This window comes from Pagrus pagrus, assembly GCF_965226575.1.
Source record: "Pagrus pagrus genome assembly, chromosome: 21".
Classification (NCBI taxonomy): Eukaryota; Metazoa; Chordata; class Actinopteri; order Spariformes; family Sparidae; genus Pagrus; species Pagrus pagrus.
The window spans coordinates 12,957,205-13,193,996 of record NC_140208.1 but is presented as its reverse complement, the minus strand read 5'-3'; the positions used below and the strand labels follow the sequence as shown (position 1 = coordinate 13,193,996).

The window sequence follows — 236,792 nt, the reverse complement described above, 5'->3', positions numbered from 1 at the left end:
CCTGGTCGCTCTCTAGTCATCTTTTCAGTCACATTTATTCTGTCCTGTACCTAATTGAATTAACTAAATGCAGTTCCCTCAGCTTCACCTTTTTGAACCCACCCACTCCTGTCAAACTTAACAACATCCATATGTGGCGAGCCATACCTTATCTTTCATTTGTCAACTGCTGTCATACAATCACTTTATCATGTTCACCTTGAGGTAGAGAGCTCCTGTAACTGCCTTAGAAGAAGAGAAGAAGGAAGTTTCAGTTGTGAACGCTGGCTGTTGAAAAAGCGGACACCAAACTGTATTGTCTGTTTGGGTGGGAGATAAACTACATTGCCGGTTTGGATTTTAATGCCGAAATTCGTAAACTGTAAATTAAAGTTAATTAAACTAAAGTGGATGCTCTTCTTAAGGTTTTCTGTGTCTTCTTCTTCATCACCCATTTCCAGCTCTGAGCCATCTTGAATCATCATCCCTCCACTTCTGACCTGAACTGTTTATAGAGGCAGTCCTGTGCTGTGACAAGGGAGGTTGTAGCCTCAGAGGGAGGTGGACAGACGGGCATAATAAAGGGGAAGATGGTGAGAGTGAAGCAAATGGTAGTGGATAGGGAAGAGAGGGAAATATGAGTGACAGCTTGTTGACTTTTACAAGATGCTGAGGGCTTAGCGGGCTAAATTGGATTCGCTCGTGAAGTCCCCGGTGTGGTGTGTTGGAGGGGTCAGGGAAGGTCCCATCTGACATTTGACCTCTCCTATTCCCCTCTTACTGCCCCTTGTGTCAGCACCACTGACCACAATGCACAGCAGCATAATTACATCTGAACTTGAGTCCAGTTATGCCAAAGTCTTAGCGCATACTGCCACAAAGGCCCACCAGGGCCCTTTAATTCAATTCAGCCTGATCCAATATCAAACTCGACTTGACTCATAGATACCAGCCACTGAAAGACACAGACCCTGAGAAATGTTGAAAAAAGCCCTATCTCGCAATCTTAAGACTGTAAGAAAAAAAAATCCTGGATCCGTCCCTTTATCTAAAAACCAATGGGGTCTAATCTGAGCCGAGACACATCCTCCATCCAAGTTTCAAGGAAATCTGTTCAGTATTTTTTGTGTAATCCTGCTGACGAACCAACAAAAAAACGGACGTGGGTGAAAACATAACCTCTTTGGCGGGAGAAAATATGACTTATGGATGTTGTTTCTGATATTCTTCAAATTAAAGGTATTTAAAAAAAAGTGTTCTTGATTGGGCTTGAATGTGAGGATTTAAGTTGGACTAATTTAAGAGTATAATAGTATTCATTAGTAACAGTGAGCTATTACTGGTTACTGTTCATAGTTTAAGTACTGTTTTCTTTTCCCTGATGATTAAATGTAAATCTTACTTCAATCTCTACATTATCATTTAAATAGTATTTTGATTATATAATAAAGTTCTGACACTGACTAATGCATTAAGTTCCTGAACGCTCTGTCCAAATGTTAATGAAGAGAAATCCACAAGATGAGATTTCCCTTTTTTGTAGCTTGGGTTTCTTGTTGTTCATAGGGCAATTCCTTTTGATTGGATCCTCCTTGATATAGACATATCCGGCCCATCTACTGTTTCCGTCGAGAGTAATTAGATTTCCCTGGTGAACTCTATACTCCTGAGAAGGCCGGACAGTCATGGGACTGTAGCTGCAATCCTAGAAGTCATGAAATTGACTCAGCAAATCATGTGTGAAAAATCAGCACTTCGTAAAGTGAAATATACGTACCGTGACTTTCATCCATGCTGTGTTCTTTATGGATTTACAGTGACATCTTTATTGTCCTGAAAATTACATCTCACCAGAGTGAAACACATGTATAGTCTTAATGTATCTCTCTATTTTCACACTATTATGCTCCAATAAAATGGAAATAAAACCAAAAATATGATCTCGTCAGTCCCTCTTCCCTGATACGGGTACAACAACTATTACACTGTATGTGGTCATGCTTATTTATCAATTAATTCCCTTAAAATCCATTATGATAAAGATGCCATAATGACATAATGTTTCCATCAGCCTTTTGATGCCATTTGAAATATTAGATCAGAGGTTTACCAGAGGGCTTCCTCTTGCCATCTGGTTCTGCTGTCACCCCATGACTGCTTCCTTTAGTCCCCGGACCTACAGTACAGTCGACAGTAGCTTCAGATTTGTAACATCTAAACAAGGGTTTTGGTGTCTCTCCTCGTCATATACAGTATAATATCACCAAGTAGTAGAAAGTGGTAACATTTACGTCTCTTCCTCCGAGAACCCCCGTGGATGCTCTCACATGTTTCAGTTTTTCCAGTTCGTGCTTCATTGTGCAACTTCAGGTTTTGCCTTCTGATCACATTTAAGATTCAGGCCTCACTTTTATTTTAAGATGAGAAGATCCAATACATTAAAATGACTGTAATCTAGCGCCATGCTGCTAGTTAGCCTAGCTAAGCACAAAGACCAGAAACAAGAGAAAACAGCTCTGTCCAACCTACAGGCACTTCTTAAGCTCACCAATTATCATGTTACATCTTGTTTGTTTAATCCAAACAACAACCAGTTAAGAGTGATATTGAGTCAGGCTAGCTGTCCCCCATGTTTCCAGCTTTTGTGCTCAACTAAGCTAAGTGTCTGCTCGCAGTTGCTCCATATTTGCCATGGTTTGGGGTTTTTGGTTTCGTCATTTCCTGTTTTATTTTGTAGGTTATGTCCTTGTCTGTCATGTTTCACTTTCCACTTCCTGTCTTTCTCTTTTTCCTGCCTGTTTTCTGTGTACGCCTGTGTTTCATTAGTTAATCAGCCCCTGTGTATTTAAGTCTGTGGGGTTTTTTTCATTTCCTGTGTTCTCCTCATCCTACCTGCCTCTCCTGAATCTCCTGTGTCTGTTCCTCAGTCCTCTTTTGTCCCCTCTGTTCCTTTTTTTTGGTCCCTGTGGCTTTCGGGTTTGCTCTTAGTTTTTGTACTTCTCTTTAGTTTTTCTTGGACTCTCTTTAACCTGGTATTGTGCGCTGCCCTTTTGCTGCCTGTTCTTTGTTGCCTGCATTTAGATTTTTTTGGATCCCAGCTTTGTCAATAACGCTTGTCTTTTGTCTTTTCCCCTGCCTGCCTCTGTGACATAAGGTATTATTGATAACATTCAGCTGGGTGCATACAGTAGCCTTGATCCAGCCTTTTCCACAAACTTGCAACTACCAAGACTGATGGTTGATGCTGACGAAACACAGATACCACGGGATACAAACGCTGTTATACTATTGGCTGACGAACGTTGTTAAAAGCTGGAAACAACTGTCAGAATTCTTGAACAGACATGAACAACGTTTTGGACCTGACAAACATTTTAAAATGATTGATTCACAATCAATTAAAAGGAAAATAAATACTACTATTCTGCATCTTTCTTCAAGCTCTGTTGACATATTCTTGAATTCATGAATAAACAAGTTTAAATGCTGGTCACACCAGATTACATGCAGTTTTCAGAGTATTTTCAATTGATGTGAAATGCTTTCAGCTAATTTGCCTACACACTCTTATCAAGTTTAACCCAGGAGGTTGATGGAGTGAGTGATGGACTGGACAAAAGATAACAACAGCTGTCCTGCTTTCCGTTTCCACTGTGTCACCATATTCTCTCTCCTCCGCCCTGCCCTGCCCTGCCCAACCCCGCCATCACGACTTCACTCACTCAAAAGTGACCATGGGCTGTTTATCGACTGGCTTCTTCTTCCTGTTTGCGGTACTAAGAGGCTGAAATTAGATCTGCATCGCCGAGGATTTGAGATAAATTGGGCAGCGGATCGGTCCTAACTCAATTTTCTCTTGTTTTCTAAGGGGGAGGTGGAGGAGGGTTCGTCATGATGCAGCAGACAGGATAACACCAGACTGACACGCACTAGGATTGCATGGATTGTGTGAATTGAGTGTGGGGTGTGCTGCAATGAATGAGCTTTACAAATAACAGGATATGTATTTTAAAGAGCCAGTTGTGCAGGCAAATCTTCAGAAAGCATTTGGCATTACTGACAGTCATATATGTGATCTGAACCGCTCTTTGGCAAAACAATATTGCCGGTGTTAGGGGTTGTCTACCTTTGGTCCGTGCTATGAAGGGCCTCATCTCCGGCTGCATGCTATCCTCCTGCTGTTGCTCCATCAGGTTGGCCCAAATGGCTGTGATACACAGGGGTAATCGGCCGCTCCCATTACAACTCCCGGGGGAGGGGGGGGGGGGGTTTGCTCCTTAGCTTCTTTGTATGGTTGGGAGTCGGGGTGTGGAGCTCAGTCTTTTCACTATCCTACTTTGATCTGACTCCAATCCCTGACAGCTGATACTGTAGCTGAACCTGACACTCGGCGCTGCCTCTGTACAAATCTGGACTGGGAAGAGGAGAATGGGATTGAGGCTGAATGCCAGACTATCTGTTGTTTTGTGTGCCAGACAGACATGATGACCCTCTTGGTTAAACTCAGCCCAAGAGGTCACGGCCCGAGCTGAAGAGGAGGAATGCCCTGAGGGTAAACAAGTGCCTCTTGATGTTTTTGTCACTTCCATCTCTTGATGATGCATAAAATATAGCTTGGACCTGATGTTGATGTGGGATTGTGTATCAAGATTCTCTCTTCGAGGTTTGTAGATACTCTGGATTTTATTCAGAGATTTCAGATACACTCTGTTATAAGATGTACTTTGAATCAAATTATGCAAGAAAGAGATGTAATACAGTCTTTATCAGAGAGTAAAAGAACACTGTTGTACCCTAATTACATTATAACATAACTAGTTGAACTTTCTATCAAATTAGGCAAAAACTAGACGTAATATGTTCTTTATGAGAGAGTAAACAAACAGTTTAGGACATAACAAGCCAAAGTTTATCGACAAAAACTTGAAATAATGTTCTTGACAATAAATAATCATAGTTTGACCCAATTACAAGCCATTTAATTAAATCATGCTGTCCGTACCAAAATATAGATATACTTAGACAATATTATGTCCACTTATACTCTAATTGGAAACCAAACAGAAGATCCTAATTCACTATAAGACATTTTACAAAATCTGTAAGGTTTTATATTAACACTGTGATTAACTGCTGACAAATAAACAAATGAAATATGTATTTATCTTAATAAACAACAAAAAAGCTTAGTAAAGTTTTAACAATAACGTAATAGTGAAGTTAAACTCAACAAATGTATTTGTAGTGCCGATAAACACGAGTAACTAATAAAATTTGTATTAACATGCTATCATCTATACACCGTTTATTTCTTATAAGTGCCTATAAATGTCTTATAATATAACAATTAACACATTTCCAATGCTATTATCGACACTGAAAATCATAATAGTAATAATGATGGCCACTAGAGGTCGCCTAACAAAAAACCTCAACATATATGTGGTAATAACTTTCACATATGATTTATTTTTGTTTTTCTGGTAATACAGTCAAAAGTTGACAGTATAATGGGGCCTTCAGTTCACCAGGGGTTAAGTCTACCATATTTGTTGTTTTAAACGAACATGTAAGTTCAGAAGATGTCAGAAGACATTTGAACAACAAGAGAGAGCTTAACTTTCTCATAACTTTGTCCCTGATCTCAACTCTACAGTTCTGACGGCTGTATTTTTCCTGAAGCGACATTTGAGAGTGAGTCTGAAGGCTGTGTCCAGCCCTTCACAGGTGCCACACATGGGCTTCACCAGTATTAGCTGCAAAGCTCTGCTATTGGCTGAATGAACGGTACAGAGCCATTAGCAATCTGAGCCTTCCCGAATTAAATTGAGAGAAAAGCCAGCGGTTATCCAAAGATCCCCGGGGACACAAGGCTACGTTCACAGACATTTGTTCTGTATTTTTGTGTTGTCCGTCAACCACTGGCACAACAAGGCGTGCGCTTGTCTCACTGTGTTTGCTTAACCGAGCTTATCAAGTGTCACTGAAGTGTTTTGAATTCGACTTATGTTTTCCTGGAAATACTGTAAGGCAGGCCTCCCTGCTCCATTCACATGATCCCTAATGCAGTCTGCATTCGCATAAACAGACAAGTTGCGACATATTCTGCCTCAGGTGAGCACTGAAACTGATGTTGATCGATTGTGCCTCTGTCTGTCACCACAGACCGTGAACATACCTGAACAAAACTGTGGAAAGAACAGAAATGTACATTTAAAACCAATTGGGCAACAAAACTACCTTATCATGGGCTCATCACCTTATCATCAGCTCTAGCACAATACTGTCGTTATTCCCAGGATGGTACTTGAAAAAACTCTTGCTTAACACAGTATCAGTATCTTTACAACATAAAAAAACACATAGGGATGAAGAACCAGAACCCACAGGCTCTTTCTCTTTCTGGGATGTCTAGTGGGAAACGTCCGTGTCACACTACAGAGCTGTATTATTTTCTGGAGTACAATAATCTGCTGCCGTGTCCTCTTCCACGTCCACAGTGCAACATTACATCACTCCTTTATATAAAGGCCATATCAATGTGACATCATGATCATCACTCTATACCTGCATTCACCACGGAGACGGGCGGCTGGGATGAAACTCAAGCCTGTATATTATATGAGATGCAGAACATCAATGCTTGTCCTTGGCTATTCTGAAGGCTAATCAGATTTCATGGGGCTGAATATGGGGACAGAGTTCCAGTTTCCTGTGCGCTCTGTGCAGAAAACAACGTCCAGATACCAGATATTATAGTTGGACATCGCTCAAATAACACGTTTTAAAGAGATCTTGCTGTTGGTTAGCATGTTTTGGATGAGACTGGTTCACCACCAGGGCCTAAAAGACAACGCTATACAAGGTCCGTGAACATTTGAGCTTGAGTCAGGTCAGATAGATTGTCAGTGACGGTGGTTGATTAATTGTGTGTTCTTCACCAAGAGCAAAGCCAGTTTGGCAGCAGGATCATTTGTGTTTATAAAGCCAGATACCGTGACCCCGGGTGTTTACTCCTCCAGAAGCTCTGGCCACGGATCGCTGCTGCATTCAGTTTGATAAACAGGAGTGAAGATGAATCTACTTTTTAATCCCCAAATTTTAAAAGAAATCTCTGAGCTCCCCTCCTGTCCTGGCCACCAATCAGAGCAGAATATGAATCTGGATCTAGGTGTTTATTCCTCCAGAAGGTCCGGCTCTGCACCACACAAGACTTGACATGCCTTTTGTTGTTGTTGCAGTATATATAGTTAGTTTTGGGAAATGCTGCTTTGTTGCTGAGATATGAACCTACTGCCAGCTGATTAGCTTAGCTTAGCTTATCTTAGCACAAAGGCTGAAAAGAAGTGGAAACAGCTAGCCCGGCTGTAAAAGTAAAAGTTTTATGGAACGGCAGCCGCTGCGGCTACAAGTGGCAATAACACGATAATGGCAAGATTTACTTGAGTCAGTTGTTTTAAAGACGTTGTCATTAGGCAGCCTCATTAAGAGCAAGTAGAATAACACCACAAGCAGTAAAAAACAAACACATTTGCTGGTCGCCACCTTTAGTTTTCCCTAGGATGGTGAACGAATGACCCACTCTGCTCCGCCTCTGATTGGTTGTTGGGTTGGTCAGGTTTCCGCATGTGGAGGTAACATTTGCGCACAGGGAATGATGATTGGTTCGGGTTAGAGTAAGGATCTCAGGGTAAGCCAATCAGAGGCAGAGTAGGGTGGGTCATCCCTTCGTCATCCTAGGAAATCCTATTCCTATTCTTAATGATGAGTGACACCGTGTTTCCTTCTTGCTTTACATTTTTGATAGAAACTATAAAATATTTATCTTTAAAGAGGTCAAAGGTACTTTATCATCAAAAGACAAGGCAGACGTAAACTTTTTGTTTTGTTCCTTCATCACCTCAGACCCAAATATTCCCATTAAATCACTTTTACGAGACAGATTTCGATACTGCTTTTACACTTTCTTGTTGAGGCCGTGTGGATTTGATTTAGGTCTGCAGGACTTATATGACCCCTCCATGATATAATCTGATTTTCTGATGACATCCCTGGAACATAAACAATGTTGAAACACACAGCATTTCATGTTAAGTGGTTACAAGGTTTCAAAGCCGGTCTCTGACAGGCGTTTGAAATGTACAGCTGGCTCAGAGTATCAGTGTCATTCAAGCAGCGCGTTCGTACCTCTAGGTGCAGATCAGGCTTTAGGTATCTCGGTTGTCTCGGTACAATTGTTACTGTGCTGCAGATCTTTTCTCTGTTATGACACGACGGCTCTGTTGGTTCAGTGACTCACTTGTCAGGACGGGCGAACAAAAGAATCAAAGGGAGGCAAAATATTTACATGAGTCCACATTTTGAACAGTATGTTTTGCCTAACTGTAGTGATGGATGGATGGATTATCGCTTATGAATTCTTTTTCTAAATATAGCATTAAGGAAACATGTGCAGTCTATTCTGGATATTGGCTGATTACTTTATAATGGCACGGCTGATGTGTATCTGCTCGACACCTGGTAAGCAGACAGGATATATATAAATAGAAACAGGGAACATTTGAGGTTTGGAATCAAGCGCGATTGAAACAGTACTTAATGGAATTTCCCGCTGATCCCTGATCCCTCTGACAAACAAATAAACGCTTTGCTGTTCACCACACAGCCACAGGCAGGAATGCCTCACGAATTACGAGCTCCTGAAAGACGCTGTGTGAATTGTGTCAATGTTCCTTATTTTGTCACTTCCAGCTAAACACATTAAAGTGCATCATCGCTTAAAATGGAGCGATTGTGGACAATAACAGCCTTGACTCGGCAAACCACATTCCTGTCGTTAAAGCTTTAATCGTCTGATTTAAGGCCGCAGACATTTTATAACCGTTGAGTTAGCAAAGATGTTGATTCAAAGGAATGCCTTAATTGTTGGATCAGTGATTTGAATGTTCATGACATGTACTGACATCAGTCGGTGGAGGAGAGGCTATGCTCCTTAATACAACAGTGTTAGCTTCTCCCACAGGCTAACATCAGGGTTAGCATCACAAGGCTTACATCGATGTTGACTTCTCCGACAGGCTAACGTTGATGTTGGCTTTTCTAACAGGCTAACATTAGTGTTAGCTTTTCCAACAGGCTTACATCAGTGTTAGCTTCTTCAGCAGGTGAACACCAGTGTTAGCTTCTCTAACAGGCTTACATTGGTGTTAGCTTCTTCAACAGTTACTGTTTGAGTAGCCTTTCAACACTGTTCATGTTATTTCCCATCATTCTCATTGCCTAACAGACCTAACAATAGTAAGCAGCAGTTATTTCTGCACTGAGCCCCCTTGGAGTTCAGGGAAAAGTGAAGTTTTCCTGTGATGAATATGAAATAGACTCTCATTATACTGCACCCTCTTTAAAGAGGAGAGAGAAAGGGACAGGAGTAGGATTTGTATAACAGGCTGATGTGGACGGAGGTGAAAAATGGCTCTATTATAAGCCTAATAGAATTTCCCTTGGCCCCAGAGGAAAGCCGAATGGACTCTCCCTCCCTCCCACTTTGCCTCTCCATCAGCTTCATCCCGCCATTTGCCCTGGCCAGAGATATAATTTCATCACCCTTCACTTAATTGTGTGCGCTGCTGGCAGAGCTTCGGTCTGTGTTCCAGCAAACAGAGGCAGGTGGGCGAGGAGGACGGAGAGGAGGAATAATAGAGCAGAGTGGGAAACCACATCACTTCATTTTTATAGATGGACAGCTTGTAAAAAGCAACGTGGTCCCCTCTGAGCAGCCGAGTGTAAACACAGCAGAAAACACTGAGTGGGTCACGCAGGATATCGTACAGGAAAGATTTACAGTGAATTTAAATATTTGTATTTGGCTCGAGTGAACATAAAATACATTTAACTATATCTACAAGACAATAACACAGAACGTGTACGTGTAATCATTGGCTTTGTTTATGATTGAGGAGAAATAAAAAGAAGTTTCCACTGACGGAGGTAAAGTGAGGTCAAAATCATTATGCTTCATTTTCAGAATGAAATGCATCAAGAAATGTAAAAAGATACAAAAATACATAAGTTTATGTAAATAAAGAAGGGGAGAAAAACAAATAAATACAGAAATGAAATACATTTAAAATGAAAAAATGAATAAATAAAACGGAATGGGTTAGTAAATAAACAATTAACATAAATTAAAACAATTATTTCTGAAGTGGAATATCAATTTATATCACATTTTATAAATTAATTGCCTACATTTATTTATGTATTTATTTTTGATACTGGCAGTTTTGGTCCTCCAGACTTCATGGCACTGCATGCATTTTTTATTTTTTTTACAAAGAATTGAATGGCATGTCTGGTAAAGCACATTTAAGACAGCTCAATGTGATCAATCAGAGGTGCATAAAGAAAAAAAAAAACATCTTAAGTTTACTATACATTTTGACCAGGCAAGAGGCTGAATAAATGGTGGGGGACTAGTTTCCATACTGCCTTGTTAAAGCTCCAGTGATTTAGTATTTGTTGTCCGCAGATCTGTGGGAGAAAATGCAACGGTCAAAAGTCAAAATACCGAAGTCGTTAATTGTGCTCAGGCTTTGACAGAAGATAGAATATTACTAACCATGACTACTAAATTGACTTTGACATGTAAAATGAGTGGACTGTGTTAGCAGGACGGTTTGTTTGAGACTCAGAAAGACAAGTTAATGGTTTCTCAGATGACCTGTATTTGACTGTGTCAACAGCTTTAACTCTAACAGTGATTATCACAATCCTCACTTTGGTTTATCTGAATTATAAACTGTTTCTGAGTTAATTGTTGTGTTAGGAGGTCTTTTCAAACCCAACTGGTTCAGCCTTTTATGAACTGTAAACTAAACAACATACAAATGGAAGAGAGAAACAAACCTGCTCCACCGCTATCACCTCGTCAGACTCTGACCTCTGGCTTTAAACATCCGTCACGTCTCCTCTACTGTCCGACCCCTGAACATTTTGCTACTTTCAAAGGTCGCACCTTGTGTTTGATCTCCTGTTAAAGTCCTCCGTGACCAAAGAGAACACGTGCGCCTTCATCCGCAGCGATCTGCAGACTTGCTACAGTCAGACATACATCATCATCAGCGTCAGAGCAGGAGACGCTCCTCTACCTGGTCGTAAGATGAAGATGCTTCTGACCTTTGACCTCATCTCAATAACTGCCTTTTTTTTAAAAGAACACTGCGCTAACTTGTACGGTACGAAACAGAAAAGGAATTTCGAGTATTTTGACGGCATCAACACAGTTTAACAAAACATATTGGTCAGAGTAAACGCAATAACATCCTTATTACTTACGAGAGCTTGAACGTGCTTCAAGCTTCAGCATTTCTTGCCATTCCTGGATCAGAAATGCAGAAATACTCATGACTTAACATCTCAGAGAGGTTGAATGGTCGGCCCTTGTAGGAAAAGATCAACATTTTGGGAAAATACGCCTTGAAGATCATCACCGCTTTCATCTCTGTCTGAAGGGATTATTGACGCGACATATAATAACATTGGTCATATCAGGAGCTTTAGAGATGCTGGAAGACAGATTTTATTGCCTTCGGACGGAGCCACGCTCGCTGTGTCCACCTGTTTATAGCTTTTGTTGGAAGCTAAGCCAACCAGCTGCTGACTGTAGTTATTCTCTCTCAAAAATTCAAACTATTTCTTTAAAGCTAGACCCAAATATTTAATCCCTGTGTTCCCCAAAGGATCTAGCCTGTGAGAACCAGGGCTTAGCATTGAAGGAGTCTTGGTTTCATGATCGTCCCGCTCAGATGTGGGACGAAAGGACGAACCTTTGCAGCTCATTATGTGCTGTGTGGAAAGGTCCTTTCATGGCAAAGGTTTCACAACCTCACATTTCAGGACGGTCCTGCGGGAGCCCTGTTTCCACATTCTCACTTTATCCCAGCGGTGATTTGTAGAGTAAATACGCATGTTATGACAAGGCTGAGTCATAAAAGTGACCATAACATGTTGTAAATTAGCCAAGTTAACTGCAGGGAGGAATATTAAATGAATATCATCACCTACGTTTAAACCCAGTCCCATAATTGAATCTTCAGATCCATCTTCTCAGCGTGACCCACATGAGGAAGTAATCACTTGAGAAGAACTACTGTAAGTTTCCATCATTACAGGAGGTCTTCTAGATGATTTAAACTTTCTTTTAAAACACTGATTAAAAGTGGCTCCACAGAGGCAGACCACTTCTCCTCACTTCTGCTTAACGTGAAGTCAAAAACTCAGCCGGTCACCCAAACCGATCCTCTTTCAGCGCCACATGTCACTCCTGCACACATGGTTCCCTTCACACATCAAGCATTCCTCACTAACGACTCACTGGAGGTTAGCAGCAGCAGTTAGCTGGGGAATGTGTTTCCCATTTGAGCCGCGGTTCACTGAGAAACTGATCTGGGGCACTGGGACCGGGTCAGAACCTGCTGATGCCATTTCTGATCTGAATAAAGCAGAAACAGATCAAACTGGAGCAAGCAAAGGACGCATGTTAAAGGTTTTTGCTACTGCATGTTTTCACCTCAGGCCTTCATTTGTATCTGCATTACTTTCTATTATATAGTTTCCATTGTTAATAGCAGGGTGTGCCGCTACCTGCTGCATGTCAACCTGCGGTACCGTTTGTACTAAGTTACTGCAAATCCAACATTTTCTTCGGCTGCTGCTTTACGTTAAATCATTTGATTGGTGAAACATGCGTTGGCTTTTATTGTGAAGTAATTACAGGAAATACAGTGTGTTTGTCAGGACGTGAGCACGGATCGTTCAGGTAATGCTGCATTTTTCATCAGCAGATCAGGTTAGGTTAAATGTTGTCAAAGTGTGACATATGCTATATTTCCTAAATATTTAAGAAAAATACATTATATGTTTATATGTTGATGCCGTCACTATCCTCACCTATCATTTAGCATAATGTATTTGACTTTGGTATCTGATTACTCTTAATAAATAACAATTGTGCTTCAAAAAGGCCTGCGGGGTTGCAATATTCGACTCTCAGTATCAAAGTATATACTGTAACATGCACCAAATGTATGTATATCTATTATAATGTCATTGTCTTAACTTATTTTGTTATATTTATTATTAAAAAAAAACTTTCAAACCTCTTTAAACAGTCACTTGTTGTACTGTAATGTGAATTTCCCCTCTAGTGGTCAGTACGGTCTTATCGTGGGTTAATATCTGTCATCTGTCATCACATATATGAATTCAATCCAAGAAAAAATTACTTTTGGACCCTAACGTATAATCTATCACAATATTTTCACACTGACTTGAGCCCACAGTGACATAAAAACATGAAACCAGTGGGAACCAAAGTGCCGGCATGTGTCATTTCATGCACCATTACTTTACCATATCACTCACCAGACTAAGTCTAATTGCGTTGACAGGCTGCTCGTATCTATTATTATAGTATTGTGTTGCGACACCGACCACACTCAGTGCCATAATTCATGCAGTCAAGTCTGATGAAGCTAACGAAGGACTAGTCCGACCTACTGCAGCCCCTCGTCAGTCCCCCCTCGTCCTCTTCAGTCCCTCCTCGTGCTTCAACGCTCGCAGTCATCAGTCTGTCTCATTTGGCTTGGATTACATGTCAGAAGGACTTTAGTGGCTCTTGAGGAAATAGCACAGGCCCTCTCCATCCTGAGGGTAAAATACAGAATAATCCAGGGCGAGACCGAACCACACAGTGTTTGAGACGGAGCATGCAAATATATGAAGCCCCCAAAGTGTACAATATGAAATAATAATAATAATAATAATGAATTAACATTTAAGAAAGTATGAAAACATTTTATTTCGCTTGTCACTTTTCGTGATGTCTCTTTTATTTCCTGTTTCGCTCGATCAACAAAGTGAAAGTATTTCTGATGAGGATGAAGAAAGTGTGATGTCACATGATGACATGTCGGCCCTCAGGCCTTCTTCACAATCACAATGTACAGTATTGTTGATTGATTGATTGATTGATTGATTGTTGTTCTTGAAGAGGGCCTGAGGGCCGTCATGTCATCATCTGAATAAAAGAGGACTAAGTGGAGCCAAGTCAACCTCACTCAAAGACTGGTGTGCGTGTCTTTTCTATAATATAAAGTCATTTTGAATCCACGCTGCTGCTGTAAATAAGGCAACATGTCCACACTACACAGCCTCCTTGTGTTTAGCTTAACATGGCTAACTATGCTACAGCAGGCTTGTTAGCTGGACAATATCAATGTTAAAATATTAGTGGCTTTTTCTTTCAAACAAAGATGCAGCTACAACTCTATGAAGATAAAAAAAAAAAAGACAGACTGACAAGACAAAGACAAAATATGTCTAGCTAGATAGAGTTTCTAGCTAACAGGAGCTAGCTAAAACTGCTAACAGGCCCACTTGTTCTTACCTTTTATGCTAGGCAATTGTCCAAACTCATAATATAGCCTAGCTTTGTTAAGGTCAATAAAAGGAGAGGTTGGTATTTACTGCGTCTTGTTGGTTGAGTCAGATAACACTGGCTTGGTTGTAGCTCTAGCTAACAGGATGCTAACTGGTTAAATTAGGTAGCAGCTGTTAAGCGTGCTAGTTTAACAGAGGCAGAGGGCACTGGCTGAAGAGTGGGGGGGTGGTGTAAAATAAAGTAAAGTAAGATGATAAGGTAAAAAGACACATCATATAAAGTGACATGAAATAAAGACTTTTGGGCTTCCAGACTATTATGCAGGTGTGTGTGTGTGTGTGTGTCTGTGTGTGAGAAGATAAAGCTGTTGAAGCAATACAGAAGATCGGACTGGAGCTTTATTATTGGTTTTTACTGCTTGTCTGCTGTAGGAATTTAGCAAATTCACATTAAGTATAGTACAGTATATGTATTAGTATACAAGGAACATTCAGTATTTCTCAGATCTGTACATTTCAGTCCTGGTGCACTGTGAGACACTATTACCAGGGCCTTTTTCTTCTTGTCCCTCCTCCTCCACCCTCAAAACCTCCATCTGCATGATTACTTTGTTACTCTCGAGTGCAATATCATGACAAGTTCACCTTCCATTGGGATTACTAGTACAAGCAATTCAATGTCTGGCTGCTGTCTCTCAATTAAATCTCTCAAATCTATCAAACTAAACAAATACTGTCAAAGGAAAGGCCTCCATCTTCAGTCATAGTTTCTGACGGGAGGGCAAACTCTGAAGAAAGTGTTCACACAGTTATATTACAAAGAGCTGAGGGCTTTCAGGGAAGAACGTTTTGTGGTAAGTCAAATTTAGACAATTTTGAGTTGTGAAAACAGTTAAGGCCAAAAGCTAAGCTAATTAAATAAATAACTTGGTTTACGTGAGCATTCAAAACAACTCGACTTGACCACAGCATTGAGAAAGTTGAGCCCGGTTCTATCCAAAGGGAACGAAATCTGCCCAACTAGCACCGGACTATCTGTGCTATTAGACAGAACCAGGCTAGCATGAATAGTCCAGTACGTAACCCCTTGAAACACCAGAACTTTTTGTTCTTACATTTACAGATTAAACAAACAAGCTATAACTTAGCTAACTTAGCTAGTAAATTAGCTTTAGCGGTGCTGTTATGTTGATTTTGTTACTTTGGACAGAGTCAGGCTCGCTGTTTCCTGATGTTTCCAGTCTTTACGCTAATCTAAACTAAACTAAAATAATCTGCTGCTCATTTATAACACTGCAGAATGATTGACTTACTGTACAGGGCACTTAAATCATAGTATATTATAATGTAATGTCTTTCTGGTGGCAGATGGGGTTTATTAAAATTTCTGATTATAACATTTCCAGTTCTGATTAGTCTAAAAATATTTTGAGTTTGTGTTCATGTCCAGTCTAAGTGACTCGCTACATTAATACACCTGATGGTCAGTCATTTAATCGTACCTCACAATCCCTTTGCCCTCCTTACTCTTTTAAACAGCACTGATATCGTAGCAATGTCCCGTTCACATATATATATTGTACAGTAGAGCCTTCTGGGCTGTTGACTAAAATAAAAACTAGAAAAAGACAAATTATTTACAAGTAAAAAAACAACAACTAAAGGAGAAAATACTTACAAAAACAGCTAAAAACAAAAATGTACAACATCAGCGGACACCTGAAATAGTTCCCAGGCACTTGTGATGCAAAACAGACATAATTACACATTTAAGTGCTACAATCTAGGACAACAAGAGAAACATAATACCATTTACAGTTGTTATTTCGAATTAAAACACAACGACCCTTAGTGAGTAATGTGAGAATACCTTCATTTAAAGTAACACGACAGCATGAAGCTCAGTATACTAGTGGTTAGTAACGATGTACAGTCTGTACCCGAGAGTGACAGGTGAAGTTTGTGATATAGGTAATAAGGTAAACTATTTGCTCCTTCAATTGTCTTTCCCCCTGAACAGACAGTGAACAAAGAGAAAGGAAACAAACAGGCGCTAGGGGTCTTCAGGTGGCAGCGTAATAGAGAGGTGAAGTCCCGCCCCCTTCAGGTGAGCCCCAAGTTTGCACAGCAGTCAATGGAGAGAGACAAATACATTTTTGATCCTATTTTAACTGTGCCATGAACCACACGTGATGTTCGTTGATTTAAAAGACAACTTTGTGAGTCAAGAAAGTCGCGGTTTGTCGTAAAGATATTAAAATACCATTTAGTTTTGTGTAAAACTGCTCGATATACGTCACCGACACCAACATGGCCGCTACCTCGGCACAGAAAAAGAATTTAAAAGGTGAAAATGACAATAAATGCAGTTCTGTGAGAGGAGAGCAAGTTAGTTTTGTGAGCTAGCTCATATTTACAGGCGCTACAATGTTTAATTTGTGGGTTTTGATGAACGTTAAAGGTGCAAAATGTGAGAATTTTAGTTAAAAAATGAACTAAAATAATCAAGAAATACTGTACTAGCGTTAATGTTATGTTAAAGACGCTTACGTATTGTGTCACAGAGATATACAGTATCTACTGACGTTAGCATGCTAACTGGACACTGCCGGACACTCCCCTGGTGCTTGTAGCTCAGTCTGGACGGCTTACCGAGCTAACTAGCTAACAGCAGCTGGACTGAGGCTAGTTAGGTTAACCTGCTGATGTATTGGCCGGTTTGTATGAGTATGAATACAACAGGTGGCTAATTATTACTTGTGTATAGTCTCTCTAATTACATATTTTCACAGTTTTATATTTTATTCCTTTTATGAAAAAGTGCTACTTTCTTGAGTTGAATAATGATGTTTTTAATTGACAAACATCATATGTGTGATTCATGGCACAATTCAAACAGGATCACAAAAATGATGCATCTCTTATGTATGTTTTTCTGACATAAGGTCACTTGTTGGTCCAAAGGACAGGGTCTGACTTCGCCTCTTTATAATATTAACATTATAAAATACTTGAAGGATTATTTTTGACAAACCGACAGGATGTAACAGCTCACACTACCATGAGCAGAGGAATGCACGATGAACCTTTAACAAGCTGGTTAATGCAGATGCAGATTCCTGGGTTTCACCTTTACGTTGAAGTAATCCAAAACTTCTCCGCTCTCCCTTGGCTCTGAATTCATCCCACATCCTTTGACTTATGTGTCCACTGACTCGCCTTTTTATCCAAAGGTCATTGTTGCAAACAATAAAGGAAACCGGACACCCTTTTTCTTTTTTTTCTCTCTGGCCCCTCTCCCTCTTTTACGCACCTGTTTGAAGGATTGTCAGTCGCAAGAATCACCGCTAGTGTCTCATGAACGGCTACAGATTTGTTCGGTTAATTCTACAGGGTGCAATATTGATGTAGCACTAACACAATCATTCAAGATACCCTGAGAAATGAAGCAAAACGGATAGAAAACCCTGGATTTTTGTTGCTACTGTAGTTTCTGCATGCTGTTTACTGTTATTTCACCATCTATAGCACACATTTCAAATTATATTGATCGTAACTGTACTTTATATCGGCTACAAATAATGAGATTAAACAATATGGTCCCCTCGTGAGAGCGTTCCACGCAATATATGGCAGAATCTGAAGTCGTCATGTATACGTGATCTGTGTGTGTGTTTGTTTGTACAGTACATGCATGCATGGTTACATACTGTAGGTCTATGTGTGTGTGTATGTACAGGATGTGTATGCGTCTATGTGGTGTCTGCCTATGTACATACAGTATGCACTGTCGTTACTGTGTTGACTTGAGTCCTTCCCTCCTCGGCTCAGTCTGTGTGGGAGCTCCTGTGTTATGCAGATGGGCCCTGACCACATAGAATAGTGTCTCATGTTGCCTCGCTCGTTGACCTTCCCCCAACAGAGTCCAGCCAGCAGTTTCTTATAGCACTTGTCGGATAAAGGAGGAATCTGCAGAAATCAGTATTTACAAGATGAGTAAATAGCTGGACTTTAGCCTTCATTAGCGAAAAACAGGTTAGTTTGAAACACGTCCAAGCATCCTTCCTCAGGTCGTCAGAGCTCCAGATACTCTGTGGTATGCAGGCCTCATCCGGTAGTAGCAACAGACACAAGCCATTGAGCCGTTTGACAACTTACATTCAAAAAAAAAATCTAACATGGCATGTAAATAATGTCGCTCGTCAGGTGCGGCCTCGAGACACTTGTTCCTCTTTGGTAGCTTAGACTTGTAAAGTAACATTTACAGATACAACACTGGCTTATAAGTAAGGGGACACGCTGACTACGTGTTTAAGAATGAAGAAGAAAGGATCGAGTCGTAGGAATGAAGGAGCCAGGTATCCACGATGAGTCGAGTCATTGTTGCTCCATGGCTAAGAAAGTCAGAAGACGGTAAGCTGGATGTCAGATAGTGTGGAAAGGCAGCTGGATATCCAGACTTAACATGGAATGATTACAGACTATTTCTCTCCACATTGGCTTTACATTGGGCGGTTTTTATAACGTGAGACTGAATGAGCCCGTCCTGATGATTAAGTAGAGGCTTCCTTTGATACTCATTCAGTTTTTGTCTAATAATTCTTCAGGACTCATGATATCTGATCATCACTGTGACTGCTGGCTTCACGAGGGAGTAGCTTATGTTTCGAGCGTGAATTATGTGGGATGAACGAAGCCACGGAAGAATATCAAGGTTGGGGTGTTTTGCTCGCTTTTAAGCTTAAATCACACTACAGAAGTGGCGGTCGGCTTTGTGGCGTTCGGGCTCAGCACCAGACTCTGGGCGATGTCGTCGCGGTTGATCTTGCGCAGCGCCGTGCACAGCGTGTCGAGGCTGGCGCAGTCCTTGCTCGCCCAGTCGGACAGGAGCGCGCGGACGGGATGCTCTTCCTGCCGGAAGGTCGCGATCCGCTCCTCCTCGTATCCCAGGAGGCCCGCCAGGTTGCACCAGTCGCTGTCGTCCATGTGGTTGCAGTCGTCTCCTTCGCCGCTCCTGAACAGCAGCTTCTCCACTTTCTCTCTGGCGTGGAGAGGAAGGAGCAAACAAGGCTCTTCATCCATGGAGACAACTGCAGAGGAAGAAGAAGATCGTGTCATTTTGTTATCTGAGTTGTCAATGAAGATCTTTCTCTTACGATTACAAATTTCTTCCAAAAACTACACAGTGAACCTTTAAGATACTGTTTAAACTCCTTCCTGTACAACTCTGTTTTCTTCCTTTGCCATTATCTGTCCAAACATGTGGTTTTAAAAGTCCTAAAGTCTCTCAAACTGGTTTGTCGAGGCCGGATTAGAAACGCCCAGGAGCACGTGCCGCCAAAAAAAACAAACGCTGTGGCGCTGTCGGTGTTGTAATCCTTGTTTGCTGATTTGCTACAGTAAGTCTGAAAGGTCGTATTCAAGTCGGAGCTTACGAAGGGAGAGACGGCTCATTCCTGAGGGGGAATTCCTTTCTTTTGACTGACGTGGTCGGACACAGTCTGTGTGTACGTTCATCCCATCAGACTTAATTGTGGATTAGAAGAAAACTCATTACCGGACGACTTCAGCGGCAGATAAAAACGCTGCCTTCTGTACTAAAACGGTGCTGACGTCCACTTTAAGAGTAATAGTTTGATAAATGAGGGCTACTGTGTTTCTTGGAGTGTGTTTCAGGGAGTGGCCTCAGGTATTAGTGTGTTACCTGTGTGTGCCTGAGTCTGGGCCTGCTGCTCCTGCAGACTTTGGCTGTCCACAGAAATGCCGCTGTCGCTGTGCAGCTTGTCTCCGCCAGGTGACGGCGTCTGGTTCTGGTTGGCTGTGCAGTTGTTGGCTCCTTGCTTGTTCTGCTTACAGTTGTTCCAACTGAATGAAAACGAGTCAGAAGATGAGAAAACACTGGACACTGTATATTTGTTTGTGGAAACTAACAGCAGGGGTGAGGAACGGGTAGAAAAGAGTAGTGAGGAGTGTTTGTTAACAAGAAAAAGTCACAGTACGCTGAAATCGTAAGATGTAGTACTTGCCCACTTTAAGCACTGTCTTCAGGATTATCTGACATCATAATAAATATTTAGTAGGTGTGCCACATCATAAAATATTAAGGTGCGGCACCTTGAGTAACCTACAATGTGTTGCTCTGATGCTGACTCTAAAAGACCATTAACCAAGTGTTGCCATCAATAAAAACAAGGTAATACATTACATGCAATAACTTCGATAATGCCTTTAGAGCTTCGAGATATTAACATTGAAATGAGAGCAGTGGCCGGTAGGTGAAACATCCTCTATTATTCAATAAGGCAGCTGCAGCTAATTGTTTAAAATGCTGCTTTCAGTGTTTACCCACCTCGGCTCTGATCTGTCTTGATGTTTATGTGCGTGAATGTACAGACACTTGCCGTACAACATAGTTCAATCAACATATTGTACATTCAACATTTAACAGTGGGCTCTCTGTGCATTAAGAGAGGAGCATGGGTTTCACATATGTGAGTAAACGGACCATATTGTGGCCCACAGGACAACAGTGCGCTCTCACCCAGAAAAGCAGCAGATGATTTCATTAATTATGAAACTGCGGAAATTCAAAATTTGGTTTTGTCGCCCCTGTGCATTTGTGATGAGTTTCAGATCCTTCTTCTCTTTCCTCCGGCTGTTGAATTTCCCATTTGTTGTTATTAATAGAAATAGACTACAAATAATTTAATAAGCCTTTCAACCAGCAGCGTGTATTTAAAAAACACTGTCATGCTTGCGTTTCTGGTTTGTGTCCTCACCTCTTGAAGATGATAAAGGCCACGAAGCCGACCACGACCGCTGCCAGGATGGAGCAGTAGATGGGTATGAGTTTGTCGTTCAGGCCGTCGGGGAGCCGCTGCTGGGAATTTCCGTTAGTGGTAGTGGTGGTTGTAGTGGTGGTGGTGGTGATGCCATCGTCTGGTATGATGATATCTGATGGTGTGGTTTCGTCGAAGGGCTCCTCGAAGGGCGTGGAAAACACTGAGGGGTCGGTGGTAACTGTGAAGGAGGAATAGGCATTTTATGAGCTTTGTGAATATGTGGAAACAAAGCAACAATAACAGGCATTTATTCTACATTTAAGATATCGAAGGGTTGGTTGAAATAGATTTTTTGGCCACTTGGGGGCAGTGGAAACGAGCTGTAAACACGTCACCGACATATTTTCATCGTTTAAAGTCGATATGGTGTTATTAGCAAATAGTATTCATACCTCCTGCAGTTATGGAGTAATCTGACTCACCAGATGTGGACTGGGGGTATACATTTTAATATGACACAGAACACCTATCTTCAAGCTCCTATTGTTTTTTTGGCTCCTACCCCCCCAGCCCGTAAAACCGTAAATGTCTCCCATGCTGCACAAGCACACCCACACTCACATTACATCCCACAATGCTTGGTCATTTCTCCTCCTCCCCAGGGAGCCATTAACAAGGAAAAGAGCATGTTTGTCCATCCAGTCCTGCCCACTTTCCTCCGACCATTAACGCTAAGCAGACATATTCGCTCCTCACCGCGGATGTGGAAACCTATCCTCGCCTGTCACTTACTTACAGTTATTCACATCATCAACAGGAAATCATCCCGTTGGCTTCCAAGGGCTCTAAATACCTCAGGAGGGCCGCTGAGTGCGAGGCAGCCATTTTTCACTAATGAGGCGAAAACATTTAGTGGGGGCTTATTTAGATGGATTCATGAGCGGCTGTGGGGCTTTTAGCTGGAGGAATTTTGAGGATGTGATAAGTACTTTACAGAAACGTCAATATACTGAACATCAAATTGATGAACTTATTACGCTGGATGTCCATCATTGTTAATCCTTGCCCTGTAAAGCCATTATTTTTATCTGACACGAGACACATGGAAGGTAAATGTATTTCGTGTGCTGTATTTTTAAGGGTAAAGTAATTACATTTGTCATAACCGCCTGTTTGTCTTGCTGATTTGTTAGCATCTGTTCTTAACCAACTAGAGAGGAATCTTTCTGTCAAAACAAATCAAAAGACACGTGCTGAGTGTTGTGTGGGTAAGGCCAAGCTGCTCAGCTGCTCAGAACCAGCCATGTTTAGAGGAGACAGTTGGGTGCAGAGCTGGACCTTCTGGAGGAATAAACACCCAGAGTCACATCAGGACGTTAGCTTACCAGACCTCTCTAGCTTGCTCATCTTCTCTGCTTGACACTAGCTGCATGAGGCAATATTAGCCGCTACTAGCTTAGCAAACCTGAATCTCCAACTGAACAGGTTTTATCACGGAAGAGGAATGCATGGAATAAAAGAGACAGCGTCTCCGCCTCTACTGCGTCAACTTTGATCCCTCTTCTTCAAGTATCACCAGTTCACATGGTTGATATCAATATTTTGGGCTAATATCTGTTAAATAAAATGCCCTAGAAACACTAAATAGACACAAACAGGCTTCTGATGATGCACTGCAGCATATCAAATTGCTTTCCGTCCTCTTCAGACTCATACATACACACCGGCATCACCACCATGGCTTGTCTGTCTTCCTCACACGACTGTTTTTGCCCCCCCCCCCCCCCATCAACACACACACACACACACACACACACACACAGGAAACCAGACACCATTCATTGACAGAAATCTTCTTTGTCCAGAACAAATGCCCCCTCCCCATCTCTTTATCCTTCAATCCTCTCTCTATCCATTTCACCGCTGGCTACACTTTGGCTCGCTCCTATCAGACAGTTCCTCCGTCAGCCGGTCGTATGGTAACTTGGACGCCACTTTTTTTCCCCTCATTACCTGTTTTTCATCAGAGCCCTGAGCCCCTCCACTGATGGTAAACACAACGTCATTGTTGTCCAACCTTCCTGGTTATATCTTTTATTCATTTTGTACATTAACCATTTATCTCATCCATCCATCCATCCATCCATCCATCGTTCTGTTTACTCTCTACATCTCTGCATCATTACTGTGCGCTCACTCCCTTCATGATTAACAGTTGAGACAGGGCCCTAAGTGCCTTTACTGAAGCACTAGCTCAACCTCTCACATTGAATGATCTGGCCTCAGAGTGGAGAACGACCTTCTGCTGAGCTCAGCTTGTTTCCACTCTGCTCGGAGCTCAGTGGTTAAAGGACCGCTGCTCTCGGTCAGAGAATAATCATGTTGAGACATTTTAGTGATCGTTACATTGTCCCCTGAAGTCATGTGCTACTCCTATAATCTTGTATTTAGATCTTGTATTTACATCAACGTATCAGAAATTTAAAAAAATGTATTAAATTTCAGAAAATAGTGCACAGAACCTTCACTTTGTGTTGAAATGGCTGGTTTGTGCATTTGTTTCAGAAGGTTTTAAACAGCTGTTTGCAGGATGAATGATGATGTAATGTATCTATTTGTGGCTGTGTACGATTGTTAACTGTAACACGATGATGTCGAAACATGTTTGTTTAAGTGCTACTTTGTTTTATAGCTTCTTCCCTCAGGCTGTTAAGACTCCTTAACTCATCCTCAGCACTCCAGCATATCACCAGAATAACTGCTAACTGCTGCTGACTGTCGCTAGAGTCCGTTAGTTAGCTCAGTTAGCTGTGCAGCTAGTGGTGGTCTCAGAGCACTGGGCAAGTGTTGGTGTTGCTGCTAGCACAGGAGCTTTGGACAGAGACGGGCCGGGGCTAGCTGGTTAGTATGCTAACGTCAGTAGATATCTCTGCAACGCAGTAAATAGACGTTATAATGTCATAAGTGTAATTTCTTCACTTTCTGTTGATTATTTTAGCTATATTTTTTAATGTTATCTTTTCACAAACATTCTTACATATTGCCCCTTTAAGATAAACAGATGTAATGCTATTTTGTAGGCAAAAAAATAAAAATAAAAAACCTAACTGACTTAAAATGTGTGTTCTTCCTCCTTCCTTAATTTGTATTATAATGCATATGCTGTATCTCATGTGCCTCATTAAACATAAATACATGTTGAAGTCCTGAAATGTTTTTCTACAACACTCCTTGATCCCACCACCCAAACAGGAACACTTAAACCCCACAGCGTCTTCACATGTGGCATTTCCATTAAAGAACAAAAATGTTGCCGGCTCACAATGTGGCAACAGCTGGTTATCAAGGTCATAAAAACTGAGAGACGGGGAGCTGTCAAAATTACAGGTTTAGTCAACTGTAACTCCTGTCAACAGCTTTCATTATATTTATTGTTCGGCATTCTTTGGTTGTTTGTGGAATTACTGGAATTTCCTCCCGTCTTTGTCTGTTAATGATTAACTTGTGACAGGAAATCCGGGCAGATGTGTACTTACAGCATTAGATGAATAATTATAAAGAGAGCGCTCTTGTTGAAGGTATATGAAAACAGTGGAGCATGTGTGTGTGTGTGTGTCATTTGTGTTCAAAGTGAGTGTATGTGTGGGGCAGCAGCCACGCAGGTTCATTCCAAGCAGGTGTTGCTGTAGTTTCAACACCTCATACTTCAGATGCTGACTCTAGAGTTCATCAGAAAGGGAAGGAGGAGTTTCCGACACAAGCCAAGTTGTTTTCTTTTATTATATGTGATGACACATGAGTACAGCCTCGACCGCTGCCAAGACCTGCCCTGCAAAACCTGATTTTTATCCAGCCATGACGGACACTTTTATGATATTCTTTTTGTTACAACAAGCACAAGTGAAGGGATGTGATGACATCGATGAATGCTGCTGCCCCAGTTCTGCTGATCCACATTCAACACATGGGATTTCTTCTGATTCACCACCTCTTCGCTCCTTCTCACACTTTCTCTTTTTCTCCTTGAGGCCTCTGGCTCGGGTCCTACCTTACATGACCCATCTCATTTTTCTACCCACGTGCTCCGCGACTGAACACACCCCTGAAACGTGTACGCATGTTTGTCGATTTCTTCAGGCCGCATGTGTGTGCCCGCCTCCGTCTGTGCATGTGTGTGTATCTGTGTGTGTGTGTGTGTGTGCCTGTTCTGCGGCAGAATGTGATCAGCACTCGTAGAGGTCAACCAGAGAAACCCGAGAGTGCAGAGGAGTAACTCCATCACTTTTATCGACCGGGCCACATTCTCAGCATCTGTTCCCTCTCTCCACTCTCTCCATCTCTGCCTTTTCCTGCAGCTCCTGTGTACAGTTCAGCTGTGGATGTGTGTGTCATTGTGGTCTGTTGTAGTTAAAACATTTGGTGCTACTTTGTAAAAATGCCTTTAAGAGAGTTGTAACTAAAGTATTTATGAATCATAAATACTGTACATCTTGTGTGAACTCGTTCAAACAGAGTAGCCTATTGGTACATAGAGGGGAAGTCTCGCTCCTTTCGGTGGACCACCATGGGACTTTATTTTGTGTCTCATGTAACATTCACCAAAAACCATAACGGAAACCTTGTAGAGCCGGTCCTGTATATTCGCCAACTGAAAGAGCTGACTAACTCTCCTTTCATGAACTGCAGTTGTCAGTGTTGGCAGATTTTTTGTGATTTTCACCTTTGTTAGTACTTTTTCTTGGCCGAGGTGACGGCCCTGTTGGTGTTGGTGGCGGTGCAGTTCACTGATTGGTGTTACACAAAACTAAATGGTATTTTACTATCTTTACGGCTTTCATGACGAGCAAAATGAACTTTTAATTTGCCAAACATCATACAGTATGTGTGATTTACGCCAAAGTTAATACAGGATCAAAAATATATTTGTCTCTTATCATTGACTGCTGTATAAATTCCTTACGAAAAAAGATCAACACAACACTGTATGCTAGCATCTTTATATATGTTTGAAATAACAATACAGTCCTAATTTCTGGAATTTCAGCGCCTGTAGAAAAACTACAAAACCAGCTTTCAGTATCGGAGAAATAATGCAACAAATGAGCCAACAACACACACAATTCCCTCCTAATGCCACTTCTTTGGCAGACAAAGAGATAAATAACACTGAAACACTGAGAAAAAGACTTTTCTTGGCAGAGACACAATCCTCCAATACATACTGCAGACCCTCACAAGGACAAAACCTCGACTCCCAGAGCAGAATTTCTGGCGCTGAATGAACGGCACGAGCGAGAGCGCAAGTGTTGTGATCACCCTTGGACCAGAGCGGCCCGCTGGTGCCAAATCACCTCCAAATACTTTCCCTGGAATGACGAGGGGGTAAATTCCTGAGGGGTGGCAGGCGACTTCAGGAGACTGAGTCACGGCCACAAGGAGTCGACTATTGTTTGGAGCGGAGAAAGAGACACAGTCGACTTTAAAACTTCCTTCGTCGGTACAATGCCCATACTGTGTGGAGGAGGGAGCGAGAGGGGTTTGTGAGAAGGTCAACTGTGGCCATAGAGCCTGAGTCAGTAGAGATATAAGTCAAGAGATGTGTGGAGAGCGAGCTATAGTCGCACAATGAGTGACTGTGCGATACAAAGACGGTGAATTGTTTAGTCAGACTGGGATTGGGGGCTCTTCACAGCTATTGAAGTGGAAATGCTTTAGATGCAGGAAATCAGAAATGTGGATGGCATTTTGCCCTTTATCATTTTCCCATTTGTCTCCTTCTCTTTATCTGCCTGTCAAGATGCTTAATGGAATCGATCATTCATTGAACCCTTTTTACGGACATACTCGCCGATTTTCCCGAGAGACTCCCAATTTTCACTGCCGTCTTCCAGTTTCCTCCTGGCGTCACAGTTGCGCATGCATCACTCGTGAAAAGAAAGCCTCTCCTTCCCATTCATTTCCATCTTCCCTTCCCCTCCTCGTCTCCATCTACCACTCCACGTTTTCCCGTCCTTCTGTCTTGATTTAGTTGAACCGCTCCCGCCCTGAGTGCTGTGCATGCATGGGGCTAGTTAGCAGATTACGATTTGATTTCAGGAGGGCAGCCTGTCGATCGTTAAGGTCAACCAAGCTCAGGAAGGAAACAGCTCCCTCCTCCTCCTCACCTATCACTTCAATAACCAAATGCACTTGGCCCCCTCCCCCCCTATTTTCTTCCTCTTAACCGCACCCACTCGACCTTCATCCTTCCATATGCTGTCTCAGATCTGAAATGTTCAATAAGTCATCTTATTGATTTCAATCTGCGCTCTGGAGCGGGAGTATCACGCTGCTTGTCTGCATGCATAAGGCTCTGCGTGAGCTTTTTTTGTGACTCATATTTGAGTAACCCTGTCAACTTCCTTTCAGTGCATGTGTGTGCATGAATAATATAATTGCCTGCGTGCTGCAAAAACCTCAACCTGTTGCCTGAGCTGCCACAGGAGCAGAAACTCAATCTTTGGGTGATAGGTCAGCCAGCATGTGCGCAGCCAATCTCAAAGAGTAACAGGGTTTAAGATCGAAAGCCTCTGTTTTCCACTAGCGTCGAGGGCTCGTAGCCAAAAGCTCAAACTGATAAGAACAGGCAGCGACCACTCTCTGGAGCACCACGCAGTCAACTGTAACTCTGAAAGGAGCTTGTTAAAGTTCAGCGAGGTCGGCCACTCCTAGTGATAATGCCTTTTCAGATAAACTGGCCTTGACAAACAGTAACCAGTCCTGTTATTACCTCTATTACTAATACAGTACTGAAAATAAAGTGCTATATAGAGTTAATAGAGGTATAAATAGAGTTCCCTTACTATGATTAGCAACTTGCGAGTGCCTAAAGTTGATTAATGCTGTAGTTGCTGTGAGGGATGTTGTATTTCATATATTATGGTGGGAAGCTGTTGGTTGTAGCCTAGCTAACTTCCAAGTACATCTTTTTGGATTAAAAGGACTTCTGTCTGAGTTAACAGAGTAAAGCTTCTGCACTCCCGATAGAATATTGTAGGAAAAACAAATTAAATAGCGGAGAGTCAGGCTTTTGAGGGTTAATAGAAAACATGATCAGCAGCATTACAGACAAGGCTGGTTCACACAGTTTTGGTTTGTCTTTGCTGGTGTGATAACGCAGTAGATGTCACTTCGAAGGGCGGTTAATAAGAGCGCTAATCAACTTCACTTGTCTCGTGTTGTTGTGACCCCTGGAAGGACTGCGGGGATTATGCCATGTTGTTCGCTGCACATCCCCAGAGGAAACTCACACTGCCTGATCTTCCCACAGAGACTCCCTCCACGTACAAGCCTCCCATGACCTTCAACCTCTGACCTCGCTCGGCGGCCTGCAGTAGAGTGGAAGTCATATCGCGCTTCTTAAGATAAGCATCTTGCCTCCAGACCCTCAACTCTGTGGGTCCAGCCACACAAAGTCTGGTCGGTACGAGCATTGTTTTACCATCAGTGAAGAGACGAAGGAGGGGAGGTTTTTTTCGAAGACTCAAAACAAAACACTAATCCCTTTGGAAGTGTGGGAGGAAATTGGATTTTCACCTCACATAACAGCTGAGCACGTATCCACATAAAGGAGTGCTGAATCATCACAAGGGGAAATCCAGCTGAGGCCTTAACTCATATATAATCCTCATTATAACAGCAGTAAATCCAGCTTTCTCCCCAAAGATAACCTACAGTACAGTCAAGGTGATGTTCTGGTCCTTCCACCCCGAGTCAAACTACGTCTCCAGCGTCTCAAGTTACGACTTGTCTTTTCACGGGCAGTGGCCTTCTGCATGTTCCCCTCTCTCCCTCCTCCCTCTTGACTGTGTTTAGCCTTCAGGCCTGTGTCGCCTGACTCCACAGTACTAATGGATGCGGACGTCTGGCAGCTCCACCGATCTTTAAGCGCTGATAACGCTTGTGCTTCGGTAAAAAGATTACATTAGAAATAAAGAGCACATGATTGGGTTAGAGCGTGGAGTAACAAATGATTATGAAGGCCATATACGGTGGGCTGTGAGCCGTACGTCATGCCTGAAATCACAGCAAATTCACATTCATCAGGAAATATGGTGTTATCTAAAGGATCTTGTAGTGTGGGAGTTCTGGCTCCTTATATCTTGATCTAAGATGAATCATCTCTCGGACCATCACACTTCTCTAGAAAAACAAAAGATGAATCAAGCTCCATTATCATCCTCAACTGGAGATGTTGTTACAGCAGTGGGGCACTTGGTAGACAAACATCCGCGTGTTGTGTCCACTTCTGCTTATCAAATTACATTTTCTGTCTGAGATATTTTCCCTGGTTTTTGTTAAGCTTGACAGACACACAATTTATTAATTTTGTTTGTGTTGCAGCGACTCACACTACATGCTTTATTCACTGTATATCTACAGCCAGTACACACTAATGGTCACACAATCCAGGACTCATGACATATTCATCCAGGGCCGGCCAATATATTATTGTGATTGTGATATGAGACTGTAAATCGTCTTAAATTTTGGATATAGCGATGTTGTGATATGGCTTTACAGGCTGCATTACGGTAAAATGACGTAAGTTTCTGAACTCACCGGACTATTACTTGTTTTAATATTGGCCTTTACCCACATCTTCTTCAACCCAATCGCCAGAATATATTTTACATTTCTTCATGTTGCAACCTAACATTACATTTGGTTCAAGTTTCTATTTCATGTCCTGACAGCGCCGTGCTTATGACCTGGTTAGGTTTAGGCATAAAAACTACCTGGTTATGGTACGAAAAGTTGTGTTTTTGCTCAAAATATCTGCTTTTGTCTCCATAAACAGGCTGGAGAAAGGCAGAGGTCTTGTAAAAAAAAAAAACACAGCATGAGATGTTCTGATTTCGTCACCACCAACATGGCTGGAAATTGTCCTGAGGTCTCCTTAAACCATGACAGTCCGGTCATAAACATGTAATGTGAATGTAATATGACACATTTTCTAGAAATGTCTATATGGTATGTAGTCAAGTGGGAACGTATCAGTGGTTTGCAGAAACGTAAACTGCCAACATGCCTTCCTGGGTAATAGAGCGTCACTGGGATTAGTAACTACAGTTTAATTGTAATCTTTCACAATATTAAGTGATGCTTCACTGCCAATATGACCTTAACCTCAAACGTGTTGACAGAGAGGAGGAAGGCAGCATTACTTTGTGCAATTCTACTTTGAATGGAAAGATACATACGAATATAAACCCGAAGCTTTGGACAATATCGCTAATACAGCTCAGTCTCAATACTACCCCTCATGTCAGAGCAAGTTATAAGGGATCTTTTGACGGCAGCAATGTGAGAAATCAGATTGTGCAACAGCTTAAACTTGATTAGTCAAGCCATTAACTTTCATAACTCTTCTTCAAATGAAGCAGCTGGATTGTACGGTCTGGTAGCAGGTGACATGTTTGGGGTTTAAATCATCTTAAATCAGTTCAGTGTCCTTCCTGCTCAAGCTTGCTGATATCCATGAGATTAGAAAGGCACTCAGTAGAGAGTTATACCTCCATCAAGGCTCAACAGTCCCATTTAATTCAATCAAGCTTAATCTTCTAGTTTCGTTTCATCCAGATTCACGCATCATTTCCTGACACATTTCTGGAAATGTTGAACAACTCTCTACTTTGCAACATTAGCAAAAATCCTGATCCACACCAAAAGTTAATGGGGTCTATTCTGCCAGACCCATTCCTCCTCTAAGTTTGGTGGAAATCCAAATCCAAACCTTTTGTGCACTCCTGCTGATAAACCAACCAACCAACCAACCAACCAACAAATGGACAAGAGCAAAATCATAACTTCCTTGGTGGAGGTAATAAAGCCTTTAAATAACACACATCCTACATAATGCTTAAGTTTAAAACACAAGGCAAAACATAAAACTACTCAAACACGACAAAAACAGAAGATATAGTCAAATAAAAAAAAATTCCAAGTCTGTTTTACTCATTACTATCTCCTTCAAGTAGCCCCATGGGCTAAACTGAAAGACCTCAGAGGCCAAATGGGATCATGGGAGAGGCACAAAAGACTCCCTTTAGCCTGAGACTCACTCTGTCCTCATCGCTGTGATAACAAGATCCTTCAAACCGTTGCCCCAACAGACTGCATGGCTGGTCAACAGACTCCTTTTATTGTCATTTCACAAAAGCGTTGATTTAATCTGTGAGGCATCAGGTCATTGGAATGAGCTGTGACTGCAGTCATAAGGAATTCCTGATTTGAAGTGTGATACCCACAGGGTCCGATGATATAAAAGAAATTCAGAACCCCGTTCAGAGATATGACCTCCTGCTAAACCCTCAACAGAGAGAGAGTGTGCTCTTTGTATCTGCGGAAGGGATGAGCCCGTGAAGACAATGAGACAAGCTTCGGCGTGGCATTTAGGTCCATGCGCCAACAATGTCTACAATGTCGCGCTGAGATGAGCTGATTATGTGGCTGGCAATATGGACGTCCAATACGTTGTTCTGTCCGTACAGTGCCGGACAGCGAGTATGCGCCCGCATGGACTCTATTCAGGCCACCGTGACCTCTGGTCGCTCAGCCCATCATTCAACTTGACTCGCTCTGCACAGAAGTTCATGATAAACTTGGCCAGTGTTTAGTTAGGATCATCCGAAAGCCATATTTCTGAGAAGCTGAAAAACAAATCTCTGAATGAGTGAATTAGTTGTCTCATTAAAAAGAAGAGCTCAGTCCTTTACCCTTCTCGGAGTGAAGAAAATCTCATGAATGCCTTATTTATCTCTCTGTAAGAAGGTTAGTGTTTTAAAGGGTTTTCGAACATTGCATCCAAAACTGCAAAAAAGGACATCTTTGTTTTTATCTGCTGATAAAACAGAAATATCCAACAGTAATATCATTCTTCAGAAACAGTGTCCCAGTTACTCTAGAAAACCTACAAACAACCATGTGAGACAATTTTGTCAGTTACATTACATAAGGGCTGGGCGTTGTTGTCCACAGTAAAACACCATGATGGACAATGATGTTGTTGTTGTCCATAAGCTTGATAAAAGTTCAATCAATCTTTGAACTGATCGTCTTACCTAGACAAACTGTATCTGTGAGGGAGGTGCAGGATTGTAACGTCTCGCCTTCATCACAGGTGGTGCAGGGGATGCAGGGCTCCATAGAACTCTCCTGGTCCGAGTAGGTGTCCCCGTTGCACTCCTCGCACACCGTGTCGTGGTCGTGCTCACAGCTGTACAGCATGCCCTGGCCTTCAGGACACCTGGTGCAGCGTTCACAACGCTGTGAGATGTCGTTCATATAGTAGCCGTAGTTGCACACACAGTAGGCGTCGTTGGAGTCCGTGCAGGGCGCCTGCATGCGGAGCAGACCCGCGCACGCCGTGCAGGGCTCACATCGCTCCGTGTGACTATAGTTTTCGGAGAAGGTTTCACCTGGAAGGAGAGGAGAGGAGAAAGACTTTATCTCTTCTGTTTCTTTCCTGCAATTGTTTTAGAAGCATTTACAGTTCATGCACAACACCGGTTGGTTCCACTGCGACGCCTCTTCTTGAAACGAAAAAAAAACAAGGCAAGAAATCACTTTTTTCAGTTTTAAATGTGATAACGGCTTCTTTAGAAGTACTCTCATGACCTTTTTTTTTCTTTTAGAGAGAGAAATAGACAATCTCAGTGGGAATAATTGCATCATTGTTTGCCAGTGGCTTTTTAAATTACATTTTAAATTAGATCCGAAGACAATGTTTTAATCTCTTCCTCTTGATTTTCATTAGTCTCTTTCTCCCTCCCCTAATTTATCCCCGCTTCTCTCAACTGTCCACTTCAAGCAAAACAAACATATCTTTAGTTTTGCTTTACAGAAATGTCTAAACATCTGTTTACATACTAAATATTAATATGCACAATATATTATATCATATATGTCCTTATTTAGTTTTAAGTCACACTAATATGCTTATTCATTTTTCGATCATTACCTGGTGTGCATGTCACCACACAGAGGTCACGTTGGACAAGAAAAGATTTTAAAATCATACGCACAAGTAGCAACAATATCTTTTTAAAGGAGTTTACAGTTAATGAACCAACATCACACAAGTTTCAGATGTGTTCTGTATGACTGAAAGATTCCCTGGGACAGATATCTGGCAAAGGACAAAATCAATATTGCATGTTTTATGGAATTGTATTTCGGCTGGATAGAGAACTGGGAAACACACTAAATTATGCAACAGACCTATTTGTAAGAGCAGTTTGTGTGTGTGTGTGTGTGTGTGTGTGTGTGTGTGTGCGAGAGAGAGAGAGGAGATAGGGAGGTGGGTGACTATCATACAGTATGTCTAAACTGTTGATAAGCATATTCTGTAAGACACCTTTTTATTTATTTTGAGTTGACGTCAAGTAAGTTAAGTAGAGTTAAGAAGATCAGTCGATACATCGCAGACGTGCATAAATGCCAAATATTCTGTTGTTTCAACTTCTGATTTCTTTGTCTTATGTGATAATAAACTTAAAATCTTTAGTTGTGAACCGCTGGTCGGAAAAAACGAGCAGTCTGATCTCGAGAAATAGCGTATTTCTATTTTATTTTCTATTTAGTCGGCAGGTTCATCGGCAAACTATCATCGTCAACTAAACTATCTGAAGCAGTGGCAAACTCAGGATGGTTATAGGGCGCACAGAAAGTCGTGATACATTTATAGTGAAGCGCGGGCACTTCACCACATTTTGAACATTAGAAGGGCACCCACGAGGGCTCTTCATCACGGTTTATCTATCACAGGGGCATCCAAGAGGGCCCTCCCCACCCCCGAGCCCACCAGTGCTCTGAAGACTTGCTTTATGTCAAAATATCAAACGCTCGCACTATAACTGTGTGCTCCAAAACTTCCTAGATCCTGCCTCAGTCTATATATATATTATATTATTTTTCCTAGTATTGTCATCATTCATTCACATACTGATTATTTTCTCAGCTCACTGTTTTGTCTGTAAAATGTACTGAAACATGTCCGTCAAAATTTTCCAAAAAACCCAAAGAAATGTTTTCAATTTAATTTTATTTGGCCCCAAAAGGTAAACATGTTCAATATATTATCACAGAAGACAAAGAAAATATTCACATTTCAAACGCTGGCACCGGAGTGTGTTGCTGCAGATTAATATCTATTTCAACGCTAAACTAAACTACACTGTGTGTGGCAGAAGACCCTTTGTAGCTCGGTGTCTCAAAGCGTATCGAGTTTTCAGCCTGCGTCACCGGCCCACCAACCACGGCGAACGCTCTGATGATGCTGAGATTAAAACAGAGATGAGGAGAGATAGACAAAGAGACAAATGGAGGGCAGAGACGGTGACATCTGAGATGATTTCTGTCCTAAATTGGTGGTGTCAAATTCACATTTTTGTTTAATTATTTCTTTAGGAAGTGGACGATCTATCGTCCGTCCCTCGTATGTGGGCCTGTTAGTGTCCAGTCATACACTGTTACACCCCCCCCCCTCTTCAAACAGACACACACACTCAGACTACCCTCCACCCCCTCCTCCCCACGAGTGCTCTCAGAGCCATTATCATAATGCCATGCATCAATAATGCAAGTCAATACATTAATAACGCTAGCCTGCAGCATGGATGGGGGGGAGGTGATGGCGGCGGAGGGAGGAGGGGGGGTACAGACGGTCCTTTCCTGGCTCAGCATATCATATCATAACAGTGCTTTCACCTCCAGCCTAACATCCAATCCTTCGCTTTGTTTTCGACACCCATAAAAGGACTCCTGACTTTATCCGCTCAGAGTGATTTGTGTGTGTTGGGTGCATGTGTGGGAGTTTTTTGTGTCTGCTTCTGTGTGTGTGTGGTTAGAAATGTGTCTTCCTGGACATGTTTGTACGTGTGCGTGCATGTATGTGTGCGCGTGTGTGTCTATGAACCATTAGCTGCTGGCTGAGAAGTTGTCTCCATTCCAGCTGTACAGCTGTACTTGCTCTGTTTCATCTCCGCTCCTCTGTTCATTCACCCAAACTCCTCCATGTGCTTCAGCTGGCCGTTCCTCTTTAGCACATCAGCCAGGCCCCTGTGAACTATCGGGACTAAATGAAGCCCCATTGCTGGTTGGAAACCACAGTCTGTTTCTCAGAAATGGATGCTTGTGCACATTTTATGCAATTAACTGTGGGCGACGTGCCCGAAACAACACATATGGTGAGTGGGAGTTGATGTTGCAAGTAAAATTAGGAGGAAAGAATATCAGAGATAAAATGTGAATGTTAACTTGATGGGAAAAAAATTATGTAGGCCAAAGTTGCAAAGAAATATAAATCTTCTTCGATCACGTTGATTTTGTTGACTGAATTGAAGACTGTCAGACGATTTTAGCTGCTGCTAGCTAGCATCTGAATCAAAACTGTCTCCAGCTAACTTTTTATATTTTTACTATAGTATTTTATTTATTTTCATATTAATTCTTCTAGATAATTCATATTATGGCCAGAATAAAAGCATATGTAATTTGCACCAATTAGCTACAAAGGTCTACATGATTATACAGTATGCTAAAAGAGTGAGACCAAAGCTGCTCCTAGCAAAAAGTAAAGTCTTCGCCACGGTCTTATATCCACAGAGAAGACATCTCTCTCTAGTCTCTGATGTAGCACCAGGACAACTGTTACAGGGTGGGGTTTAGCACATGGTCAACAGGTAGGAGACTATGTTGCACTGATGGCTGGTACTTCAAAACAAGTTGTTGTTAAAATGTGTCCAGCTCGATCAACGTGCATTAGTGATCGAATCAATAAATGTATTCTTAGAATATCGTTGCAATGTTATCTGATGGAGAGCTATCTGCTTTGCATTTGTCTTTTTCCATGAGTCAGTGCAGATCCTGTCTGGCCTCATGACAGTTTGTCGAGCCTTTCACTGCCTGTGTTTGTTCATGTCTGAGCAGCTCGAGTACACGAGACTGAAAATTATCACTCTTGTGCAACAGAAAGCAGCAAACCTCAGAGACACAGCTGGTGTCATTGCCTTAAATCATTTTTAAAATATGGGGTTTATCTACACGTTGAACGGGAGATAATTCATCACGAGCTTAATGTTTTTACACGAGCCAACATCTTTTTTATCACGACACTCATCAAATCCAAGAAACCGCACAAACGTAAATCATTCCTTCCATGTCCACATTCTCTGTGACTTCTCTCATGACCTTCAGTCTGAATTATTTGCTGACTGTGGGGCTCCTTGGCTTGCCATCCTTCCCTGACCCAGAGAGGTTTTTACAACTACTTCCTAGCCTGGACGCAGGATAACGCAGGGAAGTTATCCAAGGAAAACTCTGGGAACAGCATAGAAACTGGCTGTGGACCAACCCTGGCCTCTGCAGGCTCAACTTGACCGTTGACCTCACACAATAGAGTTACAAAAAAAACACGAACATGTTTAATGTGTTATTCTCAACACTCACTCACATCTGCCTCCCACAGACGACCTTATCTATCCTTTTGAGCCCTTCAGTCGCCAAGTCAAAATCTACACTGCTTACCATCTTAATCACGGTGACATAACAAGTCGTCTGATGCCACAAAATCTCCCACTGCTGTTTTCTTTGGGCAAAAACATTTGGAGATGATCTCCCACTCTTGCCTCCTCTTAACATCACTGTCCTCATAAAGTCTTCCAGTCAAACACAGCTCCTCTCCCTACATGGTCAGGGCTGCGAGGAGGGCAGTAATGCAGGAAGACAATTCAGTCTGGCATCTAGTTTACCCCCTGACATGCAGCTGAATCAGTCCAAGGTTCTTACATTTAGGCTTCAATCTACAAAGTATTTCTTTATGCTTATCAACAGATGTCTCATAATGATGATAATGTTGCTTTAAATTGCTCCAAACGCACTATGGTACCTTCAGGTTTTCTTGTAAATGAAACTCTCCTCAGATTCAAACTCATGTTGAGGTCTATTTTTAGATATAGTATTGTCAGTCAGTCAGTCGGTCCACAACTTTGGTCCAAGCTGACACATCTCGACAAATATTACATCGACTGGCATTGAATCTGGCACTGATGTCCACGGCCCCCTGAGGACCAGTCCTGATGACTTTGGTAATCCTCTGACTTAACCGGGCACCACCAGCAGATCAAAATTATTAATATTAACTTATCCAGTATTAAAATCTCAAAGTCTTCAGGATGGATTCCTATGAACATTAATTGTCAGTGTATGCTTTTTGAATTCAGTGATTCCTGACTTTACGTCTTATCACTGTACGGGAGATGCAAGATTTGTGTCTCCAGACAAAATTTAATAACTTTGGTGAGCCCCTTGCCAGTTAGGGGTGTCACAATATTAAGGTAGTCACGATATAATCTGAACAGTCCAGCAAAGATGGATGATTTGGCCATGTGCTTCTTTTGTTCATCTGATTGCCTTTTCACTAGTCACTAAGTAGTTGGTAGTAAACTGATAAACTCTCTCCATCTCCCTCCTCTCTTATTTTGAGGGTAATCTATTTGCCAAAAAATGACACAACACAGTAAACAAAGTTAAAGATGGATTCGATTGATCAAATTTCTAAAGTTATTGCGTGAAAATGTAAAATTCTAATTAGTTCTTTGGTTTACGACCAAATTCCTGAAAAAACTGATGACATTACAGCAGCCTAATTAGCAACTGTTAGCATGCTAACACGCCTAAAGTCAGACCAGGGTAAATGTCCTACCTGCTAAACATCAGCATGTTAGCGTTGTCATTGTGAGCATGTTATCCTGCTGCCTTTAGCCTTATGCATCACATCATTAAATCTAAGTGCAGGCTAAGAGCAGGGCTGACTGTAGGCTTGTTTAGTCTGGTTTGTGTTCTCGATTCAAAAAGTTGGATTTCATCATTTATCATTCAGTTGTGTTCTCAAAGAGTCGCAATCAGTTAAGTGGAGTTAATGTCAGTAAATGCAACTGTGCTTCCGCTGCTGGCCAAAAAAAACAGCAACTTAACAAAACTGTTTGTGTCATACTAAAACAAGACGTTTGCCAAGAACAACAGGAATCATCATACTCCAGATTTATTCGCTGCTTTATAGGCCAGCAACACAATGTTACATCCTATTCAAACTTCACAGGAACATTACTGTGATTAATGATCCTGCAAAATTTCTGTGGCTCAAAAAGTCAAAAAAATACAAAAACAGCTGTTTGAACCTTGTTTCTTCTCCAGAGACATAACTTACAGAAGGTCACAGTGGCAGCCATTCAATGTTTTTAGCGTCCGTTGAAACACTAAATCACAACCACTGGTCAACACATCACAACTGTGCACATGACACGATGTATGTTCGTGTGTCAGTGTCTCTGCATCAAGGCAAGTGACCCACACAGCTCGTTCATCAGTGTTTAAATACACATGTGCCTCTGCAGGATCAGGTCTTTGCACAGTTTTTAATTGTGTGTGTGCATCATACAGCTGTTTTCTGTGTTACTCACTGTCAACGCAGGGGGTGCAGACCGTCTGTGTGACTCCACATGGTCTGGTGACGCCTTCGCCGGGCTGGCACTGCAGACAGCATTCTCCGCTGGTTGTATACTGTCCCGACAGACAATCCTCCTTATTGGCCAGAGCCCCAACCTGCCAATCACAAGCAGAGCAACAATTACGTCCATCTGCAATCATAAGATTAACAGTACATCGGTCTAGCATTGCGCAAGAGTGTTTTTTCTTTGTTTTCATTATTTCCAGAGGACTGAGAAAGCTAAAAAAAAAAAAAGAGAAAAAGACAAAATAAATAGTCTGTGAACCAGAATTATTTCTCTCTCCTTTAATTATACTGCATCCCCTTTGATTTGTTTTGGAACCACTAAACTGATGGTTCCCAGCGTAGGACCCTGCAACAGGCTGCAAGATAAATCTATGTGGGATGTGGGATGGGAAAAAAAGAAAAAGCAGGATTTAACTACACAAAATTATCCATTGTTGCGTGTTCTCGCTCCATTTTTTGATGTTCTTGTGAAATGTCAAACAGCTTTTCCCTCACAGGCTTCTAAAAATATACAAATGAAGCCAAAAAAACGCTCTTTGGCTGAACTACTGAGGTTGCACAGATACACTAGATTGTTTTAAATGGTCACGAAGTAAAAAAAGTTTGGAAACCACTGACCTCGACCACAACTCTCATCTGACCCCGTGAGACCTTTATTCTAGTCCTACATCAACTATGTGCATTTTAAAGGTGCAGTGTGTAGTTTTTGGGAAGACATTTTAATCAGAAGAGAAAGATCTTCATTGACTGGCCTAAACAAACTAAATTAACAAACTCTCTTCATTTTCATGCCTGAATATATATTTCTGAGTTTGTATTATTACCTCATGAGTTTGAATTTCTTCTCCAGAACTACACAGTACCACTTTAAAAGTGCCGACCACATTTACAAACCCATTTCCAAAACAGTTGTGATGCTGTGGTCCTTGGAGTTGTGATAAAAGTAAACACAATCACCCACTCAGACCAGCTGCAGCTGTATTATGATGTATCGGTATTCTTCAAACAGTAACATGTTGAGAGTTTTTTCTTTCAGTGTTGACAGGTGAAGATGTTTGTGCATGAGAGTTCGTACACACTTGCGCTCACACGCCCGGGCCTGGATTTTTCCCAGAGTCTGTGTTTGTGTGAATTCGTGTGACCGTTTTCCGTCACATCACACTAAATCTTTCCCTTCTCACACCGGCTCTTTATTATCTTCCGCTCACCTTGATCCCCCAAAACAAACCCTGATAAAAGCAGCGGCTGCCCTCTGACACCGAGCGGAGGAGAGGTCTGTCTTTCATTCTCTCCAGATACATGAAGAGTGATTGTTTCGTGTCATCATTTATGACTAAAAACAATCTTCTGTTAGCGAACAAACCACAGGAAGCAAAAAAATGTCTTACACTTGTTAAGTTACAGCTTCCTCTTGCAGAACATCGAGCAACGTGTGAGTCATTTTCCTCTTAACTGACATTGATACTTTGCATGTTTGCCTGCTGAATGTTAAGAGTAAGAATGAGCAACACGTAACACAATTAACTCAGTTCAGGCGTGTGTGTGTGTGTGTGTGTGTGTGTGTGTGTCTTGCGAGGGGTGCACTAGTGTGAAGGAGGTACACTCGACATAAATCGTTGGGGTTCAGGTGTGTGAGGAATGCTGCTGACAAGAGAGAAGAGCTCTAAAATACACTGAGTGTCCCCTCAGGCACCTCTGAGTCAGCTGGCAGATAATCACACACACACACACACACACACACACACACACACACACACACACACACACACACGCACACGCACACACACACACACACACACATCCTCTTGCCCTTGATGGTGTCACGGCCCGTTCACCTTCCAGTCTCTGGTATTCAGTTATCCATGTTATCTATGTTCAAGAATGTAATATTGGGTGCATGGAAAAACTTTTGATGTTTCATGAAACATGCCTGATGTTATCTCATCATTTAGCACTTTCTTGAAACTTTTTCACAACAGGAAGACTTTCTGGAAACAAAGAATTCCCCAAGCTGATCGTTCAGAAACATTCAAAACCAATTATCAGAATAAATGTTGGCAATGCATGTTTCCTGGGAAACCACCGACATGTTGAAACTTTGACAATGCTGTGCTTATGGTCTGATTAGGTTTAGGCACAGAAACCACTTGATCATGGTTGGAAAAGATCATGTTTTGGCTCCGTCAACACTAATACAACACTTTTTTCTGGTGGAACTTACCTTAACCTGAATCTGTAACTCTCATTTTGGCGCTTTTTCTGTTTTAACTCTAATGAAACTGAATGTATCCTCCCACTGACTATGCACAAAAAGGTTTTAATATTAATATTTTTTTCCTAAAAAGTTTACAGTCAAACATTTCACTATCTGTCAGCAGAACGTCACTGACTCTTTTTCACTCTTTACCTCACACACACACACACACCTTACGCAACAAGCGTCCAATTAGAGATGAATCAAGTCTCTCACCACACACGCTCTTCCCTTCCCTTTGCACTGCCCCCCGCAGATACTGCACACACACCCAATTGGCACGCATGCATTTGCACACGAGCATAAACAACCTCACATGTGAACAAACCTGCTCCAAAATGTCTGACTGACACTTTTGAAATGTCTCCGAGCGTTTCGCAGAGTTTGGCTTGAACCTTCTTCTCTGACCCCTCTCTAGCTCCGGGTGTGGGTGCAACGCCGAGACGTCTCAGAGGCTGAAAACCGAGAGTCTGCGAGTGCATCGCTAATGACTGCTGAGCTGTGCATACAGATAAATTAATGGGTAATGTCATTTGAGCAAATAGCCTTGTGGAATAAAGGAGGGAAAAAAGGGATGTGTTGTGGCTCGGTTTTCACATTTCCTGTAATTGGTTCTTTAGATGGGACTTTGAGGTTTGCGCTCTTCAACTCGTGTCAGCCGATCTCCACGAAGCTGAAGCGAGACGCGAGCTGATCACACACACTCACAAATGCATGCGCAGAAACACAACTTCAGAGCCCCGACCAATCTTACTAATGCTCCAGTCAATTTTCAGTTGGAGGCACTTAACCTCTGGACCTCGGCTGTCAGCGCTTGTTAGGCCATTAGGGGTCCACCATACCAGCCTTCACATAGGCTGGGCCTAATTTAAATCCAGGCATGGATCCTGAACCGCTGTGGGAACACAGGGTGGCAAAGAACAACTACTAATGCCCTCAAAACCAACTCTGAATCATCATCTGAGGAGAGAGACAGAGAAGAAGAAGTGGAGAGTGTGAGGTGGATGGAGGAAAGGGTGATGGTGGTTGTGGTGGTGGTGGTGGTTCAGGCTGTATCAATATTGCATGCGGCTGAGCCTGCAGAGGATGCATACCCATCAGAGGGAGCAGCTGTCATGTATCAGCGATGCAGGTCTGTGTTTCTAAACCAGGACCTCGCGCAGCCCTCACTGACCATGTCCTGTCAAATATATTTCCTTCCTGCCTGCGGAGGCCTCGAGGGAAAACGAGAGATAAATCAGGGAGATTGTGAGCTGTGGCTCCTCAGTGTTTGCATGGATCCTCTTTTAAGATTTCCGCTCTTGATTTCAGCTAATGGAGGAAGGAAAAGTCAGTGAATTCACCAAAGCCCTCGCTGCGACATTGTGCTCCACATGTAACTGAGATGGGTGGAACTACACATCCAGCAAGTGGAGCTATAAAGTGTCAACCTGAATGGCTGCTGCATACACCCGCTCTGCCTCACATTGTGAGGCAGGTCAGGTGCAAGGACACGGATTCCTACTTCCCAGACATCTATCCCATGCATTTAAACAAGTGGCATCAGAAATAGATCACACTGCTGACATGTGAGCTGTTAAAAAGCAAGTTAAATGCGTTAACTGTCAGTTTCCTGACGTCCTGAAGGAGGAAAGTCTGTGGAAAGTTTCTCACAAACTCCCAACAACTTCATATCTACACACCTTTATTTGGCTGTGTGCGCATTTACGCAGGTGACAAACATTTTAACGCACACTGTGATCGCGTAAGAGGCCACTCACCACTCCAAGTAACACTGCTATGAGAGCGGGATTCATCCTGTATCTCCTCTGTGTGTCTTCCCACAAGGGGTCGGTCGGATCGGATGCAGCGGGATGCGGGAGGTCTCAGTGACTTCGAGGTGAAATCGACTCGGCTGTCATCGCTGCGTCCCGTGCGCCTCTTCTGAGTTCACTTCTAGAAAAATGGCACTCTCCAAGTCTCAGGTTGAAAAGAAAAGGGGGGAAAAAGTGTATACGTCAGTCCAGAAGCTGTGGCTGCAGACAGGATCCAGTCAGAGAGTGAATCTGCTGAGATTGACCCATTGGATGTTCGGCTCTGTGCGCTTTCTCTCCTACTGGGCTCATGTGTCAGACGCGCTCAGCTCAACAGCTTCAGGGAAGGAGACATCTCCCTCTCCACGCCCACTACGCACGCACACACACACACACACACACACACCCTCTCTCTCTCTCTCTCACACACACACACACACACCGACCTGCTCTCTCTCTATGCTCCGGGATGTTCCTGCTGAGTCGGACAAACCGACCACCTTACATTTTTTATCACCTGACAAATTAAGTCTTGTTTAAATGTGTGGTTTCCCGACCCGTGCCAACTTAATGTCATTTTTTCTTCAACTTTCTCTCCCTTCAACAGCTCCTGAGAATGAGATCCGGCAGATTGTTTATTGTGTAATTCTCCCTGAAGCACTGGACTGACCTTGTTTTACTTCATCAGCGCCTGAAGACACGCAGCCACATCCACACACTCCTGCGTAATGCACCTTTAACCCAGAAAGCTGAGATGCACACAGGTTCATATCCAGAGCTGCGAGATTAGTCGACTAATCAATCAGCCAATCCACAGAAAAATAATTAAAGTGATTATTCAGGCAGAAAATGCTGCTTTCAGTCTCTCGAACACAGAGATTTCCCACTTTTCTCAGTTTTGTATCACATGAAAACATGTTAAGTAAACAAACAAGCTAACAAACTAGCATGGACAAAGTTTTGCCCACTCACCAATAAAGTGGTTTCCTCTCTTATTCCCAAATGTCCACTAGATCCATTTCAGTAACATATTTAGTCCAAATCACAGTATTAAATAAATTAAAAAAATAAAACAATAGTGGATACTTTCTCATATTTTTATCTGTTTGATTGACAGCTCATTTGACCAGATATGAGCTTCTATGCCCGCCCTAGAGCCCACAACAGCTAATGAGTGATCTTGTAGACAAATAACCCACTCCCTCTTCTTTCTCCTCTCTCCTGAGCCACTTACACACCAGCCTCCGGATGATTGATTCATCGTGTTGCCAGTGAGATTTTAAATCCAGTAATATATAGTTTGAATCGGTTTTTAAAGACCTAAACTTGGAAATTATGCAAGCATATGTAGTTTAATGCATTTTGCTCATTGATCAGGCTGTTTTTCCACTGAAAAGAGATGAAAACCGTGCCTGTACACCAAATGGAGTTGGGCTAGACTGGGATAGGTTTTTTAGGACAATTTTAGAGAAAGCCCCAGAGATGCAAACATGTTAAACTGAATATCTTTGGTTTTGGGCAGACAAAACAAGACATTTAAACGCATCACCTAGCAATTTGAACACTGGGATGGACATTTTTCACTTTTTCTGACATTTTACGGACCAAACGATTAATTGATTGTCTAGAACAGAATAGCTAGTTGCAGCATTACTGACATCTACTTAATATCTGCAGCATCAAACATGCGAGAACTAAACAAAAAACAAACTCTTAATTAAAGTGTGATGATGTTACTGCCCCCTGAATCCCTCATCCAGTCACTCTACAGTCTACGGTCTAAATAAGACACATAAAAACTGCATCATTGTGATACTACAGTCCTGTTTCCTTACTATGACACTGCTCCTTTCCCATCCTGTTTTAATATAACTTATTTGTGGGAGTAAAGTGGAGTCACAGGATAACACTGCTGCCTTTATGCATAACAAGAGGCAACCTACTGTTGGATGATACCTGAGGCCAAATGTTTGCCCGATCTAAACCAAGCAGCACGACGTGTTCTGCTTCAGATCATGACTATACATGTCATCCTGTTGTACACAGAGGAGCAGCAGGTTGATTTAAAAGGTTTCTGAATGTGTTTGACAGTCTGTCATGTTTGTGCACAGCCTTCACAAGCTGAATTTCCCCGCAGCAAAATAAATGGTCTTCTCTCTTTGTATCACTTTCTTTAAATGGAGTTGACTATAATTGTTTTGGTCCAGCTCAAACACGTGACACAGTATGTTCAAGTGCACTTAACTAGTTGGCGCTCATACAGAATCATTTCTGGAATGATAATGAAGCCCATTATTGAGATATGACCTTGTTTAAAGAACATTTAATTCATTTTTGCTTGTTATCTTGGTAAGGTTTCAGCAGATCGGACCACTGTAGGGTATAGTTGAGTACAATTTTGTTGTCAGAAGTTGGAAAATCTTTCTGTCCCCAATCTCCCACGGCTGAAGATCTCTGTTTTTACATTATTTTATTATAAAACGTTTCATAATCGGTCAGGTTAAAGGTCATATTGATAAAATGTTTATGTAGACAAATCATTTTTTTTAAATAATGCAACTACAGAGCTCGTAAGAAAGGTGCAGAATAAAAGTGACTCTTTTCCTTCAAAACATTATTATGTTGAATCAATATAATTAAAAATGATTGTCGGGTCCAAAATGCTTTGGACCTCTGACGGCTGGTTCCAACTTCTAACAACCAATAAAATGACAACATTGGTATCACACGGTATCTGTGTTTCGTCAGTGATCAACAGTCTTGGTACACTAGTTGCCAGTTTGTGGGAAAATACTTAAGAATGGCTGAGTTCTTAGCAATGTTAACAAGCTAATGCTAGCTATGTTAGCTTAATCATCTAGCGTCGTTAGCTAGTGTGCAAACTGGCGACTACTTGAGGGGGCAGATGATTCAAACAACAGCTGTGTTTTGACATGAATGCAAAGGAAGGGGAGAGTTGGGATGTCACATTTAGAGGCTGAATGTTATCAATGACACCTTTCATTTAATTTTTTCCTTAAAATAAATAAATGAAAGACTTGCTACACTTGTTGTCTTGGTAATGTTTCTGCAGTGGGAGCACAGTAGGGTTAAGTTGAGTAATCTAAAAAAATGTGAAAGTGTAAAAGGAAACATACAGTTAGGAAACTCTCTCAGTCCCCACCCTCCTGCAGCTGCAGTTCTCATGTCTTTACATTGTTTTATTATAGTTTCATAATTGGTCTCCATCTTAAGGTTAAGGTTGAGGTCACTTTATTGTCTCCTGTTGGAGATTTTTTTCTTGGGGACAAGTTGGCAAGCTGATCAAAAAGTTATTCACACTGTTAAAACTTACAAAACTGGCATATTTCCCAGAACATACATGAGTTTGTACATCATTTACAAGCAGCGACACAACTCAATTGCTTACAAGCAAACAGCAATGGGTTGAACCTGCACTTATCTTAGAGCTGAGTTCTGCCTTATGTCTGCCCTCCAGGAGCTGCACATTAATACGTTTAACTGACGACTGAATGTTTATAATGGTTGTGTTTACGCAGAGACTCTGTACCTCTTTCCAGAACTAGGAAAGTGTCCTGGTAAGGTCTCAAGATAAAGGTCAAAGCCTGATTTTAATTCCCTCAAGAAAAAGTTGATTTTACTTTCATAAAATCTTTACAGTCTTTAATGTTATGCAATGATGACTGGATGGAGTGTAAATCTAAGTGAGATATAGATCATACAAATCTTCTCAAACATGACAGGTTTATATTTCTCTCTTTCTCAGACTTAAAACACGTCTAGCCGCTACATGTTTTTTTTTTTTAAAGAATTAAAGAATGCCATTTCTACCTGTATCATCTAGAGGAGACAGTGATTTATATAGCCCATGTGAGGACTGAGGGCAGTGGGGGACGTGGGGGCAGGAGAGAGAGGAAGCTGTGCTGCTATGGATGGATAAATAATACATGAATGCAAAGAGAGAGAGAAAGAAACCCCATCTCAGAGTCACTTATATGAGCCTAAATACATTAATGTAATTGCCAGTGTGGCCTCTGTGAATCATTTAAAAGCATCACTGCTTATTGAATCTGAAATCACTCTTTAAAAATGCTGCTTTTTTGCGAACTCTGAATGCAACCGGTGATTGAGTGATTGTTAATGCCCCTTGTGTAAAAAACACGGGCACCATGTATTATAGGAAGTCATAGGGAAGTGAAACAGCAAACCAAGCTAAAAATCTGCAACTTCATTTCTCGACAATCACCACTCTGTGATCAGTGGAAGACTGAAAAAAGAGAAGAAACGTGGATCTGAAAACAAAACTGCATCTATTTTGTCACATGCACACACACACACACACACACACACACACACACACTGGCCATCTGTCACCAGTGAGTGGACAGAGGATGGGTGGTCCAGGAGACGTTCACTGTCCCCTCTCAGGTTCCGAGAAAAGGATTCAGTTCCAGGTGGGCGGCCCTGCGGAAAAACGTGTGCGGTTGTTTGTGTGTGTGTGTGTTTTGGGCTTATATCTACATCTGTCTGTGCTTGTTTATGTCCCATGTTTATATTTTTAACGATTATATCTCTCGTGTACTCACATAATCTTCCGCGTGTTGTTATTCCCTTTTTGTTTTATACCTGAAGAAGAAGAAGCAGCAGAGGAGACCACCTGAGTGACACAACAGCAGCACCAGAGCAGCACAAACAGCCCCGGCAACGTGATCCACAGTCTCCTTGCAAGCTTTTCTTCTAATGTACTGTAATAGACGGAGAGGCATCGTATGACGAGCCAACGAAGCCCTTAAATTACTCTGAGAGCACTCACACCAATAACTGAGATGCATGGGAGTGATATCATGTTGTGTTTAGAGGGAACCTTTAGAGTGCTGCAGCAGAGGCGGTGCAGTCCTGTTATGTATTTGGTAAACAACAAGTTCAACAAGGCGGCATCGTTATGTGCAATAAAGGTTTGGGCTGGTGAGTTGGTGCAGATATCCTGAACGTTGTTGTGCGGCTGCTGTGGCGAAGATTAAAAAGACTGGGTTCATTTTGCACGGTGCCAGGGTGAACCCGGACAGGCCAGATGGCTTCAACCCCTGTTTCTTCCCGTGGGACTCCCTCATCTGCGCTTCATTGATCTGATCTGTCTATCCCCCTTTTTTCTCTCTTTTTACTGTACATCCTTCCCTCCATCCTCTGCTCAGCTGCAGCTTCTCATAAGCAAAACCGTAGAGATATTTTGCCACAAAGTATTTATTCATTCATCATTAGAATCAGATGAATAATGATCCGTCTGTTTGCTGTTTTATCTAATCAGATGAAATGTTTAAACCATTGACTACAAAAATGGGTGGTGCTGTTGGTTGTGAAAAGTGAAGCAAACCCTCCGCTCCACTGGTTTCAAAAAGAAGTCTGATTGTATGTAAGCTTATGAGAAAATGACCCCACTTCTCACTTGATTTATGACCTCAGTGAACAGTTTCCTAATGAGTTTATGGTCTCAATCTCGCGTACAGAATTATGTTCATTTAATAGTTTAAAATAATAAATTGAATAGTCACCTCCACGGTGATCATTATTCAGGATAGAGGCGTCGCAAAATATATGCTCTGCAGCTCCGCTCTCTCGTGATGGCGACGGCCATTACGCCAAAGTCAAGGCTTCAAAATGGCAGTCCACAAACCAATGGGTGACGTCACGGTAGGTTTACACTTTGTTTAAATGCACAATATCTCATTTCTGCCACTAGGGAGTCTCTCAGCCAATATAATAACATACAACATTGTGTGATGATGTGGTGAAGTAGCATAGGATCATGAGTGTTGTTGTCTTCATTGTGAAATAACCACCATTGCCGCTCAGTCACGTAAGTCTTCCCTCCTCACTATCTGAAATATTGTCTGGCATTTCGGCCACTCCTCACCAGAAACACGGCCTTATGGGTCGTCTGTGCAAGCAGCGTAGTACAACCCATATTTATGTTTATGTTGGTGGGCGACCTCTAGTGGTCGTAGTGATTATGAGCGGAGCAAAGGAGGAAATCAGATGACCACATAAGGAGGAGGACAAACAAGGACTTTCTTTCAGGAGATGTCTGTTCGTGTCACAAAACCAAAAGTCATCAGTGAGTTATTTTAACTTATATAACGTATGATGCACAAATACAGGTGTAATAACTAACTCTAACTTTCCATTATCATGAGCTCTACTCACTTCGCTCCAAAATTCAGAATGAATGAATGAATGAATGAATGTGTCTCCCCAGTTGAAGAACTTGTGGCATGACCCTTGAACTGTGACCTGACCTGAACCCGGAGACAACTCCAGCTACGAAATGTCCACGTCATAGTTAAGGCGTGAGTGCTTATTGATATTCTCGGTGTATATCCAGTCATGTCTGCGCTTTCATTCAACATGATGTTTGTGCAGAACATGTTTGCTTGTCCCAGCTGGATCAATAGTGAACGTATTGATTTCAAAGTTTTTCATTTCTCTGCTGACATACTGACGTCCAGCAGACTTTGAAGGGACCACTTTTTGGTGGGGGGTGAACAGGCCTTTGTATTGATCAGATGTGAGCAGACGGTTGACCACACAGGGGTAGAAATGAGCCTCAGGCTGTTGACTGTCAATGCAGCCCATTATGCATTCAGAGACACACAGATCTGGCTGACATGAAGCAAGTACATTTACTCAATGACACAATATTAACCTGCTGAATTAGACATACACATCACAGAGGAACAGGATGTTTGTTGCTGTTAAAGCTGACCCACTGAACCTAACGATCTATTCAGTAGATTCAGTTTTTACTTTTTAAAGGATTTATAGACCTTTTATGGTAGAAACCACATATTAAAGCATAGACTGCATGTTACATGCATGTGTAAAAAAGTTATGGTAACAAATTGGTAACAGTTGTTGTTTTTAGTAAAAGTGACTCTTTTCTTTTTGTTAACCTGGTTGAAAATGTTTGTTAATAAAACATTTGCTCTCCTTAATTTGTTAAAAGTTTGTCTTTTTGGACTAAATTGTATTCTTTTCTCATGTTGGACTATCTGAACTAATCACAGGTGACGAAGGTTGAAGTATAGTGCAGTAAATATATATTCTGACTTTGGATGCAGGTGTATTTCACTTCTGTTTTCAGGGATAGACTCAAAGTTGTGTCTTTTCTTGTTTGAGGATGATGTCCAGACAGAGATAGAGGAAGTATTCAGATCCTTTACTTAAGAATAGACTCAGGTTTGTCCAGGTGACCACATTGTCTTCAGTCTAGGCAGGAAAATGGTTCAAAGGCTTCAAACTGGATGTTGGTTTAATTTTTTGTAGGTTGTAATGATTAAAAATCTCAGCATAATCAGTCAAAAATGAATTAGTCAATGACATGTTTGCCTTGGAAGAAAATATGAATTCCCTCCTTTTTTATTAGACCTCATCCAAGTCTAATTATATCAGCAGTGTTTTTATCCTTTTATAATACTAGTTCTGTACATGATCAAGAAATTATGCAGCCTGGAAAATCACTTTTTTTTCCGAACATGCAACTCTCTCTCTCGCTCTGATGATGCTGCAGACTGAAACAATGCTGCCCCCTGCTGAGCCGAACACCATCATCACACAGAGATCACATCTGATCAGAGACGACAATTTATGTCAAAGAACACATCAAAGTCTGCTTCTTATTACAAACTCTGGTCTGTATCTGCATCACATTTATATAAAATGCAAAACAAATGAATAAAACACAATAATAGAATAAGAATGATACATTAAAAATGTATAAACTACAGCTTTGGTCCAAGGAGTGATTAGTTTAACGGTCCATTTGAGGGGTTTTACTGATTAATTAAAATATGTTTATAAGAAAAAAAACAAGTAAAGCATAACCAGCCAACAACCTGGCAACCTAAAAACTGACCCCAAAGTCAGTTGATAAGGCAAAGTGTGGACTAATCTACAAAGTATGAATAAATGTAAATGACAACAGGTTTATCTAACTATTATTAAAGCCAGTGGTTACATAGCATTTACTAAGTATGCTTAAAAAGCTATATCAATCATTATTATCCCACATTGATCTAATAGTTCATTGATGGAGGTCTGAGAGGTGAGAATATGTGCAAGCAACTGTAAAAAAAAAATTAAAAGCAGAAAAATGTGATAAAAATGATCCTTTTCCTCAGCCTGTGATGTCCTGATACACAATACAGCACAGTATCCAGTCCCATCATCCAGTCATGCCTCATCTGCCCACCAGGCACCCTCAGAGAGTTCCTCTCCTCAGTTCATCACCTGATGTCTCTCCTGTCTGATATCTCACCAGCCTCCTGCCTGCAAAACTGCTTCTCAGTAGATGACAGCTGTTTTGCAGATGTTTTTGCCAGATTGCTGCCTGCCTCCTACCTATTTCCTCCTCTGACCTCCTGCTGCTGATGTCCTGCCTGTCTGTGACCAACAGTTAGCCTGATCCTAACCTCATAAGCTTCCTCTTAACCCTAACGGGTCAAGTGTCTGCGTTTTGGTTTACTTTTGTGATGCCCTCTTCTAAAGGGCTGCTTGAACATGCTGTCACATCTACAGAAACACCCTCATCAGCTCTCTATTTTGTTAAGACAAAGATAAACGTGGGTAGGGAGCATATGTGGATATTCTTTGACCACTCTCTCTCCATTTCCTGTGAAAGTACAATATTTAAAGTAAAAACATCTGTCTGCATTTTAAAGAATGCAGTCATGTGAAACACTCTGAATGTACTGTACAGATAAAGGATACTAAAAATATTGTTTAAAAAAATGTAATGTGCTTTGTAATGTAAAAGAATTCCTCAGATATTTAAAATGATACGTGTTTTAATGTAACAACTTCAGGTGTTGCATGATCTCCGGCTGCAGCAGTTTGTTATAAGTAATATCTGCTTTTGTTCTGCTCAGCATACTCAGAAGATAGAGCCTCTCCCTCTGTAGGGTTGTCAATATATTCTCAAAATAACCCCCTGAGTCGTCATATCAGCATCATGCACACAACAACAACGATGACTCTGCCAGTTTTTGCTCCTCTGACTCAAATCTCAGTGTTTCAGATCTCTTCCACGAGGCTTGAAATGCTGAATTATTAAATAGTTGATTTGGTCAACATCACTAATTGTGTTTGCCTTCATTCCACGAAAGGTTAGAAAGGTTATCCTGGCAAAACTTTTTTTCGCCACCAGATAATTAACACAGGAGAGAAAATAATTTAGATCGGACTTGGAAAATTGATCATCAGAAGAAAAAAAACATTCTCCCCTGCCCCTGAGGGCTTCCATAGTAATTACTTGCACATCTGACTGATAAAGATAAATAATGATAATCAAATATTGAATATGTTACTGAGAGTCTGTGTATTTTTGCTCTAAAGACTCATTAATATCATTTAAATAAAGGCACACGTTTTATTGATAGTTTCATCTTTGATATTACCTCCAGAGATACTTGATACATCTGATATCAAGTGACCTGATTGATCACTGTTTCTTTATGTCCGAGCTTGGTGGTCTTTTTCTATTCATAACTCTATTTTGCTTTGCGAAAACATCTACCTGTGGCCCCTGGCCGGGTGTGGTGGGGGTCGGGGAGGGGTCATTTTCTGCAGGATAGCCCCTTGTGTGAGCCAGATGTGTATGGCTGATAGCATCCGTGTGCCTCTGGACAGCTGTTATCTGGGTCCTGTCTGAGCGAGGGCGGGGTGTGTTACTGATGTTGGACCCTCTGAGTGTCACAGCTCTGGCTGACCACTAATGAGTGGGTCATGTTAAGTTTGAAGAGGGGTGACTTGACTTGTGTTGTCTGAACTGTGAGCAGCACAATCTGAACTGAACGTCATTTGGAAAAACTCTCGAAAGGTAAAATTTGATTTAAATTTTTCTCAGGAGAAATTATTTGTCAAATAGGACCTTTAATATTAACAGCACCAGAAATGTATTATTATTATTATTATTATTATTATTATTATTATTAGTTAAATATATATTTTTTTAACTTTATGGTTAAACATGACAATAACCATATAATATGCTTTCCGATCGAATCAATTTTGCTACAACTCATATAGAACTAATGATGCATCACGGCTGATAAGCTGCTGCTGGTGTCCTCTATTTACAGTTCATACAGCTTCAATACACGTATACTAAACACTTACATTGCATACTGCATATGGGCTCGTAAATACTTCTAATTTTTCCTGTTTTATGAGACTGTGCTGGGGTTAATTAAATTCAGAGGAAAAATTTTGTATTTTTTACTCAAAGTCAAACAAATTAATTACAAATTGAGATTTTACATACTAAACATAATGCACTTATAAATAATAATAATAATAATGCACTCATAAATATGATGCATTGCTACAAGTTAAACTAACAGCATAGTAAGGAAGTAGCTAAAATTAACTTAATCTCAACTATCAAAATGCTCCATATAACAATATAATATGTAGTAACATGGACCATTTTCTTTTTTATATATATATATTGAAATTTTGCGAATAATAGGCCTAATTATGTACTTTTACGTAAACATACCACAAGGGACTTTTGATTGGTTATGATGATGGAGCTGTCAGAATCAATAAAAACATTTAAGAAGAGAATTTTGATATTGTAATACTTTTACATATAAGTAAAGGAGCTAAACACATCGTCCAACACTGAATACAGGCAATTTTCACAAACTCCTGGTAAGAGAAGAAACATTCATTTTTATTTTTTCCTAATTAAATTGACATTGTAGCACTTCCTCAAAGACTCAAGGTTTTCAACTAATTTGGTTTAACTCACACCCACTGCTGAAAGATCAATAATATCTTTCTGATGTAAAGACTAATTTATAACAAACATTGTTACCTTTTTACAAAAATATAATTTAATGTCCATGCAGAGAAAATAAGATATCTATCGTCTCTTATGTAACTTTCAATCAGAATGCACATGGGCTGTATGTGTGCAGCCATGCATCAGAGGCAACAAATACTGCGAGCGTTACAGTAGTAACACATGGATATGAAAATGTTAAAGAAGTCCAACACAGTAAAACATTGTCATCCATATCTTGAGATTTGTTGACTGTTTTTAATGATCAATGACATGCTGCTATGTGTTACAGCCATTACTACTGAGTTCACAACAGGACATACACTGAAGAATTTGGTATACAATGGCCTCTAACCCGTGGCTCAGGAGTGTAAGTGAAACACATACACATGTACACACACAGTGGATTAAGGACATCTGAGACACAAGATTATTTTATGTGTTAAAATATAGTGTACGTTATCTGATGGCAATAGTTACTCCCTTGTTCTCCATAATCTTGTTTTTTTCTTCTGTACCTAGATTTTTAGACGTACTATGCAGGATTTCAAGGTTGCTGTTTGTAAACACACCAAATACGCACTACTAAATACGCCCACGCCGGCGTATATATTTTATGACTGCAGCCGTAGTGCAGGCTTCATCCTGTCTGAGAGGCTGTTTGCCTCTCTGCTCTGCCTGTGTGAGTGTATAGCTCAGCCCCGCCCTCAGTCAAACAGACACATGGACCTGTAGCTCTTTATAACAGACCAAGATCAGAAAAGAGAGATGGAGACAGCAATGTAACCCTGCTGCTATGTTTTAACAGAGTCCTGACCACACACCCTGCGTGCTGGTTTTGACTGGGGGCTATTTACCACTGCCCAGGAACATGTGCTGACGCACAAGAACGTCCAGAACATGGCAAAATATAAAGAAAATACAGGCAGAGGCAGGTAGACCTTGACTGTATATAAAGATGGATGACACGGCTCACCAAAAGTAAAACCAAAACTTATTGATCGCCCCCTGGTGGCTGGCTGCAGTATAGGTCATAAACCCCTTATCTTCTATGATTTTGGCTTAAATTTTGTACAGTGGGAGGAAGTGGAGATGTGTCGTCCTTCTTTATTTATACAGTTGATGATACAGACACTGGCACACACTTCACTTGGATCAAGTGTGGTTGGGTTTTTTTTTTTGGAAAATCCTGCATAGTACACCTTCTTATAGGCCCAGGTACCTGATTCATACGACACAGTAAATCACATATTCAAAATGTTTCCGTATTCATTAAATTTTTTTCCTGTTGTTTCCATTTATTTATTTTCTCACTCTAATTATTTTTTATGCTCTGGCTGTATCATTGATATGATAATTTTTTGTTTGCAGATATACATATTGCTCTGTTATTCAAATAAAGAAAAAGGAGCTTGTGTGAAGTTCAGCACTATAGATATCCTGACTTTGAAACCATTAAGGTTAAGCTCTGAAACCATCCTACCTTACCATTAATTAAGTTGGATTTCTTTATTTTATAGATATGTTTTCATGACTCACCTGGCTTAAATCTATCCCCTGTAGGTCCTTATTAGAGTACACAACACATTGTTGCTGGAAACATCCTTGAATGAATGGAACATCCAAATTTCACCATGGTTTGGTAAAATGTCTTTTTTTTTTTCATTTTAAAAGAGCAAAAATGAGAAGAAGCGGCCCCTTCACATACCTTTCAGATGGTAAGTCACATTAACCTAGCTAATGTGCTGGTATGTTCAGTGCCAAACTCTTCTGTTTAGGTCAAGGCAACTAATTATCATGTCTCAGGTCTCAGTTTCAGATGGACAGCTACAAGATGAATTACAAGGAAGAGGAGAAAATGAAAGCCGACCTCATTCAAAGCTCCACTCTCTCCCCAGGAGATGTTGAAGGTGAGCAGGCCCAGCAGTGTAAGCCAAGCCTTTGTTGTCATCCAAACACAGACATTAAATGTGATAAGATGCTGGTTGGATAATGACACAGTGTGACTGGTTTTCTGCACATACCAAGCCACTGTATTTACTATCAATATTATGGGTGAGACCAGAACACGGAATTAGAGTGTGCGTGTCCACTTGTGTGTGTGTCCATGCGTGTATTAGTCCCACCCATTACCTGGCCACATGCACCACACATACACATGGAGGCACCTTTTAAGAGGTGGTGTTTATAAAGTCACGCTTTTTTGCCATTCTGGGGTCAGACGCTTGTCACTGCTGTCGGCTTGCTGAGTGCCTGCAGGAGGTAAGTGTCACCTTTTCTGCTACACTAATGAATGGCATCCATGAAATGATACAAGCAAACTGGTCATAACACTGCACATATGCTGTCATTGTCATTGATTTTGTAAAGATAATGTGCAGGATGCTCTGTTTAGTCTAAACTGCAAAGCTTAACCAACAATTTACAAGAAAAAAAGTCCCAGAATGCATTGAGGATTGGAGATGTCATGCTTTTAAAACTAAGAGGGAAATTTAAAAAGGTATTAAGGAGGCTCTCAGCACTTCCCCTCACGGGGTGACAGTCAATTAACCAATTAACTGAACCAGCCTAAGAGTCATCATCAGGACACATACAGCAGGTCCAGTTTGATTTACAGTGATTGTACGTGCAAGTAATTAAGTCGAAGAATGTGATGCTGAAACTTATAGAAGGCCTGACTCGTGTTTTAGTGATCACACACAAATTATGCAATGTGAAAAGGAAAAATGTGCAAATAAAATGCTGTGTGCACAGTCTAGTTTCATCAAGGAACGAAAATGTACAGTTATCTTCCCACGTGCACATTGACGGTAACAGAAAAATCAGCTTTCTTATTTGCAAACTAGACGCACGTGTTGCTCGTAAATGTGTATTTTTCTTTTAGTGTGCACGTGTGTTTAATGCATGAAACCAATAAAGTTACAGATTTCATCTTGATGCAAATTTGAATGCTTTGCAGAAATTTTGCAGAAGAACATTTGCAGACAGATGCACCTACTCATAACATAATGTTTCTTTTTCTTAAATTATTATTAATTGTACATATAAGATTGTGCTATGTGATGATTCATATATGCACCACCCCACCCCCCATACACACACACCCACACACCCACACGCCCACACGCGCACACACAGCCACACGCACGCACAGATGGTGTACAGACGCCGTCTCGTCGGTCTAATCTGAATCTTCCACCCCTTTGCTCAGCTGTGTTTTGGAAATAAATCATCCTGTTGTTACAGACAACTTCAGTGTTCCAGTCATATATGTGACATAAAAATGGACACTCTGGAGATCAGTCTTACATAAGAGCCTCCAGTTACAGCCTGTGCAATTAATGTATTCATTATTCACTAAACTCGTTTGACTTTTGTACAAGCAGACAAACCTCTTTATTTATGTTTTTTTATTTATCTTCCCAAAGAAAATGTATACAAAAGTGAATTCAGATGAAATGGAGAACATGTTCTCAGTTGTATTGTATTGTTAATAATATGTCATTGACTGTGTTATTGGAAAAAATGTGTAAGTGTAAGTGCAGATTGGTTTTTAATTGGGTCCATTGTGTCTGTCCCAGCTGCCTGGAACATCAACAACAACGCCAACCCCAGTGCAGAGTGTCAGGTAAGGGGCACACACACACACACACACACACACACACACACACACACACACACTGTAAATCCACTCCAGGCACACGACATGTATTGACAGTCCAAACATGTCCAGGGCGACCTGTCACACACGTCCACACCGGAAACTAGCAGTGGCCCAGAGCCTGGTGCCCGCTGCTCATCGGGGCAGAACAAACGACGTGTTTACCTTACAGACACAAAGTGTCACCTGGACATCACCTTAACACCTCATCCTGATCCATATCCACACTGGCGCTGCTGAGAAGATTACATAAATGACAGCTGCAAGCTGATGCTGCAGGCTGCTGCGGTGAAAAACAATACCCAAAATATCATCATCGTGTTTTTGCCATGTAGTGAAGCATGATGATTTTATCTGATCCTGCTCTGAAGAGGGGACCATACAGCATGCAGAACGACATCTCTGTTGCGCTCTTCACCTACATGCATAGCCGTTAAAGTGTAACTCTCGCCAAAATGCAACCTATGCTTTTTTTGTGAATGTACCCGAGACAAACCTTCGTGTAAAAGCATAATTACGACAAAGAAGCCATTTTTAAGATTTACCGTAGTTTCGTTTTTGGGTCAAAATCATTTTCAATTACATGCTAGGGGCAACTGTATTTAAAACACTAAGAAGACTCGACACAACATGAAACTTTAGATACTCTTAGTATCACCAGGGTCTCTACACTTGAACGCGAGCATTGAGAACATTGTTTGTGTACTCAAAGTTTACTAAAAAGAAGGTTTTTGAACAACTCACGTTAGCAGTAGCAGCAGCTGTCGAGAAGAGTCGATCCCCGAGTGCAACGCTTTAGGAGCCTTCCAGCTTTACTCTCCTCCATGTTACAACCTCAGGAATATTCAGGGAGGTTTGTTTAAAGTCATTCTGGGGAATGTAGGAAAGGAAGGAAATATAAATAGGGTGGAGTTTCTTTTGATGAGACACAAGTACCTGAAATAAAAGATAAAGTAGTGTCATCACATACGCAGTAACAGAATACAGAGATCTCAGACAAACTGTCTTTTTAGTCACATCCTCACCTCAGCCAACTCACTTTGACCAGAAGAGCTTTTCCTGCCAATCATTTTATCGTACTGTATGTGGGCCTGATCTATATTTTTTTAATTAATACATTTTTTAAATAATCTGTTTATTTCATTTATATCTCCTGCATTTGCACCTCAATGTTTGAGCAAATTTCGTTAAAGACATATGTGATCTCAGTGGTACTAACCTGGTTAAATAAAGGCTAAATAAAATAAAAAATAAATACAAATGCTTCATCTGCATTACAAAGATTAATATGTTCAATAAACAAAACCAACATATCCATATATACGTTGAAAAAGTTAAATATAAAATAAAATTACTTCTAAAGGTCAGCTGACGCTAACATGAGGCTTCAAAAGTCTAAGTTAATCATCCACCGATTTTACAATCTTTAATTTGTCAAACTTGCTCTTAATCATACAAAAAAGACTTTAAAGCCATAATATGTAAGATTTCTGAATTAAAATGTCGACCTTTGTTAAATATTTTGTTGAGTTGTGTGCTTACATTATCCCATATGTCTCCAACAATGTTCAAACCAGAGAAGTCTACATGTTTCATTCAAGGTAACACTTCGTTTCATTTGGTCGCCTCTCGCTATAACTCCCGGGAGAGAGTCAGAGAGTGAGGAGGGAAGTTGGCAAACTTTTTTGCCCGAGTTGTGTCAGACAGATTTACTAATCAGATCAGTCATAGTGGTTGTTTAATAGTCGTTTTCACCAGTTAGCTGTTAAGCTAACTTTCCCTTTAACCTCAGGTTAGATAGACACAAAACATTCAGAGATTTGCTTCCATACTCCACTCACACTGACTCACACTGACAGGTAGGAAGTGGACAGTGAAACCACAGTTGTTCACCACATGCTTGAGCAGCGCTGGAGGGAGGTGCGAGTTTATTTCATCCACCTGCCCCGTCCAGATTGTCACTCTCTGCCTCGTAGACACAAGCATGTTTATGTCCCACTATCATGTCCACGTTCACCTGTTGTTTCCTCTCTGTGGCCTCAAAGAGCTACGTGCAGCTGAAGGAGCTGATGAAGGACCAGAAGCAGGAGAGCTACTGGCAGGAGACGGGCCGATGGGGCGGCTACGAGGAGAGCTTCGACCCTCAGTCCGGGATGTGGGCGTCCTCGCACATCTCCTACCTCACCTTCAAGAGCCTCATCCAGCTGCGGCGCACCATGAACACAGGTCAGTGAGGAATCACACCATTATTTGTCCATAAATGTGAATGTTTACTTCACTATAATCCAATAAATAATTTTATTTTTGTCATTTTTAGTGTAATATAGTTGAATACAAATGAACTTTAAAATATATTAGCATTTTGTTGTCATACAGAACTCAGTCACCTGCATTCCAACATTAGCTCTCCAGCTTTCATTTTGTCCAGACTAACACACTGTGCACTCACACTCACGTCTCTTAATGTTTTCCAACAGGTGTGACCCTTTTCGACTGTGAACAGCAGACCCTGGCCGGCATCGCCGAGAAGATGGTCAACGAGATGGTGAACAAGAAGGAGATCAGACCTGGAGACAAGGAAGGAGTCCTGAACTCTCTGCTTCAAAACCGCAGGTATCCTGCAAGACATCATCCGACGGTGACTCAAACATAACTGACCTACATTATGGCTATTAGCTGATGCTGTTGTTTAAAGCTGCAAGTGATGTTGCTCAGAGAAAGGGGAGCAGAACACGTAGCTATTGCAGAGCTCAAACCCGTAATTATGAAACCCGTTCTCTGACCACCAAAACACTCTGCCTGCCTGCTGAAGTCTTTATTAACGGTGACCTGTGTGACCTGCAGTCACTTCAGGTCACTGCAAGGGGACATATACTGCACTGTCACTGTGAATGAAAACTTCAGAAAACTAATTTAGATCAAAGACCAGGAAGCGTTTAAGTCGTCCCTTTTACTACGATGTTTGATTCCTTTCTGATTAGCTTCATATTTATCCTACAAACATAAGCTTGGCGTTGACTTCCTCATTTCAAAAATAATCCAAACGTCCCTCATCTCATCAGAAAAAAATGCACCAGTTCCTCGTCTATCATCCCGTTAACTTTTATTTCAAATGATTGCACTGAACAATTTGCATGTCTGTCCTCGCAGCCTCTTAGTCTTACAAGAACAGCCAGTGACAAATGCCGTTTTCTCCTTACAGCCAATCAGGTGACCCAGAGCGCCAAGCCCTGACTGACGGGGTGGACCTGAAGAAGTTTTCAGTCAAGGAAAGGGTAAGCTCTTACATGGATGACATCATGATTCATCTGAATGAAATCAGAAGGGTTAGGGTAGGGTTAGTTTGCTCACTGATGTTTGTTCCTTCAGGGGGATGAATCTGACCGTGTAGAGGCCTCCATGGTGTTAGTAGGTAAGCTATTGTTTGCATTGTGTTCACAGGAGTAGTGTGTGTGTTTGTATGCCCACTTTCCTGTGTGTCCATGTGTGGTTTTCTCCATAAATATAATATTTCTGTCTCTTTGAACCAGGAGCCTTGGACTTTCTGGAAAAGCCCACAGTTACCTTTGTGCGTCTGAAGGAGTCGGTGGTGCTCGACTCAGCCTTGGAGGCTCCGGTGCCTGTGCGCTTCGTCTTCGTTCTGGTGGGCCCCAGCAAGACTGACATTGACTACCACGAGACTGGCCGTGCCATGTCAGCACTAATGGCTGATAAAGTGAGTTATAGCTGAAGCTTTCTGTAGACCTAAAATCTGTGAGCAGTGACACATTAAAGGATAGATAGTTCAGATGTTGCTCTGGCCTTGCTTCCTGACCCCGCAGTCTGCACTTTTAACATCCCCTCCATCATCTTATCTATCTATCTTCATCCCAGGTCTTCAATCAGGCAGCTTTTCAGGCAAAGAGCGCCCGTGAGCTGACGGACGCCGTGGCTGACTTCATGGACTGCAGCATCGTCATCCCACCAACCGAGATCCAGAACGAAGCGGTGCTCACCTCACTCATAAGCTTTCAGAAGAAACTGCTGCAGGACCGAGTCCAGTCCTCTGTTCCCACGCCCTGCCTGGACTCCAAGCCTCGCAGGGGTGAGTGCTACCTAAACGCATCCAAAACCGCAGAATCACAGAACTTTGATGCAACAGAAGCATAATTATCAGTTCTCTATTATCAATTCTTGTTTTCTTCCAGTCTCCACTTCTTCGGGGACTCCAACTGAAGACCCTCTGTCCCGTACTGGCCGTCCGTTCGGCGGGATGCTTCGAGACATAAAGAGGCGCTACCAATACTACAAGAGTGACATCACAGACGCTCTAAACTCCCAGGTTCTCGCTGCCGTCATCTTCATCTACTTTGCCGCCCTGTCCCCTGCCATCACCTTCGGAGGGCTGCTGGGTAACGTGTGCATGTTTGTTTGAGTCTTGCTATTGCTGTTGTATGCGATAGATACGATAATAACGCCATCATCTTTGCTGCTACAGCTGATAAGGTGGAAAACATGATGGGCGTCCCAGAGCTCCTCATCTCAACCAGCATTCAGGGGATCATCTTCTGCTTCGTAGCCGCTCAGCCCGTCCTGGTGATTGGTTTCTCTGGTCCTCTGCTGGTGTTTGAGGAGGCTTTCTTCGCTGTAAGTTATAACGGCGAATCCCATTCGTATCATTTTTTATAGTCTCTTCAGGTCTATATGAAACCACTGAACTCATCCCATCTTTCCTTCATCCAGTTCTGCAAGTCTCAGGACATTGAGTACATTGTGGGGAGAGTGTGGGTTGGAGTGTGGCTGGTCATCATTGTGGTGGTCATCGTGGCCTTTGAGGGCAGCTTCCTGGTGCGTTACATGTCCCGCTTCACCCAGGAAATCTTCTCCATCCTCATCTCCCTCATCTTCATCTATGAAACCTTTGCCAAGCTAGGGAGGGTAAATCCATCTCCGTCCATTTCACACATTTCATCTGTCATTTAAAGGTCCCGCATTGTGCTCTTTTTCAGGTTCATACTTTTATTTTGGATGCCTACTAGAACATGCTTTGACAAACACATTAAAAATCGCACTTTCGACTATATGGCACCTTTAATATGTGTTTCTCATGGCCAGATTATGATCTTTCTTTATCTCTCCTGATTCCTCTTTAGACATTTAAGTCCCACCCGCTGATCCTGAACTACAACCATCTCAATTCAAGTACAGAAAATCCCTGGCACCCAATAGTGGAAGAGACGGTCTTGTATGACAATGCTACCGGCAACACGACTGTTATCATCAACACAATTAAGCCACCGTACCCCAACACTGCCCTGCTCTCCATGTGCCTCATGTTAGGCTGCTTCTTCATCGCTTACTTCCTGCGGCAGTTCAAGAACGGCACTTTTCTTCCCGGGAAGGTGAGTCGGTGGAGATTGTAGAGTCCATTTGCAGATTGTTTCAGTCAAGACCTCTTGCCTTGTGAAGAATGCACACATTATTTAAACTTTTTAAAACTGTTTACTTTTATTTTAACTCAGTTTGTTTTGTCTCTGCTTTCCAGGTCAGACGTTTGATGGGGGACTTTGGCGTGCCTATTTCCATTTTCCTCATGATCATTGTGGACTACAACATCGAGGATACCTACACTCAGGTTGGTTCATGAGTCTCAGCCTCCAAGTCCAATTTTTCTGTGCTGAGTCCATGCACATTTCAGCGGAAATTCAAAAGGATGTGTTTTATTATGTAGAAATTCATGTTTTGTGCAATTAGCTGCCCCCAAAACCTGTTTCAATGTACATACGGGCACTTGATTATTGTTTAGGACAGTTCTGAAAAATTGTGAACCTATCCATTAACTGGTGCCTTTCCCTTTACAGAAACTAATTGTTCCCAAAGGTCTGATGGTGTCCAACCCGGCCAAAAGAGGCTGGCTTATCAACCCCTTCGGAGAACACCAGGCTTTCCCTGTGTGGCTGATGTTTGCATGCTGTGTCCCGGCCCTGCTCGTCTTCATTCTGATCTTTCTGGAGTCTCAGATCACAACGTGAGTCAACATCACTCACTTAAGTATCAGAAGCCTCAGAAACATTACACTTCCTGGCTTTAACCAAACTTGATTCACATGTTGCATCTGTTAACAGTCTGATTGTGAGTAAACCCGAGAGGAAGATGGTCAAAGGCTCTGGGTTCCACTTTGACTTGCTGGTTTTAGTCGGCATGGGAGGGCTCAGCGCAATATTCGGCGTGCCGTGGCTGAGTGCCGCCACGGTGCGATCTGTCACTCATGCCAACGCCCTCACCGTCATGAGCAAAGGACCAAAACCTGTGATTGAGAAGGTGTTGGAACAGAGGGTCAGTGGCATCCTGGTGGCGCTGCTGGTTGGTAAGTGCTCTGATTCTAATTTATCTTTTCTACGACTGCATGATGAGAAATCTGCAGGTCTGACATTAAAGTGCACCTTCCTTTATCTGAATGTCTGCTTCTGTTTAGGTCTGTCAATCCTGATGGAGCCGATCCTGAAGATGATTCCCATGTCGGCCTTGTTTGGGATCTTTCTCTACATGGGAGTTACATCACTCAGTGGTATCCAGCTGTGGGATCGTATTCTGCTTCTGCTCATCCCTAAGAAATACCATCCTGATGAACCCTACGCCACCAGAGTAAGAGTCCTAAGATAGAACCAAAGGGTTTTATATTAGAAACAGAATGCAAATTATTTTGATCATTTCATAGTGCGGTATTACTTTTACTCAAGATAAGTACCTGAATACTTTCTCTACCACTGTTAAGAAGGACCATTAACTCACATACTGTATGTTGGCCACTATCAGAGCCTCTAAATCTCATCAGAAACCCAAAAGTATCCTCGTGTCCAGTCATGTCTATGTGACTAATATTTCTACATGTTGGTTACAGGTGAAAACAGGACGAATGCACTTGTTCACAGCCATCCAGATAGCGTGCCTCGCACTTTTGTGGATTGTTAAGTCCAGTCCAGTATCCCTCGCACTTCCCTTCATACTCATCCTCACCATCCCTCTACGCATGTTAATGACCGGGCGTCTCTTCACTGAACTGGAAATGAAATGTGTAAGTATTCACCTCATATCATTTTGATTAAGTAATCCAGATGTACACATGTCTTTAAGTTTATGGATATCAGAGCCTGAAGGGGTATGTGGGATGTATGTGTGAGTTAAACACTCTTTTTTCTGTGTGTGTTTTAGTTGGATGCCGACGACGCCAAGGTGACATTTGAGGAGGAACCGGGGCAGGATGTATACTTTGAATCTCAGATGCCGTTGTAAATGTCATCTGTGACAGCTGCCAGCAACATTATATTTTAACATGAATCTATTTATTTTATATGTGGCTCAAATGAATGTTTCATCTACCTATGAGCACAAACATGTTTTGAGTATTTTTAATGAAATGCAGATATAAATTTTATCTTTATAGTAAAAAACTATCTTGGTCAAACTCCTGAAGAGTTTTAACAATCACTCAGGTAAACTCTTTGCCTCATGTTGTTTTGTCTCTTGTGCTTCGAATGCCACTAAAACTGGAAATGTTGACAAAAACATTAACATTTTTTTACAGAACAGAAAGAAATAAAAGACAGACTCTTTAAACATGCCAGCACTTCGAAATGAATAGATTGAACGCTGAGAGGAAAATGTTGTAGCACTAAAAAGCCAAAAATTGTATGTTTGTCCACGCAACCGCACGTTGAATGTAATGCTGTAACATGTGCCACTTAAGTTATTGTTGTATTCTCTTGTTTGATGCAAGTTAAACCCAAACTCTCAACTTAAATCATATATAATTTTTAAGGCAATGATGCAAGAAAAGTGCAGATATATTTAGCAAGAATGATCAACCTGGTAACACTGCAGAAGAAAAGGAAGATACCACAATGCAGGGGGAGGGAAAGCGTTGACATTTTTACTGTGTGTTACGTTGCTGTCTTTTGGTCATCTCTCTATAAATAATAAAAACTACCTCCCAAAAGATCCAACAACTTAGTTTTATTGAGTGTTGAGAAAAGCAGATCCTATTACTTATTTATTTTGTCTATTACTGATTGATTGATTGATTGATTGATTGATTGATTGACTCCTCACTTTACTGCTGGTACATTCATGAATAACATGCTTGGGACACCCCCAAAAAACACTGAGTCACTACTTTGGCCCCTAAATCAAATTAATCTTTACAAAGCATATTTATTTCATGTAAAATTGGAGTACAATAATGTCCAGACAATGAATGAATAAGAAAAAGAAGAAAATAGGGTATTGCGTATTTTTAAACATATAAATAAACATGTATTTTTTTAAATATAAGATATATTTTCTATAATTTATCAGTATAAAGAAGATTTAATACCATCATTCATCACCCTCCGGTCCACAAGATGGCGCCGTTAAACCTCAACGCTGCTCTGTGAAGAAGAAGAAGAAGAAGAAGAAGAAGAAGAAGAAGAAGCGTAACCTCATTGGCTGTTTTTGTCTGTTTTGGATGACGTTGGTATTTTCTCGTTCATGATTGGTTGCTCTCTCAGCAATCATCCGCCCACCACACATGGCGCACTGGAGGGAGCCGGTTTGCATGTTGTCAGCTAAAAACTCAGCGTGTTTTCTGGCTTTTTATGGTAAATACGGGAGTTGATAAATAAAGCGGTAGGTTAAATATCGCTAGGTCTTTGTTTATGTGTTGGCAAATACACTATAAACAAGCTAAACAAGCTAGCTAACTAGCTAATGTTGAGTTTCCGAAAGTCTGTCGTGAGTCCTGAAGTTGTGCCAGTTTTGCTTCCAGCATAGTTCTCACAAGAGGAGACACGTTTTATCTGAACAATGAGTGGAAGTAGTTCAGAGCCGGAAGAATCTGGTGGGTACAATTCAATCAACACTACAACACGTTATTTGTTTTTGTTTTAAATTAACCTCTCACGTCTTAAATCACACGAATTACTGAAAAGGTAACTGGGATGTCTTTCCCGTCCTTGCACCCAATCTGTAAACCCAGATGAGTCCACAGACCTAGATGAGTCTACAGACTGGACCAAGGTAAACCTCCAGAAGCTTCTCACTGCAATGAAAACAAGCTACCCAGATGAATACAGAAGTAACGCCTACACCACAGGACTGAAAGCTATGGACTGGGAAAAGGTGGCTTTCCAACCTTTTTCTCCTGAAGCATGCCAAGAAAAGTGGGGAGATATTTTGCAGAAGGTGATTAACAACTTTAACTCTTCAAAACAGTTTCACCTTTTTAATCATATGGCATGATATACTTTAGCAGATGGAGTTGCCCGGTTATCATAGAAAATTTTAAAGTCAGCTGCTGTTTTCCATACATTTGTTTTTAAAACTGTTAACTGCAACATTGTGCATCACTTTTCATTTGGTACCAGTACGCTGTTTATTACCATTCTGGTGCCTGAATTCAGATTTGACGGTCTGAGCTGAAGTGAATTTTGACATAGTGAAGTATTTTCTTGTCACAAAGCAAACTTAAATCAAGAATCCTCAAATAAAAGCATTATTTGCATGTTGGTATTAGTTAGAGATCAACTGATATGTTTTTTTACAGGGCTGATAGTAATTATGTGTAATCAAGGACTAACCAATCAGATAGTGTTATGGGTGGGACATTGAGTGAGACCACAAAATGGTGACTACAGAAAGAGAAGTGATGCTGCATCAGAACCAAAGCAGCACTTTTCAAAATAATTTGTTAATAATATAACCAGACACAAAACAGACAGATACCAATAATTGGTAAAATGCTGAATGTCGGCCCTGATTAACGGTCAGACCAATAATTGTTCTTGCGATAGTATTAGTGGCTGTTAGTGTTACCAGGATGTTACTTCTACGATTGCAGAAACAGCTGAAGGGGATTCAAATATTTTGATATAATGTATTTTATTGATCGCTGAAAGTTTTTTTTGCAATGGGAAAGATTGGCAGATTTTTCAAATTGAAAGATTTTCTTCCATGAAGAAGAAACACAAGAAACTACAACTTTACCATTTCAAAATATTTCTTATTCCTAGTTTAGTGAAATCTCCTTGTTGTTCTGGCTCAGATGCGCAGGATGCGGACCCTCGACGAGCTCATCGATGAAGCTGAAGAAGCCATTGCTAATCCTGTCCTGAACAAGAAGGTAAGCACAGCACAAAGGAGCTTTAGACATGCTGTTGGTGCGAAATTGCTGTCTGCAAGGGATGAATAATTACTTGAAATAATGGCGAAATTACTCTTTTTTTTTCCAGATGTAAGAAAACATGATTTTAATAGGTTTTTCAGTGAAAATGAATGATGCAGTTTAATAAATAAATCACATTTTAAATATCATGTGGTTCACTGTGTCTACCACTACAAATCTCCAGCAAAACAACAACTAATCAGACCTGAAACAGTCCACAGCTACTCGTGTTGCTGGTCAGTCGCAGAGCATTATGAAGAGTATTGCTTTGTTGGTCATTCATGCACTCTTCGGGGCTATCACCTGCACCACAAAGATGGCGATCTAGGTAAATTGCTGACTGAAAGGTTTTTCTGCAGAGCCACCCAGAGTTCCCAAAGAAACCTCGACCTCCAACTGCCATCTTTTATGAGGAGAACCGGGCCAAGTTTAAAGAGCAGCACCCGAAGATGACAAGCCGAGAGCTTTTCAAGTTAATGACCGAGGCGTACCGGTTGCTCCCAGAAGAGGGGAAGGTACAGTCAGTAGCCCTTTTCACACAGGGACTCTACATTATCTCTGCAGCGGAGGTTCGCCAATTCTCCGCCTTTGTTGGTTCACACAGAACCAAGCATCTCCGGCGTAAAGCCGCACCAGTGTGTCAGTTCATACAGCGCTATGGATCCAAAAGAGACGTGACTGTACACGTCATGATGTTGATGTCTGTGTGTTTTTTTCCCCCAACGTGTTTCCCTTGGTGTCCAGCTGTTAAAGGATAAGTACCGTTTTTTACAACCTGGACCTTATTTCTGGCAAAACATATGGTCATTTACTCACCCAGATAACTTTGGTGTCATTCGGCGTCGTTCGGACGAAATTAGATCCAGTGTAGCGGCGATATATCCATATAATGGGAGAGACGGGGCAGCGACACACAGCCTCTATATAACGCATTATCTGCCACGAAACTAGTTAATTTCATCAATATTTTGTTATGAAATGCTAGCGCTATTCCCCTCTGAGTCCGGGCTCGTCCGTTATCAACATCCGGGGTCAAACTAGCAGTAGCAGCTACAGGTAAACAAGCCGCGCTGTCGCGGGTGCGCGCGCAGCTCAGAGACGACATCTTCCAGGTCAGAGGTAGCAGATCAGCCTACAGACCCCGGATGTTGACAATAGACGAGCCCGGACTCAGAGGCTAATAGCGCTAGCATTTCATAACAAAATATTGATGAAATGAACTAGTTTCGTGGCAGATAATGCGTTATATAGAGGCTGTGTGTCGCTGCCCCGTCTCTCCCATTATATGGATATATCGCCGCTACACTGGATCTAATTTCGTCCGAACGACGCCGAATGACACCAAAGTTATCTGGGTGAGTAAATGACCATATGTTTTGCCAGAAATAAGGTCCAGGTTGTAAAAAACGGTACTTATCCTTTAATCTAAACATGTACCCGCTCCGCAACGCCGGCTTATCCATTCACATCCATTAATTTTATTGTGCCCAAGGCGTCAAATTTTTAATGATTAATTACTGGCTTTTTCCAGGCTCAATATGTGGAGAAATACCATCTTGCAAGTGGAGAACACAAAAGAAAGACCAAGGCGTTCAGGTAGTAAATTCATAAATGGGTCATTCCGTACCAATTCACCCAGTGTCTCCCAGTTCATGTGGTGGATTTTTTTGAAAAAATTCAAGCTAAATTTTTTTCTCTTTCAGAAAACGACATCCTGTACTAGTCAAACAAGAGAAGAGCACCCCCCAGAAGAGGAGGAGAGTCTCTGCAGTCACCCCACATGTAAGTCACATCAGCCAGTCCTGATCATGAACTGTTTCTTCTTTTTTAGCTAAACACCAATTAATATAATAATAATGTGAGTTAATGTAGTTAGAGGAGATCTTTAAAGGGCACATTTAACTGCGAATCTTGATTATTTTTAAATTGATGTTTGACTTCTGTAAAGCAGGGTGAACAGCCTCAAGCTGCAGAAGGCCTGCCTCCCAAGCCTCCTAGGTAAGACACACACACACACACACACACACACACACACACACACACACACACACACACTACATTTGTTTCATGTTTGATTGTTTCAGCTGCTTGTATCTGTTTGACTGCTTTTATCATATTTACTCACTGTAGAATCATGTCATGAGGTGCCAATTCTTTTTTTTTTTTTTTTTGATTAAGCTTTTATTGTGAAAGTTCATCCTAGATGATGAAGAATACTGTAACTTTTCTTTAGTTTCTGCCATGACGAGCGATATAAAAGCCGCAGGAAGCCTTACTATGGACTTAAATAGTCTATCTGCACTTTTTATGATTTGGCTTCAGATACATGAACTAGGGCTGACTCGCATGCTCCGAAGCTTTGACCACTAGGGTTGCTCAGATACTATCAAAAATGCTGGATTGGGTCTCTCCAAGACCATGCAATTTATTAGCTCCAAAAACGGTACCCTGCTACTTCCCAGCAGCACGGGAGCATTTCTGCTCCTCGTATACAAATGCGGTCCTGTGAGCATGAGATGTGATGAGCACAAGCTCGAACCTCCACGCTCCCAACTGCTCAACACTTGGTCATTTGCCACCTTGACCTTTCAGACTTTGGAGGCGGGGACAGTAGCTGATGTCACCTTTTTGTTCACATCTCTCATTAGACTCATAATTACATTAATAGGAAAGTATATGCTGCAGGTAAATAATGACTGCAAGTTTGACAGGTTGTGTTAAGCCCCCATCCCCAATGTTCAAGCTTGGATATTTTGTGGAAATTCCTCCAAAAATGGTACTCCGGGACAACCTTACAATGAACTAAACCAAGCAAGCAGTTAATTCGCTGGCAGCTGAGTGTGTGTCTATGTCTTTCTTTAGCAACGGCTATAGCCTATTTTGCCGAGAGCAATTGCCGTCGATGGCGGGCCTCTCAAATCGTACTTACATGAGCGTGTGGGCTCAACGGTGGAAAGGTTTGACTAAGAGCGAAAAGGACGAGTACAGCATACGGCACGCTGAGGTAATGGCACACACACAGACTGTTTTATAAAGACAACCCTACAAATTAACATCTGAAATCAAGATCATCATGTGGGGTTACAGTAAAACTCAGTTGAATCCAAATTAACACTGATTATTTCTTTCAGTTGCAGAGGCAGTACATGACAGAGCTGAATGAATATCTAGTGGTGAGTACGTAACAAGACTGTAGGCGCAGCATTGAGCTGATGCTGACAGACTTTGTATGACGAAGGTGTTTATGTTCCTCAGACTTTCAATGAGGAGGAGCAGAAGAAAATTCTAAACGAACATGGCATCAAAGTCCCTAAGGTGAGAAAGTAACTCATTTGGGGAACTATTTGCTCACATTTCCAGCTCTCACTTCTTTATTTTCTCTGTCTCTTTGTCATCAATATGCAGGTCATTAAAAGAGAGAGGCAGGTTCTAAAGAGACTTCCAGGAGAGCCCAAGATGCCATCTCGGTGAGCAAGACATCGCACAACATTTGTGCCTTCACTAGACCCAGGATTGAAGGGTAACTCCACCAATTTTACATATTGAAGTTTGTTTACAGGTCTTGGAAAGAAGTACTGCATACTCCTCGAGACCTGTAAACACACTTTAATGTGTGAAATTGACAGAGTTGTTCTTTGATTAAAAACTTTAGAGTCCAATAATCAATAAGTTGATTGAAAGAACAATAACTGCCAACTATTTTGATAAATTTCAGTCATTTTTCAAGTGAAAATGTCAAACAGTCTTTGGGTTTTGAACTGTTGGTTTGAAAAAGAGAAGCACTTCGAAGACATCACTTTAGGCTCTGGGAAATTGTGATGAGCATATTTCACTTTTGGTTTTTTTCGACTTAAAAATGAACTGGTAATGATAGTCATTGTTTGGGGAACTTGCACCACATCAAATCCTCAGTTGTCTATCTGAAGACAAACTGCTGACTGAACTTTTTCTTTACTCACAGATCTGGTAATGTAATTTTCTGTCAAGATCAGATGCAACTTATGAGGGAGAAATTCCCAAACGCAAGGGAGCGCTTCAGAAAGGTCAACCAAATGTGGAAGGAGCTCTCCAACCAGGAGAAGTTACGCTACAAAGACAAAGTAAATGAAAAACTAATAAAATACACAAAGAAGCTGCAAAAGTGGCTGAAGGTATAAGAATCCTCTTCTACCCATGTTTTTTTTTACTCTACGCCATTTTAACCTGAAACTGGAAGGTCTTTAAAATCAATCATATACATTCTTCAGACATTGACGCCAGAGGAGCAGCACGACTACTGGTGCAGTAACCCCAGTGTAAGCATTTGCAAAACATTCAAGTTCGCCTTTGTTTCTTCCTTTAACCTTTTTTTCATTCTCAAATTCATAATATACTTATGTTTGCAGAAACGTCAATATCTGAATCCCGAACAACTGAGAAGGAGAACTTCAGAAAGAAAAGAAACTGTGCAAAAAGAAAAAAAAGAAACCGTGCAAAAAGAAAAAAAAGAAACCGTGCAAATTGTGCACAGACCCTCAGTAAGTTGAAGTGTTCATACAGTGTTCATGCAGTCTTCTTACACATTCATTTCTGATGTGATGAGTACTACTATTCATGATGCATTGAATGAAAAAAAGAAAATACTGTACATGCTGCACGAGGGGTTAAAAAGCTATATTTCAGCCAACATGTAATGTTATGGCACACAGGATTCAGAAGATGAAGAAATGGAGGACAGCGACTGTGATGAACCAGAGAACAACTGGAAAGAGGTTTGAATACTAAAACATATTTTTCTTTGTACTTCTGCAACTACGCACCGAGCAGTTTTAAATGTCAACTGTTGGTCCACAGGAGAAGGAGGCGGAGGAGGAGGAGGAGGAAGAAGACGACGAAGAGGATGTCACCATGTTTGATGTCTATTAGATGGTGATGAGACGGACAGCAGTAGCGACACACATCAAGTTCAGAGCTGGATTCTGGATTTGAGACGATGGACAATCATTCCGATGGCACCAAAGCCCCATGTTACCTGCTGTGTGGAAATAAGTTAGGGAAGAGTTTAAAAACTGTTGTAACTTTGACTGAGAATTATGTGTCCATGACTTATAATAAGAGGCTAATTGAGGAATAGATTTTCAGGGAACTTTAATTGTAAAAATCAAAATTTTTAAAATCCTGTGACAACACCTTCATTATGTTTAAATGCTGCGTTATCATTCAAATGATGACACAGCAAAACTGGGTCTATTTTATTTTGTGCCACTGGAATAATGTTAGTAATGCACATATAAGTGTGGTGTTAATAGGGGCCCCCCAAACAGAGTAATATGGCTTTAACACAACATAAAGCATCTGAGGACATCTATAAGTCATCCTTGTGAATAGAGACTGCAAAAATACTGTATTACCCATCTTTTTCCTTTTAATTGTGACAATGTTTACTTGCCAAGTTACAGAAAGCAGCACGACCAGTTCACTGATTTAATGAATGTCGAGTCATAAAATCATGTGTTTTACCAACTGCCTTTTTGTTTTTATTGTTTTAATTTAGAAGAAAAACTACAGAATTTATCTATTTTTTATTGTCTCCAACCATTGTACATTTTATTGGTAAATCCCAGAAAAAAAGAGACCTTTCTAATAAAGCTGTTATTGAAAGATGCGATTTTGTGTTGTCTGGTGCACAAGGAACAAAGGTATGGAAGACCGTAACTGGACTTGTTTCAGTTTCTTGAAGACGTTTCACCTCTCATCCAAGAGGCTTCTTCAGTTCAGGCTACCTGGGGGGAGTTGCAGACTTTAAACCCTGTGTGGGAGTGTCCCTACAGAGTCCAGCTGCCTACGATATAACACTTACAATTGCAAAAATGGTAATTATGATATGAAAAAAACAAAATTATGATATAATAAATAATTGTGGGATACAAAGTTTGAATTATATGATTAAAAACTGAGATTAGTTGATTTTTTTTAATCATATTTCTTTTAATCTTATAATTATTACTCACTATGGGACTATTTTGTCATCAATCATAGTTTTTCTTTTCCCTTTTTTTTTGTCTGAATCGGGCTTCCATACTTACCACACCAGGTATTTCTTAAACAAATACCCTGGTTTATAATGATACTTCAAAGCCAAACAAAAGGCCGATTTAACCCCTGATTGCACGGGGGTGGAGGGGGGTAACACGCAGTCACATGCTGTCCCGGGTGAAACGCACTCCGCTGGAGCTGACTGAGACAAGAAGCCCCGGCGCTGCTGCAAAGGAAGCGCTCGGTGGAAACTCGGTGCGTCGATCGATTGCTCCTGTCTGATCTCTGTGATGTAAAGATGGATGCCTGCCGAAATAGGTAAATAAACACAATTAAAGCGATTTGCTTGGCCGTGATTGCGGCGTTTCTCGCGGATTGGCTGTATAATCTGGACACGGGGGTGTTTTTTTGTCGTCTTCGGGGTTCGTACGAGGGGTCGAGAGGCGAACAGCCGCAGTGCAGCAGCGGTGTTGGGTTCGCGGACGAGCCTCGCTGTGGTCAAATGTAATAATTCAACCACTCAGTCACCTACAAATGCGTTAACATTGTTGCTATTGACTCAACCTAGCCTCTACATTTGACATGTTTAGCTCTTAGCTTTAGCCGTAGCTAACCTGGAGGTCTGGTGAGGAGGATACCGCCTCTCTTGTAACCTCCTGGCATGTTCAGTTCCTCCAGCCTATTCATAGCCACGCTCTTTGTTTTCTTCACCAGGCTTTTGGCTAAGCTACTCTCACTAGACAGCAAAGCTCGGACCGGCAGGCTGCTGTTTTTAAAAAAAACACTAACGCCATGTTCTTGTGTTTGGTGTTATTCGCAGGTTATAAACGTGGGAAGTGTCTCCCCCGGCAGTGTTCAACGTGCAGTTGTGAGTAGCTGCATCACGTTCAAAGAGGCGTCAAGTGTCCGCCGCAGATTTACATTGATTTGGTTAAACGGGACTGTTTGGTTAACTGTGTGCTTCCCTCCTGCTGCAGCCCTTGTTTTGGCCGATGCTTGCTGCGCTACAGCATGACCACAGCAGTGTCGGCTCATCTGGTAGTTCTGGCAAATGAAAATGGAGGAGGTTTCAATGTCCAGCCTGGACAACAGCAAGCTGGAGGTAACAGGATGGTAACAGTACAAATGGCTTTGGGAGTGCATATTGTATCTGCAGACAGAGGGGCTGACTGTCTTGCTTGTTTCCCCTTTCTCTTCCCTGCCAGGGCCTAGCTCAGGACATCCTGTCTGACCTGGTGGAGGATGCATGCCTGGGTCTTTGCTTCGAGGTCCACCGGGCCGTCAAGCAGGGCTATTTTTTCCTGGATGACACGGACCAAGAAAGCATGAGGGACTTTGGTGAGCACTAGGTGTTTTCAGCCAACACTTCATTACCTCGGGGTAGTGTCAAATCAGATTTTCTGTCTGTTTAATGACTCTAGATAATAGAAAAAGGGCACATCCAGGCAGTAAAATCTCTGTAAACCAAGACTCCCTAACTGTTCCCTGTCATTTCCAGAAATTGTGGACCAGCCAGGCTTGGATGTGTTTGGCCAGGTGTACAACCAGTGGAAAAACAAGGAGTGTGTGTGTCCCAACTGCAGCCGAAGCATTGCTGCGTCACGCTTTGCCCCTCACCTGGAGAAATGCCTGGGGATGGGTCGCAACAGCAGCCGCATAGCCAACCGCAGGTATGAGAGGAAAACAGCTAACTCCGACAAATCCCTAAAGCAATTTAAGCTCAAAGCAAATTTGCTTCCCTAAATTGGATTTGGACTCTTTCTTTGTCCTGTAAGATCATAAAAAATGCATCCTGGGACTAAGATTATAGTGCACATATACAGTGTCCGTGCCTGTGGAGGTGTAATCACACTCTCTAGCTATATATACTGCAGACGCTATGATCCCTTCCCACATTTTCCACAAAATAAATGTTACAAAACGTGAAAAACAATCTGAGGTCAGAATGCATTTGTCTTATAATCAAACTGTTATTTGCAGTGAGTAATGCTGAGTCATTGTGCGTGTGTGTCATGCCTTATTCTTCCCTCTTATACAGAATAGTCACCGGTAACAACACCAACAACAAGTCAGAGAGTGACCAAGAGGATAACGACGACGTCAATGATAATGACTGGTCTTACGGGGCAGAAAAGAAAGGTGATGTAGTGATGCTGCTTTTTTTTGTAGTGACACTGATTATTCACCGTGATCGAGTGAAGTTTGACATAACTAAAATTAATGTAATCTGAAACTTTATGTCTTTTCTTTTACAGCCAAGAAAAGGAAATCTGATAAGGTACTTATCAAACTTCACAAACTCTAACGATTATTATAACAATCTCGGGGAGCATTAAACAGTTTCATTATCCCCATCACTTATTATTCTGGTTTTTGTCTGATCTGTCCACTTAACTCAAAATATATTTTCTTTTTCCACCTCAGAATCCAAACTCACCCAGAAGATCCAAATCATTCAAGCATAAGAACAGTAAGTGGAAATTAGTGCTTAAAGCTCCAGTGTGAAGGATCAACCTCGCAGCGAGGTTGTAGATGGCAACCAACTGAATACCCCTGAACTAGTCTGACTTATCGGATGTAGACTGTTAGTATAAGCCAGCCGTTCTCCTCCCTTCTGCTAACTGCATGTTAGTGTTTTCAAAATGCCCTTCGCTTCTGGAAACGGCAACCTACACGCTGAAAATGTAAAGTTAAGCTAACACTAACCTGGTTGCTAACGGTATGAACAAGCTAGCAGCTGTTGCCTTTTTTCTTTTGTGGGGATTCAGTCATTTTAACTCCAGGCCTCACCTCCACCACACATTAAAATACTCCACCAAAACAATTTTCCCCCTGACACTATTTTTGCAGGGGCACTGTTACAGCATCCTGGGCTTTGCGCCGCCCAAGATGATTGTGATTGGTTCAAAGAAATACAAGCAAGCCAGAGCATTTCTGTGCAACCCGATCTTTCTGTGGAGACGGGTCAGGCTGTGCAAGACTACCCAACCTCTCACCCTACCCTACAGTTGCCACAAAAAAAAAGAAAAACTACTGTAAACACTTGATGGTGCAACATGGCGGACTCTGTGAAAGAGGAACCGCTCCCTGTGAGTATTATGTAACATGTCTGCCAATAGAGAACCCTAAATTCTACACACTGCACCTTTAATCGTCTTGATGTCTTCTCTTCAGTCTGTACTGTGTGTACTTTAAATACTTGTCACTGTTCAGTTTTAAGAAAAATATTCCTGATTTTTGATCCTTTCATGCTTGTATTAATGTTTGTATGCTAAAGTGCACAAACAGGATGGAAGACTTTTGAAAAATCCAAATTAAAATAGTCAGAAATCCTAAAAACCTAACATCAGGATGCTGCTTAAGTCTACAAGCTCTAGGTTGTGATATAAGAAAAGTTTACATTAGAGCATAAGCAGGATGTTATTATATTATTAGGTTTTTTATGACACTTACATACTTACACTTACAATACAGTTAATATATTAAAGGATAAGTTCACCCAAAAATGAAATCTGAGTCATTATCCTACTCACCCCCATGCGGATGGAAAGTCGAGTGAAACACAAAACATTTCTGGAGCTTCACAACAAAACAGCGTTGCAGTATTCTCCTAAACACCTGAAGTAGAAAGGGACTTAAAACGCTAAGAAACAACTGAAAAGAAAAGAAAATATGGCTCCATCCAGCTCGACTGGCATAATCCAAGTCTCTTGAAGACTTGAATATCCATCCACTCCCTTATGCCATACATTGATTAGAGATATGAAACAAATTAAATACTCTGGCGAAGTAAATCTCTGACATCCAGCGTCCTCTTTATTCCCACAGACATGATGGGTCCCAGACGTCGCATGGACAACCAGGAAAGCCCGCGCATGCTGATGAAAGACGAGGCATTCCCTCAATAACACACTCAGCCACAAACACACATTCTCCTACCATCCTGTGTGCACGCACACACAGATAGGCACACACACGGGAAGACCAATAACACTTCACCCCTGGTTGTTTATGTTGTGAAATCAATGGACGTCGATGTTATAGGTGACATTTATGGCGTTTTGCTGCTCTGCAGAAGCAGTCCAGACCTCCCACTGTATACTTGACAGTTTTTTTTTTTTTCTTTCACAAAATCATCGTACCAACACTCATTTTATTTTCCTTTTTGTGTGATTCATTTTGTTTCAGAAGTTCTTTGCTGGAGTCCAAAATAATGAATATCACCGTATATGATTTCACTGCACAGAGTTAGATTCTGGCTGAGCAGAGGCAGCTGTGTGAAGAGTGAAAGTGTGCACGTACAGTATGTTGTTTCTTTAAGATACAGAAATGATTAGCCATTAGGTGTACTTATATTTCCTCACCTTTAAAAATCTCATTCTTTGGAAAAAAAAAAAAAAATAATGTCAAAGACAATCATTACTAATGGTTTGTCTTTTTATTTTCACATTCACTGTCAGGCTCATAGCTCTCCAGTTGAATTACAATAACAGTGTGTGTGTATGTGTGTGTGAGAGAAAGAAGTTTGTCATTCACCTGTGGAAACTTGTTTTAAAAATGTTCAGTCAATTGTACAAGCAGGTATTTGCTGCAGAAAGCAGGTTTGTTTTGTTTCATTTTTGGTGGATAGATCGGCTTGTTTTCTAGCATTCAAAAATGTCTTTGTATCATGTGTTTACATTGTAAAGGGTTACATATATCCTTGGTGTGAAGTGATAGTGTAAATATTCCAATAGTTGAATTGCTGCTATCATGGCTCAGTTTGTTTCATCTGTCTAGCATAATAAATGATTTGTTACCTGTCGTTGTGCCTCGTGTTCGCTTGGAACTTTTGGGGATTTTGATCGGAGAGAAAGATATAACTCTCAAGTACCTGTGAGGAAAAACCAAATGACCAACAGGGGAGGCTGTTGGTCAGATGAAGAGGGGTGGAGATGATTCAGCTTTGAATATTCTAATAATGAGAAAAACATTTCCTTGCAAATGTTTTTCTTATCAGTAATGTGCTGCGGTAGATCTTATTCTCAGGAAATTAGGAGACGCAAACAACATAGTTTTTATCAAAGCGTCCTGCCTGAAGTCCTCAGAGATGACACTTATGCTGCCTTCATATGCTACTCCTATACTCCGTCATCTGAGCTCTGACATGGCTGCATGTGTCAGTTATCATATAATATATAATGAGGGCATTTGAGACAACAAAAACCCTGTCTTGGACAAGAAAAATCAAGTTGATGCTCAGGTGTGTGTGTGTGTGTGTATAAGCCCTTTTACACCAGTTGAATTAAAAAATGATGAAAACCAGAAAAATAGCTAGTTTTGAGTTAAAAATCCCAGATTATCAGATTAAAAAGGTTGAGAACAAACGTTGGAAAGAAGTTAATTTACTGAAAATGGGCCGAAGTACAGTTACTTTTACTATGGTATTTAAATGTTATGCTTCATGCTCCACTACATGTATTTGACAGCTGTAATTGCAATTATTTTTATTCAGATTAAGATTTCACATTAAAAACATTGATTTATTGAAGTTTATGAAATATTATGCATTGTTAAAGATAAAAACAAGTGGTTCCCAGTATTGATAACCTAATCATGTGATTAATCACAGAAGTCCACGTTGGATTTTGAATGCTACAGTTTTGCTTGTAAGGAGTATCAACATTAGTTTCTTTGTGTTTTTTGCTAAACACTTTGATCAAGGGATGCTTTGAGGTCAGCACATTTTTTTTAACATTCAACTGGTATTGTGTTACTAATTACAGGAAGTTTGGATGTAGTGACACACATGGCAAAAGGAGGAATATGAGCTTGAATGTCAAGTCTTAGGAGCATGGTTTAATGAAATACAAAACTAAAACACGTAATTTCAGGAAAAGTATCATTGTAATGTGTTAAATTAACCCTTAATGTGCGACGAATATTGTTACATAAAAATTTCCGACACCCTCGAAGGCAACATCTTGCACTGTGTGTGTAGGCAGTTAGAAGAAGACTCGGTGCCGCTTCAGACTCTCGGTTTGTCGCAAGTCGGGCGTTATCATGTTTTTTTTCATTAGCGTCACAGTTAATTAGCTTGTAGTTAGCGATGCTAAGACTTGAGAACAAGAGGAGGGGCTGACAAACAACAGCCACCAGTCGCAGTCCAAAACAAACCGAGCAGTTGTAGGCAGAAGCAAATCCCGGAACTTGAACGGATAGGAAACGAGCTAACATTAGCTAGCTTTTTGTTGACAGTGTGCCTGCTGTCAAACCTGAGCCCACCTCACTCAAACTAACTGCCGCCCGCCAGTTAGCCGCTTCCTCACTTGTACCAGTGACGTCCATTCAGCAGCTTTTCCAGACTTGTAGTCGCAACTCCGAACTCCGGTTGAAGTTTCTGTCACTTTTAACAACTTGTGGATCTTGAAGATGGCATCAAGGGGAAGCTTCACGGGTCCGCCGATGAATCCGAACGTGCACCCCATGAGTGTTGGGCATTCTCCGGGCATGAGGATCCCTGGCATGTCTCAACCTCCGGGGGGGTACTCCCGCAGCATGAACAACGCTCCCCAGTACCCACAGGTTGGTTTTCTCCCTCATTTCTCTCTATTAAACGTGGAAACCTGTCACTGAGTGAAAGGTGAGGTCAACGCTGAGTGAATCTAACTTTACTGTGGCTTCTTCAAGTTTATGTTAAACTTTGGATCATCTTAAAGTTGTGTTTAAACGACAGTATTCAGCTGAAGACAGTCACATGACAGATATCAAAGTGAGAATAACCTTAAAGCGATTTTTATTCTGAACATATCAAGGTGTGGGCAGTACTTCCGCATTTGAAAAAGGTAGGAAATTAATCGAGTGTAACATTTTTAGTAATGCCCTATATTGTGATTAATCACCATGTAGGCTACCTTTTATAAATATTTGGATCTTTAATTCAATTTAGTGAAGCTCATAGAAAAATGTTAAGTGCATGTGTGGAAGTGAAATCACGTGGCTGCCCTCACCGCCCTGTCAGTTACCCTGAAAACAAAAGTAAGTTTATCATCACCACCATCTGTCAGAGCTCAGCCTGCATATGTTATCCCAGTTTTGCCTCCATCTGCAGCTCCATGTGGTCTTTTTACAGTTGGCTCATGTTTGTCACATAAATATTATACCCGAGCAAAGTAACCAGCAGTGTTAAGGTGGAAAATGTTAATGAATCAGTTCAATTTGCTTTATTTCAGACTATACCTGTACTGTAAAACAAGATAAACACTCTCAATGTAAGACATCACAATTAAAAAACATTACATTTTTACCAAATTATATTTGAATTCCTCTGTACTTAATTCTGAACATGCTGCACATGTACACACCATTTATTTATTGTTCCTCCTGTTGACTGTGACTAGTATTATAATTTATGGTACACACAGTAAGTATGCCTCTGATAACAATCTCAGAAAATATAACCGTTTCCTGTTATTTCACAATAAGTATTACTGTTGATGTCAACCCACGATAGACTGCAATGGAAGTTTCTTCTTTGGTTGAACAAAAGCCTTTTTATAATTTTCCAAAATATTATATATATTTTTTTGTCATAACGCAAATACAGTAGAATGCAATACCTTCCTACTTAGCACACAGCTTTATGCATTGTGCAGACACAGTTTTTATTCATTAATCATCGCAGAAATAATTTCCAAAACCTGTTTCTATCCTCCTTCTTATTATCCTTCTGTCATCTTTTTGGTTTTAATGTTGATGTCATACTCACATTGCATTGGGAGGATAAATCTTTATCAGAGCAAACATTCTCATTTTAAAAACCACAGTTTGATCTAATAATAGTAAGTACTAGAAAGGAAGAAGTCCACAGGTCTGAGGAGCGTCTTTTCACTTCATTCTTATGAACCTTCTTTTCTCCAGCGCTCGGGGATGCCACCCAACAGAGTGGGGGGCCCCATGGGGTCAATGGGGGGTCAGCTGCCTGGTCCCTCTTACGGTGGTGGGAACATGCCCATGCGGCCAGGCATGGGGCCTCCAGGCATGGACGCCTCAAGGAAGCGGTTCCTTCATCAGCACCAACAGCAGCAGCAAGAGGCGCTGGGAGGCCTCAGGCGAGGGTAAACTGTGGAGAAGTGAGAGTGTTTGTGTGAGAGGAATAATGCCAGGGCTGATTGACCAAGACAGCCTGGGGCCAAATCAGGGAATAGCACCGCCTGAGATACTGACAAGTAGAGCTAACAATTATTTTCATTGTTCAACCTCTGTAGGGCTCAACTAATGATTATTCATTCATTATGAATTAACCTGCTGATTATTTTTTTACTACAAATTGATTAATCATTAAGTCAAAGAGTTGGAAAAAATCCTCATCACAATTTCCCAGAGCCCAAAACGGCATCTTGGAGTTTCTTCATTTGTCTAACCAACAATCCAAAACCCAAAGACTATAAGTATCACTGATAACAAAGAAATACAGCAAATCCTTACATTTAAGGAGCTGGAACTAGCAAATGTTTGACATATTTGCTTGAAAAAATATGAAAATATGTGAAAAATTGCAATTTCCAAATATTCCAAGGTGACATTTGACAGCAGTCCAAAACTAATACATTCAAACTGTGATCATTTCAAACGGAGAAAAGCAGGAAATCCGCATGTTTAAAAATCTGCTGCATTTCATTTATTAAATGACTTAATTAATCAGTTATTAAGTGACTCTTGAAAATGAGTTATTCTTTAGAATTTTTTCAATTTTTATGCACACATTTGCTTCTTTTTTGAAAATTTTGAGACACAAAACCTAATTCTTATTTACTTTTAATGACATAAACGAATAACTGTTGTAAAGGCATGGCCGGGTCAAACAGTTAGATACTGAAGATTTACTTGATTTTTATGATTTCATGATTCCAGAGAAGGGTTCATGAAAATCATTTATATGTCGTGTTTAAAAGGAACATCTCATTATGAAAGTGGGTGTTTTTCCATCTTCATCACAACACAGGTTCATTCATACAACAAGAGAGGCTTCTTTTTTTGAACTTTTGTTTACTTAAAAGATGCTAAATGAACATAATTATATCCAGTGCTATACCTCATTGTAGTCTCATTATGAATTCAGTGGTAATTTTCCCTGTTGTATCTCTTAACAGTATAACACCACTCTTTTCTCTCAGCAGTCTGTTTACTGTGCTGTTAAAAGCACAGCTCAGATCACACAGACACGAGGATCGGAGTATCTCATGACCGGCCTCTGCTTACAAAGCAGCACACACGAGTTGGTATTTTTGACTTCAAACTACTTGGTGATGCCACGCTCATAAATGTGGCGAGCCGTGATGTGAGGCAGCGTGTTCAGCCTCTTCCACAATGACGCTCTTGTCTTTTAAGGGTTATCTCATAACAACATTCTCAGTATAGGAGGATTAGTGAGGCACAGGGCTTGAAGCAACTTCCTAGATTACCATGAAAGAGCTCGGAGTTAAATTTAGTCATAATGAGGGGGGACTGTGTAATTTAATTAAAGAAACAAAACAGTTCTTATGAAGTCTGCAGCGGTGATAAGTGGGTGCCTGAGGTGCTCATTCGGGGGAGCGCTGGCCAAGAATTTGTTATCGCACTTAGTTTTTGCAAATGATTTATAGTAAAAGGAGGTGAATGAGGTCTTTCTATGAATCTTGCATATGTCAGTTTGCAGTCAGTTCCTTGCAAATTAGTTAATGACTGTCTAAAAGGCCAAATTCTTCATGATGAAATAATATTTGTACTTAGTACAGATTGTCCATGTCTGATTAAGTAGCCGATAGACTGTTTATGTTTTAGGGAATTTAATGTTTAATCTAGGAAATTCATGTGTGTGTTCCTTTGTTTTTGGCAAATGAACATGTAGTACTTTGAAAAACATCTTGTATATATTAACTTTTCTATGTGCTTTAGGGCCAAAAGACGTAAGATGGCTGACAAGGTTCTCCCACAGAGGGTAAGAAGGTTTTGCATCACAATTAAGATGGACCCAGTTTGCTTACGCTTGGCTGTATTCCCTTAATGTTCATGTCCGGCTGTTGGCTCTTTAGATCCGGGACCTGGTCCCAGAGTCCCAGGCCTACATGGATCTCTTGGCCTTTGAGAGGAAGTTGGATCAGACCATCGCACGAAAGCGTATGGAGATCCAGGAAGCCATCAAGAAGCCCATTATGGTATCTCTTCATGATTTTCAGATTTTCAACTAATGAAAGGATATTTTAAGAATCAGGCTGACTCATCACAAATGTAATATTATAATCCTTAAGATTTCAGTCCGGGTTAATTTGGCCACACCCATGGTTACTGGAGGTAGCAACAAAGGGCCATTTAATACAACAGCAAACAGTCTTTGAGCTGCTTCTTTTTTCAGAATACATCAAAAGACAAACTAGCACATCCGTTTACAGTTCGGCAAAACAAACTCACATTGTTTTAATAAAGAAGTCAGTCAGAAATAATTGCAACCGCAGTCTGATTTCCAGTAGTTTTCCACTATCCCCTGTAGTAGTTTTCTAAGAAGTTGGACGTGTGCAGCCTGTCAAAACTCTTCATCTAACAGCCAACTGTGGCTGTTTTTGTTTTTAGAAACATTTTTGACAAACAATTATGGTTAGTACCAACCTCTTTGATGAAAATATTGAGTTTCCTGTAATGTCTTCACAATAAAAGCCACTCCATGTTTTAAAGAAGTAGGAAATGTTCAGTTTGCAGTAGCAACGGGAATTGATAAGGTTCTCTCATTGATTCCTCATGAACTTTCTGTGTGGTAGAAAATCGGCCTACACAGGTTTTTTGCATCAACGTAGCTGTTTTATTATCTCTGGGTCAAAACACAGTGTAGAAGCAGAGCAAAGGCCCCAATGTTTAACCGCTCTGTAATTTGGGACTGGTTCTCAATTCCCATCCCTATCTGTCATTGTATGAAATGAGAGAATATTTGTACAGTATTCATTTTCACTTAGGTACTTTCAGTCAAAGAAAAAAATCTGCCAAGCCTGCCTCTGTGGTGCTAATGTTATTATAACAAAGGATATTTAACCTCAGAGTTGGTAATGGACATGCTTCGGGGTTGGGAAGCACTCATCCATAGACTGTTGGGGCGGCTGGGACTCAGGGAGTTGGAGTAGGTCGTCCAGTAATCAGAGGGTCGCTGGTTCGAGTTCCCAGCTCCCCCGGCTGCACATAAAATATAAAACCTTAAATAGAGAGAATTTAAATGGTATTAAAGGTGGAGTTTGATTTCATCAATATCTTAAGTTAACTTTAAATAGTCTTCTATGACTTCAGTGTTTTGTTGAGGAGCTGTTTCCACCAGTTACAAAGTACATTTTTAAAATGTGCTTGCCAAATAGATAAAAACATTTTTTATGGTTTTAGTTTTTTTTTTGTTTTAACTGGAATTCCTGATATATCTGCTTCTTCATCTCTCTGACACAGCAAAAACGCAAGCTCAGGATCTACATTTCCAACACGTACACCCCCAGCAAGCCTGAGGGCGAGGAGGCGGAGAAGGTGTCCTCGTGGGAACTCAGAGTAGAGGGCAAACTTCTGGAGGAAGTAAGTGAACGCTCGAGTTAACGTTTGAGTCTCCTCGCTCTGTTGCACCATCGGCCCAGTGTGGTCTGACTCCAGTAATTCAGTCTCTGTTATTGTGTTTCTGAAAACTTCCAGTCACTCAGCTCTGGTTGGCCTGTGTCCTTGGCTCAGACCACGCAACCAGATGTGTGTTTACAGCTCTCCTCACTCCACCCCGCAACTCCACACACACACACACACACACACACACACACACATGCTCATGTTCTCTTTTGAAACGAGGAATTGAAACCACTGGCCGTTACATACCATGAGCTGACATGCCTCCCCTCCCTCCATCAATTCAGCTCCAATCGTTGTGTCATCCGGGGCCACATGAAGGAGGATTTTTCTTTTTTTTTGGATCCCCCCCACCCACGGCTCATTGGTTTAGGCATGCGTAGGAGTGTTGCATGGAGTAACAGAAAAAGAAAAGGGATGTGAGGGAAGGAGTGAAGGGGGTCATGTTGTGCAAACAGACTTTGTCAGGGCTGGGGAGAGGGCGGGGGTGAGACAGCTTTTTCTAGTTGTCTACAATTTTGTGCTTTCACCACCCCCGATGTGGTCAGAGCTAAACAATGCAGCTGTACAGACTGACACAGCACAATAAGAAGACATAGATGGATACAAATGTTCTTACTCTCTTTCTTTTTGTATCCCTAGCCTGGCAAGCAAAAGAAGAAGTTCTCATCTTTCTTCAAAAGCCTGGTGATTGAGCTCGACAAGGAGCTCTATGGACCTGACAACCACTTAGTCGAGGTATGACATCATTTTAAAGGCATCTGATGAAACCACACATTGTAGGCGCACGGACCCCGAAAAGTTCTGAGACTGCTGTTGGTTCACCAGCCTGAGAACATTTTTCTCAGCCATGGTCAGACGGGGAGGTTCAGCTGGAATCATTCAAACTTTTGGAACCAATCCTGGGGAGGCTGGAAGATATCCCGCCATGTTTCGTCCAACCCACTGTGACTTATGCTTGAATTCATCCCACATACAGGGTTAAACCAGCCCTTTATAAATATTAGTCTAACATTAAAAAGGTTTTTGCATTGGTCAAGAGTCCAATTTACATAACTGAGTGTCTCACACACAGAAACTAACTGGGGAGTACTGTTGCACATGTTAAAAAAAAAGGTAGTATCAAGCCTTTTTTTACTGCATGTAATCTAATAAAGTGCCTCCAGTGATGTCATTCAGTTGCAAAATGCATTGTGGGTAATGTATGCACCAGGTTTTAAAAAGAAGAAGAATGTGTGCAGTAAAAAAGGTGATATCTCTGGTTCTACTGTATTAATTTTAGTCATTAAATTGTCCATAATGAGTCCAGCAGTGTCATAGGAGTGCAATGTTCAACCAGTGGACTGCTTTCAAAACCTGGCACCTACATTACCCACAATGCAACTAAGCCACTGAGTGACACCACTAGAGGCAGCTTCCACCGGAGCCGCAAAAGGCTGTATACTTCTTTTTCACATATGCAGCTGTACTCCCCAAGACCTGTGAACACACAGGTACGCGTTCATAAAACTGCCACTGAACTGGGGATGTTTAAAAGAAGTTTAATCATAGACTAGTCAACTAATCTAAAAGTAACACCCAGAAAACAGTCATCAAGATAAATGGATCTATAAAAACTTAAATTGGAAACAATAATCAATGTAACAAAAACTAGGTAGGAATTGCACCTGATAATTACAATTGCATTTTCATGGGGTGAAACACAATAGCTCAGCAAAATATATAAATACACCTTAGACGCAGCAGTTAAGTGGTGTTGCACCTATTTGAAACAGATGTGCATTTCTTTTTATAAAGACTCATTTGACAGTGAAGACAGTGACAGAGTGAGGACATTTCAGTGCAAAATATGTCCATATTTTATTTAAATGTGTACATTAATAAAACCAATAGTAATAAGTTCAACTGACTTGTATTCCTGGTGCCGACTAGTGAGCATAGCAATGTTTAACCAACTAGTCTTACTTCTCTGTTATCTTTCAGTGGCACAGAATGCCCACCACTCAGGAGACCGACGGTTTCCAGGTCAAAAGGCCCGGCGACGTGAACGTTAAATGCACCCTTCTGCTCATGCTCGATCACCAGGTACCACCCATTTGCTCGGTCACCATTTTGCAAACAGTTGTATGACCTCTCTGCCTTTTCAAACATGACTCTCTTTGATACAATACTACTTTTTTCCTTCAGCCTCCTCAGTACAAACTGGACCCTCGGTTGGCTCGTCTTCTGGGCGTGCACACGCAGACGCGGGCCAGCATCATGCAAGCCCTTTGGCTCTACATCAAGAACAACAAGCTGCAGGATAGTCACGAGAAGGAGTACATCAACTGCAACCGATACTTCAGACAGGTAATGGATGGTTTAAGGCTACGCCAAGCAGCTGAATGCAAGCTCACCACTTAACGCATACATTTCAAAGTGTTGCTCTGAAAGAAGAAAATGCTTATAAATCACTTTGTCTTTGTCTTATATCAAATGTGCAGTTTGGAGCAGTTTAATAACCAACTCATACAGCGAGAAGACAGAAATACTATCGTTTTTACAGGAATTAAAATGATTTGTAATTTAAGGGAATGCATTATTAATTTCAGGATTACAATCATGCATATAACTACCTAATTTGTTTCTCTAAATTATTCATTTATACCGTCAAATTAATCATTTGTAGCTTCAAATTTTTTACGAGGTATGCACTGACTGTATAGGATCTCAGATGTGTGTGTGGAGAGACCTTTGGCATGTGAAACTTCTGTTTTCTAACTAAATGCTCCTCAGATCTTTGGCTGTCCTCGCATGAGATTCTCCGAGATTCCCATGAAACTGGCGGGCCTGCTGCAGCACCCCGACCCCATCATTATCAATCACATGATTAGGTAGGGGAGTGTGGATCCTTGTTCCTCTTTCTGTGTTTGTACATGTGTTACGTGTCTGTTCCTCAAATATTTAGAAGGATTTCAGTTTTTGCTCACAACCTATCCTTTTTAACCACAATGCATTCATACTGTATGAGCGAACAAAAGCTGATTTTATTTCCTCATCTTTAAGATTTGGGGCATCTCTTCCTCCCTGATTACAATCCGACTTTAGTGTGTCGCTGTCTTTGTCTCCTGAGCAGTGTGGATCCCACCGATCAGAAGAAGACGGCGTGCTATGACATCGATGTGGAGGTGGACGACCCACTGAAGGGCCAAATGAACAGCTTCCTGTCCTCCACGACCAACCAACAGGAGATCGCTGCGCTGGAGATGAAGGTAAGGCCCGTCAGCCGGTCACAAATGCCTGCACCTCTTTTAGTGTAATGGTAATATATAGTGAAAAACTCTGCTGGTTGTGTTCACTGCAGATTCATGAGACGATTGAGTACATCAACCAGCTGAAGACTGAGAGAGACTTTATGTTGAGCTTCAGCAATAATCCACAGGACTTCATCCAGGACTGGCTCAAGTCTCAAAGCAGAGATCTGAAGGTAAATCTTTGATTCACCACTAACTTCCTGCACCTGTTTCACCACCAGTCTTGCACACTATGTGTTTACTTTCTTCTCCTATACTTGACAACCCTATGAGATGTTGGTTTTTGTTCACATATTTTGAGAAATAAGCGGTTTTATTGCTTTTGGATAATTATTTCAGGGGTAGATTCATTGCCCAGCATATCTGTGCTAATATTTAATTAAAAACATGCTCTGAAATACAGCCAGCAAAGACCTTAATTGCTTTCGCTTATATTAAAACAGAGCTCCGAAGCAAAGTCAATAGTGAGCTAATTTTACAGCATTGTTTGCTTCAATGGACAGACTCCCATGCCTGGACAAACTAATTAAATCAATAAAGCATCAACCCTCTGTCAGTACTGCCAAAGTAAATCAACAATGTATGAGTCACTCTGTAACACATAATTAAGGCATTTGGGAATGAAAAGGTTTTCTGTATTCAAGAAATTGTGGTTCCTCGTGCTCAGTGATACATTTCTTTTCCACCAGTTGATGACAGATGTGACAGGAAACCCCGAGGAGGAGAGGAGGGCCGATTTCTACCAGGGGGCCTGGGTACCAGAGGCAGTGGGCAGATACGTTTACTCCAAGGTAAAGAGCCTAATGCGCTGCTTCACAATGCACGTGTTTAAGTTTAAGGAGATTGTTTTGTAGTTTTGTTAATATGCGACTGTGTTTGTTTCAGGTGCAGCAGAGAAGACAAGAGTTGGAGCAGGTGTTGGGCATCCGACTCACCTAAAACATTCCACAGCCAACTTAAGCTAACGTTGCAGCTTAAATGTTCAAAAAGCCATCGACACCGACATTGTATGATGTACCAGCTTCTAAGCGGGATACATATCTTTTCTGTCTCGTAGATTATAATTCAAAAATCTACAAAGTATATGGGACCAAAGTGATGATTAATGTGTCTTTAATAATATGTTTGCCGTGTCATTTTGAGCCGGTTCAATAATCTTTGCCTTGTTTTTGCAATATTTTTTTGTTTATGGTACAATATGCTTAAAAGACTTTAAGCATCGGTGCTGTCGAGGTGTTTTTCACCGTCATGTTTACCTTTGCAGTTGAAAGCCATAATCTTATGCAACAGTACCTGATGTCTGGTAACATCTCAATAAAACAAGAACCGGGAGGCATGGTATAAGTAAATTCATGCCAAAATATATATACATATCTAAACATTTTACACCAGAAATACATATATTTTTATTTCAAAATGCAGTGAGAAAGTGTGGGTTGTATTCAACAAAATGTTTGAATCCTTGAGATGTCTCAACTGATGGAAGCTCGTAAAAAGAATAATTTTACAGGTTTCGGTGCTGTTTGTTTTTATATTGATGGATTTGTCATTTGAAATTAAACCTTTCTTTACTATGTAAGAATACAGGATTGCCAGGAAAGCTATACTTTGGGAAAATAATTTGCTTCTTTTTTGTACAAGGACAAGAGTCCACTGTGTCCAGCGGCAATGCAGCAGCTTTTTTTTTGTACTTCTTGAATGTTTACATGCTGTTTTCATTTTTTATTGGGTTAGGGGTCTTCATCGTTTAAATGCCAGGAAAAGGAACTGTGCTGGGCTCTTTGGATTGGAGGGTCCATACCTGGTATTAATAAAATAGGAATGCAGTTGTAGTGTTTCATCTAAACAATGCACCGAATAGTTGTGTACAGTTTCTAGTTTCACTGAAATGCTGTTCTGTTATGGGTTTTTGCATGAGATGATCTGAATTTCTTCATAAAACATTCCATGTTAACAGGTAGTGTTGTGCCAAAACTTGTTTTGTGATGAAGGCACTTATAATTTGAGAAATGTTGTGTGTACAAATATTTTTTGTACAGCCTCTTTGTTAAATGTTTGCATGTTGTGTATCAATCAAAGGCCTTTATCTTTTATACATTTGGAGGATTTTTTTTTAACAATAAATATACTTTAGCCTATGATGTTTGGTTTTTTTCACAATACGGAACCCATTCTAAAAAAGGAACGTATTTTATTTAAAACAAACATTTTGCCAATGGTTTTATCATTACAGTTAATGGTTAAAGGTCTATTTTTGCACCCTTTACTGTCGTGTACACCCGCAGCTGTATGGTAAGTTGCAGTCATGGCATGAGTGTGCATGTTAGGGCTGGTTGGAGAGCTCCTGGTGTGGCCGGTCTTACCTGTCTCTTAACAGCTTAGACGTGTATATAACGGCCTAAACAAATACATCCTGCACTGCTCAAAACGCTGAGCTGCAGCTTGTAAGGTGATAATGGTACAAAGCAAGAATGTGACCAAAGGTTAATGCTCCATTTACATTTGTTGACATGCATTTGTCCGAATAAACTGAGCTTTAAAACTCAGAAAGCATTAAAAGCATTACAAGGACTTAGGATAATTGTATGATAACAGTTTTGAGAGCCAACCAACAGGTTTAACGGCTGGGAGTGAAAAATAATGTGTACTTGTTAAACACGGACGGTAGGTGGCGATGTGCGCATGTATTTTATAAAAATACCCCGAAGAAGAGATCTTCCGGAAGTGCGCCTCTCCTCAAGCGGAAGCAGAAAATTCCAACATGGAGGTGGACGGAATTGATCATGTAGGTGTATATTTTTCTCTAGTTTTGTTGGTTTAATTGTTGTATTATCAAAGAAACGTTACAAGTACGCTTTGAGTTGACTGGCTTCTTAATATCAGCGAGATTTAACTATTGTGCGACTGTGGTGTAAATAATGAAATGTCTCTTCATTCAAAACAATAACTGTGAAGTATGCTGCCGGTTTGCTGTCTCATTGTAGCTAACCAAGCTAAGCTAAGGCTCACTGTCAATTGTACGTATAGCTAGCTTGAGCTAGCTGCTCTGAATGACTGGCAGCTTTACATTGGCAACAACCGTCTCTATTTATGAGTTTTGAATATATGTCGAGTGAAAATGCAACTTTAAATAACTAATAGTGAGGATGACCAAGTGTGAGCCCATTTATCTCGGTATTGGTTAACGTTAGCTAAGGCTAGCTTACGTTAATGTTAGTTAGCAGATAAACTAGCTGAGTAACTGTATTTTATGAAGACGCAGGTAACGTTAACTTTCAGCCCACTGTATTTTTGTATTGTTGCACAAACTGGTTTTGGACGACAGTATCTTGCTGACTTAAAATACCTTTTAGTTTGTCCAACCAGGCTCAATGAGTTGCCTGTCACCTTTCACAGATACTAATTACATTTACGTGGTTAACTCAAATTGGCATTAACATTTATGTTGAAATGACTTGGTCTACTAATTAATGACGTATAATCGACCCACATAAATAAATCAAATTAACAGTAGTTTAGTAATGGCTTACATTTGATATCGTTTGTGTTTGGGACAAAGCATGAATTTTGAAGACAGTAGTAGAACTATGTGATGGTCTGATGGTCATTTTTTCTTTGACAGATGGAGATGGGGGAGAGTAAAGGTGGCTCAGGACTCCGGCAGTACTACTTGTCAAAGATAGAAGAGTTGCAGGTAAGAAAATAATAATCTGCTTAAGCTCATGGAGGCATTTGTGTCAGATTGCACAACATCTCCTTGGCTGTCAATCCTGAACCACTGTTTTCTCAACAGTTGACAGTGAACGATAAGAGCCAGAATCTCAGACGTCTGCAGGCACAGAGGAATGAGCTCAACGCCAAAGGTAAACTTTCATTACCACAACATCAGAGTATTTTTAAAAATCGCATTTTATGTATCTCATTCTGTCATATAAACTTTTTCATGGGAGAAAATGTCACAAGTTGTACTTTTTGTCTTTCAGTGCGCCTCCTTCGTGAGGAGCTGCAGCTACTACAGGAGCAGGGGTCCTACGTAGGAGAGGTGGTTAGGGTCATGGACAAAAAGAAAGTGCTGGTCAAGGTATGCCCTGTACTTTGTCGCACACTATATTTAGATTGCTAGTCTACAGTTTAAATTAATACGCCCCTTTGTCATTATCAGGTGCATCCAGAAGGAAAATTTGTGGTGGATGTGGACAAGAACATTGACATCAACGATGTAAGTATAGTAGATGCTGTCATTTTAATAGTGGTTTCAAATCAACTCTTACAAATAGTTTTTCCAATGCTTATCTTTACAGTAACGCAACAAAACACTCACCAAACAAACATTATGCCTTTCACTTGTAACTGCTATAGCTCAAGACTGAACAGCAAGTCAAACGAGTCATTTTTGCCCCTTTGTACAGTCAGTAATTCAGATAAAGAAGGATTGCATGAACCTGAAGTGTTCATCATCCCTGTACCACTTCTCCCCCAGGTGACTCCAAATTGCCGTGTGGCCCTTCGTAATGACAGCTACACCCTGCACAAGATCCTGCCCAACAAGGTGGACCCTCTGGTGTCCCTCATGATGGTGGAGAAGGTGCCGGACTCCACCTATGAAATGATTGGCGGCCTGGATAAACAGATCAAGGAGATCAAGGAAGTGATCGAGCTGCCTGTCAAGCACCCGGAGCTGTTTGAGGCTTTAGGCATTGCACAGCCCAAGGTGGGTGATTGACAAGAGGGCCGATCCTCTCTTTAAGGAGAGGTTATCGATTAGTCTTCTGATCCTCTCAATTAATCGTTTGGTCCATAAAACAGAAAAATATTGTGAAAAAGTGTGCACCACAATATCCTAGAGCCTGAGTTGGTTGTTTCAAATGTCTTGTTTCATCCAAACAATTTCTAAAACTGAAGAATGATCAGTTTCAATGATATAAAACAGACAATGGCAGCAATTCAACACATTCGGGGGAAAAAAAGGACCCGGTTAAGTTCTATCATTGTTGCTTTTGAAGTGACTGAACTGATTAATAGATTGCTCAAATTTTGCTGAGAATTTTCTGACAGTCAGTTAACTGTTGCAGCTCTAGTCACATGTTATCTCCATCTGTCAGTGTACAGACGGTTCTGATTCTGTGTCATTCATTCTGATTCATGCTTTGAATGTGCACAGGGCGTGCTGCTGTACGGTCCCCCGGGTACAGGGAAAACCCTGCTGGCCAGAGCTGTGGCCCACCACACTGACTGCACCTTCATCAGGGTGTCCGGCTCTGAGCTGGTCCAGAAGTTCATCGGAGAGGGTGAGCGCCTTCTTTCTCTTCTGAATATTGTTGTCTAATTTCTAAATGGCTTGTATAACCCTGAATCTCCTCTCTGTTGCACCAGGTGCCCGTATGGTGCGTGAGCTCTTCGTCATGGCTAGAGAACACGCTCCCTCCATCATCTTCATGGACGAGATCGACTCCATTGGCTCGTCCCGTCTGGAGGGCGGCTCGGGTGGTGACAGCGAGGTGCAGAGGACGATGCTGGAGCTGCTCAACCAGCTGGACGGCTTCGAGGCCACCAAGAACATCAAGGTATTTATATACTAAAATAAGAATACACTGGTATGTGTTACAACACAGTTATCTGAATCCTTATTATTTATGCCTAAATGTAGTTTAAAGTGTGCATTGTGTGTCATTGGTTACTCTTTGGTTTACTTTCGAGGTGTGTATGGTCTTTAATGTTTTGAAAATGCTTAATTCGAACAGTTCTGTTTTAAAAATTAGGAATATAGTGAATATAGCTCATGATAACTGCTTGATTATCTGCGTCATCTTTAAGTCATGTAAAACAAAAATCTTTTAATATTTAAAATGAAACAATCCTGTTGTCATATTTGTTTGTCTTCTGGCATCAAAATGAGCAAGATTTAAATGATTAAAAATACAATTAAAGTTAATATAAACAACTGGTAAAATATACATAGAGACAATATACATTGACTGCTGTGGGTATAAAGGACTTAATAATTACTATTTAAAATAGTGTTTCTTTTAACTGTTGACCAGTATGAAAGCACATATTCATATGTATTTTTTTATTTTTTTATTAACCAAGTACTCTAATTAATGTCAATATCAATCGTCTTGTTTTAAGTCGACTAAAGTTCACTTTCTCTCTCAGGTCATCATGGCCACCAACCGTATTGACATCCTGGACTCGGCTCTGCTCAGGCCAGGCAGAATCGACAGGAAGATCGAGTTTCCCCCTCCAAATGAAGAGGTAGGCACTTACTGTTAACACAAACAAATACCCTCTTAGGGGTTTAATTCTTGTTGTATCTGAGCGTATCTCAACTCTGCACCACTAGGCCCGTCTGGACATCCTGAAGATCCACTCCAGGAAGATGAACCTGACACGTGGCATTAATCTGAGGAAGATCGCAGAGCTGATGCCTGGAGCTTCTGGTGCTGAGGTTAAGGTGAGAATTGGCACGCTAAACTGTGGCAATGGGGCAAATGAAGGCAGCACACAGCTGGGCTTTATTTAATGTTCTTGTGTATTTTCAGGGTGTTTGCACAGAGGCAGGGATGTACGCTCTGAGAGAGAGGAGAGTTCATGTCACCCAGGAGGACTTTGAGATGGCTGTGGCAAAGGTTTGTGTGACCGCCTACTTAGAAATCCTTGTCACGAGTAGATTGAAACCAAACTCACCTCATATTTAAATGGATGTTTCTACGAGCACATGCGTATTAAGACTGTTGTGTTCTCTTCGCCAGGTGATGCAGAAAGACAGCGAGAAGAACATGTCGATCAAGAAGCTGTGGAAGTAAAAGGCCTAGTGTATTCTTGCGCACATTGCAGACACATGTATATTTTCCTTCATTTTGTTGATGGTTTGGTTTATAATTGTTACATAACTCATTCTAAAGTAAATTGTTTCCCCAAATAACACTGGACGGCTCGTGAGTTTTATTTCTTCAGACAGCAGCACCAACACATAAATTCAACACGTTTTTCTTGTTTAATTCAGACTTTAAAGTCAGGTAACGGTAACATGAGTACAGTCTCCAGCAGGAGCAGATGTAGTCTTTCATTTTACAATTATATGTTTTGTAAATGCTGGATATGGCACTTCACATTGTAGCTGCTATTACAGTAGACGTCTCACATGACTGATCATACAGAGTGCAGATCTTTGACTATGGATCTTTATCCTACATGCATGTACGACATGCCTGTCAGCTGTTACACTGCCATTGTACAGTTGAGATATACAGTCATTTTATACTGAAGAATCTTAAACAGAAAGGCTTGCTTGATGCTCAGACTGATGGGGAAAAGCAGCTTACAGGGTACATCCCAAATATCTTGAATTACATCCCATGTTTTGTGCTGCGTTCCAGATAACTGAACTTGGAAATGTCTGACCTCATGCTAGAAAATGCACAACAGAACGCCACAAAGTTGGAAACGCAGGGACGAATCCATCTATCCCATCATCATGAGGGAACAGTTGTCTGACGACGAGGCAAACGAACAGAGTATTTAGATCCCAAGTTATAATAACATGCACAGTGGCATATCCTAGCATTTCCCCTCCTATTTGTTTATATATGCAAGGAGGCCAAAGAGACATCATTGTGTTGTTTTTGTTAACCTTTGGCATCCATGAAATTTCAACGAGGAAATTCCAACCTCAGTCACTGACTGGAACGCAGCATTTGTCCCCACTGAGAATGCATGGAGAGATGCCCGGGGCCCCTTTCTTATTCCTCTATTTTGTGAATCCTCGCCTCCTCTCTCCTCCTGTCTGTGCCCTGGAAATCAATCTCAGCATCTTGAGGGATGTCTCAATTCCTAAGATGCATCTGGAGAAGCTATTAACAAGGATCCTTTGTGGAAGTCTTATCAGCACTGTTGACGTAAAAGACTAGAATAAACAAACCGTGGAACTATGCAGGACTCTACAGAGGTTCCTTTGCATTTGTTATTTAAGACGATGTAAAGAGGATCGTTCTTGCCTTCACTGTCTGCAACATTCCTCAATGACATTACACCTCGACATCACTCATGTCACATTATGGCACGTTGTGAATTGAATTAAAGTAAATATTTAAGTTGTAATGAGCACTGTTGTGCTCACACAGTGTGACTACAACACAATGGACAGATGATGCAGCTGTGCCACCAGTCATACTTCATTGACATGGCCTTCAAATACAGTTGAGAAACACTGATGTCTCATTTTGTTAAATACGGGGGACGGCAGACCAGAACAACTTCTGGTTCAAGTGAGGAGTGTGATAAGAGATTGGGATGTACCCTCCAGTCTTTGCAGATGTTTTATAATACTGACTTTACTCGGCCAACTGTCACAAGCCTGTTTGTGGAATGGTTAGTATGGCAGTAAACACTAGATCACTCCAACATTCAGAAGGCGTCTCACAGTTTTTAATCTGTCCTCCGCACACATACGCACGAATGGTCGACTGATCCGACATAAACCAGTCGAATTAGTCAGCAGGTTAGCTCCTCAGCCAGGACACGGGCACCCACTGAGGCTCCATCTGCACCCTCTCCAGTACGGCCTGGAGCTCAGCTAAGGCACTGGCTGCGTCCTCCTTCACCAAGACGTAGTCCACCCAATGGCCGTAGCACTCGTCCATCCGTTCAGCTGACTGTTTCATCTCCTGCAGGTCGTCCTCCTGGTCAGCAGGCATGAGAGACGATTCAGAAAACACTTCAAATCATTTTTCTTATTGAAGTATCTTCAAATTAATGTAATCTGTGTAGAGGCTGTACAAGACCCATGATGAAGTGGTTTCCTTTGGGCAGCGTTTTCTTGTAACTCACCGTGACCCCTGCGCTGAGCGAGGAAGAGGAGCCAAGGAGTTTCCTTTGACTATCATAGATGCGAGGCCTTACAAAGATGACATATGGTTTGAACTCAGTGGTACGGAGAGTCTTCAGGACCTGACCGTAGGAAAACAAAACATCCCTTTAACCAGGCAGCTCGATATATAAGCCAACAGTTGTGTTACTTCAGTTTTAAACTTCCTTTCTACGGAAGGTAAGAACAGCCGTGCTTACAATATTTTTTAATGCCATTAACTTTAGATCCCAGGTTAATTATTCTGTTGTTTTGAGAAAACTGTTTTTTTCCCCTCAAGATAAAAAGACCAATTTATCGCTAACAAGATAACTGATCATGATCAAAATCACCTTTTTGTTTTCTCCTGATGACTTTCTCCAGAAAAAGGCATAAAAAAAAGTAACAGCAAGCACAGCCGTTCTCAGGTTATATAACCTTCAGCTCAAAGTAGACTGAATCAAGACTTAGTCACGCTTTAAATGTGACAAGTAAAATTTTAACAACTGTAATTTAACTGTCAGATTAGCTTAATATACGGCTGGTTGGTGACAGGTGGAATGAGCTGCAATAATCTCAGTGAGACGAGATAAAACACAGGTGACAGTTTAGACAGATATGAAAGGAAATGTACATTTTTTGATGATCCTGACTGGTTTTCTGATGGAGGATACATCAATGTTTTACACCTGACTCTGTCTCAGTCCTTACACAGCAGTGAATGTTATTAGTAATGTGATTGTAATCAACTCTGTGTTTGGCTGTTTGTGTAGATACTAACCTCTGGCTGCACATCCACCAGACAGGCCTTTTTCTGATCCAAAATTCTGTGAATTGACTCCAAACTGGTGCCATACAGGTTATCCTTGTACTCCCCGTATTCAATAAATCTGCAGAAATACAGCATCACCATGAATTACAACTTAAGGCCAGAAATGAAAGGCAGAAACAGAAATCACAAAATAAGTTCTGTGGAAAATATTTGTCCCAATATAGGTTATGAACGAGAGGAGCACTGTGTGAACAGAGGGTTCAATTAATCCATTTCTTGTTGACAGCCTGCATCCTTAAATAAATAAATAAATAAATAAATAAATAAAAGTAAACCATGTGTTGCACATAATTGCTTGGTTTTTAAGATTCACTAAGACGTATTTAGTGTCCAATACTCACTTGCCATTCTGGATGTCGGCCTCGAAAGCAGCTTTAGTGATGAAGTGGTACTCGACTCCTTCCCTCTCGTGACACTTCCTGGCTCGAGTGGTGTCTGACACAGCCAGCAGGAGGAGAGGGTGGAGAGGAGAGATAATTACAGACGGTTCCTACTTTTTGGGTGTAACATTTTAGAATAAGGTTAGAAAACACATGCATAACTAATGCGTGAGTCATGATGATTAAACACCCGTGCATGTGTTGAGCCTCTCCGAAAGCAGAACAGTACGTGGTCTCGTTGTGATTCATGTTTCTGTGAGTTAACATTTATGTTTGTCATTTCTTTTACTACTGCATACTACTACTGTTTTTCTAAATGTACGTTATACTCGACACAATATTCAAACTTGAAAAACCCCTGTTCGCCATGTGTGTTTAAAATGTTTGAGAAAAAAGTTGTTTGTGTTTTTTTACCTTTACTGTATATCACTATTTTTATTCATAAGGTTAGTGATTTACAAAACATCTACACTCTCAAATGCAAGAAAGAGCAAGGCTGGTGCAAATGCTGCCACATCATAGCAAATCAGTTTTTGGTGTAGTTCTTCATAAAAGGGTTACAGTAATCTAATCTAAAAGGGTCAATTTCACACATTAAAGTGTGTTTACAGAAAGAAGAATGTGTGAAATACAAAAGTGAGATCTCTCCTTTTCAAAACCTGGTGCCTACATTACCCACAATGCAACTTAGCCACTGAGTGACATCTTATACCTGCGTGTAAGGCTTTAAAAAAAGCCAAAAAGAAAATATTTAAAAAGCATAAAGACTTACGAGGCACAGCCAAACCATAACGTCGAGGATTTTCAGCAATCACCTTCTGTTTGAGCTCAGTGATCCGAGCCCCCAGAGACCCTGTGAACAGACAAGAGGACACAACATATTTCAGAAAACACCTAATTCTGCTATTAGAGTTCTTCAAATGTCTTGTGTTTCTCATAACAACCTCTTTTCTACAATCACAAGCAGTGAGCCCCACAGTGAGCGTACCTATCAGCACTATAAGCCGAGGTCTTTCACCCGGACGGGTTCGATATTGTGTTACTTCTTCATAAATCAGGAACTCTGTGTGATTGGCGTCAGGAGTTTGAGGCTCTCCTGGTGAACTCTGGCGATCTTTTCTGAGACGGAAACTCCGGCGCAGGCCAGCTGTGGTCGAAGACACGCAAACGTTAGATGGGCAGACATAAACAAGCCACTTTGAAATCTTCACATTGAGAAACTTTAGCTACAAACTTATTAAAGAGCAAACTGACAAGTCCATCAATTTCACATTTCTCCCTGATTCAAATTAAAAACCTCTCCCATACATCACACGACACAGACGACACTGTTAGAAGTCAGTAAGAGGTACCTGAGTAAAAATCCCATGAGAAGGCATGGCCACAGAAGGCAGGGGCTGCCCTCTTGGGAGAAACTACAGCTCATATTAGACCATTTATTCAGCCAGCTTTAATCTCATCAACACAACACAAGCTGGGAAGCCATGCATGCGGTGTCTACCTCTTCACCAATCGCAAGCAAAGCACCCTTTTAGCATGTAGCGTGACGAGAGGCCGTTTGCGAAGCGCAGTGAGAAAGAATGAGCTGCCACAAAGACACCGTGAGAAGCTCGGTGGCTGTAGCACAATAAGTACTGAGCTCAGGTACACCCACAACAAACACACTGCCACTTCTACACTGGAAAACACAAGGAAATCAGTGACTGTTAAAGCAGAAGTTCAGCTATTTTTAACCTTTATATTTTTCACATCTTTGTCCATCAAACTGATCAATTAAAATCAAAATCACTTCCTGAATACCTCGCCATGAAAGGTGTCCACATAAGGTTACTGTTCACTCATATCTACTTAAGGACTCTACTTGGTACTGGAATCTAAACAAGAAACTATGTTTACCTACATCATATCTATTGGCCTTGGTTGCCCGGGAGACGAAGACGTAGACTGAGACAAAAATCCTTCACCCTGATCTGTAAGTCTATCTTTAGGTTGATTCATGATTAACCTCTTTACTTTGCATGCTGAAAAAATAACCAAGAACATAATGAAGCAATTGCTTATAGGACATTATGTGGCTCTGAGGCCGTACGAGCATTTAGCTCAGAGCAACCTCAGCATGATCACAGCAATGTTATTTAACACACGCTGATGATAACCAAGTAATTGACAGCATGTTCTTCAGCTTTGACAAGTCTGACAATTTGTGCTAATGATGCCGCAAAGGAAAAGTAGAGGGGTCACTGAAGTCATTAGGGCGTATCCTCTGATTCAGTCATTACTCCTTACCAAAGTGGTGTATGTGCTACAGAGGAAAAATATTCTGTTGATCCATTTTCTAAAGTAGGTGGGGCCTTGCCAAGAAAAGCAGATGGATCCATAATAACACAGAAGTGCATTCCACCCTCTTGTGGCCAAAATGAGTATTACAACAACAATAGTTTCACCTGTCAAAACTTTTGTTCCCACCTGTTTTTCAAATTATAAAAAAGAGCCAGTCAAAACCTTTTTGTTTCACAAATGAAAAACTGATTAATTTAGATTTTCCCCCTCACTTTCCTCTCAGGGCTTCTGTATACAACTGTCGCTAGCATGGCTAAAAAGTAAATATATCTGTCAATAAGCCTCTATAATTTTAAAAGCCGTTAAATTTGTTCTCTGGTTTGAACGTTGTTGGAAACATTTGAGATAATGTAAGTACACAACTCAACAAAATATATAATAACAGGTGTAGTCGTTTTTAGACATCTTAATGCAGAATCCGTGATTCATCTTTTTTGCCCTCAGCATACTGAAAAGATCGATAACATCATGAAGAAATCTCCTAACATATGTATAAGCCTGTCTGTGTAGAGTTAGAGTCAATCTGTATGATGGAGTCAGATGTGGGAAATAACATCCTGTTCAAAATGGCTGTGATAATGCTTTCAGGCACAATAAACCCACAGAAGCACAGTCACATTAAGTCGATAAGAGCAGCCAGAAGCAGCTAACTGAGCCGTGAAGACATCAGTAGATCAGGTCAGGTGTGGGGGAGCAAACAAATCTCTTCAGTGAATGTTTTTTTTTTTTTTTTTAGCGTGCCGAGGTGAGGAGCTACACCTGGCATTGAACACACATTTTAGCTTACACCTGTCCCAACCATTCAATCAAAGCCAAAGCAGGACTCAGCTGTGACACCTCAAGAATAAAAAGGGATGTGTTAGCACACAGACGGAGCAGAAATGAGATGTTGCAGCGGTTGGTATAAACCTGTTGATCGAGCCTTCTCACCTATGTCCTTTCCATTCAGAGCACCCTCACTGTCACTGTCTTCTGTAGGACGACATGCAGGAAGAGAAGAAAGGGTAAGAGGAGGGAGGAGAGGTTCATGTTTAGGTTAAATGCAGGAACATTACTAGGATTTTGAGGCAGCTGTGAAGGTAAAAAAAAAAAAAAGGCTGAATTGTGGAGGACAACCATAGTTCGTGGGGTTTCGTTTCTAACTTGAGATGGAGTGCCGACAGAATTTCACTTGGAAACTCTGACCATGATAACATGGAGTCAATGCAGGGATGAGTTTTCAAACATGGAGGTTTGTTCACGTACCTCTCTCAGCACGATCATCTGAGGTAAGCAAAGCAAGGAATAACACAAATATCACTAAAGAGAGCGACAGAATATTTAAACCACTGTACTGTAATATTACTACTGTCCTGCTCAAGGTACACTATACAACTTTTGTCATATCTTCATTGTATCTACACTTAGAAATCCTTTAGCTTTTCTCATCTACATTCCCATCCTGTGCTTTGTCTAGATTAACTATAAAAAGTCTATAAAACAAATGGCTTACACTTTCATGTAAACAAAAACTATTTCCAACACCTCATGGGTACAAGAAAAGACTGGACTCACCACCACCTGTTCTTTTTCAAACCACTTTGTTTCATTCTACTTTTAAATTGGATTAGGAAACGAAACGATGGATTATGTATTTTTTCTTGGCGATTAACCTCCGATCCCCTGTTCTCTTTTCATAATCTCTCTTTCTGCATCTCCTTGGCTAGATGAGATTTAGCCAATACGTGCTGTATCTGTAGATCTAAGCTTCTTGTACATTTATGGTTAGACTGTAGGTTGTGTGAGACGGTTTTTGATTTGCAGAGGGGAGGTAGGCTTACATGTCGGAGCTTTAAGGGACGTTGGGGTCGGGAAAGAACCCATTTTTATCCGGTATCTCAGGCGCCTGGGAGAAACAGAAACAAGAGAGGAAAGATTTAATTGTGATCTGAAAGCCTAGTCAGACATTTACAAATGCTCTGCGTAGCAGAGTTAAGACTGTCTACCTCTCCTGGAACTGTGTAGATGGGATGAGGGCTGCGCGCAGGTTACAGTCGCCGACCCTCTTGGCCTGCCACCAGGTGTTGTCCTCCTGGCTAACAACCTGAAGGACGTCCCGCCTCTTAAAAGGAAGTCCTGCCTCTTGGCAGGGCGTGGCCTTGTCCTCATAGGGCGTGTAGTCAAACAAAGCCCGGAGGTAGACCTAATGGAAGCATGAAGATATATATTATAACGCTGTTAATCTAATTTGCAGCTAGAAAGCAGATAGCCATATTTTCCCCAAAATGTTAATTCTGCTGTTCCTCCACCAAGTCAAACTCGCAGCATTATTTACACACTGTTTTGTTTCCTGGCTTTTAAAAGTAATGTCTCTCTGTGATTTGATCGTAGTATCCAGTAATTCATTTAGAGGTTATGATTCTGGTCTGTGGGTGGATGGGTAGGAGGAGGTTCTACTGACAAAGAATAGCTGGGAGCAGCTCAATTAAAAAAAAAAAAAGAAAATGAGAAGAAATCGATGTGAACAAGTTCATTTTCACGTGTGAAATGGGTCCTCACCCTGCTTTCCTTCAGCTTGTCCTCTTCTGCAACAGCCGGGATAATTTTCAGTGTGATGGAGCCTTGAGACTGAGACTGATCAAAAACATCAGAGCAGCATCATCATCCACTGCGCCCACAGTAATCACCAGAGAATAATCATACAGTATCTGAAATGGTATGATGCTTTGTTTCCTTTACCAGAATCTGACTAATTTCATCTGGCCTTTTGTGGGTTATTAGGTTTCCATTGACCTCTCGAAGCTCATCGCCCACATGCACCAGACCTGGGAACGCAAACACAACACACGGCCACAAAAATAGTCAGCTGAAAACAAGCCTATGAGCAAAGGAAAATAGAGCAAAAGGAAAATCCTGGCACGTGTGGTACCACTAACAGTATTTTCGATGTACGAGGCTCAGATGACCCAAAAAAAAAGAAGGATTTTCCGTTGGCATGAAGTCAATAACATCTTCATGGCAAACAGCCAGGAGCAACCCTTGTTTGTAATCTCAAAATATGCAATCTCGTGGCACTAATCTCAAGGATTTGATCTCTGTTGACAGTTCAGGGGTTACACAACATAATCTCCTCACTTCTCGGTCTGTGTATCAGTGGAGATAAGAAAGTCCTGTTGGGTGGGAAGTTCCCATTCCACATCTGAGTGGAACAGATTTTACTGAGTGTCTGTATTATTTCCTTTTGACACTTTGCTGCAGCATCACTATTATTTCATCTTATTTTTCAGTCAGTTATCAAAGAACACAACTGATGTTTGCATTGTGATATTTGTGATAACCCTGTTTGTGTCTCACCACTGCGGTCAGCTGCTCCTCCCCTCATGATTCTGGCCACGATCACAGCTCCTGTCGCCTCGTCTCTCCGGATAGTTGCTCCCTGGTGGAACGGAAGCAAAAATCATTTCCAAAACACATCGATGATCCTCAATTAACTGAACTGATACAAACCTCTGGCTTTACTGGAAAGATCAACAACTGCCTAAACTCTGTTTGAGTGGAGATATTTGATACTTCATCATAAAGAAACTAGAAACAAGGGGAAACCGTTAGCTTGGCTCTATTCAAAGCTAACAAAATCTGCCTCGACAAGGATTAGAGATGTTAATGATTGTCATTATTCAATGAATCGCTGTTAAGAATTTAACCAAACCTAAAAATGTATTGTCGACAATCAGAGACGGCCACAAACAAAATAGTTTTTATAATGGACTAATTGGAATAATAGAATAATTATTATTGTTAATGATTAACGAGCAACCGACTATCGATTACAAATATAGCTTAAAATTTGCATCCCTAACATGGAACAAAAAATGTTTGTTAATTGTGAGCTTCAGAAGCGCTGGTACAGATACTTGTTACAGATACTAGTCTTCATGCTATGCTATGCTAACTAGCTGAAAGGGCATTTAGCGTACAGACCAAGTGTGAGCCCTGTTGTGATGTCACACATTTGTTTGTGGACTACAAATTAAAAACCACGACTTTGCAGCATTACAGCCACCTCGGTTGTGACCATATTTGGAGGCGAGGGTGGAGCTGGGGAGGATATCCTGATTGATACTAACAGAGAACCAGAGGACAAGCTGTTGTAGCGACTTGGCTAGCTAGCCACGTCTACTTTATTCTAAATGGGACCATAATTTACAAACTGAACATCATGCTGTACTGAAGAGGACTGGAAACTAACGATTGAGACCATAAACTCATTAAGAAAAAGTTTACTGAGATAATAAATCAAGTGAGAAGTAGCATCCTTTTTCATAAGCTTCCATACAATTGGACAAAAATACAACCAAGGGAGTCAAGTCCCTCCTTACAGGCCATTAGGAAACTATGCACTTCCACAATGGCTTCACACCATATTTTATACATTCAATGGCACAGACATGAGAGTGGTATTAATCTTTTCATCCAACTCTCAGCAAGAAAAGGTGTATCAAGGTGTATTTTTCCCAAACTATTTTTTATAGTCTAGTTGGTAGATTGTACAATATTTGATCGCCACCTAATGGAAATAACTGACACCTCATGTCAGAAAGACGAGCAGGGCCACATGAAAAGAAACAAATCAAACACCTTCTTTGTGCGAGTCTGTGGCAGAAAGTCAAAAGACAAACTGGAGGTTGAATCGCCGGCATTTAAGTTCATATTCTGTCACTTTTGGATCGAACTGTGCTGCTGTCGCTGCAAAACTGCCGTCACTTCAGCAGGCGTTTCTGACAAGTTAACAACAATCTATTTTTTGTCCTTTGCTTGAAGGATTTCCTTGAGAATGTTTTTTTTCATAGCATCACACATTCACACCCTGCAGCTCTCTGAAGCCTCAAAGCTGCTCCATTAAAGTAAATAGAGTCTTAAAGCCTCACTTGAGGGCACAAGAATAGCAGCTGTTAATAGAAGAAAGGGCTTTTATTTTGCCTCACCAGGGGCTCCTTGTTCTTCACCAGGCGGACAATCTTGACCGACTCTTCCTCCAAGTCGTCGTCCAGATCCTCCGGCAGGGGCGGCAGCACCGGGTCGAAGTTCTTTTGGGCGACTGTGTCGTGGGCGGACAGCACCGCCTTTATGGAAAGATGGACAAACAAATGTAAGATTTAAGAGAGTCTGAACAGAAACATCTTAAAAAGAAAGCAAGAAAAAGCAAAGAGTACAGCATAGAAAGTGGATTGTGTTGAGAAAAAGCTGGTGAAAAGAAAAAGAAGGAAGACATCTCCTTCCCTGGCTACTTTTTCAGACGATTGTTCTAGATTCACAGCCGTCATCTCTTCCCGCTCCTCAGAAAGCCAATAAATTGAAAACAATCAGTTGATCGGAGTAATTAGGCTGAGCTGTCTACGTCTAGGGGACGGGGGGAAGGGGTGCAGACAGCTCTGACGCTGGTGTTATGTAATAGATGATCAACTTAGAGGGAAATCAGAGCAGCTCAAGCAGAAAGCACTGAAACGCAGCAACATTAAAAGAGATCAGAAGCATTTGTAAGAAGGAAAATGTATATATGTGGGAGTACCTTGAGGTGAGGAGTGGTCAGCAGCAGAAGCAGCTCTCTCTCATCATCCTCCATCACTCCGTTCTGAAGCTCTTCTGCCAGCTGACGATTTAAAATCAGAAAACAATCTTCTCAATGATTACGATAATTGTTTCATTGGCATTTTATATCACAATATTATTCAACCTTCAGATTTTGTCTGGCTGTGAGACACTGAGGAAAGATTGCACCTACATCCTCTGCCAGACAGGAGGCGCTGTGCAGAACTGGAGTCGGGCTGTGTTTCTCATACTGCCTCAGTTTGTCATGGATCTGGGATGTACAACACAACGGCACAAAGACACACAAAGACTGACTTATTGACATGGCATTGGGAGGACAGAAGGTTGTATTCCCTCAGAATCAGCTGATTTAATTTAAAAATACAGAGTTTCTTTAGCTCGCGTTGACTTCAACTCGCACACATGTGCGGTACCTTCATGAGGTAACCGAGGCTCCGCTCACTGAAGACATCTTTGAGGAAAACCAGGTCCTCTTTATGGTTGGCATCAGGGTGGAGCTGAGAGGTGAGCAGGGCCAGAGTCTCATGCAGCCCTATAGATCATAAAGTAATGTATGGATCACCCATTTCAAAAGATACATTATCTACCTTGACCTACCAAAAAAAAAAATATAAAAAAATCAGGCCATACTTGACACTGAAAGTTAACATGGACGTGTGACCACCAAATCCAAAAAATGAGTCCAAGTGGACATTTGTGCCAAATTTGAATACATTTCCTCAAGGCGTCCTTGAGATATGCAAGAATGGGACAGACAGATGGACTAAACACAAAGATCTGGAATCTGAGGTCTGTTTTGACACCGTTTCATTAGACATCAGAATGTCTATTATTTTTTCTACCACAAAAAAACACAACATGTTACGTGGACTGACTAAGGATCCAAATCTCAGAGGTCCAAGACCTTCCTGAAATACAAAACATTTCCTTTTTTACACTAGTAACAATAAAGTGTAGTTTATTTATCTAATATTTGCCTTAGAAGACTTTTAACCACCATCATTTCAATAAAACTAATTGTCATATATTGTCCAAGTTTAAACCTGAAAATGCTTTTAAGCTTCTTTTATTAGCATCTTTGTTTGTACTAATGTCGTGTGCATTAAGCTCCATTAATGTACGCTTCATATATTACCACTTGCATTATTTATAAGGATATACATTAGAAAGCATCGGGAGAATGAACATGTAGCTTGAGCATGTTTGGCTCGTACCTGTGCTTGCAGACACGATGGGCATGGCTTCAATCATTCAGAGGAGGCAGGAGGGTGCAGAGAGGGGGGAGAGCAGAGAGGGGGGAGAGCAGGGAGGAGGGAGGGAGAACAAAGCCGCTGGGTTCCCTCCACTGGAGTCCTTCTGCTCCTCACGTACGACCAAGGTGAAAAATCGCAGACACAGCTGGGAATGGAGAAAAAACAAAACACCACACACTGTGACTGTCTGCATTTCTAAAAAGCAGATTAATCTCAAGTTTCTCAGAAAAATGTTGGTTTTATTCTTAGAATCAGTTTCTTTGTTTAGGGATTAAATGAAAACTACACATTGTGGTTTTTATTCGGACGATGGGATTAAATGTGAGATTTATGTTGAACAGAATGGATTTTATACAAACTGGCTGGTAGGTGCAAACAAAACCTCTAAGCTGTTGTTGAGAGCTGCCAATAATAGAGCACAATGAGCTCGGACAAGTGCATTCAAGTACCTCGTAGCTCACTTATTAGAGCGTATCATTTCTAATTTGAAATTACTTCTAAGTGTAAATACATTTTGATAAAGGGCAGCCGGCCGGCCGCGCTCTGACAGTGATGCATCAACTCATTACTCGGCCCAACTTTCAATATAATTACTGGCCGCTCTCGTTACCGAGGCGCGACGCGTTTCATTTCATTTCAAACCCTGTGACTGCAAAACTGGAGCAAAGTGAGGTCGGATCACACTGACCACTTCCAACCAATAGGATCCTTCACCTCATCTGTCACCATGGCAACCCTCCGCTGCCAATGTGTTTACATTTCAAGTGTCTCGCTGATTAGATTAATTAAATGGTATTTGAGTTATGTCACATGATACACTTCGCTAGCCTGGTGCAGTGAAGCGTGTGGCTTCGATCTGGCATCGATACAAAAGATTTTCATTGTGATTGTGTTTAATCCAGGGCACTTTCTTTTCATTAGGTTTCCAAATTCATCTCCAAACAACAGATTTCTTCGGGCCCCGCTCATTATGAGGAACCACAAGCCGTCTCTGTTGGTGATCTCAGTGTTCGTCTTCCAACTAGAGCTGAGATTAGGCCAAATAATCAACTAACAGAAAACACGGCAACAATTGTAATAACTGACTGATTGTTTCAGATAAAACAGGATTACACAGGTCAGTTTGATTTGCTATATGTACGCAGGGTGAACAGTACAGGGGGACGCATTGGACGAGAAAACAGGTCGGCTCAGTATTAAGCGTTGAGCATTAAGCGTTAGCGCTGGTGTAAAGATAAAAAGAAACATTTACATGTAAATGAAATGAGATGATGAGATACAACAACATAAACATACAAAAAAAGAGGATTTGCAAAAGGTAAAATGTTTAGAGAAGTACTGCATATGTTTTCTAGTAATTTTACAGTAGATATAGATTAGTTTGTGTAAGTCATTTTTTTAATCAAGGTTTTAGTTTCTTAATCTTGGAGGACTTGCTGCCTCCCCCTTATTATTGTTAGTAGTAGTAGAAAATTAAATATATTTGGGTTTTAGGCTGTGAAGGTTTTAGTTTAAGCTCTGTGACAAAAAGAAAAATGTAATCAATAATAAAAAAAAACACTAAATGAAGCCAGTAAATGTTGCACTAAGCTGGCAGATAAAATTATTCAATACGACGTTGAGTTACGTGACCTTTTTAAAAAGTGTTTCCACCAGACGTCTGATAAATTAACAATTAACTTCTGACAGGTAATCTTGTTCCACAAGAATGTCCTTGATTTAAATTGAATCGTGAAGGAAATTTGAACACTATCAAGCAAAATTTCCAAAAGAGGAAACAAAGCGAAAACACGTTCAGCAGTAAAAAGTTAGCTGACATTGTGTCGCTGCTTCTTATAAACTGGAGGATGGTGCAGACCTTTTGTTGTGAATTGGCGCTATACAAATATAGATCTACATTGACGGAAATTAAAGCGAGGATATCAAAACGCAGTACTGCCATGTTAATTAACAGTCCCTGCAGTCGATCACACGCAGCAGCAGCAGGTACACAGCAGGTGAGGAACATACTGCTGCTGCTGCTGCTGCTGGCTGTGGAGGTGGGAGGCTTTGAGCACTAACAGACACGTCTTAGGGAGAGTCGCAGTAATAAGATGAACGTAGTGGAGTATGGCTCAACCTACACATCTCTCTTTAGGGTAGACAGAGGACTCTGCACTCTCCACTAAACCCATCTAGACTCACAGACCTGCACCTGCCTGAGGATGTAAACAATCCACTGTTAAGGTACATTTTCTGCTTTATTTGATCGTTTTTCTTAAGCCTAATTTATTAGTGTCAATGTCAAACATCTGTCCGTTCTGGCTTCTTGATGTTTGCAGCTTTTCTTTTTCGTTTATGATAGTAAGAGAAAAGTCTTTAAGTTTTGGACAAGAGAATTTGAAGATGTCACTCTGGAAAATTGTGATGTGCATGTGGAAATTATCATCAGATTAAATTGATAGTTGTTGATTGTTAGTTTAATTCCTACAGATCATTGTGGCCACATTTAATCTTTAAGAATCTGTATTAAGTCATATATGATGATGTGTTTAATGGCAATTTGTAATCCGAACAACCGGGCACGACGAAAGAAAAATCTCTCCCATCACTGTGTCAGGACAGGAAATTATACTCCATTGTTGGGAAAATACTGATTCAAAATAACAATCAGGACACAGCTGGAGACAAACAAATGATGGGCGCCACATAGGAAATGTGTGGAGCAGACATGGAGGCTTATGAAAAAACAATCTGAAAGTAGGCGACTGTGTTTTTCACTCAGGAATCTCATTGTTAGACCTCAACAATCACCACAAACAAACACTTGACGTCAAAATCAAACCAAAAGCCAGAAGCACCTGATCAGCATGTCTGCAACGTAGGAAGCTGTCAAGCCCTCGACAAATTTATTTACCATCAAGACAGATGAATGGAGACATCTGTCAGCCTTATGAAGTTACACCAACACGGGTTTGTCTTTGAATCAATCCTCACTTTTTCTTGTTTGTCCCCGTCAACAGAATGATTGTGATTTACAATTGTCCTGCATTAATTCCTCGTCATGTCCTGTCACTTCACGGTCCCATTTCCCCCCGGTGGTCTGATGAAAACAGACCAGCTGCCAAGGAAATTTCTAGTTCGGGAAAAAAAAAAAAGAAAGACCTGATTGAAGGCACGATGGCATCCTGCCAAAGCAGCAATTAGAATAAACAGCAACAGCACAAACAGACCTTCATTGAGCTGGTGACAATTGTTCGTAAAACCCAGGTTGGGCCACGTTTGAAATGTATTGCATTCAATTGTGAGTCAGACAGCTGAGTGGTGATTAAAAACAAGCTTTATACGCCGCTCTGAAAAACAGCTATTACACATTGTAATTGACTTTTTGTCCAGTCAGTGCTGCTGTGTAGTCCATCAGCGCCACACGGATGCTGATGGGAGAATGAACAGACCATTAATTATCCATTTAAATATCCTCTTCTGCATTTTGATATTATAGTCTATTGCTTAAAGGAATAGTTCAACATTTTAAGAAATATGCTTTTTTGCTTCTGGTTGTCAAATGAGAAGAACTACACCACTCTCATATCTAAAGTAAGTATCATGTCAGATATTAGTTAGAGCCTGCAGACAGTTAACTTAGGTTATCTTTAATACTGGAAAAGCGGGAAATGTCGAGCCTGGCTCTGTCCAAAGGTAACAAAAACTACTCCTTTAATGTACTGTAATCTGGCTGTTGACAGACTAGCACCACCAGTGTCTTGTAATCACATGCAGGGTCACTGCTGGAACATGACCTCTGACCACGAGTGACCATCAATCAGGCATCGATATTAATATCCACAGATTGATTGGGTCTAATGCTGCACCACCGTCAGCACGTTGTCCTCTTTCTCACTCCCTCAGCACTGTCAAAGCAGCACTTTTAAAAATCCATTCTGCACATTATCAGCCTCGACACAGCCTACAGGCATTGTGGCAGGCCTGCAAACTGTCAACTGACGCAAGTCACCGTGGTAATATATATATTCATGTTTGTTTAATGCTTTTTCGTCTCTGTCAGCAGGAAACGGGGCCTGGAGCCATCGAAGGATAGCCACAAAATATGGTGGGCATACAGGTTGACCGCAAGAGATGAGCAGGGTCTGAGACTGTGGACGTTAGACCCATTAAAAATCATGTTATTCTACATTTTCATGAAAAGACCAAAAACCTACAATACATTATCTGCCACTGAGAGACAAACCGCAAACTTCAAATAAAGCAAAAGAGACATGTCACAGGAAAGCTAGCTAGTGAGATAGCCTTGGCTAAAATTAGCGAGAGCAAAATGTACTTATTACTTCTCCAGCCTGTTGGAGGCTTCCTGTTAGGCCTACCTGTAAATGAAAAGAAAAAAAAAAAAACTAGCTGCCAAGGCTAGCTAGCTTAGCGGAGCCACACAGAGAGAGCTAGCCAACTACAGCTAAAGCAAGAGGGATCACGGAAAAGCTAGCTAGTGATATGATATGATAAAGAACAAAACCCTTGAAATCTGGCTAATGCTAGCTACTAGCTTAGTCGCAGAAACTGCCATCTCAGATTTTAACTGTGCTGGAAATTATTCAATTTAGTAAAAGTTCAGCAACGTCTAATTAACTTCATTAAATTATAAAGTAATTACTCAAATGGTTTCAACATAAGAAGACACCTAGCAAAACAGAGACACTTGAAAGCTATGGACTATAAATTATCAGAATAAAGTTGATTTCCTCAAACAAGCAAGTAAACCAAGAAAGCTGAAAGAACATCATTATGTAAGCTCTTTCATTTTGGGGGATAAAATAGTCATCCTGAAAAGCTATTAAATGGGGACGTTTACAGGGTTTTTGTTCGCCTGCCAGCCTGAAATCTGCTGCTTTTGTTATTGCTGCTCGATACCACAGCAGGAAAAATAGTGTCCTCCAGCTTTTCAGAAGAAGTTATTAAAAACTCAAAAAAAGCTGCATTTTTTCTTTATCCGACATTGAAAGTTGATTCTGTTTTTGCTCGTCTGTTGGCCGTCACACAACCCCACTCCATTGAGGAAACTTGATGCAAACAACAGAGCGAACAGTTCTGGGGTAAATCCCCACATTCAGCCCTCCTCTCTGCACACTTGGCCCAAGTTCCTGACCTTCTTTCATCCGTCTCATCCTCTCTCCATCCATCCCACCCTCTATCTCTAATTACAAGAGGCTGAGAAGAGCTTAAAGCCGACATCTTTCTGTTTTTTTATTTTCTCTCACTCACCAGTCTATCGTCTAAATACTTAAGGTTCCCACCGGCCATATGGTGGTATTATGCAGCCTCCTTGAATTAAGACGGCAGTGTTCGCGGCTGTGTGCATCACCAAGGATTTCAATGAATACAATGAAGCAGATTAGAAAGGACGAGTAGATTAGAGGAGAAACTGAATAGCAGCAAGGATGCAGCGAAGGCTGTACTGAAAAGCATTTTGTTACCTTTTCCAACAAAGATCGACAGGAAATTGAACAACAAACGTAACTGAAGACTGAAACTGTTTCTCAAATAACTGATTGACAGAAATTTAATCTATAACTCTTTTATTAACCAATATATCTTTTACAGTAATTTATTCAAAAAGATGCACGTTTCTTCTTTTCAATGTGAGGATTTGTTGTGAGGCCCATCACTTTTTCCATCCCATGACCTATGATATTTGGTCCAGACTGCATCTTTACCCAATACATTGATTTATGAGGAAATACCTGCAAAACTCACATTCTGATCAGCTGATCAGCTGTGGTTTGTGTTTAGCAATGATTAGCAAATGTTAGCATGCTATCACTAAACTAAGACGGTTAATGTGGCAAACCTGCTAAACATCAGCATGTTAGCATGGTCAATGTAAGCATGTTAGCTGTAGCATTTCTCTTAAAACCCTGCTGTGCTGATGAATGTTTACCCAAATAAGACCGTGGAGCAGTGCAACGCTACCGCTCAGCTTCCAACTGTAAAAAGGTTTAATATCAACACATATCAGACAACATGTCTGTGATAAGACAATAAGGCCGATAATATCAGCGAACTGACTCTAGCATCGACTAAATTAAAATACTTTTATACACTGAAACCTCCTTACTTCCTTTACAAAAGGTTAACTGGCTTAACATTTGCATACAGATTATTTTTTTGAAATGAATAATTCATAATTTGTCGTCTGCGGATATTAAGTCTTCTTTCTCATCACCTTGTGTCAGTAACGTTGGGGTTTGGGGAGATGCTCAAGGAGACTTCAACAAGCCAGGTGTCTGCTTAGATTATAATAAAAGCAGTTCAGTATAATAGCGTGAAAACTGTTTGACCTTGTGGTCTTGTTGTTTACTACAACACCTGCTAAAAGCTCACTAGTACTGTGATGTATCTCATAAGGCTCTACGGCCCGGCGTGGCCTCGATGGCAGCGTAGTAAAACTGTCAGATTTGATTTACTTTGTTTTGTCGTTTGATTTTTTATAACGTTTCACGTCTCTACTCGTGGTTTCTCCCTGGCTGCTGGTGCTAACACGAGTGTGCTGGATCACGACACCGTTTCATATTCACATTCCTCTTCTTCATGCATCAGATGCTGCGAATCACAAAGCATTGATGTTTATAGACCGGCATTAAAATCCTTGCTGATCGTCCTTTTTATGCGTTGACCGATGTGAGTTTTCCACCGGTTGACTACGTCCCTGGTGTCTCTCCCTCGCTCTGCCTTTTTAGCCGTTCTTCTTCACAAAACTCGACCCTGACAAGATTAATCATTCCGCTAGAAAACTAAGCACGGCCTCAATCAACAGTCAAGTCAGCGTCGTACTTTATTATACTGACATTGTGTTCGGTGAGCTTAACCCTGTGTCTCTCCTCTCCAATCACACACACATACATCCAAACGCCACCTGTTTGTCATACTCGTTTGCTGTTGGACAGGTCCCGAGAGGGAGACAGAGAGGGGCGAGGTCGCCGGCACACTGCTGCTGCCATCTGCCCACCACTCTGTGTGTGTGCGCGGTCCATTCATGCCACCCACATGGCTGATCGGACGTATCTGGATGACAGATTTCATTCCAATATCCGTTTGGAGAAAAAAAATAAGTACGCACATTGTACATTTCGCAGAAGCATTAACATAATCTATAGCAACACCAGGAAAGATTTAGAATATTTCTCATTTGAAAGATATTAAATTATTCTCTATACTGAGTGGAAAAACAAGTATCCCCTGTCTGCATCCCGAATAGGATCATTTAGTGTCTGAAATGATAGAAAATACAGACAAACAAACAACCTTCGTTACTTTTAGGAGTCTGAGGGGACGTCTTGAAATCATCTTTTTGCTCAACACTCAAATATGTTGTTTAAAATGATTTATGCTCAAGAAAAGCAGTTAAATCCTCTTATCTGAGCTTGAACCAGGGCATGTTTGGCATTTTCCACACTATTTTTGCTTGAAAAAAGACAAAATAGTTGCCTGTTATTTTTCTGTCGATCGAGTACTTGTTCCAGCTTTAATCATAAGGTCAGCCAACAGCTGGAATAGTGTGCAGATGAGAGGGCTTTCATTATTTTATGCAAAGCAGTACGCTCTCAACAACACAAGAACTAAATTAATTTAAAGTTCATCCTTTATTACCGTGCTGCCAACCTTCACATTAAGTTTAGAATCAATTGTGCTCGGATAAAAAAGAAACTGGAAATAAAATTTTAAAAACAAACTAGTGCAGAGGAGGTCAAGGGAGCCAGACAGCCTTTAAGAGGCTTATAAGACGAACATCGCTTCAGAACACCTTCAATACGCCTACTCAGAGACACAGTGGGATAAAGATTTACTTCTAGTGTCGGAAGACTGAGTTTAGCTTTGTGTCTGAGGTGAAGGAAACCTGACATCTGGGTGTCTGTGTCAGGAATTCAACAGCCAAATAGGTGTTTTGAGCACAGGAGGACCTCGGGGTGATGGCTGACTGGCAAAAACTCAAGAGGCTGCAAATAATATCATCTTCCACCATCAATTGATCTGGTTGGTTTACTTTAAAACATGGCATAATAACCCCCAAAAAAGGAAGGTAAGTTCCTAGAGTTCTTGGGTTGGGTGCATATTTTCCCTTTAGTCTTTGTCAACTAAACACTGACCTTCACTGAATCTCTCTGCTGCTCCTGGGAGCCAATGAAGCCATAAAGCCCATCCTGGCCTGCAGCAAAGCGTGACCAGGTCACAGCTCGAGGCCTGTCCTGTCAACCACCTCTCTCTCTCCAGGAATACTGATCAGTTTCCTCCTTTAAAAATTGGAGAATGCTGATTTTACTTTCTATTATAATACAGTCAATGATGCTGTAGCCTGTGAGCTCATGTAAGGAGTTGGCCATCAATCAATCAATCAATCAATCACAGGTGATACACACCCCTCATTAACATGCAGCACACTCAGGAATCCTTACTCAAACCTCGATTTAAAAACAAAAAAAAGCCTTAAACAAACAAAATACATTTTAATTATGCATTTCCTTGGTGTGTATTTGTGTGAATGAAGACCAACCTGAGAGAGTCCCTGGAGCCATCAGTTCCTCTTTGTCAGACACATGAGCACAGTGGTGAAGAGCTGCACGGAGTTGAACGCATCCTTACCTTGTTGAGGCTCCTCTCAGCTCCGGCGTGCGTGTTTCTCTCTGTTGCGCGTCCCTCTCTGATCCCGACACCGTTTCTGCCACAACACCTCTTCTCCACCTCGTCTCTCTGTCTTCAGCTGACTGCCACACATAAGGTTTTATTTCTCCGCTGCTCCATCCAATCTATCGCTCAGTGAGCCTCCCCTTCCCCCTCTGTCAGCCAGTTTGCTCTCGCCCTCGCTCTCTCTCTATGTGCTGCCTTCAGGTGCCCCTCGTAATCCTCAATATCCGATACCCGCATATAATTTTTTTTTTTTTTTTAAAAGATAGGATGCTAACACAACTCATGACTAGCTACGGTTAGGGTTAGCCAGAGAGCTAAAGGACCATACTGTATATCTAACTTTAGCTGGTAATAGCCAACTATCTCACAAACCAAATTATGCCTACGTTTCTCAAATTCATTTAAGTGTGTATAACAACAATTTATTTCCGCAAAACATCTTTATCTGTAGCCGCCTAGCTACACCTCTTAATGCGCACCTACGTGCTCTGACGCCACACCTTTTTGTTTTTGTTTTATTGGAAGAAACCAAATTCATGGTCAAAGGGGGTGTGCGACTTTTTGAAGTTTGATCCAGGGCATAGCCTACTTAGAAGAATAATGCTTGACTGATGATATAAAATGGTCACAACTAGATATTATAAAAGTAATAAAATAAGATATAAAATGACACAAAAGTATGAAAAAATCCAGAACAAATGACAAACTTCTGATGCTGCCTTTGAGAGACAGTAGCTGAATGGGAAATGGGGAACAGGTAAATGTTCATTAGGCAGGTTTATTTGGCTGGTGGTGAATGATTGTAATTGTTTTAAAGTATAACATCGAATAAAGATGTTCTGCATTATTACACAATCTTGTGCCCAAATCTACTTTGTTGTTAGTTGACACTTTTATTATTTTAGCTCTACTGTGTTAAATTGGTGGATATTCAAAAAATGTTCTATGTGCCATAGAGGGTGTGGAGATCACAAATATACACAAATTAGATGGAAGCCTATTTCTGCCATAAACTAAAAATTAAATAGATATTAAATTGACAAATATGCTCAGTCAAAATTGTATGATAGTAAAATTCAATGTTTTGAGTCAGGATCTCAAAATGTTTGCCTCTTATCTCATAATTTAGATTTGAAGGAACATCTGAATCTTCACTTAATTATCTGTTTTTCTTCATGGCAGAGATGGACTTCCATATACAATACCGTAATGTAAAACAAATCACCTTTACTCTATTGGGCTGTTTACATGGCTTCATTGTGTCATTAAAAATACCCCCTTGACCCTTCTATTCAGACTGATACACATAATCCAATTTGACTAAAAAACAATGTCATAAATAATCATAAATAACTTCTTGGTCATTCAGGAATCATGGAAATTTCACTGTTGGATCATTTGAGTGTATAATTTCTGACAGCTCCTGAAGGCAGCACAGTGTGCACACATGCTGCAAGCTGCATGCCTCTTTGGTCCGCCCCTCTCAAATCCATCCATTGCTATTCATCCCCTCCCTCCATGTCTGTGTGTCTCAGTGAGCGGTACAGTACATATTTTGGCTGATGGTCAGAGATGCCTTGTGGGGGACAAGCGATGAAAACATGAACTATGAATCATAATGGACAACAACATATTAAAACACACCAGTCACATCTCACTTTAAATTCCTCCCATTTGTGTTTCCACTTTTCTTCACTCCCTCTGTCTGGCTTTTCCACTTTTTTCTTTTGTCCCTTTGCTCATCTGGTTGGCCTGGTTATTGAAAGCTCAAAGAGACCTTGATGTGTTCAGACATTTGTGACAGTGTAAGAGGAGAGGAGCAGAATTACTGCTGATCTGCTCTGTGATCACGGTCTGAAATTGTGGCTCTCTGTGATTAAATGGATGATGACAAAGCATTTCATCTCAGCTCAGTGGGTCAGATACAGTAGCTGGGGATCAGAGTCCTATCAGACAGATCCTTCTGTGATATGCGCAGTGTTGTAGAAAGAAAGGTACAAGAGAGATCATAATTACACTCACTATCAGGGGCTTAATCTCAAACCTTATCACATCTCATACAATTTTCAGTCCAATCATTACACTTCACACACAATGATGACAGGAGTATTTTTAATTTTTAACTGTCTTACAATCAAAATGTACATAAAAATATATAACAAACTTATCATAAACAGAGCACTAACAGATTCATTTTCACTTTGTTTCATTATTGAATAATTCTCATACTAGTTACATTTAATTAGATCTGATTAGTTTTTGTACACAAATAGTTACATTGAAATTGAAGGTGGCACAAAATATATATTTCCTTTACAAACTGACTTGGTTGATTTGTTCTGTTCTGATACTTCAGTAGTGCTACATCCTCCGATGAAAATGAATGTTGAAAGTTTCAGTCCTGAATTTGAGTCAGTCTGATCTCTGATGTAGAGGTCACATCAAATTTCAGAATCTGGAAATGTGTTATCCTGTGGAAAGAAAAACAATTACTAAAAAATGCAATGACATATCTTTTCAAAGCTTGTTTATGTCGTATACATCAGTGGTTTCAAGTTTTTTGTTTTGTTTTTAATACGTTTGGGAGCCTTAAACTGAAACAAATAACGATTTTGTCCAAGAGTACCTCATATGATAATAATTTTGCTTTTAGATGTTTTATTAGAGAAAATGTATGAAACAAATGATCAAACTAGTCATACATTCTGTCATTGTGTTACTTGTGGATGGAGTTACAGTGAAAATAAATTATTCCCTTTTTATGCTGGGCAAAGCAATGAAACCACTGCAATGACCACTGATATTCATAAATGTCATATATTTAGTATTTTAACACAAAATAAAACCAGTGTCTGAGACTGACTGAAATTATGTTACAATATTTACAAAAATAGTAAGTTGTTAAATACAACTAAGACCAAAGCTAAAAAGTTGTCAAATTGAATTACAATAGACATTAATGTAAAAACATGGCTATCGTGCAGAACTGCGCTGCATGTCAAGATGAAATCTAGCAAGTACTTTTAAATCCTGAATGATCTAGAGTTTTTTGATACACTTAACGCTCCCCTGACACATTAAATCTGAGCTCATCATCATTCTGGACTCACCGGGTATGTGGGATTTTTGAAAGACACAAAACTGTCACCTCCAATGGCCTCACACTGCTGGAAAAAGAAGAAACAAGATGCTTCAATAACTGAGCACACACACAAATAAACCCCCACACTCTACACATCTATTCTGAAGACACAGTCCACTATTGTCTCACAATACACATGTCAGACTTTACCTTCAAACATTCAGAGCATGTAATCATCGCTTTCAGATATCGAGCTGTAAACAGTGTGTAGCATTCTGACGTGTGTCTCCATGGATACCTGTGTGCTGGAAGCAGCTGGTTTGGCAGAACTGAAGTCAACGTCGTCTGTGTCTGAGCTGTATGCTGGGTTCTCGAAAGACTCCTTGAAAACAGGTGAAAAGAAGAGGTTCGGTCAACTTGAGTTATGAGGTATGAAAAACAGTTGGTGTGACATTAAACCGGCGATGAACCTTGTCGGCAGCAGCAGGTGTGTTTGCACTTCTTTTTGGCTTGTCTGGAACTTGAACTTGAACTTGATCCAAGTACAAAGGGTTATCGATGTACTCCTGAGGAAGGAGAAAGAGCATCAAAAGACTGAGCTTAATCAAAATACACCAAAATATAGGTATTGTGCTGCATTGGGTCATGTATGTGCATTATGTTTGTATATTTCTCAGTACAAAATTAAGGAATTATAGGCACCCAACCAGCAGATACAAGAAATATACCATTTAGATCATAAATATGTAGGGAATGTTCTTTACAGTATGGCCGTTTGGGCATTCAATCTAGGTCTTTAACCATGTAACATGTCACATAAATGCAGCCACTGAGGTGGAAGAGGTAGGTGCAGAATCAGTAGTTAATGTTTATTGACCTTGTTTGTTCCAACAGGAGCAGAGGTGGCTGTTGCCATCGTGTTTGTGGTCAGAGGTTTTTCTCCAGCTTCATATGCTGGGTTCTCAAAATTATTTCCATCCGTGTCCACCATGGATACTGACAAACAGGGAACCTGACATCATAAAAGCAAACAGAACGAGTAAATAATGATAGTAGTTCTTTGTTAATGTGTGTCGATGGCTTATATATATTTATTTAGATTTCAAATTTGTTTCCAGGGAGATATCACTGAGTTGATCTAGTGACTTTGCTCGTGAAAACATTGCTGCTGCTCCGGGAACAATATTTTGTTACATCTAAAATATGTTTACATTCCAATACTGTTCTTTTTCTTTAATAAATTAAAGAAATAATAAAGTTTAAAAAAAGTAAAAAGTAAAATCCTAGTAATGAATGTTTGTTTGCTACTGACCGCTTGACTGTTCATCCTTGTTCCACTCTCGTCTGTATTCGACCCGTTAGGAGACGCACCATTTCTGAGTATCAACACACACATCACAGCTGTAACATGATGCTGTACACGACATACTGACATACACTGACCATAAAATAGAAAGCCTATAAGTGAGTCTAATATTCTATACTGAAACCATATAATTCAATTCTTGCTAAAACAATTTCATTTGCTTAAATTTCAGGTCTTTTTTTGTAGTAAACGCTGTCATTTAGGATAATCACATATCTTACCTGAAGCTTGGCAGGTTGGGCATGGACGGCATCGAGGGCATGGATGGCATACTGGGCATACTGGGCATACTGGGCAAGTTGTTCCGTAGTGTCTCCATCAGGTTCGACTTCTTCCTGGCAACACAGACCAGCGCAGCCAGCAGAGCCAAGATCAGTACCGTCACCCCGATCGCTATTCCAACTGTGATGGAGGGACACAGACAGAGGGAGAAAGGCAGCTTACTAATAATATAAAGTTTGCTCAGTTAAAGTGACTTTGAATGTTGTAATTGTTTATTTTCGGCTATAAAAAAAATCTAATTTACTTGAGGTTGCAATAATGGTGTTCTTGTTTATCTGGCAGTAATCTCCCGTCCAGTCTGGAGGACATCTGTGAAACAAAATACAGACATTAGAGCCCATTCACAGTAATTCTTAGCTCAGTAATGCGTTCGTCTGTGCATCACTAATTAGTCTGCCACAGATTCAACATTCCTAAACAAAAAAATGTCTTACATGCAGAGAGCCTGGTTGTCATCAAAGTAGCAGGTGCCTCCATTTTGACACTGACATGGAGGAGGCATGGTGGGCGGTGGATCAAACCCTGAAATAAGTGAACAACAATCATAACATTTAAATGCCCCATGACAGAACAACTTATAACAGGGTTGAGATTTTCATGTTTTTTTTTTTTATTATATTATATTATTACATTTTGCCATTATTATATTATATGAAAAAATAATGTGTTTTTTGGACATAAAGCATGCAAATGTTCTACTAGACCAACATGTCATATATTCATTTCTGCAACTTCATGACATGATTCTCTGTGTTTTTACAGCGCTTAAGGAAATAAATAGGTTGCTCTCTTACCAGCATCACATTCAGTGTGACTGCCTGGGACAAAGCTGGTGCCCTCAGGGCAGGCGCAGCTGTAACCTCCTGGTCGGAGCAAACACAGGTGGCTGCAGGTTCCCTTACACGGATTCTTCACTGCAGACACAAGGAAAAGTGTTTGATTCTTTCATTTCAGCAAGTAAGAGCAAATGACTTACGTATGTTTCTGTTTGTAGGGTTTTTAAGTTGTCAGTTTAAACTTTTTTTTTATTATGAAAAGACTGGTGTTGGACAGCTTTAAGCAGGACTTTGCTATCTCTCTTCTTTATCAATGTTACTATCACTGTGATGACTGTTTCCCTGGATTTACTGTAGTTACATTTCACTAGTTTGCAGATTACTGCTGAGCCCAGACACATAAAAAGCACAATACTTTCCGTGCATCATTTAACAATAACATAGCTGTAAGAGACGATTATTCATCTGCAAATAAAAAAACCTGCAGGGACAAACCAAAATGCAAAAATGATTCTTTTACAGTGGTATGTGTACTGCAAACATGCACGTTTTACAAAGTGGTTAATGCAGTACAGTATGTGTTAATGGGAATATGTAGGTGAGTGTGCAGCTTACTGTCAATGGAGTTGTATCTCTGCTGCTGGTACACAGAGACCTGGGTCAGCCACGGTCCAACAGTCAGCAGCTTGGTTTTGACTCCACGGCCGAACTTGTCCTGCCGGAAAACCTCACCTTTCTCCTGAGTGCTCCAATAAACGTGGTCCTCGAACACAGACACACTGAAAGGGTTTCTCACATCTGGAGGAGGGGCAACAAAATGTGAAAAATGTAGCTGAAGGAAATAGATACTGGATTTAAGGAATGTGGATGGATGATGACTCTCCTTCTTAAACCTTACCTATGTAGACGGCAGTTTTACGCTCGTCTCCTGAAGGCAGAACAGACTCGATGTGGCTTTCCTTGGAGTCAGACCAGTAGATTCTGTCACCACTGGCAAAGTCGATTGACAGGCCAGTGGGCCAACCAAGGCCATCACCCACTAGGACTTTCCTCTCCTGGCCATCCAGCCAAGAACACTCGATCTTGGCTGCGCCGTCTCCACGGTCCGCCCAGTACAACATCCTGCAGAAACATAGCAGAGATTTAAAGTTCTGAGATGTGGTGGGATAAGGTGTTTCCCCTTTAGGTTTAAATAAAACAGTGTCTGTCATCTCTGCCGTAGTGTGAATGTGAATTTCTCTAACAGAAGACAATCTCCATGGGAGGAGAAAAATATAAAGATGTCTGTCCTAGGTTCAAGGGAAACACTACTACAGATGATTTCCAACTCATTAAAACAGGAGTAAAATGTACATATAAATCTGTCATCTGTGTCTCACCCCAGTCGTGGGTTGACGGCCACAGCTGACGGGTGGCCCAGTTCAGTCTTGACCAAGTGCTTCCTGTAGCGTCCATCCAACATTGCCACCTCTAACCTCTTCAGCTTGGAGTCTGCCCAGTAAAGGTTCCTACAGGCAGAAGAATTACAACACATGCAAACTTTCTTTCACAATTCTGAAAATAAGTCTTTGTCGGTCAGGTCCGGGCACCAGAGTACTGAGGGAATGTAATCATGTACGTGCAGGAATGTCAGCTCAAACACACCTTCCCACCCAGTCCACAGCAATGCCGTCTGGTGTGGTGATGTATCTGATGCCGAGGTCGACAGCAACAGCGATGTTGTTACTGCCATCATCCACTGAAGGTATGTACGCTCTCTTAATGGAACCTGGTACAGCGCCCTTACTGGCTACAGTGAAGTACACCATACCTGACAAAACACAAGGACGTCATCAAACAACGATCTCATGTTTGACTTTCTCACAGTATCTGGTGTTAGTCTGAGTGTGACCTACTGAATCCGGTGTTGTTGTGGTCGAAGTCGTAGTCCAGAGCCATGATATGCTCCTCTTCTTGCAGGAAGTCGTGGAAGGTCTCCGCCTGCAGGTTGAACTTCCGGATACGGATGTTCTCCGGTAGCAGTAGCAGGGGAGCCGCTCCTGAGAGACACAGACGATTACACTTTAACTGTTTTCTTATAAAAGCAACTGATAACCTCATTAGAAATATTACATTCTGTATTTTGCAGCATTTTCCTAAAAAGCCACATATTATAAGTACTTTGTGAAGTTAAAAAATGCTACGTAAACATGAGGCCTGCATTGTAGTTGTGGTATCTGAACCGTCTTTATTATTTGTATGTTGCTCTTGACTAAACGTAGGCTCATGAAAAGATTGTTCTCACCCTCAGCCTCGCACATGTTGCCGTCACCCACTTTTCTGTAGCCCGGGGCACACTCGCAGTCGTAGCCACCCTTGGTGTTCTTACAGAGCTGAGGACAGGTGCCGAAAACATCGCACTCGTTGATGTCTGGAAGAGCGAAACGAGATTATGAGTATGTTTTTTCTTCACGTTTTGATCTGTTCACCAGAGCTTTACCTGGAATGGTGATATTTTATATGAGTGGAATTTATATCCATCCAAGTGCAGTAATTTGAGTATGACTTCAATAAATAGAGGAGTATGTGTGTGTACCCTCGCAGGTGAAGGTGTTGTCTCGGTCCACCATGTATCCTGGCCTACAGGAGCAGATGAAGCCAGTGCCGTTCAGGTTGGTGCACTCTTGCTGGCACAGCTTCTCCTCACAGTTGCGATCATTGCCGAAATCTGGAGCCAGACACACAGAGCACGTTCTCTGATACACTTCAAACTATTTCTGTCTGTTATTTATGAGACATGAGTTAAAAGAGCTGGCTTTATTAACAACAGGAGAATAATGCAGCTATTGACCATAATCCAGGTATTTAATCACAACATCTCTGATCTTAAACTCAGCTAACAGGATATTTCTGTGGTGTTTTGGCCACAGACAGAGCGGTTCTCTGTCTCATAATCAAACTTTGGCTCTGCTCTGAAATTATGTTTTATCACAGAGAAGAGAGAGCTGCCAGGTACGAGAAAAGAGAAAAGAGAAAAAGATTCCATAATTATGACATCTCTATCCATCCATCATCATTATGAGAAAATTATCTCTGAATGCAATCTTTTTTGTTCAGATAATTTCCTTTCGAGAGAAGGTTTTCTAATTATTGAAAGATTGCTAACTCCTAATTGTGAGATCCATAAGTCATAATGACGAGATCCCTCATAATTTGTTTTAATAAGATTTTTCCTCATAATTATGAGACACTATGTCATGATAGGGTCGCGACCCGGCCTGGATGAGTGGTGGAAAATGCATGAACGGATTGATTAGTCATAATTTCACGTAATTAAAGTTTATAATGAGCAAAACGTCCCCAATTTCTTTTTATCTGGAGACTGCAATGTACTTCAGTACATACCACACGTTCACATTATGGTAATTATGTAACACTTATGTCATACATGTGTGGTCTTTTTCCGTTATTATGCATCTTATCTGCTTTTATCAATAAACATAATGTACATATGATTAAGTTTTTCAATACTGAATGTATAATGTAAATCTCGAAAGCTTAAAAACTGAAAGATGCAGGATTTGAAGCGTTTTGTTTCTTTTACTAACATACTTTAAACAGACATTCAAAGAAAATGTTTACAGAGAGTGAATCTTTTGTCGTGCTACTCACTGCAGCCTAATTCGTCCGTGAGGTCCCCACAGTTGTCATTGTGGTCACACACGTACGGCAGAGCCACACAATGTCCGTTGGTGCATTTAAACTCCTCCAGTGTACAGGGGGGCAGCGTAGGCTCGCGGCCTGAGAAGGACACAGTCAAGAGTGAGTCATCAACGCGAGTGCGCAGGGAAGGTTGAGTGGGTATAAAACCCATCTGTGGAAACATGTCCACCTCCACTTGTCTAAGATTGAAGAGCTTTCTCTACAGTGTCGCACTTCACTTACCAACTGTCTAAATACCAAAAAAGAAGAAGAAAAAAAAAAATGTGTGGAAATGAGCGGACTGCCTACACTTGTAGATTAAAAAAACCTGCAAGCATCCCACACAGTCAAGTACTGAAATGTAGACATGCACCGTCTAACATGACAACATACTACAGTGATTAAATCACTTATTCAATTGAAGGCTTCTCCACAGCGTCCCTTGTTTGTCTCCTCCCTGACAACAAATGGATTTAGATGAGCTAGCCAATGTCTACCAACTATTTAATCTCCTCTCAAAATAATTTGTTCTGATTTATGTTTAAGCTGATTGTGTAACAATTCCATAAAACACACTATTTCCTTATCCCTTGTATGTTTCAGGCTTTGCGTCCTGTGTCCTGACACACTGATGTCGTTTTGGGATTTCCAGTTTCAGTGGCCTTACAGAGCAAGGTTCAGGAAGCATTAGTGTTGTTCAGATTAATCCTTAGCAGTCCCAGAAACTGATGATTAGTGGTGCATTTACTAAACCTGAGCATAATAGAAATCTGACTCTTGCTGTGTTTAAAAAAGAAGGGGGAAAATAACATTAAAAAAAAAAATTACAATATTTTTTTTATGCATCTATACACAATATCTATATTTATCCCTGTATACCTATAAATATTTGCATTTCTGCTCTTTTTCTGTGTGTTTATACCTCTATCACTTGCTCAGACATCTCTTAATTGTGTTGCAGTGTCAGCTTTTGATAATTAATTTAGCTGTATGTTAGTATTTCTGCATTTGTCCCCTTCACTGTCAGGTTTATTGAATGCTAATGGGAACTAGGAGCTGCAACTAACAAACTTTTTTTATCATCGGTTAATCGACTTCAAATTATTTTCCCAATCAATCGTTTAGTCTATAAAATATCAAAAAATTGTGAAGAATGCTCATCACAATTTCCCAGAGCCCAAAGTGACATCTTCAAATAGCTTCTTTTGTACAACCAACAGTCCAAAACCCAAAGACTCTTCATTTACTATCACAAATGTCGAATAAAAGCAGCAACACCTCACATTTCAGAAGCTGGAACCAGCCATTTTTTTTTTTCATTTTTGCTTGAAAAATGACTGAAACGATTAATCAATTATCAAAACAGTTAATAGGCTTAACAAATAAATTGATCAATCAACTAATGGTTGCAGCTCTAATGAAAAATCTGTCAAATTCCTTGTATGTGTCAATATACTTGGCCAACAAAGTTGATTCTGATCTGTCATTCAGAACTTGCATGTATCACAGGTGTACTTGCAAATCCTAGTATAGTATTAAAATAGTATAAGTATAAACAAAGGGTAAGGAGAAATGTTTCTATTCAAAATAGCCCTTATGCACTACATAGATTGTGGTGTAGGTGCTTGAGTCGTACAGAGTTCCTCCTCCTCGTCACTGCTGTCTCCACAGTCGTCCTTCTGGTTGCACAGCAGGCCGCTGAAGATACAGTAGCCATTCTTACAGCGGAAGCGTCCAGGGCTCTCACAGGTGACGTTCACTGGTCAAACACAAATAATGGTCAAACCATCTTCTCCAAGCGTGAATGATCACAAACACACTGCTGATATTACTCCTGTTGGCTTATCTACTCTGAACCGTCTTCTCTCTAAAAACATCGTGTCAGTCCATAGATGAGGTTCATTAGTTAGGATCAGGGTCAGAAATATCCCTTTGCTCTAAGGAATGAATGATTATGTTGAACACAGGCAGAATACTTTTCACAGGACGTTGCTTTTAAAAACAAACAAACATCAAGAAACAAAATGTTTCTCACAGCACAAACTGAGCTGTTCGTCGGAGCGGTCCCCACAGTCGTCGATGCCATCGCACACCCAGCTCTGGCTGACACACAGACGGTTCGCACACTGGAACTCATCCTGAGGGCACCAACGGCCTCCTGGGTAGCGAGTGGCTGTCGGGGAGGGGAAAATACTGTAGTATACAATGTACTGTATTTTAGACATTTTCAAACTTTTCAATACTATGCTCTTGACACAATTTAAGACTAAGGACATGCAAATACCTCAAACACATACCAGGAGAAGAAAACAACCTAAGTGCACTAAAATGCTGAAGGGTCCAGGCAGGTTGCCATTAGTTTTCATGTGGTTTACTTACGACAGCTGGTCTCATCTGACAGGTCCTGACAATCAGCCCGGCCATCACACTCCAGAGCCTCGGGGATACAGTGACCCGAGTCACATTGGAAATAACCTGGACGACACGTCAGCAGCTCTGGAAGAGAGCCAGGATGGGAACATGTGTGTTTGTGCTGTTTTATGACAGAACATTTCAAGGAGGTGAGTTTGTGTGTAGCGCCTGCTCACCACAGTCCCGCTCGTCTGAGTTGTCCCCGCAGTCGTTCTTATGGTCGCACACCCAGGTTCCAGGGATGCACAGTCCACCGTCACATTTATACTCACTTTCAGAACAAGGCCTCGGCTCTATAGACCAAGGTCAGGACAACAGAGAGACAGACACACACATTTCTTCAATAGGAAATCAGAATGAGGTCTTACTGTTCAAGCACAAACTATACAGGCTTAAACTATGCACAAAGGCAGTTTTTAAGGTGATTTAAATCTACAGTATTTGATTTTTGTGTGAGTAAAACAGCATGGCTTAATCAGCATTAAGGAATATAATATCAGTAAATGATTTCAGCAAATCCCAGGCTAAATCATAACACAGGATTAAGGGCTAAACTGAAAAAAAAAGCAAATATATTGTAACCCTGGTGGACACAAGACTCTTGCTAGTCTGCGGATGGTTTGAGCTGAAAGATATTGTGTAGGACACTCACGGCAGTCCCTCTCATCTGAGCCGTCACCACAGTCGTTGGTGCCATCACACTGCCAGCGGATGGGAACACAGCGGTGGTTGTCACATCGGAAATCTCCCAGGGGATCACAGGTCACGTCCTCTGTTGGAAGACAAAGTCAGAAATAGACAGATGAGAAAGAAACAAGAAAGATCAGTGACTCCATGTTTAAACGGCGGGTACGCTCAGATACATACGACTTGCTGTTCATTGTGCAAAGTGGCACTTGGACAAAAGAAACAAACCACTGCCAAACTCACTTTCTATAATCAAACCTGTAATTTCCACCTATAAAAGACAAACAAGATTAACATCTCAATGATAGATCAAAGAGGTGATTTCCAACTACAAACATATGTCTCCTGCTTTCCCTCACACTGTAACGTCACCCACATTTTATTCTCGTCTCCATCATACTCCTATTTGAACTTGGGCTACAACCAGATGTTGACCCAAATCTCTCATGACTGTTGAAATAATATCTGTGTAAATGGTAAGGCTGTATTATTCAAGTCGAAACCTCTGTACATCCTCGAGAAATGATTGCCAAATTAAGTCCTTGGCCCGATTTTTCCCAACAGGTGCAGTCTTTATTACAGCGATGCATTCACATAACATCGCATCTGCTGACACTCTAGCACTGACCACAGCCTTCTTCATCGCTGTTGTCGAGGCAGTCATTGGTGCCGTCACAGCGGGCCCACTGAGGGACACAGCGGTAGTTTGTCTTGCAGGAGAACTCGGTTTCGTCACACTTGTAGTCCGGACCCACTGGACAGGGAAAGAGAGACATGAGACAGAAATGACATGGAGCAAAGGAGATGATCAATAAGAGCAAAAGGCAGAGGATGAGAGGGGAAAAGATAAAGTAAGGGCAAAAAAACAAACCAATAAAACATCATTAATTCTCTCAGATCTCCTTTGGGACATGGAGTCTGAACTGATTATACATTCTAACACTGAAAAACATCTATGCCTGATTAAACCGTCAGCTCTGCTATCATCAATTACAGACACAAATATAAGGGAAACCAGGGGTGTCAAAAAGCGGCTAAACAAGACGTCTCTCCTCGCCCACCCATGTGGATGAGATCATCACTTTAAGTAGTGTTTTGTGTAATTTTCTTCTTTTCCTCCTGACTTTGATGTCCGACTTACTGCAGGTTTCAAATGGCTCATCAGAGGAATCCCCACAGTCGTCCTGGGCATCACACACGTAGCTCATTGGCAAACAGCGCCCGTTGTTACACGTGAACTGTCCCGGTGGGCAGGTCAACTGGGAACAAGTCTCTTGGGCCTCGTCGCTGCCATCTAAACAGTCATTAAATCCATCGCAGAGATAGGACACAGGGATGCACTTCTTGTTTTTACACTGGAACTGGTTATCCTCGCATCGGTGGTCACCTACGGGGACAGAGAGCAGCTTGAATGTTTGATAAATTAACCATCTGTCTGAAGTAAATCTAAAGCATGAGGGCTTCTCCTGAGGCCTGAATTTTTACCAGTAAATATAGTATTTTTCAGCAAAAAGTAAACCAGACCTAAAATGATAACATCTTAAGTTTCAATTCAAGTTTCAAGTGTTGAACAACTTTAATTTCTCCCTGTCTAATTATCTACACTGTCGCAGTTAAATACAGTAACTGTGTTAATCATCATACTGCAGAGAGCCGCATCTTCGTCTGAACTGTCAGGGCAGTCGGGGCGAGAGTCGCAGATTAAGCCAGGGTAAGTGCAGTTTCCGTCCTGACACTGGAACTGGCCAGTGGGGCAAACACGGGGAGGGCAAGTCTCAGGTTCATCCGAGCCATCTCCGCAATCTGACTGGCCGTCACACTTCCACCATATGGGAACACACCTGAAGACAAGAGAAAGCACAAATAGGTTATCTTGGAGAACATAAATGTAAAATTAATCTGTAAGATTATAATTTTTTAATTATATTTGATTCCTAAACCTTTTTTATTGTTATTTTGTTGATGTTTTTTTTTCTTTTGATGCCTGCCTCTGTCTTGATAAAGATTGGTGGACTGTGGAAACACCAGGGAAAACAATGGAAAATACGGGAATTTGTCATTCTATCCTCAACGTGGTGTCTGTCACGTAGTATTTTTATAAACATATTAGAATGTTGTCAATAAACCAAAAACATATCACCTAGTGTCCGTGATTATTTTCACTATTTATAACTTAACACACCTAAACATCTTACTGTTTCCTGTTTTCTTACATATGTACCAACACTGACACATAAATCGAGATAACATACAACATTCTGCAACATTCACAGCCTGTCTCACTACAGCTTGATTACAAAACAGAAAACCAGTAAAAATTGTAGTAGTATTAATCAATTATCAGTGACAGAATAAATAAATAAATTCAGTCATTATTCTTTTTAGTCATTTCGGATGACTGCTGGCCTTGTTAAAGTTTGCAAAGTCTTGTGTTGTTTGCAATTAATTCTAATAATAAATCACTGAAAACCATCAGAAAATTCGAAATCGTCTTTCTTTAGTCTTAATTATCGCAAAAATCTGTAATAAACAGCAACAGAATATCTGCATACCCTATTTATGAAACATTGGACTTTTTTTTCTGAAATTGTAAATCTATGCATGCATGATTACTGTTTTACTTTACAGTTTTTCAATACATTCATAGGCTTTAATGGACACCTTCCCAATATCTAAGGTTCTGGAAATAATCCCATTAGTTTTCATTATTTGTCAAAGACTTGGATAGTGTTAACTGTAACAGAACAGATGAGAATGGGAACACAAGTGATTGAATATCTGACTAACTTCTCATTGTCCCCACAGCGGAACTGAGTGCTGGAGCAGTCGGCAACACACTGGATCTTGAAGCCCACAGCGAGGCCGATGAAGTGATCCGGACACTCGCAGAAAGCTTCCTGCCCACCGGGGCTAATCAGACACAAGTGGCTGCAGGTCAGGTGGTGGGAGGAGCAGGGGTTCACACCTGGGAAATACATTGATTAAGATTAAGTGGTCAATTTTGGGCTGCAGTCCATTGAGCCGATAAGCATCTACAGTTAAAATGTACGTACTGCGAGGCTGTCTGTAGGGGTGGTAGACGTGAATGTCAGAGGGCCGATGTGTGTTGTTGCCCATGAGTGTGCGCTCTTCGCCTGTGTACTTGTGGGCCTTCTCCACTGCGTGTGTGTTCCAGTCGGTCCAGTAAACCCAGTCCTCAAACAGGGAAACTGCAAAGACATGGGGAAGTGTGCCAGCGATGGCCCGGTGTCGGTTCTTGCCGTCCATGTCTGCAAAGCTGAAGGTTGATACAACAGAGAGTTAATACAGACTATTTACTGGTAGTATTATATAGAAAAAACCCTGTTGAAGCAGACTTAATATCATATAACTCACTCCAGAAAGTTAAGGTGGGCATCAGCAAAGAAGATCTTGTTGGTGGCGTAGTCTATGGTCAGAGCATTGGGCCACTCCAGCTTGGTAGTGATAATGGCACTGACATTGGTGCCGTCCATGCCAGCTCTGCCGATATACGGTGTGTCAGCCCAGTCCGTCCAGTATAGCCATCTGGGTAAAAAAAGAAAGGACGAAAGAAAACAGGAAGGATGGAACAATGCAAACAGAGGATTCAGTCAATGAGGATTTACCATTATAAAATTTCAACAAGCAGCAAAAAGATAATATCATTTCACATTTTATGGCCTTTTTATATTCATGTGCCTGACCACTATTAGCCTATGTAAACAACTATTTTTAGCTGTTTACATTGCAGCAACATTAAAAAGTCCAGTTTGTAAAAGAGTACATTTCAAATACTGATACTTTGGGGTAGCAGCTGACCTGACCTACAATCCCAGGGCGTCAGTATTTGACAAGTTGGGAATGACCTTTAAACTCGTTTTAAGGATATTAACTGCAACAGTAAACATCTGGTTTTGATGTCAGCCACAGATCAAAGGCTTCTGTCTGTATGTGTGTCTGTGTGTCTGTGTGTGTGTGTGTGTGTTTGTGTGTGTGTGTGTGTAGGTGTGAGCATCAGTACCCATATTTAGGGTTAACAACCACAGCACGAGGTCGGCTGATGATATAGGTGGCATTCCCATCTGTGAACTTTCCTGTCAGCAGCTTCTTCTGGTAACGCCCATCCAGCTCCATCACGTGAAGTGAGCCGTAATAAGAGTCGGACCAGTACAGCTTCCTGCAGCAGACACAGAAAAGTTTTACTGACATCACTGTAGCCATGTTTTGGTCAGCCAGACAACAGCATTTACAAGTAATTAGATATCAGTTTGAATTGGACAGCTTATTGTTGAATGAATAATGATTCATTTACAAAAAAGAAAAGAAGCTTTAATAATGAATTTCTTAACACACCTGCCCACCCAGTCCACTGCCAGGCCTTCAGCTCCCAAAAGATCATCATCCGCCAGTGTCTCCCTGTCAGTCCCATCGAGACGCATCCTCTCAATCTTCAATGTCCCTGTATCCAGCCAGTAAAGCCTCTTCTCAGCATCGTCAAAATCTAACGCCACCACATTGGACAGCCCTTGCAGGACTATACTGAGCTGTGAGCCGTCAGTGCTCACTTTGCGGATGTAGTAGCGATTACTGTACAACACGTACGGGTCAATGCCACTGTTCTGACGACAGGTGCGTCCGTCCGCTTCACGGATGTACCCTGGGGCACATTTGCAGTAGTATGAGCCAACAGCGTTCTCGCAGATCTGGCTGCAAACAGCGGGCGTGCTCACACACTCGTTAATGTCCTCGCAGGCTTTGCCATCTGGCATGAGTTGGTAGCCAGGCCTGCAGGAGCAGTAGTACCCGGTGAGGGTGTCGGTGCAGATCTGGGCACACATGTGGATTGATGGGTTGTTGCACTCGTTGATTCCTAACGAGAACAAAGTAAGAGGACAGAGACAGAAAAACAAGGTGAAACACATGTATGAGTTCAGAGATCTCAGTGTGATTTAGTGGAAAAGATTCTCAAAGATTAGGATGAACTGATATACTTAATGAACAGATGACTTCATCAGAGCTGCAAGGATAAGTTAATCGAAAGAAAATGAGTTGCTAAATTTTGATAATTGACATTTGACATTAAATGTCAACCATTTGCCAGTTCCAGCCTATTAAATGTAAAGAGTTGCTGCTTGTCTTTCTAATTTATGGGAGTTAATGAAAAGGCCTTAGGTTTTGGACAAATGAAGATGTCATTTTGGTCTCTGGGGAATTGTGATGAGCAATTTCCAATTTTTTTTTACACTTACTGACTAAAAAGAAAAATGAATTAATGAATTAATCATATTAGCAGATTATTCAGTAATGATAATCGTTAGTTGCAGCCCTGAAGCCCTGACCCACTGAATAAATCGTTTTGTTATTCACCAAACAAAAATGCTAAATACCGGCCTCGACTTCTCAAAATTAAACATTTATTGCTTATTTGGAATAAAATGTTGTCATTGTTTAATTAACACTATATTTTCAGACAATATTTTTGGCTTTTGAACTAATAAAACAAAACAAAAAGTGTAAAGACGTTGGAATTTTTTAAACAATTTCTATTTTAGCTAATCAAAAATGTAATGTTCATTAATTATCGTTAATGTAGAATATTATACATAAAAATAAGTAGATAGTATGATAATGATCAATAGTTGATGGCCAAATGAATATATTCACATATTCATGTATAACACTTGCAAGCAAAAGCACCAGTTTTGCATGACAAATATGCCGTTTTTCCAAAACATCAGAGTTAACAGTTTGATTTACAAAATGTCCCAAACTTGACATTGAATTAAGGATAGTGAATAGTCTTTCAAAATGTTTACTATTTGGAAAGAAACTCTTTTGTTGGTCTCCACTGAAACAAAACAATAAAACTGTGGTGCGATTGTTCATGAATACATGAGGGAGAAACTCACATTAATTCATATCAATATTGTCACACAGTTTCATATTTCTCTCACCGCAGCCTTTTTCGTCGCTTTCATCCTGGCAGTCCTTCTGCCCGTTGCACACCTTACCGATGTCAATGCACTCGCCTGACTTGCACATGTAATGCTGAGGAGAACAGGTGGGCTGGGGCTTGATGCACAAGCTGTCTGCCTCATCTGAACCATCCAGGCAGTCGCTCACGCCGTCGCAGGTGTAGGAGGAAGAGATGCAGGCTCCGTTACCGCAGGTGAACTCCTTGCTGCTGCACGTGTCATAAGTACAGCCCGACTCATCACTGCCATCCCCGCAGTCGTTCACACGGTCACACCTGGGGAGGAGGAGTAATTTATCAGACTCTATTCAGTGACGAGAAAATAATTTTCCGGACTTGTAAACAGGCCTCTGCTTTATTCACTTGCACACACTTCCTACTTACTGGTAGGGAAAGAGGATGCAGAGCCCGTTGGAACAGGCAAACTCGTCCATATGGCAGGTGCGGTTGGGGCAGTTCTGGAGCTCGTCAGCTGCGTTGGCACAGTCCTTGTCCCCATCACATACAAAATTTAATGGTATACAGCGCGGGTGACCGGGGTGCCAGGTCGGGCAGGTGAACTGGCTGGAACTGCATGTACGTTGGCCTACAAGAGACAGAAAGGATGAGAAGAATAGGGTATAAAATATATCCATATGTTTGCAAGATCACACATTTAGCTGTAAAGATTCTGAGAGTGCACATAATAAAAGAGGCAAATTTCAGATGAGACATGGGATGGAGCAGAGAAAAAAACTCGAATATATTAACCTCGAACCAAACAAATAAACTGAATAGATCTAGAGTATTACACTCACACAGGGTAAGAAATAAACATTGTATCTCACCACACTGCAGTTCAACAGCCTCATCACTACTGTCCCAACAGTCATTGTTGCCATCACAGACCAGTGACCCGGGAATGCAGTTTCCATTTGTACATGTGAACTGGCCTGAACTGCAGGTTCTGATATGATCCTCTGCATGGGAACAAAAAAATAACAAATTACAAAACCTACTCTAATAAGATAGGCAAATACATTCAGCACATGGAGATCAATGATTCACTGTATTATTTACAGGTCAATGATAACCATCCTTAAAAAAGAATGTGTCATCTATTCAGACAAATTGATTGCTGGATTTAAACCAGTGGATACGATCACCATAATTATTGGACGATGTCAGGATCAGTAAAAAAGCAGAATTAATGATAGACGTTAGGCTGTGAGGTACAAGCAAAAATTTAAAAACAAATTGTGGCTTGACTCACTAAACAAGTAAAAATAATACTGGAAATATAAAGTAATGGATAGTAATGTAACTACAAAGTCAAAAGTCTCCTATCAGAGTCATGCCAAGATATAAAGATACTGAATGTATTGAATGTAAGTTGCATCTGTCTAAAAAGCCAAACAGTCAAATGTAAATGCAGAGAACTCACCACAGGTAGGAGGTTCATCTGTCCCATCGCGGCAGTCATTGATAGAGTCACACACCCAAGAGGTAGAGATACACTTCCCCTCATCGCAACGGAACTGGTCCGGAGAGCATGTACGACCCGCTGTAGCACAGAAGCAGAGACATATATCCATGTAGAGTTATACTGAATCTACTCAGCAGGTAAAACACAAACTTACCAGCATGTCTCTCTTTCTCTCTCTTTCTTACACTCTCTCACTCAGCAGCAGGACAAATACTGAGTGTTCAGCTTACCGCAGAAGAGAGGATTCTCATCGCTGTTGTCTCCACAGTTGTTGTAGCCATCACACAGGCTTTCAGGGAAGATGCAGATGTTGGTGTGGTCACACTTGATCCGGCCGTCAGGACACGTCCTGTCAGCTGAAGAGGAAGATCAAAACATCAACCAAAGGATGAGAAACACACAGAGACTGGACACGTCTCTTATTCAGGAAGGTGGATATAACAACTGTGATTTTTTTCTCAACTGGCACTTGAGTAATGCTTTGCTCAAGGGAACATTAATTACTAACTGATGAAGAGCAGTTCAGTTAATGAATCAATCCCTTAATCATCACTCACGGCAGTTGATTTCGTCAGAGGCGTTGTCTTTACAGTCATCGATGCCATTACAGACGAAGTCTGCACTGATGCAGCGCCCGCTGGCGCAGGTGAACTCAGTGGCAGGATTACACGTGTTGAAGGGGCACCCTCGCTCGTCGCTGTTGTCACCACAGTCATTTGTGTAGTCACACACATATGAGAGCCGCACACAGCGCCCATTGTCACAGGTGAAGTCAGTGGATGAGCAGGTGTGGAAGGCTACGGAGGAGGAATAACAGAGTGCTGATTTACTTTTATGCCATGATATTTATGTTTTAGGTTTTCTGCTTATTTTGTGTTTTGAAGAGCAACTAAAAGAGCTGAAACCCACAGTTTAACAAATGGACACTGATATGTGATCAATAATACAAACTACAGAGAGGATTGAAACATTAAAAGCTGTTAAAAAAAAATGTGTCCCACTTTCCCACGTTGGCATGGTGTGGCCTTTTTAATACCTGCTTCAGGAGGCAAATTTCAGGGTTAAAATGCTGAAAATCAAAAGCGTTTATATACATTGTCAAGGGGTGAGAACCAGAGAGGTGAAAGTGAACCAAAATTAAAAAACAAAGTCAGGACAAAATATGATGTTTTTTTGTTTTGGCTCTTTGGTCACATTTCACTCACTGGTTCTCACCCCTTGATTTTTAAATCTCCTTGCTTATTTGGTTTAAAGTCAGATTAAACGTCATCTCTCACCACACACTCTCTCCAGCTCATCCGTGTTATCCTGGCAGTCGTTTACGCCGTCACACTTCCAATGCGAAGAGATGCAATTTCCGTTGATGCAGGTGAACTGCTCTGGCTGACAGCGTTTTCCTGTGTCTTTGATGCAGTCCTTGCCGTTGTTGGCCAGGTACCACTTCCCCTCATGAGGACACTGGCACTCTGGACCTGATGGACCTGCAGGGGAGATTATGGGAGGTGAGGGAATTTAAGGATAGAGATGAACTGAAGGGAACACAAGCGATAACCTTTTTAATTAGTAGTACTAATTAAATTAGTGTGTGTAGTAGTAATTAGTGTGTCTCTTTGTGTCCTCTATGATGTTCAGAACTTTATTTTCTTAGTGAGAAAGTTTTAACTTTAACCTAACTTGAAACAAAACATTGATACTTATTGTATCTATCTTTGTTAAAGCATCAAGAGGTTTTTATGTAAGATTTTAGAGTTATTCAGTTAAGAGGCCACAGACACAACTTCAGGCAACAAAAATGATGAGTCATTCCCTTCGACGGCTGATAACTAGGCAATCTGTTCACAGAAAGTTGCATTCACAGTTTTAGATTTTTTGAAGCAAGGTTACTGATATGATAACTTTCTTTTTCTGATGTAAGCTGCATAACTTGAATGGAGTATTAGGGGATTCAGTGCCTTGCTTGCTAGCACCCTCGAAGAAGAGACAGCTCTTACCAGAAACGCAGATGTGACTGCAGCCTCCGTTGAACTGCTGACAGGAGCTGGAGCAGCTCTCCTGCTTAGATCCGGTATAAACATGGATGTCGTTGGGACGGTACTGCATTTCCTGAGCCATCACTGTGAGGCCAGAGCCATCATCCTTCCCGGCCCTAAACACAGCACCCTCACTCCAGTCAGTCCAGAAGATGTCCTGTTGGAAGACAGTCATGGCGTACGGGTACTGGACCCCCTCGAGGATCACTTGTCGGTTCTCACCGTTAAGAGTGCAGCGCTCGATCCTTTTTCTGGAAGGGAGGACAGGAGTTGTCAAAAAATGTGAGCAGTATGCTGCAATATAGTATATATTAAAAAAACATACGTTGAGGCATCAGCCCAGTAGAGCATCCTTTCTTCATAATCCAGAGACAGGCCATTGGGTGTTGTAAGGCCGCTGTTGATGATGTCGGTTCGGAAGTTTCCACCCAGTGTGGCCCTCTCAATCTTAGCAGGATAGCCCCAGTCAGTCCAGTACAGGTAACTGGGCAGAGAGGGAATACAAGGGAGGAGAGGAGCTCATTGATATCCTTTGATGATCACACCACAGTCAGTACATCACGTCTATATATATATTTGGTAAATAAGTGCCTTTACCCATAGCAGGGGTCAACAATGATGGCTCTTGGACGATATCCATGGGCGATAATTGAGCGGTTCATCCCATCCACCCCAATGGACTGCACATTTTGGCTATTGTAGTCAGTGAAGTAGAGACGCTTGTGGACCCAGTCATATGCCAATCCTTCTGGGTCATCCAAATCTGAACCGTTTAACAGAGAGGAGAGGATATTGAATAAAGAGAGAAAAAACAACAATAGGGTCATGAAGGAAGTAAGAAAATGGAAAAGGGTGAGAGAGGAAGGTTAGAAAGAAAAATATATTTAAAAAGGTAACACGGTAACAATTAATGCTCACCTGTAGCTATAAAGACAGGAGGGCTGGTAGCGGATGACGTGATGATGGATCCAATTCTGCTCCGACCATACCCCGCATACTGGGTGAAGAAAATTCGCTTTTCCTTAAAGTCATAATCCAAACCCATTAAGGAGTAGCCCAAGGTCACTGTTGGATAGGGGGCGCTGTGATCTGCAGGGTCTAACCTCAAGCTATTCAGTGTGTAGTCTGTGGTGAATATTAGAAACTCATCTAGACCGTAACCACATGTGACTCCATTACTAAGGAGTGACCCATGTGCACAACCACACTTAGGTTTTTCCTGGTCTGGTATGGCGAAGCAGAGCTGCTGGCATCGTCCGTTATTTTCGTAACATGGGTTGAAGTTCACCTGGTGGGCAGCCGTAGGCTGGACATGAATGTCAAAGACGACAACGTCCATTGGCTGATCAAGATTGTCCCGAATTACCTGGTACCAAAAAATAGAAGACAAAAAATAGTTATTTGTAACTAATCAACCAACCAACTGCTATCGCAGCTGCTAAAATGTATTGAATGAATAAATATTTTGTTGAATTAAAAAAAAATAATTGTTTCAGTTATATACATTTTAAGAAACAAGTTTCATTTCACACAAATTGCTCACAGTCAATAACCGAAAAATGAATAGGCTGAAGCCCAAGGTTTATTTTTGCCCATCCTATAACTTCCATAGAATAACCCAGAACATCAGCAGTACCAAAGACAGAAAAATAAATTTTATTTTAAACTGTAATCCTTAATTCTTCTACATTCTAAGGCTTTTTGCAACTCAACAGAGAGCTACACAGGTCCATTCCATAGTTTGACTCACAAGGCTGTATTTTACATCGGTTCTCACTTTGCGTGTTTCAAAGACAGACAACCCTCTGAAATGATAATTTTCTTCTGTTCATCTTTAAAAATTGAATACAGACAGGAACGCTTTTGTTCATAGCTCTCAGAAGTATTTCCGATGTTTTTACATCCACAATATCTACATTGTCTGTTTTCTTTTCCTCTTTGTCCAGGCCAAAGAAAGATTTCTCTCTGACTGGTCTGTAAAGCTATTTCGAAATGAGCCATTATATTAGGTCAGATTAGATGAGGGGGATCAGAGCAGAAATAATTAATCGATTAGTTGAGCAACAGAAATTAATTAGCAACTATTGTAGTGATCAAAAACTTTTTTAAGCAAAAATACCAAACATGTTTGTTTCATGTTCTCAAAAGTGAGGGATTTGTGTTTCCCCACTTTTTTTATATAATCGTAATCACTATATTTTTGGATTTTGGACTGTGTTTTTATAATTTTTTTTAAACAGTTTTCTGACATGTTTTATAGCAAACAATGAATTGATTAATTGAGAAAACAATCTGCTGTACAACTATGATGACACTGTCTGGCAACTATCCAAAAAGTCTTGTGCATGTGGTTCAACATAAATTGACTAGAGCCCACAGAACACAAAATCACAAAACAGCATCAGAATGAAAGCTAAAACTGTGTTTTCAATCCAGCAGATTTAACGCTCACCTCTGGCTGGGTTGAATTGGCAGGGTCCTTGCTGGCCTGGAAGAGCTTCCCAAGCTTTTTATCCACCCACAGCATGTTGTTTCCAAATATAGCCAGTCCTGTTGGAGATGGATACCGGCTCCCATACCGGATAATCTCTCTCTGTGTTCCGTCTGCGGCCATTCGGGAGATCATATCGAGAGCATCGTCTGTCCAGTAGAGGAAATCGTTGGTGTAATCAACGATAAGGCCACGTGGTGACACTAGGCTTTCTGATGCCAGCACAGTGCGGTTGGTGCCATCCAACAGGGCCCGCTCAATCTTGGGTGTTTGGCCATAATCAGTCCAGAAGAGGTAGCGAAGCTTGGGGCTGACAGCAAGGTCACGGGGCTGGTCGTGGGTCGACTTGAGGAGAATCATTCGGAAGGTGGTGTTCATGGCAAGGACCTCCAGGTAGGTCTGGCTCTCAAAGACATTTGTGAAGTATAAGTTACCTAACAGATGAGAGAGAGACAGTTATAAAGCTTGACGGGGTAACACAGGGTTTAGTTCTGCATGAGACAAATAAACTTCAGTGAATGAACATTTATTAAGCAAGTACTAGTTCATATCTTTGCTCCTAAAGCCTTCCTTTAAAGAGAATGGATAAATAAAGGGAGTGGCTTCATACCTGCAATCCAGTCTACAGCAAGGCCGTGAATGCCTCCTCTTCCAATGCCTGAGGTGATGACACTGCTGTAAAACCCTCCATCTGTTTTCGTCCTGAAGATGCCCCTGTATGTGGTGGAGGTGCTGTTGTCAGTGAAGTATACAAAGCCAGACTGAAAATGGAGGTCCACCTTGGTCTTAACGGAGTAGGAAGCTGCAAAAGACAAAACATGCTACTTGTATAAACTGATAATTTGGTATTATAGACAAGAGACAGAACAGGGTTGAACATAATGCAGAAAAATATTAAGTCAACCTACGTCCACCGACAGGCACCATAGCCTCAGAGTGGTCGGAGCTGTTTATGTGGAAGCCACGGACATACTTGGAGGTGGAGACAACAGCGAAAGATTCATACTGTTCACAGCTGGCGCCATCCTGAGATAGGTAAAAGCCTGTGGTGCAGGCACAGGCCTTCTCATTGTTTGGCTTGGGCAGGCAGAGGTGGGGGCAGCCCCCATTGTTGGAGCTGCAGGCGTTGCTGGTCCCTGCTGAGTCTGAGGTGGAGAGAGAAAAAAAAAGTGGTGGAGCTGAACATAACTCAAAGATCCAGACTCAAATATTAAACTGTCACAATCTTTGCTGTCAGGGCTCCTCGACTTTGGATTGACTAGCCTACAGGGCTCAGAGCAGCAAGTTTGTACCTTTTTTCAATAAATAACGTCCTTTTGGGGGGATTGTCCACCTTAATTAGGTAGCAGTTGTGGAGACATGACAGGGTGGGAAGGAAAGAGAGATTCATCAAAGACGCTGTGGTTAATGGCTGACATCTTACCTCCAATGGGTTGCCCTTTTCAAATCACTTTCAAAAACCCACCTTTTTAAAATATTTTTTAAAAATGTCACAATTGTCATATTTCTGGATTAAATTAAAAATGAGAAAAATGACTCAACTTTGTTGTATGTTTTGTTTAGTTGTGTACTAACATTATCCCAAACTTTTCCAACAATCAAACACAGAGAAATACTTAATTTTAATTAAGGTATCGCTGTGTTTCATTTGGTTGCCTGTCACTTTAACTACACAGAGAGAGTTGGAGTGTGAGGAAGGAAGACAGTTAACTCAAGAAAATGTAATGTGAATAAAACTTTATAACTTTACCCAGGTACATGAACATTTCTGCCTGAGTCATGTCAGTTTACATCGGAAGGTGGTTGTTTAAGAATGAACAACTAGTTTTGCTTTGATTGTGAGATGCCTCAGGGCACACACTGACCAAACTGTGATTTTTGTGTTTATCTATATATTTAAAGTTTATATCACTATTAGCATCTGAGCATTTATTATTTATTTGTCTGTTTAACATGAAAATGCATGCTGCACAAAAAAATATGACTTTGGGATTCAAAATATATTAATTCCACTATTTACCACTACCCTTTTCCTATAATTGATTAAAACTGTCGTCAAATTTTTTTAGATAATTTACTTATTTTGCTTAAACTAAACAGCTGTGAGAACTGCGTCAGTAAAAGGCTGTATTAACACAAAGAAAATGAAAAATGAGTGGTGCTCGATTCTGCTGCGTGCTGTCCTTGAGGAGGACACTAAACTCCTACTCGCTCACTCACTGGCAATAATTGCATAACAGTCTAGATGAAAATACCAAAAAAAGCTCAAGGACAGACACCTCTGGATAAAATTAAAAACACAGTGAGCCCACGTACTGTCTCTGGCATGTACTTTGATGGCATGGAGGCCAGACATGCCGCTCCTCATCACCACCATGTTGGCACCAGAATCCTTGTCCACCCTCTCAATGACCTCAAAGTCCAGGTCGGTGTAGTAGAGGTGGTCCTCGTGAATCGCCATCCCCCAGGGGTGGGACAGGCCACTCACCACTGTCACCCGGGTTACTCCATCCATGGTGCCACACTCGATCTGAGCAAAAAAGGAAGGAGTGCAAAGAGGAGAAAGTTAATTAAAGTAGCTAAATCAGGACTATGATGATGGAACTACAAGAATAAGATCAGCACAAGAACTGACATTGCAACAAGGTAACTGGCTGGAAAAGACAAGTATGGAAATTGTGGAAAAGATGTCAAGTATTAAGAAAATAACATTAAATCTTTAAGTCTATATGTGCGCACCACTCCTGAGCCCGCCACACCCCAGTACAGTTTCTGGGTTGAGATGTCAGCGGCGATGAATCCTATGTTAGCCAGATTCCCTGTGTAGAGGTTGGTGACGTTTCCTCCGTCCATGTCCGCGCTGCCAACCTTTGGAGGAACTCCACTATCTGAGCCCTTGTCCGTCCAAAACAATCTCCTGTGAAGGGAAAGTGTAAAAATGAGAAATAATTAAAGCGAGTTAGTCAAAAATGAGTCAGTCATCATGATGTATGTATCAAAAGTTCTTATTTAGAGTATAACTAGAGAAAGTTTCACCTATTGTACAAAAATGCTAAGATGCAGGCACAAGTCTGACTGTGTTACAAATAACTGTTTATAGTTTTGGGTTATTTAAACATGACATGTTGCTGTTGGAGAAATAAATCTTCTTGGTGGTCTTTCAAACAATTAGACCACTCTGTCCTTGTCATCTCAATTACTAACATTTAAACCATGCCTCTGAATTTAAGTAACACAGCAATACTCCATAGCTTTCATTTGTCAGTGAACAGATGTTTTACCCTCTGGCTGGATCGAGGGCAATTCCAATAGGCTCTCCTACTCCCTCTGGTTTACCAGTGGAGGTGATGAGGGTCTTCCTGTAGTGCTCGTTTCCATCCACACGGATAACCTATGTCAAGTGTAAAAGTTGTGTTTGTTTATTTGCACAATGATGATAAAACTCTCACAAAAGACAAAAACAAAATGTGCAGATCAAAACAAAAAATACGAACTTTACATTAAAGGAAACAAAATAAATACATAATATACTAAATAAATGAAATACACAAAGTATAAACCAAGACTCAACTGTAATGAATTCAGATTAAATGCTCTATAATAGAAAACAGGGAAGAAGTAGGCTTATTGTTTTTAAATTGCTTAAAATACAAAAGTATAGCATCCTTTCAATAATTCCAGGGTCGTTTACCTTTTACATGTTTAATTTAGTCATATTGTCCAACCTTGTCACCTAACAAAATCACAATTTTTGTCTAAAAAAGGTGCTTACCTCTATGGATTTAACAGTGGGATTGGTGTAATACATTATTCGGCCTATCCAATCAAAAGCCAGACCGGACGGTGAGCCCATCAAAGCAGCTGGAGCAAACTCAGACCTGTTGGTGCCGCTGGTTTTCACTTGCCATATAGAACCCTGATATTAGAGCAAAGTCAGAGAGCATGCTTCAAAAACTGTAGATATCAGTTGACAAAAAACACAGAAGGAAGTATGCACATCTGCACATCAATAAATAAACTATTCCATATTATGTGATGAAAATAATCAATTCAAGCAGCAGAAGACTAACCCTTTTCTTCTCTTCTATAGGGATACTATTATATATATATTTATATATATATGTAATAGTATAGTATATAGTATCATCATGATATCAGATTTTCATTTCTCAATCATCATGGCCAAAATAATTCACTATAACAATATTATCACGATATGTGCCCACACTACGGGTAGAGTGTCTTCGATCTAGTCCATCATTTCCTCCAGCATGATTTTGTATGGCAGTAGGAGCCACACAGAAGCTAGCTAGTTAGTTATTGCATCTTCTTCATCTTCTTTTTTCTATTTTATGGTGGATGGCAACTGGCATTAAGGTGTATTACCATCACCTACTATGACGAAGTGAGAATGTAAAGGAATGGAAATGATTCAAGAGGTCAATCCTTAATCCCAGTATATTTTGACATTCCAAGTTCAATTTAAGACTCCCACTCACAGTGCTCTGCACCCAATAGACAAGCTGCTCCTGGTCATCAAAGTCAATGTCCCGCCCCTTGGTGATGCCTGACACAGGAGTCATCGCGTTGTTAGAAGGGTCAGCGGGGTCCAGAGGAATGCCAAAGATCACTGAATCTCTCACCACCATCAAGAAGGGAGTCTCATCTGGATGATCATAATGAAGATGAAGATTTTAAATGGATGTATATAATATGTATATACAAGCGCTGGTGTAGAAAACATTGTACAAAATGATGATAAAAACCCTACCTTTGACACAGGTGCGTTTGTCAGCATCAAGCTTCCAACCCGACTGACACTCGCATCTGTAGTATCTGGGTCTCAGGCCTGACAGCAGGCACAGCTGAGAGCACGGGTGGTCTTTGCATGGGTTGAGGCCTAAATAGAAAGTAGTGTCACCTTCATTCAGACCTAATATGACTTTTCCTAATTAAAATTAGGATTCTGTGCATCACTTGTAATGCCGTTTTTTAAAAGCAGTATACTTTTCAGCACGAGTGTGTGTGAAGTGTGTTCTATTACTCGCAATGTTCTCTTTTCAGCTATGGCCTCTACTTCTGTTTCTGCTCATTACCTGAGTTGGCCTGCTCAAAATCCTTGCTGCAGCTTCTTACATAGTAAAATAAATTGCACTTGAGGATATCTGTATGAACATTTATGACACTACCATGTGATTGGCATAACTTTAGGAGCATGCATTCGAGAACATATACAGGCTCAATACATAGTTACTGATAACAGATGAGACATGCTTTTACCTCCCAACTCTGCATCAACACACAACTATTAATACACATCAAAAAACTACACATAACAGAGTTAGATTTGTCATTACCTGCGGGCTGTTTGATGGGATGGTCCATAACGACGCCCATGGGCTGGTACACATCGTTCATCACAATGGTGACGTTGCCACCGTGGAACTTGTTGGTCCTCATTACCTTGCTGGTGTAGCGCTCTGACCAGTAGATGCTGTCCTCGAAGATGGTCATACCGTGTGGGTGCTGGAGAACCTGGAGTGAGGTGGGCATTCACAGAGGTGAAGGTTTTTTAAAAACTTTATTTATCCAATGAAGGATTTATTTTGAGCTCGGATGTCTATTTCAGCACCATGGGATTTATGTTGATGCATTAACACTCATTCATATGTGGGACATCACCCGTCTTAAATTTTCACTGATTTGTACCATGTCTAATATATCAGGTATAATATACTGATACTACCATAAAGGATACTGTTAGTCTAATCTATTAGCCCAGTCTATAACAATTTTGTATTGATATACCTAAACGTACCATGTCACTTGCCATGACCTGATGGCGGTTTTTGCCATCATAGTCACAGTAGTCAATATACTTGAGGTAGGCGTCAGCGAAGTAGACCCTGCGTGTGGTGTAGTCCAGGGTCAGGCCGTTGGGCCAGTAGACCTTATCCTTGACAATGACTTGTCTCATGGCTCCATCCATGTTGGCCCGCTCAATCCTGGGGTTCTGACCCCAGTCTGACCAGAACATCAGGTTGGTGCTGGGCGGAAAGAAAGTGAGATTTGAAGCTTTACTAATAGTCTTGCAACCTTGCTGTTCAAGGGCTCAAAGGAAAGGTTTTTAAAAAATCATGGCGTTAAACATAAAATAACAAAGAAGCAAAAAAAGATAAAAAAATAAAAATAAAAAAAAATTCAAGGCCATCTTAATTCCCTTGTAAGTTTTCCCCAAAGAGTTACTTACTAGTTACGGGGGTCTAAAACTAGTCCACGAGGACGGGTGACATTCTGTGTGAGGAGGACTTTCCGAAAGCGACCATCCAGCGTAGAAACCTCAATGTTCTCCATGACAGAGTCGGTCCAATAAAGGTTCCGAGCCACCCAGTCTACAGCTATAGTCTCTGGTTCCATCAGACCAGAGGAGAACATCTACAGCAACAGGGGAACATTTAACAGTGAGAATACTGCACAATGTTCCTAACACTAACTTCCCAGATGTTGACAAAGTTTACATCAAAGACAATTGAATCTATCAGGTTAAACATTGTCCAAAAAATATTATACATCAAATCTTAGACACAACAGTTAAGCTCAAATTGGGCCATGTCATTCTTAAGTTTGGGAATGGCTGCTTTAGAGAAATTTTGTAATGAAAGGAGTAAATCCCATTGATGTGATACATCTGTGCAATCATTTCTCTTACTTCCCGAATGTCGGTGCCGTTGTCGTAGGAACTCATTATCTTCTTAAGCGAGGCATCAGCCCAGTAGATTCTGGAAGTGACGTGATCAAAGTCTACAGTCACGATGCTTGAACCGCTGACCAGTGGATGTATCTGGGGTGGTCTCAAGTTGATCCGCTGGGCGATGATCTGGTTACGTCTTGCAACCATAAGTACAGCTGCTAGGTTGTCTAAAGGCAGAAAAGTATCTCGTTTCTTACCACCATCTGTGTATCTATGCTACACAAAGAGGGGAATTTCACATATAAATACTAAATACATACTGCAAATTAAAAGTATTCTGCTTTGTTTGCATGTATGGAATAGTTTTGTTAGTATCTTTGTTATATCTTGCTTTAAGTTCCTGCTCTTACGGCTTTTTTAGGGCCTAAAATATCATTAAAAAATTCAATTTCCTCTTAGTAATACATCAACTAATGTGTGTTGCTCACTTGTCGCTTTGCAGGTGCGTCCGTCAGGCTCGAGGAGGTAACCATGTGAGCAGTAGCACCTGAAGGTTCCCCTCTCGTTGAAGCACTGCTGGCTGCAGAAACCCGGGATCAGACACTCGTTGATGTCTTCGCAGGTCTTGGAGTCCTCAAGGAGCTGATATCCTGGGTGACAGGTGCACTGAGCCCCGTATGGCCCTTGAATGCAGCCGTCACTGCAGCCCCCATTGTTCAGTGCACAGTCATCTTGGTCTTCATTAAAAACATGACAGTGAGTTAGTACTGTGCATTTATGAGGCATCATCCTGTATTTTGTCCATTTGACTGATGTTTGTCTTTATAAAGTTTTTTTTTTTTTCCTGTTTTAACATTAAATTGTGCCACATCTGTGCTTATATCCTACAGTGTTTTAATTTCTTAAATATTTTATAAAATGCTCTAAGTTCATTCAATATGTTGTACTACTTTTTAATTGTTTTGAACACTGTTAAAACCATATATAACAACATAATTCTCATTTATTCAGTTTTGCATTATATGCCAAGGCACTACTATAACATATACTGCTGGATATTTTTTATCACTCACTGCAGATAGGTGACTCATCCGCTCCATTAGGGCAGTCCCTCTGGCCGTTGCACACCTTGTCAAGGTCAATGCACAGCAGGTCAGTGGGGCACAGCCACTGGTCGGACGGACAGCTAAATGGAGGGGTGGGGCAGTTCTGCTCATCACTCATGTCCCTGCAGTCGTTGTCGCCATCACACACCCAGTATGTCGGGATGCACAGCTTGTTGGCACACTGGAAATAGCTGGTTTTGCAGGTGACAGGCCCACAGGAGTTGTGTTCGTCTGATCCATCCTCACAGTCTGGATGGCCGTCGCACTCCCACTTGTCTGGTATGCAGAGTCCATCGGTCTGGCACTGGAACTCGTCATCGTGGCAGAGGCCTGGCCCTCGAGTGGCTGGAGAGATCACAGACATTCAAAAATGACCAAAACTGCAGTGGCTTACTCACCAGCAGAAAGACAGAGGTGTAACATGTATTAATCTTTGATTCATGTCAATAATAATTTTTCTGTTTGAATGAATAATATCAACAATAGAGCTGACAGAATGTTAAGTGCTGCAATCGGTCATAATCACATCTTTTATTAACACAATTGACATAATTCTTGTAATAGTTGTAGAGAGTTAAAAGCTTACGACAGTCTCCTTCATCAGAGTGGTCTCTGCAGTCAAACACTCCATCACACTCATACACCGAACTGACACACTGGTCCCCACTGGCACAGGCAAACTCATAGGAGGCACAGGTAAACTCTTAAGGAGAAAAATAAGAGGGAAAAGAAGTACTTAGCATTAGCATGAAGATATATATAACTAAGTGTTACAGAGCACCATAAATAATCAAAATAAATAAAACAGAACACAACAAAGAGTGAAATCATGGTGAGTCTTACCACAGTTTTTCTCATCAGAACCATCCAGGCAGTCCTGGTCTCCATCACACACATAGGTGAAGTGGAGACAGCGGTGGTCAGGACACAGGAAGTAATTAGGAGGGCATGTAGTGATTGTTGCGTCTGTCAATCACAGATAATGTATCAGAATACGGTTACATTACATTTACAAGATATTTGTATGCACAGTATTGTATGTAGTAAAATCATATTAAGTGAGTTGACTGAGCTGAAAATGGACAGTCCAGACATACTTACTGCAGTTGTGTTCATCAGAGCCATCGCCGCAGTCATTCATACCATCACACAACCATGATTTAGAGATACACCTGTTGTTCTCGCAGGTAAAGTAGTTGGAGGGACAGGTTTTAGGGATTCCAGTGGGACAGTTTTCTTCATCAGAGCCGTCGCCGCAGTCGTCCATGCCATCACAGCGCCAAGAGGACCGGATGCAGTGTTTGTTGTTACAGGTGAAAGCGTATGGAGAGCAGGTCGCTCCTGGTGAAGATATACGAGGCAGGTAGTTAAATTAATAAAGCTGTTTACTCAATAATTCCCTTCCACCACTCCTCAAACACACACATTTTCTTATACAGTCACCTGTATCGGTGCAGTTGGTCTCGTCAGTCTTATCAAAGCAATCAGCGATTCCATCACAGCGCTGAGACAGGGGTGTGCAGTGGCCTTCATCACATTCAAAGGCTTGGTCACCACAGCTGGTGTCAGGTGGGGGAACAGAATCATCCTTGATGCAGTCCCTCTGATTGACCTGAAGTTTCATGCCGTACGGACAGCCACACACTCGACCGTAGGAGGGAGTTGGGAAACAGAAGTGGCTGCAGTGACCGTTGGGCAATGTATTGCACTGGCTGGTGATCGCTGTCAGGAGGATGATAAAGATGCAGTCAGTGGGTTTCTGGCTTATTTTATTTGGCTGACTCACAGTTGACTCTCGCCCTGGCCATTCTTACCCTGCAGTCATTGATTATTCTTGTTTGAGAATGTGATGCAGATACTGTTGTCTTCTTTTCACTCTACAAGCAGTCAAATCCTCTTTGTCCTGTTCGTACATGCAGTATAGTTATCTAAACTGTCCTTACCACTCTGCATGAATTACTGTAGGACTTGAGTATTAAACTATTTACAGACTTCAATGCCTCCCTGTGTGTGAACTTACTGCTGTGGAGGTCAGCTGTGTAGGCCTTGATATTCATGATGCCAGTGACTCCTTGTCTGATCATAATGTTTCCTCCTCCATCCCTCTTCCTCATCTCAAATACTCCTCTGGTCCTTGTGTCAGACACATATAGATAGTCTACAAGACAGAAAATGATTATCAGCATGTTAACAAAACACTACAAAAGATATCAAAAACAAATGCACATTCAGAAAATATTTAAGAGGAGTCACAAGTAGCTGTGTTACAGTTCTGAGAAAAGACAAAATGTAAAAGTGAGTAATGTTGACATGCAGGGCAGTAGTATCGTCTTTTCCCAAAGACATTATGTAACTTTTGCCAGTCAGTGCAGGAGCAAAGGTACTGCATACAGCACTCCCATTTGGCAAAAAGAAAACATGTAGAATTATTACTTGTTTATAGTATTGAGCATTAATGTTTTGGATGGAATACACTCATATTATGGTGTTACTTGAATTACATTAATTCAAGTAACCCCTCTGTCCACCACTGATTTGATCCGAGTGCAAATATTCTGACTAATAAAAAGGTTTTTAGAGTGTTTAGTTTTAGAGGCTTATAATAAAGTTTGGGTGTCATTGTTTCAAAGCTGAAGATAAACCTGAACAATATTTTATACAATTTGAATAAGCCTGTGCATGTGTAACATGGGTGCACTAGGATAAGTGACAGTCATGAAGAGAGACCAAGAAACCTACCTGTATAAACTGTCAGAGAGAAGGGTTCAGTGATCTGGCCAAGATTGGTAAACGTCTGTCTGTCAGTTCCATGAATGCTAATGTGACCAACTTGATTCAATTCGGCATCCACCCAGTACAGCCTGTCCGTCCTGTTGAAGATCGATCACAAGGAATGAAAATAAGGGAATACTGCAAGTCACAAAACCCACATTGTTTTAATCCTTGAAAAAGCCTAAGAATTGTTTCTGCCCATCATCACTGTGCTTACGCATAATCAACAGCGAGTCCATATGGTACTCCCAGTGTTGTGTTGACCAGAGGAATAGCATTGCTGCCATTTGTGAACCCTCTCATTATGACCGCTGGACGGTACCAGTCAGACCAAAACAAGAACCTGTCGATCAACATTTGATTGGACACACAAGAGGAGAGATAAGTGTCAGTTAAGGATAAAACACAAAGAAATCAGTAAACCTTGATGTCTTTTTATAGATTATAACACCACTGTGGAGCCTGAATGTATTCAAATATGGTTGCAATTGGCAATACGTGGACTATTTAAATAACTATTTTAAACTTGTTTTTCTGTATTTTTCAGAGAAGTACTAAAAGCAAACTAAATTACTGAACTGATTACGGTAAAAGACATTCAGGAAATATTGCACACACAGTACTACAATGAAAGTTTGCTAGACTGTGATATTTCATTGTATAGGTGAATGTGGTATAATGTGCATTGTGTTTAATTCCCTGATCACTTTTTTAGTGTTTACGCCTGAGAAATCTCAGCACTCACCCAGCACCAGGATGCACTGCGATTCCTTTTGGGTACCTCAATCCCGTCACAATGTCTCGTCTGGATTTGTCTGTGACTCTGTAGGCCACCACAGAGCTGTAGGTGCTCGTGGTCCAGAACAAGACTTTGGAGGTCCAGTCATAAGCCATGGCGTCAATCGATCCGACTCTGTAGCCCGTCAGAATCTGTTGGACTGACAATGCAGAACGAAAATCGATGCAGTAAGGTGTGACACACAGGTTTAAGATTCAAGTCTTGAACTACAAAATGTAGTGATGCATTATATCCTAATGGGAAACAAACTAACTTACAAATGTATTCTGCACAACAGAAACAATGCACATGGTATCGCTGACTGCCCTCAGAATGCTTTTTAACACAGAAAAAAATTCACCAGTGCCATTGAGGTTCGACTTATAGACGAGGCCTCTGGACCTGTCGTTGTAGAAAATGGAGCCTTCGCTGCCGTCAAACTCCACAGCAGAGCCTGAGAACGACGCCCCGAACCCTGAGAGGGGCAGAGTGATGTCCTCCTGGAGGGACAAGTTCAGTGGGATTCCCCGCACCCCCAGAGAGGTGGCCATCATCAGGAAGTCCTTCACCTCTGTGCAAAGAGTGAGTGGTGGTGGTTACGTGCAGGTAAACACATTGTCGAAAAACTGTTATCCTTAATCAACTGATGGTTGAAGATAACTGAGACAAAAGTATTTGAGAAGGAAAATTTTGATATGATAATGCATATCATGGCTTTATGTGATACAAACACACACACATGCACATAAAGTATATATTAGGGCTGCATGATGTGGTTGAGAAATCATGTTGAGATTATTTTGACAGATATTGTGATCAGGATATGATTTACAATAAGTGGGAATAATCATTTTTGCAACGTTCATCGTCTTCATTTTGACTGAAAAAACTATTAAAATCATGATGCGCCAAAGTCTTCATGGCATCTTTTTAACTAACCTTAACTATAACCTTACCTAAAATAAGACAAAACCATTGCAATTTTGAAAGTATGTATACAACATTTTGTTTTCTGACTAATTACACAGACAAAAAATCTGACGGCAGAACACAGAAAATATTGTGAACTGATTAACAGACCAACTCCAAGCATCAGGTCAATCAAGGGAAACTTACTGAAGCAGGAATGGCGGTCAGGTTGTAGGTCGTAACCATGGTGACACTTGCAGCGGAAGCCCAGACCATCGTTGTCAGTGCGGTGACTCAATACACAGATCTGCTGACAGCCGCCGTTGTGTCTGCCGCAAGGGTTCATCACTGTGAGACAAGACAGATGTGGTCATTTTATCACAGCACTGTTGTTTCTCAAATCGCTGTAGTCTTCATTTATAAACATAACTAATGAGATTCTGTGTATGTGCTGTTAAATTAAAGAAAAGGGTGGGTTGCACTTTGCTGACAGCATCCTAAACAAATTCTCAACTGAGCATTGACAGAAAAATCATAAACGAAACACGTACAATGTTCACTTAAGTCTACATGAATTCTGGAAACACTGACATCTCTGACCACTGAACTTAACCTGACTGTTACAGGTTGGAGGTGCATCTCCTTACCAACAGGTTGCAAGACAGAGTGTGCGACTACAACATGGCCCGGTTGATTTGTGGTACGGTAGATAAGTGCTGGGTTGCTGCCGTTGAAGCGGTTGGTTCTTATCAGACCCATCTTGGCCCAGTCGGTGAAGAATACATGGTTTTCAAACACAGCAATTCCAAAAGGATGTGGAGCCTGGGTTGCACCATTGAGGACTATTTTCCTAGGAGACACCAACACCTCAACATGGCCATCCATTTTTAGCTTAACATAACTCTATGGGTAAGGAGAAATCATGAATGACGGCATTTTCAGTGCAACCTTTACCTGTCCAAACCGCTGTAGGTGACAGTCTCCACCGTGTCAAAGTGGCTGTCAGACCAGTAGACCCTCTGGGTGACAATATCTAGGGTAATTCCTGTTGGAATGCCGAGTCTGGTCCTCACTAGCTCAAAACGGTTACTGCCGTCCATAAAGGCACGTTCAAGCTTCATCTGCTCATCTCTTACTCCCATGTCCGTGAAGAACATGTAGCTGCAAACATACAAAGAATGAAGACTTTAAGAGACTTTATATAAACTATACGATGTCAGGTCAAGTGGAAGCAAAAACTCTTGGTATAATAGAATGACTGAGTTCTTCAACAGCATTAATTTGAAATCACAGAGTTAGGGGTTAATGAATGGGCTTCAACTGATCAGCCTAAATGATAATGACAACGAGTAAACATGTGGCAGAGCAGACTTTGTGCCAGTTTTTAAAGTAAGAAGAAATAAATCAGACCCGAGCTCTAACAGAAAGCCTGCAGAATTTAAACCCACCCCACTGTAGGGTCCAGGGCGAGGCCATGAGGAGTCTGTAGGTTTTCAGCTACCAGTGTGACCCGATCACCTCCATCGAAGTTGCACATGTCGATACGCTCCATCCTGACCTCTAAGACATAGAGTTTGAAGTTGATCCAGTCCACAGCGAGGTTCTGGACATCGAGGACTGCAGTCGTCAGAACCTCCTTAATGTCACCCCCGTTGAAATTGGCAGAGTATACCTGACAAAAGAATGAAAGGGTTTGGGATGAACCCAACTGCTTTAGCAGCCTTGAAAAAAGCATATACACCACAGCTGCTGTCCCCAGACAATGATCCAGACTGACCTTTTTGGTGTCTATATCACTCCAGAAGACTTTTTGGCTGTGCCAGTGGGTTGCAACTCCTATAGCATAACCTTTGCCCTGGGACGGCACCAGAGTTCTGACAAAGCGTCCGTGTATATCAGCCATCATCACATCACCTCCGTTTGTGAAAATTAGCTGTGGCAGTCCATCTGGAAAACACAAATGCCAGAACTCAGCAGTGAATTCATTTCAGAAAGTTATAGTAATCTTACATATATGATGTAATCATGAAAGCATATTAGAAGATCAAGATTTTGAGTCATGACCAGAAACTGTATTTTCTCCTTAACTATGTCATGTTGAAAGTTGAAAAACATCCCAGAGATTATGTATCAGCAGATTTACATATATACTGTATATTGTATAAAGATACTGTGTGATGTGTGACCCCTGTACCTGACACATTGGCCTTGCAGACATGACCCTGCTCCAAGAAGTATCCATTAGCGCAGCTACAGTGGTGTGTCCCAGGACGATCTTCACACAACTGGTCACAGATGCCCCAGATCTGACAGTCATCATAGTCTGGGAAATAAAACAAGCAGCCATGTTTAATGTTTTAGGCAATAGGATGAGGATCTATACCAGTAACTTGCAACTAGAGTACCATGAGATTAAGCCATTAATTTTAGCTTTTCAAGGCTGAATCATCTTAAAAAAACAAACAAAAAGACAGAGACCATTTGACCAAACGCTCTGTGCTCTGTTCATCAAAACAAGCTTACGTTTGACATTAAAGGTATTTTGTTAGCTGAAATATAAAACTCATTATAGAATATGGTATCATGTAACATATATGCTCCCCTGAAAGTCATTATGACCACATATCCTGCAACAATGGGAGTTAGGACAAGTGTTGCTTTGTTGAATAGTTCAACTCACTCCTGCTTATGTTTAAAGAAGCTTCCCAAATCCTGTGTTTGCTGTCAATACCTGGGAATCCACTATTATCAACAAAGTTACAAAATGGGATTTTGTTTTCACAAAACAAATATGATGCATGGCACTCACCTACACAGGAACGACTGTCATTAGCTACAGTGTAACCATCAGGGCAGTAGCAAGTACCTCCCTGAGGAGACTCATGACAGCGGTATTCGCAGCTCAAGGCTGAACACCGATCCAGGCCTGTGAAAAGCATAATTTTATTCAATTAAAAGAACATTAAATTGATTAGAAATACAGTCCATTATAAATGTAGTAAATGACTATTTTTTCTCTTTAAATAGTACACTACTTTCAGCAACAATCCCTCCTGTGGTTTGTCATGTTAAAAGGCTAATTGATCATTAGAAAACCCTTGTGTTATTATGTTAGCACAGCTGAAAACTGCTCTAGATACTCAACTGCTAGTTGAGTATCTAGAGTTTGATTACAGTCTTAAAATGGCCAGAAAAAATCCTTTCTTCTAAAACTTGCCTTTATTTCTTGTTCTGAGAAATAAAGGCTATTCCATGTGAGAAATTGTCAATTGACTGAAGATGTCATACAAGGGTGTGTACAACTCCCTTCAAAGAACAAGAGGACAAGTACATCAGAGTCTCTAGTTTGAAACATACGCCTAACAGGTCCTGAGCTTGCAGCTTCATTTAATGGTTCCCACAAAACAAAAGTCTCAACATCAACAGTGAAGAGTCCTCTAGGCAGAGAAGCAAAGAAAAAGTCATATCTGGAGCAGCTTGACCGTATTGTACGTAAGAAGTGCTCATTAAGCTGACCTGAGCGAGGTGCTTCAGAAAGCATGTAGTGAAATATCCCTTAGATTACCTCAACAAATTGACAGCTAGAATGTCATGTACTGTAACTGCTGCAAATGGAGGATTCTTTGAGTTGAAAGGACAAAATTCTTATTTCAAGAAAAAGTCATTTCTAACCTTGTCAATATCTTGACTATAGTTTCTATTTATTTGGCAACTCATGATGAATTTAAGTGTGAGTTTTAATGAAAAACATGAAATTATCTCTAAACTATTTAGCGGTAGTGTATTTATTTTTTAATATGGATGTTTGGTCCCCATACAAATCCAGGTGAGAGTTTAATTTTTTTTATTTCAGACCATCATTATCGACGCAGCTTTGTCTGCCAAAGTGTCATTACCAGTATTGTGACCAGCTTTATGGCCATCATCAACTGAGTCTCGTGGCCATTAGGGCTCAACCGAGGATAATTACCTGAATAGGTTAATCTTAAACTAGGTATGTGTGAAGGCGGTGATGAGGAAGACGAAAGCTTTGATTGTATCACAGCAGCTGACTTCTGTGAAACATTTATGAGTTCAGTGCACTATAATGTCTAAAACCCTTGCACCCATGTTTATACCCCTATGAATGTGCAAATGTTCAATTTTCAAGATGTGACCGGATCGTTAACTTAGGCAACACTGAATTCAGCGTGGTTCTGCTGATCAGGGTTATTTCTCTGAAGGCTTAAAAACAGTTATAAAATCTCAAACATAGCAGCATTCTTGTATGTTTTCTGTGGTTCAGTGGTGAACGGGCATGTGTTGATTTCTCAAACCGATGTAAAAAATGTACATCTATGTGACTTACTGCATGTTTCCTGTGCTGTGGAGTTGGTCTCATCTGTTCCCCCAGGACAGTCAGGTTTGCCATCACACACTTTGCCTAGGGCTATACATGCTGTCGAGCCAAGGCATCCCCATTCACCAGGGTAACAGCCTCGGGAGTTACTATCTAGAAAATAGAAACACTTCTGATTAATTTAAGTGATGATAAAATATAAAATATATACAAATAATGTTATAATATAATTCTAAAATGTAAGGATTGGCTGCTTTTCTTTGTTATTGAAAATGAAAGAGTCTTTGGGTTTTGGGTTTGCTGGCTAGACAAAAGAAGAACTTTTCACACTTGTCTGACATTTTACAGTACACACCAAACGATGACTTGATAGATTGAGACAATAATGAAAAATACTCAGTAGCTGCAGCCCTTGTGGATACCAAAACTCTGCAGTATCTACTGTGACAAACACCCATTAAACATATCATTCAGTAGTTATTTGCTTACGTCAATGAAGCTATGACCAATATATATACTTCTTCAGATTAGTCTTTACATTCCTTTAAAGTCTTTTCCTAAAATGTTTTTCAAAATGAGATATTTCATTGTGTGATATTTGTTTCTAAAAATGCTTTAGTTATTCTTGAATGAAATAACTCTCTGTGTTTCTACTGAATTCCAACTGTAAGGACCAGTTTTTTCTTACCACATCCTCTCTCATCGCTGAAGTCCCCACAGTCATTGTACTGGTCACACACCCAGCGCTGAGGAATACAACGGCCACTGGAACACGTGAACTGATTGCCGCTACAGGTCTCGTACACTAAGAATGAACAGATAGAGCTCACATTTATTCTGGTCTCCACCGATTTTTACATTTTAAAATGCTGACTCTTTTTTCAGATGATCTTACGTGTCGACTGGAATTCAATATTTGAGATGATTATATTACAATGTTAGGGTATACAAGCAGTCTGTCTATCAAGTTAGACAAAAAAACAAACATCACTTTTTATCTGTTTACCAATAAATATGATAAACATTAGATGAGACTGTTTTGGAACACAACAACTGGACTTTCACATTTTCCAATAGATGCATGAAATGATTTTGGGATTTTTTTACCGAATTTTGGGAACTTAAGTTAATCCATTGAAACGATGAACAGTTCGTCTTGTGCTGTCCATCCATAAACACTCACTGTAACTAAAATATGGGCCTGTTACTTTAACTTTACAATGATTGCACGTGTTTAAGGACTTTCTTTATAGCTTCGATACAATTTTAGATGCTTCATACCCTTGGACATTGCACCAAACTGTTGAGCAACCTTAAAATAAGATAACACTGAATTGTTGGTTTTGCAATTCTTCCCTTTACATTGTACAGCAGGTTGGTCATTAGACAAGATATTGCTATCAACCTGTAAGAATTTCAGGTACTTTGTAAAAACTCTGTAGATTCACGTTGATCCTTACCACAGCCTTGCTCATCACTGTTGTCACCACAGTCATCCCAGTGGTCACACACAAAGGAAGATGGAATACAGTAGCCATTTGCACATTCAAACTGGTGGATGGGACAGTGCTGCGTTGCTGGAAAAAAAAGAAGAAGAAGTAAAAGGAAGAAAAAAAAACAGTTTTAACAAATTTAGCAAGTGGTCAAAAATGTGTTAATAACTGAGGCTCACTTCAGGTCAAACAACTTCCAACTGACATCCTGAACAGTAGGATATGTTTCAATTTCACCACAAGTTCAATTTAAATACCAAAATCAAGAGGAAGCTAAATTAAAGAGGTACAAAGGTTGAGCTGCAGTGCCTTTAGCTACAATAGTCCTGTTACCATAAAATGATGACTAGCTAGGCTGAATGCAGGGAAAGAAAACCAATAGCTAAAATGATAGTCTCATCTTATATATATGTTAAAAGGAAGGAAAAAGGAATTAAATTTAAATAAATACATACAGCTGGAATGGATTTCCAGAGCCAGGTTGTGCCCCCCATAAGCATTGACAATAATGCTAGTTAAGCTAGCTAACAATGCTACCACCTAATGTTGAGCTAGATAAATAAGCTAAAGGCTAAATTGTGTAAAAACTCCTAAACTCGTTTGACAACACTTAAGGCTGTTTTGAGGACGTTTCCATATTCCTAAAACACCTAATTCAGCTGGAATAAAAAATATGTAATCAGCTCATCAGTAACTCCTCTCAGTAGTTGCGACTTAGCTCAAACAAAGATGGTGGCCGGAAATGACAATCTCCCTCCTACTTTGTACAGCACAAAATAAAATATCATGAAAACATATTTTTTTTAATATAAATATATATTTTTTTAATTATATATCCCATGCAATGCAATATATATCTGATATTATTCTTAAGTGTGATACATATTCATTATATTTTTTATTATTATTCCACTTTTACCTACTTACTTGATTTTGTGTGTATTTGAGTCGTCTTCCAATTTGCTATGTACTGGTGCTTTTATTCATATAACCACAAAGTGGAGGAGTTGCACTGAAATTTCATTGTACTCTGTGCAATGACAATAAAGGCATTCTATACCCATATTTTCATGGTCCACATAGCCTTTTATTTTGCAGCAGACAGAACTTTTTCTCCTACTGTCCATCTTTACACCATGAAAGCTATGAAAAAAGCTAGAACTCCTTTAAAATGTAATTAGCTTGAATTTTGTCTGAGTGCCTGTGCTTCATGCATATAAATTCAAGTTCAGGTTAAGAAATCACTGCTCCACCATATCATCATGAACAACTATTTGAACAGAACGCCACTTGATTAAGGAGGAAACACGATGCTATCCAGATTACATTTAATCAGTTCTTACAAACAGAACATTCATTTTCTTAAATACCTATCTGTAAAACCATCTCCGCCAATTAAACACCAGGGTTTGCTGGTAGTCTGGTCTACTCACTACAGTTGAATTCATCAGAGCCATCTCTGCAGTCCTGCAATCCATTGCAGTGCTGAGAATTCTTGTAACAGGCCCCATTTGCACACGTCTTCTCACTGCATTGTGGATAGTCTGCAAAAACAAAACAAAAAAACACAAGCTTGTTCTATTGAATTAAGGAATATCATTTTTCTGGACAATAATCCAAATAGAAGTGTCTCCTCAATTCTTATAGATTGTATTGTAAGTTCATTGTAGATGTAAAAGTCTTACCGCAGTTCTTCTCATCAGAGTTGTCCACGCAGTCCTTTACATGGTCACATTTGTATGTGCCAGGGATACACTGACCCTCCTTGCAGGTGAACTGGTCTGAGCTGCAGGTCCTTTCACCTGAACCAAGAGCATGTGAGTGGGTTTTGCTTCAGAAGGCTATGTTGCAGGGGAATTAGACTTGCAACAAAAAAACTTTATTAAAAAAGAAAATCAGAGTAAAACCCTGTCCTATAAATTCATTTTCTGCTAAACTATTTGAAGGGAAATGTCTCATAAAGTGTCAGCCAATTGTTTTTTTTGTTTAATAACTTAACTCAAGTGCTCACATTAGAGAAATTGGGATTGTGGCTAAATGTTTATTTACATATATTACAAGTTTAATTTTGAGTAAATTTTTTTATAAATGGCTTAAGTTTTATACTGAGAGGATGTGGCCACCTAGTGGTTTTACTCCTCATTACTTCACATGAGTGGGCACCTTTATGTCCTGTTATTCATAGCTCACACAAGGTGTGTCAATTGGTAACGTCTTCTAAGAGAAAACAGTCACTGTCTCAGTCAGCACATAAACAATCAATCTGCTTACCACACTCTCTTTGTTCATCTGAGCCATCTTTGCAGTCTTCATCCCCATCACAGACAAATCCCGAAGAGATGCATTCACCGCTTGTCACACACTTGAATTCCTCCGAGGTGCATGATGGAGCCGCTGCCACAGAGAAGCAAACAACTGAAGAGTTTACACAAATATCATAGTGCTTTGTGCTTGGTTTTATGTTTCTGTACAACATATTATTACATAGACATTCACAGATGTCTGAGTGGTGGATTTTTAAATCACTGAAAACACCAGGTTTTCACAACGGATTTTACTCTGTACTGTTTGTGTTTCCGGTGATTGGTTGTAATACTCACGACAGTTCAGCTCATCTGAGTCGTCCTGGCAGTCTTTTGTCCCATCACATCTCCAAAGTATGTCAATGCATTGTCCACTAGTGCACTGAAACTGTGTACTGTCACAGTTTCCTGGAGAACACACACAGAGAGACAGAGAGATTTAAAAAAACAGTCATCATTCATCTTTTCATGGGCATGACGTGAGCTTACTCCGAGTGTTTTCAGTTATAGAAGTCATTTTCACATTTACTCCACCAATTTTACATATTAACATTTGTTTACAGGTCTTGGGGAGTACTACTGCATATGTGAAATGAGATATTGCCCTTTTTATTTTACACATTCTTCCTCCTTTTTAAAACCTGGTGCCTACATTACCCACAATGCAACTTAGTCACAGAGTGACATCAATCAACACAATTTATCAGATTACATGCAGCTTCCTCTGGAACCTCAAAAGGCTTTATATTACTTTTTCACATATGCAGTAGTACTCCCCAAGACCTGTGAAGACTTTAATGTGTAAAATTGTTGCTGTTACCCTTTAAAATACAATCACAATCAGTGATAGTTGCACTTTTAATCGTCAGATGTCCATGTTGATGAGATGAAAAGGAAGTGTTTTTACTGTTTCCTTGACAAATGAGTTACCATGTTTATGACAGCTGAAGCGCCACTGTGCCCCATTTGAACCTTAAAACATGTGATTCAGCCATTAAAGGATAGTTAATTCTTCACCGTCTATGAAAAGTCCATCTTATGACCTTGGACTATACAGCCCATCATTTGAAATAGACTGTTGATGCCTGAATCAGCACACAGATGTGGACTTTGTATTGCATGTACATTCAAAACGTTTCAGTATTTTGTGAAACCTAATTTTGAATGAAACAAAATAACTCAAAAAAAGTTCAGCCTTTTCATTCTGTATATTTAATTTATGACCACAGAAAACCTTGTATATGCACTTATTTAGAATTTCCTTTCAAAATATTAATCACTTTAGACGTTAAATTTAACTTTTTGATTTTTTCGCACAGTATTTTGACATCACATGTGGGTGCACCCTTTATAAAATCGAATGTTTTACATTTTCAAAACAGCTAAAATTGTCAGTTACCACTGTCTTTGTGTCATGTAAAATATTCAAAGTGGGTGTCAAACTACTCAATTCACATTTAAGCATGAATCTCTGAGCAATTTTGTGCAGCTCAAAAATAACATTAATTAATTGGGAAAGATGGCATCCATTAAGATTCAACATTTTGGTAAAAAAATACCTGTGACGATGCAAAAATCCCCAAATCCCACTTCTTAGTACTACGTATTCTTCTGTCACTACTTCGCTTTAACACATTGGTGACTTGAAAATATATTGTTGTGAAATAAAGAGCATATACATACCTTGTGCAAGTTGAATTCCTTGAGACAGCAGCAGAAGAGAAAGAAGATGAAGACCGTTAAGGCCCATAATTTACCTCTGGTGTTACTCAGACAAAGTGTGTACACTCATGCTAAATCTGACTCTGTTAACACGAATGAGCTGGAGAAGATGCTGCTGAGACTGAGATGTAGCCTATAACCACCAAGTGACCAGAAGACCAATAACGTGACACGGCATAAAACAGCTTTTTATGGCTTGCTCTTTTACATAAACCTCATCTAAGATTAACTTTTACCTGTTGGTATATTGTCTACATCAGCAAGAAAAAGTAACAACTCATTTTTGTGTAACACTGCAGCAGGAAGTTAACACCTTCTGTGATTGAAACCGGGTTTAATAAAAACTTTATAGTTCCCTGAAAATAGCTGCATTTTGTACGTTGTATTTCTATAATGGTTAATAATATAAAAACACACCACAGGACAATTGACATGCCTCATTAACCAAATAGCCCAAAGAAAAAAAACCACTGTAGCCGAGGTTTATTTTTTAGTTCTTCATATAAAAGAGTATGCAATTTCAATCCAAATGTTTCATAGTTGTAAGCGTGGTGTGAACACAGGTATGGAGTACATACAGCATAAGTATGGTGTGATGGTCATATGTGATACATCTTTAATGAATTGCAAAAAGGATATCTCGAAATGTTATTTTGTCATTTCATCCAGGGGAGGCGGAGTGTACAATAGCAGTGGTTAAGTATTGGTTTGTGTTGTTGTGTTGTAGGGGAGACCAGGGTTGGTTGGTTGGTTGGCTGGCACACAGCTGTTTTCTGGTCCTTATGAAGGTTGGGCCAAATGTGAGCAAAGTCGATTGGTACACTGACTTTGGGGTTGGCTGGCTCATGTGTCTGTGTATGTAACTGTTAAAGGTGCAATATGTAAGAAATGACCACCTGTCGAATTCAAGCGGGCTTTCAGAGAAACCTCAGACAATAGCCCTTTTCACACTCGAAACAACAGTACCCGTTAACTGTAGCTACCGTTAGCTACTTAGCTCAGTTAGCCCTGCATCTGGTGATCTGGACTTGGAGCTCAGAGCACCGGGGAAGTGTTGGTGTGTCACAGGGAGCACAGGGGCGAATTAAAAGATTATTAGTTTTGCACACCCACATAGCAGGGGACGTTACACCCCCCACCCCTAATGGTTCTCTAAAAGTGATGCATGTCCCAAACCTTTACAGAAACCTTTACAGAACATTGGGGGCATTCAGAAAAAGTTCTCTTTTGGTTATGAAAGTTTTGCAGTTAAAAGTTCCCTGCAGGACTTCAGGAGGACGTTCCCATATGGATATTAGTTATATGAGAACGCTTTGTGTAGGGCTTAATCAGAACATCTGCACGTGAGTCATCATGCGTTCTTTACACCAGCGATGTTCTGGGAACTTTCTGGGAACATACAATTTATAGCTTGGCAAGTATCTTTATAATTACTTAATTTATGCAGATGTTTAAGGTTTAAATATGTTGATTCATTCTACACTTCCTTACTTGAGGATAACAATAAAAAAATAATCATCAACTTTATGGAGTTGCGTCTGGTGTGTTAATAAAGTCATTGCCACATTATGGAGAAATTATTTTATTACAGTACCACAAAGTTATAAAAGCTTTTGGCAGCTTCTCCTAGCTTTTTTATTGCATTATACAGGGTGTGACCTTGTCTTAGTCAATGTGCTAAGTTGGTTTATAGCACTCAGGTATATTGCTTTGTGTTGGAAACCAGCGATGGTGATCATCTAGTAGTACCGTACTTAATGCATCACTCATTATCATCCAGTACTATAAATTATTCTGAAATGAATCATTCTGCATAATATATATATTTTTTATGCTAATACGTTGGTACTTTTTCTTAAAAAGAGTGTGAATGCAGGACTTTTACTTGTGATAGATTATTTTTACATTGTGAGTTGTTTTTACTCAAGTAAAAGATCTGATTCTATCTGGCAAATGCTGCAAAGGCGTGTTAAAAAGTCTCTTCTATCACATTTAATCTTCTCAGTAGAGTGATAGAAAAGCCGCAGTGAAGCAACAGTTATAATAGCATAATGATATTTAGACCATCTGTTCTGTCAGGGGTGTATCAGCAATTCAACAAATCAAATATTCACTTCCCACCACACAGAATATCTGCTGCTTACAACCATGTGTTCCCAGTCACTGAAGCTTAATGTGTAATTTATGTGTTTTTCTGACCTGCAGTGCATTTTGTTACTGTTTCTCTGTTGTTGCATGTTACTGACAATTTGTTATAATGCTTTTAAAACAGACATATACTCACAGTTTGCTTTCACCTTAAATCTCATTTTATTTAGCAAGTTTTCTTTGTCTTAACACTGTGGACCTAGACAGATTCATTTATAGTGAAGAAGGGCACCCTAGAGGGCACTTTTTCGAACATTACAGTGCTTGAAAGAACAGTGACACAAAAGTTGAATCACCAAAGCAAAATAGTGGACTTTGAGGACAATTCAGTGATAACCACTCCATTTTGTAATAAGAATCTATTTTGACAATTTCTTAAAAGAGACATGGTGAATACCTATTTCTCTAAAGTTTTGTCTACTTTTGTTCATCCTGTGGACACACAAACCACAATGAATGGTTTTGTTGACTTTGGTGCTCTCCAGTGGTAGAACTAAAAAAGACACTGGTTGGGCAGACTAGTGCACATTACAACCACCCCTATGCAGATGGTGTAAGGTAACATATTCAACTTACCAGAAGTAGGTAAAAAATGTTTTTAAAGGATCAAATAAATAAATAAATAAATAATATAATGATAATATTCTGATAAAGATAAGTTGCTAAATAATGGAGATAGCTAATTATTTAAACCTGTAATTAATGCATTTACATTAATGCATGTCTGTTGTACATAAAATAAATCCAAAGTTGAACTGTTTCGTATTTCATTTCATTAAGTCACACATAACAGAACCAGCAAACTGACCTACCTCCTCAGTTATTTCCTTCCTGAAAGAATCCAAGAAAAGTCCCAAGCAGTGGATGGTTGAAATCAATTCAATATCATATGATAGTGATAAAGGCAAGCTAACATAATACAACATGCGGTAGAATATTTCTAATTATTATTATCAAATATTATAATGTCTTTTAATCATGTTTAAAAGTTGTGTCCAGACATGATTTTACATGATCTTGTTAAAACCATTAAACTTAAATCTACTTCTTCTCCTTCACTGAAATCCAGAATCTGTAAATATAAGTTTAGCTGCTGGACACAAGATGTCTTCTACTTTACTTTAAAGTCTCTTCTCCGCGTATGTGCACCAGAAGTTTCAAGTTTCCACATCACACTTTTGCAAGTTGACCATTGAAGCAGTATTGGCCTTCAAGCTATTGGTGATGTCACAAATCATTCTTGTAAACCCACCCTTTCAAAAAAGAAAACCTTTCCACTCTCAGCAGATAAGTGTGAAAACATCCTCCGAGTGTCAAACTCTGCACATAGATCATTTTGTACAGAAAACCTATTTTTATGCTAACTTATAACATATTGGTATCAAGACATGTATGAACTGAACATCACACACACACAGTAGCAAACATTTTAAACAAATCAACATGAAATATATGGATGGATGAACATGACCTAATTTGAAGGAATAACTCAGTTAAACATAAAATTGTAAATCATCAAAAACATAAAACATTTTACATACAATGTTATTGCTTATAAATTCATAGGCAAAAGAGACATTAAATGGGCAAGAGAAGATCCTCATCTCTATATGTCGCCTGGAGTGAAATTTTCTGGTTCAGTCACATTCAACAATTTGAGCTCATTTAAATGAACTGACAGTAAAAAGAAACCTTGGAAAATACCTACAATGTATCTCAAGTCCAATACATTCACAAAGATTAGTCAAGGAAAGTGCTGGTCAATGTGGTAAAAAGACACGAGTGCTCTACAATACAGTCATATCTATTAGTGCTTCATTTATATAACTCTGACCATTATGGGTATTAAAAGTCCCATATGCTCATTATTAGTTCATACTTGAGGTTCATACTTTTATTTTTTTACTATTATTTTGGGTGATTACTACAAAGTGTTTACATGCTTTTATTATTTTGCTCACACTATCCATAGCTACAGCACCTCTATTCACCCTCTGTCTGAATGCTATAGTTTCAGTGCATGTCTCTTTAAGGCCTCCTGCTCTGATTAGTCAGCTCTCACAGACCTGAGCAGGCTCCGCCCACCGTTTTTCAGCATCATCATTTAGGAATAAAGACATTCTGAGCTGTTTCCAATAAAACCTCTTGATCTGGGTAAATGTCACTGTCACTTCTGTGGTTCTTCATTAACTGTAGCATCTTTCATCATCTTGCACGTAGTGAGGGTTAATCCAGCCTTGGCTCGAGGCATACGTGTTGACCTGGGGTCGAGGCCAAGAAAAGAGGTTGATCTGTGGTCGAGACTGAGTGTATGGGGCCATGTCATGATCGTCATTGTACAGCCGCTATAATGAAAAGAGACTTTCTTTATTAGAGAAATGAGAAAACCAAACAAGTATATACCTTGATTATTTTATCTCTAACCCTGCTGAATATTTTCATTTCTTTTCTGTTTTTCCGTTTCTACTTAAATTCCTTTAATTTACCTTCACTACCCTCCAATGTTATATATTAAACACACACAGAGGTGTACTCACCGAGTTCCTCCCCCCAGGGACCAAGTCTCGCCAGCTGTTGCTTGGAGTCATCTCCAGGTTGGATCTACTGTCCCAGCTGCTTTTGGTTGTGGCGCGTGGGATCCTCGGCACCAAGCCCTTGGCAAGGGCATTGGATATCTCATTCACAGAGTCTGCCTTGTTGTTGGCAAAGTTGTTGTTAACTGGTGTCTTGGCGGGAAAGTGGCTGACGTAAGGCTCTTCAATGTGTGTTTTTTTGTTCATCTTGAAGCCCTTCTTGACTGATCTGGAAAGATAAAAAAAAAAGTATACAGTATATTTCTGTCTACTTTATCTGTATTTGTACTACTGGTATGTATCTTATTTGTATTTACATTTGTAATTTGACTTTTCTTTGATTCAAAATATTGCAAAATGTGTTTGGTAGGTTAAAAACACCATCTTAGATAAAGATTACATTTAGCATGAATGAGAGAGAAACATGGCGAAGACACGGCAAAGGGAATAATAAATAATAAATGACTGGAAGTGTGTGGAAACAGCAGATGAGAAACTCACTTGCGAGCCACTAAAGGCAGAAGACTGAGTGAGATAAGCAGCAGTGCACCAAAGACGGAGCCGACGATGACCAGTGTTAGCTGCCATGCTAATAAAACACAATGACAAAGATGTTAATAACAAGGCCATGCTACTGAAATTACTTTAGAAACACTTTTCCAAAGCAAAACCTATAAATGTTTCAAAATAAATTGAGTGTTGTCAATAATTTTACATCATTACTATCAAATAGGGATTTCTTGTGTTTATTTAACAAAGATTTTCATTACATTTCTGTTTTTTTGTTGTTGTTTTTGCTGTCACTGTTAAACACATGCTGTATACTCACATTCACCGCAGTTCAAACCACTAAGACCAAATGAACATCTGAAAGACAACAATAGTTGTTTTTACAATTGTATTTACACCAAAACTCTCTACAAACATGGGTCATATTTACAGCATCTCTCAGCTTTGTTATTGAAATAAAATTACATTATATAATAGATACTAATTGTCACACCATCAGAACACGCTGTGATTATAAAGCACTTACTTGACACATTTGTTTCTGTCAGCTTTTTGGCCACTTGGACAAGCTGCAAAAGTAGCAAAGGTAGTTTGTAGTTTAGATAAAGAAAGATTATTATATAACACACACACACACACACAACACACACACACACACACACACACACACACACACACACACACACACACACCCTCTCACTTAACTTACCCATGCACATTCTCTCACTGAACGCCGTTGAAACGTAGAATTCCTGACAGCTACACTCAAAAGATCCATCTAGTGGTTCGCAGGTTGTAGTCGCCACATCACAGGCTTGTCTAGTACACAGGCTTTCATCTGTAATGAAGGAAACAAAAGAAGATTGTCTCAGTAAGAATGTGTAGGACATGAGCTCCACATGCCGCATGTCATTATTGAATCTGGAAACACATTAGATAGACTGAAACTTCTTGTACTGGAAAAAAGTGTGTCAAACCACTGACAGTATAGAAATTAAGCTAATTTAGTAAGAATTTGGAAGATTTAGTCTTCGAAGCCCCAGGAGTACATGCCTTGAAAAAAAAAGTTAGATAGAACATAATAAAACCAAGATAAAGGATTTCTTTTTTTTCTCTTTTCTTTTCTTCTTTTTTTTTTTTTTTCTTTACAAATAAGTCTTCTATATTTCACATACAGTATGAATAAATTATTGAACTATAACGGCACTCAGCTGAGTGCATACCTTCACCACGGCTCCACAGTTCCCTGTCATTCAATCACGCTTAATCCAATATCGGACCTGATAGCCTTGTATCACTCTAAATTTTAAACCACCAATAGCTTCTTGACTACGAATTAAGCTGACCAAATCTGTCCACATCAAATGACACTCACTCACAGATACAAGCCACCTAAATCCGGCAACTTTTTTCATCAAGATCAATGCATTATTCCCTGAGAAATTAACGAAAATGTTGAAGACCCCCCTGTCTTGCAAAGTTAAAGAAAGTGAGAAAAAAGATCCTGGATCCATTCCCTTATCCAGATCCCAATCAAAAGCACCCAGGACTCTGTGGCACTTCTATGTTGTGCTGGAGGCCGGTCATTAGTTTCTAAACTTACGTTATTTACTGATGCTCCGTGTTAGCGGAGCGGAGAGAGGCACTGAGACAAGGCACTCAAGAATGTGCGTTAAGTCACGTCCTTTGGACTGTCGCAGAAAATCCGACCTCAGTCCTTCACAAGTAGCAATTAAACAACATAAACCAATTGGTCCGCAGGCTAACCAAGAGAGACGGGAAGGTCTCATTTTCAGGTCACATTGCAATCCGCTTGCATATAGCCAATAAATAGGGTTAATAAATGTAAATTGCAACAAATTGTTACAAAGAGCCTATTTAATGGGGTTTATTCTGGCCCGAGACCCATCCTCCATCCAAGTTTCGTGGAAATTAGTTCAGTAGTTTTTCTGTGATCCTGCTGACAAACCAACCAACAAACCAAACAAATGGACACAGGTGATAACCTCCTTGCCAAGGTAAAGAATGAATGAAAGAATTTCAGACAGTGCTGAAGAGACAGTGTACAGCATTTTGAAACATAATTCTTCAAAACAAATCTGTGTCTTCTTTGAACATTATTTAGATACATCTCAGCATCAAAGATCGGACGTGATAATGAACTTACTTTTAAAAGTTGCCCCATCCAGTACACAGGTCCCAGTACACTTTTCGACATATGAATCAATATCGCTTAGAATGCCATCTGTGGTTACTTCAGCATTTGCTGAGAAGCTGATCTCTACAGTTGCTTTGACGGGTGCTTTTTCTTGTCTTGACCAAACTCTGCTGGTGAGGGTACCGCGCCTATATAGACAAAATCACACTTATTGTGACAATTATTATATTCTGTAATCATTAAGTGCAATATGCTGTAAATGTAATGTAGGAGGTATGGTTTTAGATGGAGAGACAGTCAGCTGGTAAACACCACTGTCACTCTGACTTACTCGAGTCTCAGCACTGTAGATCCAGAGTAACCATCTTTGCCCTTGAAAACAGCATCCAGCTGTGTTCGGGAAAGAAAACATGATTTTGTTTAGGCCATCATCTGACTGGAAAGGCACAGTCTCTTTAGATCAAGTTTGCTCCTGGGCTTATTTTGCTTTGATATTGTGCAGCGAATCAGTACATTCATTACCATGTGCATAGCCCATATGAATTATCACTGTTGTGTGGTATTTTTGCATCATGAATGTCAAATGTCTTAAAAGGACAAAAAAATGAAGACTTAAAAAAACAAACAACAAAAACACAATTCCTTCATGAAAGAGATTACCCATCAAGCAATTGTATGTCTAAAAGATCTTAATGTAGATCTAATCGTATATGTAAACGTGGCTAAATTTGGGCTGTCAAATTAAATCTTTTTGAAGACACTGATTAAACATTCACATTTAGACCATATCTGGGTCGCAATGCTAGGTTTCAAATGAGAAATTTGAAAAATGACCCTTATTGGTACACCGTAGAGAATAAAAAGAAGTCTTTATAGCAAAAAAACAAAAAACAATGATAAGGATAAGGATATGTGGAAAGCATCGTATTTATTCTTTAGCTTGTGCAATTTGCTCTACAAGTCTTGGTTCTGGCACTAAGTGTTTGCAGCACATGTACAGTAAGCACAGTGTCTTATTTAACACATTTGTATAAAACTGTTCCCAGTATGAAGTCCTGAAAGCTTCTTGTTCACAGTTCACAGCCTATATACTTCTGCATTTGTGACATCAAATGTGTTGAAATTACGTCTTCATGTATTTTACCTACCAGTGACTTTGGAGAAACACTTCAAACTAATCATTATCAACTCTCTTTCAATCTACAAATGAACAAATTATAAAAACAATGACACAAATTTGTGCTTTGTAACACGTGGATGCTGAAATCGCATTTTAGCTGGTTGCTACCAGTCTCAATGAGGGCTATAGCCAAGACCTTGTTATTATGTTCATTATTTGCCAGTAATTGCAATATTTTATTTAACTGAGGCGTCTAAATGACATCTTTTGCTTACTGAAAATGTATATATGTGTGTATATGTGTGCAAAGATAAATATATTGATCAGTCCTAGCCAGTTAGATGAGAGGTATCAAACATTTTATCACAACATCACAGCAAGAAAAATATGTCATTCAGACATCTGGGCTAGATAGAGCCCCAATTTAGTTGATCTGTAACCCACTTCTAGCTAAAAGGATCTTGACATTGATTAGATTTTTTTTGCAACTGCAGCTTGCAGGATGTATGATATTTCATCATGTAAGAAAAGTCAAAAGTGATCGTGGCAAATAATGAACATAATTAAAAAGCCTTGGCTATAGTCCTGATTTAAATAGGCAGCAATCATCTAAAATGCAGTTACAACATCAACATGTGACAAAGCACACATTTGTGTCATCATTTTTAGAATTTGTTTATTGTAGTTTGAGAAAGAGATGATATTGATTCATTTCACGAAGATGAAGATGTTATTTCAAAGCATTTAATGTTTCATATCAAATATCATAAATATGGAACTATATAGGTTGTTAGCTGCTAACAGGAAGCTTTCAGGACAATAATAGTAATAGTCCCAACAGTAATGGGAACAGTTTTATACATTTATGTTAAATAAGACATTGTGCCTACTGCTGTAAAGTACATGTACAAACACTTAGCCACAACCAGAAATTGTGGAGCAAAGTTCACAAGCTAAAGTAAGGAATATGATGCCTTACACAATTATACTATATCTGGCTGTGGTGGTGTAACAGGTAGAGTGGGCAGTCTCCCAATCAAAAGGCTGGAAGTTTAAACTCTGTATCCCGCATTTGAAAAATGATCAATGCTTTGGTTTAGTTATAAAGACACATTTAATTTTCTACAATGTACAAATAAGGGCTTGTTTATTAAATTTCTCACTAGAAAGCCAGTATTGCAAATCCCAGTGAAATATATACTGAATGTGAACGTTTAATCAATGTCTTCAATTAAACATCCAGTAAATTTGCATTGACAGCACAAATTCAGCCATGTTTTAGCCTAAACTTCAGGTTTACCTATAGATGGCTACTATAGGTCTTTTAGACATAAAATTGCTTGCTGGAATGAAACATACAAGTAATGGGTAAATATATATCAAAAAGCTGATGGCTTACCGAGTCAGTAATTTGTTTTGCAGCATTCTGAAATTCAGTTGACCCAGTGTCCTCCATTCCTGGCTTGTAGTCTATTCCGGGCACAGTCAGGTTTCCAGGGAAAACTTTGGCTAAAATAGAATATCATCTTCAGAAAGTTGCATTTACTGTACACTCGTATTGTAACCATTTATTTAGAGGAATGGTCCAACAATTTGCTTTCTTGCTGAGAGTTAAACAGGGAGATAAACTCTCGTATCTGTTCAATCATTAGAAGGCAGCTGGTTAGCAAAGTATCAAGATGACAGGGGCAGCCAGCTAGCCTGATATTCCCTGACCCTCTTCCTTTCTATATGCTAAACAAAGTTAAAAGGCTCTTGGCTCCAGCTTCTTATTAACGAGAATATATGACATATGATCAGTCATATGATCTTCTCATCTAACTCTGTATAAATATTGCCAAAAATATTGAACTGCAGTGGTAAATATTTCATGACATGATTAATGTAGTACCGCTTTCCAAAAAACCAAAAAACACCCACCAACATCTGGCTTTTGTGTGCAATGTGAATGTATATTATTGGGGTTTACTCCTGGGTCAATTGACCCTGCAGTAATCACGGTGTTTAATGCTTCTGGCTCAACTCGGCTGTGATGTGAACACAACATTTAGGAGAACACACTAATTCACTCTCCTTTTCAGTCGCGATGCTATGACGTGTGTTGAAGTTAAGGACATTGGCTTGTTATTATCTTTCCATCAGTCTGTCAAGCAGCACTAAAACTTTCTTCAGTTGGCGGTGAGTTTGAAAGAGAGACTTAAGTAAATGACACTAAAAAAGTATCCGTTCTTTGTGGCTTCCATGTGGTATGAGCCAAGGCAGCTGTCTGATTGGTACTGCGCATGTGCTCTCAACAGAGATCAGAAAGAAGCAAGGTGTCTCACTTCTTAGCCACTTCCTTTATCAGCTCTGGAAAAAAATGGTGTCTAATTCAGAATATTATTGATTAAGACTTTTTAAAAAATGTTTAATATCTTCTGGATGTAGTCTGATGAAGTATATAATTTGCTGGTGCGTTTGTGATGACGAATGGGACAAGAGGAAGGGAACAGAAAGGCAATCTCTTCCATTGGCAATGTGAAAGTACTTAATCGTTGATTATTAATGGGTTTACTTGCATTTAAAAAACCTGTGTATACACGTTAGTTTCAGGGTATTGCACTGGTATGCTTCTGGTCTTCGTTGCTTTAAATTACTAGTGTTATGAGGTACTTTGTCATGGAGTAAGAACTGCATAGTGGTGGCACACAAACAAATACCGCTACAGTACTTACCAGTCTCACAACTTTTGGTGATGGTATTATAGAAATCACCAGGCAAGCACAAGCATACAATGTTTTGTTCTCCACGGGGCTCACAGGTGCTCCCTTGACCACATGGGTTGGATGCACAAGGGTCTTTAAAGTTAAAGGACAAACAAACACAGTAATATAAGCATTTACAGCATAATATGAGGACCTAAAAACAATGAAATCTTGTAAAAAGCGTAAATTAGCCTGCATTTGTTGGACACAGGTGAGATTACCTGGTGCCGGTGAAGTGGATGTAGGTGCCGGTGGAGTGGATGTAGTAGTAGGAACAGCTTCAGTTGTTTTGGCAGGTGCCGGTGAAGTGGATGGAGCGGTGGGAGCGACCTCCGTTGTTTCAGCAGGTGCTGGTGAAGTGGATGGAGCGATGGGGCCGGCTTCCGTTGTTTCGGTAGGTGCCGGTGAAGTGGGTGGAGCGGTGGGACTGACCTCCGTTGTTTCAGCAGGTGCCGGTGAAGTGGATGGCATAGTGGGACTGGCCTCCGTTGTTTCAGCAGGTGCTGGTGAAGTGGATGGAGCGGTGGGACTGACCTCCGTTGTTTCGGCAGGTGTCGGTGAAGTGGATGGAGCGGTGGGAACAGCTGCCGTTGTTTCGGCAGGTGTCGGTGAAGTGGATGGAGCGGTGGGACTGACCTCCGTTGTTTCGGCAGGTGTCGGTGAAGTGGATGGAGCGCTGGGACTGACCTCCGTTGTTTCGGCAGGTGTCGGTGAAGTGGATGGAGCGGTGGGACTGACCTCAGTTGTTTCGGCAGGTGTCGGTGAAGTGGATGGAGCGGTGGGACTGACCTCCGTTGTTTCGGCAGGTGTCGGTGAAGTGGATGGAGCGGTGGGACTGACCTCCGTTGTTTCGGCAGGTGTGGGTGAAGTGGATGGAGCGGTGGGACTGACCTCCGTTGTTTCGGCAGGTGTGGGTGAAGTGGATGGAGCGGTGGGACTGACCTCAGTTGTTTCGGCAGGTGTCGGTGAAGTGGATGGAGCGGTGGGACTGACCTCCGTTGTTTCGGCAGGTGTCGGTGAAGTGGATGGAGCGGTGGGACTGACCTCAGTTGTTTCGGCAGGTGTCGGTGAAGTGGATGGAGCGGTGGGACTGACCTCCGTTGTTTCGGCAGGTGTCGGTGAAGTGGATGGAGCGGTGGGACTGACCTCCGTTGTTTCGGCAGGTGTGGGTGAAGTGGATGGAGCGGTGGGACTGACCTCCGTTGTTTCGGCAGGTGTCGGTGAAGTGGATGGAGCGGTGGGACTGACCTCAGTTGTTTCGGCAGGTGTCGGTGAAGTGGATGGAGCGGTGGGACTGACCTCCGTTGTTTCGGCAGGTGTCGGTGAAGTGGATGGAGCGGTGGGACTGACCTCAGTTGTTTCGGCAGGTGTCGGTGAAGTGGATGGAGCGGTGGGACTGACCTCCGTTGTTTCGGCAGGTGTCGGTGAAGTGGATGGAGCGGTGGGACTGACCTCCGTTGTTTCGGCAGGTGTCGGTGAAGTGGATGGAGCGGTGGGACTGACCTCCGTTGTTTCGGCAGGTGTCGGTGAAGTGGATGGAGCGGTGGGACTGACCTCAGTTGTTTCGGCAGGTGTCGGTGAAGTGGATGGAGCGGTGGGACTGACCTCCGTTGTTTCGGCAGGTGTCGGTGAAGTGGATGGAGCGGTGGGACTGACCTCCGTTGTTTCGGCAGGTGTCGGTGAAGTGGATGGAGCGGTGGGACTGACCTCAGTTGTTTCGGCAGGTGTCGGTGAAGTGGATGGAGCGGTGGGACTGACCTCCGTTGTTTCGGCAGGTGTCGGTGAAGTGGATGGAGCGGTGGGACTGACCTCAGTTGTTTCGGCAGGTGTGGGTGAAGTGGATGGAGCGGTGGGACTGACCTCCGTTGTTTCGGCAGGTGTCGGTGAAGTGGATGGAGCGGTGGGACTGACCTCAGTTGTTTCGGCAGGTGTCGGTGAAGTGGATGGAGCGGTGGGACTGACCTCCGTTGTTTCGGCAGGTGTCGGTGAAGTGGATGGAGCGGTGGGACTGACCTCAGTTGTTTCGGCAGGTGTCGGTGAAGTGGATGGAGCGGTGGGACTGACCTCAGTTGTTTCGGCAGGTGTCGGTGAAGTGGATGGAGCGGTGGGACTGACCTCCGTTGTTTCCGCAGGTGTGGGTGAAGTGGATGGAGCGGTGGGACTGACCTCCGTTGTTTCGGCAGGTGTCGGTGAAGTGGATGGAGCGGTGGAACTGACCTCCGTTGTTTCGGCAGGTGTGGGTATAGTGGATGGAGCGGTGGAACGGACCTCCGTTGTTTCGGCAGGTGTGGGTGAAGTGGATGGAGCGGTGGGACTGACCTCCGTTGTTTCGGCAGGTGTGGGTGAAGTGGATGGAGCGGTGGGACTGACCTCCGTTGTTTCGGCAGGTGTCGGTGAAGTGGATGGAGCGGTGGGACTGACCTCCGTTGTTTCGGCAGGTGTCGGTGAAGTGGATGGAGTGGTGGGACTGGCTTCCATTTTTTCAGTAGGTGCCGGTGAAGTTTCTTCAGAAGCTAGTGACATTTGGGCAGCACCTGTTGTGGTTAAAGCAGCACAGTGTAGCAGTTAGATGATATAAAATGATAAGCAGTAGCATGAATTATGGGTTTATAGGTAGTGCTTTCCTTTACCTTAAGATAAAGTACATATGATAGACAGGAGAAATTACAGCTCACATTGGTGATGAACTAAGTGAGGCGTGTTGTGTTTAAAGCAGCACAGTGTACCAGTTAGTAAATGATAACCTGCTTATTGCCCAAGTGCTCAGCTACAGCTAAGCTGATGCCAGTCAGCATATTGTAATCAAATTGTGTGCTGTGATAGAATTACAACATAAAATACAGCTTCATGACACAGCAGCATGAATTATGGGCTTATAGGCAGTGCTTTCTTTACCTGAAGATAAAGAATTTATGATAGGTGGTATAATTACAGCTCAAAAGGGTGGGGAATGAACAAGGTGAGGCCCTGCCATTTTTGCTCTGATAACATGATAAAGGTTATCAATGGACCAGGCTACTAGATGTTTTTCAGGCTAAGCCTTCACATCCAAACTAAGTTTAAAATGTTTTCTTTAAGCAACTTATCAAATTTTTATCGAGGATGTAAAATTTTGTAATAAAAATAAATGAAACAAAAACAGTGAAATACAATACATATTGTGATACGCATTTCCTTCACATGTATACAAATATGATACAAAACAAGGGCCTTTGACAGCAATTAGGTCAATCCTAGTAGTCCCAAAACGTATGAAACAACATGTGTAGGACCTGTTGTTTCATACTTTTAGATATGCCCCATGAAACTGACTCAAAGCTAATTTCTTCAAAAGATCAATCTAAAAAATCTAAATTCTCTTGACCATCTCTCAGTATTACTGCACTAGTCCAGTATTACAACATTAGTCCATCGGTAAAACAAGATGGGTCACCAACAGTTGGAATCCATCCATCCTTGAGCTTGTACCGTCATTGGACCTCATAGATAGAACTGTTTGTAATGAAATGCACTCATACATTCCAGTTTTCCAGTCGTGGGGACATTTCTGCCACATTTCCATCAAAACAAAGTTAATCCACTTAGTCGTTACATCCTCAGATGTTAGGTGGCCTGCTGGCCATAATCGCTTGCACAATTCCAGGCATAATGAAAGGAGCTTCATACTGTCTCTGCTTCATTTCTTCGTCCATTTGCTCTGGCTTGAATAAATACAGCTGCATATCCAAGTCAGCCAAAACCCTATATAATGTATCCTCATCCATAACATCCTCTGCTCTCATATTTTCGGATGCCATTTTTGCTGTTGGAAATGTAGCTAGTTTACAAGTGAAGAGGACAAGGAAGGTTAGTTTTTGAGCAGTAGCATGCCCCCTCAAATTCCTATTGGCAGAGACTAGAAACCTGAGCTGAAACAGCCTGTAGTTCTTCCCTAACACCCTAACAGATTTTGCATCAGGACAAGTCAGCTTTCTTGAGAAATGTTTTGCAACATCCTCGTTAAAAAATGGCAAATTTTCCCTTTTTCCCACAAAAGTCGATGCCAGACTGAGGGAAAAATGTATTAGAATAGACAAAAAGGTAGGTTAACAAGAGGGTCATTAGGCAAGGTCAGATTGCCTGCGTCAACAAAGTATTCAAATCTTTCAATCGGTATCTCGCCAAAGCTAATAGTAGACCATTCCATGTCCAATTAGACTTTCAAAATAAAGCTGACTGAGAAACATTTTAGCTGTCATTCTTGATTTGGTTAGGTTTAGGCAGCAACACTACTTGGTTAGGTTTCGGAAAAGATCATGTAATACTATGTATATGCGTGACGTTACTTATGTGTACAAGTTAACATTTAATGTGTGTGCATTAAACCATTCATGAGGTTAAAAAAATGGTTGTTAGGCCAAGCATGAAGCAATTATGCAAGTTGTGCTCTGATCCTAACTGATTTTTTCTAAATAACTGGATACTTGGATTTTCAATTTGAACAAAACTGAGATAAAATACATAAAACATGTAAACAACAGGTTGTTCAGAAAATTGTTACACTGGCAATTAAGGGGCAATGATGCCCAGGTTTTTTTTTTCTTGAGCAAAGAGTTGATGATGGTAGCAAAGACAGGCTAATCCAAAATGCTCTTAGTCTTACATCATTGGTAGCTTTCCATTTCCCACTGGATCACTAGATCATGGTCTAATACGCCACACAATGCCAAAGCATCTCTTAATCTACTGCTACTTCATAAAGGCCTATTTAAAATATCTCTGCTTTGGGTATCGAATTATTTAAAGCTAAAGCAGTTCATCTGGGCTATTCTACTAATCAGAGACTAGCAACTAGCAAAGATTTTTAAAATTTTAACAGAAAAAAATCAGGCAACTTACCAAGACAGGCTGCTACCAGCCAAAGGAAAAAGAAGAGTTTAAATTCTTGAGCCATTGGAAAAGAACTTAAGGACAAAACTCCAGCCCAACAAAGAAAGTCCGGGCTATTAGTGGACGAGGCTTTAGTGCCCTGAAACTTTGGAAGATTAGGGCTCAGGTGTCCTCTGCTGATACTTTCAATCATTAGCCACTCCTCAGAGGGCAGCACTGCGTGCTAAAAGACATCCTCCTACCGAGAAAAGACAACTGGGAGGCCCACCTTCAAAGTGACCATGGCAATTATTTGTTTTATGATCCTTAGATCTGTCAGTTTGTCTTATGTAATGTCCAGTGTTTCACAGATCTAGAAGCTACAGTGTTATGAAAGGCTTGTCCAGGCTAAGTCAGGGGTCGCTAAAGCATAAGGTAGTCAACAAATCAATAGTGTTACATTAAATACAATAATTAAAATGTATTTAAGGTAATGCCAGACTATTGGTGAAAAAAATAACTAAAGTAAACACCACAAACACTGAAAACTTCTAATAAGGTACATGATTATGATTTCATGATTTGAAAACTCTGAATCAACAACCTGCTGTTGAAATAAATGTAATAGTCTAAATATTTTTTTCTTACACAGATTAATACATTCAATAATTTGATATTGTTTTTTTGTCTTTTTGCTCATAAGCGTACAAATGCCAACACAATGTAACAGAGGACAAAGACTGCATTCTTTGCATGTCATGTTATGAATTTATGGCAGTTTAGCCACTCATCATGACCAAACCATGATGCAACTTCTCCAAACATGATCTATTTATTGGTCCAATTAAAACATGGCAGAGGAAGCTATGTCTATGAAACCAATGCACTAACTAACAAAAGTATAAAAATATTGCATCAGATAGTGACTGAACTAGTTTACAATGTTGTTATCAGAAAGACAATAAAATGGTGAGGGTCAAAGGATAATATGACCTTTGACGATGTCATAAAATGTCAGATAAAAGGATTCTGTTGCAAACAGTTAAACAGCCAAAGAAATAAGTTGTATACCCTTGCGTTTTAAACCTTCACATTAATAATATATAAGCCATAAGTTTTGAAATTCTTTTAGTCTTTTTAATTTAGTTTTTTGAGAACTGATCTCATCCAGTCAACACCCATTAAACTATATTATCTTCAAGGTTATCCAAGTTGCATATCTGAGTTAACACACCCAAACTTTTATGCCACTTCAGTGTTATCATTGGCGTCAGTGGAAAAAATGACTGTAATGACTGACAAATACACAAAAACAGCACTGGTTTCCATGGATATTGCTTACCTACAGGCAAAATAACAAATGAGTTAAATAGATTAACAGAAAAAAACATGTTTAATGAATTTGGGGCCTCCACAATAAATCAATACCAATTATAATATTAATATTTTTTCTGTTTTCAGCTTCCGTCAAAATATAGCTGACATTTCCGACCAGAGAAATCTCTTTAAAACACTTGATTTGAACCTGCTCTCACTTCTGAATGGACAAGTCCTTTAAAACATTATCTAACACTGCACTGTCATGGTTTTGGCTATCAAAACCTGTTTTCCTGTTTTATTTTGTAGGGTTCACCCTCGTGTGTCTTGTTGTAATTAACACCTTCTGTATTTGTATCTTTTCCCCCACCTTTTTGATTGCCCTATCAGTTTCACCTGCCCCGTATTAATTTTACCTCCCTTGTGATTTTAAGTCCCTCTCTCTTTGTAAGTTTTGTGCCTGGGGCCTGTTACCCTATTTGCAGTAGGTTTTTCATGAATTCACCATTTTAATTCTAATTAATTCTGACACATGGGTTGAGGTCCTTATTTTAATTTTACTTATTTGTTAATAAAACCATACACCTACTGAACACATCAAGGTCAAAATGTTTGACATTATATTACATGTATTAGAGAGGCAGTCAGCTGTGGCAGACACGTTCAGTGGGAGGAACTAAGGATGCTTGGACACTTGCCCCTTTGCCCCTGATGTGCAAAGTGTCCTTTTGTCAAGGTGTGTTTTATTGTGGTGGGTTTTTTTTTTTTTTTTGTAGAACTTGTAGTAGCTCTGTTAAATAGTTTTGCTAAATTGTTGGAAATAGTTCGACTGTTGTTTTGCTAGTTCGGAGAACACAACAATATTCTTTGCAATCAAGTATGTTTCATAAAGTTTTTCTATCTATTCCCTTTTAATTAGTCTTTTAATAGTAGAAAGCTCATTTGAGAAAAATAGGCCATAAATGTCCAAGAATCTAAAAGCATACATTATCAAACAGCTTTTGCTAAATCTAGAATTCTAATATAAATCTGCTTAAGATAGACCATTGTGTCATCAGTAGTTCACTTGCAACTTACACAGTTTTAACTGTGTGTATCTTTTATTGTTTTTATGTTTATCATAGTCTCTTGCAATTATCATGAAATTTCCTTCAGCAGTGCAGAGATGCCTCGTAAAGAGAGGGGTTTGAAACAAAAACAAATCAAGCTGGAGCCAACAAATGTTTTACATTTTTGTTTGAAAAATGACAAAAATCTGATATCAAACTAGTTGTAAATTAATTTTCTTTTGGTGGACTGATCAATTAATCGTTTAATCTCCAGGTTAATGTGCCCAATTTACCTTTGAGAAGGCCTCTGCACGGCCCTGAGCTTTAGGTACTAAATTTATGGTCATTATAATTTTTTGCATACTGTTAGATATTTATGAAGCCATTGCTATTCTAATGGAGTGATTTTGACAGATTTGTTAAACACATGCTGATCTGTACCTTAACATTTATCATACAATTTATTTTATTTATGATTTATTCAGGTTCATTTCTATAAATGAACGTCTGATGGCAGTTTATAAAGTCAAATAATATGGCAGCATGCCAGAGAGTCAGTGGTAAAATCATTGCTTTTCTGTCAGGTCAGTGTTAGAGAAACTCTGGTTAAGCAACAACTCAGACCTGATACTTAGTTAGTTTCCCAGCATCAGTTACCAGAATAACTGAGCTTCAGCTATGCTGAGTTTGCTTTATTGAACTGAATCACCTGGAAAATTGGTCAGACAAACCATAATAAGCCATGCTTATTTGGTAAGCAATCCTGTCTGTGTTCCCCCGGGCTTCATCCTGGTTTGTATTACATTTAGTTTTGTGTTTCTCTTCAGTTTTTAGGATCTTCCCTTTTGATGCCTGCCTTTAATTTCTTGGCCTTCAACATTACGTTAACAAACCTTGCCTTTGTTTTTTCCTCCGCCTGTCTCAGTAGTGGGAACAAAAAGGCATAGAGCTCTTTCGCTGAAGATATTTTAACATGTCACACTAGGAAAGCCGCAAAACGAGCTATGGCTGCCTCCTGGTACTGTGCACACTGTATTGAAAAGAACAGGACAGTTGAAAAGCCACTGTTCATGATATCAGCAACACCTGTGCTTTCTCTGTTGTGACAAAGTCAAACCTTATAAAACATAACACAACAACAAACACAAACAGACCCAGCAAACTTAACAACTAGCTATTATTTTCCTCCATGAAAAATCATTAACAGTGTCTTAAAACCAATTCAACATTATATTATATGATGAGTGACAAAGGAAAACTAGTACAAGACAAGATGGAAAATTTGTAAATATTGTTATTTTATTTTATTGAAGTTAAATAACAGCGTGGTATCAATGAGACATGAAAGAGGTTAAAAATACACAAAATATACTCTAACTTATACAACACAGGACATCAAACAATTTCAATGTAGTAAACATTTGACACAAATTATAGTTGAATTTATGGATTCACTAACATGCCCGAATTTGAACCAATAACTCATTAAGTTTTATTAGAACAAAAGAAAAAACTCGTCTCATTCACAAACACTGAGTTAAACATAAATTTGTAACTCATCATAAACTTAAAACATTTAACATACCAAATGTTCACATGAAAATTCATAGACGAGCAACACATTAACCAGGCAAAAGAATAAGTAAGTAGTATCTTAAGTCACTGTCATTAAGAGGATACATTTGAAAAGACTTACCTCAAATCCCAAATGTGTATCTCAAATCCCAAACATTCGTAAAGATTAGTCAAGGAAAGACAGAAATGATTTGTGAAAGCTTATAATTGGTCTGAAAAGAGTTGCTGTACAGTGAAATTCTTTAGTGCTTCTGTTTAAACAACTCTCAAGGTATTACAAGTGTACAGTCATTTTGGGGACAGAAGATTATTCTGAAGTGTTTCCACAGAAACCTCAACAAGGTTTGATCTGGGTAAATGTCACTGTAGGATTAACCGTTGTGGTTCCACATTAATTGAACCGACGTCCATCGTCTTGCCTGAAGTAAGGGTTGGTGTGGCCTTGGCTTGAAGCATATGGGTTGGCCTGGCCTTGGCTTGAAGCATACGGGTTGGCCTGGCCTTGGCTTGAAGCATGTGGGTTGGCCTGGCCTTGGCTTGAAGCATACGGGTTGGCCTGGCCTTGGCTTGAAGCATATGGGTTGGCCTGGGGTCGATTCTGGGCATAGGCGTTGGTCTGGGGTGGAACCTGAGCATAGACGCTGCTCTGGGGTCGAGACTGACCATATGGGGCCATGTCATCATCGTCTTCGTAAAGTCGCTGCGATGAAAAGAGACTTTCTTTATTAGAGAACTGCAAAACCAAGCTACAACATCCCCAATTTTCTCCCTGCTGAATATTTTAATTTCTTATCTGCTTTTCCATTTCTACTTAAATTCCTTTAATGTACCCTCACTACCCTCCGACATTATACATCAGACACACACAGAGATGTACTCACCGGGTTCCTCCCCCCAGGGACCAGGTTTTGCCGACTGTTGCTCTGAGTCATCTCCAGGTTGGTTCTGTCCCAGCCGCTAGTGGTTGTGGCCCTTGGGATCCGAGGCACACCAGCATTGGCAAAGCCGTTAGCTGGCCTATTAGCTGGGGCAGACTGGGGCTGGCTGTTGGCAAAGTTGTCGTTAACCAATGGTGCCTTAGCAGGGATGGGGCTGACGTAGGGCTCCCGAATGTCAGCATTTTTGTTCTTCTTGGGGCTCTTCTTTGAGGATCTGGAAAGATAAAACAGAAGTATATAAGGATGTACACTGTTACGGTTTTTGTATATATATTTGTATTACTGTATTACAGTTTATTAATTATATTTGTTAATTGATTTCTTTGATTAACGTGTAGCATGAATGAGAGAGAAACATGGAAAAGAGACGGCTTAGACTATGATGAATGATTGGAAGAGGATGAGTGCATGGATGAGATACTCACTTGAGGGCCACTATAGGCAGAATACTGAGTGTGATAAGCAGCAGTGCACCAAGGACAGAGGCGACGATTACCAGCGTCAGCTTCCATGCTAACAAAAAACAAAGATGTAAAGGATGTTAATAACAAGGCCACGCTACTGGAATTACTTTAGAAATACTTGTATTTAAAACAGCCCATAAAGTGTGTACATTTCTCTCCTTGACAGTATCTTGAACCATATTCTTACATTTTCTGTCTGATGTGATGAAGAATTCTATTCAGGTAGGACTATGTTTTCCCCTCTAGCATGTATTTAATTTACAAGGAGTTATATGAACAATAAATAACAGATTTTTGTGTGTGTTGTCAATAATTTTACATCATTACTTTCAAATAGTGACTTGTTATGTGTATTTTTTTTAACAAAGATCATGTATTATTATGTTATTTTTTTTGTTGTTGTTCTTAATGTCACTGTTAAACACATGCTGTATACTCACATTCACTGCAATTCAAACCCGATCGACCAAATGGACATCTGAAAGACAAGAATAGTTAATTTGACATCTGTATTTATACCGAAGCTCTCCACAAACAGGTCATATTTACAGGGGCTCTCAGCCTTTCCCTCCTTACTATGATTGGCATGAAATATTGTTGAAATATAATTAGATTATATAATGGATACTAATTGTCACACCATCAGAACACGCTGTGATTATAAAGCACTTACTGGACACATTTGTTTCCGTCAGCTTTTTGGCCACTTGGACAAGCTGCAAAAGTAGCAAAGGAAGTTTGTAGTTTAGATAAAGAAAGATTATTATATAACACACACACACACACACACACACACACACACACACACACACACACACACACACACACACACACACACACACACACACACACACACACACACACACACTCGCCCCCTAACTTAACTTACCCATGCACATTCTTTCACTGAACGCTGTCGGAATGTAGTTTTCCTGACAGCTACACTCAAGAGATCCATCTAGTGATTTGCAGTTTGTAGTTGCCACATCACAGGCTTGTCTAGCACACAGGTCTTCATCTTTAAATGATGGAAACAAAAAAAATGTGTCAGTAAACCTAACTCAAAATAAGTGCAGTGGTACAAAATATGCAGAAAACAATGAAATTACCACATGATATAAACTGTGGATTTGTGGATTAAAATGTACAGTATGCTATTCCATCATCAGTAAGATATTATTAATCATTGGCTGACTGATACTCTGTACACTCTATAAAGACCACTCTCTGTGCAGTGACAGAGGACCAACATTTAGAGTGACAATCCTCATCACACTGTATATTATAATTAAACTTTTTCTAATAATTACAGTGACTCAAATGACCACTGGGCCAAAAAAAAAAAAAAAATAGAAATTAAAAACTTCAGAAAGACTGTACTTCTTAAAACATCACAGTAATAGATGGTTTTACCTTGAACAGCCAGAGTAGTGACAGTAGTAGAAAAATGTTTGATAGGACAAAATCAAACCAGGAGGGCAAGGATAGTTTTTACAAATAATTCTTCTATATCTCACAGATGAATGAATGAATGAACTCACTGTGCTGCAGAAACACTATACAGCTTTTCGAAACATAATCCTTCAATTACGTTTTTCCTGAAAACAAATCTATGTTTTGTTTCAGTATAATTTAAATACATCTCAGCATCAAACATAAAGACGGGACATGACAGATAAACTTACTGGTAAAAGATCCTCCTTTCCATGGGCAACTGTCACAGAAAGCTTCCGTCTTGATCTTAGTGTTAATGCTCTTTGTGGTTACTTCAGCATTTGCTAAGAAGCTGATCTCTACAGTTGCTTTGATGGATGGGATTGCTTCTCTTGACCAAACTCTACTGGGGGGGGTACCGGGCCTATATAGACAAAATCACACTTAATGATGATTATAATTCTGTATTATTAAGTGCAGTATGCTGTAAGTGTAATGTAGGAGGTATGGTTTTAGATGGAGAGACAGTCAGCTGGTAAACACCGCTGTCACTCTGACTTACTCAAGTCTCAGCACTGTAGATCCAGAGTAATCAATGCCCTTGAAAATAACATCCAGCTGTGTTTTGGAAAGAAAATATGATTTTGTTTAGGCCATCATCTGACTGGAAAGGCACAGTCTCTTTAGATCAAGTTTGCTCCTGGGCTTATTTTACTTTGATATTGTGCAGCAAAGCAGTACATTCATTACCACATGCATAGCACATATGAATTATCACTGTTGTCAGACAACTCCACAAACATCTTTTCTTTGTGGTATTTTTGCATTAAAAATGTACAAAAAAGAAAATATTTATTATTTTTACATGATAAAGATTATATTTGCTGTTATACCAGGCAGCCATTATTAGCTGTTGGTCTGAAGATCCACTGAAAATTGTAACATATGCAAGGATAAATATATTGATCGTTTCAAGCCAAGTAGATGAGGGATATGTAACACTACATTATAATATGAAACATACAAGCAATGGCTTTATTTCAGACCCAGCATTTATAAAATTGAAATGAAGAAGAGGACAGAGCTGATTGCTTACCTCTTTACTAATTTGTTTTGCAGTGTTTAGAAATTCAATTGACTGCAGGTTGGACATTTTGTCATTGTATGTTCCAGGCACAGTCAGGTCTCCAGGGAAAACTTTGGCTAAAATAGAAAAATATCATCTTATGAAAATTGAATCGTAACCATTGATTTTTCTTCCCATCATTAAGCTAAGCTAAGCCAAGCGTCTCCTGGCTTACTTTGTCACGGAGTAACAATTACAAAGTGGTGGCACACAAACAAATATCGGTACTTACCATCCTGACAACCTCCGTCCTTGTAGAAAGCACCAGACAGGCACAAGCAGACAAATTCTTTACCTGCACGGGCCTCACAGGTGCTCCCTTGACCACACGGGTTTGAAGCACAAGGGTCTTTAAAGTCAAAGGAAAAAGAAACGCCATTATGTACGGGCTTACAGCATTAAATGAGCACCAAAATCAATTAAATCTTGGAAACAGAGGAAATTAGGCCGCAGTTGTTGGACACAGCTGAAATTACCTGGATTTTCAGTCTCTGCATCTGTTACAATAGAGCTTGGTGGTGTAGTGGAGACTGATGGGTCAGCGGAGACTGATGGGTCAGCGGAGACTGATGATGCATCGGAGACTGATGATGCAGTGGAACCTGATGGTGCAGTGGGGACTGATGGTGCAGTGGAGACTGATGGTGCAGTGGAACCTGATGGTGCAGTGGGGACTGATGGTGCAGTGGGGACTGATGGTGCAGTGGAGACTGATGATGCAGTGGAACCTGATGGTGCAGTGGGGACTGATGGTGCAGTGGAGACTGATGGTGCAGCGGAATTTATCGTGGTTGGATCAGGTGTTGGTGTTGCATCAGGTCCTACTGTGGGGGTGGTTGCGACTCCCTCACCTGAAAGTGTTGTGGTTAAAGCAGCACAATGATAGCCTGCTGTTTGTCAAAGTATTTAGCTGCAGCTTAACAAGGAAGGAAAATCAACTCTTCTATATAAAATATAGCTATTTTGACAGGTTTCCCCAGATCCGGCAAGAGTTATCTATGAGATATCATGGTGGGTTACAATAAGCAAAAGAGAATGATTTCTCGATTGAAAAAAACAAAACAAGGATGTTTATCAACCTTTTCAACCAGCTTGATGATAAAGCCGTGGCATTATCTCCTTCAACTTATTACCAATATGCCAGTCTGCCTTTCATGATCAAATGACTTGCCATGATAGTATGACACAGCTTTATGATTCAGCAGCATGAATTATGGGTTTATAGGCAGTGCTTTTCCTTTGCCTCAGGATAAGAAGGACTAATCATAAACATTAGAATTACAGCTTGAAGGGTGGGTGATAAACTAGGTGTGGCCCTGCCATATTTCCCACTGATGACCCTGAAGGACGCGCAGCTGTTCACTGTGAAAATCAGCTGAGCATTCACATCCACTAAAGATAGAAGGTTTTTTTAGCAACTAGTCAAATTTTTATTGAGGATCTAAAATGCCTTAATCCATACAAAGTGAAATTCAATACAAATTGTTATATGCATTTGCTTTTTATGTATGCAAAAATGGCCTTTCTCAGTGATTACGTCCATTCATACAAACTAAAAACAACAGGTCCTACGTCTGCCCCATAAAAGTGACTCATAACTTATTTAGGCTTCAGACATGTAAAGCATTAACCAGAATGGACAGACTAAGGGGGACAAAGGCACTTCCTTGATTGGAAGGGATTTACAAAGTAAGGCAGGGTCACAACAGGGTAATAAGGTAAGGTCAGATTGTCTTCATCAACACAGTACTCAAATATGTACATTTGATTGTGTGTTCACCAAACCAAAATAAGCTGAAGTCAAGCTTGAAGCAATTTATGCAAATTCTGGCAATCATTTTAATGGTTTATTTATAACAAGCTGGATATCAGCATTTTAAAAAAACCTACATAGTTAAAACACATTTAATATAAAAATCAACAGGCTTCAGATAATGGGTACATTGGCGGTTAAAGTACTACGATCAACTGGATTGGATCAAGGTTTGAAGAGTCATATTGTGTCAAAAATAAAAGCAACTACTATTTAATGTAAGTCTATTTAAACATGAGTTTAAACTGTGAACATTTAAAACACAATCTAGAAAAATGTTATACATTTAAATCCTAACACAGGAATATTTATCTTGATTATGAAGTTAACTGGATAATTGAGCTTTTGATAATCCGGGCTTTTCCACTTATCAGAGACTAACAGCTAGCAAAGACAGTTGAAAGGTTTAAGTTAAAAAATCAGGCGACTTACCAAGACGGGCTACAACCAGCGAAAGGAGGAAGAGGAGTTTGAATTCTCGAGCCATCGGAAAAATGATAAAACTTCTTCCCATGAAAGAAAGCCAGTGAGTGGAAGACGCTATAGTGCCCTCGACACTTTGGATGATGAGGGCTCAGGTGTCCTCCACTGGCAGTTTTAATCATTAGCCACTCCTCTGGGGGTGGCACTGTGTGCTAAAGTACATTTCACGCCCTGGAAAGACGACTTGGAGCGTACATTACAAGTCTCCATGCCAATTATCTGTTTACCTTGCTCAGAACTGTCTGTCAAATTTGCAGTTTGTTATTTCTTAATGTCCAGAAGGTGTATCACAGTATATGAAAGACCAGACCAGGCTAAGACAGGTATGACTTTAGTTATCATAAACAGCCTCAGACATATATAACTGACAGATAATACAACAAATAGAAGAGGTGAGAGGTCATCAAATACCGACCAAACCAAAGCGCTGGTATTGGATGGGACTAAACAAACAGCTTTCTTACAAATTGCACCTTTAAAACTAAACAAGAGCATGAAACACTGATTAAATAACGCATCATTGCTTTCAAAGGAACCTAACAAAGTGCACCGGTGATGATGTTCTTTTGGAGGCAACCTGAAAGTTAAACCTGACATGGTTCATTAACTGGGTCAACCACTCATGAGAGGTTTTGGGTTGATGATGAAAGTACACTTTGTGTTAAGACACAAGACATGTTTTCAATATGTTGTGCTACATGAGCTATTGCCAACAAGTCAAAAGTGTTAAATGCAATAATTAAAACGTGTTAAAGGTAACACTAAACACGAATACTGGGCTAATTGTGAAAAAAACAAACTAAAGTAGAGGTCAGGTCACATTTATCCAACGTCACTACCACTCAAAGCTTCCCATGCGGTACATTAGATCATTTAAAAACTTGCAAACAAAAATCTGCAATTGAAATATAATTTAGTCATCTCTATATTTGTTTACTACACAGATCAATACATACAGTACATTTCTAATTTTTTTTCTTTGATTGTGTTTTTTGTGTATGTAAATGCAAAGATTCTGAATTCTACCTGAGCTGGGCACACATTAGATCACACATTGTTTTCAGTTCTCTTCAGTTCCCACCTTACTTACTTAAAATGAATGCTCAAAAACCATATGTTCTCAAGATGTAAACTAATTATTTATATGAACACATTTAATGTCAAATTTAATAACCCCAAACTTCTTATGGACACATTCTCTAAGATGGTTGATTCTTGTTTAGGGGTGGGACAAAATATTGTAACAGGAATATATTGTATTGCCACTGTGTGTGTGTGTGTGTGTGTGCGCGCGTGTGTGTGTGTATGTGTGTGCGTGTTAAACAGGCACTAAACCCAGTAAACAAATCTTGCTGTTGTATTGTAAATGATTGTTCTGCATTGTTTCAAGGGTCATAGTTATAATGGAAAATGTATTGTGATAGTATTGCACCTTATGCTGTGATTACAACCCCTATTTCTGTTTAGACTTCCTGCTCTTTACACCAACTGAGTAGCAGCTTTGTAGAAAAAAGACTAAAACTATATTTTAGGAGTAATGATCTGGCAATAATATCTGACAGTAAGGAGGTCATGACAAGCCTGAGTCAAATCACACCAAGAGCAAATGTCATCTCAAGTCAAGACTAAAATATGAAATATACCAGTTCTTTAAATAATGCGGAAGCTCTAAATCCGGGGAGTTTACTGGCAGAGGTTATTATCATAGTGTATTATCACACACAGTACTCTGGCACCAAGTGATGTCACGTACATGTTTCCGTCTGAACTTTTCTCCATAGCTGTAAACGTATGAAACAGAACAGTGGGATTTTAATTACAGGAACGAAAAACAGAAATACAGCCACAGTACAATGACTATGTATGACTTTCTTTAACATGCATGCAACACTACTGGTTGTCATTAATGACAATGTTCAGCTTCTTTCTAAAGTAAAAAGAACAATTTCTTCTGTCCATCTCAGGCTCAGACTTCATAAGTTACTTATAAAGGTTGCAATGAAAATAAAGTGCAAAGATTACATTCCTTGCATGTCATTTTATGATTTTATGGCAGTTCACCCAGTCTTCAGTAAACCACGAGGCAAATTCTATAAACCTGATTTCTTCACAGGCCCCATTAAAACATGAGAGTCTCCACAACAGCACCACAGACGAAGCTGTCTCCAAATGCCAAATTCAGTTACTAATAAAAGTCTAAAAACATTGTTCCAGATAGCAATTCAACTGACCCAGAATGTTGTTATCAGAAACTAGGTGGCCAATAAAAGGGGGTGGGACGAAGGATAATATGACCTTTGCTTCAAAGACGTCACAAGATGTAAGATAATAGGATCTTTTTTGTTAACATCCAGCTCAGAAAAGAGACAGACATGACCCGTAAAATCAAAGTTGGAACATTTGGAATATCAACGTGTGTTTTAAACCCTTGCTTAGGTGTTAAAATTCTTTAGTTTAATAAGAACTGAGCTATTATGTAATCATCATCCATTACATTATATTATCAAAGTGACTTTGATCCCAGTTTCATATCTGAATAAACACAACTAAACTTTTACACCACTTCAGCGTCATCATGGACGTCAATGGAAAAATTTCTGAAATGGCCTACAGATAAAAACAGCACTGGTTTCCATGGATGTTGGTTAAAACCAAAATAACAAATGGGTTAAATAGATCAGTAGGAGCTGTCTGTTTATTCAGATTAGGGCTTCAACAAAATAACAATCCATGGAGGGGGGCCTCCATGGATTTGACTTGTTCCGGCATATCCCACAGATGCTCAGTCAGATTGGGATCTGGGGAATTTGGAGGCCAGGTCAACGGCTCGGTGTTTTTGTTGTGTTCCTCAAGTCATTTTGAGCAGTTTTTGTGGTGTGGCAGGGCTCACTGTCCTGCTAGGGGGTCCACTGCTGTTGCCATGAGGCGGTGAACTTGGTCCACAACGGTGTCTGGGTGTGTGTCAAGTGGACAGGACCCAAAGTTTCCCAGCAGTACATTGCATTGCAACGAGATAATCTTTAATGGTTTTAATGCTGTGGTTGCTCAGTGTACTTATAAATTGAACTCGTCAAAAGTACTTGATAAAACTGCTAGAGGAGACCTCAGTATTGATATTGTGACAATACTATATGGATGACTATTGGCACTTTCACAAAATAATAAACACAATAAGATTCTTTTTTATAAATAATCATCAGTAATATGATTTACTGTAATTCAGCCTTTTAAAACAGGAAACGACAACACATACTATACTCTGATATTAAGACATCCAAAAGCAAAAACAATTTATACTCTCACATAATGATAGCTATATTATATTGATATTTCTTTAGAAATATTTAAATTGTACTTAACATTTATGGAACATTAGACTATGTCATTCCCAGTGTTGGTTCCTACTATTTACACAACATGAAATCAAACAAAGTGTATCAAATACTATGTTAAGACCATATTTACCATAAATCCTGTTGCTGTACTGGACAAAATGGCCTTTATTATTCTCTCCCTCCCTTTTGATGTTTTCCGGCCCAATAATCTCTCAAAATTCACCAAAATTGATAAAATCCTTTGTTTGCATAACTAATGAATACCATTTATGAATATATATTTAACGTAATGTAATGTTTAATGTATTTGAAACAAGTCCAACTCATTGGTAAGCCAGCCCAAATCCTGTCCACCTGCCCAAGCTAACTTTACCCTGCACAATACAACCCCAAACTGCCCAATCTGGCAACACTGACAGTCTGAAAAAGGCCTGTTGCTCAAGAAGACTCAACAGAAATGTTACTAACAATATATGTAAATAAAAATAAAAATTACACATACTGCACACTAACAAGCCGCTGACTGCTCACTCAGCACCTCAGCAATCAACAAAAAATGTCTTTTTCTCTCTAAAAGTGAATATTTATAAGTGAAGTTTATTATGACATTTTTTTCCATTATGTTATCACCTCTACGTTTATCTTGAAGCAGCTAAACGCTTCCTTTTCTGCACATGAGAAAACCTTCAGGGTTCCCCAGCTACACTTTTTCACGAACAGGTTTTATGAACATGCTGCCGTGAGGAGTGGGAGTGTCAACATAGATCACAGTGTAATAACTGTCTATTTGTCCTCTTGCTGACTGTAAGTCCAAAGTCGCTTACTGTTATGGCCATCCTTAACCCCACCCAACCTGCTGTTCCTGGCAATGACGATTGTGATTAAAGTTTGTGAGGGTCAGGCAGGAAGATTGATACCAGCTCAGCATAAGGTGGCAGGGCCAATCATTCCCTTGAAGACCCTTGACTCTCAAGACACCAAGCAAGCAGGCAAAGAGAGAAGGAATGGAAGTAAAAAACTCATTAGGCAGAAAAGTCCGATTTAGAATAATGTATATTATATTATTGGATTATATTTATTCATGCTTTAATGTGTATGGATCACTTTAAAGGCATTATTGATAACATTCAGCCACTAAATGTGGTTTTCGGTTGTTCGAACCATCTGCCCCTTCAAGTTGTTGCCAGTTTGAGCAAATTAGGAAACCTTTCATGATTACTTGGTTAGGGAAATATCATGGTTATGGCAAATAAACTACAGTTAAGGTCAGGAAACTAAAACAGTTAAGTTTATGGAAGGTTTGTAGTCATGGGTTGTTACTGGCTTACCTGTATGGTGATTTTCACTAGTATACACTAGGGATATTAATGATTAATGATTAATGGATTCATTGCTGTTAAGAATTTAACTGATTAAAAATGTCTTAATTGGCAATAAGAGATAAGAGAATAAGCACAAAGAGCATCTTACACTAACAGATTACAGATACTTGTTTCTTCCAAAAATATCCAAATAAAACACAAAATACTGGTCTGAGAAAATGTATTTAAGTAAAAAACAAAAATACATTTTACACAAACTGATATCACATTTGAGCCATTTAGTCGCTTCAGTATTGGTTGGATTTTGTTGCCAGTCATTGAACAGTGACAGACGGGAGCGGTGTCATTAGAATGAAGCCATTATTTTGTGTTATTTTGTTTCAAATTCAATAACTTCATGTTTACTTTATCTTTTCTTTTAGCTCCTAATGTAGCCAACTCTGATTTTACATCAAACAGAGATCATGTCAGTGGTTAAAACAGTTTTCTAAAGGAAAAATTAATGATTAATCGATGATTGATGGTTACACTGAGACATAAAGTGTGAAGTCCAGAGAGAGAACAGTCTGCTCCCTGTGATTTAAGGCTCGTGAAACTTGTTTTCAAACGCTGCAAAATGGTTGAAGCCGCTGGTGTATTCCAAACAAAGGTTAAAGAGCTAACAACCATAATGACAGTACAACACTGTAGTATCTCTTCAGCATCTAGGAAACAGGTTTTCCAGAACCATCAAGGGTCAACAGTGTGAAAACAACAGTCTTGTTCACACTACTTTCAACTTTGACAGAACAGCACCTGTCGTGGAGGCCACTTCTACAACATGCAAAACATTTCAAGGAACTGGTCTCATAATGCCACTGTAACAGCTCCATCTTCTGGCAGCCGGGCATCATGTCTAAATGATAAGATAATTCACTGTCATATTAAAAAACATATTTCAGGTTGTCTAAAAGTGTACTAATATAGTACAATAGGATGACACAGTTGATATTATGCTGTCAAAGTATATTTTGATGTTGAACACACAGTATGTAGTTTCTGCTGCTTGTCTCTCAATAAAAAGAAACCCAAAAAAAAGACGTAAGCAGCTTGAGATCATGGGATTTGTTGTCTTCATTGTTAGACTCCCACCACTGCTGATGAAAATCTATCTATGTGACTCTGGCAGAAACTTTCACAGGCGAGGTAATGTGTTATTTAAAGTGTTATTCAAGTTATGTTTACTCACACTCGCTGACCTCCTTCCTCACTCTCTGACTCTCTTCCAGAAGTTATAGCGACAGCCGCCTAATGAAACCCCTTGAAATACCTACAATTAAAATCACAGATTTTTCTGGGTTTGAACATTGTTGGAAACATTTGGGCTGACGCACAAAACACAACAAAATACAGAAGAAAAGGTCAAGTTTTTTTAAATGCAGAAATGTTCCTTTTAGCTGAATATCACCATTTCTACTTTATAATTCTACTCATTTCAGAGGGAAATGTAGTTTCCCTACACTACATTCACTGAATAACTAGTTGGTAGATGGACAATTCAGATTTGATGTGATGATATTGGTTAATGGCTACCACCCAGCAGTATATGAAGTAATATGGATCAATGTTGCCTTTTTTGTTGCTTTAATTCCTTTTACTTGCAGTTAATCATATTGACTTTTTGTGTTCTTGCATTTTCTGCTCTGCTTTCTTGTTTTCACTCACCCTAGACTAGGTTTCCTTGTGTTTGGCTCGACTGTTGAGCGTAATATCGTCTTCCTGAGTTTCCTGCTTTTGCTTGATTGTCAAAGCACTTTGAAAACTCTGTTTATGAAGGTGCTATATGAATAAAGTTTATTTCTACTATAAAAAAACTTTTTTTATCACTTTTGCTCAAGTACTATCTGTATGGGTGACTTTCACTTTTACCAAAGTAAAAATCTGATATTAAATTTACTTATGTATCACAAGCAATTTTCTCGTAATAAATGTACATACATATCAAAACTACAAGTAATAATAAATTGTACATATATGTACCTGCATGTGCAGTATATGCTGTACAGTACTATGATTAGATTGATTATCCGATCTGATATTCAGCATTTTTCTGATCAACACATAACCAGAGGAAACTATTATTGTTACCTTAGAGGCCTGCATCCCGTGATCTAGTCCCTTTGGCATTTTTTTTTATTTCCCTTTTCGTCCCTGCACATGAGCTTGCATGTTGACCCTGTGTTTTCTCCTGCATAATAAAACTTAAAATGTCAGTCAAATTTAACTGTTCGGTCGTTTGGCGGTAACGCAAAATCAAATCAGCAGATGCATGTTTTATTATCTGAAAATGCAAAAAAAAGAGCAATTATTCTTACTTATTAGAATATACAGCATGTTTGTTTTTTTTGTCATTTTATCAATCTCACATGATATTTATGTTTGTCTCTCTTCATATGTGCTGTTGTTATCTTAGCAAGAAAACTCTAATATGATTAAGTACATTTCCAGTGTACATTACGCCATACCCAGTATCATATTTAAGTATTGAGGAATGGGAAGTGATTTTCAGTGCTGCTTTTTCCACAGAGAAATCCCACACCAAGTACTTTTTTTTTTTTTTGTAACAAAAAGATTTTATTGGCTTCTCTAATCCGTTCATCATCTCAATAACAGGTACAGCCTGGGAAATCATATCACATGGGGGCTAGAACAAATAAGACAAAAGGAATGGGGAGGCTTCTGCTACAAAATTTGGTATTGAGGTGACAGTCAGAAAAAAAAAAAAAGCCATACAAAAATGTCTTTATCATGCATACTGGAGAAAAACTCAAAAAAAATTGAGAACACACATTTTTAGTGTTTTTGTACATTTTTGTAAACAATATCCTTCTAGAGATCATATCAAAACACATTATGGCAAGTAACAAAAATAAGGGATATAACATGAGAAAAATGAATGTTCTATGAGGCATCTAGAATGCAACACTGCTTGGCGTGGATGTTTTTTTACAGGAAAAAAAAAAAAATGAAATAATACATTTGCATTCTGACGAGTCACTTGCTCTATAATTGTAAACACAGGCAGTGTTAAATGATTATACAATATGTCGAACCTATACTACAAATATTTCCACTACATACATGAAACGCGTGTCCCTGCTATCTTACGCTTTAGTGATATGAGGTATATTTAGGTCAATCTTATTGTCTTTTTTTTTTTCTCCGTCTCTCACGCACTCTTTTTCTCTCCTTTAAAAGCATAGTGTGTGTTTGGAGTGAGGTGGCTGGTCAGTCAGTCTTTGTTCCCTGTGATCTGAGCAGCTTCAAAGTCTCTTGGCTGTGGAGCTCACAGACATAGGAAAAGGAAAAGGGGGTGGGGGGGTTTCGGCTCACAGGAAATCAACTGAATTAAATATCAACCCTGGCTGCCGGGATAGAATGGCTTTAGCCACGGAAGACAAAGAAGGCCATTGTTTATTCTTGTGAGTGCAGGGCTGCATTTTGGGGAGGGGATGTGGGTATAACTAAACTTTTTCGGTTCTTTAACTGTATTATTGAAGCAGTTTCTTGTAATTACTAACAACAGTGGAGTTAAAAAATGTTTTTTAAAAAGTAGAGGGAAGGGGTAGAGGTGTAGGTCCGGTGATTACTTGCCGAAAAATATCTGCTACCGAGTTATGTTGTGGCTAGTGGAGAATAAATAAAAGGGTTTGGGTATGCAGTCAACATACCCGAGGGTTTAAAGTTATAAGGGTTCCAGCATGTCAGCCCGTCTCTCAAAACACTTAAATACAAAGAGGTACTCTCAAAATATTGTATAACAAAATTATGGCAAATCATCTTTTTACAACATCACCCGACAAACCGTAAGAAAAAAAACAAAAACAATCCCCCCTCCCCTTCTCTTCTACCCATGAGAAAAAGCAACAAAATACATTTAGATGCCCATGGTCATGCCTAGTCAATCCCTATCAAACCTCATTTAACAATAATCCAGCCCTCCCCTTCCTCCCTCCCAATCAACCAACCGCCCACCCACCCATCAACCAACCAACCCTCCCTCCCTCCCGCCCACCCATCCCCGTTCACAGTTTTCTCCTCTTAAAATAATATTAATAATCATTAGCATAATAATCACTTATCACATATGCAAATTGAATGGGTTGTTGTTGTTTCCAATGATGATTTGTTTAAAAAAGTGCTTGTTTGATTCCACTGACACAAAAAGAAAAACAGCAAGGAGTGGAGTAGAAAAATGGTGACTTGTTTAAAAACAGAGATCACTTCAGCAACAGCATGATGAAAAGATCACTGATTGATGTTCATTGCATTTTGAGACAGCCGTTACAGCGATGGGTCGGTTTTGATCTAAGCTGCGTCTTTTCTACTCGGGGCACGACCAGACGAGTTACACAGGCTTCATATCACTGATAACTTTATGCCTACAATTCAACACAGTTACGTTCAAACATCCTCTTCACTTCAGAACATGACGTGTGCGCACCGTGGGCTGAACTCCACAACAATTTATACTACCTCGTGTACACATGTGGCTCTCAAAAGAAATGTGGATGTCTTCACATTGACACAACAGTACCATAATCTCAACAAAGCTACATGCAGTAGAAACCAAACATGATCATGTATTGTAATTTGTTGTTCTGACGAGTTAAAAAAATACAACACAAAAACAAAATCAAAGCTTTGTAGTCTCAAAGTACACCTGTAAAAACTGTGCTAATTGCATCTCATAATACAAAGTCTTATTACACAATTTTGCCTATTTTCCTGAGTTAATACGTTTCTTGTAACAGACAATATATACTTTTTTGCCATTTGAATTCTGGGCCTTTCCCTGCCACAAATGTTATTATTATTGAAATTATCAACATTTTTCATTATTACTTTACAATGGTATGATGATTGGTAAAACACAAGAGTTCAGAAAAAAAGAAATCAAGCAAGTTTATAGCTACCCTCTAAATGTTTTAAATTACATTTAAATCTACGGTACGTTCATATCAAAATCACTACGCTTAAACAAAAAAATTGAGCGACTAAATACATAATAAAAATGAGAATATTTAAAAAATTGCATTTGAGGCCATGTAAGACCCTCCCTGGTCATTTCTGTATTAACATTTAATGGCAGTGTTTAAAAAACAAAACTTTGCTACAAGAACAAAATTAGGATGGGTATAGGGACTGTATGGACAGCAACAGAACAGCACCCTACTGGATTCACCTCGTTTGACCCTTATCTGAAACTTTGGCTTGTCGGGGTTTTTGATCCTGTACTCACTGGCTCACTGACGTCAGCTAACAAACTGGTATACCCTGAGAATTCTGACACTGGAGTCCGTATTCGGTGGTCGACCTCTGACCCAGGATCGCTGCCATAGCCCAGAGGGGTCCGCCGCCCTGACTTGAACTGGGAGCCAAAGGCCTGGGCGAAGTTTTCGATCTGATACGTGGTTTCTTTAGGGGGGTTCAGTGGGGACAGGTCTGGGTAGGTGGAACCGTTGGTGGGTGCAGCGTTCCCTCCACCCTTGGGCTGCTGCCCCTTGGATCCCTCTGCCGAGGCAGTCAGGTCCTGGGGAGGTAGGTTGAAGGTGCCAGGGGAGTGTTGCTTCTCCAACTGCTCCGTCAGCTCCTGAGATGGAGTCAGCTGCTGGTGGCTAGAAGGTTCTAAGCTTAGGTGGTAGCCTGCCTGGGAGGGGGAGCTGACAAGCATGCCATAGTGGGACTTGGAGGATGACGAAGAGGAGGTTGATGAAGGGGCGACGATGGGCAGTGTGGAGGAGACAGCAGGAGGGTAGCCACAATCCAGTGGGGACGTGGTGTACACATGTTTGTCAGAGAACAGAGGCCCTGTAGGACTGGAGCTGCTGGACAGGAGTGGGAAAGGCCCTGTTGGGCCAAGGCTAGGGAAGGGTCCACTATGGCTGGTGCGCTCCAGGGCCTGCAAGAGGAACTTTGAGTACTCGCTCATCACTGCTGTCTTGTCACCACCGTTGGGCGAGTCATCCTCCAGCTCAGGGGTAACGGGGGCTGCTGGCTGGAGGTCTACGTGGTGTGGGTGGTCTGACAGGTCGAAAGTCACATCATGGTGGTGTGTCCCCTCTGGCTTATGGCTATAATGGTCTAGCAGGCTTTGCAGTACCTCATCTGGAATGCCCGACTTGTCGTGCTTGAGTTCCAAAGGCGAGGTGTCCAGCATGGCCAGCGTGGGCTCGGGCCCCAGGGAGCCCTGGATTACACTACTGCCCTGGGATGCCATGTGCAGTGAGCCAGCTCCATAGTCATTGTTAACTGCATGGAGGTAGCGCCGCTTTTTCACAAACTGCATTGCATCATCGTAGTTGCTGCTGGTGGTAGGCCCCTGCTTGTTGCCCCCGGCACCCTGGAGTAGACCCATGTTATCAAGGCCAGAACCGTCAATGTGATCCATGGAGCCAGGCTTCTGCCCCAACCGTTTTTGACCGTCATCAACGTCGTCCAGAGAAAGGAGGCCCTTGTCCAAGCCTTTGCGGCCAGCTTTTTTAAAGACCAATTTGGGAGTGCGTCCCTGCATGCCGGGGCCAGAGCCTGAGGGGTGCTCCATGCTGTAGTCCTGCAGGCCCAGGTCACGAGCCATCCCCCCAGAGGACGAGGCTGCTGCTGCTGAGGCGTTCTTCTTCCTCTTGCCCTCACCATTTTTGCCCTTGGCCCTCTTGCGTCCGGAGGTGGTAGAGTTTCCCTGAGTGAGTGAATAGCTGCCATGGCCTAGCTCTGCTTCGCTGAGCTCCAGCATGCTTGGGTCCAGGCCCTTCTTTATGGCTTCTCCACAAGTCCGTTTGTGCTTCAGTAACCGGTCTGTTCTTGAGAAAAACTACAGGTAGAAAAGGCGACGACAGAAAGAGAAAGAAATATTAGCGTAGTTACAATGGTTGGAGAGAAGTAGTTTTAAAATCCTACACATTATTTTTATTTTAACATCAGAAAATATACTGCAGAGGTACACAACTAATCCCATTAAGACAGGGCTTTATAAAAGGGATTTAAAGGTGGGAAGTTTAGAATTGACCATGTGCTAATGACGACAACACATCGTAATACACAGTGACACACTGGTGACTCAGTGTTCACCTGCATTAGGCATCATCAGTATGTGTTGTAAAAGCTACTGGATGTCTAAATTTTCCTCTGGGTCAATAAGGTATCAATCAATCTATGCAAAGGATCATTGTAAAAGTAAATTAAAGTTTAAACAAAGCTAACTAGCAAAATACATAAAATGAAAAGCCAAAAAAAGTGACAAGCTACTGAGCAAACAGTCGACATGTAGCATACTTGTTGGCAGGTATCGCAGCGATATGGCTTCTCGCCACTGTGCGTCCTTTTGTGTCGCTCCATATGGTACTTCTGGATAAAACGCATGTTACACTGGTCACAGCTAAAAGGCTTCTCTCCTGCAAAAGACAGAGGTGGCCATGTTAGGGCTTGTTTCAGTGAAGGCATGCGTTCAAAACACTGAAGGATACTATATATCCAAGTGCAGATACTCACCACTGTGGATCTTCTCGTGCCGCTGGAGCAGGTACTTCTGAATGAAGCTCATGTTACACTGGTTGCACCGGAAAGGCCTCTCACCTGTGCGATCAAGAGTATAACCATCCGCCCATCACATTAATTAATGCCCTGTCTGTCACATAACTGTGTTTACTATGTGGTCACAATGATGAAGAATGAAATGTGGCATTTGACAAGAAGACACTGTGTACTGCATTGTTTTGTTTGAACAGCACAGAAGGCTCCTTTACAGGAAAATGTGTTATACAAGAAAACCTATTTTTCCGTGTATAAATTGTGTATTAATAACCTAGACTGCAAAAACCCTGGGTCATAAAAAAAGCCGAATTTCCCTTTAAATGATTTACGAGCTCAAGTTCAGAGAACCAAGTGAAGATTTCCCAGCAAAGAGAATGACTAAGACGTCCAGAAATTCATGAGTAATGATTGAGTCATTTCTGGCGCTCTAGCGATCGTCTGGTTTTAAAAAAAAAAGGCCCCAGGTACTTGCGCTGAAGGGGAGATTAGTAAGAGTGGAAGGAAGTGAAGACTGCAGTTCATTTATGTCTGATGAAACTGATTGTGTTTTGAGAGTGCTGTTCATTAATGCAAAATGTTGTTCTACACTACTGTCAAAACTAGGTAACAGAATTAAACCAGACTGCATGCAAGTGGATCTTGGGCTGTATATTTAATCACATTTTCTTACAGGGATGTTCAACAAAAGCATACTTTAATCATTTGAACTGATCCACAACTGATTCATCAGCTACATTACAGTCCAACACAAACTTCTCTTATGTAGCAGAGAGAACAGACACTTCACTTCTGACTTAACGTGTCCTGTGCACATCTTACATTCATTAACACACCCATTCTAAGTTAGACATACTGTAAATGTATAGTTTATATGGAAAATACTGAGTGTTAGGAATAGATAAAGCACAACAAGCAGCGAAAGTCTCTCACCTGTGTGTATGAGCACATGTCTGCGCAAGTGGTAGGAGCTGCGGAAGGCAGCGTTACAGTGCTCACAGATATGTGGTTTCGAGCTGGGGGACATGCAGGACCCATCTGCATCCAACATCATGGCCTACAAGAAGAAAACCATGAGTACAAGCGAAATACTTTTGACTCAAACTAATTTAAAGGCTAAAAACATTGAAGGCGTTAGACCATTCTCAGTCAAACAACACACATTTTTCTACCATAGTGAAGGAGATGAGGAGAACAGTGATCTACCTTTGCAGCATCGCTGCGTTTCCTTCTTGCTTTGCCTCCCTGCCCGTCCCCATTGCTCCTCCGCCCTCTTCTACCTGAGGGCTCTTTTGGCTCTTTACACGGTCTTCCAGGCATCTAAGGACAAACAACAAAGTAAGTATGACATGATCTATAAACAGCAAATAGACACATAATTAGCTACTGCAGGGTGAACTCATGTCTATGAATAAAAGCCTGTACATTACAATTCCTACTTAAGCAGTTAAGAGAGAAACTGGCAAATGTTCAACTAAAAAATTAACACAATGGGGTGTATTTATAGAATATTTAGATATTCTCACCGGTTCACCGAGGGGACGAACGTTGCTGAGGCTGAGGTCATGCAGAAGCATGTTCTGGTGATTTTGGTGGTGGTTGCCGAAAGACATGTCCGGCATGTCAGCACCACTCTTCCCCGCGCCCCCTCCAACACAGTTCACCCCTACTCCTCCACCCCCACCATAGAGGGGCATACGGTAATCCAGCTCGCTTAGCCGCTCCTGCTTTATGCCCATGCTGTGGAGGAAGCCCCCTGTGTTTGCAGCGTTGCCCTGGTGTTCTGGGGGCGAGTCGCGCTCTTTCTTCAGGATCATCTCCTGGGGAAGTTCGCCCATAACGGACTGGGAGGCCAGCCGTGTAAAGCTGGTGACAGGTGGCAGGTGGCTGAACATAAGCATACCTGGTGCAAAGTTGGGGTCCATGCCACCATTGCGCAAAAACTCATTGCCTAATTTGTCCTGGATAATACTCATGGTGTTGGTTTTGCTTTGTGCAGGGAAGAAGGAGGGCAATCAATCTAAAGAGGAATGCAGGAGATGAATATCCTGAAAGAGAGGGAAGACACACCACGGTAAGTATTGATGATTTCAGGCATTCATAGGTATATAAAACAAAGCAATTGTCGCATTTTGTTGCAAGTCTTTATTATAACATCTCATCTCTAGTAAGAGTTGCCCATTAAGTAGTTTAGTCACTGCCACAGAGTCTTCACAGCATGCACTGTGTGTACTGCAATTCTCTGTGAATTTCCTCTCAGTCACCCATTAATTACTTAATTGGATTTATTGGGCTTTACCTGACGGAAACAACAGGTACAGTTACTGGAAACCTTAATGAATACTTGGCACAAATACATTTAATTGACACTGAGAAAAAAATTGTCACTATACACTTTTAATGGAAATAAATCTTGCTTTGTCACCTTTCTAATAGTGACATAAATGAATACTGTTAATATAGTACTGTGATTTAGTTATCAGAACTTGTGCAGAAGAGATAATACAGAAACACTCAATATACTATATACATTCAATAACTTTATGTTTCTTTACCACAGCACCAGCCACCAAAGCTTAAATGCTATTACAATCAGTATGTCACAAAAACTTGAAAGGGGCAGTAATGGTTAGGGCATTACCAATGACTAAATTCCTTATCAAACACCAAATTTAAAAACAAAGTCGGCGATCTGAGCTCTACAGTAAAAAGACCTAGATGTTTTAAACGTTTGATTAGAAGACAAACTGATAAAGTTGATGCCTGCTTTGGTAAAATTAAAACAAATCTGGTTTAATAATGCTCAAGATGGACTCACATTAAGAATAAGCAACATTAATGATCTATGTTGTGAGAGGATTTGATGAATTGATTGTAAAGTTCTTCACTGTAAATGCTTTTCAATCTATGGAGGGAACGAAAAATCTGGAGTCGTCTGAAATACTCCACATCTTGTATTGTTCTACGTGCGACATTAAACGCCACATGTGACTTGGAGTGTAGCCAAAATAAAATCTGTGGCTTGATAGCTTTTGGCCAGGCATCCCCATTGTTTTCGCACTTTGATGCACATTGAACACCATTTGCCATCTTTGGCTAATGACCCAACAGGAACGCAAAAGCTGGGCGCATTCGCTGCAATATTGGCGAATTAGTCGGTTCACTACACTTGTCTAAAACAAACGATATTTAGGTCACATCCAGACAGACATTTCAGTCATTTAAGGCAGGCGCAGTCCGGTGACTAAGCGGTACGTGGATCGAAACGAGCACAGAAGGGCGACTGGAGTGAGAATTTATTGTTTAGTCTAGCCCAGCCGACCATTTGGCTACGCGACACTGAATCCAACAGAAAGCGGATGAGCTTTTGTGATGCATAATAGTTAGCCAGCTAGTTAGCACAGTTAGCTAGCCGCTTAGCCGCAATGAGACACAATCAACGCATCTTTACGTCCTCAATCAAAACAATCGGCTCAGACGCCATACGAACCACAAAACCATTCAAAAGAAGTCACACCAGCCCTCACAGCCATGTGAACTTAAATAACCCACGTTTGTAGTGAATAAATGTCCGTTCTCAGTCGTTATGATCGATGAAACGTTTAGCATGTTACCTAACGTTAGTCTGGCTATCATGCTAGCTTACGCTAAAACAGGATCCATGATCTGATACTATTAGCGCATATATTGACTATTTAAACGGCAAGTCTATGGGATTGGGCGCATACTCAAATACCTTGAATGAATCTGAGAAAAAATATAACATTGGATAAGGTGAAAGGAAACAGCAAGGTTGCTTAAAAGTCAGGTTAGCAGCACAAATTGCTCATTCTCCAATTCCCAAGCTTTGATGACGCTCGTGAAATCAAATCTGTCTGGCTGCGAGCAACGCTGGCGCTCTATTTATTGTTAGCTAACTTTAGCTGTAATTACAACCGGATAACGCTTACCAGCACATTTAGCTAGCAAAACATTCCTCGCCGATGGCGGCACATGCGGTCTTCAGATCAAATGGCCGAGCTAAATAAAACTGTGCGCTTTGAGGCAGCTGTGTTTATAACAATAAAGGCTGCCATGAGCTAGCTAGTTAGCTGCTAGCTGCCCCGACTGAAAACCCGCATTACGGCCCATGCAACAGAAACAATGATGCTGGGTCTCAGTGCATCTCCCGTTAGCGCCGAGCCAGACAATCCCGTCGCTTGAATCTCGACAAAGCCAAAGCACTCGCCACGAGTAAAAAACCCCATTTAGTTTCCCACTCACCTACACATGACCGCAGTTGGTTTCAAACGTGCCTATATTCTCTCCGTATTCGCCGCTTTGGGGTTTTATTGCCAAAACATTGTTCTCCGGCGGTCGCTGCTTTCTTCCATCTTGTCTTGGCGCGGGGAATTATGGGTGCAGCGGACGGGTCGTGAGAGGAGACAGGCGAAGGCTGCCGAGGTTTGAGGGAGACTCGGCGGACAGCAGCACAGTCCCAGGGCTCTATAGTAATGTAAACACAGCGGACACATTAACATGAAGAGACACTGTAATGAAGACAGACATGGCGTCATGCAACTCTTTGTCTCTGCGTGTATTTCAGGACAAAAGGAAAGACATTTTTAATTTCTCTCTCCTTATTTACTTACAGAATACTTAGATATATTTGTTTTACTCACATGTAAAGTGTTGTATTTGTATTTGGAGCTATTTTGTTTTGTTTGTGTATTTGTTAATTTGTTATTTTTGTTTTGTTTTTCTGGTTTTGCACATTGTGAGAAGGGTGTGTGGGATGATTAGTTTGTGTTTTGCTTAAAGGGGCACTATGTAGTTTTGCAGAAGAAATTCAAAATCTGAATTTTGATATTTACAATACTGCTGAAGAAGTAATACAAACTCAGATATAGATTTTTTCTCCCCATAACTGAATAAACAAGTTGTTCTCAAAGGAAAATAAGGTCCCCAGAACACTGTTTGAAGCTAGGGAGGTGGCAGGGTCCGCCAAATATAAACAAAGTAAAACCGTGTGAAATTGTGTTGTCCTCTGAGGTCAGTTTGTTTATTCAGTCATGTAAACAAAGCCTGTTTATTTAGTCTTTTCAGACAATAAAAATCAGTCAATGAAGACCTTCCCCAAAACTACATAGTGCACCTTTAACCTCATTGGGAACCTAACGTATAAAATGAAACAATTCCCCTGCCACAAATTTTACCTTTGTTTTCAGATGGTAAGACTTTGCCCAAACTTTTCCCTTCAAGGGCCAAAGCTGAAACTTAATGAAGGGCCAGCAGCCAAAATACCACGGAGCAAAAACATATCCAAAAGACATCGATTCAACGTCTTTGACAGCGTTGAAACGACTTCCACTGGAGAGTCAGAATGAAAGTTTTATTGTGACGTCTTTTCAACGCTCATCGTTGATGTCCACGTGACATCCTCACGGGGTTCAAAGTTAAAATTTTATCATATAATTTTAGACATCTTATTAACTTGAGTTACAGATGTCTAAAGAACTTCATGTGGTTCAAAATTAAAGTTTTTATGACGGCCAGATTTTACCTAATGCAGCAAAAACTGCTGGGTGGGTTTGAGCCCTGGGCATCAACCTCACTAAGCCTGCATGAGGCCCTTTACCAGGTGAGCGATTCATTAGCTTTATTAAACAACATGTTTTCATCATCCAACCGTCTAAAAAAGATTTAAAAATAACGTTCATTCTGGCTTTCTAGTGGGAGTCTTTTAAACGTCGTCAAAGACGTTGAATTGACGTCTTTTGGAGATGTTTTTGTTCAGTGGTGATCCAAAAAATGGTAGGATCCACAGTTCCCCTAACGGACTGACTTCCTATGCGAACTGTGTAGCTTCACAGATAAACAGGGTTTAAGCATTCTCCTAAACAACTGAAGTAGATGGGGACTTGTTATATAATGTTAAACAACTTTAAAAAAGCCAAATAAAATGGCTCCATAGAGCTCACACGGCGTAATTTCAAGTCTCCAGAAGCCCAAATCCCAAATAAATTGGAAAAGACATTATATACACCCTTTTTGAAGCCGAAATATTCACTGAAGCTGCTAAGCTAAGCACCCCACCTGAAGTGAGTTACAAGCTCGACAGGGTGTAGAGAGTGTAGATAGCTTCTACATTTGTTGTATTTATTAAATTTATTTGGGCTGTTTTCTTACATTTTAAAACAAGTCCCCATCTACTTCAGTTGTTTAGGAGAATGGGTGAGTAGATAATGACTGAATTTTCATTTTTGGGTGAACTTATCCTTTAAAGTGGATCCTGCTAAATGCCCATATGCTGTGGCCCTACACTATAGAAGGTCCCTGTATCAAAATCTAGCTTATGACCTTAATTATTTTTGTTTATATCGTCCTTACACTGTCCATACTCCTAAAGAAAAGGTGGTGTTGGGGCCCAGTTTTTACCCTGAAGCCTCCTAAAAGGAATGTTTTATTACCTGCTCAGACTTTATTGCAGTGAATTTGTGTTGTTCCTTAGGTTGAATAGAAAGGATTGTTGGTGTGTGATGGATTCATTATGATGAGATGTGTCCTTTCCTTCGAAATGTTGAGGCGCCACATTTGTGGTTTGATAGATCAGGTTATTTTGATTGTCTACATAATAAAGCTTGAAAGCTTTTCTTTTTCCTTGGTTGCATTTTCATTTGACATTTAATATCAGCGAGTATTAGGAAAAGCTGATACACTGTTTGCGATTTTCTGAAGTTCATGCAGCACACTTTGCAGGATTTCTTCGGTCGGGAGACGAGAGAAAAGACACCTCAATGTGGTTCTCATTATCAACTTGTAATTGTCAACTATAAGCTTAATGACTTACAGTCACGACTAAAAATACACACTTGAAATGTTGCTTCTGAGGAGCTCAAAGCCACAAAGAGACCATTTGATGAACAATAAATTTAGGAAATAAAAACATGACATTTGAGTTGACTCATCGGATCACTCCCCTGTTGTACATCTGTTTGGTGACTCATAGCGTATTTCTGATAAATATGAAAAGCACTTCAGTCTAATGCACCCATTACTGTATGAAGGTTAAAAACTGAGAACAGCTGAATAGCCATTCTGTCGGTCGCGATTCAATTCCCACCTCCAGTGTCCTCAGTTCATAGAAAAATCACCATCGTCATTATGTCCAAAATCAAAAAACTTAAGACCGTAAAAATGTTTTTCCATTTTTTTTTTCATGGCCATTTATTTTGTATAGACACCATCTTGTTCTGTGGAACACAAGTCCAAATCACCTTTACTTTCTGCTGATTAAAAATAAAATAGCGAGGTAAAGCGGGCTGTTCTCTGAGTGTGAAATGATAAATTGACAATGATGAAGCAACTGCAGAGGAAATCACAACGTTGCAAAAATTCTGGTTGCATTCCAACTTGATATTCCTCTCGGGACTAGCTCCATTACCTGCTTTCTGCAGAGGTATATGATACATAGTGGAAAAATACACACAGCAGATATGGTGCTGGCTCAAGAGCACCAACAAACAGCTATATTAATTTGATTTTAAAGGCCATATTTAGGCTTTTTCTGTTGTTTTTAACTCTTATGTTCAGCGCTTGGAGCTGCATTTTATGTATGATTGTTTGATTGATTGATCGATTGACTGGTGTGCAGTAAGCCATAGATCTTGTCTGAGCAACCCCTATTATATTCCTTTTTTTATAACTTGTATTTTTCCTGTGTATACATACAGTGGAGTCTGAGACAACATTGTGAATCTCTAATATTGTCACATAAACCGTGAATAATCAGAACGTTTCAGGATTCAGACTGTCAGTGAACCTGTCAAATTGTTATTCTGACCTTTTTTCAGCGTCAAATCATGGCGAGACTTCAGGTTTCTAAGATGCCATTGCATGGACTTCTAAAACGCTTTACACTAACTGGATCAGCTGCATCCAAAGCACGATCAGGCAGACCCAAAGGGGACCATCAGAAGAACAATACACCAAGCTTAGTAACCTGAGACTTAGAAAAGCATCTTCATCGTAGATACGGATTTTGCTGATTATACAATCAGCAAATGTCCTGTCAAAAGATGGCCGTGTTGTTCTCAGAGGACGAGTAGCAGTTTCTAAAACATTGCTGAGGAGGTGAAACAAGGCCAAACTCTTGAGGTGGGCTAAAAAAAAGAACTAGCACAATCTTGTTTTCTCCACTGGAAGGGCACCCTCGAGGGCACCTAATCATGTTTTATATACCAAAGGGGCATCTTAAGAGGGCGCCTTGCTGCATTTTTTTCGAATATGGCCTCGAGTCCGCCAGAGTCTTGTGTGAGTTGAATCTATGATTATGGAAATATGTGTCATTTGTAAAGTCTAAGTATGTCACGTCCTACTTCGCTGTGAAGTCCATTCTCAGTGTCTGCTGAATATCGGACCAGGATAAGAAATATCCAAGTGATTTGTGATGTCACTTCAAATCAAATTTTCACTGAGCGCAGACAAAATTTCCACTTTGAGCAATGAATGTGAAAACAGCCTTGAGCGTCACACCCTGCAAATACGTCTTTCTACATAGTGGAGCTCAAACATTCAACTGTAGGAACAAGAAGAAGACAGTTTTGACTGGAGGTGGACTTTTGGGGTACATTTTAATCAGAAGAGAAAGATCTTCATTTACTGATTATTTTAATGCCTAAACAAACTCTCTTTGTTTTCATGAATGAAAAACTGAATAAACAAACTGACTGTTTATACGTGGCGGACCCTGCCACCTTTCTAGCTCCAAACAGTGTTCTGGGGACCTTAATGTCCTCTGAGAACAGCTTGTTTATTCAGTTATGGAGAAAAAATATTATATAACCTCATTAATATGGTAAATATTGACAGTCTGAGATTGAATTTCTTCTCCAAAACTACCCTTTAATTTAAGAAGTAGACATGACCATTACAAAACATACTGTCAGTGTAACAACAATTAACCGACCGGTTGCCAACTCTGAAATGAATCTTTATTATATTCTATTTCTGGGACATTTCTTCATCATCTATCTGAAACATTAACTTCAAACAGAGTTTTCTGTTGTGTTAATGTGGTTCATATCTGCAGTTCCTGGCATTAACTCAGGTTCACTTCCACTGCAGTAACACTAGGGGGAACCAAATATCCGCCACTCAACCCAAGCACTCAGAATAACCTATTTCATATTGCATTGTTCTCCAGAAAAGAGAAAATTAGGCAGGAGAAAACACATTTCAAAGTTAATGTGTGGAGAAATAAAAAAAAAAAGAAAGACTTAAAGGTTGACCACGGTCGATTTCACAGTGATGTTGTTTGCGCGCTCTGATGCTTTTACCTGATTGGGTACAAGCCCCCCAAAAGAAAACACTTCCCTCTCTCTCACCCCTCCGCCCCTGATTGAAGGAGATATTTGCCACCCGTGCTGCAGCTCGTCCACACTCTTTAATCTGAAGTCACTCCTACCAGAGCGGGTTCCCTCGGGCAGGAGTGCGCACTGTAGCCTGCTACTCACAACACATCCACGGCTTTACTGAATCACAGCGCCTCAGTGGATCTACCAAGGACAAAGCCTTGGAGCTGCTTCAATATATCTAATGTTCGAAATCTAATTTAGATTTATGATTTTTTATTTTTTTCCCTTCATGGATGAGACCTGAGAGAAAAGTTGGCACTCGCAGGAGACTCCTTTGCGTAAAGGACCGAGTGTGAATCATGTTTTGCGCAGAATCTCTGCTCACTTACGACTAATTTACAGGAGAGAGGCACATCTCCATCTCACAGGATGCGAGTGGCGCGCTGAGTGTGAGCGTTATCGCCCCGGTTTTGGACAGGGAGGAGGAGGAGGAGGGGGAAACCAAAGTTGCGTAAAGAGCCTGATTCTGCACAAGTATCGATCGCTTGGTGATTAATACAATGTCAGCCATACGGAGGAAATTTGGCGAGGACTACCAGGTGGTCAACACCAACCGGAGCATTACTTTTTCCGCACCGGTGAAGAGGAAGAGGCAGCGCTTTGTGGAGAAGAACGGCCGCTGCAACGTCCAGCACGGTAACCTTGGCGGGGAGACGAGCCGCTACATCTCCGACCTCTTCACCACGCTGGTGGATCTCAAGTGGCGCTGGAACCTGCTCATCTTCATCCTCACTTACACAGTTGCGTGGCTGGTCATGGCTTCCATGTGGTGGGTGATCGCCTACATCCGCGGCGACTTGGGCCACAGCGGCCACGACTCGTCCTACACCCCGTGCGTCGTCAACGTGTACAACTTTCCCTCCGCGTTCCTGTTTTTCATCGAGACGGAGGCGACCATCGGCTACGGCCACCGCTACATCACCGAGAAGTGTCCGGAGGGCATCATCCTCTTCCTCTTCCAGTCGCTGCTGGGCTCCATCGTGGACGCCTTCCTCATCGGCTGCATGTTCATCAAGATGTCGCAGCCGAAGAAGCGCGCCGAGACGCTCATGTTCAGCCAGGACGCGGTGATCTCGCAGCGGGACGGGAAGTTGTGCCTCATGTTCCGAGTGGGGAACCTGCGGAACAGCCACATGGTGTCGGCGCAGATCAGGTGCAAACTCATCAAGGTAGGCTACAGGTTGAGGTGCGCCATGTATCCAAAATCAGCCCCACTTTTGCGCAGTGGGCATGCGCCTTTTGCTCCATCTCCAGTGTTTTAAAATGCCATTTTCAAAGCTGAGGCTAATTGACAGCCCCTTCATTTGTTTTGAAATTGCCCATTATGTTTTATGAGTGCTTTCCAAGTCATGCATTGAATTCCCATTCATCGCCAGAATTGATTGCATCCCCCTGAGGGTCTCTGTGATTTGCAGAGTCTCTGGTTTTCACAGGAGGCTCCAACATAAGATGTATTTTATTGAGTGACCACTTAAATTTACCCCCCTGCAGCAAACTACCACTTCCAGTGCTGGATTTGTCCTGAGCACAGCTGCAGAGTGTGTTTCCTGGTACAATGAGAACCCACACAGTACTGACTGTCCCCCCCCCACAGTCAGCGATATGGCTGTCAGTGGGCTGTATATCTTTTGAGTTCAGCCTTTGCTTTAACTGTCCGCAGATGAGATGAATGGGCCTCCGGAGGGACAGTATTGGGAGATCAAGCTGATTGACTACAAGATCAATTGAGCCAATTCCTATACTCTTGCCTAAAGACAGAATGCCACTAATCTGCAGCACCGTGAGCTGATAGTGATATACATTTGTGTGAAGAGTGTGCAGAGGAAAGAGACTAAAACTGCATCTTCTAAATCACACCTGGTTGTTTTGTTCACCAGGGGAACTCCAAAATATCCTTTACTCTCTGCAGAATTAACCAGGACCTCCATGTCTAAATATTTGTGCTGAAGAAGTCACGTTCGTGCACCACGATCCATCACACATGATTTGATTTTTGGACAGTGGTGTTCTTGATGCACGATCTCCCGCTTTTTCCTCACTGCAACCAGGCATGTCTTATAAATGAAACCTCTCCAGTCCGAACAGATATCTAAAGGAGAGCGTTGCTTGGTTGTGACAGGGAGAGTTAGTTTTGCTTTTGTCATCCCTGCGGAGTAGCGTGATGATCCCAAGTGACAGTTTACTTTCTGAACCTCGAGGGAGAGTCACCAGAAAGCCCCCCAGTATGTTCATCATTGCCCTAATGATGAACATACTGGAGGGCTTTCTGTTAATGTAGTTGTGCTTGAGGGGGCACTGTGTGGCTTTTTGGAGAAGAAATTTTAGTATTTACAATATTAATGAGGTAATAATACAAACTAGAAAGGTGGCAGGGTCCGCCAAGCATGAACAAAGTAAGGCAGTATGAAACTGTGTTGTCCTTTAAGGTCAGTTTGTTTGTTCAGTCCCAAAAAGAAGAGAGTTTGTTTATGTAGGCAAAAATAAGGTCCCCAGAACACTGTTTGAAGCTAGAAAGGTGGCAGCGTCCGCCAAATATAAACAAAGTTCAATCAGTCATGAAAACAAAGAGTTACTGTTTATTTAGTTCGTTTAGGCATAACAAAATCAGTCAGTGAAGATCTCTCTCCTCTGATTAAAACTACATAGTGCACCTTTAACGATTTGTGTTTTAATATAATTTAAATTAAGGCTTTCTGTTCGGTCTCCGTCATTTTTTATTTGAGCAAGAGATAGTAGAAAAAGATGGAAATGATATCCATTAGATAAAATGGAATTCACTCAGTTGAACGCAATAAAAAACCGCAATTTATGAAGTTATTATCGCTCGTGTTTCAGCTCTCCCTGGAATGAGTTGTATTCCATTTTATCGCCATTTACTCTTTAATTAATAGCAGAGAAAGGCAAAGAAAAATAATTGCGATTAATCAACACAGAATCACTGAGGCTTATGTGCTTTATCATCAACTTTTCTCCCTCTATAAAGGCCAATAGTTCCACTGAGATGGTTTAACATTCTGTAATAGTTGTCGATGACGCCGTCCGTCTCTTATTTCAAACAGAATGAAAGCAGGAGCACGTTCACCCACGGGCCACGCTGTCATGTTTGACCTTGGACAGATTTGTCTGCACAATGAGTGTGCCAATGTTACAGATATCGCCTTGGTAGAAGTACCTCTTTTTATGGATCCACAAGAAGAATAGTTGTGATATATTCAGATTATGGCTTTTATTTGATACCTCGAGGCGCAGTGGAAGAGTGTAACACGAGTAGTTGGAGCAGTCCTGATTCACAAAAGCGGAACAAGCGGCGACAACTGCTGCAGTACTGAAGAATCAGTACTTTGGCTACGCTCTGGTTGTTTTTTTTTAAGTAAATAAACCTGCTTAGTGTGATACCATCAAAACATAAACTACAGATGGAACATTTGTTGTTTAAAGTGTCCTCCCCATCTGTTTTTTTTTTATGATTTTGTTTAGTTAAACAGTCCTTGGCTTTCTTTCATAGATCACTTAATTGGATTTATGTGATGATCCTAATCTGGGATTTCTGCCAGTAAACGCTGATCTTATTAAATCATTAAATCGTTTTTTTTTTAAGCCAGAGCTATAGTTGTGTTGGTGGAAAGGTCTGACATCCAGGACTTTTCTAATTATCTGCTAAACAGCATCACTTTCATGTAGCATCAATCATGCCCAGAGGACAAACAGTAAATAATTGAAGTGTGCTTTCTGAGTTCAGTTTTCATTACGTGTTATGGATTTTCTCTAACAGTGGAACATCTTGGGAATACACTTGGTGATTTATTGTTGGGTGAAGCCTCTCTTTTCTTTGAATTCTAGATAACACGTGTTGTTAATATGATACAGTGTGCAGGATACCATGGTAGGACTCTGATCTAATGTATGTTAAGAGGCACGGTGATGTTTTATAGCCCATAAAGCTCTGCCATTGTGGTGCCAGACTGTGAAGTGGGGGCGTTGTAGAGTAAATGGACCTTAATTCACCCTGTACTACTATACCTACACTGTGAGAGCACTGCTTGTGTTCAGGTAACATACAGCAGCTCAAGGTCACTGTGAGATGGCCTGCCAACAAAGCTGACGGGAGCAATGAGACATGCTGCAGTAAATCCTAATGATGGAGGTGTGTAAACGCGCTGTGACATGGCAACTGCAGCAGACATGGGTTGTAAATTCTTATGGGACCTGGATACTCTGGTCACATTCTTGATTTTTATGCAGGAATGCATCTATAACCTGTGCATTTTTTTCTAAAAATAGATGGGATAAGCATGAATAAACATATTATGGTGAGGCATAGGTGCAGTATTTTAAATCTTTTCAATTTGATTAAGTTCACAATTTGACATAATGCTCCAGGAAGCAGTGATAGTAGACTCTTGTCCAAGGACTCACAGTGGCAGTATGTCTCCATGCGTCGCCACTCATCACTGATTGCAGCTGTTTATGAAATATTTTGTAGGAATCAAAAGAATCCTGCACACTATCAGCCACTTGTATCACCTTCCTGCATCAATACCTATGTGCTGCGGGTGCCCTTGGATTAGTGGAAAGTAAAATGACCATATTTCAACTCTGAAAGCATCTAATTACCCACCTTTATGTTTGTTGTCAGGCGGTGACCTCTAGTGGCCAATGTGATTATTGCAACCGCAAAGGAGGAAGTGAGGGGAAGTAGTATGAAGGGTGAAAAGTCTGTTTACAACCACAAATGACACACTGTATATATTACACAACCTGTGATAAGAACGCCATGAAGCTATTGCACAACTCCTAAAGCCTCAGGCAACATTATTTACAATGACTTTTTAAAGGGGTTGCGTTTACATTGGGGTGTTCTCTATCGTCTGCCAGAGGGTAAGCGCTCACATTCAGCGTGGACAAAGTGAGACAGTCAGACAATATTCTCTGTGCCTGCCTGAGAAAACACTGCTCTTATATTGACTGAAGGGACAAATGTTCATTCCTCTCCACAGTCTTTATAACAGTCTGTACCAGCAACCTTAGAGTCTGTCTGTACAGTGAGATTGCCAGACCATGCTGACGTCCCATGCCTGACTGGTAGAATCGAAGCATAATCCTATGAGCCACCACGTACACCCTGAGTCTGCGTAAAAAAGTATAGAGAATACAAACTTTCAACATTGGCCTGTTGCTTAAGTGTTGTCCAAGTTTCATCATGTATGACCACTGGACTGGGATCTCCCGGTAAGGTCACCGCCTCCTCAGTTTTTCATCACCAGTTCTCATCACAACACTGTACCAAATGCTCTATTTCAGTGTAAGAGGCTGAAGGACGTGTGTCCTTGTGCGGTAGGCTGAGAATAACAGTGTCATGTGAGGATTTAAAAGACGAACCGGTGCGCTGACACAACCCTGTGGAGCACCTGCGCTGAACGATCTGGATGCTGAAAGGGTATTCCTGATCCTGACATGCTGGATTAGATTGCGTTCCCATTTCAAATGTTCCTGTTCAGGTGATGTAATAACCATTTACTTTATCTTACAGCTGAAAGATTATAAATTATTTCACCTTCAGCTCTCAGTTTGTCATGGTGGACAGGTCTAAATACTACAATACCCACGAGACTAGGCCACTTAGTGATGGGAATTACAGCTGTTTGAAGGAAGCCTGATCTAATGGCTCTGCTCCTTTCCGAGAGCGGCTCATCTTTTTCTTTTCTTTTTTCTCTTATTTTTAGGGGGCGGGGGTTACAGGTTTTATCTGTGTAATAATCACAAGGTTAATGATTGGATCAGATTCAAACTTAGACATCCAACCGATTTAATATCATTTTGCATGTGTGGTCGAGGTTAAGCAGTGTTTAATTGCATTGCATTGTAAACATTACATAAGGTGATGCCATATCCCTCTGCTTTGTCAGTGGATTACTACTTTATTACCCTCTGAATAAAACGTCTCGTGTAAATAAAGTTGCCTTGAACGCAATGAATGCAACACCTATACCGCACCTCGGGTTGCATGAGGCTGCTTTTCATGGCTGATATTGATAAGATAACCAATAACTTCACATTTTTTGTATATTCAAAAGAAGTTCATAACCTGAAGTTGATGCACCCAAATTACATAATGCACCTATAAATTCGTAGACTTTTTCCTTCCTCGCCGAACCCTTGCCGGACATGTGTTCCTCTTCTTCTTCTTCTTTGTTTATTGGCGAACTGCAAACCAACTTTAAAGGTGCATACAACCACCTTTAAACCACAATTTGGCTTCGTATTATCGTCTGTATTTATCGGACAAAGATTCTACCAATACCCATATAGAAGTGATAATACAAATTTCCAAAGCAGGAAGCTAATTTTTCAAACCACACATGCAGTATCTCTTGTGAGGGACTGGTTCTCTCTGTTCTCATAAAAGGGAGTGGAATTAACAATTTAAAGAAGGCTCATGAACATGAACAGCTCATCGAGTTCATGTATACCAAAGAGCTGTTGAGAAAAACCAGATTGTTCACAAACGTAACATCACTATGGCTACCACTACGGAGCAGAAGCCAGTCAGGGCTTTTCACAGCTGCTTAATCTTTAGCTTCCCCCCCGTGACGCACCAATCAGAATCTTAAGCTATGTCATTAATATTATTCATTATTCAATGTTTCTTGGAGAAATGCACCTTGGGAGCCGTAGTTAAATCCTGTTCCAGACTTTTTGTATACACAAGTGTGTGCCTTCAACTTTTTTCTTTTTTGTTGTTGAAAGAACCAGATATTTTCTAATACAGTTGTAAATATTTTATGAGATTGTCATTGGGAAAAATGAAAAAGGGTTTTACCTCCAGAGCCAGGGGAGCTGGAAAAAGCTCCCCCAACTTCACATTTCTATAAAGACATCGACAGGATGCGTGAGTTTGTGGTTCTTCACAACACACATTTATAGCCCAAGAACTTTGTATTTATTTATACCTGATGGTGAACAGTTTATTTATCCATTTTCTTCTTTTAATTATTTACACTATTTTTATTACAGAGTGTAAAGGGTTCCTGAGTTGCAAGTGCCTACACTCCAATTTGAAGCCAATAATTGGAAAACATTTTCTTTTGCAGGACGGCTGCATTTCTTCATCATCCATAATGCATATTAACTTAATAAAGATAACTGTCCTTGAATTCCCATTAATATTAACGCAGCTTTCATTAATAAACCAAAAGAATGCAGCGGTGCACTGACCCGTGCAGCGCAGGCAGAATGTGATTTTAAAATAAAGGAACATGCTTGCATCTGGTTTGCAAGCAGCGCATGGAGGACGCATCCTGGCAAGGAAAAAAAAAAAGTGTTCAGACGAGAGAGAAAGAAGCAGAAAACAGCAGCGACGTGGCAAACAAAAAGCTGGAAAGACAGAAAGAGAGAGGGAGTGACAGCTGGGTGGTGCTCGTCAATGTCGGCAGAAGCTCGTCTCAGTAGGTTGGTCCACAGCAGGAGATAAGTGATAAGGGCTAGTAGTAGCAGATAGACAGGCATGGATGCAAGTGTTTAGCTAGACAGACAGGCAGACATGTCAGCATGACTTCCCCACATCTGCCGCTGTCTAACTCTGAAGGACAAGCAGAAAGAGGAGGAGAAGGAGAAAAGAAGAAGAGACAATAAGAATGACAGTTGAATCAGCTTTAATAGTGCTGTCGAGAGATTGGGAACAACAGTCTGCGTGGGCGTTGCGCTTGAGTCCGGCCCAAACCTCAAAGGATCCAGCTGGACTTAAATGCAAAGACGTAGTTGCATTAAAGACACACACACACACACAGGACAAATGTGCACATACACACTCCTCTCTTGAACTTTCACTGTTTGTGTTTCGTTGCGTCTTTAGCATACACACCTGCGCACACACGCCGTCACTTTAGAGGAAGCGTGTCACCAGGGATCGGGCCTGCTTTCACTCAACCTGAATCTCAGGTGGCTAAGTAAATTAAGCACTCCCTCTATATCAGGTCCTCTTTCAAAGGCCATTAATTTCCCCCTTGTGGCTCTGACTGTTTAGCGGCAGTAAGAGAAACACACACACACGCACACACACAAGGCGCTCACCTTGGTAAAACCATTCAGTGTCAAGCAGGTCGCTCCTTCCTTGGCAGAGGTGTAATTTTGTTGCTAGTCGTCGGAGCTGTGAACAGTATGTGAAAAATAGCAGCTTCACTTTCATAACTAGAATGGGTTAAATATGACTTCCCGGGAAATTGGTTCGCAGTCTCATTGACTTGCATGAACATGGCTGACAAATAGGACACCTGCCTGCAGTATCTCAATGACGCTTTACATTTTTAAGTGACTGGGAGAAATAAATAAATTCAACATCTGACACGGGGCTTTTTAAAAATGATTTCAAGCGCTCCTCCCATTTATGGGAGACGGAGGAAGCTTTTTTTCAGAAGTGGAGATCAATATGGATGAAAAATCAATTGCAAAAGTATTACGCTTGTTTAAATCTAAGAGATACTGCAGATGCAGAAAGGAAGGGGGCAGGAAGCTGGTTAATGAGATTTACAGTAAGCAGAGGCAGTAACTACCACACTGGGTTACGTTTCACTGCTCACATAGTTCAGTTAAATGAAAATATAAAAGGGGAATTCAAACTACCTAAAGGAGTTTCAGTTAGTAAATCTATTCATAACACAGACGTTTCATAAACACGAGAAAGAACAATATATGATATTCTGCTGAAAAAAGTGGTTTGGGTGACATGGCCTTCAGATAATATTGCAATATTTTTTGGGTTGTATCACAACACACAATATTTATCATGATGATTAAAGATCACAATATTTTTTAACCATGACTGTCGATACTTTCACAACATTTTAACACTGACATTTTTAATTAATACATTGTAGCAGTCCAATTGTTTGAGACTTGCTATTTTTCTTTGTTTGGGCTGTTTTTCCCTCATCACTAATTGCAGGGGATTCAGATCACCTGTGCGCAGGTGGGGAGACTGACTCCTGATTGAGGAGTGGAAGCAGCTTGGGGCATTTCCCTCCCAGCCAATCATGGTGTGATGACACCCTTTCTGTAAAGGCTTAAGAGAGGTAGGAAATGGCGCGCCGGCGGCTCTCACCCTCAGTCTGAATCTGTCCTGGACCCACTGAGAATCATGCCCCCTTAGATTGCCAGCCAGAAACTCTGATCTGTTTAGGCCCTATTGGGTTTTCTTGGCTGCCCACATCTTTCTAGAGAGGAAACTTTGTTTATTTGGGAACCCCTTAAAACCCAAACCCCTATACACCTTCAGTTTACCTTTTTATTTCCCTGGCGCTTGTAGGAGGCATTTGTTTATTGATTTATTGCCCAACCTTAATTTTAAGGTGCATTTTAAAGGAACAGTTTGACATTTTGGGAAACATGCTGAACTGCTAGAGGTGTCACGATTTTGATTCTAAATAGAAAATCGATCTAAACAAACGTTCAATTACGATCACGACAACATAGCTAGCTTGCCGGTAGCCTGCAGCTACACTTCCAAACACTTATACTAAGTGCACAAAGAAGATCCAACTGACTGGTACTGGAGGTACAGAAATGTTGGGCTTATTTTCTTTTTCAGAGATCCTTTATTGATTAGTTTGGGAGAGGGTTTACTCAGGACAAGTTTGAGAAACTGAACTTTCTGTTAAAAGGGTGGTGTTTTTTTGTTGTTAAACTCTAGAATTGTTATTTTTGAGTGTTATTTGAACTTGCCCAACCCTAACCTGTAAAAAGCCACAAGGATAAGGGTGAAGCTGCTGTTGTAAAATCCTTTTGTGTAAATCGGGGCATAAAACCAATGATCTGTTGATCTTTGCAAGTCCAGATGGGGTAGTCTAACAATGGCATAGCTGTCAGTGCTGAAAATGAGTTTATATGAAGTGGATTCATGGCCAAAAAAATGAGAGGACAAATTGTGACACCCTTATTTACTTCCAGTCAGATGAGAAGCTTGATACCACACTCATTATTTGCCTGTCAAATATAAGACTCTGTATCCTGCAGCATGAAGACAGGAAGCAGCTAGCCTGGCTCTACCTGAAGATGGCAAATTAGTTTTTTGTGCGTATTAAATAAACAACATGTTAATCAGTGAGATTTGAAGGTGTTGGTAGGTGGATTACATTTGTTTGGTAATTGTGGCTACATCGTTATCTTTGGTACAGAGCCATGCCAGATGTTTCCTCTTCTTTCCAGTTTTTTATGCTAAGCTAATTGCTGCTGGCTGTAGCTTCTGATTTATCACACAGACATGAGACATCTTAATTTTAGCAAGAAAGAAAATACGTTTATTTCCTCAAGATCACAACTTGTTTTGTTACGCTGGGATTCCAAACCAGCAAACACAGGATGACTACAACTGCATCTTTCACATCTATATATTTTCGTGGGAAATGCCAAAGTGAAGTGAGTAATAGCAGCCTCCTTTTACAATGCAGACTGGTGGACTAAATGACAGGCAGGTGGTGTGGCGTTTTATCTCTTCCTCCACACTTTTCAACATTGTTCTGTCACATAACACGTCAGCCTCTCTTCCTTTCAGAGCGTTTTACTCTGATTTAACTTCAGGCGACATGCGACGTAGACTCCCTGTCTGCATATTCAGGGAGAGCCCATCACTGATACATCATGATGGCCGACACTTTCCCTCACCGAGGCGAGCCAGGGATCTGTGGGCACAGACGTCTTCCTGTGAAATGTCACACCCTTCTGTCCTCAACATCACTGTGAATATAAATGACAGCCTGTTTGCCATCTGTGGACCAAGTGGCTCCTCACTCAAAGGGCCAGGGAGACTACTCTGCATACAATTTAACATGAGATGACAGAAACTACTATCTGAATTAAGCCGTGGCAGAACTGAAGTCAGTTTAGGTAATGACTGTGCGTAATATTTTTGCTTTTTGTTCACTCGTGTTGGGATTCATGTGGGTTGGTGCGTGTTTTTTAGTTTCTTTTTTATCTTCGGCCTTTAAACAAACACCTTCTCCTTTTGTAAATCATTCACTCTTGACAAATCAACTCGAGTAAGAGGCTTGAAATTGACAGCCAAAGAGGTTTTATAAGCTCATAGAGAGCATTCTCCCTAATCCCATGTTTTAATTTAACAGCTAGAAGAGTACTTTATTTGATGGAGCGTGGTTTCCCAAGAGCAAGCACTAGTTCTTCTCCATAAACTAATGATACTTGTCTTGAGGCCAGGCTACTACAGAGAGTTTTTAAGTACTCTAATATGCTGCCAATGAGAGTAAAAGATTACCACAAGGTGGCTCTAAGCTATTAGTGTTAGCAGGGCTCACGTTGTCTGACTGAGATGTGGTGGGCTACTGTTATTTTACACCCTTACCCGTCATGTCTGCCAGTAAGTGCATAGAGAACAACAACACACATTTGTAGGGGTTGTTGTCTCTCTGGTTTGTTGTTCGGATATCACTATATGCCAAAAATGTGTCAAAATATTCTGTTTTTCCCCTTCTTTCCATTATTTTTAGATCAAAATCCATCCATGTATCTGCCAAAAGTGACAAGCACTTTCTGTTGACTCACCCAGCCCTGAGAGGCAAATAAATATTCCATTTAATAAAATGCCATCATAGACTTTTGGGGGATTTTTCCGCCACTCCCTCCCATTTTACAAAACATGTAAATCTGTCAAGCAAAACAGGCGCTTCAGGGTCAACTCCCTCCTCACTTTACATCCCATGTCATGTGGAACCATGTCTAATCACACAGGAAAATTGCCTTTTCAAGCTAGTTCATGGGACCCTTAACACTGCTTCAAATCTCATCAGGCTTATACCTGCACAAAGTACATGCAGGCATACGTAAACAGTAGCTGGGGGCGTTTACTGTCCAACAGTGATTGCATAAAACTGTCCTGGTTAGTGAAGTGGACACCGGTCGTCCTCAGTCATAAAACCCCTGAAGCTATGTGGATAAACACTTTTATTCTTTTTTTCTTTTTGCACTTCAACCAGGCAGTGCCGTGAATTTTGGAGCTAAGCTAATCAGTTGCACACAGGAACTTTGTATTTACTGGTAAAGAGAATTGCAGATAATTGCGTCATTCGCTGATGACTGACAAACACCACTTGAGAAGAACTTCTCCTCAAAAGGGGGTAATTTAAACCTAAAGACTTTTAGACGGATGTTTTAGAAGAAGTTAAAAATGTCAACATTAAACATTCATTAATTCCCCAGTTAGGTGTTAATAAGTGTCAATTAACTAATGTTGTTTTATATCCATAACCCCATGGTGAAGGATGAAGTTGAACGAGTATCCTGAATCCTCTTTCTTAACGTAAGAACATAAATATAATATGTCTGAAACCTTTTGTGTTTCCAGTCTCGACAGACCCCAGAAGGCGAGTTCCTGCCCCTGGACCAGTGTGAGCTGGACGTGGGATTTGGGACGGGAGCGGACCAGCTCTTCCTGGTGTCTCCTCTAACCATCTGCCATGAGATCAACACCAAGAGCCCGTTCTTCGATCTGTCGCAGCGCTCGCTCATGAACGAGCAGTTTGAGATTGTTGTCATCCTAGAGGGCATCGTGGAGACCACTGGTTAGAGGAAATTAATATTTAAAACACAAGTTATTATTATTAAATAATAACTTTGAGTAAGCTTCTTCATTTGTTTCATCATCAATTAACCCTGAAGCATAGAGCATTTCTCAGTGTTATAAAATAAAATATTTAACTGAATGTTTAATTTCATGGGCTTTAATTATTAATAGCACAAGCTCTTCTCCGTCTCTGTGGTTTTCTTTTTTTTCTTTCAGCCATATCTCTTTTCCCTAAAGCAATTCTCCACTTTTCATTACTGTTCCCTGTCTGGCTGTCTGCCCATTTCTATTTAACAGCCCACTCTACGCTATTTCCTTATAATGTTTAAGTGATGTCATTTTTGTCCTTTACTTCTATTTTTCAACACTTATATCTCTTCTCTCCATCGCAGGTATGACATGCCAGGCGAGGACATCTTACACCGAAGATGAGGTCTTGTGGGGCCATCGTTTCCTCCCCGTCATGTCACTGGAGGAGGGCTTCTTCAGAGTCGACTACTCTCAGTTTCACAACACCTTTGAGGTCAATACGCCTCCCTACAGCGTAAAAGAGCAGGAGGAGAAGTCCTCGTTGACGTCGCCTAACCCTCTGCCTGTCGCGCCCACACCCTCCTCCCCTCTGCCGGGTAACGGCAGCCGCGGAGGCCGCAGGGAAAGGCTCCTGTCGGCCGACTATGCAGACCACGTAGAGGAGCCTACCTTCCGGCTGCCCAGCAAACTCCAGCGCATGAGCTCCACCAAGGAGGAGCTCCTCTGGAAGGGGCTGAAGACGGGGCCAGCCTTGCCTGGAGGGAAGGCCTCCAGCACAGGGGACCTTCCGCTTAGTATTCAGAGGCTGAGGTCCAGCTCCATCCCGGTCGTGAGGCAAGGACAGCTGGAGGAGCAGGTCCAGCTGTTGTCCTTGGATGGAGATGCGGAGGAGATTGAGCTGGAGAAACACAGACTGCCATCAGCCATTAGCACCACCGCTGCTCCAACCCCGACACCAGTCCAGATCCCCTTGGTAGGGAGTCGGCCAGAGGACAACCTGCCTGCTAAACTGCGCAGAATGAATGCTGACCGCTGATTTCTGCACACTACCTTTTAAGACTGAAAACATTTTTAAAATTTAAATCAGGCTTGATGGGCATTGCATATAAATAAAGACTACTGTGATATACGTTTTATTTTTTTCTGCAGATTTTCTCCAGTATTTTACATTTACTTATGGGCTCTCTACTAAGTTGTCCATTGCCACAAATAGAAGGACGACGCCAATAAGCCATCCATCCGCTCATACTGTGAGTCATTTTTGATAGATCACCATCTGTGCCCCCCACTGACTTCTAACACTTCTGCCCTCGTGCTTGTTTCTTTCACTTCTGTTCGTAGAGTTGCATCAAAGACTTTATATCTCAAACAAGTACACTTTTTTTCAATTGATCAAGACTGACACGAATTGACCGTTTGCTGAACCCCACCCGAGAACAGCAAGTCTGTCAAGGTTTGGATTTCTCCACATGCCTAGATTGGTGTGCAGGGGGCTGTAATAAGGGTAAAGGCAGACTGAAAGCGATTGTGACGCTATGCAAAGTTCACCCCCATTTATATATGATGGCACACGAGCTAATCGCTTCACAAGTTGTTGTAAGATTCCCAACAATGCAACAAAAGGGATGGTGAAAATGCAAATGAGGGCCAAATTTGCCTGGTGGCCACACAGTACTTTGCGAAAAGCTGACAAACAAATTAGCATTGGTCGGTGAGGGGTTCATTAAAGACAAAAAGTCACATTACTTGCAGGAGAACGTGCGGGTTGCTTAGTTTATCCACAATCTTTGCTAATTAGCAAGCAACTCTTAAGCCAATCCTGGAGGCTGCTGAAGTGTGAGCTAACGTCAGCAGCTCTGTCTTGGTCTTTCATTTGGAAAGGTTAACAAGTCAGCACTCCAAGCCAACATTACCCAAGGTAGTGTTTTGTTTGCCAAACAGTGATTACTCCTCATCCCTAGGGCTGTAATTCTTTGTTAATGCCAAATGAAAACAGTATGTAAGCTAAGCAGCTAAACAGGGTTTATGCAACCAAACAGTTTTCACTTACCACTCTTCAGGTAGGCCACTAGGACTAACTTTACTTGCTACTTCTACATTGATCATAAAGGGGATGAGGATGATGGATTTTTATGTGAGAACTGTTGAAGCATCTAGCACAATATCATGTATGTACCAGTCAAGTGCAAATGTATTTTTTTAAGAGACATTAACAAAGTCAGCCGGAGACCAACTCTTTAGCTAACTCACTGAACTGATGTTGGCTTAATTGGCTAGCTAATGGCACAAATGTTGGCAAAATTGATTGTTGCATGCTAGAAATGAGAAACTGCTTTTGTCTACCTCCGTCTGAGATCAAGCACCGATTGTTTCGAGAGGTAAATCTGCCAAAGTTTTCATTCACGAGACAAAAGCTTAACAAGCGTCGTGCCACTAGCTGTGGAGGATGGGGCTTAGCAAACGGTCAATCAACCAGAACTGGTTAAAAAATGGATTAAAATCCTGCTACACAGGTCAGGTTGATACACTATTTATCACTTGTAGGCCTAGTAAATATTTGTTTGTTTGAATGCTCATTTGAAGTATGTTTACTACTGTAATTTTAACTATTTTTACCTCTTGGTGCAGTGTTTGCACTGGCCCGTTATACGCATGGGTGACAAAATGTATTAACAGATCAATTTTGGACTAAAGACTTTCTTTTATCATGAACTGATTTATTAAAATGTAAAAACATTGGATGCTGACATCAGGGGACACATGTATTATTGCTAATAATATAAAGGTAAGATAAAACTTCATATTGCAACTGCTAAATAATAAATTATTTGAAATCACAAGTGTGTCTGTGAGTACATTATTCATTTTCCATCTAAAAATGCTGCATCCACTCTTCTGTGGGACTCCAGTTGTGTATTTGCTGACTGCGTTCAACATTTCAACACCCTGAGGTGTTCAGCCGGCAAAATGCATCAGCAGCTCGTGTGTCACCTGCTGTGGTGGTTAAACCAACATTCATCAAATATTGAAACCTTAAATTTGAAGTTGTGTCTATTTTAAAACAAATTTCAGGAGGTCACAAGTTCAGAGTAGAGGAAACTCTAGATACGGCTTTTCATCTAAACCCTGTGAGGTTAACATCCTTCACTCCTGTTCACTTGAAATCAAAGCCCTGACCCTTCTCTTCTGGCTGCCGCGTCTGCTAATTATTTTAGTCACCCTGAAATGGACAGAAGTCATGCTTTTTAGCAGCCTTGCCAGTGGCACTCAGTTCTTTTCGTCTTGATGGCTATCAAGATGGAAGTGCTTGAGACGAGGGCAATTTTCCAGACATTACACGTCCAGAGATAATTAGTCATATTGCAAATAATAGCACAAAACAGAAATTTGATTATGTAAGTCGTTGACAGTACAAAATGACCTCCGTCCAGCTTAAGATAAAATTAACTCAGATAAATGATGGAGGGGCGACTAAATCACAGACCATTCTTCCCACAGATATTATACTGTATCGTGATGGATTCAGCTGTAAAGGAAAATCTGTTTTGCTCATTCCTCTGTCATTAAGTTGTGCTTGGGAAATAGATCGGTCTAATTTTCACTTCATTTGCACTTCCGCGGCAGAATGAAGGTCATTACTTCTACGAAAAAAAGGATAAAACATGCCACATTTGTGAGCTTGGAGTATTTCCACGTCTGAATCAGGCGATAACATTTTCCTGAAATGGATGAGATCCTACCAAAAACCAGTGTCTTTATGTATTTTCTTGAGCACCATAAGGAAGCTGTATCCCTGAAAACTAGTTTTTAACAGAAACAGACGGTTGGAACAGAAAGAAGAGGATAGTTGATCATCACAACACTGTGCCAACAAACTTGAAAGGGGCAATGTGGAAGAGTTTCAACTAAAATTTTAAAAACTAACATTTACGAAATGGCCTTTTTTTGTCTTTCCAGTCCAAACCACTAACTGCACAGCTAACTGAGCTAGCCAACAACCACTCCAAATACAGCATAACTGACGCAATGGCGGCACTTTCAAAGCTTTAAAAATGTTAGCTAGTGGGTTAAGCAACGATTATAGTGATAGTAGTATTCAATTGATACATTTGCCAGTCTAGTTCATGGATGAATGACACGTTGAAGCCTAGTAATCATTTTAAGAAAGAGGATTAGCCTCCTGTTATCATGGAAAACGCTGGGTATGGTAAAGTGACAAAACACACCTGAAGTCACAGCAATTATTCGCGCAAGGTAGTGGGGCTAGAAGGTGGACTAAATGAAGAAATAAAGTATTTTTTACTTGATAACATATATTTAATTGCTACAGTTTTTTACTTACTTTTCAGATTGTTGTATAAATGATCAGTTTATAAAATAGGCTAACGCTAGCTAGCAAACGTCAATGTTGCTAATGCTGACATTACTATTGCTGTCGTCACTAATGCTAGCCAGCAAATAGTAGGGCAGAACTCAGGGTAGAAGTCAGCCATTTTTGTTTTTTCCCCCCCCACAAACTAGCAACTACCAAGACTGATGAAGAAGAAGCTGATGATGCTGAGGAAACACAGATATCCAGCAAACATTATAAAAATTCACAATGTGATTCACAATCATGTTTTTGAGGGGAAAAAAGATACTTTTATTCTGCAAGCTCTGTAGATGTGTTTATTTTTAAAAAAAAGTGAATTGTCTACATAAAAATGTTATTAATATGACCTTTTTTAGAGAACTGTTTGTGTTCATCAATACATCATTATCAGTAGTCATGGTTAGAATATGACTCTGACGGGGCTGAGTCTGCCTAATTTGTTTTACTTGATACTTAAAGTACATACTTAGAAGTAATACTTCTGTGCTTTCAGTAAAATTTAAAATTGTAAGACTTACTTTGCAGTGTGTCATTGCTACTTTTACTTAAAAAACCCATGAGTCTGTCTTCCACCACTATTCTTTTTAAAAATGTATTAAATATCAAAAGTATTCCTTAAAGAGCAGAACGGCTACACTTGTATTCCTATATACTTTATAAAATTGGAATACTAAAAATGATTTAACAGGTATGCAGGATTTTTATGTCATGCATTGTTAATTTGGAGCTCTTTAAGACCATTATATATTGTTGGGTAGTTTAATCTGTCACAGTGCGTCATATTTTATAGGATTGGTATGAAAATCACAATCTGAAAAGTAACTAGAAGATGTAGCTGTCAAATGTATTAGAATAAAATGTTTACTCTTGAACTGTGGTGGATTAGAAGTATAAAAATTCATGTACAGTACTAGAGTGAACGTACTTCATTTTCTTTGCACCTGTTTAACAATGCCTAAGGGCATACTATGTATCCAAGGCCAGGTTTTTCTATTTTATAGACTGTGCAGATCCAAATGAGCTTTTATGTAACACTGAAGATTTAGTACAACAAACAGCTTATATCCCAGTAGGTCATCCAGGTGTAATAATATTGACTGTACTGTATGAAGTTCATCAGATACACAAACATGAAAAATGATTTGATGTTGACAACGTTGAATTATTGATTATTAAAATACTTTATCACCAATTTTAACAGCCCAAAACCATTAATAATCAGTGTGATCTGTTTGCGATGAAAGTCCCACTTCCAGTTGCAAGGCTTCCTCACTGTTGCAAGAGTTTGAGTTAGCGTCATGTACAGTTTAAAGTTGGATTAATGCCACCGTAGAGTTAGATGTGGGGTGCAGAGCGTGACTCTGTCGTCTCTGCAGGCCTCCCTATTTCTGTTTGTGCATAGGGACACACAGCGAGACGCTCTGAGGACGAGTACACCAATCAGATCACACATCCACATTGACCAGATGCTCATCCATAGTCAATGAGCACAAAAAGTGTCGCTTCTCTACAGCACAGCACCATTAGCTTTGTGAATTGAGAGATCATCTGTGTAGTGAGGATTCAGCACGGCTGTATTTTGACCTCTTGACACGGATACAGTCATTTACAGGTGCCAGCCAGCTATGAATAAACTTGTTTCTGTGAGATACGATCACTTTGTTGTGAAGTGGCCATCAAACTTACTGAACAAAGCGGGTCGAGAGTTTCCCTCCCTCACCGGACAATGGACACGCTCTCGTACTGTAAGTGCACACCACTTCTTTTGTTCCCACATATCAGCAAAATGATATTTAAAACCGACCAAAGTTTTAAAACAAATCTGTTATCTGGGTGAATTTAGAAACTTTCAAGGATAGAAATTGTCCAAATGATCAAGCGAGAACCACACAGATCTTTCAGGTTTCCTTTTTGATCACCATGAGAGATGGGAGTGGGCATCATTTACTGGTGGTGTCAGCTGTGTTGTGCCCACAGGCTCGCTCCGGGCAGTCTAGGTAAATAGTGCTTTGCTCTCTGCAGCAGAATCTCAATTGCTTTTCTTTCTTTGTGTCTCCACAAGTCACCATACATCAGTTCAAGTGCTCTTTATATCGGTGGTGTCCTTTCAGCTGAGGACTTTAAGAATTTGTCTAAGATGGAAGGTATTCCTCACCGGAAACATTCGTATTCCAAGAGCATGTTTCCCCTCAGCTTTTTTCACATTTAATTAAAAGCACCAAAAACTAAAATAAATGTCATCTCACTTTTTCAGCAGTTTTATGACCATAAGTTATATTCAAAATAAATCTTTTTTCATCGAGGTTTGAGATAAACCTGCACAATAACGGTGTTAATCTGAGAGAGGGAGTCATTAGATACAGTTTAATTAATTTTAGCTGCAGTCTTACTTTAGACCTAAATCTAGCTCAGAATCATACCGCATGGAGCTGGATGATTGCTTTTTGCATATAAACAAAACTGTGTGATAGAAAAGTTTCTGCTAAACACATTTCTCTTCAAGGAAACTGATTATAATGATTAATGTTTAAATAATGACCTGGAAAAGACTAAGCCTCTTAAAGCCCTGGAAAAATTTATTATATATCACATAATTACACTATCTATTGATTCTAGTCACATTTACAGTGTTTACTGCAACAGATTAAGTGGTGGTGTTTGAATGCATTTTTTGATTGCGTGATAAAGCGGCTAATAAATCTTTATATATTAATGTGACGATGTGTGGTGTGAAAGGGGTCGTAAGAGGTTGTAACAAACAGTTCTCTACACAGTGGAGCATTTAGCAGCTAAAGAGTCAGACATTTCTCTCAGGAGTTATCGGAGACCAAAAATAGAGCTCAAAGAAGAGCAAATATTGGACTGACATTCAGCAAGTCGCCAGAAACACGACTCCAAATGAATGCTAATGTTGCTCTGTGTCTGCTGGATGTGAAATGTTTGCCAACCAGTTTGCTATATCAGATTCATAAGAGGATGATATGTCAGTGTTGTGTTTAACACGTTGTTCCCACTCCTCAGGTGTCCAAAAGGTCAGTTAACCTCACCCACTGGTTTGTGGACGATTGTTTTGAAGCCTCGAGTTTGGAATCACCACCATCACCATCTTTTTTGGAGCCAGAAGTGACCAGCGATGCTACACTCTGGTTGGATCTGACTGAGAACCTGAGGACACACCACGATAGCAACTTGTCAATCACGTGGCAGCCATGCTCTCAAGCATATATCGTCTATTTTACTCTAAATGAGACCATAATTTACATTAACATCATGTTGTATTGAAGGAGACTTCTACATGTGACATTAATGTTTAAAGGTGCAGTATGTAAGAATTGGTGACCTGTCAACTACAGAGAAACATACAACCATAGTAACCACTCAGTGCTGCTAACTGTAGCTGTAAGCTCAGTTAGCTGTGCAGCTAGCTTTGAGTAGCTTTGAACCAGGCTGGGCTGGGGCTAGCTGGTTAGCATGCTAATGTTAATAGACATCTCTGCAACACTATGTTGACATCACAACATCAAAACTGCTATATAATCACATTCCGTTGATAATTTTAGTTGATTTATTACACAATTATTGCACATTGTTCCTTTATATGCTGATGAAATCTTAACTTACTACCAGAACTGTACGACACGGATAAAAGTCATATTGACATTATTTTGACAGATGTTGCAACATGATTAGTGTGAGGGAACATTTTTGCATCACAATTTTCATTTTCACAGAAAAATGCTATTTCAATCATGATTGTGTGACATGTTTTGTTACAACTGGAAAATAAGCTTGAAGGCAGGGTTGTCTCTGTGGCACTACAGTCACCTTCATCAGACATTGCAGATTCTTGGGATTTGAAAGGCCGTATTGTGATTACCATTATATTTATTTTCATTGTGCAAAACGATATATACTCAGTAACAGTTGACCGGCAGGAGAAGGTGTTGTACCCTCTTTTCGACGCAGGTCATGCTTCCCAAAGCGATCCTGATTAAACCTGCTCAGAGTGAGAGCTCAACATGTGCCTGCCTTATTACCTGTCACTCCATTACAGATTGACAGAATCTTATTACCTTCTCGGCATCCTAATTGGGTTTTCCCTCCAAGACTTTTTCGAAACCCTCTGAATTACAATCCCACCACTGTGAATACGAAATCACTCAGCGCACATTAGCAAATACGCACCTCTGGAGTGGCTGCTGCCGCTGCTTGGAATGAGTAATTGTCTTCATGGGCGCTTCCTTTGCTTTAAACCGAAGGAATCCGTTCCTTTAGTGAAGAGTAAGTGAAGCAGACAGAATCATTTATGGTCTGATTCGAACCGCGACATGACTGAGAATTTATGAGCTCCCACTTGTCTCTTGTGAAAAGCGTGCTTGTCCAATAAATATTGGATTGATCTTTTAATAAATGAAAAGCACTGCTTGGCGAAGACATTCCTGCTCTGTGTATTCGGCCGTGTACGAAGAACGCAGAACAGAAAAGATGACCTAAATATTTGAGGTTAAATACGACGCCTGAGAGCCGCATTATTACTATTACAGGCTTCCGTGGTGCAAGGATTAAAAAAACGAAGGGCCATGTTTGATTTCTTTTTTCTTGACAAACGCAAGGATACAGTAAAGATGTGCTCTGTCTCCGTCTGATTCATTGCAAAGCAGTAAACACCAATTTATTTCAAGGTGCATCTTAATCACTCATTCAAATAAAGTGGCACTCTCTTTTGTCTCCCTCCCGCCCACCAGCCTCTATTCAGGTGAGACCTTCAGTGGGACAAAGCCTTCATTTTCCCTGTGTTTGAAACGTCGGGCACACGACAACCTCGTCCATCTAAAACTAAAACTAGCTTTGATCTTCCAAAAGACCTGGCATTGCTCACACAGTTTGCAGTCTTCATCATATTAATTCATCTCCCTCTCTGGATTACCTAAGTAACACATCCAGTAAATACCATGTGGGATAATTTAGTAATCTTCAAAGAGAGGCTGGAGAATGAAGACTTGTTCATGTCCCAGGAAATTTACATATTTTCTGGGACACGAAGATGTCTCAGCTCCTCTTCCTGATTCCCATCATCTTCAAAACTTTTGGATGGCAAGGTTTTGTCTAGACTGTGACACATGGGTTGTCAGCTCATCATTGTTTGTTGAAAACACAACAAGAAAACGCTTCAACACAGGCTTTTTTTCCTTTCCAAACTTCTGACTCTAACTCCACCCACTCAAACCATCATCAGATTTATCAACCCACAGCATGTTGCTACCAAATTCAATTCGCTGCCCGATCAGCATTTCCGGGCTTTGTTCAGGTGTATCCTATCAAATTAAATTGCTTCCAACGCAAATAAATCTGATTAGCTGTGCACACAGACTTATTCAGCGCAGTGCTGGGACAGCTGATTGAGTGGTGGATGTTTCATGCACAGTAAATTTGATAAATAATTCAAACTTTTATTACACACAGATGCAAGGAAGCGGGTCCCAGAAGAGCCGAGTGACTCTCCGAAGTGAGAGGGCTGTAACTAAGTGCTTCTTCAAGGATGTGAAGTGTAACAAATAACATGTTCTGTACGTTGTGAACCGCAGCAGAGGTAGCATATTATCACTGGAAGTTCACGCGGTATAGAGAAATGTGAAATTATGTAGTTCTGTGGTTCCCAACCTTTTTCGTGTCATGTATCACAGCAGATAAACTCCTTCACCACCAATCATGTTCAAAAGTTATTTGAATTGATGGGTTATTATTTAGCAATTAATGATACAACACAGGATATCATAGTGGATGTCGCGAAAATGTTTTTCATACAATTGAACCATCAGTGTCGATATTTGGCCTGCATTCCTACTACTGCCCCTCCAAGTAGCAGAAAGCAAGCATTGCTATCACTATTTGAAATACGTCTAGACAACAGGTGTTCAGATTTCTACTCGATGGACATACTGGCAAAACTGGAGAAGTGAGCCTCCTGTGGTACAAGTACCCCCGTTCAAGAATCACCGATATGTTCGAGGGCGTATGAAAATAAGCTGTCAGAAAATAAACATAAGGGGCGCGCTGCTGTGGTTCAGGAGGCAGAACGGTCGCCCACCAATCAAAAAGTTCGATCCCTGACCCCTGAAGTCTACGTGTCGAAGCGTCCGTGGGCGAGATACTGAACCCCAAATTGCTCCCAATTACTCTTTCAGTGGTGTGTATGCATGGTAGCGTCTGCCCCCAGTGTGAGTGGGTTGTAAAGTACTTTGAGTGGTCACTCAGACGAGAAAAGTGTTATACAAATATAGTCTGTTTACCATTTTACCAAAGTAAAGAGAACAACCAACAAAGTGGTATTTGGGTCAGACTGTTATTCTGACGATTTTTGGACACAACAGGCCTACTTGTCATGACTACAAGCATTTGACTGCCAAACTCAAAACTCTGAACAGATTTGCTATCAGTGCAGCAGAATAATGACCAATAAAATGCCGTCTCGCGCATTTGCCAGTTTTAAAAAAAAAAAAAAAAAAAACAGCAGCTGAGCAAACAAGCTCTCAAATCTGGCAAACACACAAATGTTGAGTGCACATGTCCCAGACTGGCCACAATGCCAGTCTGTCTTCTGGGAAAATGATGCAGAGCAAGTCTGGGCGTACGTAAGTTTGTGCAGAAGCTGTGTCTGTGCCCTGGACCGTCTTTCTTATCCATCTCCTGCCAGGCTGATTTACAGCTGCTGGGTGAGGTTAATCACTGCATGGTTGGGGACAAATTGGTATGGCTTTCCCTCGACTTACTCGACAAAGTAAATGATTCGCTTATCTCACTAATAGTTGGTAGTACAGCCGTGACACTGCAAAGCCCAGCAGTTTTGTGGTGCGGGTGTGTTAATCAAAATAATTTGCTTATTTATTTGGCCAGCACGTCCATGTGAAGGTTAGCTGTGAAGTTTAAGGCAGGTGTGAAAAGGGAGTTTATGCTCCTTTTGTACTATATTAAAAAGAAATTAAATAACACGTGTGTGCACTCTGTTTGAGCCTTTACCTAATGGCTCTCTAACACAGCAGTAGCAGTGACTTTATTACACCAGCTTCAGTATCCCAATCGATTGGGAGTAGTACCAATCAATTAGCTCTGCATTATTTACCCAGCAGCTCCCTATGGACAACACTCAGAAAACCGCAATTACTGTATCTGTTGTCCACTCCCTGGCATCAGGATAACTGATTACTAATACAATGTTATGATTCCCGCCTGCCACTTATGATTTTCTAATCCATTACTCACTTTGTCTAGTTGAACAGTTTATTCTCAAAATTGAAGGCAGTGTCGTCTTGTCATTGAAGATAAAGATGAATAAATAAAATCAATTAGAGAGTCAATCATAGAATCGTCAGGCACAAGGGACATTTCAAGGGACTTTTAACCCAGTAGCGTAGCTGTTTCTTCTTGCACACCTTTATATCAATAAGGGATCTAAGGTGCAGCCGATAAGAGGAAAACAGCTGCTGTGTAAATACGATATTTAACATTATAGCAAAACTGTGGCAGCAGTGTCAAACCTTGAGTTGTGGCACCGGCAATGGATCTATGTCTGCATGTTTGTCTTCTGCTGATAGAGCTGTAATGGTTATATCGGCATGGTGTCCAGGGGCTGTGGCCGGAACGGTCAGTTTTTAGGCGCTGGAGGTCAGTGTCCAACTTTTCCCTGGACGGCCCTTTTCTGGCTGCCGTTGTCTGATCCTCCTTCAAGATGCCTGGCCTCTTAAAAAACTTGCCCGAAGAGCTTTGTTTTGACATCTTTGTATTTTTAATTAACTCTCTAGGCATGAGCTGGCTAGCTAGCTTGCCATAATGATCTGTCACTGATCACCAATTATACAGGATAATGGCAGCGCGTTTGCCACAGGGGCCCCACACTCATTTGAACTTTGAACTTTCATTAAAAGTGACGTGAAGTCTCTTTAGTCTCTAGTCTGTTCCCCCCCCCCAAGTCTGATAATATTAACAATTAGTTTTGATTTGCTTCTAACTCATATTTCTAATGTTGTTGGGTGTGCCAGCTTTAGATTTAGATGGCACAGGCACATCCAGCCACCCGTGACTACACGGCTAATTTATCCTCCTGATTCATTTTGTAGAAGCTACCGTGACTCTATTTGAGTTTTAATTTTTAATTCTTGGCCTTGTGTTGCTCACATAATCCTCCTGTACACTTTTCCTGACCATCTGTGACTAGATGGTTTCTAATGCAGCTAATGCAGTGACAAGACTTGTACACTTGAGGGAATACCATTAGTCCCCAGTTAGTGAGGGAGATGGCCATCTGTGGTTACAAGGCAAATTTGAATGTGTCCTGTCCTGTGGCGTTAAGAAACATATGTGACAAAATGACTTGTGCCAACAACATCCAGACAGTTTTCTTTTAAGGTTATGGGATCATTTTATTTTCCGGTCATGATTTGATTTATTTCCCTGAAAACCAAACTGGAACAAAGTGACCTGTTTTAATAGAGGAAGCTAATGGACTTGCTGTTAAATTTTTATAAAAAAACAATCAGCACTTTAATCTCAAAGCCCCACAGCGAATAAAAGCTATAACTTACAGAGTGCGTGTGGTGTGGTGCAGGTACAACGCGTGCCCTTGTGCTCACCGCATATCTGCTGCTGAGGTCGAGCCACGTTTATTACAGGGGACTTAATAAAACTTAAAAGAGCATTAAAAGTGTGTCCTCTGAGAGCTTCCCTGACCCTTTGTGACAACGTCTAATATCTTTCGGCAGTAAAGTGGGTCAAGTGATCTGCTCACACCAGGATTGAATGAAAATCTTCTCCATTCCTGACGCTGCAGCACTGCATGACATGGTAATTACCAGCTGAGGAGGAGAGGGGCTTACATGTTAAAATGCCCTTGAGGAAAAAAAAAAAGCTGCAAGCACACAGTGTTCATGTGAGCTCATAACAAGACAATATGGCAGCGGAGATGTTGTTAGGATAAAAAATATCTTTTTCATGCTAAATGCTCTCACAGAGAGCAGTTCCTCGCCATCTGGCTCTGTTGGACTGTGAGGTAATTGTTTCTAAGGGGCAGGTTTTGCGTAATTAGGATGAGCAGAGAATGGTTTGCAAGATTGGAATTGTGCAACCGTGATTCAAGGTACACAATATAAAACAGTATTACCCTGTAAATCAAATGGGCTGTCTTTCATAATCACTTCCATCGTCCTGGAGGCGTGACCGTAAACTTGAATTCACTGCTGTGCTGCTTGTTT

General features: G+C 40.7%; 11 protein-coding genes across 23 annotated transcripts; 6 read left to right on the top strand and 5 right to left on the bottom strand.

The window, feature by feature from the left end:
• Positions 1 to 14,799: 14,799 nt before the first annotated feature.
• ngfrb (nerve growth factor receptor b) lies at positions 14,800 to 43,103 on the bottom strand. The gene is made up of 6 exons (XM_084341886.1): positions 42,769 to 43,103; positions 38,702 to 38,843; positions 32,303 to 32,659; positions 21,198 to 21,438; positions 20,123 to 20,283; positions 14,800 to 19,508 (listed from the first exon to the last, which is right to left on the bottom strand). The coding sequence occupies exons 1-6, from the start codon at positions 42,802 to 42,804 to the stop codon at positions 19,165 to 19,167; spliced, it is 1,281 nt and encodes a 426-aa protein (XP_084198012.1). The 5' UTR covers positions 42,805 to 43,103; the 3' UTR covers positions 14,800 to 19,164.
• A 14,130-nt stretch (positions 43,104 to 57,233) lies between these two features.
• Positions 57,234 to 65,268, top strand: slc4a1b (solute carrier family 4 member 1b (Diego blood group)). The gene is made up of 17 exons (XM_084341879.1): positions 57,234 to 57,269; positions 59,348 to 59,528; positions 59,780 to 59,915; positions 60,505 to 60,577; positions 60,672 to 60,714; positions 60,833 to 61,017; positions 61,176 to 61,386; positions 61,490 to 61,693; positions 61,780 to 61,928; positions 62,025 to 62,219; positions 62,435 to 62,683; positions 62,827 to 62,916; positions 63,143 to 63,309; positions 63,407 to 63,648; positions 63,757 to 63,926; positions 64,183 to 64,356; positions 64,494 to 65,268. Exons 2-17 carry the CDS (start codon positions 59,372 to 59,374, stop codon positions 64,572 to 64,574), a joined length of 2,526 nt encoding a protein of 841 aa, XP_084198005.1. The 5' UTR covers positions 57,234 to 57,269; positions 59,348 to 59,371; the 3' UTR covers positions 64,575 to 65,268.
• A 583-nt stretch (positions 65,269 to 65,851) lies between these two features.
• Positions 65,852 to 73,126, top strand: LOC311250278 (upstream-binding factor 1-like protein 1). Of its 4 annotated transcripts, none has more exons than XM_084341882.1 (17): positions 65,852 to 65,948; positions 66,088 to 66,159; positions 66,298 to 66,503; positions 67,363 to 67,440; positions 67,842 to 67,997; positions 69,014 to 69,078; positions 69,186 to 69,264; positions 69,431 to 69,480; positions 70,345 to 70,486; positions 70,614 to 70,655; positions 70,738 to 70,797; positions 70,888 to 70,949; positions 71,444 to 71,633; positions 71,730 to 71,777; positions 71,868 to 71,999; positions 72,171 to 72,233; positions 72,316 to 73,126. In XM_084341882.1, exons 2-17 carry the CDS (start codon positions 66,126 to 66,128, stop codon positions 72,385 to 72,387), a joined length of 1,479 nt encoding a protein of 492 aa, XP_084198008.1. In that variant the 5' UTR covers positions 65,852 to 65,948; positions 66,088 to 66,125; the 3' UTR covers positions 72,388 to 73,126. The 4 variants fall into 4 exon arrangements, with proteins under 4 accessions (XP_084198008.1, XP_084198010.1, XP_084198011.1 ...); XM_084341883.1 differs by having other exon boundaries at positions 65,892 to 65,920; XM_084341884.1 differs by having other exon boundaries at positions 65,852 to 66,159; positions 69,434 to 69,480.
• A 475-nt stretch (positions 73,127 to 73,601) lies between these two features.
• Positions 73,602 to 78,301, top strand: atxn7l3b (ataxin 7 like 3b). 3 transcript variants are annotated; one of them, XM_084341887.1, is made up of 10 exons: positions 73,602 to 73,815; positions 74,318 to 74,365; positions 74,475 to 74,599; positions 74,703 to 74,835; positions 74,996 to 75,167; positions 75,536 to 75,636; positions 75,753 to 75,775; positions 75,922 to 75,967; positions 76,348 to 76,586; positions 77,326 to 78,301. In XM_084341887.1, the coding sequence occupies exons 3-9, from the start codon at positions 74,549 to 74,551 to the stop codon at positions 76,542 to 76,544; spliced, it is 723 nt and encodes a 240-aa protein (XP_084198013.1). In that variant the 5' UTR covers positions 73,602 to 73,815; positions 74,318 to 74,365; positions 74,475 to 74,548; the 3' UTR covers positions 76,545 to 76,586; positions 77,326 to 78,301. The 3 variants fall into 3 exon arrangements, with proteins under 3 accessions (XP_084198013.1, XP_084198015.1, XP_084198014.1); XM_084341888.1 differs by lacking the exon at positions 73,602 to 73,815 and adding an exon at positions 73,854 to 74,001; XM_084341889.1 differs by lacking the exon at positions 76,348 to 76,586 and having other exon boundaries at positions 73,622 to 73,815.
• Positions 78,302 to 79,475: 1,174 nt separating this feature from the next.
• Positions 79,476 to 90,526, top strand: smarcd2 (SWI/SNF related BAF chromatin remodeling complex subunit D2). Of its 2 annotated transcripts, none has more exons than XM_084341881.1 (13): positions 79,476 to 80,061; positions 81,397 to 81,593; positions 83,413 to 83,455; positions 83,550 to 83,672; positions 84,937 to 85,056; positions 85,738 to 85,833; positions 87,079 to 87,180; positions 87,283 to 87,444; positions 87,871 to 87,968; positions 88,211 to 88,346; positions 88,439 to 88,561; positions 89,078 to 89,179; positions 89,274 to 90,526. In XM_084341881.1, exons 1-13 carry the CDS (start codon positions 79,909 to 79,911, stop codon positions 89,325 to 89,327), a joined length of 1,509 nt encoding a protein of 502 aa, XP_084198007.1. In that variant the 5' UTR covers positions 79,476 to 79,908; the 3' UTR covers positions 89,328 to 90,526. The 2 variants fall into 2 exon arrangements, with proteins under 2 accessions (XP_084198007.1, XP_084198006.1); XM_084341880.1 differs by having other exon boundaries at positions 88,208 to 88,346.
• Positions 90,527 to 91,071: 545 nt separating this feature from the next.
• psmc5 (proteasome 26S subunit, ATPase 5) lies at positions 91,072 to 95,315 on the top strand. Its single transcript, XM_084342947.1, has 12 exons — positions 91,072 to 91,173; positions 92,011 to 92,082; positions 92,182 to 92,251; positions 92,372 to 92,469; positions 92,551 to 92,607; positions 92,869 to 93,099; positions 93,550 to 93,676; positions 93,762 to 93,952; positions 94,545 to 94,643; positions 94,732 to 94,842; positions 94,931 to 95,017; positions 95,141 to 95,315. Exons 1-12 carry the CDS (start codon positions 91,150 to 91,152, stop codon positions 95,192 to 95,194), a joined length of 1,221 nt encoding a protein of 406 aa, XP_084199073.1. The 5' UTR covers positions 91,072 to 91,149; the 3' UTR covers positions 95,195 to 95,315.
• Positions 95,316 to 95,366: 51 nt separating this feature from the next.
• Positions 95,367 to 116,485, bottom strand: LOC311250848 (MAGUK p55 subfamily member 3-like). 3 transcript variants are annotated; one of them, XM_084342945.1, is made up of 21 exons: positions 116,256 to 116,485; positions 115,763 to 115,906; positions 107,589 to 107,772; positions 106,788 to 106,906; positions 106,547 to 106,624; positions 106,334 to 106,414; positions 105,750 to 105,887; positions 104,119 to 104,200; positions 103,504 to 103,589; positions 103,324 to 103,398; positions 102,771 to 102,967; positions 102,606 to 102,670; positions 102,031 to 102,048; positions 101,716 to 101,757; positions 99,798 to 99,860; positions 99,434 to 99,592; positions 99,218 to 99,298; positions 98,407 to 98,500; positions 98,015 to 98,123; positions 97,218 to 97,337; positions 95,367 to 97,069 (listed from the first exon to the last, which is right to left on the bottom strand). In XM_084342945.1, the coding sequence occupies exons 3-21, from the start codon at positions 107,623 to 107,625 to the stop codon at positions 96,890 to 96,892; spliced, it is 1,824 nt and encodes a 607-aa protein (XP_084199071.1). In that variant the 5' UTR covers positions 107,626 to 107,772; positions 115,763 to 115,906; positions 116,256 to 116,485; the 3' UTR covers positions 95,367 to 96,889. The 3 variants fall into 3 exon arrangements, with proteins under 3 accessions (XP_084199071.1, XP_084199070.1, XP_084199072.1); XM_084342944.1 differs by lacking the exon at positions 115,763 to 115,906; XM_084342946.1 differs by lacking the exons at positions 99,798 to 99,860; positions 115,763 to 115,906 and having other exon boundaries at positions 116,256 to 116,484.
• Positions 116,486 to 118,434: 1,949 nt separating this feature from the next.
• Positions 118,435 to 160,932, bottom strand: lrp2b (low density lipoprotein receptor-related protein 2b; the record flags this gene model as incomplete). The annotated part of the gene is made up of 78 exons (XM_084341777.1): positions 118,435 to 118,771; positions 119,411 to 119,467; positions 119,681 to 119,764; positions 119,853 to 119,948; positions 120,260 to 120,394; positions 120,695 to 120,758; positions 120,970 to 121,150; positions 121,275 to 121,339; positions 121,465 to 121,552; positions 121,825 to 121,944; positions 122,422 to 122,604; positions 122,705 to 122,928; positions 123,186 to 123,314; positions 123,451 to 123,616; positions 123,702 to 123,845; positions 124,091 to 124,216; positions 124,382 to 124,513; positions 125,458 to 125,586; positions 127,124 to 127,246; positions 127,523 to 127,660; positions 127,867 to 127,983; positions 128,076 to 128,192; positions 128,552 to 128,671; positions 129,215 to 129,340; positions 129,728 to 129,973; positions 130,231 to 130,427; positions 131,374 to 131,551; positions 131,640 to 131,863; positions 131,962 to 132,132; positions 132,608 to 132,763; positions 132,940 to 133,456; positions 134,541 to 134,836; positions 134,945 to 135,146; positions 135,388 to 135,519; positions 135,984 to 136,103; positions 136,256 to 136,381; positions 136,583 to 136,822; positions 137,303 to 137,506; positions 138,017 to 138,306; positions 138,381 to 138,539; positions 138,653 to 138,818; positions 138,974 to 139,421; positions 140,508 to 140,980; positions 141,157 to 141,348; positions 141,455 to 141,691; positions 142,863 to 143,076; positions 143,286 to 143,463; positions 143,828 to 143,937; positions 144,319 to 144,462; positions 145,046 to 145,212; positions 145,318 to 145,446; positions 145,904 to 146,081; positions 146,365 to 146,593; positions 146,797 to 146,981; positions 147,256 to 147,464; positions 147,726 to 147,974; positions 148,311 to 148,688; positions 148,930 to 149,046; positions 149,187 to 149,309; positions 149,445 to 149,684; positions 149,787 to 150,065; positions 150,364 to 150,501; positions 151,083 to 151,213; positions 151,333 to 151,458; positions 151,861 to 152,053; positions 152,255 to 152,464; positions 153,010 to 153,150; positions 153,450 to 153,652; positions 153,757 to 153,963; positions 154,251 to 154,474; positions 154,580 to 154,749; positions 154,997 to 155,125; positions 155,612 to 155,728; positions 157,151 to 157,294; positions 157,830 to 157,946; positions 158,602 to 158,718; positions 159,090 to 159,174; positions 160,906 to 160,932. 78 exons carry the CDS (start codon positions 160,930 to 160,932, stop codon positions 118,742 to 118,744), a joined length of 13,476 nt encoding a protein of 4,491 aa, XP_084197903.1. The 3' UTR covers positions 118,435 to 118,741.
• Positions 160,933 to 182,472: 21,540 nt separating this feature from the next.
• On the bottom strand, positions 182,473 to 188,963 carry LOC311250200 (uncharacterized protein; the record flags this gene model as incomplete). The annotated part of the gene is made up of 12 exons (XM_084341776.1): positions 182,473 to 183,401; positions 183,583 to 183,853; positions 184,065 to 184,152; positions 184,544 to 184,581; positions 184,777 to 184,819; positions 184,993 to 185,121; positions 185,789 to 185,961; positions 186,100 to 186,155; positions 186,634 to 186,740; positions 186,896 to 186,982; positions 187,140 to 187,514; positions 188,909 to 188,963. The coding sequence occupies 12 exons, from the start codon at positions 188,961 to 188,963 to the stop codon at positions 183,093 to 183,095; spliced, it is 1,731 nt and encodes a 576-aa protein (XP_084197902.1). The 3' UTR covers positions 182,473 to 183,092.
• A 9,050-nt stretch (positions 188,964 to 198,013) lies between these two features.
• Positions 198,014 to 205,631, bottom strand: znf281b (zinc finger protein 281b). 4 transcript variants are annotated; one of them, XM_084341698.1, is made up of 7 exons: positions 205,446 to 205,631; positions 202,709 to 203,230; positions 202,389 to 202,502; positions 202,116 to 202,239; positions 201,144 to 201,227; positions 200,928 to 201,046; positions 198,014 to 200,466 (listed from the first exon to the last, which is right to left on the bottom strand). In XM_084341698.1, the coding sequence occupies exons 2-7, from the start codon at positions 203,156 to 203,158 to the stop codon at positions 198,853 to 198,855; spliced, it is 2,505 nt and encodes an 834-aa protein (XP_084197824.1). In that variant the 5' UTR covers positions 203,159 to 203,230; positions 205,446 to 205,631; the 3' UTR covers positions 198,014 to 198,852. The 4 variants fall into 4 exon arrangements, with proteins under 4 accessions (XP_084197824.1, XP_084197821.1, XP_084197822.1 ...); XM_084341695.1 differs by having other exon boundaries at positions 201,144 to 201,237; positions 202,117 to 202,239; XM_084341696.1 differs by having other exon boundaries at positions 201,144 to 201,237; positions 202,117 to 202,239; positions 205,450 to 205,631.
• A 4,964-nt stretch (positions 205,632 to 210,595) lies between these two features.
• LOC311250599 (G protein-activated inward rectifier potassium channel 1-like) lies at positions 210,596 to 226,006 on the top strand (the record flags this gene model as incomplete). Of its 2 annotated transcripts, XM_084342425.1 has the most annotated exons (3): positions 210,597 to 211,746; positions 222,927 to 223,143; positions 223,538 to 226,006. In XM_084342425.1, exons 1-3 carry the CDS (start codon positions 211,078 to 211,080, stop codon positions 224,209 to 224,211), a joined length of 1,560 nt encoding a protein of 519 aa, XP_084198551.1. In that variant the 5' UTR covers positions 210,597 to 211,077. The 2 variants fall into 2 exon arrangements, with proteins under 2 accessions (XP_084198552.1, XP_084198551.1); XM_084342426.1 differs by lacking the exon at positions 223,538 to 226,006 and having other exon boundaries at positions 210,596 to 211,746; positions 222,927 to 223,148.
• Between the last annotated feature and the right edge of the window lie 10,786 nt (positions 226,007 to 236,792).

Excerpts from the sequence above, each read along its gene's own strand:
- smarcd2 (XM_084341880.1), top strand. The coding sequence starts at position 79,909 with ATGGCATCAAGGGGAAGCTTCACGGGTCCGCCGATGAATCCGAACGTG. Across the intron at positions 81,594-83,412 it reads CTGGGAGGCCTCAGGCGAGG|GGCCAAAAGACGTAAGATGG; the intron begins GTAAACTGTGGA and ends TATGTGCTTTAG. Across the intron at positions 83,673-84,936 it reads CCATCAAGAAGCCCATTATG|CAAAAACGCAAGCTCAGGAT; the intron begins GTATCTCTTCAT and ends TCTCTGACACAG.
- znf281b (XM_084341695.1), bottom strand. The coding sequence starts at position 203,158 with ATGAGTATTATCCAGGACAAATTAGGCAATGAGTTTTTGCGCAATGGT. Across the intron at positions 202,240-202,388 it reads AACGCAGCGATGCTGCAAAG|GCCATGATGTTGGATGCAGA; the intron begins GTAGATCACTGT and ends TTCTTCTTGTAG. Across the intron at positions 201,238-202,116 it reads GACATGTGCTCATACACACA|GATCGCACAGGTGAGAGGCC; the intron begins GGTGAGAGACTT and ends GGTTATACTCTT.
- LOC311250278 (XM_084341882.1), top strand. The coding sequence starts at position 66,126 with ATGAGTGGAAGTAGTTCAGAGCCGGAAGAATCTG. Across the intron at positions 67,441-67,841 it reads ATCCTGTCCTGAACAAGAAG|AGCCACCCAGAGTTCCCAAA; the intron begins GTAAGCACAGCA and ends GTTTTTCTGCAG. Across the intron at positions 69,079-69,185 it reads AGAAAGACCAAGGCGTTCAG|AAAACGACATCCTGTACTAG; the intron begins GTAGTAAATTCA and ends TTTCTCTTTCAG.
- ngfrb (XM_084341886.1), bottom strand. The coding sequence starts at position 42,804 with ATGAATCCCGCTCTCATAGCAGTGTTACTTGGAGTG. Across the intron at positions 38,844-42,768 it reads TAGCAGTGTTACTTGGAGTG|GTTGGGGCTCTGGCCAATAA; the intron begins GTGAGTGGCCTC and ends TGTGATTGGCAG. Across the intron at positions 21,439-32,302 it reads CACAGATACAGTTTGTCTAG|TTACCACCGACCCCTCAGTG; the intron begins GTAAGACGATCA and ends CCTCCTTCACAG.
- slc4a1b (XM_084341879.1), top strand. The coding sequence starts at position 59,372 with ATGAAGGACCAGAAGCAGGAGAGCTACTGGCAGGAGACGGGCCGATGG. Across the intron at positions 60,715-60,832 it reads GGCCTCCATGGTGTTAGTAG|GAGCCTTGGACTTTCTGGAA; the intron begins GTAAGCTATTGT and ends TCTTTGAACCAG. Across the intron at positions 61,694-61,779 it reads CACCTTCGGAGGGCTGCTGG|CTGATAAGGTGGAAAACATG; the intron begins GTAACGTGTGCA and ends TTGCTGCTACAG.
- atxn7l3b (XM_084341887.1), top strand. The coding sequence starts at position 74,549 with ATGAAAATGGAGGAGGTTTCAATGTCCAGCCTGGACAACAGCAAGCTG. Across the intron at positions 75,168-75,535 it reads AGCCGCATAGCCAACCGCAG|AATAGTCACCGGTAACAACA; the intron begins GTATGAGAGGAA and ends CCTCTTATACAG. Across the intron at positions 75,776-75,921 it reads AGAAAAGGAAATCTGATAAG|AATCCAAACTCACCCAGAAG; the intron begins GTACTTATCAAA and ends TTTCCACCTCAG.
- psmc5 (XM_084342947.1), top strand. The coding sequence starts at position 91,150 with ATGGAGGTGGACGGAATTGATCAT. Across the intron at positions 91,174-92,010 it reads AGGTGGACGGAATTGATCAT|ATGGAGATGGGGGAGAGTAA; the intron begins GTAGGTGTATAT and ends TTTCTTTGACAG. Across the intron at positions 94,644-94,731 it reads TTCCCCCTCCAAATGAAGAG|GCCCGTCTGGACATCCTGAA; the intron begins GTAGGCACTTAC and ends CTGCACCACTAG.
- LOC311250848 (XM_084342945.1), bottom strand. The coding sequence starts at position 107,625 with ATGATTGAAGCCATGCCCATCGTGTCTGCAAGCACAG. Across the intron at positions 106,907-107,588 it reads CATCGTGTCTGCAAGCACAG|GGCTGCATGAGACTCTGGCC; the intron begins GTACGAGCCAAA and ends TATGATCTATAG. Across the intron at positions 102,968-103,323 it reads ACAAGCTGAAGGAAAGCAGG|GTCTACCTCCGGGCTTTGTT; the intron begins GTGAGGACCCAT and ends TGCTTCCATTAG.